General features: G+C 45.3%; 2 protein-coding genes across 3 annotated transcripts; both read right to left on the minus strand.

Moving 5' to 3' along the window:
- Positions 1–759: 759 nt before the first annotated feature.
- Positions 760–120,894, minus strand: HOGA1 (4-hydroxy-2-oxoglutarate aldolase 1). 2 transcript variants are annotated; one of them, XM_086922623.1, is made up of 8 exons: positions 120,597–120,893; positions 120,183–120,488; positions 100,703–100,831; positions 95,063–95,190; positions 79,440–79,574; positions 75,351–75,447; positions 24,896–25,029; positions 760–1,113 (listed from the first exon to the last, which is right to left on the minus strand). In XM_086922623.1, the coding sequence occupies exons 2-8, from the start codon at positions 120,439–120,441 to the stop codon at positions 964–966; spliced, it is 1,032 nt and encodes a 343-aa protein (XP_086778749.1). In that variant the 5' UTR covers positions 120,442–120,488; positions 120,597–120,893; the 3' UTR covers positions 760–963. The 2 variants fall into 2 exon arrangements, with proteins under 2 accessions (XP_086778749.1, XP_086778748.1); XM_086922622.1 differs by having other exon boundaries at positions 120,183–120,894.
- A 59,163-nt stretch (positions 120,895–180,057) lies between these two features.
- ANKRD2 (ankyrin repeat domain 2) lies at positions 180,058–269,807 on the minus strand. The gene is made up of 9 exons (XM_086920253.1): positions 269,547–269,807; positions 256,254–256,361; positions 231,323–231,484; positions 230,953–231,060; positions 223,273–223,371; positions 217,314–217,412; positions 202,366–202,464; positions 191,910–192,008; positions 180,058–181,514 (listed from the first exon to the last, which is right to left on the minus strand). The coding sequence occupies exons 1-9, from the start codon at positions 269,613–269,615 to the stop codon at positions 181,422–181,424; spliced, it is 936 nt and encodes a 311-aa protein (XP_086776379.1). The 5' UTR covers positions 269,616–269,807; the 3' UTR covers positions 180,058–181,421.
- Positions 269,808–288,358: the final 18,551 nt, after the last annotated feature.

A 288,358-nucleotide genomic window follows, 5' to 3' on the forward strand; every position in this document is an offset into this window, starting at 1 on the left:
AAAGAAGAGAGATGGGAATGACGTAGTAAATGCATGGTGAGGTAAACTGAGGTTAGGTTGTGCGAGAGTGGGGTACAATGCGATGAAGTGGTGTGAGAAATGTGAGGTAGAATGGTGAGATACAATGCTGAGGCATACAGATGGCTGAGAGACACACAGAGGAAACCTACTGAGATATGGAAAGAGATAATTGGAGCAAGGTGGCTGGCTGAGAGAGGGGGGAAAAAAGACAGATTTAGATGAAGGCATAGAAAACCATTGTGAGTGTGAGGTCACAAGAGAGGTGGGGTACGGGAGATGTGTAGTGAGAGAGGTGAGGTGGAGACAGAGTCTTGAGAGGTGCCTTGTGATGCTGACAGCAAGAGAGCGCACTAAAGAGAGAAGGTAAGATCGAAGAGGGGAGGTTAAGTAAGGATCAAGACATGAGACAGAATGTTTCTTTTTTAATTTGCCACTAACAGCCTGATCAGGCATGCACAGAAAGCTTCTGTAAAACATGCTCAGCTATCAAATTATATAAGAATCTGTTTTAATACACACTGGTACGGCAGGACCTCAAGCTATTTTTATCCCTTTACCAGGGTGGCGCGAAAGGTGGAGGCAGTGGGCAATCGCCCATTTTTTCTACTGTCTAAAACAGCTCAACAAAGTACACCGTCCGGATGCAGGACTGGGTACTCACAACTACATGTATGTATGGTTTTACATGAGGTGTGTGAGTACCTTTCAAAGGCAGCACAATCAACCTCGGATCAGAACTAAAAGTAGGCAAGCAAAAAATGATTTATTTTGTGAAGACGACCACCAGCATGGTGCACTGACCAATCAGCAGCATCGGCAGTACACTCAGTTGTTGAAAAAAAGCAAATAAGAGAACATGAAAAATTATTTGACCAATCCTCCTGAAGGCAGAAGGTCATGCAATGAAAGGGTTGGAGTGGCTAAGCATTTCCACCACAGCGCTCAGAGCCAACCGTTAGCTGTAAAATCTCTGTGAAGTTCCTTCACTTGACTCTCTGTCAATGGAAGCAAAGGGGGGCGGCAGGGACCTCCGTAGTAGCCAAACCACTCCATCGCTTGCTTTAAACCTGGGATCCCAAACTTGCGCGTTATCTGGAAAAAAACACACAGAAAACGCAAAATGCTCAGAACACAACAGTGGAAGGGATGCTCAAGTACAACATGCAAAACACATTTTATAAGTTAAAGCAGTTCACTCTGGGCTGGGCTTCAAGCGGGATGAAAAAAACTGGAGGGTCTCTAAAAGGGCGTGGCAACCCTGTTTACAGGGGAGTGGCCAACACAATTAGGGGCATGGCTTAAATCATGATAACTCGAATTCATAAAGTCGCATTCAGCAAACGGTAATTAAATAGCAAAAATTTATATTTATTTACCATAAAAAAAAACAGCAAAGCATATACAAATGTAGGAATATAAATGTTGCATTAGGATACCTTTATGATTAACTGGCAACTGTGCTGGTGTGCCTATTCTAAATTGATGGTAACCTGTTCTGCGTCCATGCAGCCTTTCCTGGTAAACTATTATTCGACGCAATGTCCTACGTTTTCTGTAGCCTTCATTTTTCGATTCTATGTCAGGACCGGAGGCTTCAGATTATGCTATATCTTCCTTCGCTTTATTAACATAAAGACTCCACAGCAGCTTAGGAAAAGATATACAACAGTGAACAAAAATGCTTTAAGGCCTAAAGCATTTGACGGAACGTCCAACAGATCAAAAAACGACAACTCCCAAGAGTCTCTTGCATATTGACAGTCCATAGTCCTTCTATTCTGTCCATCACCGCTATAAACCCGGCCTTCTCTTCCTCTTCCTCCTCTTTCTTCGCTGCTCCCGCAGCCAGATAAGTGCTTTTCATGTTTCCTTTATGAGATTACTGGTTGTATTGTATTTACGATCGTTGGGGACTCGCCCCATGGTTTGTTTCCATTACAGAGTCCCCGGTCGCGGGAACGTTCTACCGTTCCTACGCGATCTTTCTTTCCCATTTGTGTGCGGTGAGTAAGAAAGCCGCCAGGGGGCGCCCTCGCGTCTCGCCGACTCGTCGGTGCGCCTCCGCAGTTACAGGGGCCGCGCCGTGGAGTCTGCCTGCGCAGGAGCCAGCCCTCGCGTACCCCTCTGACACCTGGTGATCCGGGTCTGTACTCCCTGTTTCTGACGCCCCGTTGGGGTCTGTATTGCGGCGCTGACCGCGTGAAACGCCTTCGGGCGCATTTTGTGCACCTCATTGGTTGTGTGTGGCTTGGCGCGCTTGAGGGGTACAGAGACTCGGTCCCGGTGAGGAGAGTCCGCACGCTGGGGGGTCGGTGCAACCCTACCTGCCACTGCCGTTGGCCCACAAAGTGATCGCAGTCAGTTGGTCTGCCCATACTCGAGGAATATCTCGATTAACACCCTCCTGGGTGCCTTTGGAGTTACTGTAACCTGTGCTTCAGAATGGAGGGAGAGTACGAGGAAGAACCCTACTCCTACCTACAGGACGACGAATTCTACCAGGCGGTGGATAGTTCCATTTACCGCTGCGTGACGGAGGTGGTAGGGCCTATGGAAGACCGCCTCTCCGCCCGCATTGTGGAGGAATGCGCAAAGCTTGCATCCGCGCATGTGACTCCGGCCCCCGAACTCCCGGGGACATCAGGCGGATTACCGCCCGCACCGAAAAAGCCCTGCAGGGAAGGCCCGTCCTCGGAGGCCCAAGGAGTGGACAGGGGCGCGTTTGAACGCCTCCGGGACGCCTTTTTGGCGAAGGCAACGGCGGTGCCCCCTACCCCCTTGGCGGATCCTGGTGCTTCGGGGGTCGTGTCGACAGCCCCCGCTTCCCCTGTATACGACTCTCCGGACACTGATGACGACGGGGAATCGGTCCGATCTTGGCTCCCGTCGTCCTCGTCCAAGGAAATGCCACGGGATGAGTCGGGCATGCTGGATCCGGACGAGATCGTCCACCCACGCTCCGCGGCTTGGGCACCGGGAGAGACGGTGGCAAAATTTGTAGCAGGTCGGCTACGCAAGCCGTTGGAGAAGGAGGCAAGGAGTTGCCTGCGTGGGGAGTGCCCTAGACCGACTTTGGAGGGTAAGGTGGCCATGACTCCTGAGTTGGACTCCAAAATGGCCACCTTCTTGGCGAAGTTTATGAAAGATCCCAGGAAAGGTATCGATCGGTCCTTGCGGTCCTGCCAGGACAAACTGTTGGATGCAGTGGGTCCTGCCACGAAGATCCTCGATATGGCGAAGGAAGCAAAGGCTAATGGCACCGTCATTTCCCCGGAGGTGCTCTCCAATTGGGCCCAAAGGGTGATCGTGTTCCTAGGCAACGCCAACTGCGCCCTGTCTACTGAACGGCGGCGTTCGCTCTTGATTAAATTGGACCCGAAGTTGGGGGATCTGGCCTCGTCGGAGGCGGGTGCAGTAGCCCAGGGAGGCCTCTTCGGCGAGCCCTTTATCAGGGAGCTGGGCAAGTTCGTTAACACGTTCACATCGCTGGACAAGGCTCAGTCCAGCATTAAACGGGTGTTTCACCAACGTTTCTCCGGAGGGGCCAACAAGCCAACACTAAAGGACAAGGCTCCGGCAGAGGCCAGTACCAGACCTCAGCAAACTTTAACAACTTCTACCCCACCAGAGGGCAGCGCTTCGGCGGCAGGGGGTTCAGGAAGAACTCTGGACAAGGAAATGCCTCCGGTAAGTGTACTTTGTTTGGATCAGGCTCCAATTGGAGGGAGGTTGGCAACCTTTTACGGGGAGTGGGAGTTGCTCACTGCCAACGCTTGGGTCTTGCAAACCGTACGTGGGTTCCACATAGAGTTCTACGACCAGCCCACGCAAGCGGTGCCCCCGCATCCGATGGTGTTTTCAGAGTCCGGCGCGCGGTTGATAGACGGAGAGGTCTTGGAACTGCTCCGCAAGGGGGCTATCCGCCTATCAAAGCGCCATCCCAACGGTTTCCTCAGCAATGTCTTCTTGGTGGACAAGACGGATGGGGGCAAGAGGCCTGTGATCAATCTCAAAGAATTCAACGGGTGGTTGATCTATCGTCATTTCAAGATGGAGGGTATCCACCTCCTTCGAGACGTACTCCTCCCTCGGGATTGGATGGTGAGACTGGATCTCAAGGACGCCTATCTGGTCGTCCCCATCCACCCGCCGCATCGTCGTTTCCTACAGTTTCTATGGAACGACAGGGTGTTCGAGTTCACCGCACTGCCGTTCGGTCTCTCTTCGGCCCCCTGGTGCTTCACGAAAGTGCTCCACCCGGTAGTGGAGTTTCTCAGAAGTCAGGGGGTTCGGATGTTGGTGTACTTGGACAACATCCTCCTCATGGGGCAGTGCCCGGAGGTGTTGCCGGGCCAGCTTCGGCAGGCCGTACACCTTCTTCAGAAACTGGGGTTCGTAATCAACGGCTCCAAATCGGTTTTGGTTCCCACTCAGAAGATTACCTTCCTGGGTTTCGTGGTGGACTCGGTGCAGGCTGTCTTGAGCCTGCCGAGTCGGAAAGTCGCGAAGATACGACACCTGCTTCGGCAGACGATCGCCAAAGATCGCACTTCTTTGCGCCATATCGCCAAGGTGGTAGGACTTCTGTCGTCCTCCATCCAAGCGATTTTTCCGGGCCCCCTGCACTACAGGGCACTCCAACGTCTCAAAGCTCAACACCTACGACGTGGGATGAGCTACGATCAGTGGGTTCCTCTCACGAACGAAGTGAAGGAGGAAATGTCTTGGTGGCTGTCTCACATGGAGGCGTGGAATGGTCGGGCGATCTTCGGATCGGCCCCGGATCTAGTCATAGAGTCCGATGCCAGCAGGTCGGGCTGGGGCGCCCGGTGCGGGGATTTCTCCACCGGCGGCGCCTGGTCTTCAGAAGAACAACGATTGCATATCAACTATTTGGAACTCCTGGCGGGCTCCTTCGCAGTCCGTTGTTGGACCAAGGATTCGGTCAAAGCCTGTGTCCTTCTACGGATGGACAACGTTTCGGCGGTTCGTTATGTGAACCATCTAGGGGGTCCTCGTTCCCGCGCTTTGGCGGATTTGGCGAAGGACTTCTGGGACTACTGTCTGTCGCGTCACAGTGCGGTGACGGCGGAGTATCTACCGGGTCGGGCCAACCAAGTAGCGGATTGGCATTCCAGGCACCTCGGGGATGCCAGTCAGTGGAAACTGGATCCGGAGGTCTTCCGGTGGTTACACACTCTCTGGGGTCCTTTTTCGGTGGACCTGTTTGCGTCCCGTCTCGACCACCAGCTGCCGCGTTTTTTCAGCTGGAGGCCGGACCCTCTGGCGGAGGCCACGGACGCCTTTCTACAGGACTGGAGTCGGGAAAGACCGTTTGCGTTTCCCCCGTTCTCCATGATAGTGCGAACAGCGGCCCAAATACGCCGCCAAGGAGCGGAGTTGGTGTTGGTTACACCGCTCTGGAGGTCTCAAGTGTGGTTTCCGGTTCTTCTGGAACTTTCTTAGGATTTTCCAATCCTACTCCCCCTGTTTCCTCTGCTCCTGACAAATCCGGATCGGGAACCGCATCCTCTCATCACGCAGAGCTCTCCAAAGCATGGGCCGATAGTACGACGAAGCGCTACAGATCCGCTTGGCTTAAGTGGATGCGTTGGTGTCTACGAAGGGATTTGGATCCCTTGGTCGCGGGCCTCGTTCCCGTGTTGAATTTCCTGGCCCACCTAGCCGACAAGGGCCTGGCCTACAGAACGATCAATGCTATCCGATCGGCAATTTCAGCAGGCCATGACAACATCGTTGGCCACCCGGTAGGGGAACATCCTTTTGTTTGTCGGCTTCTGCGAGCTATTCGTCTCGCTTTACCCCCTGAACCCAGGTACTCCGTCCTTTGGGACGTCAATTTGGTTCTGAACTTGTTCCTGTCCTGGCCGGTCAATTCCTACCTCTCTCTTAAGGAGCTTTCCGCGAAGTTGGCCATGTTGTTATGTTTGGTTTCTTGTAGACGCGTCTCTGACGTGCGCGCGCTGGATATATCTGCACGCATTTTTTCCCCGGATGGGGTCACTTTTACCGTGGGCCGACGCACTAAAACGTCGTCGCGATCCATTTCCTATCCAGCTTTTCTAGACACTCCTAAGTTGTGTGTTGTGCAATGCCTCAAAGCATATGAAGACCTGACCTTGGAATTGCGCCCTCCGGGCGAACGTCAGTTGTTGATTGCCCTGCGGAAGCCACACAAAGCTGTCTCCTCCCCCACTATTGCTCGGTGGGTGCGGTGGGTCATGCAAGAAGCAGGCATCAATACGAATCTTTTTGGAGCACACTCTGCCAGAGGGGCCATGGCCTCTAAGGCGTTCTCGGTGGGTGCTCGCTTGGAGGATCTAATGCGGGCTGCGGATTGGTCCTCGGATTCCACCTTTAAGAGGTTTTATTTTAAGCCCGTGGTATATTTGGCCCAGTTGCTGGTTAGTAAGCTTTGAACTAGCATAATCTGAAGCCTCCGGTCCTGACATAGAATCGAAATTTGCCTAGCTTATGTAACGGTAAGTTTCAATTCTATTAAGGACACGGAGGCGAGGATTATCCCACCCAGGCTACACAGTGGTGTCTCTACCCACCCGTATGACAGTAAGTAAAGCGTTTTCCTTTTCATTGTCTGTACTGTAATAATCACTGAATGCTCCTTGCCTTATTGTTGTATTCCTGGGCCACCTCGCTTACGCTGTCCCTTTTCTCGACAGGCAACGAGGGTGCTAAGCAGGATCAATGAGGTGTTTGCGTGATCTGCGCGAAGAAAGAGGAGGAAGAGGAAGAGAAGGCCGGGTTTATAGCGGTGATGGACAGAATAGAAGGACTATGGACTGTCAATATGCAAGAGACTCTTGGGAGTTGTCGTTTTTTGATCTGTTGGACGTTCCGTCAAATGCTTTAGGCCTTAAAGCATTTTTGTTCACTGTTGTATATCTTTTCCTAAGCTGCTGTGGAGTCTTTATGTTAATAAAGCGAAGGAAGATATAGCATAATCCTCGCCTCCGTGTCCTTAATAGAATTGAAACTTACCGTTACATAAGCTAGGCAAATTTCGATTCCCAGGCCCACATTCGCTTCAGTTGTATCTTCAAGAGCAATCTGTATTTGATTTGGGTCGGTAGCTATCTGCTAAGCAACAGGCTCAATTGATCAACTGAAGGCATTATCAAAACATTTATCTGGGATAAAGCTAGGGGTAAATTAGGGTCTTGTGGTAATTCCTGGTTCAACTGTTTGGTCTTTCTTTGGACAAACGTGAATTACATGCTGAGTGGTAATCAAACTGACATTATCACATTGATGAAAAATCGAGTACATTATCTGAGCTTTGAGACCCGACTTAGATAATTTTAGGAGAGAGAAAATTGGCAGGCCATTAGGTAGTGCACATTGTCTTCAGGATAAAAGTCCAATATGTTCTATTATAGTTTAAAATATCCAAGTATGCATTAGATTACCACTACTGTAAATATAACATACAATAACAACTCAAATTGTGATATTTTTTGCAGGGGGAAACAGGTTTGCACTCGTCCCCTTCCTCACCACCCCTACCCTTTCCTTAGCCCCTCCTGCATATCCTCTCCGACCCAAAACCTCCTGCCTAATAATGGTATTTAGTCCCAACTGCTGTGAAACTGGTGCCTTTTCTTTATCACGTTTTCTTCTGCGGTAGGTGGAATGGAAGAAGGCAAACGTGGAGGGGGCCTTCCTCAACAACCGACTATCATTCTACGCACCCAACAGGAGACTCCGCTCCGGCGACCTCTCCCTGGCCGCCGTCCCACACATCCACAGAACCACCGCCGGAGGCAGATCCTTCTCTACCGTGCCGCCAAGACTTGGAACTCCCTCCCCCTCCACCTTCGGCAGACAGAGGACCCACAGACCTTCAGGAGACTACTCAAGACCTGGCTCTTCAACCTCTAGCTGCAGAACCCCCCCTCCCCCCTCAGCGCCTTGGGACCCTCACGGGTATGTAGCGCGCTTTATAAATGCTTGATCGATTGATTGATTGAGGAGTATGAATAGGCAAAAGAGACAGGGGAAAACAAATGGTTCGCACAGGCCAGAATTTGCGGCCTCGGGAAAACCTGACAGTAGAAAGAGGATGCTGCATTTGCCCATTGACTTGCATCAGAGAAATATATGTTTTAGGATGAACAATCTAAAAATATTGAGAAACTTCAAATTTTGTGGAAATGGCCGGAAGCTTCCGCCCTAAATAAGGAAAGTTGGTGCAATCGTTTGTGCAACTTATCTACTCTTTTCTGATGGTTCAAATACACATAGGCTACTCAAACTAATTTTGAGATCATACAGTGGTTAGAGGTCTGCAGCTTCCAAACACTGTACATCATAGATACTGTTCTTAAAGATGAAAAAGCCACTTTCAATGCTCTCTTTGTTTTATCTCTTGTCCCAGAGTATCGGCTTTTGTCAAGCTCACCTAAATATTTAGTTTATTAGATAAACGAAGCGTCATTATAAACACAACAGTAAAATACAGAGAATGCTAAACAAAAGAAAGCAAACATTTGCATTTTTGTTAATATTCAACAGGCTAAGGCATAGTTACCAAACTAAAATCCATCATAAAAATATCTGTTGTGGCCTCTGCCTGCCCTTTGAGCACATATAGAGCAAGGTGGAGACTATGGCCAAAATCATCAGACACACATTTTTGTCATTCTCGTTTATCTGTATTCCCATTACTGGATTTTGAGGATCATGGTTTAAACAACCCTAATGGAATGGGTTGTGCAATACTTATTATGCTCTAATAGTAAGGAGAACTCAATTCTCTCAGTTTGCATTTGGCTGCTTTCGCTTTAAGTGGGCAGATCCATAGAACTGCAGTAGCACATTTTTGTAAAAGTAATGAAAGTCACATTAAAATGCACAGGGATCTCCAAAATAGCACTCTCAGATGAAGACAGAGTCTACTCCTGACCCTGCCAAGTGCTGCCCGTGGCTCACCTTCTTCCCTGCGGTGTCTGTCCACGGATTATTCTACTTCAGTTGTAAACACCACCACATCCAGCAGGAAAGGCGAGGTTCCCAAGCTATTACAACGGGCAGATTGAGGAGGCTCCAAAGTTACTGTAGCCATGTTACTCGAACCGAACAGAGAAAGGCAGGTTCAGAGAGGGACCAAACCCACAAAAGAAGCCCACATTTGAGGAGTGACCATGGAGAAATGTGGGGGTAAGTTAAGCATTTTAGCTTGTAGTGTCAGCATAATTTGCCAAGACTGGAAATACCACAGACGTAAAATCTGAATACTTTTAGTAGTCTCAACACCTTGAACAACATAGTGAGATACCTACTCCCAATGAATGCGTGAATGAATGAATGAGATTTGCAGTGCACCTGGTTAGTCTGTGGAGTGTCCCTGCGCTGAGCAATAGCACCACTCCCAGAAAAGATAGTTAGAAAACAGATGAGGCCCACTAGATCTACTGACTCTGCATAAAGAGCCAGGTCTTAAGATCTTTCCGGAACCTTGCCTCGGAATGTTCAAGTCTCAGGTGCAACAGCATGGAATTCCACAACTTGGCTGCCAAAAGACTTAAGGAACTGCCCCCCAGTCGAATTCTGCGCACCCTAGGAATCTCCGCCAGAGCTGCTTCACTGGATCTAAGATGACTGGAGGGACTATAGGATTGAATCAGGGGAAAAAGATAACTAGGACCCTCTGATTCAGAATCCTATGCATGGGATAGAGTGCTTTTGGACTGGACATGTGCTCAGGATAAAATCTTGTTTGATCCTGGTAAGCACATGCTCGAAATGATGATTATTTTCAACTCTTCCAGAAATAATCTCTTTCACTCTTAGCAGCTGTGGAAAGGGAGGTGTTCTTTCAGTGAGAAATTGAGGACACAATTATAATGCAAGAAACTATTCTTGTCCGTGCTCTTAGTAAATGTTATATATATATATATATATATATATATATATATATATATATATATATATATATATATATATATATATATATATATTCACTGAAAAAACCATAGGTTTCACACCAGTTATAGTTAGCTGGAAATGTTACTGACATAAAACCATTGAAATTCCCACGTTATAGTTAGTTGGACTCACTATAACTTGTGCGCCTGCAATGCACTGCTGATGACGTCACATATTACATCACTCATAACATCACTGATGACACCATCCAGGGAATGTGTGTCTTTCTGAAAAATCAATATGTTTTATATTTTAGTTTCTATTTTTGAATATGTGTTTCAAGGGTTACATTACACTGAAAGGAGGTCTGTCACTCGGTCACAAGGATGGTGTCACTGTTTTTTTAATTCTTTTTTTGTTGTTTTATATTTTTTAGTATCAGTATGAGTGTCTGTATGGTTTGGTGGGGGTATTACTTAGCACATAGATGCATCAATGACTGACTCACTGTTTGTATGTGTTTTGAAGACAGCATATGTGCAGGACTGTATGGGTGGATGAGTGTGTATATGTGTGTGTTAGTGAGTGAATGACTGTCTCACTAGTGTCTTAATGAGTAACTACATATGTGTTAATCTAGTATATATGAGTATTGATGTATATAAGTGAGTATATGTGAGAGTGAGAGATTGTAGGAGTTCCTGTTTAAATAAGTATGTGTTTCTATAAGTGATTGTTTAAGAGAGTAAGTATGTGTAAGTTTCCTTAGAAGTAAGGTGGTAGTGTGTGTATAGCTGTATATGCAAATAAATGGATGATCAATAGTTTATTTGCATGTGTGATTATGTGTGTGAGTAACTTTTGGATGACTGTCGGTGTGTAACAGGATGTATAGGTGTTTCAATACATATGATGAGTGAATATATGTATGAGTGACTATATAGAACTGTTGGTGAATGAGTGGATGTGTAAATAGATGGTGGTATTACTGAATTGGTTGTTGAAACTGGTATGGGTATCTCTATTTTTTTGAAAATTTTAGTTTCTATTTTTGAATATGTGTTTCAAGGGTTACATTACACTGAAAGGAGGTCTGTCACTCTGTCACAAGGATGGTGTCATCAGTGATGTCATGAGTGATGTCACTGACCATGTCATGAGTGATGTAATATGTGACGTCATCAGCAGTGCATTGCAGCCGCGCAAGTTATAGTGAGTCCAACTAACTATAACGTGGGAATTTCAATGGTTTTATGTCAGTAAAATTTCCAGCTAACTATAACTGGTGTGAAACCTATGTTTTTTTCTGTGAATTTAATAGGTTTTTTAAATGCTAATTCCTAACTATAACGTGTGTGAAACTTATGGTTTTTTCAGTGAATTCCAAAGGTTTTTTAAATGCTAATTCCTAACTTTTAATAGCAAATTTTTCAGCTACATCTGGCTGATATTTGGGCTACATTTGGCCTCTAACATATATATAGCCCAATGTAGCCCAATATATATTTTTTCAAAGTTAATTTTTGTAAAAACCACTGGAGCATATATCTTGAGACATAGCAAAGGCACATCGGGGTACCAGTCCCTACAATTGTGCCAAGTTTGGTGGAAATCCATTCAGCCGTTCGGGCTAAAAGTGAGTTCGACCGCCCTATGGAAATTAACATGGGGAAAACACGTTTTGGGACCCCCCTTTTATCTCGGCCCCCGCTTGACGAATCCCCCCCACATTTTCAGGGAAGGAGCGGGCCACGAACTTTGAGAAATTGGCGAAGATTCGTCCACCGGCGCCAAAGTTATTCCCAATAGAATATTGCGGATTTCCTATGGAAAGTAGATCCTAACTATAACTACCTACTGGCGACCGCCAGTAGGTAATATATATATATATATATATATATATATATATATATATATTCAGTGAAAAAACCAGAGGTTTCACAATCGTTATAGTAAGGAATTAGCATTTAAAAAACCTTTGAAAGTCACTGAAAAAACCATAGGTTTCACACCAGTTATAGTTAGCTGAACATTTTACTCATACAAAACCATTGAAATTCCCATGTTATAGTTAGTTGGACTCACTATAACTCCCGCATCGGCAATCCACTGCTGATGATGTCACATATTACATCATTCATGACATGGTCAGTGACATCACTGATGACATCTCAAATGACATCACTGATGACATCACTGATGACATCATCTATGTGATAATATAATGCACCTCCTCACACTCTAATCTAACCTTTGATACATCCAGTGTTGAATACAGACTACCATTCCTGAAACCATTGACACACCAATACTAGTTACTACATACACACTCACTGATTCCTAAGTCTACACACACATCCACTCATTCACCCATACAATCACTCATACATACAGTCACTCATCAATACAACACTATCATATGCACTCATACACCTATACCGACACTGACACACTGCCACTCATCCATGGAGTTACTCACAAACCTAGTTAGTCATGCAAAGAATCAATCACACTCCCATTTCCTCATCTATACAGTTATAAACACATAACTTTACTTATTCAAACATATACTAACACATACTTACTCTCTTTTACAATCACTGATACAAGTACACATTGATCCATACAGTCACTTACGCAATCACAGACTCTCATGTATAGTCATTGATATATGCCAACTCTCACATGCACTGTGTTTTACATATTTACTTACTGGGACATGTAGCACTGAGATATCCATTCATTCACCAACACATCCATGCACACAGTCAACCGTCCATACAGCTATTTCCACATGCACTCTTGAACCCATACACCAAGTGAATCAATTGCTGACACATCTATGCACAGAGTCACACAACTCCCAGCCACTCCCACACACACTCACCCTCACATACAAATACTTGGGCAACCAATCAATAACCCATATAGTCACTTATATAGCTACTAATCAACACATGCAGCACCTTACACAACAACAGACATAATGATGCACACATACAGTTTAGTCACTAACCCATGCATTCAGTAAGACACATTTAATCACTCACTCATACAGTCAGTCACGCACCAACTAAATCCATCATCCAGACACTTATACACCCACTCATTCTTGAATATGTAAAACATATTTAAACTTTGCAGTAACACACAAATGGTGTATAGAACTTTACAGAACCACACAGACACTGGATAATGTCATCAGTGATGTCATTTGAGATGTCATCAGTGATGTCATCAGTGATGTCATTGACCATGTCATGAATGATGTAATATGTGACATCATCAGCAGTAGATTGCAGGCGCGCGAGTTATAGTGAGTCCAACTAACTATAACGTGGGAATTTCAATGGTTTTGTATGAGTAAAATGTTCAGCTAACTATAACTGGTGTGAAACCTATGGTTTTTTCAGTGAATTTCAAAGGTTTTTTAAATGCTAATTCCTAACTATAACGATTGTGATACCTCTGGTTTTTTTCACTGAATTTCAAAGGTTTTTTAAATGCTAATTCCTAACTATAACGATTGTGAAACCTCAGTTTTTTTCACTGAATTTCAAAGGTTTTTAAAAAGCTAATTCCTTTCTATATCGAGTTTGTAACCTATGATTTTTAGTGGGTTTTTTATTTGCTGTTTTGTCTAAGTATTAATTATTATTAATTTATTTTTTTAAATATTTTTTCAATGTATTTTTCATTTTTTTAATCATTTTTTCTTGGTGCGCTCAGGGTGCGCGCACCGGTGAGCTTACCCGTATAATTTTGCCTTTTAGCGCTCCGGGTGCGCGCACCGGTAAGCTCTCCCAATAGCGCAGCGAGAGCGCTAATTCTGCGTTCGTAAAAAAAAAAAATATGTATGAAAACTAAATAATAATGCAAGACATTCAGTACCATACTTAAAAAAGCAGTATTTTTAATTTACGAAATGAAAATGATTTTGCATTTCCGTACAGCTAGCAAAACGTCACTCAGGCGCGCCGTGTAAGCGCCCTCGGAAGCGCCTACGTTCGCGCCGCGTAAGCGCCCCCGGAAGCGCCTACGTTCGTGCCACGTAAGTGCCCCCGGAAGCGCTTCGGAGCGCACAGCGTAAGCGCATCAAGTCATATGGCCTTAAAATAACACTTTTCATTGGGTGCTAATATTTGTTTTTACAAAGAATGAAATCCCCACCCATTTCCTTCACTTCTTCTTTCACTTTTGTGACTGCAAGACCTGTCTTTTTGCTGCTTAATCTTTGTTTGAATATCATGGCTGCCAGAGAATCCAGCAGCAGCGATGACCCAGATAGATTTTTAGATGAAGAGGTTCCTCAGCCTAGAAAAAAGGAGCATTTTATCTGGATTTTTTTTCCATACCAGCAGACCAAAAAAAAGTAAATGCTCCAAAAGTGGAGTGTCGAATTTGTCAAACTGTCCTGTCACGGGGTGCCCCTTCCAAAAAATATTCCTTTGGAAATTCAACTATGATCCGGCACGTCGAGAGGAGGCACCCTCAGAACTATGCACGAGAGAGTGTCCGGGCTCTGGCACAAGAGGCTCCAGGGGACGGTGCTTCTACCTCAACTGGAGGAGCAACTGCATCATCAGTGAGGGGGCGACCAGACCAGCTGATCCCTAATATTCAGCCTGCTTTTAATGAAGCCACAATTAAATGCAGAAAATGTGATCAGCTACTTTGTTATGGGGAACAAAGTGTTATGCTCATGGTTCGAGCAATAGAGAACCACCGCTGCCATCCCCAGCCCTAATTTAGATTTTTTTATTTTGCTCCTGTTGAGGAGTTTCCCATTCCCCGTTTTTGTAAAAAAAAAGAAAAAAAGAAGGAAAAAAAAGTTATTTTCACAACTACCTCCAATTCCCATCAAAGAGCTGTATTCTTAAAAAAATAAAAAAGAGTTTTTCCCCGTGGTGCGCTTAGGGTGCGTGTACCGAAGAGCGTACCCGGGAACGCACCCAGGGCTTACCCTGCGAAAATTAAAAAAACAAAAAAAGTTTTTTTTGCCCTTCAGGGTCCTTCTAGGCCCCCCTCAGAAAACCTAGGGGGTCAGGGGGTGTCTACTCTGCCCCCTTTTAATGATTTCCCCCTTTCTTTTTCACCTCTTGTGTCTCGATTCTACCGAGACACAAGATGGCGGACTCTCCAGACTGTTTAGAATGTTGAAAGACAACCGACAGCCAATCACCTTTCCGCTCGCGCACTCCCGTAGCGCGCCGGGTGCGCTCCCCGGTACGCGTACCGGTGAGCGCTCGGTGCGCGCCTATAGATATATATGTGTTTTTTAAGTTAATTTTCAAAAAAACCACTGGAGCAATTTCCACCAAATATAGCAAAGGCACATCTGCGTATCAGTCCCTACAATTTTGCCACGTTTGGCATAATTCCATTCAGCGGTTCGGGCTGTAGACTTGTCAGACCGTCCTATGGAAATTAACATGGGGAAAACACGTTTTGGGACCCCCTTTTTTTCTCAGACCCCACTTCACGAATCCGACCGAAACTTCCAGGGAAGGAGCGGAGCGGAGCAGGCCAAGATTTTGGAAAATTACACACAAATTCCTCAACCGGCCCAGAGTTATTCCCTAATAGAATGTTGCGGATTTCTTTTGGTAGCCAATCCTAACTATGACTGCCAGTAGGGGGGGGGAGATATATATATATATATATACATATACATATACATATATATATACACACATATATATATATACATATATATATATATATATATATATACATATACATATATATACATATATACATATATACATACATACACACATATATATATATATATATATATATATATATATATATATATATATATATATATATATATATATATATATATATATATATATATATATATATCTATATATATATATCTATATATATATATCTTTTATGTATAGTAATCTTCACGTCCAAAAAGAAGGTTCTCAATGTTGGCGCGCTATCAAGTGGTCAACATATTTCTCGCCTAGTAGTCCTTGGATCTTGCGTCAATTCGTCAGGACCAGTATAAACAAATCTATCCGCACAACAGGGTGGTTGTCTGGTGATGTGTCCCTGATAAACCAACCTAGAAAACCTTTTCCTTGATCTTCTGGCTTCATGCAAAAGAGGTGCTTGCTATATCTTTTACTTCACCTCCCACGTTTTGTATCTAAAGTATCTTTATGAACTGGGTGCTGATATATTCTTCCTTTGTGACTCCGCCCAGGACACTAGGGATTTCCAAGTGTAAGTCCTGCCGGGGTGTCGATGCTGTAAATTACTGACCCATTATGGTTACGCCTACTTTTTGCTTTATGTTACACTGTTTTTGACTAGTCTGACTTGTGGGCATATCATCAAGGGTCTCCTCTCCGCTTTTCTGGCTTTAAAAGCCAGAAAAGGGGAGATAATGTTTTCGCCCTATCAACAAGAGGGTGCTAACAAGCATAATCACATGTTCGAACCCTTTTTCCCTACGCCTCCCTTTGCATCTCTAATGAGATGCAAAGTGGGCGTTCCTTCCCGAAATAACTTATCAATGGGTACGCCAACAAGCATAGCGATAAGAAAAGTAGCGCTTACCGCGGTTATCACTACTCTCCTTACGGCTGCTTTTAGTTTGATTTAGCCATGATATCCAATGGAAGGTGGATATCATGGTTAAGTATGCCCTGCCCTATCAACAACGTAGCGCCAAACGTTGTGCGATTATCGCTGGAATCCCAGCGATAATTTCACATTGGCAGCTAACTTGGTTATTTTTATCGCTCTGGAGATAAGCGTCGCTGATCTCAGCGATAAAAACAAGCGATAGCCGGCAATAATTATCCTAGCGCTAAGGGCAGTGGGCTCCTGCTCTGGCGCAAAACTGGACAAAGGACATGGGAGTAACCTCCCCACTGTCCTGACCCTCTCCTGGGAGGGTCCCCTGAATCTGTCCAACACTCTCCCGTGGGTACAAAAGGGCTTACCTGGCCGTAGAACCCTAGATTCGACGTGGACCAGATTCTGAACATGAACCCACTGACCTTCGACCGTCTGGACACTCTGGACTTCGCTGGACTTTGACTGGGCCCGACTTCATCTACCTCACTGTCCAAAGCATTGTCTGTGCCCGTGCACCATACAGGCTCTGTGCAGGACCTGTGGAGCATTAAGGGCAACTGAAGTATCTCTCTTCGGGTGGAGTCACTCCCCTCCATTCGCAGGCACTGTAACGCAACTGATCCTGAGCTCCTGCGGACTACGAAGGCTCCAGCAACACAGGAGGTGGGTTACTATGTTCCTTGAGATCGAGCTATCCTCTCACCAAGATTGAAGCCAGTATTCCTTGTGGGGACCGCATAACCCGAACCCCGGTGCACCGAGTACTTTTGCTTGTGCATATGCTTGTTGGCATTCCCCAACTAACTGCATTGGGCTATCGATAGCCCCAACCTCTGTGCACATTTCGTACAAAGGACTTTGGCCTCCTCGGACTCAGTGCCCTGCAAACTGTGACTTTGTGAAACTGCTAGAGGTCCCCTCGCGACTCCTGTGCCTTTGCCCTGTGGGTCCACTTGAGAGACGACACTGCTTTTCTTGGGCTCCCCTGGTTGCTCCAGACTTGCCCGACTCCCCTTGCTGTGGTGAGTCCCCTGGCCCTTACTGGGCCAGACCGTAACCTTCTTTGATCTTCTTCGTGGGTTGCCGCTGCCAAGGCTTGTTGAGGCTCCCGCCGGACACTGACCCCTCAGCACTCAACATCCTTCATGGGACAGCTTGTATATGGCTCCTGGTCGTCCTTGACATCTCCTAGTCCCTGCAGCTGTAGAGTCAAGGTCTCCATCTTCACATCTGAAGCACCGGACATCGGTGGGCCTTTGTCTACCGAGCCTCTGGTCACTTCTGAGTGGCCCAGACTCTGTCCCCTCTGCTTTCAGGTTTCTTCCAACAAGAATTCACCTGTGGGTTCCACAGGACACTTTTCTTCTTTCCAGCAGTGGCATTTCTTTGAAGACTCCCATTGAGAATGAGGGCGGTTTCTGACGCCACTTCAGCCCTAGGTACCCGGCTTCCCTGGGATAGGTAACTCTGGTACTTCGGTATACACGGGTGGGGTGGCTCTTCAACCTTCTATGTTCAAAAGGATTCCGTCGTGATCCACTGGGAATGATCCTTAAACTGTAAAACTGCAATGGCGACTCTCCCATTGAATTGTATGTAGCACGCAATCGTGTTCTCACACTGCACCCGTCCTTCGTGGAGTCCCTACTTACTCACCTTGGGTGGTTCCTTGGAGTCCCAGTGATTCTACATGCTCTAGACACTGTCTTGACTCGAGTCGTGGTTCTTATAACACTTTTTCGGTGTATGGTTTGGTCTACCCTTTGAGTCCACTGTGTATTAGTGTTAATTACGATTGTTTCTGTGCTACAGTATTGTGTGCTTTGTGTTTATCTGTGGGGTATTTATGGTGTGTTATAATAATAAATACATATTTTTATAACTACTGTGTGGTTCTACTTTCATTTAACCAATACTATAAGGTTGCATTCTGGTAAAACAAGCTGCTTAACATTCCTTCAGAACTAAGCCTGAAGGCTGCTCTCCACAGCTACCACTTTGATAGCTTTCTAAGGTTGTTTGGACTGGTGCAAGGTGCCCACTTTAATTAGTAGACAGCACATACCAGGCCAACCTCTCACAGCTACCATGGTGGGTGTTCCATATACTCATTTATATCACCACAGTATGTGACACTCATGTGGCTCTCACTTTGCCTACAATTGATTTTTAATTAACACCACTGTGTGCTTTGAGCATGTCGTTTTTATGGAAATACGTGTGCAGTGTATTGGACTGCATTTATGAATTTGTTGTCTAATACTTGTTTTTATCTCATTAGGTTGGTCATCCAATTACAGGTACCATACTGTAGGTTTTCTAGGTTGGTTTATCAGGGACACATCACCAGACAACCATCTACATTGTGTAGATAGATTTGTTTATACTGGTCCTGACGAATCGCCGCTAGATTTAAGGACTACTAGGCGAGAAACATGTAGACCACTTGATAGAGCGCCAACCCTGATACATCACTTCAGAAGTGCGCCACCTCGTTTTTAATCAGGTTGGAAACCCTTTTGATTAAAATTGTTTTCTCTGCTACTTCCAATTTCTGTTTTTAACTTGGTTCTTTCACCTTAACTCCTTGCATCTACACATATAGGCTCCTCACCCCCTCGTCACCAAAAGGCTACTTGGAATAGAAGATCTCCGCCAAAGAGTCCCTCATAGGGAGCCCATCAGGTATTGCAGCGCCAACCTGACGAGGAGCATGCCCTATGATGAAGAATGACAACCAGACGGGTGTATGAGGGCCCTAATTCCAACAGGAGGAATTCCCCGTTCCCCCTGTAACCAGTGAGGACTTATGACGGCCTAGCCCTTTTGTACCCCTGCACCAACCAGGAACTGCATACCTTTTTGTATCCCCAGTAGTAGGGTCAGCCAACACAGGGTCGGTCAGGCATCGATCATCACTAATATGGGAGGAAGGGGCCCCGCTATTATATTACAGGACGGTTCGGTTGTCCCCTACCCTCTCGCTCTGTTGGGGACCACGGTTCCGCACCAGTAGTGGATGGCCCAAGCCCCAATGGCAGACCACGCCCTCTCTCGGGCCCCTAACAATTCATGCTTCTAAATCAGCGAGTTTCACCTCAATGAGCCCCAAGCGATCGTACAGCCCTGAGAGCTTGGAATCAAGTAGGTCAGCAGCCACTTTACTAAGCTGTGCCAGAAACTCCCCAGATAACTCTATGAGATCAGGTAAAGTATCAGACTTTGCGGACCTAGGGGTTGATAATTTCAATGGATTTGGTATAATCCATTTGGGTTTAATTACTCTATGTTTTCTCTTCGTGCGTGGTACTTTCGTTTGCTTGGGTGCTGTAATGTGTTTTACACCTTGGTCCCTGTCCAAACATCCTATAGTAAAAATAGCTGTTGTAATATAGCCCTCACTAGGCTGAGTTGTGTTGAATGCAGCAAAAGCCATTGATAACCGTCTTTCAGCAAACAAAATGTTTTTATCCAAGGCACTCACCGCCTATTAAATATTCCCACCCAATCTGCCATTTGTTTTGCTATTGCCTAGTTTTCTCTTCCACATCTTAAATGCATCCAAACAGCCAAGGCACACTGGGTAAAGTTTAGGCGATAATATGTGCAAACACTAAAGGTGCAATTAAAAAACACAATACAACTCGATATAATCTGAGGGTTGAGCTAAAACATCAGGCCACAGTACATTTAGAAGTAAGTAGCCAAGGCGGGTGTCCCAGGCTAGCCTTGTTTGGCTAGCCTTGTTTGGCGGACAGGTGCAAATGAGCTCGCTCTTGGCCCCGTCAAGGCCCGCGAACAGGCGCATCCCGCACAGCGGGCAAGCTCCCCTCCTTAAAGCTCCTGCTGACATGCTGATATTGGGGCTAAATACCTCACTGCAGCGAGAGATTGTGGCCCCTGTAGTCCCGGGCCATGAAGAGCGGTTTTACGTGCTTAAGGACATGCTGGCAAGACTTAAGCCATAATATGTACAGCCAGATGATTACGGATGGAGTTAATTTCTCGTATAAAGCAATTCAGTTAAATATGTAATGACTTAACATTGGTCCTTATGATATCTGCAGCGTCAAGGTTCTCTTCAGAGTTTAAATTCTAGGAATAAAAACTTTATGCATAATGATTTTGTAGAATTTTTTCATTAAGTTAACTGGAGAGGGTTTGTTCGTATGGTTAATAAAACTTTTTAACAGAGTAATGGGCACAAGTTTGACCATATGGCATTAGGTACTGAAGTAAATTCAAAGATATTAAGGTGAGCAATAGGCTTGATCAACCTATGCTTAATGGCCCTTGTATTGGGGACATGATTTTAAATTATTACAGGACCTTTACTACACCCCATTATCGATGGTATAAATGGAGTTAGGGGCGACTAAGGGCCTGATTAAAAGTGCGGCAATCATAAGACCGCCGCACTCGCGCTAGCGGTGGTTCTTCTGCCGCATTACGACTTTAAAAGTCATTGCGGCGTAGGCCCACCTCCTGGGCCAGGGAACAGACACTTCCTAGCGGTGGCAGAGCTGCGCCACAATCTAATATGCTGAGCGGGACTAGCGCAGTCCCGCTGAACATATTACGAGTTTCTGCACCACCAGCTATTTGATGGCAGGAGCCCCGCCATGACAAGGCTGGCGGTGCAGAATCAAAGGGGCCCTACAGGGTCCCCATGCTCCCAGCCATGGGGATACATTCAGGGGGGCACAACATGTGCTCCCCTGTCTGTATTCCCCCAAAGTTCCAGCACAGCATGGACGTCTAGGCCCATGTCATGTTTCCCAGGCACCCCCATGAGAAAAGCCAAGGACCGTCCGCCTTACACAAGTTCAACTTGTGATAAGGTGGACGGTCCTTGCTTGGCTTCGGTGGTGCCGAGTCAGCACCACCAAACTCGTACTCTGCCCTTAAGTGTTGTCGTGGTCACTGCATCCAGGGAGATGCAACAAATCTTTGCTGCATGTCCTATTATTAAAATCTATTAGGATAGTGTGTTTTGTCAGCTAAATATTGCATTAAACTAATACAGTATAGGACATGCATCTAGCATTCCACCCTCGGTCCTGGTGTTTACATCTTTACTTTTTCTTTAGCTCAAATCAGCGTAGCTCCAACTGGCTTCGAAAGGACTTGCCCTTGAGTGGCCTAGAAATGTCAATTTTATAAAATGATCCTCGTAGATAGAGTTAGGTTATGAGAATATGAGATCCTTTAAGAAAATGGATGTCTATGTTTATACCTGGTTACAACCCAGAAACAGTTTGGAATTAATGTATGCGGTCTCACTGCTGGAGGCAATAGGTATGTAAGTTTATTTATCATTTTTGTTTCTCTCTGTTTCTGGATGAGGAACGTTGCACTTTATGATGCATTTGAACCTTATCCTTGCATTGTATGAATTTCTTTTGACATATTCTTAATAAGAAAATGAAATATTATGTCTCCTACTCTCCAGCTGATCGTAGCAAAACTGCACTGCTTACTCCCAAAGTATAAGGAGGTAGTTACAGGTAAAAAGTAAGATCTACGAAGGAAACATTAGAAGGGAAGAAAACATAAAGCAATTTAGGAGATTATAGGATACCTTCGTTTTCACATTTACATCTTTAGAGCCCTCTCCTGCATTTGGGCTCAGTCCACACAATTGTATTTAGAAAATATTGTGATATTACTGTCCAGGTGTTAGGAAAGGTGCCTTTCGTATCAGAAAAGGTATGTGGAGAGTTAATGGGTAGATAGTCTTTAGATCAATGGACCATCCAGATAATCTCTATGGGCCAGATGTATCAAAGTGTTGCATTGTCCTTGCGTCACGCAAGATAACAATAGGGCAACGCAACACTAAAGTCAGATTTACCAAGCCACGTAAGGCTCTGCGTGGCTTGGTACATGTGGAGTGATGTGAGGCAGTGCAAATCTCTGCCTGAAATACCCTGCCCCAGGAAGGCGTTCCATGGGTGGAGCATGGGTTTTCCTACGCATCCATCCATGGATTTTGTAGCGTTCTTAGATTTACCATTAGTGGTAGACCTGGGAATGCGTCAAAATGCTACGCCTCCCCAGGTGAGGTGTAACGGCGAGAAATATTTTTATTTCTCCTCCTTTTTTCCTCTTTCTACGTATGCTGAAGCCCTTTCTTCACAAAAATAGTCCTGCCTGCAACGCAGGCACCCTTGCACCATACGCAAGGGTACCTGCATTGGGGCTAATCAGCCAAAAGTGTGCCAGCGCAAGGAGAGGACAGGAATGCACCTTATAATGTTAAATATGGCCAGCACAGGAAGGCGTCTTGCTGCGTTCCGTGAAATATTGATAAATCTGCAACTATCTGTGTACATCTTCCAATGGCCAGAGTGTCTACATCGATTACGTGTATACGAGTGCCCACAAAGTCATAGAGGACATCCAAATAAGAAGTGGTGAAAAGCAAATGGTATAGCAGGAGAAGCGAGACAGAGAGAATGGCTATACATTTTAAATGTGTGTGTAAAGGCTTAGTATGACTAATAGGCAGTAGGACTGTATAGCCAAGGCATTGTTACCTATACAGTGTGCATGAAACCTTAAATTTAGAAGAATGCATGGAAGATAAATAGCTAAAACAGATGTGTGTGAAGAACACATGTCAGGGACTTCACCCCATATAACCAAACAAATATGTTGGAGGCATACCTCTAAAGGACTGTGTGTGCTGCGCTTGGCTAGGCTGTGTACTGCTATATGTTGTTGAATACCATTTAATACAAAGAGTTTAAAAAAAAGAACACAACTAATAGCATTAACTGAAGTAGGAGTAAAACTATAGGTGGGAGTGCGCGGTGCATCTCACTTTATCGGATTGTTCTAAAGTGAAATGTGAACAGTTGGCATGTCATAGGTGATGTCTTTTATTATTTTAAATATGTGTATGGTGAATGTCGCTAGAACCATCAAGGTGCGTAGACAAAAACCAGACTGTCATTTTCTAAGTACATAAAGAGATTCCTGTTTCTTATACACTGGGGAGAGTTTTCAAGAGCTTTGCTCCCAACACCTCATACTGGCATCCCCTGCTGCAGAATTTGTAGTACAGGAGTCCAGTGGGTGCATGCTGGACGGGCAAATTGGCCTCAAGACGTTTGTGGAATTGAACCAGCACTTTGAGTTCACATGCATCCTTCATAGTGATCCAGTAGAGGGCCTTCACAAATTATTTTGTATGCTGTTGGTGTCCAGCTTTGGAGAGGAGTCTTGCCGTAATGTTTGAAGGATGTGATATTTTTGAGGGTGTTACATTTTGGTGGGGATCAGCGTCTGTGAAATTGTTCAAGGCGATGGGGTGCTTTTGAAGGGCAAAAGATAAGAATGGGCCTAGGGTAACTTTGTGACTTCTGTCTTTCTTGGTATGGATGATGTGATCAAGCAGCAAGTGAATGACATGAAGGGCAAAGGTGCCTGAGTGTAGAGTGTTCAGCTTGGGAGAGTCTAGAGTCAGGAACTTGTTTTTCTATCATTTTCCATATCTGTTTTCAAGCCCGAAGGCATGAGCAGCGTATTTGAAAAAGGTGAGTAAATTTGACAGTTTTCAGGTTTACATACATAATGTAAATGATGGAATTGAAACCCTACCCACATAAACAAACATGGAAGACTGCTAGAAACAGAGTGCCAATTGCAACAATTCACAAAAGTGGCATCTCCGTCTGCATAATTCTGTAAAACATGAGCCTATTTTGAGCTAGGTAGGGGCACCTTCTCAACAGCCTCTGCCCTACCTCTGCACCGCCACAGTTCCAGTGGTCTATGCTCCTAATGTAAAAAGTATCCATATATATCAGTGGTTGATATCAAAGCAGAGGCAGGGAGACCACCATGCTGATGTTTTCATAGGGTGGAGGTGCACTCCAACAGCCCAGCTTGTCCCACTCCTATGGTAGCAGGATTTCTACATGTGGCCTGCAACCTGCGCATATGGAAAACAGCCACGAGCCTCTGAGACACAGGAAAGAGGACATAGTGACACTCTGCAGCTCTGAACACCGGCTGCCAGCCCGCTGCCACTCTTTCGCACAGTCCACCTTGATTAAAAAAATCAGACAGCTAGAAACACTACTCTGTTCTAACCAGACGTGTGCCGGCCAACCAAAGGTACGTTTTTGCCACGTTTGTCAGTATCTCTAGCTCTACCTCTAAATTAGATGACAAGGAAGAGGGCCGCAGGAGTGTGCCAGGTGGAGTCAGTAGTATTATCCCACCAAATTCTTAAGGGGGGCCCTAATGTGAGTGAAGAAAGGAATTATCACTTTATTGCTAAGATCTGACTCAATGGCAGCAACAGCAGAACAAGCAGAAGAGTGAAGCACTAACAAAGCCCAATGAACTGGCAACTTACCGCAGTATTCGGCTCAATAAGTCTGTACTGCAACTCTTTAGCGGCTTCCCACTGACCGGCAAGACACAGTCTCTCCAATTCACACACTTGTGTTCCAAGGACATTACCCAAGGCACACACCCCACCAACTGCACCTGGGAAAACAAGAACAAAAAATAAAAGCACCACGTGATACTTCATTCATTTTTTGTTGAAGTGAGTAAACCAACAAGTACCTTAATTACTGAAAGGAAAACACAAACATTTTTATTAAATACTAGCTTACCCGTCGCGCGTTGCTGCGATCTCAGAAGAAAGGAAATTTAAGGAAACTTGTTAGGATAACATTCAATTTACATTGTGTCATTTTTATTGAAACTTATTCATTTTAATATGAAAAACATTTTAAAGTGTTGTTTTAATACTGTTTATTTATTCGAATGCTTGTGGATACTCTGTATTTTTTGGTTTTCCGACTGGTGCGTACACGAATAAATCAGGAGGTTTTCCGACACGTGAGCTGGCCACATACAGTTGTCCATGAGAGAAGCACAGATTCTCCAAATCTAGTCCACACACTTGCAGCGATTGTCCTTGTGCTTTGTTGATGGTCATTTCAAAAGCGAGTCGCACCGTAAACTGTAAACGTTCAGTATTGGAAAGATTATGAGGGCCCTGGGGGGCCGATATTTAACACTTTTTTTTTTTTGCCAGAAACCTTCGCGGGAGTGTACTCAACAACTTCCCAAAGTTTCATGGCGATCGGATGAATGGTGTAGTAATGCATAAAGGACAAACAGACATACTTTCGTTTTTATATATATATAGAAGACTGTAACTGTTTTTAGAATGAATGTTAGGTTTAACTAAAATGATGTCTCTGACACAGTTCTGAAAATGGAGATGCCAAATCACGGTACACAATGACATAAAAGAAAGTAATGTAAACAACCAGGCCTCGCAGGCAAGTTTATACATCATTCAGTTAATTCGTTCTCCATCTGTGACCACAAGACTATAACTTACATTCATAACGTCTGCATTTATGTATGCATATACCTCAGCTTCAGGCGCAATTCTTTTAATGTAATTTTTGATTAAGCCAAGTTATCTGACTTTCAAGCAGAAAGTTGCAAAAAGGTAGTTGATAGTTTTCTTTTTACATTACTACATGATGTGTTTGAAGTCTGAGAGACCCCATATTGTTATATTAATAACGGGTGTTAAAATTTTATGTGTATGGTGTTCGTCATTTATGGCGAAAATATGGTATTTTAGACGTACTTCAAGGGGATTTGGCACTGCCTCCTTAAGCCGTCTGGCTTCTTTGCATTGGGATCCTCAACAAGTGTCTTGTAATACTGTCAATCAGCCCACAAAGGTGCCTTGGGGTCACCGATTCACTATTGCCTGTTCAGGTGAGTCCTTCCACTGCCTCAGGAATTCTTGTGGGACTATTTTAGTCTGCTGCACTGGAGTGCCATGAAGCGATCAGGTTGTAGGCAGAACATCTTTTCACATTTAAAAATATGCTAAGAAAAGAAGTTCTCACTGATTTCTTTTTTGATTTGGTACTTGAGCTCTCATAGTGTCCAAAATAAAAACACATTTTAACTCGTATGTAGCAATTACACAAGGAGTTTCTGCCCATATGGACTACATGTTCCATCATGCATTACGTTTGGATATCATGGCGCACATTGCTATTTGAAAATAATATTGTTATATGAAAAGTGAGCAGCAATTGAGAAATATGTCATGACAGTTCTAGCATGTACATTAGTCGATCAAAATAGGTGTTGAAGTATGTGTTCTTATGTAGGACATTTGATAATGCACTTTCACCTATTTGTTACATTAATGTCACCATGACAAAGGCTTACTCCGCAGCTGAAAGGCGATGTTACATTAATTTTCTGACCTTTTTACGTATATTGCTAATTGAATGACATTTTTTGTTTTTGTTTTTTTAACATTTCTAGATTTTTTTTTAAACATACAGTAAGATTTTATTACTGTACCTAACTAGGCTTACACCCTGCCTTGCTCAGCTTTCTGCCCAACCACCCGAAGGCCGTGAGCACCATCAGGGTGACCGCAGAGCTTGACCTGTGGCCAAGCCCTGCATCCAACACCCCACAGGCGCACTCTATATATAGGGTGAAGGCTGTGCATGGTAGTGTTTTTTATTTTTGCCCCAGGGTATGACACACAGCCGTACCTAGATAAGCGGGCATCCCAGGGGATAATGACAACACTTTTTTGTTTACATTTTGGCCCCCGGAGCTGTCACTACGGAACCCGCATTGTTCCCACCCTCTTAAGGGCTAGGCTATCAGTGTATCCCTATCCTGCCCTCTCATATCGTCCGAGGATTGAGTCCCTGAGTCCTGTAATGATGGGTGCAAAATTGATATATGTTGTGGCCAGTCAATTACATTGATCTTGCAGGACCAGACAAGCAAATTGTGTTTTTCCCTGCAGAGACCCACGGGAGTCTCGTAAGAGTACCCTGGTAATATCGATTCGCAAGATATCTATAAATATTGACCCTTATTTTCCTAAAACTACTGAAGGGATTTACAAAACGTACACTTTCCTGGATAAAAGTCTAGCTTTCTGCAAAATTTGGTGTAATTCTGTTCAGCCATTTTTTGGGATTTGCTAAGTTCCCAAAGGAAAATTTACTGGGGAAAATGTGTTTTGGGAACCCTTTTTTTACCCGACGCCTATTTGACAGATGACCCTAAAACGTTCCATGAAGGAGCTGAAGTGGATGACTTTTGTTTGGAAAGTTTTGTGAAGATTCATCAAAAGGTGCCAAAGTTATTAGCAAACCAAAAATCCATTTCCTTGGGAAGCCTGGTCCTAACTATAACTAGTCAGTCAGTGGCAACCTCCCACTTCCTGATCAATTTGTTATAGTTGGGTGTTCTGCAGTGATGTACAGAAAATCTCAGGGTCACATCGCCCTGTACCTTGGTGTCGCTGCCCTTGAATTAAAGATTAACCAATAAAGAATGTAAAAAAACTTGAGTACAAGTCACAAAACCTAGGATGAGCTGGGATAGATATAGCAGAGGAACAGCGGTCATACTGTTGTTCAGTCGAAAAGATGATCTCACAAAACGGCCAACATTGTTTAATACATTTTAAATATCTTCACAGAGTGCATTACACCACAACTCGACTGCACAAATACGGGTTGCGGGAAGATGATAGTTGCATGAGATATGGGATTAGGGAGGGGGCAATTTCACTCATCTGGCTTGGGACTGTCCTAGGATCCGCACTTTCTGAGCTGCAGTGTTTGGGGCACTACAAGACATATCAGAAACACCCACGCCTGCAACACTATTAGTAGCCCTCCTAGGATATGACAAAGAGAGGCCAAGGGCATCCCGAAGATTAGTAGCACTATTACTACATACAACTGCATACTACTTGCAAAGAAAACAATTGCCATAGATGGATGAAGGGTCCATTGCCCACATTATAGGAGTGGTTCACAGACTTATCGTATTGCAATACTCAGTCGGACAATTACAATGCTCTCAGGCCATTACGTTGCAGACCATGAAATATCTGGGAACTGTATCAGGCATACCTTAGGCGTAGGGCAGCAGAGGAAAGGGACGGGACAACAGGGAGAGGTTAAACCCGTAGTGAGGCATACAGATACATCTACCTGCATTAATCCGTAGGGACGACAGGTGCAATACCCAAGAGTATGATGCAAATGCTGGGCGATCATGATTAGACTTACTGAATTGAAATGTATGGAATATATTGGTTGTTTTATGTACCCCTCTGACACAAGTACTCCCCGTCTCGCTGATGACTTTGGGAATGTTTCTTTTCGCTTTTAAGAAGTTTTCTCCTATTAATGTGTGACATTATAATACAGACACGGCTACTGTATTGTTTAAATGTGTATAAAGGGAAAAACAAATTTAAAGAAAAATAACAAGTCACAAAACCTTTAAGAACAGAAGTACATCTCACGGTTAAGAGCTGTATCACACAAACAGCTTTGTGTGTGTACAATTTGTATTGCTTCAATTTGTCAGTGGTGAAAGGTTTTGATTGTATTTTTCTTTATGTAAATAATGTAATATTATTTCCTGAGGGCTTTATTTTACTTCTCTACTTCAATTATTTTCAAATGGAGAGTGTTGCCGTATCAATGGTTGGCCATGTGCGGTGCTGGACTTACTACTTTTTAAAAATTGTTTTTGGTAGTAACTTACACAGATTTTGTGACTAAGCAAAGGTAGTAAACTTACTTGAAAGTCTAAATTATTCAATAGTGTAAGTTACCTTTGTGAAACGTTTTGTGTGATAAATGAAAATATTGCAGTAACCCTTTTTCAAAAGACAACTCCAAACATCATCAACAAAAAATAGTTTGTGTAATATGGTCAATACTATCAACAACTGAAAATACCTCTCACACAAAACTGTTTACGCGAGTCCCTGGTTTTCCAAGCGTATCATTCATTGAAGAATGTAATTAATTTACTCAGGCTTGCTTGTTGTTCAGTATGATCGCCCTATCACAAAATGCACACTATCTGAAAAACATGCCACATTTCTGAGTGTTGGATGAAGGCTGTACAGATTCACCAGGGTCTAAAGAACCAAGCCTTTGAAAACCACAACAAAACTGATACTTTATCAGCCCCAGACCACTGCCAGAGTTTCCATCAAACCATAGAAAGTGATCTTGGCAAGTACTTGACGAGGAGCTCTACCTGTCTTGAATAGAGATAGTCGACTATTAATTGCTTTCCAGTTGTTAAACCAGATATCCTGAGATAATCTGCTTTAAAAGGTGCTTTTCAAATACTCTTGAATAAGTTAATTATTTTTTAACATATTCGTGTATAAGAACAATGTTTTTGGAACTTTTTTCAGGCAAGCATTCTGAAATGGTTTAAAAAAACAGGCAAACAATAAATTTGGCAACTCATCCACAAATATGTTGGCCTTTGAAAAGACTCACAGAAAAGTAGATTCCCCAAAAAAAGAACCGTGATAGATCCAGTTAGAGTAAGTGGATTTAGGGACAAAGGGAAATCCTATTGGTTCAATACAAATACCAACTGAATAAAACATAAGACAACAATGTAGTTGACGTTCACCATGCTTACAACAGTCACTACAACATGAAACACCACACATCAACATCTAAAATACATAGCTGCCAACTGCTCGTTTTTGCCGGGACAGTCCCGGTAAGATGCAAACTGTACCGGGTTAATTAACTTTCCTGGGACTGCCCCGGCATGCCTGCTTTGGCGCATAGTTGGTGAATCACTTAGCCTTGCACAATCTGCAGATTTTTCATTTTAATAAAACATTTTTTTTTCATTTCAAAAGAATTTTATTATTATAAAAAAGCAAATAGATATACACAATACATGAAAAAGTGATACAATTGATAAGAGATAAAAAGCAATTAGAAGCTGGAATTCAAAAATGAGTCGTAACCAGGACATCAATAAACAAAAGTAGCCTGCCAAAAACTGATAAATGAATGAAGTGAAATAAAGTAAGTGGCTAGGCAAAGTCTACAATCAAAAGTATCACTATCAGCTGGTATGAGCAGGGGAGGAGAGGAAAGGAAAAAAGAAAGAAAAAAGAAAGAGAGAAAAAAGGGAAAAGATGGGAAAAGGAAAGAGGACCGAAAAGGAGAAGAAGAAAGAAGGAGAGAAGGATTTCCACCGAACCACCCCAACAAACAAGACGCCATTCATTCAGACAAATCGAAGGGAAATTGTTCAATCAACCCTTTTGCTGACAGATCCATATAGTTATCCAGAGAATTCCAAACTCCACTAGAAATAGATGGAGAAAGGTGAGCATGATCGACCGAGATATGAGCACTTCGCAAGAAGGAAACCCAAGCCCACCAAGTGTGATAAGAAACAGCAGAAAAGGATTTCCATTCCATAAGAATTACTTTCACTGCAATAGTCAATAGGAGATCCAGCAGCTGTAAATCCATGGTATCTAAGGGAAGTGGGGCTGGGGCAGCTAGTGGACCCAGAAGAATTAATGGGAAGGAAAGTTGGAACTTAATATCAAAGATGAGCATTAGGTGTTTGTGAATGAGGTCCCAAAAGGGTTGGAGGAGGGAGCATTCAAAAAACATATGCGGAAAGTCACCTGGTAGCAAGCCACAGCTCCAACATAGGTTATCCTCTTTGAGATTGAGCGAATGTAAACGAACAGGAGTCCAATGAAGGAGGTTGACGGAAAAAAATGTAGATTGCATTAACGATGGGGCGATCTTATTGCGAAGAGAAAATTTACCAATCATCTGCCAGGTGTCAGACGAAATATGGTCAGTAACATCATGATCAAAATGGTGCAACCACTTATGTTGAGCAACCGTATGAGTAGGTAATGAAACGGTTGATAAAAATCTGTAGATTTTAGAGGCTACATGACCAGATTTAGTCCATATTTGAAAGAGAGAAATCGTAGGGGAATTAGGATGAAGATGCACCTTAGCAAGAGCTACTTTGATTTTAAGAAAAGTATAAAAGTCCAAATTAGTTAAAGAATGTTGTTGAGCTAAGGATGAGAAAGGAAGCGGCTCATTATTAGAACCATAGAGGTGTCTAACAAGCAAGATCCCCTTAGTAGCCCAATAAGACATCAGAGAAGGATCAATATTAATTTTAATTTTAGAATTCCGCCAAATAGACGACCACCTGGATTTGTGCAGTGGAATCGCCACTTTCTTGTCTACCCTCCGTACCGCAGCAAGAGTATCAAGAATAATCGAGCGGGAGAACAGGATAGACAAGGTAGATGCAGTGCAAAACGAGGCAGTCGGTAATGGAGAAGCCAATTCCTGCTCTATTAACAACCAAGAAGGAATATGAATAGGGGGAACAGAGAACCATAGAGCACCTTGAGACGCCAAAAAGGCAGTTTGGTATTTTTCCCAATCAGGAAGATTGCAACCTCCCATATCATAAGGCTTTTGCAAGAATTTATATGCAATCCTAGCCCGTTTGTCATTCCATAGAAACTTAGAGGTCAGAACTTCAATTTCATGAAAGAAGGAGTCCAATAACTTTACTGGGAGCATAGATGACACAAAATTAATAATAGGTGTAATCATCATTTTGAGGGTCTGAAGGCGACCCCACCAGGAAATGTGTTTAGGAGACCAAGTATCCAAAAGACGTCATACTTTAAGAATAGTCTGGGTTTCATTATAGGCAATGGTAGCATATAAGGTAGAGCAAAAATAGATACCCAAATATTTTAACTGCTTAGACTGCCATTTGAAACCAGCAGAGCCCATATGCGTAGAAAAACAGTAGGCATTCAAGGGGAACATCTCAGTCTTATCCCTATTTAAGGTGTATCCTGAGACTTTCGAAAAAAGGGAAATCGTATCCGAAATAGCAGGGATAGACAAAACAATATCATCTGAGAAAATAAGAACATCATCCGCGTACGCAGCAGTTTTAATACTATGGGGTCTAAAAGCAAAACCTTTAATGTTTGGGTTTATCTCAATCAATCTGAGGAGAGGGTCTATGGATAGTAGAAACAAAAGTGGAGATAACGGACATCCCTGTCTGGTGCCCTGGCGAAGATTAAAAAAGGACGACGTAGCACCATTGACCCTTATATTAGCCCTAGGTTGAGAATATAGGGACATTACCATATTAATGAAGGAGTCGCCAAGATTATGTGCACATAAGACAGCTCGAAGAAAAGGCAAAGAGACCTTGTCAAAGGCCTTTTCAGCATCAAGGGCCAAGGCCGCGGCAGGGAGAAGAGAACGTTTAGCTGCACCGAGGATATGGCAAAATGTATGTATATTATCGGGCGCAAGACGGCCTTTTACAAACCCCGTTTGAGAGGGGTGAACCAGTTTAGGAATGAAGGACTCTAATCTCTTGGCCAAGATTTTAGCAAAAATTTTAGCCTCCATGTTAAGAAGGGAAATAGGACGAAGTTTTTGGGCTCTGAATGATCTTTTCCCTCTTTTGGAATCACGACAATGGTAGCCTCAGCCGCCGTGCCAGAGACAGAGCCATCCTTAATAAAAGCGTCAAAGACAGATTGAAGCTTGGGAACAATCACTGGAAGAAAGGTTTTATAGAACAGAATAGGTTAACCATCAGGCCCTGGAGATTTCCCAGAACGAGTAGCTTTAATTGCGGCAATAATTTCTTCAGGAGTAATCGGACCATTTAAAGAAGTGCTATCTTCCACGGATATCGACTTCACCGGGACAGATTTCAAGAAGTCCTGACACTGCTCAAAAGAAGCTTGATTAGAAGGGGTATATCATTTATCGTAGAACTCACGAAAGACTTCAAGAATTTCCCCAGTCTGAAATTTTTTAGAACCAAGATGATCATTAATAGAAGAGATTTGAGACTTAAAGGAGGAATCCTGAAATTTTAATGTGGCCGCGAGAATCTTCCCAGCACGATTTTTTAACAATAGTCCTTTGGATTTTTGAGCCTGAACCCCAATATGGGCTCTTTTGGTAACTATAGTATTATATTTGTACTTCAATTGCTTGATTACCTGTAGACAAGATTTATCCTTAGAGTGTCTAAAGGAAGACTCTAGACTTTTTGTTGCAGTTGCTAGATCTGTAAGTTCTTTTTTAATAGTAGCATTCCTTTTCGACATACATTTAATAACCTGGCCACGGAAGGTACATTTAAACGAATCCCAGAGGACAATTGGGGAAGAGACCGAGCCTTCATTCTCAAGGAAAAAGGTTTCGATATCCGTAGAAAACTGATCAATTTGGGCATCATCATACAAAATTTCTGTATTTAGTCTCCAGGAACGAGCTCTTGATTTAGGAGCAAAGGACAACAAAGTAAAAGTAACCGCGGCATGATCAGAAATCAGGATAGGATGAATAAGCGGAGAAGAGGAAGCCGAGACCAGAGAGGAGTGAACCAATAAATAATCAATATGAGAAAAGGTAGAATGAGGTGAAGAAAAGAAGGAAAAATCACTACCAGTGGGGTTGTGAAGACGCCATACATCCTGAAGATGAGTTAGGGAACACATGTTAAGCATTTGTTTGAGATTTTGGAGGGCGAAATTAAAAAGCTGAATTCCTATCTAGAATGGGGTCCATTGGTAAGTTAAAATCTCCACCGACTATAAGATTCCCAGAATGAGGTGTGTCCTTCAATTTTTTGGTAACCGTTTTCCAAAAGGACGGATCATCCTTGTTAGGGGCGTAAATATTCATGACATAAAGATCAGTATTGACCTAGACAAGTACAAATGGGACACATTCATGCCCCAGCCAAATGCACAGCAATTACGCCGCCCTTGCGGCATTGAAAACTTTCACCATTATCATCTAATCTTCATGTTTAGCCATTATTTATTTCTCCATTTTACTGCATTCTTCATGCTCTGTATTTTTGAAATCCACGTCTGAAGTGTTCTGAGGCTATTTTCCAAGTTTCTAATATTCATTCAGTGTCCATCCGGACCTCTTCAATAAATACGCATAATGCCAGGCTCATCTCAGGCAGTGTTTATTTCGTAAAAACCCAATGCATTTCGGGCGGCACAGCGCCCTTCTTCGGGGGTCACTGAAACATGATAAAACATTTTCCAATTAATCATCCATTCACGGAAATACATATGACATCAAATGAAATCAACACCCTAGTTTCTGTAGAAATACAGCATTACACTCATCTATAGTTTCTAAACTTGTGGCTCGTGGTAATCCTTCCTAAGCTCTTGGAGCGTTATCTGTTTAATTCATACATCACCCCTCCCAATATTATACCAACTTGAGCACCGGGTTGTCTACATACATATCTGTCCATTCCCCGCAACCAACTGTACCCTTTCACTTCTCCAACCCACATGTTTATCTAAACGTTTAAACTGCCCTATCTGCGTGTAACCTTTCGAACCTTCCGACTTCTGTCTCACAGAAATGTTTACAAAATTAAACGCCAGCCTAGTAACGCATCTTCCCTCCCTGTTCCACTCCTAACTTTCAAATTACTCGCATCCTTTGTTATCTGTGCTCACGATTTCAACCTAAATCTAAATCTCACACGTTTTAGGCTGCTTGTTAAATCCAAAAGTCCTCCGAGGTAACGTACCTGCCGTGTGGGTTAAAAGCCTCTCCCTTTCACCAACAGTTGCGGCTCTGCTAGTAAATTACTTCACCTGTTTGCTTATCTAACTGCGGACCCACCCTCCTTGCTCACTATTGGCCACTCCTGTTTCAAGTCACGATTAACCCCTAGGTGTCTTTTCAGCCACCTCTGTTTCTAACACCATGACTAAACTGTATTCCCCACAATGCAGTGTCTCGGTTGTCCTGCATCACGTTTGTCCGTGTTCACTTCATTAATACCAGTTCTCCTTCAAAAAGTACACTTAAAAATCCGCTGGAATCATTGGTATTGTGTCTTTCAAATGCTTGCGATGAGCCCTGATGTTATACCAGTCACGTGGGTTCATTCCTTCTTCTTATGCTTAGATCCTATGTTCATTAGATACGTGGGTGCAAAACCTATGGTTGGGCTAAGTTACGACATTTTCTTGCATGAGTAAGGGATGCACACCTTATTTTTAACAGTTATTTATCTCCGTTTCTTTTTCTTCCATATTCCTCATCCTTAGATTTGTGATAGCGTGCAGATTGGTATGTGGCATGCCCAAATGCCACCAGGTACGACCTAGACAAGTACAAATGGGACACATTCATGCCCCAGCCAAATGCACAGCAATTACGCCGCCCTTGCGGCATTGAAAACTTTCACCATTATCATCTAATCTTCATGTTTAGCCATTATTTATTTCTCCATTTTACTGCATTCTTCATGCTCTGTATTTTTGAAATCCACGTCTGAAGTGTTCTGAGGCTATTTTCCAAGTTTCTAATATTCATTCAGTGTCCATCCGGACCTCTTCAATAAATACGCATAATGCCAGGCTCATCTCAGGCAGTGTTTATTTCGTAAAAACCCAATGCATTTCGGGCGGCACAGTGCCCTTCTTCGGGGGTCACTGAAACATGATAAAACATTTTCCAATTAATCATCCATTCACGGAAATACATATGACATCAAATGAAATCAACACCCTAGTTTCTGTAGAAATACAGCATTACACTCATCTATAGTTTCTAAACTTGTGGCTCGTGGTAATCCTTCCTAAGCTCTTGGAGCGTTATCTGTTTAATTCATACATCACCCCTCCCAATATTATACCAACTTGAGCACCGGGTTGTCTACATACATATCTGTCCATTCCCCGCAACCAACTGTACCCTTTCACTTCTCCAACCCACATGTTTATCTAAACGTTTAAACTGCCCTATCTGCGTGTAACCTTTCGAACCTTCCGACTTCTGTCTCACAGAAATGTTTACAAAATTAAACGCCAGCCTAGTAACGCATCTTCCCTCCCTGTTCCACTCCTAACTTTCAATTCTATGTCAGGACAGGAGGCTCTGATTATGCTTTTCTCATTTCTTTAATGAAATGCTCAGCAGCCAATAAATGAACAAAAAACTACATCTCCCATGAACACCAGGGAGTAACCATAGAGTACAGCGTATAAAAGGTCCACACACTAGTCTGTCTTCCTCTTTCTTTGCTGCTCCGCAGCCAGTTAAGTGCATTATCTTTCTTACTCTACTGTTTGTGTAACATTGCTTGGCATTCTACTGTTTATGTAATATTGTGCCTTGTTGCTTACTGTCGCTTTGCGCTTTGCCATTGCGCAGTGTGTCGCGCGTCTGGGGCTTGGGCTCCGTTGTTTTTTCTTCGCGCTTCTTCGCCGCTTCAGCGTGCAGTTTGTATAGTTACCGGAGCGTGTGTCTCACCTCCGTTTTGGTCGCCGAGCGCTTCCTAGCTGCTCGCGCGCTTCTTGTGGAGCGGGAGCAGGGGTTCCGTTTGTTTTTGGAGCGCGAGCGCTCTTCTGCGGTTTTCACTGGCAGGCGACAGTCGCGCATGCGCGCTGTCCCATTTCCGGTTGTTTTCTCTTCAGCTGGTTCAGTGACGGCGTTTGTTGACGTCTTGCCCACGGCCTGTCAGTGCAGTTAACCCCGTCTGACGCCGAGGTCTTTTAGGACTTTGGTAGTGTATTTCTTGGCATAGGCTCTGCCTAGAGTGTTGTTTGGTGCAGGCTTTGGCTCCCTCCACGTTCTAATTGCTAGCAAGTCAGGTTTCTTCCTGCTTTTAAGCCTGCTTTGGGGTTTATACACTCCCCCTTGACTTGTGTTTCCAACACTCCATAATTTTCTAGTCGTCTTGTGGGCTTTTTACCTCTACCTTGGTGTAGAATGGCTGAATATTTTGATGACGTAGAAGACGACTACTACTATGCTGATGAGGAGGAAGGCTCCTTAGAACAGGACTTAGTTGACCAATTAGACAAGGGTGTTCAACAGTCCGTTAACAAAGCACTAGTACGTGCTATTAACCCTTTGAAGCGTCATCTCAATCTCTATGCACAGCAGCAGGGCTGGTTGCCTGCTTCCAAGAAAACGGCGAAGTCGCCTGTTAACCCTCACAAGACTGACTTTCAGCGTCTGGCACAAAGTTTAGCAGCTGCGCCATCCTCAACTGCTGGTCTTCACGAGGCTGATTCGGACAATGTGCTATCTTCAGCATCTTCAGACCATGTTTCTCCTCCACCTAAAAAACGGGTCTGTAAAGAACATTTTGTAGACGCTCCCGAGCGTCCTACGGTGCTCAATTTCGAGCCTGCAGACATAATCCATCCGAACTCTTCCTCATGGGTGCCTTCTCCAGCTGTAGCTGCCTACATTGAGGCGCATATCCGCCAACCTTTTGAGGCTTCAGTTCATGCCCGGTTGCGCTCAGAGTGCCCGAGGCCTGATTTGTCTGCCCATTTGGCTGAGACACCAGACGTTGACCCCATGATGGTCACTTATTTGAAAAAATATGCCAAGGACCCGAAGAAGGGCCTTGATAGATCTTGGCGGTCTTGTCAAGATAAGATGTTAGACCTGCTTGGGCCTCTCACTAAGATTTTGGACCTTGGTTTCAGAGCACAAGAAGCTTCTGCCCTTGTGAACCCAAAGGAGATGATCGAATGGGCGCAACGGGCGATTTGCCAATTGGGTAATGCAAATTGTGCAATGTCTGCGGAACGTCGCAGGTCCATCTTGTTAAAGCTTGACCCTAGACTCTCTGAATTAGCCACTTCTGAGTCGGGCCCTGAGGCGGACGGCCTCCTGTTTGGTCAGCCATTCCTTAAGGAACTCACGCGCTTTGTATCCACCTTCAGTGGCATTGACAAGGCGCAGGCCTCCTTGCGGCGAGCCATGCGTCCGGTTTTTGGAAAGGCCGGACGAGGTAGGGGACGCTCGTTCGGCCGTGGTTCTGCCAATCAGTCCCAGAGAGGCAATTCCTCTCAGCACAGAGGCTCCTACGACGCAGGTTATTCATCGAGAGCCAACTTTTATCCTTCCAGAAAAGGAAAAGGCCAGTACGGCAAAGGACGTTCCGGTGGTCATCAGGGACAATACCAAGATTCCCACTCTACAGGTGAGCCTGATTCATGCATGCGATGTGATGTTAGGGGGTCGCATTCAGTTTTTCCTGCAGAATTGGCGCATGCTCTCCGGCGATGCTTGGGTGCTACAAACTGTTCAGGGGTTCAGAATAGCATTCTATCACCCGATGCATCAGACTTGTCCCCCTCCTTGTCTGCGTTTTTCTCTTCAGGATCAGGTTTGTCTCTCCGAGGAGATAGACTCTCTTCTCAAAAAGGGGGCGGTGATTCCAACCACCCGTCATCCAAAGGGGTTTGCCAGTTCTGTCTTTCTGGTCGAGAAAAAAGGGGGCGGTGCTCGCCTTGTTCTCAACCTGAAAGACTTCAACGGCGGAGTCGTCTATCGACATTTCAAGATGGAGGGCATCCATCTCTTGAGGGATCTCCTTTGAGAAGGGGATTGGATGGTCAGGCTGGACCTCAAAGATGCATATCTCTCGGTTCCGATTTACAAACCACATCGCCGTTTTCTCCAGTTTCTCTGGCAGGGAGTCTGGTACGAGTATCAGGTTCTCCCGTTCGGTCTTTCGTCAGCACCATGGTGCTTCACGAAGCTGTTGAGACCGGTTGTGGAACATCTTCGGTCGCTGGGTGTCAGGTTGATTATTTATCTGGACGATATTCTCCTTATGGCGGATTGTCCACTCAAACTTCTTCAACATCTGGAATTGTCCATCACTCTTTTACAGTCTCTGGGGTTTCTAATCAATGTTCAGAAATCGGTTTTGGTTCCAGCCCAGCGTATCGATTTCCTGGGCTTCCAGATCGACTCGGTAACTTGTCAACTTCTCTTGCCCAACCAAAAGATGCGTTATATCAAGAGAGAGTTGACGTCTGTTATTTCCAGACCGACTGTGTCGTTGAGGTCGTTGGCACGTGTAGTCGGTCTGCTGGCGTCATCCATTCAGGCGATTTTTCCGGGTCCCCTGCATTACAGGGCAATGCAGCGCCTGAAAATTCTTCATCTCCGGAAAGGCCTCGGATATTCCGATCAGATTCCTCTTACGGAGGAGGTCCGGTGGGAGATGCAGTGGTGGTTGGACCACATGGAGGCCTGGAACGGCCGAGCCCTCTTCAGTGTGTCTCCGGATCTGGTGATAGAATCCGATGCCAGTCGGTGGGGCTGGGGAGCCCGTTGCGGCTCGGTCTCGACCGGGGGTCGTTGGTCCCCTCAGGAATTGAAGCTTCATATCAACTGTCTGGAACTTCTAGCGGGTTCCTTTGCGATCAAATGTTTTTCCCCCCTGCAGACCAGTTGTTGTGTCCTTCTCCGGATGGACAATATATCGGCAGTCCGCTATGTAAACAAACTAGGCGGGACCAGGTCCAGAATCCTGGCGGAGATCGCCAAAGATTTTTGGCACTTCTGTCTGCAGAAGAAGATCACTGTTATTGCGGAGTACCTTCCGGGATGCCACAATCAGATAGCGGACTGGCACTCCAGGCATCTCCGGGATTACAGCGATTGGAGGCTGCATCCTCGGGTCTTCCATGCTCTCCATCGGCGTTGGGGTCCTTGCCAACTAGATCTCTTTGCCTCACGCCTCAATGCGCAACTTCCGCATTTTTACAGTTGGAGGCCGGACCCTCGGGCTCTGGCCACGGATGCCTTTCTCCAGCAGTGGCCATCGACCCTCTGCTATGCCTTCCCTCCATTTCTAATGATTCCCAGGGTATTGGCCTACTCCAAACGATTTCAGACGGATCTGATTCTGATTGCCCCTCTCTGGAGGGCTCAAGCGTGGTTTCCGGTCCTTCTAGAAATGTGTTCGGCCCCACCGTTTCTCCTTCCCCCATTGTGGAATCTCCTGTTGGACCCTCTCGGAGATCCTCATCCCCTGATCCTCTCAGGCTCCCTCCCCCTTCTCGCGTGGAGGATCTCGGGGATCGCTGGTCGCTCCCAGGCCTTTCAAGCGACGCTTCCAAGCTCCTTAGTGAAGCATGGGCTCCCAATACTCACAAACGGTATAAGGGGTCTTGGAAGCGTTGGTGTGATTGGTGTTCACAACAACAAGTTGATCCTGTTTCAGCAGATATCAGCATGATTGTTAATTTCTTGGCCTCCTTAGCCACCTCTGGTCTGGCTTATTCGACTATCAACGGTTTCCGGTCGGCTATCTCGGCGGGTCATGCCCACATAGATGGGAAACCCGCGGGTGAACATCCTTTTGTTTCCAGGTTACTTAAAGGAGTTCGTTTTGCAAAACCTCCCACCCCTAAGTATGTTACCTTGTGGGATGTTTCAGTTGTCCTCAGATTTTTGGAGGCCTGGCCTTCCAATACTTCCTTATCTCGCAAGCAACTATCTGCAAAACTGACTATGTTGCTATGTTTGGTCTCATGTAAGCGCGTGTCGGACGTACACGCTTTGGATCTGGCGGGTCGCAGCTTCACTCCTGAAGGAGTTTCCTTTCGTCTCTCCAGACGTACCAAATCTAATACGCCTTCTATTTCTTATCCTTCTTTTCCTTCTCACCCCAACCTTTGTGTGGTTCAATGCCTGAAGGATTATGAGGTGAGTACCGCTTCTTTGCGCTCAGACATGCAGGGTCAGCTTCTGATTGCATTACAAAAGCCTTTTCGCCCTGTCTCTCCAGCCACCTTGGCGCGCTGGGTGCGGGGGCTTATGTCTGAAGCTGGAATTGATGTTTCTGTGTTTGGCGCACACTCTGCACGTGGAGCGATGGCGTCCAAAGCTTATTCCATGGGTGTTACTCTGTTTGATATCATGAAGGCTGCAGATTGGTCATCTGCTTCTGTGTTTAAGACTTTTTATTTCAAGCCTATCGATAGTGTTGCTTCTGTGGTGGTGGATCAGCTTTAAAAAAGCATAATCAGAGCCTCCTGTCCTGACATAGAATTAAAAATTTGCAAACATTCGTGACAAGAATTTTCAATTCTATTAAGGACTAGGAGGCGAGGATTATCCCACCCGTGTTTCATATTTGTATGCTAATGTATTATGACTGTATATACGCAGTTACAAATATTTCATTCCTTGTTCTCCCTCCCTGATTTGTTGTTCAGTAATATTACTTTGGATATTATGGCTTCGTATCTTCTTTCCAGGTTCAGACCAGAAGTGATGATGTTTGTTCCTCGGCGGAATCAGTTGCTCCTCCTGGTTTCTGGACCCATGGTTCTTCGGCTGCCTTTTTCAGGATCCTCTGGATGACAGCGGCCTGTTTGGAATTGTTGTTCCTGTTGTATTTAGGATTTTACTTTAACTTGGACATTTTCCCACAAAGAAAGAGGAAGACAGACTAGTGTGTGGACCTTTTATACGCTGTACTCTATGGTTACTCCCTGGTGTTCATGGGAGATGTAGTTTTTTGTTCATTTATTGGCTGCTGAGCATTTCATTAAAGAAATGAGAAAAGCATAATCCTCGCCTCCTAGTCCTTAATAGAATTGAAAATTCTTGTCACGAATGTTTGCAAATTTTTAAATTACTCGCATCCTTTGTTATCTGTGCTCACGATTTCAACCTAAATCTAAATCTCACACGTTTTAGGCTGCTTGTTAAATCCAAAAGTCCTCCGAGGTAACGTACCTGCCGTGTGGGTTAAAAGCCTCTCCCTTTCACCAACAGTTGCGGCTCTGCTAGTAAATTACTTCACCTGTTTGCTTATCTAACTGCGGAGTTAGAAACGTGTGAGATTTAGATTTAGGTTGAAATCGTGAGCACAGATAACAAAGGATGCGAGTAATTTGAAAGTTAGGAGTGGAACAGGGAGGGAAGATGCGTTACTAGGCTGGCGTTTAATTTTGTAAACATTTCTGTGAGACAGAAGTCGGAAGGTTCGAAAGGTTACACGCAGATAGGGCAGTTTAAACGTTTAGATAAACATGTGGGTTGGAGAAGTGAAAGGGTACAGTTGGTTGCGGGGAATGGACAGATATGTATGTAGACAACCCGGTGCTCAAGTTGGTATAATATTGGGAGGGGTGATGTATGAATTAAACAGATAACGCTCCAAGAGCTTAGGAAGGATTACCACGAGCCACAAGTTTAGAAACTATAGATGAGTGTAATGCTGTATTTCTACAGAAACTAGGGTGTTGATTTCATTTGATGTCATATGTATTTCCGTGAATGGATGATTAATTGGAAAATGTTTTATCATGTTTCAGTGACCCCCGAAGAAGGGCGCTGTGCCGCCCGAAATGCATTGGGTTTTTACGAAATAAACACTGCCTGAGATGAGCCTGGCATTATGCGTATTTATTGAAGAGGTCCGGATGGACACTGAATGAATATTAGAAACTTGGAAAATAGCCTCAGAACACTTCAGACGTGGATTTCAAAAATACAGAGCATGAAGAATGCAGTAAAATGGAGAAATAAATAATGGCTAAACATGAAGATTAGATGATAATGGTGAAAGTTTTCAATGCCGCAAGGGCGGCGTAATTGCTGTGCATTTGGCTGGGGCATGAATGTGTCCCATTTGTACTTGTCTAGGTCGTACCTGGTGGCATTTGGGCATGCCACATACCAATCTGCACGCTATCACAAATCTAAGGATGAGGAATATGGAAGAAAAAGAAACGGAGATAAATAACTGTTAAAAATAAGGTGTGCATCCCTTACTCATGCAAGAAAATGTCGTAACTTAGCCCAACCATAGGTTTTGCACCCACGTATCTAATGAACATAGGATCTAAGCATAAGAAGAAGGAATGAACCCACGTGACTGGTATAACATCAGGGCTCATCGCAAGCATTTGAAAGACACAATACCAATGATTCCAGCGGATTTTTAAGTGTACTTTTTGAAGGAGAACTGGTATTAATGAAGTGAACACGGACAAACGTGATGCAGGACAACCGAGACACTGCATTGTGGGGAATACAGTTTAGTCATGGTGTTAGAAACAGAGGTGGCTGAAAAGACACCTAGGGGTTAATCGTGACTTGAAACAGGAGTGGCCAATAGTGAGCAAGGAGGGTGGGTCCGCAGTTAGATAAGCAAACAGGTGAAGTAATTTACTAGCAGAGCCGCAACTGTTGGTGAAAGGGAGAGGCTTTTAACCCACACGGCAGGTACGTTACCTCGGAGGACTTTTGGATTTAACAAGCAGCCTAAAACGTGTGAGATTTAGATTTAGGTTGAAATCGTGAGCACAGATAACAAAGGATGCGAGTAATTTGAAAGTTAGGAGTGGAACAGGGAGGAAAGATGCGTTACTAGGCTGGCGTTTAATTTTGTAAACATTTCTGTGAGACAGAAGTCGGAAGGTTCGAAAGGTTACACGCAGATAGGGCAGTTTAAACGTTTAGATAAACATGTGGGTTGGAGAAGTGAAAGGGTACAGTTGGTTGCGGGGAATGGACAGATATGTATGTAGACAACCCGGTGCTCAAGTTGGTATAATATTGGGAGGGGTGATGTATGAATTAAACAGATAACGCTCCAAGAGCTTAGGAAGGATTACCACGAGCCACAAGTTTAGAAACTATAGATGAGTGTAATGCTGTATTTCTACAGAAACTAGGGTGTTGATTTCATTTGATGTCATATGTATTTCCGTGAATGGATGATTAATTGGAAAATGTTTTATCATGTTTCAGTGACCCCCGAAGAAGGGCGCTGTGCCGCCCGAAATGCATTGGGTTTTTACGAAATAAACACTGCCTGAGATGAGCCTGGCATTATGCGTATTTATTGAAGAGGTCCGGATGGACACTGAATGAATATTAGAAACTTGGAAAATAGCCTCAGAACACTTCAGACGTGGATTTAAAAAATACAGAGCATGAAGAATGCAGTAAAATGGAGAAATAAATAATGGCTAAACATGAAGATTAGATGATAATGGTGAAAGTTTTCAATGCCGCAAGGGCGGCGTAATTGCTGTGCATTTGGCTGGGGCATGAATGTGTCCCATTTGTACTTGTCTAGGTCGTACCTGGTGGCATTTGGGCATGCCACATACCAATCTGCACGCTATCACAAATCTAAGGATGAGGAATATGGAAGAAAAAGAAACGGAGATAAATAACTGTTAAAAATAAGGTGTGCATCCCTTACTCATGCAAGATAAAGATCAGTATTGCCATCAGACAACTTAGTTAATAACCACCGACCCTCAGTATCATGATCAGAAGAGATCATGGATAAACCCGAATTTTTTTAAATTAAAGTCATGACCCCATTTCTTTTACCACAAGCATTGGAACAAACAACATCTGAAACCCATTCCTTCTTCAGGAATAGTGCCTCTCTGGTAGATACCTTAGTTTCCTGAAAAAGGACTAGATCTGAAGAGAGAGATTTGCAATAATCTAAAATTTTCGATCTTTTCACTGGATGATTTAAACCCTTAACATTAAGGGACAACACATTCAAACCCGCCATTGACATACATAGAAAAGGATAACATAGGCCCTAAATGGAAAATAAAAGAAAACAAACAGCACGAATACAAGCGTGCAGACAACAAACAAAAATGTCGAAGAGGAGGAGTCCATGGGGGAAATCCGAAAGAAGAAGAGAGAGAAAATAGGAGAAAGAAGAAGAAGGAGAGGAACCAGCAGGGGAGGTCTGAAAAAGACCAACTTCATACTAGGGGGAATGTGGGAAGGCGAGCAAGGAGACAGTCAGGAGGATAAAGTTCAATCAATAACAACATCAACAGCCCTAATACAGTGCATAAACTGATTAAGCTTAATGAGGAGAAAGAAACATCTGAAATATGAACTAAAACCATTAGATTATTTGCAAAAGCAATTCATCATGTGAGTCTATAAAATCAGTAAGCATATAACAAATTAGTACATAGGTAGCATAGCGAGTATACCATAGAAAAGTGGCATAGGAAGAAGAGAGAAAGACACCTAGCAGAGTAAATGAATAGCGAGTTGTATATGTCATATCATAAATAAAGAAAGCAACAAAAAATCATAGAAGTAAACGAAGATTAAATAGAAAAAAAGTCGAGGCAATCATGAAAAAGATCATGACAGAATAATTAGAAGAAAAAGAATGATACCGAAGAGGACTATAGAGTACAATATAAAGAAAATAAAGGAGACACAATAGAGAGAGGCACCAACCAACTACTGAGTAGCACAATCAATGATGTATCAAACTGGATAAAAATGGAAAAAAACGCTATATCAGGTAGATGAGTATGCAAGAGTGAACGATAAACAATTAATTAAGTTCCATTAAATAGATATAACTTGTAATACGTAATTTGATATTAAAAATATAGGAACATATCAACTATATATTAATGAAAAATAGGAGAGCAGGAGACTAGAACGTGGAGAATAAGTAGAATAAACTTAGATCTAGGGTAGAGAGGCAATTAATAATATTAGGTAAGGAAGCAAGTAATGAAACTTATCATAAGCTAGATATATAGACAACTTATACAATAATGAGAGTTGCGCATTAGCTATATAGGCGTACTTAATAAGCATCTATGAAACAGTTTATATAACCAATGTATAATATAATGCATTAGCAATTAACGATGTAAACATTGAAGAACAAACAACATGAGGAAAATGTCAGGCGAAATGCCCATATAAAAAACCAACAGTAAAAGAGATAATAATTAGAGTCAAAGGAAAGAGAAGATCAAAAGAGGGACATAAGACCAAGACTCACACATAAAAGAGAGGGAAATAAAAGAAGCTAGAAAATGAAATAATAGAAGAACCGAAAGCTAACCCGAGCAGAGAACAATCAGAAGGAAGGAATAAGACAAATAAGTACAATAAAAACAAACAGGAATATGGACAACATAAAGAAAAAGGAATACCACCAAAAAGGTTAGAAGAGATATAAACAAGATATACCGAAAAGAGTGGTAAAGTACATCATATGGATAGAAAGCGCATAGAGAAGGGAGAGAAGAAGACAGACCGTATACCATTAAGTGACAAACCTCACACAAGATAGTAAAAGAATACCAACAACAGTGATCAATAAGAGCACTATACAGAACAAAAAGAAATAAACTTAATAAACCTGAAAAAAAGACAACTCATTGCAGATATCAAACCAAGTGGCAAAGCCACAGACAACACCAATATATCAACAACAGAGGTGCATCAAACCACCAAACAGATCATAAGAGACATCTAAGTCAACAGATCTGAAACCAAAAGAGAAAGCAGAGGAGATATAAGTATACACTTCAAGTGCCAGAAGCACCAGGATCAAGTGAAGTTGCCATTTGAAGCTCCATCTGCAGTTCCATCTGATTGTCCAAGAAAGAGGTTAGGGCTGCGGGTTCATCAAAAATTCTGGAGCGACCTTTGAAGGTAATACGAAATTTCGATGGACCAGAAAAGGAAAAAGGGATGTTCATTTAAGAAAGACGTTTCCGAAGATTAAGAAAGCCTTTCCTCCTTATCACTGTATCCCTGGCGAAGTCCTGAGAGATTGAGATTCGATGACCTTCCCAGATAACAGCTTTACCCTTTCTCATGTGGGCAAGAATCTGCTCCGTGTGTTGGTGATGCAGTGGTTTAAAAATTATCGCTCTTGGATGTGTGGCAGATTTAGAACGAAAGGTAGGGACACGATGAGCCCTTGCTAATTCAAAGTCTCTCTGGAAGGAGATTTGTAGAGTAGAAGGAATCCATTGGTATAAAAAGTCAATCATAGAAGAGGATGATTTCTCTGCATCTTCCGGCAGACCAAAAATGCGCAGATTGGATCTGCGATTACGATCCTCCTGCTCCGTGAGATCCCTTCGCAATGCCGCCATTGAGCGCTCCATGCAGGACAGAGACCTAGATTGCTTCTGCATATTATCCTCTGCACCACTAATACGTGTTTCTGTGGCCGAAACACGAATAGAGAGAGCCTTAAAGTCATTTCTGATAGCAGACACCTCCACTTGCAGTAAATCTGTATTAGTCTTTGTTGACTGCGCAATATCATGAACCTCATTTAGTCTCGTCAAGATTGCATCAAGAGTGGTATTGGTATCCGATTGACAAGACTCAGGCGTTGTGGATAGTGATTTGAGTCTTTTAAGAGAGGTACCAGGATCCTTAGCATCTTTAGTAGTTGATGACCGGCCCATATTTGAAGCCATGGAACACCAGCCACAGAAAAAATGAAAAGCCTCGTGAGGTATAACAGAGGCAGGCAAGGAAGGTCAATGGTAGATTATTTCCTACAAAAAGTAAGGAATATAGCGCATTGGAAGCAAGCAGGCAGAATAAACCAAAAAGACGGACTTATAAGGCATTCACCCTCAGGAAATAATAACAGAGATTTCCAGAAACCAGCAGGCGAAAGCAGAGAAACATAGAATAAACGAAAGGCAGCTGCAGTTTCAAACTAATGCACCAGGGTAATCCAATATGTCAGTAAGCATAAATCGCCACAAAATATCAGCCAAGCAGCGCGGAGAAAAAAAAAGAATAATGGATAGTCACAAAGTAACCAAATATGGGTAATAGCACCTGAGACCTCGTTGACCCGGCAAGAATGTGTCCATGTCGTAATTCCTGAGAGGAAATTGCGAGCTCCGTCACCAGCAGCTAAAATGGCGGTCGCAGACAGAGATAACGAGCGTCACCGCCGTCTGTCAGAAGTCACACAGGCAGGGCTGGAAAACGACGGGAATGTATACAAACAGCTCTCGGCATGTTTACCAGACCAGGAGAGGTTTTTCACCGCATAGGGGCAGCTGGAAACGGATGAAAGAACCTCCAACGGACCTCGTCGCCCTGGATCTCAAGCGCGACACGCCATCATGCAGCGGCGCGCAAGCCACGCCCCTTTCATTTTAATAAATTAAAATAAAACGTGATATCTGTCCTGTGTCTATTCAAAACTTCTTGAGGAGTATTTTCATCAGGAATCCAGCAGATGGCACTCCTGTATTTGTTTTGAAATGTTATCAACATCTTAATCCTGTTACCTAGGGCTTTAAGTGGGATGAAAATACTGGGGGTCTCTCAAAGGGGCGTGGGCGATTTAATTAAGGGTGTGCCTTTAAAACACTTATGCTAAACTTCTGTGTTTAGCATAGTGTGCCTCCTGACTTGTATTTTGCTGTTTCTGTCATTGCATCCAGATATGTGAAACAACAAGTAACATTATACCTACAACAAGTAAGGACTATTGGCTTTGTCAATGGTTATTAATTGCATAAGATAAATAAGCTGCAAGTATGGCTTGTAACATATCATATTGAAAAAGCTTCCACTTAAAGCTCTGGTGACCCTACCACAATGTTGCTGCTCCTGAGTTTCAAAAAGGGAAGGGAAATCCAGAAAGAAAATGACTCTTTAAAGGATTTCCCTTCCCTTATAATGCTCACCTGGCATGAGGTCATGCCGTAACTTCTCCACTAGTGAGAAGTGAGCAGTGTGAGCAGCGTACATCGATGTGCCTGCTGTCTCAAAACGGGTCTCTATCTGGCTGTTTTGCGCTCTGGCACTTTTTTCCGGACTGCAGTGAAAGCAAACTGCTGTCACTGCAGTCCGTAAAAAAAAACGGACCGCCTACAATGACAGAACATTCATTATTCGAAAGCTGCTGACAAAATATACACGTTTCAAGAGAGGATTTCTAGTGACTAGTTGAATAAATGAGTTGGAATACAAGTATGTCTCTAACAATTGACAAAATTTGAAGGCCTCGATGGAATTCCATGGATTTAACTGCAACAAGATGACATGTAAGACGATACGATCAGCACTGAGTTAGCAAGTCAGCAGTTCTGACACTAATGACCGAACTCAAAAGACACCGCAATACACTTGCTTTACCAATGACATTGTTGCTAGTTATGCATATAAGTAATGATCTGTTGTGCTGCCTAATTTGCACCAGGCCTGGGAAAAGACATAGTTATGCTGAATATGCATCACAATCTCTCCTTGTGTTCAACTATGTTGTTACTGTACAAGTTGATTTTCTTCTGTAGAAACGAAAATCTCAATACATTTTGTTTTAAATAGAACACTGTTCCTTACAGAATTACCTGTACTTTTGGTATGCTAGACAAGAACCTTCCCCACTCCTGATCTGTACTGTTAATCTTCAACTTGGCCACATAACCTGTATATCATTTCCCGAAAACATCCATGTATCTTTGTCCTAATTCACTATACATAATGGATAAAGTGCATAACGCTACTGATTCTTAAACTATTCTTCCCAAGATTTGCCATATTTATTGTCATAAATATCAGTCCATCAACATCCAAAAAGCTTTCTATGGCCGACCTTGACTTACCCTAATTCCTCATCTCTGTTGTCTCGGGTTCATTCAGAACCATTTCAAATTTGATCTCTGCCTTGTGAACGGGGTAAGGAAAATGTTTACTTACCATGTAAGACTCTATAGCGTGTAGTGCTATAGATTTACATGTACTGCATATTCCTGCCATCTAGTGTTAGGGCCGGATATTACTTTTTTTTCTTCAAATAAGCTTTGAGTCAAAAGTTGTGCTGTAACTCCTCCCTTAATCCACAATGCATATGGGCACCTTAGATTGTTTCTCGTTCAACGGGTGAAAGGTGAACATGGAGTAAGTCTAATGTGAAGTGCCACGTGCATTGTTAGTTGGTAAATAATGTGAATGTAAGAAGATTTACTACCACTACCAAATGTGAATCTACTGCAGTACAAGCTATGAATCAATGTTTCAGTGTCAATAACATTTGTCGTAAGTAAGGTGCATGGCTATAGATACACATTCTCTGCATAAAGTCTAAAGCAGTATTCTACCAAGCAGTAGTTAGTGGACAGATGATGCAGATGTCTTAAGACAGTCAGACCAAGTAAAGGCGTTACTTTGTAAAGATTATGTTGTTTGTCGGGTAGCTGCTTTGCAGATGTCGGCTAATACAATGTTACCTAGGAAACCCATGGTGGCTCTCTTTAGCTTTGGCAAAACAAGTTTAGATGCACTTGCCAATCCACCTTGTGCTTGCAAGCCAGCTTTAGCAATAGGGTGACCTTTGTCGGGTTTCGTCAAGGCTTCGAAGAGCTGATTAAGTCTGTGGAAGGACTTGGTTCAGTCAGTGTGATGCATGAGTGCCCGCTTGAAGTCTAAGGGGTGCAATTCACTTTCCACTACAGAATCATGTTGTGCAAAGAATAAAGGCAGTTCAATATTTTGGTTAATATGGAAAGGTGAGACTATCTTGGGTATGAATTGGGATTAGTCCTAAGTATTAATCAGTTTTGTGTACCGGAATGAAAGGTTTGTGAATTGGGAGTGCGTGGAACTTGCTGATGAGCATGATCAAGGTAATGGCTATGGGAAAAGTCTCCTTCCAGGAAAGAAACTGCTAAGTGCAAGAATGGAAGGGTTCAAGAGGCTGCCCTATAAGCCTTGTGAGGACAATGCTATGGTTCCAGACCAGGGCTTGAGGTGTTCCTGACCACCGGATCCTGTGTCCTAGGCTGCTTGTGTTCTGGTTCGGTGAGGACGTGGCATGGTAGTTCCGGATGAACTGTTCCCATGAGGTGCAGGTTCAAGGCTGGTTTGCATATGGCTGGGTCCAAACTGAGGTGATATGGTAAGCAAAAGAACGAGGAGTTGGGATGCTACTAAGAGCAATTGCTGGTGCTTAGACAAATTGCAAGCATTCCTTTCATCACCTTTTGTGTGTTTCAAGTTGCTATTGGAATGCCATAGCTCTCTGGGGGTTTGGATATGCTGTGCCAGTGACAGAGTTTAACATAGAGCCCAGGAAGGACTGGTCCAGTTGGGGATGGAGGCGGGACTTTTTTGCATTTAGTATGAACCCTAGGCTGTGGAGCAGGGTTATAGTTGTCTGAGTGTATGTGAATCATTGTTGCCTGCTGCTGCTCTGGATCAGTCAGCCATGGAGATATGGGAAGATACAAAAGTCCACTCTGTGCAGATGGGCGGTGACCACTGCCAGACACTTGGTAAAGTCCCACAGAGCCGTAATTAATCCAAAAGGTAGTACTGTGAAAAGATACCGTTTTCCACTTAAACAAGAGGTACTGGTGGTAAATGGGGATGTCCAAGTAGATGTCCTTGAGGTGTAACACCATTATGAACTCACCTTGGAGTATTAGGTCTATTTTCTTTGAGGTTGTCAAATGGAAATCCTGCGATAGGATGTACCAATTGAGTCACTTCAGTTCTAAGATGGGCTGGAGGGAATTGCCCTTCTTTGGGATGGGGAAGTGCAAAGCCCTGTTGGTGTGGGGGCACAGACCATATGGCGCCCTTTCAGAGGAGTGCTTGAACCTCTTCCTTTACTGGAAAGAGGTGGTTCTTGACTGACAATTTGTTGTGGTGTGATGTTGAAGTCTAAGCAGTAGCCCTGTTGAACTACTGCAAGGACTCACTGAAGTGAGGTGATTTTCTCTCCGCGATGGTCGAAATCTTTTATTCTCTCCCTGGTGTGGCCGGGGTTGGTGGGGGGGGTGTGAGCAAGTGAGTACTTGGGAGAGGCGGCTCCTTTACCAGAATTACCTCCGCCCCTGCCATTGCTGCCCCAGTAACCACCCCTTGAATATCTTCTGCCTGTCTAGGACTTATAAAAGGTCTAGTTTTGGTGCTGGTAGGTTAGGTTGGTGTCTGGCCAGAGGAAATGGCTGGATTCCGCCCCAGGATTGCAGCCACAAAAGGTGCCCTCGGCATGGCAGACTCTAGGGCAGACATCTATGTACGTTGTTACTCTGCTTTTGCTTAGTGTTCACATTTTTGCACATTGTTTATATTCTCGCATGTAGTTCGCTCGAATAAAAAAATCTTGTTCATGTTTTTTTCCAAAAATTCACTGACACTACGTTGGAGTGCACTCTTCTCTCACAATTCTCTGCGCTTTTGTATATATGCATTTGAGACCGTTTATGTTTGAGTTTTTGCGTTAGGATGCATCTGCTCATGATATACCATGCACCCTTTATTTTCTTACTCATGTCCTATGCTATGAGTGTTCGATATGTACACAGTGACATTTATTAACAGTTGTTGTTAACGATTTTTGGTGTTTTGGCAATTTGGTAAAATTACCTCATGGTTGGTTCCCTCATACCATCATTGCTTAGTGATGTTTTGTAGAATTTGTTCCCTGACGAAGGGCTGCTACACCCCCGAAATGCATTGGGAGAAAGACGTAAAACGTTTTGATTGATGCTGTCAAAGTTACTTTTGATGCTTTGATATGAAGTCAACAATATCATACATTAAATAAATGCAACATACACCAATTGTTTTATTGAGGATCAAATTTAATGTTTACTTGCTTCATCTAACAATTTAAATACCCACGTTGCGGTTTCTACACTGTGCTCAGGGGGACGTCCTCTAACCAGGAGACACTACTTGTTGCTGACTCCAAAGAGAAGTTCCCCATCAAATGGGACTTTGAGGAGGTGTTGTTAGGGCCTCTTGTTTGAATCTCAAGATGTGAAAGCATACTTGGTGGTGGGCCAGGATATTTGTGTTTATGCTGTAAGCAGTGGAATTCGCAGCGTTGACTGTGCAGCTAATGTGTGCATTGAAAATATTCTTTCCCTCGACAACTAACTCCTCTCCCCTCTTTCTGTATGTGTCAGGGAGGTGCTTCACCAGTGCCTCCATCTCCACCCTGCGGAACATGTCATAACTGGAGAGCAAACAAACTGAGTTAGGAATAATCCACTGATTGGTTGCACCAAACGCCACATGCTTGCCAAAGAAATAGTTGCTAGGTCACCTTGCCTCGGAAACAGAGTGTGTCTTCTGTTGTTTGGTCTGGGGTCTACTTCCTTACTGTGTTTACCACCAGGGAATCTGGGGGACTTGGCTTCCGATGTAGAGAGGGTCATTGGGAGAAAATTAAGCTTCTTCTCGACCCCTAACATATCCACTTTAATCAGCACATGAAGTTTAATGTTGTATGGGGCTGAATTGTGCATACCTTTAAAATTGGGAAGGGATTGGATGGTGCATTCTGTCTTTAAGATGGTCTACACTAAAACCGCATCCTCGTTCTGCTGGGGCGAGATTTTGATCGCTACCTTATCACTCTTGATCTAAAACCCCGTTCTGGTCGTCTGAACCTTTGTTGCCTGTCATTGAGGGAAGAAAGTGTATCTCTTACCAGGTTAGTTCACCCAATAATGGACTCCGCTCTAAAGGATCACAAACAACTTCTAGCTTTCAAAGATTTATTATAAAGTTAGAATCAGCTGTAAGTACAGGCATCTCAAAATGAGATTCACAAGATACACGGGCCCAACTACATACATGTGCTCTCTGAAAACCCTCAGACGAGCAAAGAAGACTACAAGTACAAGTTCTAAAAATAACAAGGCTGCAAGCATAGACACGTATTGAGATCTCTCCGTCATTTAGGGCTGGAGGGAAAATACAGGTTAGGCTGTCCCTACCCTGCTCTGGATGGTATCCCTACTTAACAAAGTCTCAACCTATCAAAAGGTGTCAGCTGTGAATGACTTCCTAGGAAGCTCACCCACTCTTAGTCTCTTGGTGAAAACCTATAGTCCTCCAGTCATGACCCCTCTCTGCCTACCCATCCGCTCTCTAAAGGGTCCTCAGGCATCTGCCCTAACTCCACCCAGGGGTGCTGTCCCTAATACAAAAACATACTACAACATTGAGACGCCCCTCGTGAGACGCCCCTCACGTGGTGTAGCTTCTGGCTTTTTCCATGATGAGGCCTCGTGCGTTAGAGTTGACCTTGCTTCTCAGACTCTTCTCCGGCCCGCTGATACCCCTTAAAACATTCCGGAACCCTCCTCCGTGTCTGTGCCGGCTCCTGAACAAACCTCTATTCATTTCATTTATAATTGGATCCCCCCTTTCTCTTGCAGACAGACATCTGCAGCCAAGATCCCAATTCTCATAGACTTCTAACAAAAGTTTGCAACATTATTCTCAGCACAGACTAATACGTATAAATCAGTGTCTTTAAACATTTCAGGCCTACAACATTTCTCATAATGATTATACCCTTCAAATCCTTCATTAATTAATAGCATGTTAATACTCTACTCTATGATTAGGTAAACACATCTATAAAATATGACCCATTAACTTGACTACTAAATGACATTAGTGCAATCCATGTCGTGCAAACGAACACCTTTCCCGACCCTTTCAGCTCTGGCCCTGAGGCCTACCGCGTTCTGTGTTAACAGCATGTCATTCTTACATTTTAGCAGCTACACGACATGGATTCAGGATTAATCACGTCTAATAAGGTTATACATTTTCACACATTTCTGCATTAGTTCCACTTCTACATAAATCTCTAGATTAACTACACATTTCAGAGTATAGATGCATATAATATCAGCACTCATGGCATTTCTCTTCATGACTTGTGCTTACTACGTGTAAGTGTGATGTACTTATACATTTAGGTCAGTTTGCGCTCTCTCAATTCTGTAGGGCATGCATATTCCCTTTATGGTGGCAGCCTCTCTTTGCATAATGGCATGGTATGCGCTGATATCATTAGGCAGAGACGGCTTGGCTGGGTTTGCAGGGTCAAGTTAAGAAATTTGGAGGCCCCAGGCAAGACATATTTGGGAGCCACTGTACAGAAAACATTTGAAATGTAATACCCATTTACAGCCAATTCAAGTGCGTAAGATGCCAAGCAATACTAAATGTAATGTTAAACTTTAGAAGGGTCACTCAAAAAAGGTTTGAATATGTCGGGCTCAGGAACCTACGAATCCTTACAATGGAAGGGGAGATGAACAGATTCAGAGGTAGAGGTAGGCAGAGAGGACAGATAATAGAGGTCAAGTAGAGAGAAAATCCACTTTCCCACGGCTACTTGGAAGGTGGGGGGCTTGGGTAACTGGTTACTTTGCCCATTCTTTAAAACTTCTCTCTGGGTTTGGCTTTGAATCTAGATCATCTGTGGGGGTCGACCCTGTAGTTGCCCTAAATATCGTCTCCATCCCCTGCCTTTAGGGTCTGCTGTGGTCAGAAAAGCAACGGACTAACCTATCATAAAACTGAGGGGGGGATATGGGTATGGTGTAGAAGGAGGAGGTGGCAGTGGTGAGTGACTGGGTTCAGGCTGGGGTTAAGGGCTTGTTGCCTTGTCCTTGTGTCTCTTCGGCATCAGGTCTCCCAGTGCATCAAAAGCAAGACCCTCCTTGAAAGTTAGCCACCATTTTGTGGGAATAAGAGGCAGTGTGGCTGAAGGCTTTCCTGATGTTGGCTCAGTGAAAATCTTACCTCTCTCTAGGTGGATGAAGAGCTGCTTTTGTCCGGCCTCGAGTTCTCTGAAAGTATCTCCAGGATGGGAGTCTCAGATTTCGCAGATCGTGGGGGGGGCCTCCATGCCAGCTTAGCGCCTGGCTTTGGAGGTGGTCTCAGTGTCAATTTTAGCTCCGAAGGGGGAGGTCTGGTGCCCTTCGGAGGAAGGAGGTCGATGAGTGTGGAGGTGTGGTGCCCTGTGATGGGAGCTTACTCAGCTCCAAAGTCTTTTCTCTGTGTTGACCAGATCACCAGTGGACTGGAGGCTGAGATTGTCTTCCTGTCCGGCTTTGGGCTCAAATCGCACCTCCTGCATGAGCGGTGCTCTGTCTTGACAAAGGGATGTTTAAGTGGTTGGAATGTTGGACAGTGGCTTTGCAGTGGAGTTATACTCATGCCCTTCAGTGTCTTCTGGTGAAAGCCCCTGCAGGTGTTGATGCTGAAGGAGTTCCCTCCTGGTTATCTTCAGAGGAGGAACTCTAAGACAGGTCTTGGAGCAGGGCCTCAACTAGGCCCCTTGGATCTCAAAGGGACCACCCTTTCTTCCTCAATGCCCAGTGGGTCCTGTTTGCCCAGACGTCCAGCCTCTCACTGGATGATTGCCATTTGATTTTCAAGTGTGCTCAATGCCTATACCTCAAAAATATACCTCAGAAATATCTGGTCTTATTGTGGTCGGTGGAAATCAGAGGTTGCAAATGTTGGGCTGGTGCGCCCACTGTTTGTTGCACTGTGGGAAACAATGAAACAGATGTGCACTGCATCATCCCCTACCAGTCTGCATTCTCTGAGGCGAGTTCCTTGCGGATCAAAGGAGACTTCACCGAATCAAAGCCCAGAGCTCCAGTCATTGAGGCGCTGAAGCAAAACTGTCCCGATTGGTGGGATTAGAGAGGTGTTTCGACGGGAGAGCTGTTGAACTGCATTAGTGATTGTTTACCAAGCCGTCGGTCACAAAGGTGTAGCAGTTAGGCCTGAAAGGTCATGACAAGCGCATTGATCTCAGAGCTGTTAAGGAACATGTCCACACCCAATGGCAGACAAAAAAAACAATCTACAGTGGAGTCAGTGCCCATGTGCATTGTGGACTATGAGATGAGTCACAGCACAGTCCATGACTCAAAACTTCTTCAAATAAATCATCTTGTAATTTCCAAGCCCAACTCCAGCTTGCTGGAGTATAAAAGCATTTCTTTACAGTCAAACATACTGCTTGTCACCCCTTTTTCGACCAATTATTCCCAATATATCTATTTAATTCACAAAAGGCTTGTCTAGTAGCAAACTTGGAATGCCTAGCCCTCCAGTCACAGAAATATGTCACAGGAAGAAGGACTCTCATGCTAAAGTGCCTACTGGGCTTTATCTGCATTGACCAATGTTGAAAAGCAGCTTTCCATTGTTCTAATTGAAACATCTGACTACTAAACCGATCAGCCTTTGTCAGTTAAAGCAAAATATTTATTAGAAGATAAAACAACAGCTTTCTCCTATAGGTCCGATGGCTAGTCCCAAAACTCCACATTAGTGAATATTATAGGTTGCAATCCAGTACTCCATGGTTGCCTTGAGAACCCCATATATTACATGATGACCCCCCAAGTTCCATTATGACCTATATTGCATCCAGCCAAGCTTAATTTCTTCCCTATCATACTGATAAGTTACTATGTAAAGGGTTTATTATCGTTGTCTGTGTCTGCTGCAACCTGTAAAGAACTCTCACACCCCCATTAAGGCTCCCTGGAGGGGAGGGGTCTACATAGGAGGAACAAGGACGACTTTTTGGCAAATAACACTTTTAGCAATAGAGAGAAGGTGCCTTTTTAGGTGAATAACACGCGTTAGTCATAGCTCACTGTGATACTGTGATGAAGAAGAGAAAACTTAGCATAATGGGTATTGCCAATTAGAAATCTGACAATTTTAAAGTATTGCCCAATCAAACCGTTTTTAAAATAAGACCAGTATGTTAATAAATGACAAAATGTCTCACATTCTAAAGTGATGCATTTCAGTTATGCCTTTAATTTACAGCAGCTACATTTGCTCTGACCACTGGCAGCTGTTGACATTTTGTCTTTGAGGCATCTCGTGGAAGGTTCATGCTCCAAGGAAGGCCCAAGACAGAAGGATGGAAGGAAAAAAGCGAGTGTGACTGGAGAAAGAATGGGGGATGGGAAATTAAATTAGGAAATAAAGCAAGAATGGTATTTTTCATGTGGTCATTGAAAGACATGGGATTCGGCAGAATGGAAATATTTGTTGATTGAGAGTTTGGCATATAGGGGATAACCAGTCTGAGGCAATTCTAAGGATCAAAGCCACCTGCTCTGTCAAAGTGCAGAGGAAACCTCGTCAAAGGTAAGGGTGGCCCACAGCTCAGTCTACTATGCCTGGTCTGCCACCAAGTCTAGCAGGGTCACTTCCATGAATGATGGCCATGGAAAAGAGCAGCAAACTATCACAGAAGGATTCAGTACAATGTCTTGAACATGCTTGAAAGCGCCCCCCCCCCCAGCTTGAAGAGACACGATGCCAATGGCACTGACAATATGCCCTTACTTAGAGGGGGCGTCGGGGTTTTGGGTGGGGGGGGGCTGTCTGCATTTTCCATGTTTTCGTGTACCTGCAAAAAACTGTGCCATTGGCATATGTTCCACTGCAATTCACTCTGCCAATTTGTTCCTTGAAAGGCAGAATGAGCCTCAGTCAGATAAATATGATAGTTCATCCTGGCAGAGGAGGGGGATTTGAATATATAGCAGATGAAGATTCTGCAAGTCAATCTATAAATTAGCCACGCGGTTAAAAACCGTTACAGGGTAGCAGTCCATATGTTCCAAATAAAAGCTTATTTCTATAAAGCACTTGATAATATATATATATATATATATATATATATATACGGACATAGCACACTGACAAGCTCAGTGTCAAACCAACAGTTTTAATAAGACTACAAAGGCAATAGGGTGAAAATGTGATCGTCAAAACACATTTAATGGCAGGAGATTTACATTTTTATCACTCGAGTAAACCTTGGCCAAGAAAATCAGACACCTAATGGTAAGAGATAGGAAACAGACGTATGTTGATTCGCCTGTCAGGAGCCCACTATACATATGCTAAAAAGGATTCATTGAAAGTGTCGTTTATCATACTGTAACTGAGTAGGGAAGAGCGCCCTTCGGGAATGGTGGAGCCCGTGCCCTGCTGACTGTGCATTTCCGCCTTCTCCACAGACCAATGAGTGGGAGGACGGAATGACCGAACCGGACGGCGAGGGAGAAGAGAGCGTTTCCTTTAAGTGGGCGTTTGCACCTAAGGAGGAAGGCCCAGCCCCGAAGGACGTCACAGCAGCCGGATTGGTGAAAAGCCAGGAAGTACTGTACACGGGGTGTGTAATCACCCCGGAGGAGAAGGCGGAAGCTGGTGGAACGGAGAGGAGCAGACGAAGCGAAGACGGAGAAGAAGACCAAGAGTCCCCGGAAGAACAGCGCGGAGAAGACGGAGGGACCGAGACCGGAGGAGAGCTAGGAGGCCAACGACCCTGCGAACCGCCGTGCCACACTCCCGAGGGAGGAGTGTGGCTGTCACAGGTACGGCGGCGTTGGGCAGCCTGGGTGGGGAGACAGAGTGCTAGAGAGTAGCAGTGTATATATATCCCTGTTTATCCCTTCCCTTTGTGCTTTTCCTACCCTTCCGCTACCTTTTACCTCCCCTGCTCCTCCAAACACCCACCCCTTATCCTACGTTCACGGAGCACTGTGTATAGAGCAAGCACGAGTCACTGGGTTCACCCTCACTTTCCACGGTTCCCTTGGTGCACCTCCCCTAGAGGACTGTGACCTAAAGGCCTCCCTTCTTGTTGGTCTCTTTCATGTGGCGGAGCCGACTGCATCCGGAGTGAAGTCCCCCCCCCCCCCCCCCCACCCCCTTATCCGAGTGAGAAAAACGGGAGAAGACCAGCGCCACGGACCACAGTACCTTTGCCCGAGAAAGACTGACCTTCAGGACCAGAAAGACGTTTATGTCAAAACCCATAAGAACCTTGAAAATAAAACCTTCTTTGAATCCCATACCTGGTGTCACGGTCGTCCCTACTCCCACGCCCACACATACCCATTACAAACAAGGGTGACTCACGAGGCGGGAAAATAAGAAAACGTTGTTACAAATGTTGCAAAGGAAATGCAACACCACAAAAGATTAGAGTGCATCATAGTGACTAAGGGGTAATGTAATTATTCAGGGATACAATTCCCCCGTCGTTCATTATACGGATTTTGGATGTTAACAAGGAATTCTAATGAGTGACCATATAGAGAAAAAAAGTCAAAGGCTGAGTTCCTTCAAATGGTCCTGGAACTCCAAAATGACTTGCAATATCCTTTTAATGCACTCCAAAGGGTATTTTATTCCTGCAAACACATGGTTGCACCATCACCCCTACCACAACCCGCTTAAACCCTTGATGAAAAGATAATATATGTTGCCGACATGAAGAATTAAAGTCAATTATATGGTGCAAATTTAAACACTCCAAAAGTAATTGGTTATTTGTGTAAACACATTAGAATCAGATTAATCAAAATCCGATTAAATAAGGCTGGATATCAGAATCATCCAGATACTATTTTTCCTATCATGATTGGTAGGCTAGAAAAAATAAACATGTTGCCTTAAATATCCCCCCGTCTACAGATTAATGTTCATTTTAGTCAGTCCAGAAGAAGGAAAGGCCAGTCCTCTTTCGTTGTTTAAACTGCGGCTGTATTTATTCTCTTTGACCTGCATCTCACCCTAGCTGCTGGCTCTGGCAGGAGGCATTATGATGTTCAACTGAACTTTAATAATTAATTATATTTGAGCAGGTACGTCATTTGAAGTAATCAGAGATGTCACAACTGGCCTGTAATAAGGACTTTAGAGACATATGTATATGTATATGTATATGTATATATGTATGTGTGTGTGTGAGATAAAGTACCCCCTGGCATACATTATAAGGATATTGCAAGTCACCTAGGATATCATGGAACTCATTTGTGACTTGTAATATCCTTATACCGTATGGAAAGGGATACTTTATTCCTTGTAATACATGGTCACACCATCACCGTTCCCACAAAGCACTTAAATACTTGGTGTATTCCTCTTACATATGAAAGAGATAGAATGTTTATAAACATGAAGGAGCTTCAGTGCAAATTAAAACACACAAAAACATTTAGATATTTGTTGCAAAAAAGATATTAGAATCAGTTTAATACATGTCAGATAAAAAAATACACCATAGCTCAGAATGAATAGAAACATGCCAATGGATTCTGTCTTTCTTATAGCAATCTAAAGCACACATTGCCATAAATGTCTCTTTTCTACTCATCACTATTTCTCTAGAAAAATAGTAGAAGAAAAAAGCCAGGTTTTTTTAAACTGCAGCTTTAATTATGCTCTGTTACCTGCCTTCCCCGTTTGCTGCTGGCTCTGGCAGCAGACACTATGATGTTTAGAACTCAACTGTAATAAGTCATTACAGATGAGCAACTACGCCATTTCTTTATTACAGACAACTACAGATGTTCCCCGTCGCCTGTAATAACGACTTTAGAAACAGGCTTTTCTACAGGAATTGCAGGATCCAACATATTATATATAGAATTATAGCTGGGTAACACTAAAGTACGGGGATGTTTCTCCTTGAGGGATTCTGTTGTCTCTAATATCCCTGAGGTGAAAAGCATTCCAGAAATTAACGTTTTACCCATCCATACATTTATGTTATGTATGGCCCCAAACATCATCTGCCCGCGCTTTCAACTGCTATGAAGGGGCAGAGGAGTAATGGGGAGCCATACATACATACATAATATAGCCTCTCATCCCAGTCCCAATTAGAAATACCAGGCATCCTGCCACCCAAACCACTACTCTTTGGGTCTTCCCCCACCCCAGAAGCTGTGCTCACTGCTTCTCAGCATTGCTTTGAGAGGCTCTCGGGGAATCCAGCCACAGCAGCCTTTAATTCCTTAGAAACAGTGGTTAGCAAGTTCTGTTACTGACTGGTGCTATTTGTCAATACATTACTGGATTCAAAATCCAGCCATTCTTGCTAATGGCTCTCAATAAGTGCCATACATAACATATAGAATTATAGATGGGCAACAGTGAATTACAGGGATGTTTTTCACCAGGGTTCTAAGTGACATCAAACTGGCAAGAAGAGTGAAGCTCGAGTTGTCTATGGGGTCACTCAGAACCTTGAGGTGACAAACGTCCCCGTAATTCACTTTTTAGAAGTTTATTTTATGTATGGCCCCAAAATCATCTGCCCTGTTTTCAACTGCTATGCAAGGTCAGAGAGGTAATGAGGGAACATCCATAAAATGGTCTCTCCTCCCCGACACAAACGTAAAGATAAATACCTTCCCTGCCATGCTCAACCAGCCCCCCTCATATTCCCTGCTTTTCTCCCCCTCCAGCAACTGTATTTTCCGCTTTCAGTCAAAGCAGACAAGCAGCACTGCACTGATAGGCTCTCAGAGAGCCAAGGCCTTTTATGACGTAGCAAATGCGGGTAACGATTTTTGTGCTACGTCATAGCAGTTCCTTACCAGATTTAGAACCTGGTGTTACCGATAAAGGCTCTCTATAAGTGACATACATAACAAGGTAATTGTTAAATGCAATAATGGTAATGCACATTTAAATAACTGTATACTAGAACCAGTTTGTAGTGTAGCATCTCAAAATGGTCATGCAGTGTTTATCCTCTTTGATTACCACCTGTGCTCGTGCAGCTGTAAACGCAGTTTAGGATGCACCATTAATGTGCTGTATACTGTATTGTGGGGAATAATGTTGACTATTTTGTCCAAAATGATAATAAAACCAAATAAAAAGTAACTAACTATAAAGTGTTGATATTTTCATTTATTGTACACTTTTCCACGGCGGTGTGGCGAGAAAGGAATGGCGCAAGGGCTGGGGAGGGCAGAGATGGCCGTGCTACCTCTCCTAGGGGGTGTTCCTGGTGGCCAGACCCTTTCCCATCCAAGTTTGCAGCTCCAAGGTGAATGAATGACACATTCACAGTCCATGGAACGCCTAAGCAGGATAAAGCGATGATGCAGAGTCCTGACACAGTGGTGTAAATCCTTTTGGAAATTCCATTCCACGGATAACATGCCCCATCTGCTCTCACATGGCCTCACAACTGCTGCATGTTTAAATGCCAAGCATTTCCCATCATCATTCCACAGTCTGCAGCACTGTGTCAGGGCTCTGCTCACTGTTAGGAGAGGGCTACTGGAACATTACTCTAAACCCTTTTTGCACGTGTCTGACATATCTTGTACTCGACACAGCAAAACATATTCCTTGCTCAGGCAATGCTTGTTTATTGTATACATCGATGTCAACTTACTAGCTGAATCAAGCAGCTAAAGACACAATAGCGGACCATCTCTGGAGATGGCTAGTCCTTTAAATCAGAACAGCATATAGAATGGTACCGTTAATTCTGTTCACTCAGGACTATTGCCAAGTCGCTTAGGATAGGCTAGGCATGGATACTCAGAACTGGGTGAGAATTCTTAGAGACAACAGGAGCACCCATAATCTAGAAACAGAATATAAAGAGAAAAGTAACCTCCTAAAGAAATAAGGAGGTGTCCTAAAATGGAAAGAAAGATGGGCAGAGGCCCAAATACCTGTTTCATGTTCACCCTTTAAAAAGATAGACGGGACTCCTTAATTGGCGTACATTAAGTTGTTCTGGAAGACAGACAATTCGATCCAGACACAGCAGAACACAAAATGGGCATCAGGAACAAATTAAGAACCAAGGGACGCATGTATCAAACTTTTTTCCAGTTGCAAACTGGTCGATTGTGACTGCAAAAAATAATTTAGGTATGGATCAAACACAAATCAAACACAAACTGCGGTTAGATAGCACATTACCGAATCGCAATTTTGGTTTGAGACCAAATACTGATTCGGTATTTCGAAGGGGCCTACCTTCCTAATACTGAATTGGAATTGCATGTATTAATGTTTTGCAACCACATTTTGGTCGCAAAACATTAATATTTACTGACTACTGAAGTGTAGTTGTAATGCATTCACAAATAGGAAGGTGTCCCCTTGGGCCCCCTTTCACTTTGTGGTTGTAAAACAAAAAGTGTGTTTAAGAGAAGGCAGTGGGTCACAGGACTACTGCATCAGCTTAAACAACGAGATAAAAAAAAGAAGCTTTCTTTTTAAACGCATCCCGTTTTCCTTTAAGAGAAATGGCTTACATTTTTAGGTCTCGTAGAGAGACCTATTACGGTGAACCCAAAAACTTTAACTAAAGCGGATTTCCACGAGTGCATGAGTTCTCGTGACCGCACATTTAATCCAAGCCGCCTGCCTCCGAGAGCTTAAAATTAAAGCCATCTGTTGCTTCCCCAGCGCACTCGGCCTCACTTCTCCTCCCCCTAATTAATACACACTTCTTTCACGGCGGCCGTGCTTCAAAGGGATCCGCTCCGCCCCCTGCTGCATTCACTTTCCCTCCACGTTCCCTCTTCTTCCTTCCTCTCCCCGTCTCCCTCGTGACACCTCTTTGCCCACTTCTTGTTTTTAAGGACTTGTTGCTATTCGCGGCCGCACTTCAGCCTATATTGGGTATTTTAAATGCGGCGCCGATTTTACAAGAAGCGCGATGCTTTAATAGTATTTTAATGGGGCGCTGATTTTACAAGAAGCGCGATGCTTTAATATTATTTGCAGCCTGACCCCATCACAACACTACAGCCCGCCCCACCACTCCCTTTCGCTGCGAGGTTGCTGCTCGCAGTTCCCTCCATTTGAATGCGCGATGCTTTCATGTTATTTGCAGCCTGACCCCGTTACAACACTACAGGCCGCCCCACACTACAGGCCGCCCCACCACTCCCTTTCGCTGCGAGGTTGCTGCTCGCAGTTCCCTCCATTTGAATGCGCGATGCTTTCATGTTATTTGCAGCCTGACCCCGTCACAACACGACAGCCCACCCCACCACTCCTTTTCGCTCGGAGGTTGCTGCTCGCAGTTCCCTCCATTTGAAAAAACAGCAGCAACTGCGTACATGAGCGATATTATGAACCTTCTTTGCAGTATTCTGGAAATGTATAATGTGCCCAGGCTCACAGGATGTTCAGCCACGACAAGATTCAACCATCACTCCCCTGCTCCAAAGTCTACAGGTCCGAGCCTCGGGCCCCTGGTATAACTTGCCATATCTGTTCTGGTCTTCCGTAACAACCTTGCGTTCCTACACTCCATTTAGTACTGCACCCCTCTTAAAATGTATCTTCGGCATCCCCTCTCCCTGCTTCCATTCCGGTACTCAGTGCATCGCCCCGGGCCAAAGGTGTTAACTCACACATTGTTTTACATATCACAGATACTTCAGACGTAATAGCCACATGCCTCCCAGCATTTGCTTCCTGTCTTTTTGGCGAGTATTACAATGTCATCTCTGTCACCAGCTTTTGTTAGGGCAAGATTAACGCCCTAAAGCAAAGTCTTCTCTCCTTTTCGCCACATGCAGTCACTTTTAACACCGCCTTATAACACCAGAAATGTCTTCTTATCAACGGCGCCATCTACTTCACACTCACTTTAACATACAGTTTTAAACACAAGTTAAAGATGGCCTCTGACCTTTCCTTTCACTCACTCTTACACACCCTTTGATCCTCACAGCAGAACGCTTGCTCCTACTTCACACTCAACTAAACCTAAACACACCATATCTAGCTCACCCACGTATTTTACACAAGCCAACTGCTATACTTTTGTTATTCAAATTAGGTCCCCTTTTTTTATTACCTGTTCATGTACTTAAATGTGACAGAACAAGTTTTTGCAAACATTTCTTGAGCCAAAGCCTTACCTATTCATCGCCAAAGCTGGAAGCTTCAATACTTCTGTTGCTATCATATACCGTAAAACGTAAATTACTATAAAAGACAAAGCTACATCTAGTACTTTAGCCGTTTTAATGCTTTCTTCAATACATTTTAAAATAAACCAAAACATGCTCTTTTTGCTAGAATTTATTATGCAGCTTTTAAAAGCAATTGCTAGTATACCAAACCCTTTTTGGAGCACAGTATATTATTGCTTATATTATCACGCTTGCCTAATAGTTGTGCAGCACCGATAGTAAAATGATGACGTATGATTTTATAGGATTATGTGTAGCTAGACGTCCGGCGTTTTCTCTTATATGTTTGAGTACCTACATGTTCTGTTTTTATATTGCCAATTCGCGCTTATTATTGTGGGCTTTTTTACAGCCAAAATGGTAACACAGCAACACATGTATGGAAACAGAAAAGTACACTTTTACCGATGTTCATTTGCTTTATTAATTGGGGTATTTAATGTTGCTGGGCGTTTCACATTGCCGTGCCTTTAATATTTATTTTCCGGGCCAATAGCAATTTCGCGCACTGAGCTGCACGTACAGGTCCGGTTTTTATGTTACTAACCTGTGCCTTTATTGTGAGCTTTTTATGGTGGGCACCAACAGTAGCAAAACACAGGAGGTAAAGAAACGGAAAGGTCGCCTTTAACATTGGGTGAATTTCTTTTATTATAATTTTTTTTATTGGTCTCCCACCCAGAGGCAGGATCCAGTCAGGAAGCGTGCCGGCCATCTGCCGCCATTCCGCCCTCCTCTGCTGACCGCAATTACGAGCGACAGTGAGGAGACAGCGGGCCGTGTCCCGAACACACGAGCAAAGAACTGCTTGCTCCTTAGGGCACATGTGCCCATTTATGACTCGATGTTAAATATAATGTACTGTTTTAATTGTCTCTTCCACCACATGTGGCCCAGCGGCCAGAGCTGCCGACTTTGGAGCTGCGAAATAGGTTCGAGACTCTGATTCTGGGCAAATCACTTAATCTCCCTCTGCCTACCAAAAAATGAATGTCTCCTTGCATAATATAAGTGGCGCTCATTTAAAGTGCTCCAATACCTTCGGGTCGAGTACACGCTGTAAAAAAATGTAAAGAATTTTTTTTGAGCATAGAATTTACGTAAGTATCCGTTACCTCATGCGCCCTACCTAGCGCTCCAATTTATAGTTGATTCCAAGTACACAGGTAATATATTTTTCCAGTCCTAGGCTTTCATTGCACTAATTACTCCTTTCTGTGAGTTTCACTCCTGCTTCACTTAAACTGAACCAATCCGACTAATGCATCTAATTATAATAATAGCTTCTTAAAGGAAAGGCCATGACTGAAAACATGGTGGCCTGGTCTAACAACCATACCTCTCTATCCACCATGGCCCTTTCATTCAATATGCAACCATATGGTGGCTCAGTGGACTAATGCGTCCATTGCAGGGGCCTGTGTTTGAGCTCATGGTCACAGGTTCAAATCCCGGCGGGTCCACTCAGCCTTTCTTCCATCTGAGGTCGATAAAATGAGTACCATTGAGTTGGGTAACAATGAACATCTGTTATTCAGCGCCAAGAGACCTCTGGGTGAACGTGCACTTTACAAATACACATGTTATGTTATATAAAAGGTCAAATGTCCTCTAGCCCCGTTACTGCACCTATCGCAATTATGTGTTTTGTGACCAGTGATACTAGTCGGAGAAAAACATATCCCAGCATTGAAAAGCCTGTGCCTTTATAGTTATCAATTGAGAACAGGCAGATAAGATGCAAATTACTGGTAGAATCCATCAAGGGTGACCTCAATGCAACATACACTTCAAATACCACTCAGTGCCACATAATTACACGCCACATAATTACACAGTACTCAATGCAACATACCCTCCAAAGCCCACTCAGTACCACATAATTAAACACCACATAATTACACAGAACTCAATGCAACATACCCTCCAAAGCCCACTCAGTACCACATAATTACAAGCCACATAATTACACTGCACTCAATGCAACATACACTCCAAATACTACTCAGTGCCACATAATTACACGCCACATAATTACACTGCACTCAATGCAACATACACTTCAAATACCACTCAGTGCCCTATAATTACACGCCACATAATTACACCACACTCAATGCAACATATACTCCAAATACCACTCAGTGCCACATAATTACACTGCACTCAATGCAACATACACTACAAACAATACCGCTCAGTTCCACATAATTACACTCGACTGAATACAACATACACTCCTCATAATATCACTCAGTGCTACATAATTACACGCCACATAATCACACTGCACTCAATGCAACATACACTCCAAATACCACTCAGTGCCACATAATTACATGCCACATAATTAGTCAAGTCAAGTCAAGTCAAAGAATTTGTATAGCGCACTACATACCCAGAGGATCTCAAGGCGCTTAGGAAGGGGAGGAGGATTATTTGTCAAATATCCACGTTTTAAGTTGCTTTCTGAATGTTAGGTGGTTCTGGGTAAGGCGAAGGTAAGTAGGGAGTGAGTTCCATGTTTTAGCAGCCAGGTATGAGAAGGATCTGCCTCCCATGGTGGTCTTGTTGATGCGAGGTACAGTGGCGAGGGCTTGGCTGGAAGAACGTAGTTGGCGGGAGGGGGTGTAGAAGGACAGTCGTGAGTTGAGGCATTCTGGTCCGATGTCGTAGAGTGATTTGTGTGCGTGGGTTAGCAGTCGGAAAGTGATTCTCTTATTGACGGGTAGCCAGTGGAGGTCTTTCAGGTGACCAGAGATGTGTTCGTTGCGCGGGATGTCTAATATGATCCTGGCTGAGGCGTTTTGGATTCGTTGGAGTTTCTTCTGGAGTTTAGCGGTAGTAGCTGCGTAGAGGGTGTTTCCGTAGTCCAGTCGGCTCGTTACCAGAGCATGGGTGACTGTTTTCCTGGTTTCGGTGGGGATCCAGCGAAATGTTTTTTTGAGCATGCGAAGAATGTTGAAGCAGAATGAGGATACGGCGCTGACTTGTCTGTTCATTGAGAGTGAAGAATCCAGGATGACGCCTAGGTTCCGTGCGTGGTCTGTCGGGATGGGTGCTTTTCCAAGGGCTTCCGGCCACCAAGAGTCGTCCCATGCAGAGGGGGATGTACCTAATATGAGGACTTCTGTTTTATCTGAGTTCAGTTTCAGACGGCTGTGTTTCATCCATTCGGCAACTTCTTTCATTCCTTCGTGTAGGTTGGTTTTGGCGGTGCTGGGGTCATTGGTGAGAGAAAGGATTAGTTGAGTGTCATCCGCGTAAGAGATGATGTTGAGGTTGTGTTGGCGGGCGATGGTCGCGAGGGGGCTCATGTATACGTTGAAGAGGGTGGGGCTGAGTGAAGATCCTTGTGGTACGCCACAGATGACTTCAGTGGCCTCGGACTTGAATGGTGGAAGGCGGACTCTCTGGGTTCTTCCGGTGAGGAACGAGGTGATCCATTCAAGTGCTTTTCCTTGTATTCCGATGTTACTGAGGCGTTGTAAAAGGGTGCTGTGGCAGACTGTGTCGAATGCTGCAGAGAGGTCGAGGAGGATGAGGGCGACTGTGTCTCCATTGTCCAGTAGAGTTCGAATGTCGTCTGTTGCTGCGATGAGGGCGGTCTCAGTGCTGTGTTTTGCTCGGAAGCCAGATTGTGAGGAGTCAAGGGATTTGTTGGCTTCGAGGAAAGCGGCGAGCTGGTTGTTGACGGCTTTCTCGATGACTTTGGCCGGGAATGGAAGGAGCGAGATGGGGCGGTAATTTTTGAGTTCGGTGGGGTCCGCTGTGGGTTTTTTCCGAAGGGCGGTGAGTTCAGCGTGTTTCCAGCTTTCCGGGAAGGTGGCGGAGTTGAAGGAGCAGTTGATGACGTCTCGGAGGTGCGGTGCTATGACGGAGTCTGCTTTGTTGAAGATGTGGTGAGGACATGGGTCTGTGGGGGATCCTGAGTGGATGGAGTTCATCAGGCGGATGGTGTCCTCAGTGGAGATTGGCTTCCAGTCGTTAAGGGTGTTCACGGGGGGAGAATGTTCAGCATATGGTTGGGTGGGTTGGTCTCCGGGTTGGTTGTTGAAGCTGTTGTGGATGTCTGCAATCTTGTTGTGGAAGAATGAGGCTAGGGAGTCGCAGAGGGCTTGAGAGGGGGTGATGTCGTTGGAGTTGGCCGAGGGATTGGAGAATTCCTTGACGATGTTGAAAAGTTCCTTGCTGTTGTGGGCGTTGTTGTCAAGTCGATCCTTGAATGCTGTTTTCTTGGCCTTTCGGATTAGTTGGTGGTGTGTGCGGGTGGCGTTTTTGAAGGAGTCCTTGGTGCTAGTGGTTGGGTCTTTTTTCCAGGCCTTTTCAAGGGAGCGGCAGAGTTTCTTGGACTTCTTAAGATCATCGTTGAACCATGAGGCCTTCTTGTTGCCAGGTTTGCTTTGACGTTTTTTCAGTGGTGCTAAGGTGTCGGCGGTGTTGGATAACCATAGGGTGAAGTTGGCGGCGGCTTGGTCTGGGTTAGAAGAGTGGGCTGGGGTGTTTAGGAGGAGCGATGAGGAGATGTGGTCGATGGTGATTTTGTTCCAGTTTCTTTGCAGAGTTGGTTGGAGGTGGTTGATGGGTTTCGGCTTGTTGTAGGTGAAGTGAACGCAGCTGTGGTCAGTCCAGAGGAGATCCGTAGTGTGGTTGAAGGAGACATGATTGCTGGAGGTGAAGATGGGGTCGAGTGTGTGACCTGCGATGTGGGTGGGGGAAGTGACCAGTTGTTTAAGTCCGAGGTTGGCGAGGTTGTCCAAGAGGGTGGTGGTGTTGCGGTCGTTGATCTTTTCAAGGTGAAAGTTGAGGTCTCCCAGAAGGATGTAGTCTTTGGAGGGGAGCGCGTGTGGAGTGATGAAGTCCGTGATGTCTTCACTGAATTTTGCGCGGGGTCCTGGTGGTCTGTAGAGGAGGGTGCCTCTGAGTGTGGTCTTGGGGTCGATGTGGATCTGGAAGTGAAGGTGTTCGGAGTTGGCGAGGTTGGCGTCAGAGCTGGTAGAGATGCGGATTGATTTCTTATGGACGATAGCGATTCCTCCTCCTGTGTGGCCGGTACGGTCCTTGCGAGTGATCTTATAGTCTTCAGGGATGGCAATGGTGATGTCAGGGGCGGAGTACACTCCAAATACCACTCAGTGCCACATAATTACACGCCACATAATTACACTGCAATCAATGCAACATACACTACAAACAATGCCACTCAGTGCCACATAATTACACGCCACACAATTACACTCTACTGAATACAACATAACCTCCCCATATTACCACTCAGTGCCACATAATTATATGCTACATAAATACAATGCACTCAATGCAACATACACTCCAAACAATACCACTCGGTGCCATATATTTATATGCTACATAATTACACTGCACTCAATGCAACATACACTCCAAACAATACCACTCAGTGCCATATATTTATATGCTACATAATTACACTGCACTCAATGCAACATACACTCCAAATACCACTCAGTGCCACATAATTACATGCCACAAAATTACACTCTACTGAATACAACATACACTCCCCATATTACAACTCAGTGCCACATAATTACACGCCACTTAATTACACTCTTCTAAATGCAACGTAAATACACTCCACATAATACCACTCAGTGCCATATAATTACACACCTCATACTTACACTCTACTCAATGCAACATAAATACACTATCTATCTGTCTATCTATCTATCGCCCTCACTCTGTCTATCTATCACACTCACTCTATCTATCACCATCACTCTATCTATCTATTGATTGCCCTCACTCTATCTATCTGTCTATCTATCGCCCTCAATCTATCTATCTATCGCCCTCACTCTATCTATCGCCATCCCTCTATCTATCTATCGCCCTCACTCTATCTATCGCACTCACTATATCGATCCATCGCATCACCACAGCATCACTCAGCACCACCACAGCATCACTCAGGGGCACCACAGCATCACTATGCGCTACCACAGCATCACTGAACACCACAGCATCACTCGTCGCCACCACAGCATCACTCAGCGCCACCACAGCGTCAATCTGTGCAACCGTTCCACAACTACTGGTTCAAATATGTTCTCTCAATGTTTCAAGCTTCATTACAAATGCCACAAAAAGATGTTAAAATTTCACTTCTGTTCTTGTTTTTTAAAGCAATCACAGACATGGTGATCTGCTGACCTCAGCAGGCCACCATTCCTGTGATGGCTGCAATTCCTAATTTGTCACAAATTGCGACCTACCTCATCAATATTCATGAGGTAGGCCAATTTGCAACCTGCTAGGAATCCCTAAATGAAACTCTATGAGTTACATACATCAGGAATAGTTTTTTCCAAATTGCGATTCGCAGAAAATCACAATTAGGTAATCGCTATTCCTACTATTGATACATCTGGCCCCAAGAATTAAGCATAACAAGGTTTGTGGAGATGAGGAAATGAAAACTCAGAACTTTTACATTGCTATTAAAAATGTGAGGGAACCAGTCCCCTGGAAAGGGATCACTTTGGGGGTACCATCTTGAATTCAGCTGTTTGTTCAGCATGCAAAAAGTTCACATTCTTGGAATAGAAGGAAACCTGGAATAGGATTTCCTTTGCGGTACTATCTTGAATGCGATGAGTGTATGTCTCTCAGACACAAACTATGTTATTTTGGAACATAAAATAGTATCTACCATTTCAAACAAGGAATATGTATTGCTTGTGTTCTTGGGTTCTTTAGAACTTGGCTAGTTCAATAGAATGAACGTTTCTCAAGCAGGTAAAGTAAGTAAATCAGTAGCGAGACATGTGACTGCTAGGGACTATGGAGGCTGTGTTGGAGGGCTGAGATAATAGCAGAACCGTCTTTCTCATAAACCTATCTCACAGGCGCCACCATGCATTGGGTTGCCCCTGTACATCACCTGACTACCAGAAACCCTGTGTGTTACTCCAGAAAGCACAAAAGTAGAGCATTCCACTAGTGTGGGAGACTTATGGTTTCTTGCATGATGAGAGGAGGGTACTTATGAAGCCCAAAAGGTTAGTGAGGAATACCAAATTTGAAAACTTGTTTATGCCAATCAAATGCATGATGGACAACACAATACATCCTGGGAAAGGGCAGTGTTATTTAACACTACACAATTATGCATCTCTCTTTCATGTTTTTTCCTTTGGAGACTATCTAAGCAGGTACAGTCTATTATTTCTCAGGCAATGAAGTAGCAGGTAAGGAGCAGGCCAGAGAGTGGGAAAGGGGTGCAGAGAAGAGGGTAGGATGGCAAAGGTCAAAAGGAGCCCGAGAACTGACACAGGCTAAAAGAGTGAGCGAGACGGCTCAGAAAAGTAATTGAAAGAGTGAGAGAAATGGTACAAAGAATGAGAGAAACAGCAAAGAAATGTCACAGGAAAAGGTGACAAAAGAGTGACAGAAATGGCAAAAAGAGTGAGAGAAATGGTACAGCAAAGTCACAGAAAGAGTGAGAAGAGAGTGGGAGAAAAGGCTCAAAAAGTCACAGTAAGAGTGAGAGAAAAAGCACAAACAGTGAGAGGAATTGCACATAGCAAGATAAACAGCACAGAAAAATCACAGTAAGAGTGAGAGAAAAGTCAGAAATAATGTGAGAAGTGGCAAAAGTCAGGAAGAGAGAGAATGAGGTGAGAAAGATCAAGAGGGAGAGAGTCGAGACAGGTGGCTCTAAGTGCTGGAGCCGGGTCCGCAAGGGTCTTCACCGGTCGCTAGTAAGTCCAGGGGGGCTGGGCCTATGCGCCTTCTTATCAAAATGCAATACTTTAACTTTGTCTTTTTGGGGTGGCCTGGATTCTATTAAAATAAGGTTACCTCCGATAATTTTATACCCTTTATCAATGATCCAAATTAACACTCCGGGCACATTAGGTTAATCAACTGGTCAAACCTTTAAAAATAAAAAAAATACCTATTTAACCTTAGCATGAAGCAAAACTCTACAAACATTTGATTTTTCGGATAATGGCAATTCAGGACATAATTATTTTTGTGTCCTTTCATTTTTATTCTAAAGTGTTCAATATGTATACACTTTTAATATTTGATCATAATTATAAAAAGTGATGTCAAAATCTGAGTCATTTTGGAAATCGGACTTTAATGTCTCATGGGGCGCCTAAAATGGGAAGCCAATTGGCTTAAATTTCATACAATATCGTGCACTGCTAATACAACACAAACTTTATTTTTCATTTACAACAGGTTATCACTAACACCAATGCTTTTAAACAGGATGAATACATATTTTAACAGCAATTGTTGGTCTTGCAATAATGTCATGAGAAATTTGTTTCACGTGTTTTTTAAATAACCTCATGTTCACATCTTCCAGCTGCAGGTTTGGAAGTACATCAACTTAATATTCACTACAAACATTCCATTTAAATCTAATGGTATCTTAATTTATAGTTTAGCTGGAGATTGGGATGTGCTAGCTGCTAAAAAAAATTAAGCTAATTGTTCTTTTAATAGCTATGACATGCCAAGAAGTAATGACAAAAATCACTTCAAGTAGATCTTTTCAATAATTGTGGTGTGGAGTATGCTAAACTCATAGATCAGAACACAGGTGCAGCATGCAGAGAGGCCGAGGCAGCCACTGCAGGGTGAGCCATTCTGAAGCATGAGTGGTCAAAGTCAAGTCCCTCAGTTGGCATGAGGACCTGCACGTGCTGATGGTGTACCAGTCCTACAAAGAAAAACCAAAGGTGATGATGGACGGAGCGTTGACAATACAAACACTCACCCCCAGTCAACTTCTCTGGGTTTAATCCATCACCGTTCTTTAGCTCACTCCGCCACCCCAGTTCAGACATGGCCATATGCAAATCAGTCTGACCCTGTGCCTCATGGGAACAGTCCATCCCGAACTGCCAAGCCATGTCTTCCCTGGACCGGAATCAAGCTTCCCAGGACCGGTTTCTGGCATTACAGCAGTCTTCAGCCGGGCTTGCTTGACTCCAGTGGCAAAGTGAGCAAGAGACTCACATCTGAGCATACCCTGCCAACTTAGGGCGAACAAAGAAAAACTAAAGGTGATGATGGACGCGTTGACAATACAAACACTCACCCCCAATCAACTGATCTGGGTTTAATCCATCATCATTCTTTAGCTCACTCCGCCACCCCAGTTCAGACATGGCCATATGCAAATCAGTCTGACCCTGTGCCTCATGGGAACAGTCCAGCCCGAAATGCCAAGCCATGTCTTCCCTGGACCGGAATCAAGCTTCCCAGGACCGGTTTCTGGCATTACAGCCGTCTTCAGCCGGGCTTGCTTGACTCCAGTGGCAAAGTGAGCAAGGGACTCACGTCTGAGCATACCAGTCCTACAAGCAGAGGCTAAAGCATGCAGACATACCCAGGAGAACAGAGGCTCCTGGACGAATTCTAAAAATGGCAACTTACTTTGATTTTCATTTGACTTTTTAGGATAATAGATACGAAGAACTGAAGAAACCTTAATATTGTGTTGTATGTAGTTTACTATGTGTACAAATATCAGGTTTCACCAAGCTACCTGTGATTTCCATGACATAACTGCAAAACATTACGAGAATCCTACTGTGTAGATTGATAACAAAATATATATTATTTTGAAAGGTGAGAGAAAAGTAGGCGTCTTAAGCAAGAACTACCAAGAGCAGTAAATGTACCCCAAAAATATGGAATATTAAAAAGGTGGCTTACCTACCTACAGAATACCCTGCCAGGAGAAACCCTGCTGATCCAGACAGAACCTGGAAATCTTGATTCCTTGTTTTGTGAATGATTAGGCCCACACGTGTAATCTAAAAGAAACATATGTGTTTAGTCTTAGAAAACCTTTAAATTTACTGTCTTATTTAAGGCGAAAACACTTCAGTGATAAACGCTATCAACCGTATAATAATTATGCAAATGAAAGCAAATCCCCATACTCGGGACTGTGATTCTACATGCAATATACGAAAAATATATAACTTCCATGGCACGATTCAGAATAGCGAAGTCCAGAGTCCTGCAAGCGCATCAGCGCCTCACATGGGGTACTAAGCGCTATATAAATGTTGGAATACAATACAATGCACATTCCACAAATTCTTCCAATCAAACGCACCACAAATTTGACTAAAATAGGTTTGTAAATATACAACCTAGCAGAACTCTTAGCTCTTCTGTGGCAATTCACTGCCAAGCATGCCTTTGGGCCGGATTCACAAATGTATTTGTGAGTGTAAGGTGAAGCTAGGGCACAGAAAAAACCCAGCATGTATGAGGGCAAAAGCCTGGGATTTTGTCCTTGCAAATTTGATTTGTGGACACACAAATTCCAGCAGTATTAATTGCTAGATGAGCAGATCTATTCTTGGAGTCAGGTTTGTATCAGTTCCAGTGCATAGAGGCTGGGTCCAACTGAAAGGCTAAAAAACACTCACAAAGTCAGAGATTTGTGGGTATGCACACACTTTCTGCACAACAATTTCCAATCTATCGTACAAGTACTAATACCAAGGACAGGGGTGAATATGTCTTCAAATTGAGAATTGAGATTAAACACCCACAAAAATGATAAGCATATAGAAGAAACAAAATAAAAATATAGAAGAAACCAAACCTAAAAATTACACATTGCCGATCCACTCCTGCATGTTGATATGCACCCCTGTACACTTCCCTATGGGTAGACGGATTAGCGCTTTAGTTTTCCTCAGTAGATGGCCTCACTACATCACAGTGACCTATTTCAGTCGGGTAATCGCGTGCGTTTTCCCAAACCTTGCCCAAGTGGTGTTATACGGAAACTTTCTTCGACGCTGCACCTTAAATAGGTTGTCAAAGACGAATTAATATAACGTTGATCATCTACAACACATTACAATGGATCAAGAAACCTCTATTATAACCTCATCAAATCTATAAAGAGAAAAGGCAAAAGACTCCCATGGACACAAATAGGATATTGAATTCATTTGTAGCGCTTCCACAAAGACTACTTAAGCATACCCGATCACCATTCTAAACACTTTCCTACTTCATGTCGACTATGTGTAGATTTTGATGCCAAGGTCTCCACGCTTTTTAATCTTTCCTGTGTGAGTACTTCAAAATTAAACCAGTTATAGTTCAGATAAAGACTGCTACAACTGATAATAACCAATGTAAGTAGCTGTTTGCGAAAAGGTGGCAACAGCTTTAAAAATTATTCGGGTTCACCATTTTAGATGTATGGTGAGCACTCTTCCCGATGAAGTACGGCAAGAAAATTCTTAGCTTCCTATATCGGCCTACCCAATGTCGCTCATAAAACCTTGAAGCAACCTCAATTTTAACAGCCACACACAGTCAGTCTTTCCAAATGCAGTGAAACCTCATACTAATTGTGTAAATAACCATCTAAAGGGGTCAACTGCAACAAAAAAGTGATGGATGGATTGGCACAGTGAGCACATTACCCACCGGGCAAACTGCATCACGTCTCACTTTTGGTTGCCCAGAAGTGGGGCGTCGGTGGTGGAGGCTGTAACTAGGAGTTGCTGTGTCTATGAGAGGTGTTCTGCCCTGGGGAGCTGACCAGACTGATCGCATCAGCGCTGTCAGGCGTGTGGTCTGGAAGAGTTTATTCTGTTGCTCTGCTGGAGGTGTGTGTCACACCGGTAGCTGCAGGAAGCAGAGCATGTCTGCACTATGAAGCATGAGCATGAAACCACCACAGGCCTGCACTGTGCGTGTTCCTGGTCAAAGCTCTGAGCTACAGTCACTAACACACATTATCATCTCTCACCCATGTGCAAAATGCTCTCAGATACGTGCATCGCTCTCAGACCAGTGCACAGCAGCTTCATGCATTGAACACGTGGAGAGCTCCGAATCACGTGCTCCAAGGCTGCCTCCCAAACACACATGCTTTGGAAGGTCGTTTTCACTGTTTTGAATCCGGAGGCCTAGCCACAAAACTTTCCTAGATGTCTTTCAAAATTATGACCAAAGGACGCTGTGAATAGGGAGCACCTCACAGAAGAGGTGAGGTAAGGAAGCTCAGGGGCTCCAAGCATGATGTTACTAAGTGCAATGTCTCTTTTTTTAAAGCTGTATATAGACTGACAATAACTATAAAAGTCAAACTAAATGGCATGTTTGTTTTAATTACTCTCATTTGAATTTGGATTTGCACTGCTCTCATTCCCTTTTCTAATGTTCTTGTTCAATCACTTTTCACTTCCTTTCTCCTCCGTCTCCAGGTTGTGGATGCACTCTTTTTGTTACTAGAACACTTTTAAAATCTATATTAAATTACTTTATGGGTTCTTCCATCTCTTTCATTTTTTTTGCTCAAATAAGAAGCAATTGAGATGTGCCTGTTGGTTTGTTAAATCCTGCTCGCGCTTGCAATTATAGATTGCAAGCCGCCCACAAAGCTGAAAACACCAATACCCCACTTGACATCATTCAGTTAACTGCGACATAGTGGACTTTCCACATCATATAGGACAAAAGACCAGCTGACTACAATGGTCTTAAATTGAGGTGCAAACCCATGGGGAACCATAGTGTTTATTGAGCAGCGAGCTGCTCAACGGAGATCCACATGAAGTGCTGACATTCTGTGAAACAAAGAGATAGACCTTTCAAGTGGGGATAGCATGTAATCCGGACCTAAACAAGTAAACAGGCATCTAATTTTCAACATTGACTCTTACATTCCTTTGGGATAGGGACTGTAGTACACCCAATAGTTGCAACTGTCATGTTGCTTCACTTCAGCCACGTCTTGCATGGAAACTCCCATAATGCATCTGTCCAGGGTCCATTAAATAAACCTTTGCCACCATGTGCTAGTTTTCTGGTACGTGAGAGTCAGCAGTGCCGGTTGAGGATGTGGGTGGGGGTGGGGTAACTAGAGTAAATGGGTGGAGCCACTGGTAGAAGAGGGTGGAGCAGAGGGAAGTGGGTGTGGCCTATTAAAGAAAAATTAAGCACCTGCACTTCATATTTTACAAATTAAGCACTGTACCCACGTCAGGGCACACCCACTGCACTTAGGGCGTCAACAGCAGCAGCAACAAGGTGAAGGATGGAATACGTGAATTATTCTCAGCCACTGGCAATCGCTCGGGCCACATCCCAATCCATCATTTTATGCCCACTATGTCACCTTAGTTTGGAACCAGCCACATGCAAATCAGTCTTGACACTGCTCCAATGGGAACAGTCCAGCCCAAACAGCCAAGACAGGTTCTCTCTAAACCGGAATACAAGCAATCTAGGACTGGTTTCACCCTGATAAGGGCTCATCAGTCAGGTATAACTTGATTCCAGTAGCACAGTGAGCACGGGAGCCACGTCTGGGCATATCTGTCGCACTTATGGCATCAATTGCAGCAACAACAAGGTGATGGATGGAATGCTTGAATTATTCTCAACCACTGGCAATCGCTCAGGGCCACATCCCGATCCAACCAACTAAAAATACAAGCAATCATATGCAACGTTTATATACATTTATGTTGCTATGTGACAAAAGGACAGCACTCATACTTGTTAGAGAAATCCCTGCAGCTTACTTTTTGCCTCTCTAGTGTAAATTTCATTTTAAAGTAAGTATTAAGTTAAAAGCTTTTCAATAGAAAATGTTGGAATTGAATAATTATGAAAAAAATATCACCTTGGTGACCATATCCTTGAGGATAGCAAAGTTTAGAAGTTACAATTTATAATTTTTAACTACCGACATTCTTTAAACTTTTATCCATAATCACTCTGTACAACACTAATGTACAAGAAATCTTGTTTAGTAACTTACATCTCCTCCGCTGTCCTTTAAGCCAACAATGTTTGGATGCTGGGATAGGACAACAATGGCGTCCACCGGTAAATCAAGAGCAGTGTTGCCCGGCACACTATACAGAATAACGGGCACCGGAGAAGACTCTGCCACCTGAAAGAAAAAAGAAAACAATGTTAGAGACCTTAATTATGTGTCTTTCAGTCTTAGGAGTAGGGGCAAGGTTGGTTATACAGAAAGGCAATTCTAGGCAGCGACCTAGGGCCCCACCAGCAAATAATGACACATTGCCCTTAGGAGCATCCAATATGGCCCTGAAAAGGTAGAGGCAAAGCCCATCTGTACAAAGGCGACCAAAATGCTAAATCTCTACATTAGGCAACATATAAAAATATAAATATGAACATGCGTTCCACTGTATCGATCTCCAGTGCAAAGAGGAAATGTGATGGATACCTGAATCCGGAACTTCAAAACCCTCTGTTAAAGGTACTTGGTCTGTTCCGGTCTTACTAAACCTTAGTTAGCTCACACAGGAGTCTGCGCATTCAGGGGCAGATTTATTAAAGGTTTGTGTCATCCATGAGCCATGCAATGGAGTGCAAGAACGATGCAACTCTTAACCCCTTCGATGCTGATAACGAGCTCAGCTCATCATCAGCTACAGCGCTCGTATGCTGATGACGAGCTGAGCTCGTCATGTAACGTGGTAATTTGAAAAAAGCCGCACACAGCGGGAAAAGCCGCTACAGCAATGCGGTTAAGTTAGATTTATCAAGCCACGCAATCCCACTTTGCATGGCCCTGCGTGGCTTGATGAATCTAGAGTAAGGCAACACAAGGCAAACTGCTGGGATTCCATGGGAGAACCGTGGGTGTATCCACGCATCCACCCATGGATTTTGGTGCATTCCCAGATTTACCATTAATGGTAGTTCTGAGAATGCATCAAAATGCTACGCCTCTCCAGGTGAGGTGTAACAAGGAGAAATCTTTATTTCTCCCCGTTGCTTCCACTTTCTATGTGTGCTGCATTTTGCAGTACCTGTAGAAAGAGGAATATGCTTCTCAAGATCCTGCTGACAATGCAGGCACTCTTGCGCCACAGGGTGCAAGAGTGCCTGTGCTGGCGTTAGGCAGCACACTGTGCGCCAGTGCAGGGAAATACAAGAAAGCACTGTAGAATGTTAGATATGGCGCTTTCCTGCCCTTTCCCTATCACACAGTGCAGCACGGTGACTTGCTGCGCTGCGTGATTTCTAAATAAATATACCCAAAGCTTTTAGAATTCTCGGGCGGTACAAGCGTGTCTTGTATGCAATGCATTTACTTTGACTACTAGGACAGGGCAAGGATAAATGTGTTTTTGCAAGGATTAATGCTGAATTTTGCACTTTTATACAAAACATCCAAATAAAAGTAGACATGAAGGACTAATCTCTGGAGGAAGCCCCCTGAGCCACCTGCCAAGTAGTGTCGTGGTTAACTGGAAGCAGCAGGGAGTAGTTTAAATTGGTTTAAATTGGTACTCTTCTATTCTTGTCCCTGAAAATCAGTGAGCAAATGTCATAATTTACTATTTATTTTACAGGCAGTTTGGTTGAGCGGTAGCCAGATCCCGTATGGGCCACTTGGCAATGCTAGTGACTTAGGAAACCACAACATAGAAATTATTCATTGTAAAAGTGGTCATCGTGGTTCCTTCCGACGAGCAAGACCTTACACTCGTCAGCAGGGGCGCTGTAGTTCTGAAACATAACTTCAATCCCAAAAGATGTTTGAAGCAGCAAGTTTCTTACAAAAGATCAGGGTGCTCATTACGAGTGGCGGAGCAGGCGTGACCTTCTTAAGGGGATGGTATACAGGCTATTCTAAGTAACATGGTAATGCAGATCTGCAAATTACAAACCTGGTAATCCGGGACCGCCGGAGACACAAGGCCCGGTATCACAGGAAGAAGATGCGCACCTGGTGAAACCATTGTAGGAACATGCAGATCCTGCAAACGACAAGTGAAAAATACAGAACTTCCCCCAAATTAATTCCAAATCCCCCACCCCTGTACCCTCCAGTCCGGTTCCCCAATCTCCCTTGCACCAAACACCAAGGCATGGTGCAAGTACACGCACAGCCACATCCAGAACTCCAGGCCAGAAGCAGTGAGGTAGAAATTACTTTATCCTCCCTAACACCTCCATTGGGTGAGCAGACTATACGCCCCTCCTGCGAGCCAGAGCTTCTTTCCCTTTCTGCTGCAGCAGTGCTCACATCTGGCAAAAGGGGGAAGCCTTAGCCCCAGGGCCCCCCGCCCACCTAGAGCACAACACAGCTGGAGAAACATATATAACTAAGGCTTTGATTAAGAGTCTGGCGGTTCCAGGACCGCCAGACTTGTGGGGGCGCAGCAATAGAGGTCTCCCGACCGCCCTATTACAATTAGAGCAGTCGGACTCACATTGCCCCACCGCAGCCGCCAAGTAACCGCTGTTCCCTGGCAGTGGTGTGGCGCGGTGTAGAGGCAGTAATTACAAGTTTCTTCTCCGCCACAGTTTTCATGGTGGTTCTACAAGCGTGAAAACCGTAGTGGAGAGGAAACAATGTGGGCTCAGAGCGCCATGGGATGCACACAGGGTGGACCAACATCTGCCCCCCTGTGTGCATGCACATCAGCTCATGCACGGCATGGACCTTACAGTGCATGCTGTGCAGGGACTGTGTATGGCGTGCCCGCTGTGGTGCCCATTTTAAGGGCACCGTAGTGGGAACGTCAAAAACAAAGTACACCAGGCAGGAGGGAACTCCTAATCTGGCAGTCGGCCTGATCACAGCTTTTGTGATGTGGTGGCGGGCGGACTCGGCGTCACACTGCCAAAGTCGTAATCGGGCCCTACGTATCTGCTATTGCATTTGGCTGCATTATGACCAAAATAATTAAAAAGGTAATTCAGACAGGTAGTTGGTCTAAACTGGACTTGACTGATTTAAAAAATATTTGGAGTAACACCCTCTTGAAGAAGAATTTTGCCTCTGAAATGTATTTAGTGTATGTCAAGAGAATGAATCAGGCGTCTAACGTGAGTGCCCCAGTAAAGTCCAAACTAACTGTTGACCGTAACACGGAAAATTCTTACACATCTACCACTTCCCAAGGAGCCAGTGGAAGTTTCTCAGGTGATTGGCGATGTGGTTGCGGCGGGGATGTCTAGGATAAGTCTTGCGGCCGCAATCTGGATTCTCTGCAATTTCTTTTGGAGCTTCTGGGTGGTGCCAGCATAGAGTGAGCTGCTGACGAATGCCTGGGTGACCATCCTTCTGGAGTTGCTGGGGATGCACTTAAAAATTGTTCAAAGCAGGAGGAGCGCAAGGAAGCAAGAGGATGAGATGGCATTGATTTGTAGGTTCACTGAGAGCGAGAAGTCCAGGAGGATGCTGAGGTTACATGAGTGGCTGGTGGGTGTGGGGGGGGGGGGGGGGGGGGGGGGGGGGGGGGCATGCGTTGCGAGCCACTAGTTGTCCCAGAGGGGGTGGTTCCCAGGAAGAGGAATTCTGTTTTGTTGAAGTTGAGTTGAGTTTGCAACTGCATGCGGCTCCCTGCAGTCTCCTTATCCCCAACAGAGTGGACCGCTAGAACCGGAGGGGGCTGCTGTATTCTGCCTCACAGCCTACGCAATTGGGTCCCCAGTCCCCTCCTGTTGAATGGAGCAATAGAAGAGACACGTCTGGAGGGTTCCTACACCTGGAGTGACTTTCTGTATGCCCGCATTAGAGCTGCCCTGCAAACTTTCCCACCCACAAAGTTATTGACCCTCATTCTGGTGTTGCAGAACACCCCAGACGTTTCCACTCTTTCCACACACTGGGAGTGAACCCATGCATTGGAGAGGTATGACAGACTCTAGACAGGTAGATACCGCACGAGAACACCCAAGAGAGCAGACGACCTGCGAATGGTAGGTTGGTGTCCAGCCAGGCCAGAATTTGCCCAATGCCGGACGCTCAGTCTCCTTTGCTGCTGGAGGTCCTCCCGGGGAAGGCGCTGGAACTATGACGTTCTCGAAGCCCAAGCAGGAAACCACCATCAGGGACCTATTCTGGGTCCTCTCCCAAAGCAGGAAAATCTGGCTCCCACACCCAGCTCACAACTGGAGTGAAACCCAGAACCAGACCCAGCATCACTTGGGAGACAATTCAGAGACTCCTACCAAGAACTTTATGGTCCGCTTCTTCACTGAGATTAAAAACAAACTCAGTGCGGTTCATATGGACCTCAAACAAGACCTCACTGCAAGTCAGAGGGACATTCAAGTCCTAGGTGCCAGGTTAGATTTCCTTGAAATTACCCAGAAGGAACGCACTCTCAACCTGGAGTAATACTGCTCCCGCATGGTGACTATGAACGACCATTTGATCATACTCCAAGAAAAGCAGGAGGACTTGGAGAACCATTCCCGTCGCTGCAACCTTTGAATCAGAGGCATGTCTGCTGGCAAGGACATCAAAAGCTTTATTTAGGGCCTGGCTGAAGCGATCCTCAACGAACATGGCCCCAAACTCCTCCGCCTCAACAGGGCTCATACAGCAAGGATCGGAGCCTCAAACTCTATGTTATACCCTGATATTCTAGTCTGCTTCTACCATTTCAAGGATAGGGAGGACATTCTGGAGGAGGCACGCCAGGGGGGACCATTCCACTATAATGGGGATGACCTCCATCCCCATTATATGGGGATGACCTCCAAATCTTCCAGGATCTCTCTAAGGTTACCCTATCGTTCAACCAGGCAGCAGTCACTGACTCCATAGGGCGGGGAAGTACCACAACCATATCAGTCACTCGAATGATGCTTTTAGAAGATCTGGGATTGGTAGATGCCTGGAAGACACATCACCCTTTGGGGCAGGATTATTCCTACTTTTCAGGGGCACACAAAACTTATGCTAGGCTTGATAACTTACTTTTGAACAAATGTTTTCTACTTTGTTGGACAGCGTTCATACAACACCTGATCACCTTTTCTTACCGGTTTCTATCACGTTGAAGAGTGTAGACTTCCTTGGGTCATGGGTTACTCATGCCTGGTACCTTCAGGACTATGTCCTGAGGGATCCGGTAATGGTCAACAAAGTCAAGAAGAGTATTAGCTGGGAAGTGCCAAAGTCGGTCCTGCGCAACATCTTCATAGCAGAAGCCTTTTGCCTTCAGAAACTCCAAGAAGAGTTTCTGAAGAGTAACAAATTTGGCATGGAGCTTAGAGACCTTCAATTAGAAAATAAGCACCCCCACTTCCAAAAGGTCAGGAGAAAAATACTTATCATTCACGGCCAGCTTTGGAGCCTGGAGGCTTATAAGTCAATATACTTGCTAGCGCAAATAGACAATAACTTTAATAAGCATGGCAACAAATTAGGAAAACTATTGCCGAACCTACTGTGAGCCCACTGTGCTAACTCGGTCATCGCAGAGATCAAAGTCTCCTAGGGATGACTGTTGACAGGTGATGTGGAAAAGGTACACTGTTTCCATGCCTTTTATAAACAGCTTTATAACAAGGAGCAGACAAACCTGCATGCTCCCACTACCAATTGGAGGCAAACATTGCCTACACTAAGCCTATGCATGCGCGAGGTACTTAACAGACCTTTAGAGAAGGATGAAATTCTTACAGCTATATCTAAACTGTGGCCCTCTAGGTCACCTGGCCCTGGTGGATTCATAACTGCCTTCTATAAATGTTTTAGGCACTACCTAACCTCCTTAAGGTCTATGGAGAAAAAATCAAGGGTGGCTGAGTCCATAGTTTCTTTGCTTCTTAAGCCTAGCAAGAACCCAACCAAGAGTGGTTCCCATCACCCCCATCTCCCTGTTTAATACCAATGCCAAAATTCTCACTAAAATAGCAAACCTCCAACTTCCGCTCCTGATGGGAGACCAGATACTTTCCTATCAATTGAGTTAAATTGTGGAACGCCAGGCAGGGGACAACACGAAAAAGGCACTACATGGTACACATGGTAAACATCAGAACCACAGGGACCAAACAATGTATTTTAGTCACATTAGACGAGGAGAAGGTCTTTGACAGGGTTGATTGGAACTTCATGGCTGAGGTCCATCAAGCGGTGGCAGTGGGAGACTGTTTCCCGTCTTGATGGACTATCAATGTTACCAAATCTGAAATTCGAAACATTTCTGCATCTCAATCTGTGGTCTTATACACACAAACACTCACATCTCTCCATTGGGCTCCCTCACACGTAGAATAGTTGGACCTCGCTCTGGTGCCTACACTAACTAAAACAATAGAACTCCATCTACAATGAATGAAATGTGGGGTCCACATGGAGCTCACCAGTTGGAAACACAAAACGTAGTCTTTCTTGGGGAGAATCACAGCCTATAAAATTGCTATCCCACCGAGGATTCTCTATCTATTCCAGCCAGTGACCCTTCGTATTCCGCAGGACCTCATAACCGACCTCCAGCCGTTGTGTGCTTTTTTTATATGGCAGGGCAAAGCTGGGAGTATCAGCAGAACATAGGGCAAACCGCAACCGTGACTAAGAGGAATGGGGTTTCCCAACCTTATATACTACTACTCAGCAGCCCACCTCCGCTTTATCATACACTGGATCCAGAGGGAGAGTGAAACCAATCACGAGAGTGACACTAGAAGTCTGGGATAGAATAGGGTTTAAATATGGCCTCAACACCTTTCCCTCCCCGTTCACACCCCAATGGGGGAATCACAAATGTGCACTTTGCTTTCCTAGAACCCCTTATACCAATTGGCTGGGGGAAGCTGCAAAACCCAGAAATATGTACACACAAGGCTTGGTTAAATCATTTGATCAATTGAGGAAGAAGTACCTACTTCCAGAGACGGAGCAATACTTTGAATGCATTGTCTACAATATTAATGTATCATGCATGTGGGCAAGCAAACTTTCATACCCTATGAAAAATACCTCCTGCACTGTTAAAATGACAAACATGCTGGTCATCACTATTGACTACAACAGAACACATCACCAGGTCCAACCTAGCTTGAAGACCGGAAGTGATTCTTTTGGGAAGGCCGGCACCTGAAATGTATGCACTCTATTGCTCCTTATGCAAACTGATCTCCCATCTTCTCCTGGGCACCAAACAAACCATCATTGTTCTCCGGGCACAACCAGCACAGCCCTCTGAACATAAACAGTTTGGAAAAGATATAGTGGCTCTAGAGTATGGAGAAATTGTCATTGGTAGAGCGTGGTGAGGAGAAAACCTTCCCTAAGCAATGGGGTCGAATGCTGGACTATTTTGGCAAGGACTTTAAAGAATTGTCTTGTCCGAAACTGCTCCAGGCTCTGAAGCTGCTGGACCCCTCCAAACTATGCGGCGATTCATCGCCATTATGATGGCCCACAGGCACAAAACGTCGTACTACATGCTATCTCTGAGGACTCTGGAACTATGTGATCTACACTTTTTAATGCTAGCCGGGGGCAGGGTGGGAGCGGGGGGAGGGAGTTGTTCTGTGATTGTTTCTGCCCATTGAGGAAATGTATTTATCTTCTTATGGCATTTTCTGGATGGTTGGATCTTGTTTTCAAAATGTCAATAAAAATGTATTCAAACCTAATCTATACAGGCAGCCACTAGCCAAACTAATCTACTCATAAGGAGTCAGCTTCTACATGATGCAGATGACCCCCACTTGTTAGTAAAAAATCTTGCCTCTGGGTACATTTCCAGCAATTCTTGAGAAACATCTGGAACGGATATCTAGTAAGTGACTCAAGCTTAACTCCGAGACGTCTGAAGTGTTAGTGGTGCACAGGATAACAGATCTCAGTCTTAATATTTATTGGCCGGTTGAATTTGAAGTAAAAATAGACTCAGAACTGTGGATGTTTAGTCAGGTGTCCGCTTTAGTGTCAGACCATTCGCTCAATCTAAAATTACTTAGGAAAATCCTACAAGTTCTCAATGATGATGGCAAATACTGGGTATATGTCCCAAAAGAATTGTTACATGGTTCATCTATAAAGTTTTTTTCTCTTTTCTCTATGCAGACTGTGTTATGCCAGATGAGGAGGGGTAATTTGCTGTCCCCTCTTTTTGATCCTTGATGTTAAGCTTGTCTATACAATTACTTTCAGGTAGTGGGGTTGTGTTGGATAGACAGTGATGGCAAAAGTTTGGCCATCTCCGTGATTGTCAGATCAAGACTGGACTATACCAGCTCTCTATATTGGCATGCTTGAATATCTAATTCCCAGAATGCCAGTGATCCAGAATCAATCAAACATAAGCAAGGTGCCCAAATTGTCTACAAACTGAAGAATGAATTAAAGAACTGATGTGTGAACCTTCTTCATGTCAGACGTTTTTTTTAACTAATACTTTTTTTGATTGGTATGATTTATTTTAATAGTTTTTTTTATAGCGCAAACATGAATCTGGCGGGTACCAGAAGCCTTTACAGAATTTACATTGTGCAGACCGGTAAAAGCAGTAATACCACAATCAATACAGATTCATTAGCAGTCAAATGACTTAGAGCCTTTGTTACCGTATTTTCCGGCGTATAGGACGACCCGGCGTATAAGACGACCCCCTACTTTTCATGATGAAATGTAGGTTTCGTCCTATACTCGCCGTATAAGACGACCCCCACTTCCGCCGGCTGGAACCTTCTGAAGTCCCCTTTCCATGTCCATGAACTGAGCGCTAGTGACGCTCCTCTACTTCCGATGAACGTGAAACGTGAGGATTATGGCGCCAGATCAGCGCATACACCGCTGTGTCTCTAGGATGAAGACGCAGTAAGAATACTGAAATGCCCCGTGGACCCTCTCCCATCGGCACTACAGCACTACGGGACTGTACCGGTGAGTAACTGTGCACTAAATCATGTGCAATTTTAGATTAATGTAACCGGTAAACGTGGGAGTGGAGCGCGCGAGTAGAGCCCAGGTCATATTGGAGGGTTCCACGTCGGTGGAGCGTTGCTTCCACTCATCAAAATTTAGTGTCCGGCGTATAAGACGACCCCCGACTTTTGAAAACATTTGAAGGGGTTAAAAAGTCGTCTTATACGCCGGAAAATACGGTAATTATGACATATTGTCAGAGTTCAAGCTAGTGCAGATACCAGACAGTGTTGTAAAGCAGGGGGGTGTAAAGTTGGTACAGCGCAGAAGAGTGCGTTAGGTAGCCAGAGATAATTAATCCTGTGAGTGACCAGGGAAAATAAGAGTCATGTGATGATTCAATGGTAAGCAAATAGAACAATAATAGAAAACATATATAATCATTTTAAAATAAAAGTCTCATTCCACCAGATTGGTTATCAATCCATAATCTAGTAAAAATCATTAAAAAAAACAGGAAAACTGATTACAATGTTAAGAAAGGTGGGTCTTTCTTCTTCAATAAGAAGGGCCCTTGACACAGGCTGCTTTGACTGTAAAGTTACAAAAACCTAGTGGCAACCCCTCTTTTAGGGCAGAGAAAGGCCTCCCTCCGCCCGCCCCCCCCCCCCCCCCCCCCCCCCCCGCTGCCTGCGCAACAAAGGTGAAAAATAAAGTGGTAATAAAATTAACGTATTACTATTTTATTTTTTCCTTTCCCCAGCCCAGCAATGTTATGGGGCCGCGACCTCTGCTGCTGACTGGCAGCAGGGGAGTGGTGCTCACAGCACCAGTTTAGAGTGCACATGTCACTTTGGACAGCTGTCTTGCGACAGCCAGCCTAACAAGCGCACTTTAAACTTCTCCACCCAGCTGTCTTAGATCTTTTCTCCTTTGTCTGCCCAGTGGAAAGCAAAATCGATTGCAATTAGCATGTGGGGTTCGCATCTTCAGGGTCCATTTTTAGAGAAACAGGCGGTCTCAGCACCTCTGCAGATGCATGGGGTGCTCGTGGTATTCCCACAAACAGGCGTGGCACCAGCTGTTGACCCTGCAAGCAGCACATATCCTCTCGAGATGTGGGTGCTGTTTACTCGCAGTCTGAAGTGGCTGCTGTTGTGCACTTAATGTGCTGTCATTCAATATTTGTGCAGCGCATTAATGTATCATCATATCACCCTCCTGCTCCCGTGGTAAAGCCACCGCCGCCTTCTTTTTGTTGCTGATAACCAATAAGGACTTATAGAGCCCTCAAAACATGAGTAATCAACTTGCAGTCTGGGATGCCAGATAATACAGGGGTGTGAGTGTGTCATTATGTGCTTAGGTGCTGTAGGGCAGTTTAAAAACAGATTAATTAATTATTAAAGGTATACCTTTGGCTTTTTTCTTATACATGTTCTTGAAATTCTAGCCAGAGCCCCCCTCTTTCTATTTTGGCAATGCTAGCTCGGGCGCTACAACTCAGATCTTGAATTTCCGCAGCACCACTTTTCAAATCCACCATCCGCCACTGCAAAAACCTTAGAGAACTAAATGGTTTATAGCGTAGAAGATATCAGCAGCTGTGAGACTGCCACCAACGTTTATGTCAGAACAGACACCACAGAAAGCACCAGTGTCGACGTAGACTCCACTTGCACTGAAATGGATGCCTTGATGGAAACTGATGCAGAAGACAGTGGGGTGAATACGGCTGAACTCTGTCACAGATGGTTTCTTAAGGGTCTTAACTGACTTTTCTTTGGTGTCCACAACCAGAGCAGTAGAGGGAAACAATAAGATGTCCAACACAACTTTTTTGAAAAAACTTCAATTGTGTCTTTTTAGGCTCCAGGAGGAGTAAAACTCACAGAGGAGAGAGTAACTAAGGGGCTACTGAGGAAGGATCTCTGTCAATATCTCAGCCTCTGACCTTTAGTGCTTCTTCTCTTTAGATGATTAAACCGGGATGTTTACTCTTAAGGATATTATGATGCGACTCCTAATGTGCAAGTTTGATGGAGTGCTGAACTTGAGAGTTGCTAAGCGTAATTTTGCCTCCGGCCTCCAGATCGCTTTAGCGTACATCTGGGCACATGCTCTTGGAGCAGCTGAATCATGCGTCAGCCCCAGATTAAACAGAGGTTATGGGGTTTTGTGATTGACATTTGTTTCTGACACCCCTCACAGCTCTTCAATATTCTGGAGATGACATGGTCACACAATCTACAGTTCATGCTATCATATGCAACAATTTTGATTGATCGTTTGCCATTCAGAATGGTTCAGTTTGAGAATACGTGGGCTGATCAAATATTGTCCTCCTAAAGGACACAATGATAGCAGCACAGGCTGCCCTCGTGTGTAAATGTTGTCCTGCATATATCTTTTCCCCATGCGAGCCTCACTGTCATTGATTGTTGAGGGAGCCACACTTACATAATTCCATTCTGCGACAGAGAACAAAGGACTGACCACAAAGCAGCCGAGATGTGGTGATTGAATATGTTGCAAGAGCTATCTCACTTCACTCCTACGGTGGTAGCCTAAATCTTTTGCATATGTTTCACCATGGGACAGACCGATGCACTGTAGGCGCAAGGGGTTGCCCTGCAGTGATAGTACCGTTTTTTGATTATCCCCCTTTCACTATTTACCGATTTTTTTTTCCTGCTCTTCCGTGTTGCTGTGGAATATATTTGTTCTTATTTTTTCTTTTTTGGTAAGATGTGGATGGGGGCTTCCGTGCTCTGCCTTGTTTTTGAACTAGCTTGCACCTGTGGGGTTCGGCTTCTTCTTATCTTTATGGCTGGGGTGGGGGGGTTGCTCCTGTGCCGGAGCTACTTTTTAGGTCTAGCCTAGCAGCGCGCACGCGCTGCTCTGCGAGGCATGGGGTATCTACTCTGGTGCCATAGACCAAGCCCACCACTTTCCATTTGTTCCTTCCTATGTCAGTCAAAATTGCTTGCTTTTCATTGGTGAAACGCTGCTTGTTGTCCCACCTTTGGGTGTGTTTTGTCCTTGGTGATGACTGCCCAGGTCACAGGTTACCTTACTAATTGCTTCACATATCGTCTTTGGCGCACTCTTTTTTTACATCGAATGGTCCTGTGCCGTTTCTTGTTGTCTGCCTGCCTCTGCTTGCTTGTGCCCACTTCATCTTTCTTCACGGCTGCTGGCCGTCATGCATAAATATAACAGTCGTCATTAGGCTAAAACAGACTCTACCATTTATTTACATGCATGGTAAGAGTCTCCCCAACGGCCGTCATGAGATGAAATGCGAATCTTCCTTGAGGGGGCATAAGCTAACACATGGTCTGGGTACATTCTTTCTCTCCAGAAAGAAGAAGACGGATGAGGAACACATGTTGTGGGGAGAAAAACACATAGGTGTTAAACTTCCGATGTTTGTACTGAGACGCACACAGCTTGTGAAGTGCAGTCTAGGCCTTTGAAGGAGCATTGCAGTGAAGCGTGCAACCCAAAGCACACAGACAGGGAGGAGCCTGCCACGTGGGGGCAAACATTTTTCACTAACGACACTACACACGTTGCGTGCTTGCTAAACTTAAAAGTCAACTTGCCTCGCAACTTTCAGCCAACAGTTCCAAGCATGCCAACTCTTTTTATAATTTGATGAAATGTTAAACTACAAGTTCCAGAATGCTTAGTCGTGGTGACTGAAAGAAGCAGCCTGACTGATGGGCAGAGAGGCATTGTGGAGCGGGTCAAAGATTCGCTCTTCAAGGAGCTTGAGCATTCAACATCTTTCTTTTAGCATGGCATAGCTTTATCTGGCCAGCTCATTTTACGATTAGGTCTGCTACCTGAGATAGAGCGTTTCTTCACGTATGTGTTTATTTATGGGTTTACTCTGTGGTAAACGTCATGAATACATATTTTAAATACTATTGTATTCTGTACTTCTCAGTGGCAGCTACCTCTGTTAACATTTATTTAATATATATCACATCTAAGCATCTGAACTCCTGCTTGGGGACACACAGTTCAGCAGGCGCTAGACTGCTGGTGCTGCGCAGTTCAGAGCAAAGAGAGACCAGATGGAGAGAAGTTTGAACTATTTATGAAAAGTCTTTTAGGAAACATGGGGGGGTGCGGGGGCTGGATTGGGTTTGCAAGGCAGAATGGCTTGTTAGCACAGAGGGGTCAAGGGGGCAAAGGAGCACAATGTGAAATTCCATGTCATTTCACACTTCTGCCTCCAATACTGCTCAGTAAGTCTAATATTTTCATTGTGCATGCTTCTGACCAAGGGGAAGTGGGCTTTGCTATATATTCATCCTTTAGTTTCCCAGAGTGTGGGGGCTTCGCTCCTTATTGGTCTCGCCGCTCCATACGTACAGCACTGGTCATGGGGAGGGCTACTGGAATTATGCGTCAGAGGAGGACCAAAGTATGCGGCAAGGCTCACTACATTATGCGGCAAGAGTAAGGTAAATTATGCGGCATAATGTGGCACATTTTGTAACAGTATTACTTCAATATTTTGTCTTTTTTACACTTGTAACAGTATCTGAGAAAAGAGTTCACCGTAATAAGTTCCAATTTAACACCCAAATATAACAATTAGCAACTGAAAGATGACCAATCGACCTTTTCAAATAGTCTTCTGGTGAGAGGGAACTTGAGTCGCCATAATTTGGGGAACTTTTGGTCCGTTTGAGCTAAAAACAAATTAAATTGTTTTTATTATTAAAGCGGTTTCTTGTTGTTTGCCTGCCTCTGCTGGTTTGTGCGCCGCTCCATCTTTCTTTTCGGCCACTGGCGGGCCTACATAACTATAACAGTCGGTCATCAGGCTAAAGCAGACGCTACCCTTTATTTATATGCACGGTAAGAGCCTCCCCAGCAGCCGAGTGAAAAAGATGAGTGTTGCTTTTTGAAAGGTACATATTAAAAAGCAAATACATCTACTTTATAAGTGGAAGCAGGTTTTAGTGCAGGAATTAAAGTAAAGCCGCCTGCTTGTTGTTCCACCCAGGATAATGTGCTGCATGGCTAGACACTTATAAGGTCCCAAAGGCGAGACCTATTGGCTATGCCAATGCTTGTTTTTTATGGCGGGTGACCGCACTGTACTCCCATTCCCTCTCGTCATCCTGCCGTAGCATTTCACCACCTGCATCCGTTGCATTATTTGTTTATGTGGTGCAGTCAGGCTGCAAAATGTGCTTTGACAGGAAGAACATGTCATGAAGGCTGCATACAGGCCCATCACATTTTAAATGTATCCTCACAGATAGCCGGCCATGCATGGGTTTTAAATACCACTATACAAGAATTAAAGGCTACTGGCAATTATATGGAAGGAACCTATGCTGTACAAAATCACACACCCACCTTCTGAATGTCTTCTGAATGCTGTGTAAGGTTTGCTCTTGATCTTCGAACCCGTGGCCTAGTATACTGGTCATTTAACTTTGACCAGGACGAACGGACTCATTAAGAATGCTGCCTTTCATCTGATATGTGTTTGTTGCTTTTATTTTTTTAATAATGAACATTTTATTCAGTTTTACCATCTTATACAGTAACATAGGAGTCAACAGACTGGCATGAGAGTTTACATCAAACAAGTGGAAAGGGCACATCATAAACCTTTTCCACCCAAGCCGTGGTGGGAAATCCATTTTCGCCACACCCTCTCGAATCCCTTGGGACAAGCTCTTGACACGTAAATAAGCTCCTAGAGTCTAGCACACCAGTCCATCGCGCTCTCCAGCTGGCCAGCATTGGGGGGCTCAGGGAGCCCCACTGTTTAACAATTTAACATTTGGCTTGTGTTGGCCCAATACCAAGGAGCGTCCAATCCCCCTCAATCCAGCAAAATCCTCCACCATACAAAGCAGTGCTAACCTCCACGGCGTCTCTCAGCGCCTCAGAAATCTCTGCAGACGCCCTCCTCCAGTATCCCTTGATGACGGGATATTACCACGTCACAGGGGGGTTGTTAACCAAGGATCTGTATGTGCGCGAGCTACCTCCTCTGTCTCTGGGGCCCAGGAGTTGTGCCTCTAGACTCTAGAGTCTCGGTCAAGGGAGCCACGGGTCAAAAAAGTTTGGGAACCACTGCTCTAGAGAGTTGGATTGTGGTGCAGATTCCAGGAGTGTTTGGTGGAGGGGAGTGCATGTCACAGATGAAGATAGTGGTAACATTGAGATTTATGTAAGGAGTATTCGTTTTGGAGTTCACTGGAAGACTCATTACCAGTTAAACACATTTCCATAATTCATCATTGATACAATAACACACCTAACAATACAATGCCAATTACCCTTAAAATATTTTCAATATTTAATACACTATGCTATCATAAAAACAATGGATCCACACTCTCTCATATTGAAGGTGAGATGTATTGCGTTTGTCTATTTCTGACACTTAGCATAACATCTATAAGGTCACCCTATAATCCAATAAGAATTGCATTTGTGTATGGGAGAAACTGTGGGATTATTGCATACTGTAGAGAAATCAGTATGCTCAATTCCTTTGGTTCTTTACTTCACAGATACTTGCATACTTTTAAATTTGGACAAAGACAATGTATCTGCAGGTCGGGCAGGTATTGTCTCCTCATCTGTCCAGAACAGTAACACAATGCATTGTTAATTCTACTGGACCCTGGTGACTCGTGCAAAGGATGTTTCTAAACAGCAGTACATCAATCCATACAAGTGTGCACAGTGAGTATTTTTTATAGCACATGTTAACAAACCTCCAAAGACATTACCTTTGTGTAATGATGGATAAGAGCAGCACTTGTCATGTTTCCCCTGTAGTAGCATGGTGTGACCACCAGCACGGCATCCGCTCCTGCACCGGCCATGCTGACCGTCATCTCGATGGTGGCTTGCGTTGCTTAATAGTTTTAGAACACAGAAAAAGAAAAGTTACTTTCGAATCTTGTTAGCTCAAAATATTTGCACGTCTCACAACCTCCCCCAATGGACTATTATCAAAAACAAGCAGGCAAGTGCTGCCCAGGAAGACTAAAATGGTCTTGAGCAGTTCCTGGTCTTCCAGAAGAAGAGGATCTTGCAAGAATGGCGATGGGAATCTCCCAAGCCTCCTAGATGGGCTAGGCCCTGCAGAGAGAAATACTACATGCAGGTTGTGATGTACACCAGGTGCCATGAATCCCTGTAGATACACCATTCACTCAGCACTCGGACTGCAACACTTCCAATATAACACCACCACATGCATGCAACACACTACATTTCACCACGTCTGTGCAGGAAAGTAGTCAAGCATGTGAGGCACCTGACTGCACAGAGTGACCAGAAGAAACATGTTCTCTGACAATGAAACAACGTAAATACAGAGAGAGCACCTCCAGACATTGGGGGAAAACACGGGGCAGCCAGAAAGTTGGGAATTGGGTCCACTGTTCGCACAGTGTAAGGACGAGTGTCTGCCCAATATCCCAGATGGAATCGGTGCCAGACTAAACCCTGTGGAGGCCACCAGACAGTCAAAATGTCACCCCCCCCCCACCCTCTCCACAAATTCTCTCCTAATACCCAAATGCACCGTATCTTTTTACAAACTGACAGTTGCCAGAAGATGAGCTTTTAAGAGACCAGGGGCCAGATGTAGGTAAAATAGATTTACCGATTTTTAATTACTGAATCATTCGGTAATTAAAAATCGGTAAATCTAAGGGGTGGATATGTAGGTATTTCCAGATGTGGAAATACCGAATCTGTAACATTCGGTATTTACCTATTCTGTAAATACAGAATCGGTATTTCCCATTGATTCCTATGGGCTTTGAAGCCCATAGGAATCAATGGGAAATACCGATTCTGTATTTACAGAATCAGTAAATACCGAATTTTGCAAGGGTGCAGGGGGTGTCACTTTGACACCCTCTGGCACCCCACAAATAGGCATGTGCGCCATGTGGCATACAGACATGCCCTAAGGGCATGTCTGTCTGTCACATGGCAAAGGTGTGCATGCACACATGTGCATGCACACCTGAATTCGGTATTTTACCACACAATAGGATTGTGTGGTAAAATACCGATTTTGTAGGGCCTTTGGGACTCAGAAGAGTCCCACCTACATCTGAGATTTACCGAATCGGTAAAAATACCGATTCGGTATTTTACCGAATCGGTAAATTTACCGATTCTGTAAAATTGTGCCCCTACATGCCAATTCTTGAATACCGGTCGGCAACGGCCGAAAATACCGATTTTCGGCCGTTACCGACCGACCTACATCTGGCCCCAACTGTTATGTGAAGCTGATGTCTCTGGTTTATGTGTTGTTAATGGGTACATTACATGAATACAGTGTTTTCTCTATAGAATCTGTAATGATAAAGTTTTTTTTTTCTTTGAGTCGATTCCTTTTTTTCTGTCTTTTGGAAATAATATTTAAGAAAGCCTGATTGTAATTTTCTTTCAAGATCAAATCACTATTATTTCGATCCATTGTCACAGTGTCCCTTAAAGGAGTGGGGCCCATAGGCCAGTCAGTGCCTAATTTGCCAATCTGCCACTGGATGTTATAGCTTCTATCTGGGTTGTCGGGCAGACAAAGTTCTTGCATTGTGCTAATACACTTATATCCAATAAGCAGAGCAGGTGTTAACCACTCACAGATCGTTTTGACTTGAGATGCCATGCAAGTGTGAAGCCTGAGAAATCACTCGGCTGTTGCTTTAGGCTTTTTGCTAGAAGGTGAAGAGAACCCGAGCAACGGGCAGATATGGCAGGAGTCACCGCAGTTAATGCCAGGACGATCCTTTCCTCTATTATAGCTGGGATTGTGAGCCACAGCCAGCCTTTCTAGGAGTTCCAGTTGGAACTTGCATCGGTTTAGTGATGTCAAGGTTATTTCATCAGGGGCCAGTCTAAGGCAGAGGGTCCGGTGCCTTGTTTGACTGTGACCTGCTTATAGGAGGTTAAAAATGGGAACAGGTGGAAGCAGCTGAGCATGGAGTCTCTGCCACATAACATGGGTCCGGGGCTAGTCTTTAGCATGAGCGGCTGGGGCGAGCCCATGGCGCTGACCTTCAGAGGGGCGCAGGCGCGGCCTCAACCTAGTCTTCTTCCGACCTAGCTGCAAAGAAAAGTGTGTTTAAACCCGGTTTATAAAGACTGCTGGCGCCCCGCACCTGCCTCTTACACTCCCATAACACACGGACAATTAATTAAATCTGACAAGTCGGAATGGAGGTACCAAATGTGGTCTCGCCCAGGGCGCTCTCTGAGCAAAGGCCAGCCCTGCGTGGGTCAGTGAGATTTGCGAGGTAAAGAAGAATTATCCTGTTAGAAGTTGAAGACTGGCGTTTTAGCTCTCCAATCTGTGGCTGTGAGACATGGCTCACCACGAGGAGTGACATATATAAAGAGTGTGTTCCGTTTCGGTTTAGGAATCTCTCGACATCCAAAGGAGTGTGATTCGCATTCTGCTTAGTCAGCTCAGTATGCCTGTGGGGTTGACTGTGACGAATCTACAAGCTCTCTCATGGCTGCTGATGCTTGTCCAGGCAGAGCAGTGCATCCTGTGGATCTTATGACGTGCCGGTCGGTGCATGTGGGTTACTTCCCAGAGGCCGCAGTATCCATGGACCATAAGGCATCAAGCTCCGGTCACAGGCGAGTCTCTTGGCTACATGTTAGTGGTTGGCAAGAAGTACTCCAGAAGCGCAGCAGGGGGAGCTAGACACACGCGCTTCTCTTGTATCGCCGTGAGCACTGGAATGGAGAGGGGCAACTTACAACGGGCCTGGTTCAGCTTCAGGTAGAGGGAACGCTAAGGGCCTGATCACAAGTTGGGTGGTTAATTCTGACCTGTGCTTAAACCCCTGTTTATGCAGGGGTTGGAATTGTGAGTTGTTATGTATTTAACAAAATCCAATTATTATCGCATCTGCCAAGTAACTCAACCTTCCTTAAATTTCGGCAGGTCAAAATATTGCCGAAATTTAGAGAAGGAAAACTATACAAGGCCTCATTTACACTATTTTGCTGTAGCGCCGCGCTGGAAGCCTTCCTCTGCACTGCCCTGTGGCAAAAAAGGCAGGAATGCGCCAAATAGATAAGGTACGGCGCATTCTTGTCCTTTTCCCCTACACTGGCTCTCAATGGACTCCCTGCGCCAACGCAGGCACCCTTGCACAAGGGTGTCTGCTTTCGAGGGATGATTGTTTTTGTTTAGGAAGGCACACCTTCCTGCACAAAAACAATCAATGGAGGCGATTGCCTCTTTCTATGTGTACTGCTGAAAGCAGCACACATAGAAAAAGGAAAAACAAGGATAAAATAAATAAAGTTATTTCTCCTCGTTACACCTCCCCTGGGAGGCGAAGGCTTCTGACACATACTCTGGTTTACAGATTGTTGTAAATCTGGGAATGTTTCAAATGCTATGAGAGTTACTTGGGAACTTCCAACGTAATGATCATGGCACGCCACCCCATTGCAGTGTGATCAGGGCCGGACTGGGAACCACAAACGGCCCCGGCAAAGTGCTCGGCCGCCCCGCCCCCCCCCCTCCCCACTGGGGTGGCGGGGGGGGGGGGGCGCTGTTTTGCTATGCTGCAAAAACGGCCCTGTAACAAAACCGGCCCCACCCGTATGGCGCACCGGGGGATTGCCTGGTGCCCGCTATGGCCAGTCCGGGCCTGAGTGTGATGCAACGCAGCGACTTGCACTGCGTTGCCCCACTCCACATCTACAAGTACAAGAAAAGTCACGCTAAGCCCTGTGCACCACTGGGACGTCACAAAAAGTGGCATTCCGGCGCCACACAGGGCTTGTACATGAGCCCCACAGTATTTACTATATCATGCAGATTTTGGTGCGTTAAACACCAAAATTTGCATGCAATTCCCCACCAACTCGGAATAGGTGGTATTTATTGCACTTGATAAAATAACGTACTCCGTGGCATCGTTATTTATCATGAGCGATAGATAAATACCACCTATACTCTTAATAGGGGCTAAGAGGTAGATTGTAGGATGGTCTATCAAGTGGTTCGTGTGAGCGGTAAAGATCAAAGGCAATCTATTAGTGTTCACAGCATGATTCACTTATTAGATTCACTGGTTGAGGGCTGTAAGTTGCATTAGCAGCTAGCTATTCTTGCATGTAACTGGAAATGTCATTAGACATGTATTGTAATACAATAATCTAATTAAAAAAACATGATCTGTGTTCTCTTTTACTAGCTAGCCATGTTCTGCAGTGTCCAGTTATGAAATAAGAAAATGCATCATGCATAAGGTAAGCTACCTGAGGCACACGGGGACACTGAGCAAAAATCAATGGAATAGAATGTTGTCCCAAGAGATTTTCTCAGGAGTCACAGTAAGCATCTCGGGTATGCCAAGACGCAGGTTCAAGGTGCACATGAATGATGAGGCCCTGAAAGGCCTCGGCTTGTCCGAGGTCGCTCATGTTCCTGTTGGCGTGGAGCCGGGCCTAGCCTAGCTTTTCAAGCTTGGCCATACCATTTTTAAAGAAAAATCAGAACGTATTTGCTAGTCATTGATCTATTTCTAGAATGATTCAGTGAACAAAAAAGACAATATCTAATTTTGTCTGGAGCAGTTACTAATGCTGGAGATTATGTCAATCACATCGGTTCATCGCATTCTGTTTTCGCGCTGAATCAGATTATTGCCACAGCTTTTTACAGCAATCAGCTGTTGTTTCTTTCTACAGAACTCTATACACCAACTACCAATAGCAAGTCAACTTCAGAATCAAATAGTACCTGTAGCTACAACAAGCAATTAAACCCTTGGTTAAGAATTGGGCATCCGCTGCACCCAGACGACTACATTCAAACAACGGCTAAACGACACTCATATCTGCTGAGGATGTCAAATACATCCCTGCACATGTTATGTGAACTGTGGAACAAGCCCCTATACTTTCTGTGCCCCTGGTCATTTTTTCAGAGCTGCTGCCCTCCCCTTGAACAAATTCCTTGTGACCAGTTACAAATAGTTTCTGCTGTATCAAGGAGCATCTCCTACCAAATCGGACTCTAGTGAGTGATGGAAGCTTCAGAACATTTAGAAATGTAACCCCCAGGCTACCATAAGTACTGCGATGCCATACTAGTATATACGCTATAGAAATGGAAAATAACAGTACAGAATAACAGTGTATTGGATCACTAATTAACAGCTATGGGAAAAATTCCAGCTGATTCCAGTTGCATCTTGATAGGTATTATTAGCGCCTTTAGGTATCATTATTTGAACTTGTAGAATTATATATTTTTCTGCTTCCTCTCATAATCCAATGGCCCAAAAAATCCACCTGCTGCAACTAGCTGCAATGGGTCAGCAGGACTCCCGACCAGGATGGGTTGGTTATCTCTACAAAGCGCGACTTACATTCACACCCGGAGCCTGCCATGAGAAGCTTGTTCTTCGGAACCGCCTGACGGACTCTGTGGACCACCTCTATCCGCTCCTCTCTGGTCAAGTAGGGGTATTCTCCATTGGATCCTTGAACCACAAAGCCTGCAGAGGGCGGAAATGGCAGGTCAATAAAGATGGCTGCCGCCAACACCGGGCTACAGTCTAAAGGGAAAACTAGAAGCTCTGCGGAAAGTGGGGCTGAGTATTCCTGAACAAAATATGCAGCATATGGAAACATAGAAACACTTAAAACACCTTTGATTAACAGACAATTGTTTTTTTGGGTTGTTTTTTTCTGCAGAGAGGCTTAGTATTCGTTGTGGGACAGACCTTTTAAATAAAAGATGTAACAGCATGCAGTTTAAAGTGTCACCTTTACATCGAAGTGAAATTGACCTGCACCTCATGACTGTACTGAAAACAAAAATGGGGTAATCGTAATATGCAAGATAAGAAGTTATGCAGTGCTCCAGTTCTGAACTCAATTACATTGCGTATCTATGGCCCATATTTTAGTATTTTTGATGACTCGTTCCAATTTAAGCCTTACCATTGTTGTACATTTTTTTTTCTTTAAAACAATACATATTCGTTAGGATTGCAGAGAAATACATTCTCACTCCACACACATAAGCTGTATTCAAATATTGCTGGACAGGGACTTAAATGTAAGAGTTCTGCGCAGTGATCTGTTTTGTCATCTGAGTTCTTCTCTCAAACACACCGTCGTATAATAAAACCAGAATTTACCTCTCCCAAATCACATACGTTTCTCAAAATTGAACCCTTATCACATAAACTACTCCATTTGGCCTCTCTGTGTGTGGGCAAGATAAAAATCTAGATCATTAACCCCTTCCATGCTCATGACGGAACGGTTCCGTCATGAGCGTCGGTTGAGCTGTGCTCATGACGGAACCGTTCCGTCATGAGCCGATAGGCTCATTAGAACCTTCAGCACAGCGCGAAAATTTGCGCCGCGCTGAAGGGGTTAAGAAGGGGAACATTACCTGTTAACATCAAGTCGATTCCAAACATCTACAAATCCCTTGCAAATGGTTTCAACCATCAAGCTTTGCGGCATTCCTTACTACAGGCAACCTCCTCTTGCATTAGCTTTCAGATAGTTTTCCGGTGCACACTTACACTAGCCATGCAGCAGGATGGTGGCTGCCATAGGGTCCTAAAACATATACTGCTTCACCCTGTGGGAAACTTTAATTTTGGGAGGATACAAAATCCCAGCCTGAGCACTAAAGTCCCAGCATGAGTCTTGACTGCAACCAATTTGGAGATTGGACTCTTTTGGTATGAAAGAGCCTCACATAGCTCCCAAGGGTTGGAGCCATCTTGGCCCACAGCCAAGACATGCTATACCCTGACCTTTTCACCTTCAGGTGTCCAATTGTATAAAAACGTGCTGTGCTGTGTGAGGTTGATTATTTTCAAGTATCAAAAACAAATATTGTAGCAACTACCATTGTAACACAGAACGCAACATCCAGCTCAACGGTGAGGGGTGCCACTGCACTGCATAAAGTTGCAAAACGGAAAACGCTTGCATAGTAGAAAGCGATCAAGACTAATCGAACATATGTACCACACAAAATGCCTTTGAACAGACCCTCCACTGTATAGGTACATTTCTACCTGGTCCATAAACAAGGTCAAATTATTTTGAGGCCAGTCTTCTCCAGACGGTACTTTTTTTAATCCTTTGAGGTATTGCCGGAGCTATAGCTAGGAGACTTAAATAGAGTACATTACAGTAATCAATGTGGAACAGTACACCGGCTGAAACTACCACAGCGAGGAGCCCCAGTGGAAGAAAAGGCAGAATGGGTCGCAAAAGATTTAAAGAGTTGAAGTGGGAGGAAGCGCCGTCTTTTTTTGTACCTTGAATGAACGATCCTCATGTAAAATGACCCCAGAGGGCTTGACATTGGCTACAGCAGTGGGAGGAAGCTCCAATGAGGGCAACCAAGTTGTATTGTTCCAGCAGCTCTTATCCTTGCACACCACAAGCAGCTCGGGTTTGTTTGCATTAGATTTCAAGAACTTGTTTTCACCCACTGCTGCATCGCCATCACACACTCACTCAAATTGTAGACTGACATAGGAGTAAGCCAATGCAGTTGCATTAACAGTTTAGTGTTTATCAGCAAAGGAGACTCCAAGGCAGTCATGAGATCGTATTAATTGAAAGGTGGAGAAATCTGGATAGTTGGCAACACAATACAAACACTAAACACAGAAGAAAATGTAAAACACCTAGTAAAAGGTGCTGGCCTGCTGGTACATATATATACTACAGTGTATATTTCTTCATTCTGCTGGATTTATTATCAGATATGTATTCCTAATGTCCATGTACCCCCTTTAACCCTACATATAACTTGTGTGTGCGGGACTGGTCTCCCAGCTCAATACCAAATCAGGAAGGCATGCGGGGTGAGGCAAGAGCTTTCTGTTAACGCCTTGTTCTTGGGATATGGTGTTCTTGGGTCAGGTCCTTTGGTTCCTTGATTTTACCATCACATATTGTGTGTGATGTTGTATTCGATGTATGCATCTTCAGCTGTTAGATGGCTTCCAGTGGCCCTGGTACAACATGCACTGCTGGAGCCCATGGAAGACCTGCAAGGGGTCCTGTTGAGAAGCGGAGTGTGATGTACCTAGAGAAGCTGATGGCACATTACAAACAGTGCTTGTGCCTGACTCAGAAAGGTGTTTGGCAGTAACTCATACGTGACAGCCTTGAGTGGTCGGTGAACAGAATGTATCTACTATCTGCTGCACTTTTGAGGATGATAATTCATGTGACCATTATAAAAGGAGTGATATTGTGTCCTTTGCAGTGTGCCGGTGTCATCTCATTTTAACAGGAGTTGCATTTCCCAGCGTTTTCTCTCTAGGACAGATATATGTAAGTGAGCTATTGTGTAGAATGCTCCAGAGCCTGCTAGAGCGAAAACCACCGGGGATGTCATCACTAGAATGTCAGAGCTGTTGCTGAAGCCAGGGAGGTGGAATGTTCATCAGTTCAAGGTTCGAGGCAGAGAGAGTCGAAGTCTGGGGTTAGCATGATAGGTAGTGAAGGCCGGCACCCAATGATTTGATGTAGGTTACACTGAGGATGCTTTAAACAGGTCACGCCTGGTAGCTCAGAAAGAGTTAGCCAAGGACGCTCCCATCCTTATGCTGAAACTGAGATCACAAAGTGAAAGAAAACCCCTTTTACAAGGGCCTTGTACATTCTCAAAAGCCCTAGTATGGGGGCAAACTCTGTGACCGCAAATCGGCTATGTACATCAGGTTGTAAATCCTCATACGATTACACCCTAGGAAAAGTTGAGGCACTATTTATAAATATTGTGTCAGTCATAAGTCAGCCTGAAGAGGTTAAAGAGTTCACAATGACTTCACCTCGGACAGCATCTGAGAGAATGAGACCCCAATCTCGTGTCCCACACTGCTGAGAACTATGAAGTACAACAAATAGGAAGGGCTGCAATGCCACCAGTGGTATGCTGGTGATGAAATGACACTCCGCTAAATGTTATCACCTTCACTAGAGTTTCTTCTAGCACCCTAGAGTGATGACGGTAGAACCTAGGACATGGATGAGAGCACTGCTGAGTGGTAGTGTCCCTTGTTACCTGGTTAGTGAGAGAAGCTGCCACATACGCATTAAAGAATGACCACAAGCATACCTTCAAGATTTGTGGTCTCTATTCACGCACGAAACAGTGACAACAAACTAATTATTCATCTAAATTTTTCATCAGCACCAGTGCGTGGCTGTGTAACTTTACTGTCACAACTGATTGAAAATGTTCTTGCCTTGTACGAATGCCTAAACCAAATGTGTGTCTTACTGCCAAGTTTGCAAAACCTGGGAGCAAAGTCCCTAGTTTAATGAGGTTGTCCTCTCCCATTTTAGTTGCCATAAACAGAACAACAGATCTATGCCGCATAATAGCATTACTGGAGAGGTGGCGGGCGTGGACGACAGACTGATCAAATATCAAATGATAAAAACAAACGGTGTTTCGCGTCTCAGCTACAAACCGTAATGGTCTGTTAGACCTTTTGTCTCCAATGCGTAATATACACTTACAGTGGGCATTGGGTCAGTCCCTTGGTCATGAGTAGATGACTTTGCTGTTTTTATCAGTCGTCAGTTGCCAATTCAATAGGTTTCCTCCCCATTCTTGTGTTTGTCCCTCCCATAAGCATTTCGGTCTCACAGTTTTCCTACTTGTACTCTTCCACTGTATACTTGAGGTGCTCCTTTTAGGTTAAAGTCTACCAGACAGCACAGCTGTCTGGTTTGCTTAAGCCATGTTGGGGACATTTAGAAATCTTCCCTGAGTATGCAATCTGCCTATTGCTTACCATTGGCTTTGTGGTTTGTAACTCACATTTTCTGGCTATATGCTGGCTTTATTTGTTTTAGGCTGTCTGGGGTGAGGTTGTCCCTCCCAAGGAGCAAAGCCTTACCACACCAACTCCCATTGTAATTTTTCACAAGTGCTCCTTTCTGTAAACATACCTGTAAATATTGTTCTTAAATTGCCAAACTTACTGGGCATTCAAAGACAGAGATCAAATCTCAGGCTCGGTCTTCCGAGGGAGCTTAGAGTTTACTTTTCTTGCGCTGACCTCAAAGTCAGAGGATTTGTTCAACAATTGGGGAGAGTAGTTGGCCTAACGGCTCGGGCGGTCGACACCGAATCTGGGGAACTGGGTTCGAGTCTCAGCAACGACGCTAAACATCCTGTGATTCTGGGAAAATCACTTAATCTCCCCGTGCCTAACAAAAAATGAATGTGTCCTCGTGTAATGCAACTGGTGCTATGTAAAGCACTCTGATATCCAAGTAAGTTCGCGCTATATAAAACTCCATTAATAAAAAAATTGTTCTAGATACTGCGGGTAAGATATGGTTATTTCTATGGATTTAAGTGACAATTTTGCTACATATTTGGGGTAAGAAAGGGTTGTTTCTACCACACGACAACATAAAAATGAACTGTGCAAGTATTTCAGTATATATCAGAATGGGCAATGCACAAATGAAGCATTTTTTGGGGAATTCTGAAGTGTGTTGGAAGCAAATACTCAGCACTCTATGCCAACACACTCTACGCCAATGTACTTTACTCTGTAGCACTTAACTCTACGCCCGTGCACTTTAGGCCAATCCACTGGGCGCCACTCTAATCTGCTCTGCACCACTGCACTCTGCTCCATTACACTCTTTGCCACTGCACTCTACCCTGCATCACTCCACTCTACGACACTTCACTATACTCTGAAACAATCTACTCTATGCCACTGCACTCTAAGCCACTCTGTACAACTCCACTCTATGCCACTCAACTCTACACCACTGCATGCTATGGCAACGCACTCAACACAAGAGCACTTTATGACATTGCTTTCTACGCCAACTACGCCACTGCACTCTATGCCAAAGCACTCTATGCCACCACACTCTAAGACACTTTACTCTGTAACACTGAACTCTCTGCCACTGAACATTATGCCACTCTACCCTCTATGCTAATACACTCTACACAACTCTACTTAGATTCACTGTACTCTATGTCACTGTATTCTGTATTGCTCCACTCTACACCACTGCAATCTATGCCACTTCACTATACACTACTCTAATGTACACCACAGTGCTCTACACCACTACACCCTATTATTCACCATTCTAATCTACGCCACTGCTTTCTATGCATTCTATGCCACTGCACTATGTCACTATACTCTGCAACACTCTACACCAATGCATTCTACACCAGTCCACTCTACGCCACTCCACTGCACTCTACTCTGCACCACTCTACGCCACTGCACTCTAATTTGCACAAGTGTACTCAATGCCACTCTACTCTACACCACTACAATCTACAACAAGCATTTGCAATGCAATAGGTCTCGCATTTGCGAGAGTTTGAGCTATTGGCATTGTAAAGGACAATGCCTTTTATTTATGCATTTGAAAACCTGCAAGCTGTGCATAAACAAGCACTTTGTACTTATAGTCCTTGCTTATGAGAAGCAAAGCTGGCAGTCTATTTAACTGCCAGCCTTGCTTCTCGTAAACAAGGACTATACGCCTGCCAGGATCAGCTCTAGGGGCGCACTTCCACTGTAGCTTCAGTTTGCAATTCCAATGCTGTGTGATTAGCGGTGCTTCGATGGGGCTTGAAGTCCTAGTAGGCACTATGTTAATTATGCGTGACTTTGCATTTCAGTGCGGTGATGCGGATCACATCAAGGGACAGGCATGTGGGGTCACGGACTACGCATTATGTGGGCTAATAAACGTACGAGTGGGAATGTTTTAAAATGGCGTTAACTAAAAGTACTTCAGGACAGGCCAAAGTCTTTGGGAGTTACAACATCGGTATTTTCTTCGTGAGCTGATGGAGTCGCACGATTCCGCCCGTCACTCATAAACAATTATAATGATAGTTCCTTTACTGCCACAGTTTATAATACATACATATAAAAAATGTCAATGAACCAGCCTCTAAAGAAGAACAATGCATAGCTGCCAAGGTTTTATATTGCTATGTGTGACATTTTCATATTTTCAGTGTAATTATGAATGACATTTGAACAACTACGAGTGACACTTTTTAGGGCGCAAAATCAAGCAATGAAGAAAGGGAAATATATTACATTACATTAAATTTGATCAACAAATTTTTTTTTCAGCTGCAGCAAAGCACCTGGAGGCGCAGAGAAGTCTCAGGTATAGCCAACCGCTAGTGCTCTGTAGTGTTTATAATTTTACAAACGAGTCTCTCTCAACACTTAGACAGTTGTTTCGAAGTTCCTCAAGGAATGGCCTGTTCAACTTGAGGCTGCTCAGCACAAATTAGTTAATATACAAAATAAACGTCCTGCTCTATTTTCCATCCACATGCTCCAATAATTAGTGTGTCTTTAATGCACATCAACTTCAGTTCAGCTAGCAGTCATGTTCCACAGGCATACATCCGGGTATCAGCCGCATTCACAAATACGGACACTACCTTCGAGAGATACCTACAAGCCTCTTGTAAGCACTTAATTTAATATCCTATTATCATCCAAGTAAAGCACGGTTGGGCTGTTGGCACGCCAGAGTGAAGTCAAGTGAAAACTGACTAGGGCTAACAGGAGCACTCCTCCAATAGCATTTTGGACGAGGTAGACTCAGGTCCTGTGAAGCACACTTACTTGGTCACATCCCGGGCGTCCGGCAGCCTCGAGCTAGTAAGTAATTATGTGGGAGATCTTGATAGATGATGTGTAGTGGCATTAGTAATCAGTGTCAAGTGAGCATTTAGGCCAGCACAGAGAAATCATGTTACATCAGCCGGCCTGTGAAAGGTGCTGTGCCATGCATGTTGTGTGTGTGTGTGTGTCAATGATGGCCGGTATGTGCAAGTCTGTGTGTGGGTGTGACTCATGTGTGTGTGTGGGGAACTTGGAGGTCGGGAGGCAAGCTGAGAACAAATTTGCAACTTGATTACCAACAGCAACTCTTATCGTACGCCCCTCACTGACTCCAGCACTCAGCACACACTTACTTGAAATTAATTTACAGTGGCGGCCAGGTGGAGAGCAGCTGATGAGCAGCTGAATATACGTGACGCCGGCTGCCTGGCTTCCCTTTCTTCTATGGTGACCGGCTCCCCGAATCAGGCTTGCTCGACCTGCTCAACTTTACAGTCAGGGGTCCCGGTGCTCTGGGGCTGCGAATGAACCACTCTGGGTGCCCCAAGAAGTCAGGGTGTTATAATAACATCGCCGCTGCCCGGGCCATGGTGTGACTAAATGGATTGGTCACTCTGAAATCAGCGGGATTCATTACCGCGCAGGCAGTGGAGAGCGGGGCTCAATAACAGCAGGGGCCCATTTCTGAATTCACCTGCTGCCCGCTTGCGTCACGGGCAGCAGCCTCGACCCATCAGTCAGTGACAGCAGGCTGCCTGGACTCAGCGTGGCCAGCCACAGTAAAGTACTTACTTCCGCTACCTGGATCCGGATGCAACCGCCAGTTGCACTGAGCCGCGCTTTGATCTACTGCTCAGATTATTACGGTGGACCCCCTTTTGGACACACACGTCCTGAGGCTTTCGCTCACCGGCATTTACTGCCCAGCAGAGGTGTACTTTCCAGACAGATTTGCTCCGCCTCTGCTCGCTACGCAGCTAGGTTGTGACACTCACCGAACCTACGCGCCACTTTTCTACCTTAAGAATCCAACAGCCCTGAAGAGTCATATCCTTCACACGATGTGACGAAACATGTGTCGGCTAGTTGTATTTTCGTATGTACTAATCAAGATTAAACTATAAACTAACATTTAACGTCGCTGGATCTCGACCTCATTTACTTGAACTTTGTCTAACTTATCTGGTTCTGACAGAAGAACCAAGAATTTTGATACGTGTGCACAGGACTTGTACTCAATTGTTTGGTATGGGACATGTCCCTTACCTATACAGGGGCTGTTTACTGTCTGGGTTTGTTCCCCTGACCTTTTTGCACCGTGGTATCTGAACAATTACACATCTAACTTATAATCGTACCCGCTAGAGCACCATTTCTTCCTGTCCTTTACCCAAACCCAATGTTTCTTCACGTCACAGTAAAGTACTTACTTGAACTTCACAGTACTTCAGACTGCTGTGTCTCTGTCTGTGTCCCGTTCGTCTAGCGGCCGCGGCAGTGAGCCGCACAGGGACCCGCAGCTGTACAGCACACACTGCATGCAGTGTCTGTCTTGGACCCAGGCCAGACTGATAGATACTCGACTCCCCGGGGCCAGCCGCAGCGCTGCCTGCGCCAGCGATCATGCCTCCAGCTGCTTCTCATGAATGCGGAGGCCGAGGCCATCAAGTGAGTGATAGATGCGGGTGCCAGCTAGGCCTCCCGCCGGGAATTTTTCGCAGACAGCAGCGCCACACCAGAACTCGACTCTCTCAGATTGAGTCTCCCGCCGTTTTTGACCAACCATCACTTCCGCTTTCCGGACGTGAGGTGTCGGCAGAGGGCACAATATAGCAACCACTGCTGAGGACAAGATCCGCCCCAGGGTCTGAATCGCCAGTATCAGTCAGTAACTAACAGCCGCGCCTTGGGCAGGAACAATATGCAGCGACAGCAGGGCGGCTGATTTGTAACATTGTAGCAGTCTCAGCCAGAGCTGAGAAGACGAAGATCTTTAACATTTAACTGTTTATTAACTGAGCCAGAGCGGCTGGCAAGTCTGCGGGGAGCAGCAGACCTGGAGCACAGGTGGCGCGCGCTTCAGAGTGGCATTAAAAATGTGTGACAACGCATTTCAGTGCGGTGATGCGGAACACCACACTGAAATGCGTTAGCGTCACACCTGATGCGTGATACTTGGCAGGCCTCACAAAGTTTTCAGGATATCCACATATAATATTCTTAGATAGATTAATTATAAAATTGGACTTTTTTTTACATTATCATTGATTACAAGGAAAATCTGGTAAGGGACAGGCATTTCGGGACCTAGACAGGGCAGCTCTGTTTTCAATCTCTACAGAAAGGATAATAATAATAAGGTTTTTCTAAATAGCAGTTCATGCCACAATTTGATTCCTCTGTTTGCACTGCAGATAACAGATAATTGTATAGGCCTAACTTGCCAACCTCCGAAGAGTTACAGGCTGGGTGGTTGTGCCAGGATTGGGCAATGTGGCTAGTTGATCGCATCAGAGCGGACGATTAACTCAATGAGCCGCCTTGCCACACACAGAGGCCACACTATTCTAGAAAACTTCGCCCTAAATAGCTTGCTCCAATGCTACCAGTCAATCCTCTGTACAAACTATGTACAAGCATCGATGAAGGACGATGGGAGCTAAAACCCTTACCAGACAGTCTTTTCCTTTTGAGAATGTTTCAGAGGTTCTCGGCTATGCACATTCGCTGGTGAGGAGCTACAAATGTATTCTTGTGTGAACATCACTGCACATCACTTTAATTCTGAGTCACAAATTGAGAATATCTTTAAGCCAAGCAGCACCCTGTGGAAAAAGAGTCTCAGGCTTCGGCCTTGTGACATGCTCTAGGTTGGTCACACTATCTATATAGTTACTAAAACCAATATAATGTACCACAAATTGTACCAAAGCACTTCTGATTCAACTAACATGATCTGAATAGGAAAAACCTTAGCATTTTTCTGAATGGAATGATTTGACTCGTTTTTCATATTTTCCAAGAGCACATTCTAGTCGGCCCAAGGAATAGCTGGGAAGTCCTTCCCACCAACCTTTTTTCTGTCACCTTTTAGTGGCACTAGTATGTTTTGCTTTATGGGCCGGTCTTAAAGTCCTCAGTGGATACAAATTTCAAGTTTCTCAATCAAATGTTTTGGTATTGTACCATATAACTTTTTTTGTGTAAGAACTACATTTAAATGTACTCTGCAAGGATATGGTTAGTAAGTTTAACTTTATCAGCGCCTGTGAGACAAGTCCTTGTAGGCAGATCTAGCACTTCTCTTTTCACAGAAATTTGCAGGACCTGGACTTTATTCATGTTGGTAAACAACGGAAGAAGTGGCTACGGTCAAACTTTTTGGGTGGTGGGAGTATTGACCAGACATTGAGAACAATCGATCCATTGTGTGCACTATGTCCTGTGGCAGCTGTGCTGATCAAAAAGACCCAAAGTGGCTCACTTCCACGAGACTATCTCCATGCAGGATTCAGTCAGGTAGGCCTTGATCCTTATTTTGTGGCTCAGATGTCAGCTCCTCCTCTACAGCTTTTTTCCTTTTTCAGGACAGGTCACAGCTGCAGAGCATCCTTTAAAGATCAGCCTTGCTCCTATTCTTGGGACAACAGGATTTTTTAAGGTGCTGTTCATAGTCAGATGCCCACCGAGTTGGTGAAACAGACCTTTTAACAATTGTAAAAATATATTTAGGAGGAACAATTACATATGGGCCAAGACACATTAACATATAACACCAACGATGCATATATACTGTGGTGATAAATGGACCAACCAGGATTGGGAGGACAAAAATTCACAAATGGTTACCAGATATATAATTTTTAATATTTATTGAGAGATTTAAATATATAAAGTATTATTTTTATACTGGATGACTGATAATATTATTTATTCAATGTCACTCCACAAATATATATGATCACAAATTCAAAAATCAGTACAAAAATGTCTATTAATACAATGCATTATTATGAACCAAAGACAATAGTAGACAATAATTTCATGGCTCAACAGATAAGTAGATCCAAACAGACCTTCTAGTCTGGTGCAGTTGAATACAGGATTACCAGCTCACCGGTGCAAGCATATAAGTACTAGCACAAAGCCATGACCAATAAATCTGGGGAGAAAAGTTAAACATCATACCCCTATTTAACTATAGAGCATCTATGTGAGCTTTTGTCTAGACTTTCACAAATAAGATGATAAACAGACTCTTCTTGGTCAAGAAAATATGGATTCCCAGGTACACAGGGCAGTCTTCTTGAGTGGGGCCTCTGTGATTAAGAAAGTCCGTGGCAAAGCACAAAGGAGGAAAAGTCACAGCTGACCACTAGGTATGGATTTGGCTTTACTAAGGTCAGCCATCTAGAGAAGACTTAAACTCATCTACATGCAAATCCAATGGATTCAACCAAGGAACAAGACCTGTCCTTCAAAGAAAACACTGTCATAAAAAAAGATCAACAGTCCAATAAGAGGATGCTACTGCTCACTCCATATGACTCATTGATAGGCGGCATGTTTAAAGCTATGCTAGTAGGTACAGTGGAGCGGGGATTTATGTATAAATTTGGCTCTCATAAATTTTTTTAAAAGTCCACCTGAAGACGCTGCGTATGGCGACCTAGTTATGGTCGGACTGTCGAGACTGACTGGGACTTTCTTATTACAGTGATTGGGCCCCAGTGTGGGATTCTTCTGGTTCACCGGGGTGTCTTTTGGATGCTTCAGCTTATCCACTAAAAGAGGCTGGAGTTTCACACTGGAAGGATCTTGTAGCGGGTAATAAATGTCATTCTTGGGATTTTTGGAGTCATATCACGAGCGGAGCTTTGTCTAGATTTAAGTTTTATCAGCTTCCGTCTTGGTGCAAGAGCGAACATTGGTCTCTAATGGAAGATAATTACATGGAAAATGAGCTACAAGATTCGGCCCCAAGGAAGAAAGAAGTAGCTCAATGGTATAATCACCTTCTGGCAGCAGCAGACAGAAAGATGGAACAGGCATACCGGGTCTGGGAGAACTACTTGCCGAGGGACGAGCTGAAAGATTTATGGCAAGTATCTCTAAGCATTATTTACCCACTGGTTAAATCTGCTGCACTCAGAAGAAACCACTGTTTCACACTCTACTACAGTATTTATTGGTCACCTCTTAAGATATCCAGAATAAAGGGCGGTGGCGAAGCTAGCTGTTTGAGATGTCGCTGTCAGAATGCAGATGATATTCACTTTTTTGCTTCTTGCTCTAAGGTACAAGAATTCTGGAGAAGTGTGGGTGAGACCATTTCAAGGGCCCTGGGTTCTGTTGTGGAGGTAAGCCCAACTCTTATACTATTTGGTATTATACCTACACCGGGGAGCGCTAGGCTTTTTAGGGGTGCATCATAAATTGGTATTTTGTCTGATCCTGCTGACCAGGAGAGAGATTTGTAAATTGTGGCGTCAGATGGTACCTCCTACTTGGAATGCTTGGTGGAACTCTGCAAGATATTTTAGAGCTTTAGATCAGAGGGTATATGCACATAGAGAAAGGTCAGATATGGGGTTGTTTTGAAACTGCTGAATGATCCTTCAACTGGATGAGGCATGTTAGATTAAGGGACAGCATACGTTCCAATGTTTAAAACCTCAGGTCAGCTCGGGTTGTGTGTTATGGGTATTCCCTGTAAAGAACATCGGATTAGAATGGAACCACCAAGTTATATGTATCAGAGGTGGAACAAGTCGAATGGTTGCTATAGCTACGGAGGTCATATAAGGAATAAAATAAAAAAGGGGAAAAAAAACCAAAACAATCCCAATAAGAACAAAAAATAAAACTCTTCGCACCTACACAATCCAAGCTCAAAAAGACAAGTCAGGTCCTCCAAACCTGGATGGAGGAAGTGCTGTGATCAACAGTCTCCTCGACACCACTGTGGCACCTCTAAAATCGCTGTGGCATGTCTCATCAATGGCTTCAAGAAGTTCCATTACGGAGGACGAAGGGCAGTCATTAAGCACAACAGCCAGTACCAACTCTACAGAAGGTGCTTTCTGTCAAAACCTCCTGTTGATTATAAACTCTCAACCCAGTGAGGTATGACAGGGCTCCCCAAATCAAGGCCCTGTATGTGTGTGTATGATGAAGTAGCTAGGTAGAGATCTCTTTCAGCTGAAGGACTTTGACCCGCAATGGCAAAGTAATAGGCTGAAACATGTTGGCAGGTAGGATGAGGATGTATGAGTCAAAGTACTCACTTGATATGCCCTTCTTTTTAAATCAAAACTGGTGCACCTGTACTAATAAAAAGAAATTTCTTTGGGTCCCCCAGTTGAGTAATTTTAATTCCAGAATCTCTCTTGCTTATACTGTATCACTGGAATAGGAACTCCTACCAAGGAGGTTGAGTCTGTCCAGGATGTATTTTACCTGGATGGGATAAGGTTACCTATGATGAAGTGTGACACAAAATAGTGGGTGAATTTTTCTTATACTGAAATTCTGGTTCTAGTGGAACTCCATTAGTCCATTTTTGAAACATGCTTCACACTCCTTGTGAGACACTTCAAGAGGTTCTGGCTCACCACACCAATACTAGAGGAACTTCATTAGAACTCCCTCACTCCGCCACTTCTCCGGGCCACCTCACTTCTAAGACCCTTTGCATGAACCACAAGGCAGTCAGAAATGACACTCCTACAAACCTACAAACCCCTTCAGGAAACTGAAAACCTCTGATGGACAGCACCACAACCAGACTCAGGGTATCCCCAGACTGAAAATGAAGAAGAGCAACGAGGAAAACAAAGGACAGGACTTCTCCATAAGCACGCCATGGGTATATAACAACATCCCCTTTGAAATGAGACTTGCTGCACCACTCTTGAGATTCAGAAAGAAACTGATGGTGCATCACACCAAGCAGCACTTCCCACCCTACATGGCAGGAACTGTTAAATGATCAAAAATTGGAACCCTGGTCATTCACCCTCTATGTGATGGCTCTCTTCCACAGAGGTTTGTGCCACACAAGTACCATACCATTGAGGAAGTTGATCTCATCTTAGTTACAGACTGGACTCAGGAGCCAAATTCTGAATTAAATTTGAGACTTAACAGCTGGCTGCAAGTGGAGGGCATGATGGTGTTAGCAGTCCTCAGTGACATCAGTGTTACCCAGAAGGTCTCTATGGTAATGAAGAGGTAGCCAGTAGTAAGGTGAACAGGATCAGGTTTATTCATAAGTAGGAGTTACAAGTAAAGTAGGTATGAAGGAAGCCCCACCGGGAGCAGCATCCTTGTTGCTCAGCCCATGCATTCCAACTGACCACTCCCCCACATGACCATACTGCAATCTAGTACCTCACAGTCACTATGGCTGAGCAGCAGGGGGCAAGACACTAAGGGGAGAATGCATGGCAAAGATGAAGATACCACAGTCTCCTTCGAAGTAAAGAATATATTGGAATAGCATCAGCTGTTAATAGTGCAAGGCCTACATAAATATGTAGTACGCTTTATAAAACCTTTAAAATTAAAATAAAAAACCCCATGGCCGCCTTTCCCCTTACGAGGCTGCTGCCAGAGCTCCCTCGTCTTCCCTGTTATCACTGGACTGCTGATGTGTCGTGGGTGTTCAACGTCCTTCTGACTTCCTTCACTATAGATCTGGGAGCTGCCCCCACTCAACCCTACTCGTGGGGTCGTTTTTTTTTTCCTTTTTGTATTTTTTTTATTTTAACCCGATTTGTGTTTACCCACAATTGCCGCCATTTTTGTTTGCGCTGTACCTGGGGTCTTTAAAGCTGAAACCGTCATCTTACGATATCGTCATTCCCCCCGACTGGCTCATGCATCTGATCAGCACCTTGTTTCACCTTACTGACTATTGTCTGTGATAGAATCTTCCTTCTACCCCTCTCTCTTCACCATCTACGCTCTCATATTCTCGTTTTCTATTCCTTGTAACGTCCTAGTAATTGATGTAAATTGTTTCTGATGTCACCTTGTAACAATAGGTAACTCTCATGTAAAGCGCTCTGATACCTCCAGGTCTAGCCACCGCTATATAAAACTCATTAAATAAATAAATAAATAAATAAATAAATAAATATATGAATCAATAAAGTAGGAAATGAGAACATGGGCTGACCCAGAAGAAGGATAAAGTGTGAGGATGTCAGTAAGACCCCGGCCAATGTGCCATTCTCTCCTACGATGACTGCCCTGGCGACAGACCTCTAGGTGATAGGAGGCCTACCCACTTCTCAAGGATATGAGTTTCAGTAACATGTGAGGTGAGGGCTCAAAGCATTCTGTAGGTTAATAGACCATTTGGTATAAATTCTTAACAAAATATTTGCAGTTTTGTCTACTTGTTATGCATTGTACATGGCTTCTTCTGGTGGGGAAGGAAGGTTATGTATGAATTGGGAATGTGGCATTGTTGTTATAAAGGAATATTAGACAAACCCAAGTCTATGACCTGCATATTGCTGTGGTGCCTGACTTGCTCCCACAGTTTTAATAGTGAAGATGCTGTGCAAGTGTGGCCGGTCCCCGACCTAGTGCTTCAAGAGTTGAGTGTGATGCGACATCGGCTCATGCCCCAGCCGAGCCTCCTCCGTTCGGGTGTTCTACTTATCATGAATCCGGCCCGAGGCGTCCCTAGATACGGACATGACAACCTACACCCCACCCCTCTGTCCTTTCTTGCAGGGTCCAATCAGGAACAGCCTCCCTCAGGAAGCCTACCCTCGTGACCCCGGAAGTCCCTCCTACTCTTCAGCCCCGGACACTGGAAAAGGCGGAAGCGGAGACCGAAGCAGCGTCGGAGCAGCGATCTCGTGGCAGGAGACTCAGACCGGAGTGGAAGCGGACCCAGAGACGGAAGAAGCCGAAGACGTGTGGAGCGAGGACTGGTGGAGTCCATTGGAGGAAGCTGGAGAGCGGCCGCAACTCACCTGGAGAGTTGCGGCGGAGCGTGTGAGTACCCCAGAACAACCTCCATAGCACACTAGGTGCTCTGTATGTAGACCTCTTTAGTATCACCAGGCCTGGCCCAACACTGTAATTATTCTGTATAGCACTTCACCACTTGTATAGCACCGTAGCGATAATCCAACCCTCACGGAACCCTCACAAGACACCCTTCTTCTCTCCATACCCTGTCCCTTCCGTTCCTACCTCCCCCTCCCTCACCGTCGTTCTTAATCCCCTCACTTGACCCGGGTATTGGTTACGGTTCGCGTGTGTTATAGTCCGGTCGGACTAATGGCTCCCTTGTTTTCTCTCTCCCCTATACCTCCGAGGACCGACCCAGTTCCGGACCTCCCCGAAACCCCAGCAACCTCTGAGCGACCCAGGAAGAAGCCGCCTCACCGCCCTCTGGAGCCTTGTTGTTTTGTTGTTTCCCCAGTGACATTTGATTTGGCAACTACTGACCTTGGAATTCAAGTATCGGTCATTGCACACTATATTCGGCCTCCTTGCCCGATTTTCCGGCCCGCCGTAACCCCGCGAGGACATTAAGTCATGTTATGTGCTGTTCCTGTGTCATACAAACCATGCTAAGAGGTTAGTTGCATGCCATGGTAACCTCACAGCCATAAAGCCTGTCCTGTGTGAAGCTCTGCATCATATTAACATATCAACATGTCATTCATGTTCATAACTGCAAATTTGTGACAGAAAAAATTGGACTCTGAAGGAATTTTTTTCAAGCGCTTCCAAGTTATTGCAAGAAAAGAAGTTACACTTTATAAAACATCTCAATAAACAGAAAAATAAATGCATGTGATACTTGAGAATAAATCACAACATATATACATCAAGATGTGCCTAGCTATATTTAAACATTGAGCTTTTCCCCCCGAAAATGCATACTTATATGAGGTACAAAAACCAAAAGTAAGGTAAACTGAAAAGGTCAAATGTAAACATAGAGAACAAAAACTAAACAAAGGACTTTACTTTGTGTTCATTGCAGTGTTGTTGGTTAAATTGTCATTTTTAAATAAAAGTTGTCGTTGTGTTTATTCTTTTGAAGACCAATAGACACATCCTCCTCACTGCACCTAACAGTCCTTTCAAGACGGCATAAACTACAAAGTAATTCATTACACCCATCATCAATTGAACAAGCATGGAATAACCGAAGAGATCTGCCAAATGCCACAGGTCAACAGAGGACTTTAATTTAGCAAACCACATCAGGTCCCAACAAGCTATATACTATGCCCGCTTTGTGACAGTTCACAATGACAACCAGAAATGGGATGATATTAACAAAGTCTATCCCAGCAGACCTCTCCACCATTTTTACCTCTAACCTATACCTGCTCCGGAGCCTAAACTTTAAACAAAATATCTCAGACTGAACAACCAGTGCAGTAACCCACTAAGTGGACTACGACCATAAAAAATAATGCAAAGAGAGCTACAGAGCTACTCAAAGCTGCCAGGTTACTTAAAACCTCTCTCTCACACGTCTTCATCCATCACACTGCTAAGCGCTGCGTCCCATAACACAGTAAAAGAATCTCTAATATTTCAATTTAAGTGCTTGAGACACACAAGGAGCACTGTTAATCCCCCAAGGATTTTGTTGCTCCCCAATCGGATCTGGTCGACTAAATTACAAAGCAAGCTGTAAAAGCACATTAGGCTTTACAATGAAAACGAGACGAAAATTTAAAATGAAACCATGTTGGTTTATTAGAGGGTCAATAATTACTGAGGCAAAATAAATGGTTAAAACTGAAGCCAGTCAATTATTTAAATCAATGTATAGCATGAAGATCAGAATAAAATACAAAACAATAATAAGCAGAAGCCGTTATAGTTCAGTGCTAAAGAAATACATCAATGGTCAGAATGATGTAGTCCTGCCTCCTAAACAAGGGAGAATCAGCCCAACACCCCCAGAAAGGAGCTTCTTTTAGCATCGAAAACCATACATGAATGCAACTGTATTAGAATCACAAGGGGTGGACCAATCAGGTTAAAGGAAGAATTATACAGTTGCTGAAATCACATTATTCAGCACTATCCCACGAATTGGCACAATGTAGCTCTCATGCAAAGTGTCGTTCAGACACCACAACTGTTAATACAAATGTTCCTATTTATCAAACAAGTTCTCATGAGAAATCACTGTGGTCCCAGTAGGCGAGGGCTTGGAAACAATTCATTCTGAGGAATAATGTGCTATAAGACTAAAAAAAAGAAGAAAAAAAAGGAAACATCATTCTGTACCTGGGAAAGTGGAATTACATATCAAAAAAATTGCTTGTGCAAAAACTATCTGGGTGTAGAGTTAGACCAGGACAAAGGATGAATACATGCTGAAAAGATGATTGCAGAAAACACCAGCCATTTTGAAATCGAGGCCAACATTAGCTGATGCTAGCAGAAGCCCAATAACCTTAAAATGATCTCTTTGTTTCAACTCGAAGTTAGTATTTGGTCTGTTAATGCTAATGTGCATAAAATTATAAAACTCTTCATTGGTGGTCATCAAGCACAACATGGAAACATTTCCATTTAAGATTAAAACAAAGACAACACACAACTATACTCCCTACACATTGTAGAGGCGGGGCACCCATGGGGGAAAGGGCTTCAGTTCCCCACATTGGGGTAGCAAGCGCTATATAAATGTTGCTGTACAATATAATTACTATCAATTCTTTTGAATTCCACTTTGACTGGTCCTCAGCAAACTTAAGCATATGCTGCAGTTTATGTGGTAGAGTCTAAGCCTAAAACATTAAACAAAATTTCAAGTACTGTGCTTTATAAGTCTTGCCCAAATAGTAAGCCAAAGAAAGTTTTAAACAGCCGGACAGCGCTTGTACCAGTGCTTAATTTGAGCCGATGGTTTCCAGTGCACAGCACCAGCACTTAATTGCTGGATCCTGCAATTATGACAGCTGTCACATGATGGCGCTGTTTGTGTAATTTAAAGATGAGCAGAAAAACAGTTTGTTAGCTCAATGTACGTTAAAAACAACGAATGTAGAACATCCAAGCCATTCTAAAAGCTTTGGCGGCCTCGAACAGTCTAAATTGTCACACTTGCAGCAGTGTGATGGTTAGTTGTTGTATAGTGGCAACGTGTGGGGCAAACTGCTCGTACAAATAATAGAACTGGCAGTCTCTAAGAACTTCTTACCTCGAAAAGGAATTGAGGAGTATTTCTGCAAGTTTCCTTCCAGTTTTGTAAAGTCCACCTCCTCCTTCGTATTAAAGGGGGTTGTAATGGGCGGGAAGATTCCCTTAATATCCAGTCTTTGGTCTGTTGTGGAGTTGAGACCCCTCAGAAACCGTTTTGGGGAAGCAGACCAGCCTGACCCCCTCAGCATAGGAAACCTCTCCCTGCTCGTTATCCAACAACGAACAGGGAAAGGCAGCCGGCAGGCGAGCATCGCCATTACTGCTTCAGCGGGTGATTGAAGTGACCCCGTCTCTACTCGCGCTCCTGTTAAATGCCGAAAACAAGCTGTTGCACTGATGGTTGTTAATGATTAATGCTGCAGTTTAAATTTTACTGGTTTACAGACAAAACACGCAAGAAGCCGACACTTACTTTACTGCAGATACGGTGGTCTGTAAAAGGGTCAAGAGAACTATAGAGTGCATCACATTATTTACTTGGTTATCAGATCCAGTCAGATTTGTTTTAGTAATTTAGATATATTTGGTCAAGTAAAACAAAACGCTACCAGTTAAAACAGTTTACTTTTACACTTCGTCCCCCCTCTGTGCTTCCTTCAAAGGGCAGTCTGTACGAAGTCCGTTACTCATTATTAGTTTATCTTTTCCTGTCGCTTTCAACGAGCTATGTCCAAGGCCGACCATGGAAAGCTAAACTTCCACTTGTAATAAGAGTCAATAAATGGTTAGCGCTGATTGGACGAAATGACAGTCTAACACGATAAAACAAAACTAGAAGGCTGATTGGCCAATGCGGTCTCCAGTTCCTTGATGAGGGCGGGGCCCGCGTTTTACACTTCAGAATGAGGTCTCCACTTTCGTTCATGTCTGTGGTAGATGTTCCACGACTATGTGTACGTTGTTAAATTAGGATGAAAAAGTAAATCAAGATTTCTACAATTCGGAAATGCCGAATGGTTAAGTCAGATGACTGACTTGCCATCAATCATGCCATATAGATAAACAACGAATTATAGGCATGTTTTACAATTGATTCAAGGGCTATTGGGGGCGTTTCAAGGGTTTACAAATTAATGTTTCCGCCTCTTGTATTTGAGAAGTTTTCAGGTGAGTTAAAGGTGATACTGGAAATCTATAAATTGCTGCTTTAAAACAAGCACTGGCAAAGACAATACATTTCGCTATTTATTTGTGGCTAGCGACAACTTTAGTTGTTTGGCAAGCCTTTTGGTATCGTTTCCAAACAACTCATAGTAAAAATTCAAAACGCAAATAGATACAGGGGCTTTTCAGTTAGTCCTCTTCATCCCTACACATTTTGCTCTGCACACCACAGCATACACCAAAGGGCAGTAATGCAGCCCTCTTCATCCACTGGCTGTCGTGCATTGTACATTTTACCTGCATACAGGCACGGCCGGTAGTAGGTGTAACTGCAGGGCGTTGACGTAGGGAGGGGGAGGGGCAGGGTGGGGGGTTGTAATGTATGGATCACGTACTATAACAGGTAAGTAAACATAAAAATAAATAACACGAATTTCGTTGTGTGTACTGCATCTCATTGGGTGATGCAGTGCACACAACGAAATTCGTTTTATTTATTTATAAGTTTACTTACCTGTTATAGTCCGTAATCCATACATTACAACCCCCCACCCTGCCCCTCCCCCTCCCTACGTCACCGCACTGCAGTTACACCTACTACCGGCCGGGCCTGCCGGGCTGGGAACCGAAACCTGCCCTGGCAACCTGCTCAGCCGGCCCCCCAGTGAGGTGAGTTGTTTGTTGGGGCCAGTTTCAGCCGATGTTGTTAAAGGGGGCCGATATTGACGGCCCCCGGTAACAAAAATGGCCACCCAGGGGCCCAAACCACCCTCCACCCTGGCGGCCCACTGGGAAAACGCCTGGTGCCCGGTATGGCCAGTCTGGCTCTGGCTAGCACTTGTGTATGTGAGATTTGCATAGTGCCTGTTTGCAAAAATAAAAAAAAGGCCGGACTTTTTGGCTTTGCCAATGCATATTTAATCGTGCATTGACAAGTCAAATAGTTTGCATCGGTAGAGGAAGGGTTTGGTGATAGTTGAGTTCCTTTACAGAATGGTTGAAGTAAGAAAATAGCAACTTTTTAAAAGTGGCATTGTCAGACTTACAATTTAAAATCCAACTTCACAATAAGTTGTGATTTAAAAAATGTTAAGTCCAGAGACACCAAACTCTAAATTCCTTTCTCTTCCCTAATTTGAAAATACACTTACAAGATGTTTTATGGCAATCCCAATGTTAACCTATGGGAGAGATAGGCCTAGTAGCAGCGAAAAACGAATGTAGCAGTTTTTCACTACCAGGACATGTAAAACTTTAAAATACATGTCCTACCTCTTAAATACACTTCACTCCGTCCATAGCGCTGTCTGGGGCTTACCGTAAGTGTTGGATCTATTTCTCCCCTGCTAGTCTGCCCTCCATCTGTTCCAGGGGGCCCCGAATTGTATTGCTTACCGTAGGGGGTGACATATCTAATAAAAAGGAAGGTTTGGGCCACAAAAGTAGGTTAACTTGCCAGGTCGAAATGGCATTTTGAACTACACACACAGGCTCTGCAGTGGCAGGCCCGAGCCTTGTTTAAAGGGCTACTGAATTTAATGTACTTATAAGTCCCTACTAAAGTGCACAATCAGTGCTGCCGGCCCACTAGTAGCATTTAATTTATAGGCCCTGGGCACATATAGTGCACTTTAGTGGTGACTTATAAGTACATTAAATATGCCAATTGTGGATACACCAATGATACCATTTTTAGAGTACAGAGCACATGCACTTTAGCACTGGTTTGCAGTGGTAAAGTTCCCAGAATCTTAAATGCAGCAAAAATGAAGTAAGCAAAAAAGGAGGTCAGAAGGCAAAAAGTCAGGGGAAATCACACTAAGGATGCCACGTCTAACACAAACCATGAAAAAACCATGAAAGCCAATGGCTGAAGTGGGCTGGCCTAAATCCTGCTCTCCCTGTAGTATTCTTTCCAAGTACTTTTGAAAGTATTTGTAACACATGGTGTCCCCACCAGCTAAAGTTATCTGTCGTGAGGCCTAAAAAGAAGACCAAATTGTGTCCCTGCCCGACCTTCTTACTTAACTAATAGTAAGGATTTTAATCTTTTTAATGATTCTTCTCTGTGCTAATGTCAGACCTGCAGATAGAGATCTACTGATATTTATTACCAATTTACCCACCATGAGCTTACTTCTTTATATTGAAATAGTAAAATCCTTATAAACATATACTGAAACACTCTATGTTGTATTATTTTGCTTATGTTTGTAACACACACCAAACATACAAACATGGAGAATTTTGAAAAAACACATGTATATGCCAATAACACCTTCTATGACAAAATAAAAATGTATGTGCGATACATAGACGATTTATTCATTATGTGGACTGACTCACAAGAGTCACTCAACAAAGCACTGACAGAACTCAATACCAAAGATGAACGCATCAAGCTTTCATGGCAAATGAGTGGCACAAAAATTTCATTTCTTGATGTTCTCATCAAGATCACTGCAAATGGAATCACAACCGATCTACATCGAAAAACCACTGACCGCAATAACACATTGCATTTCACCAGCTTCCACCAGGGATCACTCAAGAAGCACTTGCCCTTTTCGCAAATGCTACGCGTCAAACGGATTGTATCGGATGAACAGACTTATAACATCCGCATTGAGGAAATGCATCAACGCTTCCTAGATAGAGGCTACCCTGAAAACATCCTCAATGAAGCAGAAACACGAGTAGCCAACATCACCAGACAAAAAAGCCTCTCAAAAAGCTTAAAACAGCCTAACGAACGCATGGTCCTGGTATCCAAATTTTCCACGGCCAGTAATAAATTCAAGAAAATTATCCTCAACAATTGGCCCATCCTACAATTGGAACCAGATTTTCGGGACATTTTTCACACTCCTCCACTGTTCGCCCACACCCGCGGCAAAAACATCAAAGAAATCCTCTTTACCAAAACACCGGCCAGTCAGAACTATAAAGGAACCGAACCGTGCTTAAACTGCAGCAACTGCAATTATATCATTAGAGGCAACCACATCAAACATCCTATGAAAGGCCATCCCATCAAATTACAAGTTAACGCCACATGTGATTCTATGAACCTTATCTACGCTTTGAAATGCCCCTGCGGAAAAATGTATGTCGGCAAAACCGAAAGAAAAATTAAAGTTCGCATAAACGAACACAAATCCCACATTCGCACCAAGCAAGAAAAATCAAACGTTGCCATGCACTTTCAGGAATTTCACCACACCATAGCACAACTTCAATTTACAGTTTTGGAAACCATCACCCGCACTGAAGGCATAGACAATCGCAAATTTCTACTCAAAAAAGAACTGGAATGGATATATCGCTTGCAGACACTCAAACCACATGGATTGAATGATCGCGTTGAATACAGCTGTTATCTTCAATTGTTAATTGTTAGATATAACTGCATTGCTCTTTATTCCTTTGTACATCCCAGTTCGTTACTCCTTTGTACACCCTTATTCCTCTGTACACCCTAGCCCTTTGTGTTTACCTTTTTAACCCACCCCAAGATGGCCCCCGTGTTTACTTTTCACCTAGTCCTTTCTTTACCTCCACCACCCACTCCAAGATGGCCCTCGCGTGCACTTTCTACTGAGTCCTTCCTTTACCTCTTGCTTGCCACTTCCCCTATTTACACACCTTCACGTTGGCCGCATGAATCGACCCTCAAAACTTGGACCGCCGCATTGACGCAACGACCCACACGGCTATCGCCATGAAGTAAGTGCTGTAACCGCACGCAGTTTCTCACTAGGGAACCGCGACTTCGTAACCTCACGACCTGCTCAGTGCACTGCTGTTATTTCACTTTACCACGTTTACCCACGGCCCCCAACACTGGCGACTTATCGTCGTTCACTTGTGTTTATCCGGCTAACCTCTCGTGCACATATTCCACAACTCGCATGTCGCACATCCCATTTTTTAATCTCGGGACACGACCCCATTTTCTTAACTTCGGGACACGACCCCAGCACTATATTGATCGGCACTTTAAAAATAATTACCCGCTATTAGCGTATCTGTATATTCCCCCCTTCCCTGATTTGGGCTTGTTTCTTCTTTTTTCTAGCTCTCCTTGACAAAGGGCTTGCAACCCGAAATGCCTTGGAGTTCGCGTTTACCATGTACATGTTACACTGTTTTCTTACTGCAGTGATATGATGACAATATCATTGAAACACAAACCTTTATGAATGAAGATTGATTAATAAATCTTTGAACTTTGGAATCATTTTCATGAACATTTAAGGAGTGCCTCCTATAGGGGATGTATTTGCAAATCCTTGCTTTCTACAGAATTCCCTGGAGAGGTAGCAACATAACATATGGTGATTAGTATTAATTTTGCCAACCTTTTTGTCTAAGCCTTGACAGTCATTTTTTCAGTATTCTCCCACCCCTCGTTCCCACTGATCGCCAACCTTGCTGATCTCTGTGGCTAATTCTCTCCCACCTTGGTGGCCAGATGCTGAAGACAATCAGCTTTTTCAAGTGGCTGACTTCCTCAAACCAAGGCTGTTTCCAAAGACTCAATCCTTCCAACCAACCCCCTTTCTTTCTCTGCGTCGCTGTTATGGCAGACACCAGGGCAGAAGTCGCCCATTGTGACTGGGCTCCTAGTGCAAATTCCAGCCTCCTCCCAGCCAGATGAGCATGTCTGCCATGCAGCATTAATGACTGAACTCCAAACAAGTATGATTGATTTCCTACATCGACCCGTATCCGCCCATACCCCTAAGATCACATTTTACCCTTTTTGGCTAATCTCGTGTCTGGCCTTCTTCTACAGAGGACAACCCCTTCCCAGACAGCTAGATTCCTAAGAATGTTAAGTAGCCTTAAATGCTGTCCTCCTGTAAAAGTTATGATTGACCTCTCAGTAAGACTCTCCCCTCACGCTTCACATAGCCAGTACCCCAAGGTTACAGTCTACCCTAGTGGCTATCTTCTACATCCAAGGTCCAACCGCAAGTCTGATCCTCAACCTGCCAAGACTCTGCCACATCTCCCAGCGCCTGCGCCCACTCCACTGGCTCCCCATTGAGGCTAGAATCAGCTTCAAGATTCTCACCCACGCACACAAGGCACTCCATGACACCGGGCCAGCATACCTGAACAGCCAACTCAAATTCCACGCACCCCAAAGGACCCTACAATCAGTCTAGCTCTCCTACGCCATAGTCCTCCACATCAGAAAGACCAGATCGGGAGGCCGCTCCTTCTCCTTCCTGGCGGCCAGAGTCTGGAACGCCCTTCCGCTTCACCTCAGACAGACAACATCGCTCCCCATCTTCTCAAGAAACCTCAAAACCTGGCTCATCGACAGACCCCCTCCTTGATGGATTGGAACCTGCAGCCCCCCTCATCTTTTCTCACCAAGGCCCTACCCCATACTTTCCTGACAAAACAATGTAACTTGCCAAATGCACAAGGTTTTCAGTCAACCCTAGTGCCTTATCAACCCCCACCAATTACTTCCACACCCAGTTTCCAACCCTTGGGCCCAAGGTGGCCAGATGTGTAAAGTCATGTATCGGCCAAAGTGGCTCACCTCTTTCCTGTCACCTAATTCTACCAGACTGGCCATACATTGAAGTTTGCCAATCAGTTCTGGAGCTTTCCTTCTCCTATTAAGTCGTCTCCCCCAGCACCCTTCCCCTGGCTGGTCAGAACAATAAAGCTGTCGGACATCTCCAGTAGCTGACCTCGCTTATTAGGTCCCCACCCCCAATGACGATCAAATTCCTAAGATGAGCGGCCATCTTGCATTGTCCCTCACCAAAAGCTGCTCTTTCATTTTCTCTCCAGAGCCCACTCGAAAGAACTGCAGTGCTCCAACCTCCCTGGGTCTTCCTAATCCCTTCCCTGTGCTTTGAGCCTCTTTCTAGGGATCTATGCTACCTTATGAAAACACTGAACACTTAGATAAATCCTCAGCAAAGGGAGATTTTTTGGGCGAGAAAGAATCTAGTGCTAAATTTAGAGTGCTGCGGATGGATTCATCCATCATTAACGTGAGGAATATCGCGGTGCATTAGTAAGAAATGCGATCCTTCTTTCTATTGAAAGACAAAAGCTTTTTCTGGAGGTTCACGGGCTTATCTGAAGGTGTGGCTTAAGTAGACTGACAGGTTTGTTGGCCAATAATTGTAACATGAAATATCGAAGGCAGGATACTGGAGGAGCAGATTATTCTCACATGAATATCGCGGAAGAAAATATCGAACAGAAAAGTGTACAGAGGCAGGTAAGGATTTTACATTCTGAACTCCACATCTACGTACCATGAAAAAAAAAATATATATATATATATAAACAGCTCCATTTCCTTTTCGCCACGGCTTCCGCCAGAAAGGAACCTCACTCACAGGGACTTGTTACCAAAGATTTATTTCAAGTAGCAGAGCAAAATAAACAGACGTGTTTCGGATAAACCTTTCTCTATGTAACATAGGAAATGGAGCTGTCGTATTGATGCGGGTGCACCCCCGCATTTGAGTCGCACTTGTCTGCGAGTGCGCTGACCTGTTTGGTGTTCTGGAGCGAAGATATATATATATATATATATATATACACATATATATCACCAAGGTAAATATATGAGGAGTTAAGTAAAGACAATCTATACAAACTTACCTTTCAAGATTGTGTCCCTTAATATTCTTGTCACAATATTCTACCTTCGATATTCCAGACCTACACCTTGGCCAAGATGCAGAAGGGGACTTTACAGAAAGATCTCTACATTTTCGAGTACACCACTTTTCCTCGTCCTCTATGTCCTCTCCTTCACACTCATCAATGGAAGAGAACGCCTCTTCTGAGTCATGAATTATTCAGAGGACAAGGGAAATTAATTCAGAAAAATGTTTAATGACTGTTCATGTATACTACTTTTTATGGGCATTTGGAAGTACCAACAGCTAGAATGTAGGTGAGTGAACGTCAAGTCTACGTAGGTGTACCTTGTAGCCCTCTAACAATAAATAACTGGTGTTTTATTTAGGCCCTCTTTCGAGGCTTGAAATTCTGCTTCACCCAGGACGTTACTTGCACCTGTCAATTTACGCAGAGTCTGCTCTGCCACGTGATGTATTTTGAACTTGCACCTTGCCCTGCCGGGTATGGCTGCCTTTCCTTATATTTACTATCAACCTTTGAACTGGACACATTTAGTTGCTAGCATGGTGCCATCCATGTTCAAAAATACTATGGGGTCATCGCCTGTCAGAGGTCACATTTTTTGAGGCAGACATTTCTACTGGCTATTTCGGACTGAAAGAAATGTGTTGGGGCCTTTGAGGATCTGCTAGAGAAGGGAAGACTGGCCCTGACTGGCCAAAACCACTTTCCTTGTAAGTCGTCCTTGTTTTCATCAAGGAGAGCTATGTCGGAAAAGCCAAACTAATCAAAGCATATTATGTGAATGTCTCGCTGTACAAAGAAAGCAGTGATTTGTCAAGTGATGGTAGAGACAAAATTAGAGGGGAGAGAGAAAGGAGGCGTCACGACTGCGAGTTAACGTTTTTGAAAATACATTTATGTTTCCTGCGGTATTTTCTGTGCCTCCTCCTGCCTGAAACCAAGGAAAGCAAAAGTAGTGGTGAGGGCCGGACTGTGAACCCAAAGCAGCCCTGGCAATTTTGTAGGACCAGGCAGCCACCATGGGGGCTGTGCTAGTGTGAAGTGCTGCTGCCTACAAGGGGGGGTCAATATTGCAGCATTGCTGCAAACTAGGCCCCCAGTAACAAAACCGCCCCCACCGCTGTAAAAGGAGCCCCCCATACTTCCAGCCTCCCCGGGAAACGCCTGATGCTCGCTACAGCCAGTCTGGTCCTGGTAGTGGTAAGGGAGCTAGGCGGCACCCCAATTTTACATCCATTACTTCACACTCTTTAGAATGTATTTTTCAGCGTTTTCCGATGAAATATTTTGGCGTTAAGGTCAGAGCTGCTGACTTTGTAACTGAGGAGCCAAGTTTGCGTCTCGGTATTGACTCAACATCCTGGTGTGCTGGGCAAATCACTTAGGGGCAGATTTATCACAATTTCACGCACCGCAGCAAGCCACCTGCGCCAGAATGTGCCGTATTTATAATTTCTTCCCGTTACACCTCACCTGGGAAGGCGTGGCATTTTGACGCATTCTCAGGTCTCCCAGTAATGGTAAATCTGGGAATATGTCAAAATCCATAGGTGAATGCTTGGGAACACCCACACTCCACCCATGGAATGCCTCCCTTGGGCAGAGTAATGCAACGCAGCGATTTGTGCTGCTTTGCGTTACTGTAGATTTATCAAGCCATGCAAGGTGGCCTGGCATGGCTTTGTAAATCTAACTTGATATATACGTCGCCCTTGTGCCCCTTTGCATGGTGCAAGGGTGACGCAACTCATTGATAAATATGCTCCTTAATCCCCCTGCCTAAAAACAGGAACGTGTCCTTGTATAATGTAACCTGTGCTCATGTAAAGCACTCCAACACCTTCGAGGCGAGTGTGCCCTATCTAAAACTGAAAAATAAATAAATAAACGTATGCCTGTGGCAAGCAAGCTTATTGCGGCCAAGAGTTTGCGGTGAAAAATGCTTATGAAAATTAATTGTTCTAGCTGTGTCAGGTGCAGTGAAGATGTAGACATAAGGTGCAGGTTCCAGATTTTACTCCCTGGTTTCGCTCAAGCAAGCACTGCTCGGGCAGCAGAAGTTAAAAAAACAGACGTCTAGTGCATTTGGAAACAAAAGGCATTTCAACAAATATAGTGGCACGAAGGCCTTATGGTGAGGGGGACCATTGCAACTGGATTAGGGCTGTTTTTTACTCCCCAAATATTAAGTAGTAGCGGGACCACCCTACTCACTTGCATTAGGGCCCATATCAGCCTTGCTACGCCACAACGGCAGATATCAGAAAAAACAGTGGCAATAAGGCACTAAAAAAAAAAAACATAAAAAGGGGCAGATCCTGGGGGCGTGGCTTGGCGGGCGAAGATGGCGGTCGCAGCTTAGTAGAGCTCCCGCCGGCCCGAACTAACTTTCATCATTTATCCTGGCCCCCGAGCCCGCAGGAGATTCCTAGCTATCGACATCGATCCAGGAGTGTGTCCTGCTCTCTCCGGTGCTGCGATCCCGCAACTTCGTCTCCACCGGGACCCTGGGGCGCCCATAGCGGTTTGCGGCCCAGCGACTGGCCGTAAGCCGCGGACCTCGATTTTGGAGACGCCGAGTGGCAGCTGCCGGAGCGCTGCCGGGGGTGACGTCAGCGGTGCGGACCCCGGACGGCCCTGAAACACTCGGACCCCGGGCCCGTGGGTGGAGCCTGGCGAGCGCCGTCGGCCCTGAAGGGGGCCCTGTCTTCTCCGGTGCCTGGATCTGGCGGCTCCATCCCCTCTGGGACCCTGAGACGCCGACGGCGGTCTGCGGCCTAGCGGCTGGCTGGAAGCCGGGGACCTCGATTTTCGGACCACCGAGGGGCGGCTGTAGGCGCGCTGCTGTGTGGCATCGGCGGCGCAGACCTCGGCCGTGCCTAGGAGCATTGGTTGCCGGAGGATTACGGAGGTGCCCTGCCCCCTCTGGTTCCTGAGAACATTTGTGGGTGACACGGCGTAGTGGGGGCCTGTCCGGTCCTGTGAAGCCGGGGCCTCGAGTTTCGTCACGCCGGGGTCACATTGGCCTGCCACAGTTTCCTACACGGTCACCAGACCCAGCGTCCAGAAGCGGGGCCAGAGGCCTCCTGTGCCCATTGTAGTGGACTTGCTGCCCAAGGCCTGCTGGACCTGCCGCGGGCGGCGCCCGCCCCGTCCAGTGTGAAGAACCACTGTGTCCGTGAGCGGCCATGACCAGGGGTGGTGGAGGGGGCCCGCCTAAGCAGGGCCCCATGGACAAGTTTGCCGGGCCCAGTGGCGGCGCCGGGGCATCTGGCGGGGAGGCGGATCGGGACCGGACAACGCGACTATCCTGGCGGCCATTACCCAATCCCAGGACATGCTAGATGCCAAGATTGGGGCAGTGGGAGCGGACGTATCACTGCTTCGTCAGGACCTCCTGAACGCGGTGGCGCGGATCACTGAAACTGAATCTCGCATCTCGGTGACTGAAACGGACATCGGCGCCCTAAAGAAAAGAATGGCAGAGGTGGAATGTGTCCAGAAGACTCTTGCGGCCCGTGTGGAAGATGCCGAAGGGCGCGCACGGAGAAACAACCTCCGTTTTATCGGCTTTCCGGAGCGGTGTGAGAAAGATGGTATGGAGCGGTTCCTGACCCGCTGGCTGGAGAGCTGGGTCCCCGAAGGGACACTGTTGGCGTGCTTTGTGATTGAACCGGCACACAGGGCCTTGACTCAACGGCCGCCTGAGGGGGAGCAAGGGTTCGCTTACGTATGAAAATCACACCATAATGATCTTCCCGGACTACACGAAAATGGTTCAGCAGCAGCGACAATCCTTTATGGCCGCCAAGGCTAAATTGCGAGGCCTGAAGCTCCAATACTCTCTCCTGTACCCGGCCCGCTTGCGGGTGGTACACCAATCCCGGACGCACTTCTTCGATACACCGAGGAGGTATTCCGTTGGACCGACGAGACGGTGCGGCTTCGGCCACATGCCCAGCCGGGGCTGGACCCTGGCGGGTCCCAAAGGTCATAACCGGAGCGGACGGACCGTCCTAACCGGAAGGGACGACATCGAAGGTCCAGATCTAAGAAAAGGTCAGCCTCCGCTAGTGCGACGCAGACGAACGGCGCTCTGGACTCTGAACACTCTGATGCTGGCAGTTGAACCCTGGTGGAGACTGGACATTGGTGTTGCTCTATGCTGGAATGGATCGGCTGGTGAGACTGTTCCTTATGACTCTAGTCGTGCTTATCTCTATGCTCCTGAGACACTCTGAGGCTCTGGGTTGGGCCACTGGGGGGCTCGGGTGGCGGTTTCTATGGGCCTTAGACCCACACGAGTAGTGGGTGTTGTTGGGGGGGTGGTGTGTGTGTGCTAATGGGAGTGTTGGGATCCATTGGTATGGCGAGCCCTGGGTTCTCCGTTCTGGACCCGGGTCTCTCCATGCCGCGACAGATACTTCACTGTTTTTTGAGGTGTTGGGGTTGGGGGAGTGGGGCGCAGGGGGGGGTTGCCTTGTTGTTGGCGTTTGGGGAAGCTCGGGCTTGGGGTGGCCTGGTGGGTGTTGGGGTGCTGAGTGTTCGGGCTGGGGGGGTGGGACCGCACGTGTATGTGGCTTTTGATTTTGTTGCTTTGTGGGGTGCGCCAGGGTGGGGCGGAGGGCCGGATACTGGACACTATGTTGATAATGGCTGATAATACGACTTTGTCTCCTCAAAAGTCCCTGTGGGTTGTGACGTGGAATGTGAGGGGTATGCTAGATAAAATCAAGCGTGGGGCTGTGTTGCATTGGGGGAAAAGAGAAATGGTGGATGTGCTGCTGCTTCAGGAGACCCACATGCTGGGCTCCAAGGCCCTTAGCCTCCAGAGGTTCGGATTTCAGCAAGTGTACCATGCGGGCTTCACGAGGGGCTCGCGGGTAGTGGCTATCTTGGTGCACCGCAGGGTGGTTTATGTGCATGAAAAGCAATGGATTGATCCTCAGGGCCGGTATATTTTCATCAAAGGCCTGTTGGGTACCGAGCAGGTGGTTTTTGGTAGCGTATACGCCCCCCCCCCTCTGCAGTGGGCCTTGTCTGAGCGGCTGTTCGCGCTGTGGGATGAGATTCCGGAGGTACTGACCATGGTGGGAGGCGATTGGAATGAGGTTATGGATGTGGGCCTGGATCGCCTGAGGCGGGTGCCTGATGTTTCAGATCCCCCCCCTGCTGCTGCTCCCACCAAATTGTGTGCGACTGTGAGTGGCCTGGGCTGGGTTGATGTGTGGCGACACTTCCATCCTGCTGTACGTGAATTCACATATGTGTCGGCGGTGCATGGGTCCTTTTCGAGACTAGATTATCTGTTCGTGCCGGGTGCCGGTCTGAGTCGAGTCAGTGATGCTGTGATACTCCCCAGAGGCCTGTCTGACCATTCCCCTGTCCTAGCTACTATGTCCCTCCCCTCCACAAAACAGCCGTTTCGATGGCGGATGTCATCATGGCAGCTGCAGCGGCCTGAATATGTGCATCACCTGCGCGAGGCGATCGATCACTTCTGGCGCGAGAATCTGGTGGGGGATGTAGACGTGAGGGTGGTGTGGGAGGCGCTGAAACCTACGCTTCGGGGCATTGATATAGCTTGGTGCGTGGCTGCTAGGCGAAAACATCGGGAGGCCATTGTGACCGCCGCGGCCCGCATTGAGGAGCTGGAACAGCGTGGTCGGCTTGGGGGCGACGAAGGTATTGTGAGGCTGCTCCTGCAGGCCCAACAGTCATACGCCTCAGTCCTCTACGAGGAAGCCCGGCAGGCGTGGCTCGCCACGCGCAGCAGGGTGTGTCAGTGGGGCGACAAGTCCTGTTCTATGCTGCATAGGTTATGCCAAGCGACCTTCCAGCCCCTGGTGTTGCCGGGCCTTACGGCGGATGACGGCTCGGTCATGACCGACCCGGGTTCGCTAGCGGCTAGTTTTTCCCGTTATTACGAGGCGCAATACGCTCCTCGTGATCATTTGGAGACGAGCGAGATATCCACGTATCTTGATGACCTGCTACCGCAGGCCATCCCCGATGAGACCAGGACCGCCCTGGATGCCCCACTTACGGCTGAGGAACTCGGGGAAGCCCTTGGTCAACTGAATACTGGTAAGGCGCCCGGCCCGAGTGGCTACCCAAGTGAATTCTATAAAAAGTTTCACGTCCAGCTGGGGCCCCACTATCGCCGCGCCCTGGAGGCGGCACGGGATCAGGGAGAGATGCCACCAGTTTGGCGTCATGCTGAAATTGTGGTCTTCTTGAAGCCGGGCAGGGCACCGGACAGGCATGACTCTTACAGGCCGATTTCCCTTCTTAACATCGAGGCCAAGATTCTGGCTAAGGCCTTGGCGAACCGCCTCTTGCCCCATATCGCTGATCTAGTCCACCCCGACCAGGCTGGATTCATGCCTCGCAGGGCCACCCGGCATAATATTTGGCGGGCGCAGGCAGCGGTGGATGCCATGGGTGCTAGAGATGAACAGGCGGCACTCCTCCTGGCGGACATGGACCGAGCCTTTGATTCGGTGAGTTGGGCATATCTGTTCGCACTGTTGGCCCGTCTCAACCTGGGGCCGGTTTTCTTGTCGTACGTTCGTCTCCTCTACACTAATGTAACGGCCTCGGTCCGTGTGGCCGGTGCTACCTCTGGGCGCTTCTGTATAGGTCGCGGTACTCGGCAGGGTTGCCCGCTGTCCCCATACCTGTTTGCCCTCGCCATGGAACCCCTGGCGTCGCGAATACGAGCAGATGCCCAGTTGCGTGGTTTCATCTGGAATGAGGACCTGGTGGATAGGATTGCACTGTATGCGGACGATGTCCTCCTCTTCCTTACGGATCTGCGGCGTTCGGGTCCCCGGGTCCTGGAGATCATGCGGGCGTTTGGCGAGGTCTCGGGTCTTCATCTTAACCTAAATAAATTGACCCTGTGGGTGCTGGGTGGCGGGGTGGTGGCCGACCCCTGGGCCGCGGAGTTGCGAGTGGCGTCGGATGGCTTAAAATACCTAGGCGTTGTCCTCTCAGAGTCACGGGCGGTGGCCTGGGCACGTGGAGTCTTGCCGGTGTGGGAACGGGTCCAGGCGGATGTCAAGACTTGGTCCAGAATGCCTCTCACTATTTTTGGGAGATCGGCCATATTCAAGATGGTGGCGCTTCCGCGGCTCCTATACCAAATCCAGAATTTCCCACACCCCATTGGCCTGGAGTGGTTCCGTCAGGTCAATTCCGTGTTGGGCCGCTTCTTGTGGGGTGGCGGTGCGGCCAGAGTGGCCTTGAAGACGTGCTTTCTGTCCACATATTGTGGTGGCCTGGCCACCTCGGACCTCCTCTCCTACTACCAAGCTTCCCAACTACTTGTCCTTAATGAATGGTGGTATGGGGATAGGGGCGATCCGGCGTATGCTCTGGAACGACTGCTCATGGGTGATCGCACGCTCCACACCATTCTTTATTCAGCTCGCCTGCGCCGTGGGTTGCCATCGGTCACCGGGGTGGTCTTTGCGGTGTGGCGACAGTCCCTACGCCGCATGGGATGGTGGGGCAGATTGACGGCTGAGACGCCGCTTTGGCATAACGGCCTGCTCCCGGAGCTGGCGGCCCTGACCGGGTTTGAGGGCTGGGAAGCCATTGGGATTACACAACTGGGCCAGGTCATGTCCGGCACCACCCTCAAATCCTTCGAAGAGCTCCGCACGGAGTTCCAAATGCCTCAGTCCCAGTTCTTCCGCTACCTCCAGCTGCGGCATGCCCTCACCCCGAGCATCGCCGGTCTCGACTCCTTGCCGGAGTTTAGCCCAGTCGAGGCTAAAGTGTTTATGGGTGACCTGGGGGACAAGAAGGTCTCCAGGATTTACCAGACACTTGTTATTCATTGCTCCTCCACCCTCCACTCCCTTTGGGAGGCGTGGGAGGTGGACGTGGGCCCCCTGGATGAGGACGATTGGAGGGAGGCGCTGGAATCCCCACGTGGACCCGCCATTGCGGTCCGGCTCCGGCTAATCCAATTCAAATACTTACATCGTGCTTATTATACGCGTGAACGGTTGTGGAAGGCTGGTTTGATTGCATCCCCGGAGTGCCTGCGATGTGGGGCGGTGCCTGGCTCCTTGATGCACACAGTGTGGTCGTGTGGCCGGCTGACTGGGTTCTGGAGGGGTGTGTGGAGTTGCCTGGCCGAGGTCCTGGGCTGGGACCTTCCTCGTACCCACCGGCTGGGCCTACTGCATATTATGGAAGGGATTGGGGGCAATGTGTATAAGCGCCACTTGTTGCTCCTGGGGCTGGTCGTGGCCAAGCGGGACCTGGCCCGGGCGTGGAAGTCGGTGAGGGCTCCCCCTCTATCTGCATGGAAGGCTGGGCTGGATTATTTTATGGGCCTGGAGAGGCCGATCTTTGAAGCAAGAGGCTGCCCGCGCAAACACTACAAAATCTGGAAGCGTTGGGCCGACTATCGTGGTCTGTCCTTGGACCCCCCAACGGAGCAGGAGGAGCACATTTGATTACAGTGACAATTTTGGCCTGATGCAGCGACGCCCTGGTGGCATTGCACCTGTCTCTATATTTTTATTTTCTCTGTTGCTTCTATACACGTGTGGTAAGGGGGGTTGGGGGGGGTGTTCAGAGCGGGGGGGGGGGTAGTGTTGTGGGTTAGGGTAGGTTGCCGGGGAGTTTCTATGCTGAGCCTATTCTGAGTCTGCTCTATCACTTGCTGCCTATATAATTGCTGTATGGATATTGTTGTGGTGTTCTTGGTGTGTGAAGATGCCACATTCTTGATGCTCATTTGCTCAATAAAATTGGTTGTGAAAAAAAAAAAAGGGGCAGATCCTTCAACCACAAATAGACAGGAACTGGTGGTGGCCTATACCCGCATGATTACAAAACTAGAACCTTTGGCGAAACATTACGATTCATCAAATCCCTGCACACAATCCCCCACCAAAATACCAAATATACAATATTTGCCCGGTTTTATCAATTTTGAAAAATGTGGTGATGAGTGCGAGTTTTCTCCCACTTCAGCAGAGTGGTTTTAGGGAACACTGCCCAAAAAATGATAATGCTCTGGCTTAAGACTTTACATGAGACGTATACAGTTATTAGAAAACAAACACTATCTGTGGCTTTCACTGACTTCCCTTTTTTCTTCGATTGTCTTCACTGCCCTACGCTTTGATATCAACCAAAGATTATCATTGGCAAAGCCACTAGGTCTCACAGGAAGCATTAGGTGAGTACATAGTTACAAATACTTGAACTGCATCAAAAAAGCTGGAGAATTAGAGGCCCAACAAGTGGTTATTTGGGGAATTCCCAGTAAAACATCAGTTGGATGTTGCAGAACATTACTGAAGGAATTACCACCATGGGAGGTTCAATTAAGAATCCAAGGTGAAGCTGTAGCTGGCCGCTCTTCATCCTCAATGCTGTTACAGTCCATAAGGATAGGATTACATTTATAAAGCGCACTAAAACCCAAATGTGCTAAAGTGCTATAAGGAGTATGATGTGCGTTTGGATAGGTTGCGTGGTACTGTTACAGGGAATATGTCAAACGTACATCTGTGCAGACTGATAAAGCCGCTAGATGACTGGCTAGGACCCTTCAAATTGAGGCTAGAAGCCCCCTGATACCACTATACGGGATCCAGTGGGTCATATTCTTGACTCACTAGTGGCCATTACTATGGCATTTACTACATACTATACTGAATTGTATTAAAAATAGCAGACCTATTTGAAGAAGACAAGATTACATCATTCTTGGGTGTGCTAATCATACTAAAGTGCAGGGTTGAGATGGATTCCCCATTAATGACCAGCAAACCTGGGGGCCTATAACTGGTATGGATAGGAATAAAATGTCTGAGACAGCCAGGTGCAGCTTAAAATCCTGCGTAGGGTATATATTACTGGACCCCGACTGGTGCAGATGGGAAGAGCGGGTGCAGGGGAATGTCGCAGAAGGTGTGGGCAAATAGGCACCTTTATGCACATCATATGGGAGTGTGCACATATCCAGTAGTACTGGAGGGAAATACATGAAGTAATGGGGGCCATACTCGCAGTAGCTATTCACCCGGAAGCACGTAGATGTCTCCTGAACACATGGGAACCTACTGATTAGAATACACTTCAAACACAGTGGGCCACTCTGGGGTTTATGTTGGTCAAAAGAAACATCGCTCAGGCCTGAGAAGCAGCAGCACCGCCCACACTAGAGGCATGGGAGGCAAGCCTGGACTGGTGCATGTTGAGGCAAAAGACAGTATATGTGGCCCGAGGTTGCCCTAAAAAGAGGTCCCGGATATGGACTCCGTGGAACTCGTATCATGGAGACATATGTGTTCCCCCACATAGTATTGAACTGGATGGCCTGCTCACTCCATGATCTGTCCTTACTGTGTACAATGTGAAAGATTATTGCCTTACTTTGTTATGCCTATACTAATATTGATTTAATTACAGGACTAATTGTATGTCGATGACTGTTAAATTAAAAGATTTATAAAAAAAAAGAAAAATGTCAGAGACAAATGGCAGACCAGTTTAATTTTCTCACACCGTTTCCAGTCTAGTAACACCCAAGCTGACTGAGCGATACAATGCATCTTGAAAGTGGGCTGCCTACCAGGCACTACTCGTGAGGCATTGGTTGTAGTGTTGCCTAAGCCGGGGCGAGATCCTTTGGATATGATGTCATATTGTCCGCTTTCTATACTTAACACAGACTACAAATTATTAAGTATGCATCGCAGCTAGATTTCTGACAGATATGCCTAGGTTACTGCATATATTTATTTGTTTTATTTATTTATTTGAGACTTTTATATAGCACTTGCTAGACCCAAAGGTATCAGTGCTCTTAAAACAGTAAGTGTTCACCTCAAAGATATCAAGTCTATACAGAACATCTGAGACAGAGCACTTTATAATAGTAAACTTTCACAACATAATCCACATATACATGGACACATGATACGCTGAAAGATGCACATCAGGCAGCCGTTTCATACTTACAATGTAGCCGCACTAAGGGTCAAAGCCGTACATTCCACATATATGTCGACACATGATACGCTGAAAGAAGAGCATCAGGCAGCCAGGATAATACTTACAATGTAGCTGCACTGAGGGTCAAAGCCGTACATTCCACATATGCATTGACACATGATACACTGAACGATGCCCTTACGGTTCTTTAAAGATAGGGCACAGAGTAAATCATGTCTGGTTCCTGGTTTGCCGATTAACATTTTTTTATGAGGCCTTTGCTGTAAAAGAAATATTTTATGCTAAGGAAAACTCCTAGTCTTGCAAAGGATAAGCTTTCTATAAGGGTTAGTGTGTCCATATAGAGCGCAACTCACTCTATGATCCGACACTCCTCTTACAGCAGACTTTGTGAACTTTTTGATTTTTCATTGCTGATAATTTTCTTACACCAAATCTGGTTTCTCTCTGCAACACCATTTAGAGACTTTTGAAACCCTGATATGCTTCATTTTCTGTTGATTGTTACCCAGTAAGACTATGGTCACCTTTACATTGCAGCCCATGGCACTCACATGCTGCCTTTCTGAGAAAAGGCCAACACTCTCACAGTCCACCCCAATATGGGTTGCTTGCTCTATGAATTGACCTGTTCTGAAAAGCTTGGTCTGTTTCACTCAAACTTTGTAAGCATCAAGAACACGAAGCGAATCATTGCAGGAGTACCAAATTGGTTGGAAAAGTAGTGACAGGCAGTCAACATAGATAAAGACAGTGCATACACTTTCAGTGGACTGTTTCTAAGAGTGTGATTTTTTTTTTTTTATTTGTTTTTATTGTTGCTATCACATGGTACACAGTAACGGTGAATCATCCTTCAGTGCAGCGTCAACATTTAGCTGCCTTCAATCAATAGAGCAACTTTTTAAATTTTACCCCCCCCCCAACTTTAAACTTGTTACTACAAGGGTCAAGGTACACGATCCGTGTCAGATATCCATTATAACAATTGGCGTGTCTAGAAGCATCTAACGGCATTTTACACATTTACTGATAAAAACAAGCTCGCCTGCACTTACAATTCCCAGGGCCTCATGTCGTGCGCTGCTTCTGATACCTACTCCTCCCCCCACCCACTACTCTACATCCTCGTCCTCTCCTGAGCTGTCCCCATCTTCCTCCTCAGGCAGAGGCTCACAAATGTCTCCTCTGTATGCGTTCCAGGGTGTCCAGATTTTGTTCCATTTGCGTGGATTACGCCTCTGTTGGTACACCGCCCTCTCCGTCACCATAAGCATGTCCATGTTCCTGCACCACTGCGCCAGTGTCGGTGTCTCCAGTGCCCCCCAATTCTTTGCGATGTCCCGCTTTGCCAGCATCACCCCAATGATCACCCATTGTTTCGCATGCAGTGACATGTCTGTTGGGCCCCATACATTCAATAGGCAAACCCTAGGGTCAGGCGTGAACGGGTTCTGTAGGGTCTGGCTTATCGTGCGTGTTACACGCCTCCAGTATTCTTGTATATTAGGACAGGTCCACACAGTGTGGAACAGTGTACCCTCCTCCCCACAATTCCTCAGGCAATATGGGTGTTCTGCCCTGCGTATTTTATATAGTGTCGTGCGGGTGTAGTAGACCCTATGTAATACTTTAAATTGGACCAATCTGAATCGGGTGGATATACCTGCCTCCCTGGGCGATGCCAGAGCTGCATTCCAGTCCGCCTCGTCCAGGTCCCCTATCTCGTCCTCCCAATATTCCTTCAGCTTCCCCAGCGGATCCGGTAGGTTGTTCAGTAGTTTGCGGTAAGTGAGGGAGGTCGCACTTGCCTCCATATAATCCGTAAGCAGTCGGTCCTCTAACGGAGCCGACTCCGGAACTGTCACACCCGGCTCCAACACAGACATGAGTGCGTGCCTAATTTGTACGTATCTGTATGTTTCAGTTACCCCAAGGTCATACTGTTCCCTCAGGGTCGCAAAGGAGAGCACGCCCTCTCTCGTCCATAGATCGCCCACCATGGAGATTCCGATGTTATCCCAGTGGTCAAACCCTTTAGAACTGCGCAAGTTACCGAGGGCCTTGGCATCCCATAGTGGTGTGAGTTTAGTGATCACTCCCTCCCATGCAAGCCGCCTCTGAGCTTTATGCCATAGAGCTACAGGTGTGTTTGGTAGGTCCTTCCAGCTTCCTCACCACTCCTTTGTTGTAGAGTGGGGCCAGGAGGGTGGTCGTGCCCAGTTGGCGTCTATCCGCCATGTAAGCCGGGTCATCTTGTGCACTATGGATCCACTGGTTGATCACCTTAAGGTGAGCTGCCCAGTAGTACAATTCAATGTTGGGGAGGGCTATCCCCCCGCTGTACCAGTCTCTAGTTAATTTCAACTGCGCTACCCTGGCCGGTTTGCCTCCCCACAGGAGGCCTGACAATTGCGCCGACACGTGGCGGAAGAATGATACGGGGACCATCGCCGGCGTGTTTTCCAGGACATATAGGAAGCGAGGCAGCGCCATCGTTTTAAAGAGCGCCGCCCTACCTAGAAGTGTCAAGGGGAGATTCTTCCAGTGGCGCACGTCTGCCTTCAGCCTGTCCAGCTGGAGCTTAAGGTTCAGGTCTAGAAAGGTTGAATGTTCCCTTGTAATTTGAATCCCTAGGTACTTAAAGGAGATGGGTTCTACGAGCAATTGGCAATCCGTAGGTAGGACCGGAGGGTCGCCCTGCACCATATAGATTATGGACTTGGACCAGTTAAGTTTATAGCCTGAAGCTGCACCATGCCTCTCACACAGTGCCAGGAGGACCGGGATACCGTTCGTAAGGTCCGTGAGATAGACGAGCATGTCGTCGGCATACAGGGAAACCCTATCCTCCCAGCCACCTCCCCACTGTATGCCCTTCAGCAGCTGGGTGGTTCTGATAATCGTGGCCAGGGGTTCCAGCACTAAGGCGAATAACAGCGGTGAGAGCGGGCACCCTTGTCTCGGGCCCCTTGCCAGCGGAAACTCCCTCGAGATATGTCCATTGGCAGTCACCCTTGCCACGGGTTCGGTGTACAGTAATCTGACCCATGATATGAATTTCGAGCCAATACCCATGTGCTCCAGGACCGCAAAGAGATAGCGCCACTCCACCATGTCAAACGCCATCTTGGCATCCAATGACAGCACCGCTGTCGGCTCCTCCAACTGTGGGGCTCGTGCTAGCACCCCGTGCAGCCGTCGCAAATTCAGCGCCGTACTCCGGTGTGGCATAAAGCCCGACTGGTCCGGATGTATCAGGTGCGCCAGATGGGGCAGCAGTCTGTTGGCCAATAGTTTTGCCAAAATTTTACTCTCGGCGTTGAGGAGGGAGATTGGGCGGTATGAACCGCACTCTTCAGGGGGTTTGCCGGGCTTTGGTATTGCGATGATTGTGGCCGTGCGCTGATCAGGAGGCAGTCGCCCCCGCTCCTGGCACTCCCTGAACATATGGAGCAATGGTGTGGACAGCGTTTCGGACATGAGTTTGTACCATTCTATCGGCACTCCATTGGGGTCCAGTGCTTTCCCTGGGTGTAACGCTGCTATGGCTATCTGTATTTCTTCGGCCGTCAGGTCGGAGTCAAGCTCGTCCCGTTCGTCTTGCGAGAGAGTACGGGTAGGCACTCCCATGAGGGAACCTTCTACCATCTCCCGCGTGACCTCGAACTCAGGGGAGTATACGGAGTGAAAATGGTCTGCCAGGAGTTCTACTATTCTCGCTGGACTGGTATGTATCTCACCAGCTGGGTCTTTCAGTTGCAGTATGGCCCTCTGCCCACCCCGTGTCTTCTCAAGCCACGCCAGGAGCTTCCCTGCTTTATCTCCTATGTCATACACCCTACTCGTTGTTGCTGCCATACTGTCCATTACCCTGCGACGTATATGGTCGGTATGACGCTGCTGGCACAGTCGGAGCGTGTGTTGGGTAACCCCAGTCGGGTTCCTCTCGTGGTCCTGTGTTGCCTTGTCAAGTTGTTCCTCTAGCTCTACCAATTCTTGACGCTGTGTGCGCTTGTGCTGCGTGATAACTGAGATTGCCTGCCCGCGAAGAACCGTCTTGTAGGCCTCCCACAGGATGGTATGTGACGCCACCGAACCTACATTTTCGGTGAGGTACGATCGCGTACCTCTCTTCAATGCCCTGGCTATACCCGGTTCCCTGAGGTATCCCGGGTAGATAGGGTAGACGCGTCTATGGGTTCGTTCCTGACTGGACAGAGTCAGTGTCAGCGGGGAGTGATCGGAGACCCCTCGCGGTCTGATCTTAGAGTCAGTGAAATTGAGGAGGCCCCCCCCCCCCAACGTAAGGAAATAGTCAATCCGTGATAGGCTGTCGTGAACTGCCGAGTAGTATGTGTATTGCCGGTCTTCTGGGTGAAAACGCCTCCATATATCTATTAAACCCTGTGCTTCCATGAAGTCATGCAATCTGGAGGGCCCTGGTGTTTGTGTACGCACTGGGTGGCGGTCTAGGGAGTTGTGTGCCACTGCATTGAAATCACCTCCCACGATGAGATCCCCTTCTGGAAGGTCTAACAAAAATTTCCCCAGTTCCGGGAGAGCTATGGTGTGCAGTGCCGGCGGGATATACACCGAAATCACGTTAAGCGGCTTTCCCTCCCACTGCCCATGTATCGCCGCAAAGCGCCCCTGGGTGTCAATGCTAACCGATTGGGTTATGAACTTGGACGAGCGATGCATTAGTATCCCTGTACCCCGGGACCCTTTAGTAAACTCAGAGTGGACAACCATGCTGTAGCCTTTCCTATCTAGGGCCCGTGTGGCTGTGCCAGTGAGGTGTGTTTCCTGTAGTAGGACCAGGGCTGGATTCAACCTTTTTATACTCTGTAGGACCAGCCCACGTTTAATTTTGTCTCCCAGACCCCTCACGTTCCAGGACATGAGGCTTAGCGGGGGTGCCTGTCCCATATTAGTGCCCCCCCCATCATGTTTGGATGAGCGGAAGGATAATTGGTGCGCGTTGAGGACTAGGCAACCTGTGAAGTGAGCCTGCGTGCTGTGCCGCGACACTACCATTCTACGCTTGTGTGCCCCATGGTATCTTCCTAGACCCTGTGTACAAACTAAAAACCAAAACCACATCCTACCCCCAACTCCCCCCCTCCCTGCCCCCCTGCTCAACGGACTCCAAACTGCCCGCCCCCCCAACTCAGCAGAGTGCCTGACCCCAACCCAAAACACAGTACTTGCTCGCTGGGGTGGAGGAATCTCCGTAGTCAGCGGCCCCCTTCCTCGGCCGCGGAGGCTCTTCAGCCCAGTGTCCAAGGCGGCACTGCCAGTCGTCGTTGTCGTCAATTCAGCCAGACAGTAGCAGTGACTCACTGTTCCCCATCGGCGCTCTCCTCTTGTAGATCAGTCAAAGGGGAATGTATCTCCGCATCTTCGTCGTTGGCTTGTGAGCCCTGTCGGGATCCAGCATTACGGTGTTTGCTCTGCCTGTTGGAGCGACGAGGGAGGCCCGCCGTCCTCCACCCCTCCAGCCATTCCTGCGCCACCTCCGGGGAATCAAAAAACCAAGTTTTGTTATCTGCCACGATCCGAAGCTTGGCCGGAAAAAGCATTGAGTACGGGATTTCCCTGGCTCTCAGTTCCTTTTTGACTTCGAAAAAGGTTCTCCTCCTCCGTGCAACCTCGGCTGTGTAGTCCGGAAAGAAGGCCAGTGTGGCGTTCTGGATCTTGATAGGGGGTGAGTTCCTTGCCGCCTGTAGGATGGCGTCCCGATCCCTGAAATTGAAGAGCCTCGCTACGATCGGTCTAGGGTTAGCGCCCGTCTTATGGCGTCCCCCCGGGACCCGGTGCACCCTTTCCACTGTGAAGAAGGCGGAGAGAACTTTGGGCTTTAGGGTCTGCGTGATTAGGTTCTGCACGTATAGGTCCATCGCCCTCGTGTCTTCCGATTCCAGCACACCTATTATACGGATGTTATTCCGCCTCGAGCGCCCTTCCTGGTCATCGAGCTTGTCGCGCAGTACCTTGTTTTCCTTTGAGATGCGTTCCATACTAATCTGCAGCTCCGATACGTCTTCAACCAGGGATTTGGTCACCACCTCCATATTATTCACCTTCTCCGTCATCTTATGAAAGTCCGCCCTTATAAGTGTGATTTCGGCTGAGATCGACCCCACCGTGGCTTGCACCTGTGTGAGGGCCCGCATGACATCGTCTATGGTCGCCTTCTTGCCACCGGCTGCTTCAGCCGTCTTGCCCGATTGTGATTTGGCGTCCGGTGAGGGAGATCCGGGCTTTTCGTATGCAAACCGGTCCAGGCGCGACTGCGCCGCCACGTTTTTTGGCCCCTTGGGGGCCATCTTGGCTGCGGGACTCGCCAAAGGTGAATGTAGCCGGTGTCCCAGTCTCCTGAGCCGGTCCAAATTTTCGTTCGTGTTTACGCCTGGTTCCTCTGGGGCCGACCCAAGCGTTCCCACCCCAGACAGCTACCGGACACAGTCTAAGGGCCCACGCTGCGTTCAGAGGGTATGTGTGGCACCTGAGAGTTGTTCGTGGCCCCTGCGGCCAGCGATGACAGTAGGTATTGCAGGGTCCCTGTAGTCTGGTGGTGCTCTTACGATTTCCAATGGGGACGGTGGGGTGAAGTTGCCAGCTGAGACTCAGACCCTTGCGTGGGGCAGTCTATATCCTATTTTCCCCCTGGAAGGGCGTCCGCTTCTCCCCTCCAGTCCCTCGTGTGCCGCCCTTGTCCTGTGGCCGCCGGATCTCCCGCCTGGTACCCCCGATGGCAGCGTGGGGTCCGTGACACCGCTAGGTCACTCTGTCCGGATTTAAGATAAGCGTCCCGCGTGGACGCACTGCTGTTCTCGGAGTCGGCACCGGGAGGATGCCCAATCAGGTCTATTGCTCGCCCGGGCTCCCCGCCACGCACTGCGTCCTTGTTCAGCGGAGGGTCCCCGGAGCTACACTGCTGTCAATTTGGCAGCGCGAGTTCTCCCGCCGCCCATCCCAGTGCTCTGTCTGCCACGCCGGGTCTGCAGCGGCTGAAGCAGGTCTTCAAAGGGACTCAAGATGGCGGACACCAGTCCCGATGTCGCCGCACTGCGCGCCTTTACCCGTCCCTGCAGGCTGTTCAGGTCGTCCTCCTCCTCACCTTGAACGGGCGCTGGGGCACACAGTACGGGCTCCTGAGGTCCGGTGTCGGTAGGTGGACGCTCCGGTTCCCTCTCCGCCGTCGCCGGCCGCGGTCGGGCACTTCCGGTGTCTCCCTGCCCGGGACAGTCCGCTTCCTGCCAGGTCAGCAGCGCAATCTGCTCCCCGGCCCGGATGTTTCACGCAGGCCCACACTGGGTGCTGTCAAAACTGCTCTTCCCGACCTCGGATTGAAGTCCCGCTGGTCTGGATCGCTGCCGCCCGGTCCTGGGCTTCGTTGCCTTCCCGCCTGGGAATTGTTATGGAAGGATAAATGGTCGGATTTCACTGGGAGCCGCTTCAGTTACGGAGCTCTCCTCCTAAGCTGCCGCCATCGCCGGCTGCTGGCCACGCCCCCCCAAGAGTGTGAATTTTTGATTCACTTCAGAATATACACCTGACAGCAAAGAGTGAGTCAAAGAATATGCAAAATGTCCTATGGAGATGAGTCAATGAGTGCAAGGCGGGACTCCATTTGAATGCTAGGGTAGGATACTGTTGTTCTGTCAAGCAGCAATGCCAGATATTTTTACCAATGATGAAGATGTTTCAGAGTGGGTGAAGGCGTGTGCTGGAGCCAAAGCACAAATCAATGCTTTACTGGGAATATCGCAACGTAATAAATTCACAAAGTCACAACACATAGCTGGTAAAGATATAGTCCTCAATGCCAACAATCACAAAATGTTAGTTCTCTATATATATCGACACAAATCCTTCAGATAACTTTGATAAAACAATCAAATATATTTGAGGCTTCACAGCACAAGACTGACGTTAATAATGCTAACATTCACATATATACACTACACAATGTTGATTAAGACTATAGGATCAAGGCAAACAGATATAGAGAATCCTTGACTTCTCTTAACTCCACATGAACTTACCTTGACTCTACATCTACTTACCTCGAAAATATTTTGTTAGTCAACATTGTGGAGGTAATACAATGTAGGTTAATATAAAAACTTTACTAATGTGGTAGAACACCATCATTCCATGGAAAACAAGAGGACCATGACTCTAGCATATCGGGGTTCATACTTGTCTAAGGTAGAACTGCTTGACCATACTAGTCACTGTGTTCAATATGTTTGTATATGCAAGGAGTAGCATTTGAGCTAGTGAATGATTTGATGTGTGAACGCACAACTATTTTGCTGCATATCATTGTAGCCATTGGCACACACTAGTTCTCTACCATGGCAATGCTGCCCAGGAGGGCAGGGCGGTGATCCGGCCGTATGTCAGCAGAACATAGAAGTGACATAATGTATACTGAAAATAAAAAAGGGTTTCCCCGAACTGAGCTGTGGAACATTACAGTGTGTTCTTTAATTGTCAATAGAGAGCAACAAATAACAAGGGAACCCTGTGTGTCAAGAGGGACCGAGGGGAAACAGTAAATTACAAGAAACAGTGGTCCCTCCCAAGGAACATAAGGTTATGAGAACAGAACTACAATTAGGGCTGGGTGGGTATATATAGAAAAAGAAAAGATTGTATTTATTTGAACATGCAATAAACAAAAAGGAACCAATTTAATTACAATCCAGTGGGTAAAAAGTGGCTGAGTATGGAAATGAACAGATTTCCAGACCTCAGGCATTCGCTTCAAGAAGTGACATTTAACGGTACATGTTTACAACAGTCACAGTGCGAGAAACATTGTGTGCTCCAAATAAACCATCATAAAATTGGAGTCACTGTGGAGGTGTGGACGACGTTTCGATCCCAGCTTAAAATGGGGGTATCATCATCAGGACTAGGAGATTTATATGCCTGAGAGAGAGCCTGAATGGGAGAAGAAGGGGGGAAACAGAGAAAAACAAGCATTTACAATGCAATGGTTTCGCCTTTGGAAAAGTTAGAGCTATTGGCATTGTAAATGACAAAATTTGTATTTATGTGTTGGTTTTGAAAACAGATAAATAAATGGCATTGTCATTTACATTGCCATTAGCTTAATCTCTCGCAAATGTCAGACCTATTGCATTTTCACCCACACACACACACAGCCACACACACACACAGACAAAGGCACACACACACACAGAGCCAGCACATACACAGAGCCATCCGCACACACACACAGCCAGTCACACACACACAGAGCCAGCCACGCACACACAGAGCCAGCCACGCACACACAGAGCCAGCCGCGCACACACACAGCCAGCCGCGCACACACACAGCCAGCCGCACACACACACACACACACAGCCAGCCGCACACACACACACACAGCCAGCCGCACACACACACACAGCCAGCCACACACACACAGCCAGCCAGCCGCACACGCACACACAGCCAGCCGCACACACACACACACACAGAGCCAGCCGCACACACACACACACAGAGCCAGCCACACACACACAGAGCAAGCCGCACACACACACACAGAGTCAGCCGCACACACACACACACACACACAGAGCCAGCCACACACACACACACAGAGCCAGCCGCACACACACACAGAGCCAGCCGCACACACACACACAGAGCCAGCCAAGGCTGCAAAGAAGATAAAAAGTAACTGGGTAATTTAAAGGAGGTACAGGAATATGAGTAGTAGAGATTGAAAAGGTGTGTGGCACATGAAGAGGTCTGGCAACAGGTTATGAGGTAAAAAGGCTGAGTGGGTGTTAAGGAATGGGTGGGATCTGCAGAGTGGGAATGAAAGTTGTCAGGGATGGAAGAAGGGAGCCCAGGCTGGGGTTCAGGATGAAGGGAAGAATACAGGGGCGTAGCTAGAGCTTGTGGCGCCTGGGGCTATCCTTCAGCTTGCCGCCCCCTTGGGGTGGTGCTGGGGAAAAAGGACGGCGAGCACCTGAAAGAGGTCCGAGAGACACGTAGTATCGCTGCTAATAGTTACCTCAATCATGCAAATTACATGCACATACATGACACGGTCCAGGGCTAGACAGCCCCCGTCCCCAAAATAGTGCCGCATGGGGCGGACCGCCCCCACCTAGCTACACCGCTGAAGGAGAAGCAGAAAAAAAAAACTTACTTCAGTTCTACCTACCTTGTTTGTGACATCTCACTCATAACATCAAAGCTTGTTATGAGCCGCTAAAAGTAAGCCTAGAGCTACCCCTAAGTTGATGCCCAAACACACCTCTCCACTTCCCACATTTCAAACTCTTGCATCCCAATACATTTACGTGACAACCAGTAATAAACAAATTGCTGCTCAACAGGTAAGTCACCCCGGAACTTTACCTTCTAAATCAGCTTCCATAAACACCTCACGATTGAAATACAAGCCCCCATGTACTGCATGCTTTCCTAAACCTGTGCTTTTAACACCTGTGCTCACCCTCCTCCTTTTCGTAACCACCTCCGTTAACCCTATATCTCCCTCTTCCATGCTGCGTTAGGCAGTAACATTTCCTTTCATAATCATTAGTGATTTATTTAACGTTCTGACGTCTTTTCACAATAGTAACCTCACCTTCATCTTACCCTGGTAACCTTGTAACAATCGAAGTGACCCGTCCTTCGTGATGTTTTCCAAAATCTAAATCTACTACATTTCCCAAAATACACTGCGTGTACCCAGGTAAAATGCGTCAGTGCTTTGTCTAAGCTGCATAATTTACACTTCCTCCCCCACTGCGCATCAAACCTAACTGCCCTGCCCAACCTAAAATGACATACAACATAGCTGCCCAAGGTTTCAGATTGCAAAGTGTGACATTTTCATAATTTCAGTGCAATTTTGAGTGACATTTCAATGACTAGGAGTGACACTTTCTCACACGCAAAATCAAGTAATGAAGACCAGGAAAACATAAATATCAAGAATTGCACCCAAAAAAAAACTATTTAAGAAACCATTTACGGAAACGGTAAGGATGTCACAAAGCAAATTATACCGCATGTTTTTGTGCACACTGTTATGCAACAACAATTCTTTCACATTTCATCACCCTGTTTTGGAATCAAAATGTTTGATAGCTTTCGTGAACAAGAATGTTCAATTCAATAAGGCAAAGAATATTCATTCTCCTCTTTGCTTTATTCAAACAGCATCCATGTAAACAAATACAGAATAACCATAGAGTTAAAACCCAGAGTTCCAACACGAATTACAACTCCCAACATTAAGGCCCAATATCCAGACAGTGCCCTTGAGCCTCCATAAACAAGCTGATTTACATAAGCACCTCCTCTCCTTGCTGCAAGTGATTATTTTGAAGTACTGACATTCTGAGATTTGTTAATCTATTTTACACATAGTTTGCCTTCTATCAAATACATTACCCAGATGCACACTTTCATTGACGCTTTCCCGCCGTTTGTGTTTACTTTGCCCACTTATTTAATTTGCTTCCGATTTTTATGCGCTCTTTGGAAACTGCCTGACTGCAAAATACACGGCTGCCTTTCTCTTCAACACCACCGACTAACTACCGCTTGCCCTGCCTTCGCGCCCAGAGATAGTAAAAGAATACACTGTCTGTTAGGTGCATTCACGTGACCTCTCCATGTCACGTGAATGCCAATCCACTGGCTGCGTAGTGCGTAGTGCGCAGCGCTTACACTTCAAACGGCGGCGCGGCCGCCCTCAAAATAGTGCCGCCTGGGGCGGACCGCCCCCCCCTAGCTACGCCGGTGGAAGAATAGCAAGCGACACAGAAGGCAAGGAGCAGCATTAGCACTCCATGTGACCTCACACTGATTTTGGTAATAACACCCATTTTTACAAGTCTTTGGGTCATTACTATATAACATATATAAAAATATAAAAACGCATACATAAATAAATTACTGAGAAAGCGCCGTCTAAGATGTCAGGCTTCCCTTGTACGTACACGGGCATTACATATACGCTGTTTAATGTGTTTCAATGTTTACTTCATGTGACAGTTCAGTTCATCTCCTTCAGAACTGCCCCCGGAAACCCGACAGAGACACAGCAGAAAACTTCCACCCCATGAGTAACCCCAAAATGCGCCCCCTACAGCTCGACTGCATGAGTGCAGTTGGGGCTAAAAGCCACAGACCGGTTACAGCAACAAAGCAAACCTAAAAGTACCTCAAGCTATAAAAACCGCAAGGAATTTTCAAGACATTACGCTTTGCAGAACTCTTTGGTGCTTAAAATGTAGCTGAAAAAACATCCCTTTTACATCTGCAGCCCATTGACGCGCTTGCCACCCTGCTCGCGCACGGCAGACTAACAAGAAATATAAGTTTCAACTCACCACCGAGGATCCCAGAGCCCAGAAACAAGGAAGCAGCGGCGAGCTGGCGAAAATAAAACCTCGGAGATGCGAGGCTCCCAAAGTTCCCTGGAGGGTGCTCTAAGGAGCAAGAGTGAAAGTAGCAGACAGCGGGAAGGGGGCGGGCACACGGACAGCGGGAGGGGGGGAGGGTAACGGCCTCACGGACAGCGGGATGGGGGCGGGTGAACGGGCTCACGGACAGCGGGAGGGGGGGGGCGGGTTAACGGGCACACGAACAGCGGGAGGGGGGGCCGGCACACAAACAGCGGGAGGGGGGGCGGGCACACGGACAGCGTACAAACTATGTTACTCAGAAACAAATCAATAATCGTAATAATGCAAACAATATAGTGATGACTTAAATTGTTGTATTCAGTGCATTTATATCTAGTGCTTGATGAGATTTTGGAATTGAACTAGTAAGGCCATTAATGTTTACCTATTTAGAATGATAGATAATTTCTGCATTGATTCAGCTAACAGCAGAGTACAAATTATAATGTTGCCGAGGTCTGCCATTCAAAAAAAAAAAACATTCAAACCTCATCCTGACGTGGTCAACCTTCTAAATCCACTTATTCTCACAAACAGTCAGAAGTCGGTCAATATTCCGAGAGCTGGCCGTGGATTTTGATGACCTCTATAGTTCAACATTTGATGTCTTTATCAGAATGCATGTAATGCTCTACAAAGGGCCTATGCTTGATTTTGCAACTCACCCGTGATTGATGTTGTAGTATGCATTTACGTACAGGTTGTGTTTTACCAATATGCAGTAAACTAAATGGGTATTCAATGCAATAAATCCCAATAGGTGTGTTGCAGTTTGAAAAATGTTTTACTGTGAAATTCCCAACGCACGAAGGGTCTTATCCGGGCACATGGACGCTGGGCCTTATCCAGGCACACGGACAGCGGGAGGGGGGGCGGGCTCACGGACAGCGGGAGGGGGGGTGGGAGGGGTGAGGGAGGGGTGCATCCTTCTAGGGCGCGCAGCAGTTTCTCTTTTGTGCTGCACTTTGTCCTGGGGCACATGAGACGGGATAGACGAGACAGGATACACGCACAAACACAGCAACGAGACACACAAAGGGGAGACGACATAAGACGGGATACACGAGACGAGTAAAAGACAAGCGGGAAAGGCACGGACAGCGGGAGGGGGGGCGGGAACGATCAAAGCACTCACCTGGACCTGGACTTCCTCCGGCGGCGATCGGCCGCGGAATGACCAAAAGAAACATGGACGACCAAAAAAATAAACCCCGCCCACCGCCGCACTGATGTGGTAAAAGGGGCAGGATGAGAAAAACATCGCCGGAACGCCCACGAATCGCCTCGAACCATGACAGACAGATCTCACTTCCAATGGCTAGCCTCCATTTATGGAACTAGCCAATGGAAGTGTGAGGTGTGACAAAGGCACCATACTCTTCACAAAGGTTTTCGCCTGCACGAACGCTGCTGTGCAGCGGACGCCAGGCGAAACCTAAAAAGAAGGGGAAAAGGGAACCACGGGTAGAACAAGGAAGGAGGAAAGAGAAGAAAGAAGAAAACCAGGGTAAGAAGGGGAGGTACAACCAAAATAAAGCATGCGTCTGCTGATGAAGGTAAACCAAGAGATGACTAACCAGTAAACTGGAGTGGTCTATGTGCCAAAAAGGGCCAGCCGCAGATGTGGTACTGCAGTGAAATAGATCTGAATCATACATGCTAATTTAATATGTGCTATGGTGAACATGGAATGAAAGTGCTGAGGGCTGGCGTGGTGGCAGTGCAATTGTCCATAACCACTCACTCAAGTTAGAGCCTCGTTACGAGTGCCCCGTAATTAGAATAATATTTATTTCACCTGATAAAATGCAACTGTGTTGCACCGGAACTTCTCAGGTGCGATATATACTACCCACTTATTATAGACCAAAATGGTTTGATACGTGGACGCAACACGTCATTGGATATTAGACATTTATTTCATGTCCTTCCAAGTTCTCCCCAAAACCTCCTATATTTGGCCATACTTGCTTTAGGCATAGAGAAAGCTTTTGATGCCTTAAGCTGGAAATACATTTTCACCACATTATCACCACACTAGGCAAATTTGGCGTCACTAGGCAAATTTGGCGTCAACTGATTTCATGCTCCAATGGATAAAATAATTATACACAGGTCCCACAGCCAGAGTTAATATAGGCAACCCTATTTTGAAATTAGCATCAGGGTTTGCCCATTGTCCCCAATCCTATCTGCATTAGCTATGGAGCGGTTTGCTGAGGCCCTAAGACTGACAGGTGTAATATGGGGTATTTCTTTCAATGATGGCATGCATCCAGTCTCTTTATATGCAGATGACGTACCCATCTTCATTAGAGATGTAAGAGAGGGCCCATAGTCCATTTTTGAAATACTCCTTAAAATGAAAGTACTGGTGGACTAAACGTAAATCGGTGCAAATATTGTTTGTACCCTACTGTGGAAGGGGCCCATGGACATCCCGCCATTCAAAGACATGTAAACATAACTTGGGATCACCATACATTGAGGTATTTGAGAATCATAGTATTTCTGGGAGAAATTATTTTTGGCCCCAATCGAACCTGTGGCGATTGCACAAATGGTGATGGAAAGGTATCTTTCAGTAAAGGCTATTTGCTTTGAATTAGCCGTGGTAGGTACAAGATACAGGGGATGTCCTCAAATAATTTGTTCTTGGAACAATTCAAAATCTGCAGAGCATCCAGCATTCAAGTCAAATGCTTGGCTTTATAGATATCAATCAATTTGCTTAGAATCTACCAAGCTCCAAATTCATTTTTAAGAATTTGCAACAACCCAAAAAATGATGATTTTGAAAACCTTTTAGTCAGATTATCTAAATTGTTCCCAAGTAACCCGATTCATTCCTATTTTTTAGCACAGCAAAGCTGAAATCTGTGCAATTCATTTTATATGCATGGTAGTCTTCACACAGCTTTTGTATTAATTCATTTTGAGTCTGACGAACTCCAAACCATAGGGCAGTAGACAGCCAGCCATAATCGCAAAACTGCCCTATTTACAGTTTATGGTAAAGTCACGTAGTGCAGCGCAGCAAGTCACCTTGCAGCGCTGCACTGCGTGACAGGGAAAAGCAGGGAAAGGGCAGGAATGTGCCATATTTAAGGCAATACACCGCATTCCTGCCCTTTCCATGTCATGCAGCGCAGCAATGTGGCTTACTGCACGGCATGACCTTCCCATAAATGAGCTCCTAAGTGCAAGACTGACACTTAAAGACATAGAGCCAATATGTCTATGGGAGGGAGGTGGGGAAATAATCAAAGAAAAGACTTACCTTTTTACTGCAGATCGCCGCCTCTTCTTTCTCCGTCCTCCTCTCTGCGCGGCAGGAAGCACACAGCCTCCCAGAATCCCCTGGCCTATCACAACGCTGCCTTAGCAGCGGTGTGATTGGTCTGAGCGCTGTGGATCGGCGCTCAGACAGGGGCTGGCAGGCTTTGCATGTTCTCCATGCAGGCTGTAATACAGCCTGCTTGGAGAACATGTAAAGTGCACATGACACTTTGTCCGGCCCAAGACGGCCGGCCAAAGCATCATGCGCACTTTAGGTGCTGCCACCACTCCTTCCCCCTGTGACGTGGGGGGTGCCCCGCCCTCTCGCCTGGCTTTAGCTGCAAGCTGAATGCAAAAAACAAAATGATAATAACGAACGTTATTATCATTTTATTTTTTGTATTCAGCTTGCAGCTAAAACATTGGGGCGATGCTCCTCCGCCTTAGCGGCGGAGCGCCACTGCCTAGGGCAATAGAGCCTATATTAGAGAAATATGATGACCACCGCCATTTTAGAGCCACAAAACACTGCCTTCTTCATGAATAGGCCAATTACACCACATGATAAGCCTTCATTGTTCTGGTTGTTAAGTGCCATCACCAGGGCACTGGGGACATACGTTTACACTTTGCAAGGACTTTTAGTATATCATAATAGGACTTCAAAATAACAAAAAGTATGATGGTGGAAGGACATGCGATCCCAACAATCATTTTCTAAAAAAAGAATGTAAGTGGATCTCTTTTCTGTTACTCCCTAAGAGGGACACAGTAATAAGGAAGTGGTACAAGTCTAAAACCAGGCAATACCACCCCAGTGGATGCAAACATGCTTCACAGCAAGGTATTTACATATACCCGAATTATATGTGAAAATGCCACCACACCATAGTGGGAGCATTTTTTCCTTTTCTCATATTAAATGCATTATAAACCGTGCTTATGCTAACCTAAACTGTATTTGCACTGTTCTACATCTTGTATCAATGCCACAATACATCACGTGATGACTACTACTGTTGGTTTGTGTTCTAAATAAAGAATTGCAAGTTTTACGCCAATAAACAGAGAGTGTTCCCAGAGCCTTTTCTCGCACTGTACCTAACCAAGGACACCTCAACTGTCTCAAGCTAATGATGTACAATGTATCAAATAGCATACTCCAATAAACTGTGAGTATGACTGAAATCCATTGTAAAACTACCATGAGAGGATCTCCAAATGTAGCCTGTTGTAACATAGTTCTTCTTGCTTGCTCCCCATTGGTGCATATCATGAGAATTTTATTCTAATGTAGAATGTATGAAAGTTTTTGTCTAGAACCCTATAAAAGAACGTGCAATTTATCTGTACCCCAGAACCCACATTTGCCACCTTTAGAAGGGAAATCTATGCAGGTTTTCATATAGAACGGTACTGACTTCTTTGTACTTAGGACTTGAACGCTTTGTTACTAAACTTACTGATGGCATATTTAATCTATATTGCCTATTAATTATGTCTATAGAATTTGAAACAACAACTCTTGTCAGTCATTCTTATAAGACTTTTTCAGCATTAATTACTGAAGTTAAACAAATTAGTACTAGTGAAGGACCCAATAGGGGAGCACTAAAGTCGATATAGGGACTTACACTGCTTCTGGTCCTTGCAGTAGGCACGCCTTTTGGGTATGATCATTTAGGATAGGTTTGGGTGCCGACACCATTGAACAACCAACAGCAGAAATGCACGGCCATCCTGCAACTAATGGACTCTCCCTGAATATTGAACTTTCCCTCAGCTTCATTAAAATATTGACCTTGTTGCTGTTCAAATGCATGTCAAATGTATGTTATGTTATTGGTGTTTTGTGTAGCACTCTTTCCTGGTGCCAGGAATGTAGGTGGTGATGCTTCAGAAAAGCAGACTTGGCTATCTTAAGTGAACTGTGAAAAACGTTCCCAAGAGACGGGGGCACAAAATCCAGAATGAGTCTTCTTATTAATACGTAAGAGTTCTCTAAATGTAGCTACCCATACAAAATATATATTATAATACTAAAACAACATAAACATAATCTAAAATTAATAAAAATATAAAGCCTGTAAAGGAGAAATGGAGAAGAAAATCTTGCATAGAAGATAGAACAAATGCCAATCTAGGCAGAAAAAGGGTGCCAAAAAGCATTAAGGGAAAATGTCTGAGTACACTGCTCTTATGAGCCTTTGGCCATTTAATATGTTTGTTTTAAATGTCTGGTGAAATGGCCGTAAGGATTGATCCAGAGATGAGCTGGATGAGAGTTACACAGGCTGAAAAGATTGGTTGTGAAATTGCCTCTTAAATTGTTTTTGCCTTTTAAACTTTAGAATATCGACAAATAGCAAACAATTGGTCCGAGTGGAAAGTGAGGTCCCCAACTAACAAGTTAACTTGTAAGATTCAAAAGCTTTAACACAACTAGGCAAATCTTAAAGGTAATCGCAGCATTTAACTAAAAATATTATGTAATGGAAATATTGAAGCAATGTGATCAAGAATGTAATGGTTCAAAACTCTGCTGTTCGCTTAATCCTGAGATTCCTCTATGAGCTTGTGTGTCAAACTTCTTACGCCACACTCAGTGGCTTCCAATCTTCAAAAGGATCCAATTTGAGGCTCTTATTTTTGCTTTTAGGGCCGTCAGGCAAAATGGCCCCCTCTTTCCTAGGAGGAGATTTAAACTCTATTATCAAGCTTTTGACCTCCTCTTCCCCTCTCTACTAACAATCAGCACCCTCACACTACCCCCCACCCTCCGCTTTCCCTCCTCCTGGAAAGTCAATCCCTCTTAATGAACTCTCACCCCATTCCCCCTCCTGTTACCTCCTCCACCGTAGCACATCCTCTGACCATCGGAAATCCCCCTCTCTCCAATGACGCGGCACCCCCGCCATACCTCTTCCTCCTGAGCAACCCCCGGCGCCGAACCCCCACATTCTGCGCTGGGCGACCGCAACCCACTCCGCAAGCCTTCCCTTCCCTGTCATCTTCCCCCTAGCAGGAAAAATAGCCCACCTCATCCCAATCCCTTGCATCCCTCGTCACCTCCCATAACCCAATCTGTCACATCCACCCACAAAATAAGTCATCCAAACTCTGCCAGCGCTCCCCCTCGCCGAAGAGATCACTCCCAGCTGAAACCCACCCCCGTCAAAAAGAGACGGATTGCCGCCTTGCCCGCATTGAAAGCCAACTCTCCACCCTATTACAGGGCATAAGTCTTATCCCAACCAACCTCTCGTCACTCCCCCTCAACACCGACTCCAGCCCCTTCCCCCTCACCCTCCCTTGGCCTCCGAACCCCCTGCCCCCCAAGCAGTCAGTTCACCCTCCCTATCCCCAAGGCCCAGAGACCAAAGAGAGCTATGGAAACCATGTCCCCGGAGGAAGTGATCGAGCTGGCCTCCTCTTACTTTATCACCGAGACCTGGCTCAATGACTCCTCACCTCCAATTCTGGATTTGCTCGTTCCCCCGGGTTTCTCTATCATCAAGAAAGATAGAAAAGACCAAAAAGGCGGAGGTGTGGCAATCATCCACAACAATAACCTATCGGTGTCCGAAACCAATAACATCTTGTTCAACTCCTTCGAATGCCTAACCGCCAACATCACAACCACCAACAATAATCTAGCACAATGCCACCTCCTATTCCATCCGCCAGGCAACTCCGTCACGTTCGCGGAACACCTATCAGACCTAATCGCACACTGCTCTCTCCGAGACACCAACAACATCATTCTAGGCGACCTTAACCTCCACTGGAATGATAAGAACAGTGCTCCAGTACAAACCCTAAATGACCTACTCCTTACCAGCAACCTCACCCAGCACTGTTCAAGAGAAACCCACAACAAAGAAGCTATCCTGGATGCCAACATCGCCAATCATCACACAATCACTATAGATCACATCCTTCCGGTCGACTGGTCAGACCATCACCGTATCCTATTCCACCTCCCTCATCAGACCTTGGCTCTGGCCCCCATCTCAGTCCCCCTCTCATGGTCGAGAAATTTATCGCAGATCAACACAGATGAGTTAGAAGAGAAAATATCATCCCTCCTGCCTATTTCCCCGGAAGGCCTCTCTACTGAAGAACTCACATCCCACTACAACGTTACCATGTCCTCCATCCTTGATGAACTAGCCCCCTTTAAACTGAAAAAACCCAGGAACATACCCTCCAGATCCTGGTTCACAAGGACATTAATGAGGAAAGAAGGCAACTCAGAGCCTCTGAATGTCTCTGGAGAAAGAACCTCACCTCCAGCCATTACGAGGAACTCAGAACAGCAAGAAGAAAGTAGAAACAACTTATCAATAATGAAAAATCCAACTTTTTCTGCACCGCGCTGGACAAGGCCAAAAACAGACCAAGAGAACTCTTTGACATCATCAAAAAACAAACGTCCAAGCCAGCGACATCCTTCATCCAGCCCTCAAAAACCCTATGTGACAACTTCGCCAACTTATTTAACAAAAAATTACCATGATCGAACTTTCACTGGACATTAACCTCCTTCGACCCGACAAAGGCTGCACTCCAACAAGCGAAACTATCACGATAAGGCGACCGGCAATAACCTGGTCTTCCTTCGGCCCCATCTTAGAATCGGAGATCCTCAATTTTATCTCCTCCTCTAAGCCATTGTCTCACAACCTTGGCCCCATACCCTCTCAAATGGTCAAAGAGCTGAAACTCACCCTGGCTCCACTTTGGTGCGAAATCATAAACAGTTCCCTAAAAACTGACACCATACCAGATTGCCTTAAAATCTGCCAAGTCACTCCTCTTCTGAAGAAACCAGGCTTAGACTCAACCAACCTGAATAATTTGAGGCCTATCTCCAATCTCCCTTTCCTTGCCAAAATCCTAAAAAAATGCATTCTCCATCAACTGAACAAACATATTGACAACATTAATTTGCTTGACCCCCACCAATCATGCTTCAGAAAAGGCTACAGCACCAAAACTGCAATCCTCAACATCATGGACGACATCTTTAAATCCCTCGGCTCAGACCACTGCTGTCTCCTCATCCTCCTAGGCTTGTCAACTGCCTTTGACGCTGTAGACCATAGTCTTCTCATCAAAGCTCTCAAAGAGCGGGTAGGTGCAGACAAAGTGGTCCTCCAATGGTTCTCCTCCTTCTTCCAAAACCGCTTCCAAAGAGTAAAAATCAAATCCTTTGCCTCCGAACTCCTCCTCGTAAACAGAGGCGTCCCACAAGGCTCCATTTTCTCCCCTCAACTGTTCAACATATATGTGGAACCCCTCACCTCGATTCTGAAAAAAGCAAACATCCCTTTCATCTATATGCAGATGACACACAGATCTATTTGGAAACCTCCTCCTTTAACAACATTCTAAGACTCAACAATACTCTCAGAGAAGTCCAAGAATGGTTATCAACGAACCACCTCAAACTCAAACAGGTAAAAACCGAGTTTCTCCTCATCTCCAACAAGGAAGAAAACCCGCAAATCGTTGAATGGTTGAAAGCTATTGATGCCCTCAACGGAAACCTCACCCTGGCAACCTCGGTCAAATCACTGGGAATCACCCTTGACCACAAACTATCCATGACCAATCCCATCAAGAACTCCGTCAAGAGCGCCTTCTTCAATCTGAAGCTCCTCAACAAAATCAAACCTCACATCCCTCCTATCGACCTCAAACAAGCCACCCAATCCCTGGTGTATGGAAAAGCAGTCCTCTCTGGAACAGCTTGCTCCCACCTAGCCCCTCTCAAAACCAGCCTCAATGCAGCAGCCAGAATGGTCACCGGAATCAAGAAATTTGACCATATATCTCCTGCACTGAGAGATCTAAAACGGCTCCCAGTTGAAAATGCGGGCCAGCTTCAGAACTGCCTGCCTCACACACAAAGCCCTGCACACAGGGAATCCGGAATACCTAGCCTCCAAACTCAAGAAAGCTGGGCAAGCAAAAAGCCTCAGGAGTTCGAACTCCTTCCTTCTCATTCCCCTGAAAACGCGTAAACAACAGACTGCAGCCCGCTCTTTTGCAGGAAACGCTCTGAAAATCTGGAACGCCATCCAGTCGACATCAGAACCACCTCCTCCTTTCCAAAATTCAAAAGCCTCCTAAAAACCCTTTACCTCAACCGCGCCTTCCCGAATGCAATTACTTGACGCTCTCGCCTCCTCCAGGCAGTCATCTGACAGCGCGCCCCCACCGGCAGCCTTCAAACATCGCACAACCACTACCTACCTGATGCCCTCTCTCTGAACTCTCAGCCCCTGCGTCGGCACCGCGAAGAAATCATTTCCAGCATTAGACTTGCCTTTCCTAGGCTTTGACACCACCTCTTGAGCTCTTTTCCTCAATGCCATTCCTCGGATCTCTTGACCTTTCAACTTCAACTGCACACCTCTGACGCTCAGCAGAACTGCAAAGTTTCTTTTTGAACTGTTTCTGTATTTTCCTACCATGCCTTTGTCCGGTATTTTGTCTCCTTTTTCATCATGTTGTAAAGCGCTCTGATACCCGCGGGTCTGGCTAGCGCTAGAGAAAACCTCTAAATAAATAAATACATTTCAACTGCCTAGCATTCGCAAAGAGGCGGCAGATGCTTGGTCTTTCTCGCCTCAAAATTGTGAAATGCTCTTACTCTCAGTTTGTGGCGCAGATATTAAAACTCTGCTTTTTGATTCTTGTCTAGAGAGTTTTTAATCCTCAGGCTATTAACTTTTCCCTTTTTCTGACCTTCACCACTAGCGCTGGGACGCCTCTTTGGAGGCAGCTGTGCACTTTACAAATTACATGATTTGTATAAGAATATGGGCTCTGCAAATGAATCTTTAAGCAGTATCAAATATGGCTTCAAATTGTTGAAGGTTAGGTTAATTCTTGCCAGGCTCAATAGCTACTTCTGGCATCAACAAACTACAAGCACTAGGATGAGGAATTGGAATATTGGAATGTTAGGCAATGAATGTTAGGCTATGAAGCAAACCATATATCTGTCAGGAATCAATGCCTCACTCGTAAATCAAAGATTTGGGCTTTCTTCAAAGAGCAAAAAAGTATATGGTCAAAGAACAATAACGTCAAGATAACTTAAAAGTTCCAAATCAAGTCACATGAAATGGTAACAATTTAATAAAACAAGTCAAATCATACACAACAGAAAATTAGCCAAAATTATAGCAAAAGGATATTGTAAAATAGAAAAAAGATTCCACAATACTGACCGGCCAAAAATAGTGTAAATTAATCTGGAGTTCGAATTCAGTCATAGGTTTGAATTTAAATCAGTGGGTCAAACCATGCTGGGTCACCCATTGAAGTGATTATGTCAAGTTCACAGTGAGCTTGCTCAAAGATACAGAATGTGATATTGGAACTCTGGCTTGAAGACGCCAAATTTCCAGCCTAAAGGTATCAAGCTGCATGATTGGTAACATGAGGCCAAAAGTGATATTTTAGTTTCTGATTCTTCGGTTCGAACTATTTTTAGATCGAGCCTTCAGGCAAATTGCATGCGCTATTGCTTGGCAAACTATTGTATCTAAACAAAAACTCTAAAAAAGGGGTTTTTAGTCTGCCAATTACTTACCATTTGTTGGCATCAGTATCCCTCTTTTTTGCTGCCTTCTAATTTGGTGGTGCATGCCAGGCCGTCACTTCCTGATCTTTGTGTGGACCATGGACCAAGTACAGATTGATTGGGCTTAATTTGGTGTTCATCTGTTGCTCATGGTGGACACAGTGATTGAGGTACTATTTATTCTTTATTTTGTTGCATTTTTATATTTCGCAAACTGAACCCGACTCGAAGGTATTGGAGTGCTTTTTAGGAGCACCAGTACATTACACAAGTTCACATTCATTTTTTGGGATGGGGAGAGTATGTGATTTTCCCAGAACCACGGGATGCTGAGGTGATGCCAAGACTCAAACCCAGCTGCCTGGTTCCATAGGCTGCAGAGCTGGCTGTAATGCCAAATACTGTTCCCACTGTGACACGTTCTTAAAAATGGCAATATCCACCAACACCTCTCAAATTATAGTCCATACTTATTTATTTATGACATTTTTTTGATCGTATATTTTATTTAAGATATATACATATTTATTTATGATCTTTTCTCTATTCTATTTTACAATTCTAGGTTATGATTGAGAAAGTGTATAAATGATTATACAATTGAAGAGGCCTTGGTAGTGTATTTTTTGATGTGTTCTCCATAGCACCAACCATGTTTTCATGTGGTTATTTCAGAATGCTTTGCTGTCCAAAACCTAAGCCTCCTGAATGTAAGTACCTCTGGGCAGCATCAAGTGAGTTAATGCTTTTAAATTATCTGTTTGAACTTCTAGATTAGACTATATGAACAAGTTGTTCTGGGTAAGTTAGTAGTGAGTGAAGATGTAGTTTGTGCATGAGTACAGGATGCAGAGTATTGTGCAAGCAGTTGGAATATGCCCTCCTGCCAAAGCCAGGGTCCAAGTCGACTTTCTTCAGAAATGGGACAATGCCGCTCATAGAGGCGGACCGAGGGTAGAACTCTTTTCTACGCCTTACAGGTTTCTTTGTTTTAAGATGGGGGCGGCCAAACAGGACATGTTCTACTTCTATTTTTATGGCGCTTACACACATTGGGCTGTTATGATGTGAGTATTGTTTGTCTAGTATACCATGATGATCTGTGGCGAGTGGCGTACGCGGCTCACCAGGTACCCTGTAAATGGTTGGGAGGGCGACAGGCACTCTGCCGAGTTGGGGTGTGGATAGTTTCAACTCCGCGGGCAGGGGGGCGGGGTGGGAGAAAGGGGAGGGAGGGGGTGGATGAGAGTATTCGGGTTTTTGTAATAGTTATTTCGGTTAAATGCAGAGTCACTTCTAGTTTTGGATCATGTGTTCGACGACGTCCGGCCCTACAGGGCCAGGTAAACCTGAGGGAAGGGATTCCCCAGTCCTTTCGAGAGCTATCTCAAACTATTCTCCTGATTGCTAGGGTGACGCTGGAAGGTAGTATCGATCTTCTTAGGATAGGCCCATATTGTCCCCACCATGATCACCGACATGGCGCAGTCCCTTGCTAGAGCACTCACAATAATGACGTGGAATGTCAATGGTCTTGGCAACAAGATAACGAGGGGGCTGGTCCTACAATACCTCAAACGCCTTTCTCCTGACCTGGTCCTATTACAGGAGACACATCTGGTGGGAAATAACTGTCAGGCGCTTCAACGGGGGGGGGCTACAAACTACTAATACATGCGGGGTTCACCTCCGGATTCCGTGGCATGGGTATCCTAGTAAAGAAAAGCCTAGCACTTACATACACAAAAAAATGGGCTGACCCTCTGGGCCGCTTCGCAGTCATAGAGGCCTCCTGGGAGGGACGGCACTTAAACATTGTGTCGGCATACCTCCCACCGGCGCTCGGTGGGGAAACACTGCGAGACTTAAGTAAAATACTACTAGACCTCCCTCAGGGTACACTGCTCATTGGTGGAGACTTCAATATGACAATGAATGATGAACTCGATAGGCATCCCCAGCGACAGTCGCATAAACTTGGGTCTGACCTTCTGGAATTCGTACAGGCAATGAGGCTCGAGGACTTTTGGAGATCATTTCACCCAGATACCCCTTACTTCACGCATTACTCAAATGCACACAATAGTATGTCCCGTATTGACTAGTTTTTCTGTCCCACAGCAGATATCGGTCTTTTTAGACATCCCAAAGGTCTCCCTCGTAGGCACTTCTGACCACTCCCCTCTCAGTGTAGAACTTACATACCATCAGCAATTCACCCGAGGACCGATAATTATCAACCCATGGCTCTTGAAAATTCCTGACATTAGGGACAGCCTGATTGAGCACACAGAAGGCTATTTTGCGGAGAATGTCGGATCGGTGCGCTCAGCAGTTACGATTTGGGAGGCTTATAAAGCAGTCATTAAGGGAAGAGCGTTAGCGCTCAAAACTGGATACCTGCGCAAGCACAATGAACAACTCCTCCAGGCTGAATCCGACCTGCTTTGCCTTGAACTAGCTCAAAATAATACCCCATCTGAAGAGACAGCTTGCCGTCTTCGCACCAGACAGATTGAATACAAAGCCCTGGCCCAGGATCAATGGCACAGACTAGGCTGCTTCAGACGCGCCACTGTGTTTACGAATTCGGAGACCGTGCGGGCAAAAAGCTGGCGTGACTGGAGCACCGTGAGCAGGGCACCAGGTGGGTCCCTTTGCTTGTCCGCCCAGATGGGGCATACATTACAGATCCCCAAGAGGTGGCAGAGGCCTTTGCCGACCACCTAGAGCAGGTTTACTCTACTAGGGCACAATATACCTCGGAGGATTCTAGACAACTCCTGGAGGAAATGCACTTGCCGACTCTCTCTGAGCCTGATAGAGAGCCGCTGGATGCAGATATCACGATTAAAGAGATAAGCAACGCTATCTTTGCCATTAAATCGGGCAAGGCCATGGGACCCAATGGGGTCCCCATTGAATTTCTGAAAAGCGTGGTTCTTGACATCACCCCTCATTTGAAAAATATGTTTGAAGAAAGCCGGGACAGCGGCATTCTGCCGCTCGATCAAAGACTGGCTTCCATTGTCGTCATCCATAAACCGAATAAGCCGCCCACCGACTGCGGTTCTTATAGACCGATCTCTCTGATAAGTGCTGAAGCCAAAGTTGTAGCGAAGCTTCTAGCGACCAGGCTTCTTACCGTTCTCCCCTCCTTGATTCATGATGACCAATCGGGATTCCTCCCAGGCCGTAACACGGCCTTGAATCTCCGAAGAGTAAATAATGTTCTGAGCAGGCGCCCCTATGTGCGGGAAGATGCCGCCATACTGTCCCTCGACGCCACAGTGGCGTTCGATTCGATAGAGTGGTCCTACCTCTTCGAAGTCCTGGTACGATTTGGTTTCGGACCCAACTTCATCCAGTGGGTGCGACTGCTATATACGGATTTACTCGGTCAGGTACGAGTCAACAATCACACATCTCGACAATTTGTGCTCCACAGGGGAACCAGCCAGGGTTGCCCCTTGTCTCCATTATTGTTTGCCCTGTCCCTAGAGCCCCTTGCCCACTGGGTTCGAACAGATGCTTCCATCAGGGGACTCAGCTGGAGCGACGATACGATCGACAAAATCTCTCTTTATGCTGACGACATTCCTGGTCTATATCGCTTCCCCAAAATCTTCTACTAACAGCCTATTCTATGTCCTAACCAACTTTGGAAAATATTCGGGCTACTCGATCAACTGGTCTAAAACCGTATTATATATGTTGCAAGGTCCTCCGCCCCCATTGCCCCGGGGATACTCTATCACTTTGGCCCCAGATGGCTTTAAGTATCTGGGTATTTTCGTTACCTAGGATCCTAAGGTTTTTCATGAGCGAAATCTATTGGGCCCGCTGCGCAGACTACACAGTGATATATCCCACTGGTGATCGTTGCCGCTATCCCTCCCAGGCAGGGCAGCCCTATTTAAAATGCTAGCACTCCCAAGGTTCCTATACGCTCTCCAAAACTGTCCCTTTCATATTACCGATTCCTATTTCGCCACACTGGAGGGAGATCTACGGCTCCTACTGTGGGATGAAGGGGCAGCCCGTATAGCCCTGCACAAACTCACCAAGGGATGGTACGATGGGGGCATCGCCCTACCTAATATACGCCTCTATTATTGGGCATCGCAATTGGTGGCCACTAATCACTGGGTCCACGGTTCGCCTTTAAATCCAGCCTACCACTTAGAACGTTATCAGATGGGACGGGAGGGTTACTTGGGGGTCCTCTACAGTAAACCCATCTGAATTCGATATATAGGGCCCACGGCACAGACAGTAGCTATATGGCACCAAGCCAATAAAAGTATGGGTTGGTCTAATAAATTCACCAAAGCCACGCCACTATGGACGTCACAAAAACTTGGCTCCCTCTGTTTCCACTTGAGTTTCGATAAATGGGACACAATTGGTATTTCTACTCTGGGTGATCTGGTGCACAAAGGGAAGTTACTAACTTTTGCAGAACTGCAGAACAAACATGCACTTGCACAGAAAGAGGTCTTTCGATATCTCCAAATTAAACATGCAATCCTCACAAACATACCTGACCTCTCCTCCCTCCCGGAGACCTCAACCCTAGAAGACAGACTACTCTCAGAGCCCCTCCCGACGAAGGCCATATCCTATACCTATCGTAAACTATGCAACAACCTCCCCAACACCTTCCAAACCCTGCGTGACAAGTGGCAAGTAAATATGGGACACTTAGAAGACGAGGAATGGCAGGCAGCTTTGATGTCCCCCAAGGAGGTGGTGATTAATCACAGCTTCCGGCTGATCCAGTTGAAGGTCTTACACAGGGCTTACATGTCTGCTCCCCTTTTGGCTAGGATAGGAAGCCGTCCAGACTATCTATGTCTCCGGGGCTGTGGCCTGACTGGTACTTTTTATCATGTTTTATGGGACTGTCCTGTGATTCGGCGGTTCTGGGAGGGGGCAACCCGAAAAATGAGTGACGCATTGGGGAAGCATATCCCATTGTCGCCCAAGGAGGGCGTCCTCAACATATGGGGGGGCCACAGATTTAACTGAGATAGAGCTTCAGTGGGGGCTCTGGGGTTCCTGCTCATAAAGCGATCAATAGCAATGAATTGGGGAGTTCCTTCGCGACCATTGGTGGTTGGGTGGTTGACTGAGATGGATCGCTGCATGCTCGCTGAGAAGACTGTGTATAAACTTAGAGGATGTCCTAAAAAGTGGGACAGGAAATGGGGACATTGGAATCAGTATAGGGGTGAGATTTGTAGTTCCCCAACAGCCGACATGGCCATGGACAGAGCTGGACCTCCATGTCGTAATGCACACTGATATATTATGTTTTTTGCTATATGATGTATACCAGATTGACCCTGCTGCTATCATTCTGTGACTAAATTGTCGACTCTGCCTTTTTTTTTTTCAATAAAATGTTATTTAAAAAAAAAGAAATGGGACAATGCGTACTATTTAGATTTTTGAGCTTGTTGGCGGGAGGTATCTTGTCTGAGGTATGTTTTGATTATAGTTAGAAGAGCCTTTAAAGCTTCTTCAGATGTGGGACTTTGCGACAGAGGGCGAGGCGATATTCTCTGTATATGTATGTAATGAGGTAGCGAGAATGTCACTAAATTTAGAGATGATGAAGGTGTACGGGCGAGATGGTGGATTTTTCTCAGTGCTTTCTAAGAAATTTCTGATTGAGTTGATTTTCTATGAAGAAAATAATTTACATCTCATTTTTAGGTCGAGCTAGCGAAGCGTAGCGATTGACCTTTTGTTGGCGTGTTAGGAGGAATGTGAGACAGCGTTCAGGCACGAGCCTCGCTGTCTCAGATTCCTCCTCAAGGGCGCGCACGGCACCACACACGCATGCGCATACACAGAGACACACAAGCGCCCATGCACGCACCCATACATACAGAGAACCCACCCCCGCCGTCGCATACACACACGCGCGCACACACACACACACTGCATACACACACGCTCCCCCCTTACCTCACCAGAGACACACACAAGTGCGCACACACACACACACACGCGCGCGCACACATCCCCCTCACACCCTACTCACCAGGTTCTTCTTGCGTGTCCCTCGGCAGCCAGCGGGTCATTCCGGTTAACAGGCGGGGGCCGCGGGGCTCTCCACGAGCACAGGAGCCCCGCTAGCTAACACGGAAATCCTCCGGCGGGCACAGGAGCGCTTGCTTCCTGTTTTTGTCCGGCCCCGCCCCCGTCCCAACAAAGGTTGCCTGGCTTCCTGTTAAAGCCGGGCTGTGGCGGTGAGTTTGTTTGTTTTCTCATTGCGGACCTTTCATTTGAGGATGCAACGCGGGCCAGACACTGGCACTCATGAGATCCCTTCTGACTTTGCGGCAGCCTGCTCTCATGCCAGGCGTTTCCCTGTGTTTGTCACAGCACGTCCTGTTCTCTGGGGCGAATGCCAATATTTCATATTACCGGAAGGTGCAGCGAGCGAAGCGAAATCTAAGCCAGGTCTCTTGGCAAAACCGCGGTTTTCTCTTCGGTCTGATGCCTTCTTAATGTGTCGGGTTTCATAAGTCAAAAATAATTATGTTTCCTTGCAGGGGGGCGTGTCTTCGTCGATCGTGATAGTCGGTGCTCACTGTACGTGGTGTTATTTCCTCTGCGACATCCCTCAACGCTCTGGGTCAGATTCTTTCTGCTTTTAAATGTGTGTCTGCCTGAGTTGAAGCATACTTTTTGCCCCACTGCATCTCTGTCATTTGCGCAACATCACTGTAGGTCACGTGATTGCTGCACTTTTAAAACAATGACCCAAAGAAGGCCTCCCCCGATGACAAGACGCTCCTGAAGAACAGCTGCTTCACAGAAAGGTGGTGCAGTCATGGCATTGTGCCTGCTGTAAGAATCGAGCGCCCTCATTCAAAATAAACCATTTCATGTCCAAAAAGACATCATCTCACAAAACACTAACCCCATTACATGTAGGACAAGGCCGCACATGCTTTTATCGGTATTATAGCCGCAACATATTCCTACATGCATTATATCTAACCTTCGCACTACTGTTTTCTTCCCATCTCACTTGCATTCATATTCATGCAAATATGCTTTCTCCATCCTTTTTTTGTGACACTACAACATCCTGGCCTTTGTCACTTGCATCAGGTTGAGATTACTGTTTTCAAATTTAGGTAAATCCCTTTAATTATTTAGTGTTATAAATCTCTTCTTTGATCCGCTCAATTGATATTTGGTCATCTTCACTCAGGTTTCTGTTCTAAATATGTGTCACATTGCGTATCTTAGTTTTGCATTTTGTATCCTCCACAGTTAAAAACCAAATCGATGAGTTCACCTAAAACGTTTCTCATTTGTTTTATAGGTGCCTTGGTTTGTTCTTCTTTTTTACTGTCTACCACAAATATGTTATTTTGGAATGATTTTACCGCTGTCATGTTCCTGGACGGCCTATGCAGAATGTGTTTGAACACAGCTGCAGCCGAGACCAGACCAAAAGGCATTCTTTTAAACTGATAACATCCAAAGGGTGTAATTAATCCCTTAAATGGTCTGAACTCTTAGTGCAGTGGAACCACTCAATAGTGCTAAACAGAGTTGGACATTTTACCTATGATAACTATTTGTTGTTGTAGGAAGGCACCTAGAGACCTGTATTTTATTATTAAATTCACTCAGGTCTATGCACAAACTACCCATCACTTTTATGGCTTCAGCATGGGTTGACAATCCATATAGAAGTTTATACGGGCTCAATGATATACAGCTTTTCAAATTTGGAAAATTCTTTGTCCACTTATATAAATAGAAATCTGTCTGTATAAACCATTCATACTAGCTCATTCTTAAGTGCTATTTCGTTAACAAATCCTTTTAATTTTGTCAATATTCCTCTTAGCACATACAGAAAAATAATTTGTTTCCACACTCATTTGGTTCTTCTTCAGTTTTACCATGTTCTTACATTTCCCCATTTGGATACAAGTAGGGGCCTGAGTGAAGGTGCTATTTATCACAGCTCATAAATAATGATATACCAGGTTACGTTAATTTACACGTGAGATGATTGTTGCCTATTACGAGTTTTGGGGGAATAACTCATGGGTTTTGTGCCTTCACATCACTTAATGGTGTGTGCGCTTCCCGGCTTAAGAGGTCCCAGTTGGTGTTCGCGACGGCTCCTCGCTCTTCGGGCTTTTAGATACTGCTCGAACCATGGAAACCGTAGAGGTAGACTAGAGGAATATACCAGCTGCGGCTTAAAGCCGGTCAGTCCCTCGGTTAAAGAGCAAGAACCGCAGATGCGACCTCCGAGACTTAAGAAGTGATAAGACAACCATGTCCTGGGTCCGGTAAGTAACTTCCGTCAGCCGCACAAGTGTATGACTGCTTAGAAAAGATTGGGGACGAAATAATATTTAACATTTCCAAGTGAACGTAATGATTTTCAGAATGTGTATGAATGAGTCCTTGTGTAATGTAACTGGTGCTTATGTAAAGCACTCCAAACCCTCCGGGTCAAGTTAGCGCTATACAAAACTGCAAAACAGACAATTGTATATAATTTAGGTAATCAACCATAGCTGTCATGGTTACAGGGTCAATGCGTGATGTTATGTTAGTTTGTATGGTGTTATGTTATTTTATATGCCGAGTTATGTTGCATTACGCGCCATAGTACTCTGGGTTACGAAAAGGGCAATTTTGAAGGATCTAAATAATTCCACAAAATACCTAAAGACTCAAAAAATCGAAATAAATCATAATGTTAATTTGTTTTCCGGGCGGGTCTGAAAAGGACGTTGTCTTTAAAGCTGCCTGTCTTTTTTTATATTGTTTCATTAAGGGATTTATTCCATTCTAGCCCATACCATTAGACTTTAAAATTAACAGTAGCTTTCCGTTTTACCGATTTGTATTTGCCCTAACACCGGCAGCAAAAGCCAAAAGCAGCTTCCTGTAGCCCCTTCCCCCTCCCCCACCACCTTCCTTTCTATGCCCTCTCGTGCCTACTCCCAGTGCCCCGTTTACCTGCTCTGCCCAGGTCCTTGCTCTCTCCAATGTTTCCCCCCCACCCTCTCCTCTGTCTCCCCCCGCCCCCACTCCGGTTTTCCCATATAGGAGTGTGCCCGAAAATATTATTTTTTCCAAACTTTTCGCTGCCTGCAAACCACTCTTGCCAGGGGCTATGGAGCACGACTCACAAATACCCTCGGCCCGTGTGTGTTGTGGTGGAGGATCAGGCTCATTGGGTGTCACTGTCGCAGCAAACTCTTTTCTTGTCTTTCTCTCTAACTTTCGTGAAGGAGGTGTGTCATTACTTAATGGTGTCTGCTGAGTTATAACTGCTCTCAATTGTGGAAAAGTGGTACTGTATGTGCGAGAACATGGGCTTAAGTTAAATGAAGTTGAGCAGCTGAAAGGGAGAGCAGGAGGTGCCCTGGCCAGTGATACCTAGCTATATGGTATATTGCATCTGAGTTTGATATGTTTTCAGTGTTCTGTTTAATGTGTTCTGTTAGTGGTGTTTGCTGCCTAAAAGAAAATTTGTGCCAGCCTCAACTTAAAAGTAATAGTAACAACCCTAACATCTTGAAAAAGGCATTGTCATTTACAATGGAGAGTTTAAGCTATCGGCAGTGTAAATGACAATGCCATTGATTTATCTGTTTTCAAAACGAACACATAGATAAAAGGTTTGTCATTTACAATGCCAATAGCTCAAACTTTTGCAAATGCGAGACCTATTGCATTGCAAATGCTTGTTTTTATTGAATGCACCTTCTACAGGAAAGTAAGATATTTCTTTAGAGCTTGTTTTTTAACAGATAATTGTAGTTTTGGTGTTTAGTTTTCTACTTATGGAGTGGGGGCCTTTGATGTGAGAGTTAGGTCATCAACAAATTGTGTTTTGCATCATTCCCTTTTTTTTTGCCTGATCGACCTTTCAGCTTTAAACCTTTCTTTGGTATCGGAGGGTTGGGTACCTTCAGTGGAGGGTGAGTGCCCATGTTGGTTAGTAAGGTGGAGCTGAAAGAATCTAGCAGTTTCTCAATGTTGGCCACGGATGCGATTTCTGCAGTGCTCTGTTCCTGCTCAAGTGTGTAGATGAGGATGAGTGTAATTGTTGTTAGGATGGTTTTAGTGTGTCATGGGAGGAAATGGGTGTGGTAAACATATGGTTCAATGACAAAGTTATTTACCAAGTCTAATGGCATAATGGATTGCACGTTAAGTAAGGTGTGAATATGAACACAAGGTCAATGCGTGCAGCTTTTCAGTTTGATCAAGAACAAAACATAAATTTACCCGGCCTAACGGCATAATGGATTGCATGTAAAGGGAGTTATGGATGTGAACTCAAGGTGAATGTGTGCAGCTATTAAGTTTAAGAAAGAAGAAAAAGATACCATTAGTAAGAAAAGAACAGAACTGAAGTTATGTTGGCGCTTGATATATGACAATTGAGTCAGCAAAAACATAACGTGTATTTGTAAAGAACCTGATCGTCCCAGCATGGGTATTTTGCAGCTAGATTCATCAAAGTCCAGTTTTGCGAGTCAGTAATAGCGATCATTAAGGAATCGCTATTACAGACTCGCAAAACGGGATTCATGTACAAATCGCAATTTTTTTTGCGATTCCTACAGCTTCCTTATTTGCAATTAGCTAATTGCTAATCGCAAATAAGGAATAACTCCCCATTCATTCCTATGGGCCTAAAGGCCCATAGGAATGAATGGGAAGACATATCAATGTGCGAATCGCTATTAGAGATTCGCATTTTGATATTGCGATTTCAAGGGTGCAGGGGTGTCCAAAGGACACCCTGTTGCACCCCTGAAATGACATTGGACGCTGGTGTTACGCACACACATGTCCCAAGGACATGTGTGTGTGTAACATACAACTTAGAAAAATGCACTTAAGTGCATTTTTCTAAGTTTCCGCTATTTACCACGAGGTTTGACTTCGCGGTAAATAGCGGCTCGAAATTGCGAATTCGCATTTTTTTAAATGTATCATGAATTGCATTTAAGGAATCTCAAATAGAGATTCCTTAAATGCAATTGCTCGCAAATTTGTGAATTCTATAATAGCGATTTTTGCATTTGGGATGATGAATCCCAAATGCAAAAATTGCGCTCGCAGAGGGCCAGATTCGGAGAATCTGGCCCTTTGCGAGCCGATTTTCGTTTCATGAATCTGGCCGTTGGTGCTTACTGAAATAGCAAATGTTTATTGTTCCCCAATCGGTACTCACTATATTGGCCTATGAAGGATGAAAGGTTGAGTTGAACTGCTGGGATTAGAATCTGTGACCATGCAATGAAACACAGATTCCTTTGTGGATGCATTAGTCTACTGTGCCACGAGAGTCTACGTTTAATGAATCAGAATTAAATACTATCAATTGAAATTACATGTAATTAGGATAAATGTCAAATTGATACATTTGATGTCCCTTTATTTGATGGAATCTTAAGCTTTCTACAGTTTTTCATGCAGGCTTCTCCTGTCATTAAGAGGATCCTGAATTCCAGTTTTATAAAAAGAGAAAGCTACATGAGTGCCTTTCAGCAAAAGAGAAGTGCGCAGTGCCTTGTGTATTTTGGAAGACAAATGAGTTGATCATGAAAGATGCATGGCATAATTCGTAGTTCCAGTAGGTGTTGCATGTACATATTTGGAATGATCTTGTTGGTGCTTCTCACCTGTCTTCGCCACTTTTTTTTTCCTTTACATGTGTCTGTTTTTTCAATACATATAACCAAAAAGTGATGATGCCTTGTAACGTAAATCGTATTATTTTTTCTGCCCATATATTTTAAATATTTCGAATATTTTCTTAGAGTATTGTTTTATTTATTTTTCTTCTGTGCATAAGTATATATTACTGAGGTAACCTTTACAGAAGTCCCTGGACAGTCAGATGTAAGCTTGGTTTATATGAATTACAGCCATTTACCACTGGTTTCATGGTACTTAATCCTACTATTGAAATGACAACTAATCACCAATTACACTACTTTTGTACTTGACTCCAATTGCTGCGAAGTTGAGCAGTTCACGTCTTACTCAGGGAGGTGGTGTGGTGTTAGTAAATCAGCACTCAACTAACATCAAACACCCGTCCAAAAACCACAGCCCAGCAAGTACTTTAGTTTATAAAAAGCGCATTGTTACTACTCATACAGCTAGAAATACTAAGCATACTCAACAAAAGGCATTTCCAACTATTACTAATGGGTCCCACTGGATTCTCAGGGATAATCTATGGCGATAAAGTGCATTGGCCTGTTGCCTTATGAAGGGTCATCTCAGTGGCCCTGTGGGAAGCTCCTGTAGCTCAATACGCTCACAGTCACTCAGTAGTTCCAGTAGATCACTCTTTCCCCTCATCTGTGGAGTGGTGTGGCTCACTGGTTAGAGGCGGCAGCAGAGAGCGGCCCGGGACCAGGGTTCAGTTCCCGACGCGGCAGGGTCGTAAACCAGGGTCAGCGGACTCGACAATTCTCGCCTCGGTGCCTAGTCTAACCAGGGATCACACTCGGCAACTCTGGGCATTAAGCTTGCCTCATCTCCACAACGGCCCCCCACAGACGCCAGGGATGCCTGGTTTCACCTTGAAGATACCCAAAAAGGGACCAAAAAGGGACCATCTCACAGGGAAAGCCAGGACGGGTTCCCCAGCGGTCTTCAGCGCCAGGACACCCCGAGATGGGGTAACAGTGGGCTTTACAAATATCATCATTACATTACATATGCCAGAGCATGCCCGAACATGTCAGTGAGGCATGACGCCTAAGTGGTGTACACCTAGCACAGCACACTGAATGGAGGTGATGCCCTGGCCCACCACAACATATTTGCACTTTTGTACTAGGAGTGCCGACACCCACCAGTCAGGTCAGCAGCGGCAGTGTTACTACAAGTGAAGAAGGTGCTGTGTCAGAGTTGCTATTCCTGCGGTCCTGGCAGTCTTGCAGTTTGGTTACTTCCTTGGGCCCAATCACAATCTACCATCGAACCAAACTAAGGGACATATTTACAATGAAATGTTGGTGCGCAGAGCTGCGCCACATTTGTCTGCACTGTGCTCCGACATTTCCATAACACAGGGATGTGACCTATTTACAATAATACGGCGCAGCTCTGTGTTTTCCTTAGCATTGGCGCTAAAAGTAACTGCCTAGCTGCAACGCAGGCACCCTTACACCATGGTGCAAGCATGCCTGCGTTGCAGGGAATGATTGTTTATGTGCAGGAAGGTGTCCCTTCCTGTACATAAACAATCCATAATGGCAATTTGTTAATTCAACGTGTGCTGCAGAATGTAGCGAATCGTCATTATTTAATGATTGTTTATGTGCAGGAAGGTGTCCTTTCCTGAGTGCTCTGACATTTTATTGTGAATATGCCCCTTAGTTTGCTTCAATGCTAAGTTGTGACTGGGCCCCAGGAAACGATCATTCATGGCGTTTTGCTCTTTCTATGTGGTCTGCAGAATGCAGCACACATAGAAAAAGCAAAAACAAGGAGAATTAAAAGTATTTCTCCTCTTTTTGCCATTTAAATGCCTGCTCTTGCAAATCTGGGGCAGCGTCAAAAAGCAATGGGTGTTGCAGTGGAACGCCCAGAGCAACACCCATTGCATGCCCCTTTCACACCAATTGATGCGTGAAAAGGGGCCGTATTTTAAGGTGGTGTTAAGTCACAAAAAGTGGCATAAACCTGCTTGTAAATATGGAGATGTTCATAGCGCCACCAGAACGTTGCTAAAAGTGACTTTCTGGTCTTGCTATCCCATTGTAAATATACCCACAAGTGCCTAGTCTGAGCTGTAGCAGTGATGTCCTTTTGCTTGTGCAGTCTCTTCACACGTTTACACTTTACTTCAACTCTGATGGTGGTTAGCTGCTTCCAGTGCCAGGATACTTCTCAGACCTACTCCCTCTGTTGAGTTCCAGCTGGTACCTTCAAGTTCAGGTGGGTGTGCAGCGCCTGTGCTGGTGAAAACCTCATGGAGCTTGAGCACCAGTCTCACCCCATATCATAGTGTCAAGTCATTCTCCTTGGCAATTTCACAGCCCCTAGCCCTCACAGCAGCATTGTCCTCGTACAAGGGCATTTCCAGTGCACTTCCAAGATATTAGAAAGTAACCCAGCCCTGGTGGAACTTTAAACATTCTCCTGATCTCCATTGACGTGTTACCCAAGGCTTCAAGTCAGGAAAACTTGGCATGGTGATTCAAAGCTTCTGCTCCATATTCACACTCAAGTTGAAGACAGACATTGTGTATTCCATAAGTTCAGTGCTGTGTTTGGTTCTGCACTTTTCTTATTTCCACACAGACAGGTCGAGAGATGGTTCTTGTCTAGAGTGTGAGCATGGTAGTCTCTAGGCAAGCGAAACCCATAGCACAGGCTGTGCCTCCCAAAAATTGAGGTGGGATTCGAAATATTGTGACCAGAATCCCAGAATATAGAAAATCTCCAGTTACCTTTCAATATTTTAGACTCAATATTCTGTTCACGATATTTTGTCAAGGTATACAGATGTGGAGTTAAGAATAACAAATCTATATTTCGTACATATGCTCCTACCTTTAAATATTTTGTCCAAGATATTCTGATGCTTGAAATTCCATTATACACTTATAACAAAGTCACAAAAGCAATGTAGGCGGCCCCACTCCGCTACCTGTTAACTTGTGGGGGGAATAGCTCTTCCAGAGGATGAGGCCAGGAAAGGGCAGGTCTCACCCAACAGTCTAACCCACTGCACTTCTTTACGGAATGTCTGAAAAGAGTTCTGCAATTGACGTCTGCTGCCTGATCTCACCCCAACTCTCTATGTTAGGTATCACTTATATTTTGTGTCACACGAAATGATAGCCAGTGCTGTCATGACAGGGGCGGCTCTAGGCTCATGGCAGCCATGGGCAGGGAGCGTAGGTAGGGGGCCCCGGAAAGAGGGGGTCTGGGCGGGGCCAGGGGTGGCTCTAGGCTCATGGTGGCCCTGGGCAGGGAGCGTAGGTAGGGGACCACAGAAGAGGGGGTCCAGGCGGAGCGGAGCGCGGAGGCCAGTAAAGAGGGGGGGTCAGGGTGTTTTGAAGTGGAACAGAGCCGGAGGCCGCCAAATCCCTGCCAGGGGCCACCACGCAAATATGTATCCATCCTCAGAGGATTATTATATTAAGGATATATATTGGCGTGGTGGCCCCTGGGGTTTGGTGGCCCTGTGCAGGTGCAGGTGCACAGCTTGCACATGCCTAAGGTCGCCCCTGGCGGGGCGGAGCACGGAGGCCAGTGAAGAGGGGGGAGTCAGGGTGTTTGGAAGTGGAACAGAGCGGGTGGCCGCCAAATCCCTGCCAGGGGCTGCCACGCAAATATGTATCCATCCTCAGAGGATTATTATATTAAGGATATATATTGGCGTGGGGTTTGGTGGCCCTGTGCAGGTGCACCGCTTGCACATGCCTAAGGCCGCCCCATGTCATGATCACCGGAACGCATACCTTTCATTCAAGGGAAACACACACATGCAGCATCCATGCCCAGTATGGATGAGCAATGGATCTGGTTTCATGGAGTGGGTAAATATTTTTACAAAATGGAAGCTGCTCGTAGGCCTGCTCCGGAGCAGGCAATTGGTAAAAAGACCAGCCCTGCGGACTAACATTAGTATTACTGCCACCGCTGTCCGTTATCTGCAGCCCTGTTTAGCAATATTAGTCCCACTCGAAAAGGAGGGTGCACATGCTATACCCTTCTGACCTCTGAACACCTCTCTGAACCTCCCTCCATGTCACAAAAGGCCTCAGCGTGCAAGGATGATTGTCAACTGTGCTGAGGTATGGGACAAAACAACTACAGTTTACTATGGTGAACTGGACGTAGGGTTGCATGCTCTCTAAAGCCATGCATGGGACCCTCTCTGTCCAAACAATTGCTGCCTACCATATTTCATCACTAAAAATCATTTTGAAATTAAATGTTGCCTGGCCTGCCCAGAAAGAGGGAAAAAGCCACCACATCTTACTTTTGATTGTATTGTTGAGTTGGAACCTAGAAAGGATACCCCTCATTGTTTTAATGGTGAATAAATAGAGGCCTTGGAGCATCTAACCAATAAAGTCTTTAACCCCTTCACTGCGGCGGCTATTCCGCCGCAGTGCTAAGGGGGTGGGGGGGCGCGCGGCGGTCCCGTGCTCGTGACGGAACCGCTCTGTCACGGCACACGGGCGAGCTGTGCTTGTGACGGAACGGTTCCGTCACGGCCCCTCCCGCGCTTCAGAACGTTAGCGCAGGCGTGGAATTTGCGCCGCGCAGGCGCGGCGAGAGGGCCGTGACGGAACCGTTCCGTCACCAGCACAGCCCACCGAGGCTCGTGACGGAACGGTTCCGTCACGAGCATGGGAGGGGTTAATGTGTGGTGCCACACCATGGTTCCATCTGCTGCTCCACCTACATTGTAAAGCAAAAACTTTGTGACGTGTGGCCTTGTGTAGATTATCAAGGGCTAAATTAGGGGACCAGCGGGATTGCAAGCCAGTCACAACAGTTTGTCAATCAGTAGATTACATACAGAATACATTTTATAGATCATGTTAAAAAAGAGATTATACTCTATTGCTTTTATAGGAAGAACAAAAAATGTTTAAGACAAAATTGGGGCACTTTGAATGTCACATTATGCCATTTAACACATGAAAGGCGTTGGTACCTTTTCTTTGTTAGTAACATTTTGAAGATTACTCTGTTGGATATTGATGTTGTTTTGATATTTTGTAAAGACACAAACATCACGTAGCGAATGTACTGTACAGCCTAAGAATACACAGTGAGCCACAATCCAAGTGTAATATCCATGTACAACAAGAAGAATCCTTGGGCTGTATAATTAATCCTGGAGATTTGGCAATGGATGACTCTAATGTTCTGGTAATTCCAAAGTATGTGTGACCAAAATGTAAAAATATTAAAAGCTTTCATCATTTGTCTATTTTTATTAAAGTTTTAGTATGGATTAGGCAGTGTTGTTATTATTGCTGACTAGGTGAAAATGTATACATATGGGTAGTGCTAAGATAAGGAAGTGGGATTCCAGATATTGGAGTACGCATTGTACTTTGCACCCAGTGTTACACAATCCAATAGTTTCAAGATATTCAAAAATAATATTGGTGCTTTTAGTATACCAGACAGGACCACAATTTTCTCAACTACAGGAGGATGAGGGTGTTCATGCAGTAGATGAATTCAGCATAATTTAACTATACAGGCAATTGGATATTGTAGACTGTAATATACGGAAGAATTTGAAGGAATTTGAGGTGCTTTTTACTTGGCATATCTGAAGACCTCGAAGCATATAAGTCAAAGATGGGCTAAATGAATGCTTTTTTTCCAGATTCAATTTTTAAACACCTGCTAATCTGTAATTAATATGGCACCGTTGTTGCATTGCCAAGACTAAGTGCACATTTGTTCATTGTTGTCACACACTTAGTTTGCTTTAATGGGGAAATAAACTTTTGAGATCCCCTGTCGAAAACAATTGTTTAGCCCTCGTTCACCATATTTTTTCTGATATATATAATAAAAACCTATGCGTATACGGTTGCTGGAAAAGGGGAATGCACATACATGTGACTGTGTAACTATAAGTATTAAAACACAAGCTTGAAAAATTCTAAAATGAGTGTCATTCCATATATAGGATATTCAGATATTGATTCTCCCAACTCTATAATAATGAACACACATACAAAATAATAATATTATTTGTTTTATTGAAAACAAGCAGACATACTATTCTGCAAAATGTCTATCACATACAGCGTTTGTGCAGAAAGAAACAAAGCCCATCTCTGAGGTAAAGAATAGGTGCAATGATGCCAGATGCAGGTCTTATTGCGAGTTAGTGTTGAAACAAGGTACTATTTATCGCATAAATAAAAAAGAGAGTGTTAAATAGCGCCTATTATGAGTTTTCGGTGAATAGTATCTGGATTTTGGTGTTTAACACATCAAAAACCTGCATGTTCCGGGAAATACTGTACACAGTTCCCCTGTTAAATTTCAACAGGTTTGTCTGCAGAAATTTAACAAAGGTTGAGGTATTTAACATAACTGATAATATTCAGCTCAATAAATAACTTCCAACTTGTAATTCAACCCGGGCGAAACTAGGGGGTCACTCACGGGTCAGAATACCCTGACCCATTCGTAATCAGGCCCAAAGGTTACAAACACTCAATAACTACTTGAAACAATTATACAACTACTGATTTGTAAATGGGTAGGTTCAAGAGTAGTATGACTAATGCATGGATGTGTTAGTAGGATTAAGACCAAGTCATTGTTGAAAGGAAGAAAATGGCAAGCAGACTGATAACTGAAATTTACAAAGAAGGAGTAAGTCATTTAGGAAAAAAATAAAAACAAAGTTGTCACATTTGGATATCTGTATGGAGATAACATGTCGGAGAATACTACCTACTATCCAATGAATTGGACTCAAAATTCTCACAAAACACTCAATTTAACAAACCAGTTGTGTTTGCTAAATAGGGTATGGGACAGGCAGTCCTATGAATACAACAGGGGTGTTTCAGGTCTTTCCATTATATTCCTGGAGCCACTGTAAGCATGCAAAGTAGAAAAAGTAAATCAGTTCTCCAATGTCTTGGTCAGGGTCATGCAAGAAAACAGCGTGAGGTAGAGAATAACGATACAATCCCTGCATGGGTCAGTCTCTGCAGATTTAGTAGTGTCTACTGGAGGGGATGAGCATTGCCAACAAATGGCACCTGCACATCTCATGGTTCTTGGAAGACGATTATTCAAATATGGTCAGACAAAGTATTTGAAATCTCTTCTAAGACTTTGTTCAGATAACATGATTTTCTTTCTCACTATCCACATAATAGTAAGTTAGAAGCAACCCATTAAAGGTACATTTGCACTCTAAGCTACAGCTTTGGGATTTGAAAGATTGATTGGTAAGCCCAGATAACTGTATTTTGGTCTTCCAAATTCTAGCAGCTAGATCATTCAAACCCACTTTGGCAGCATGCAGCATAAAACAATGCCCCAATCATAATTCAACTAAGTGTAGTCGTTTTTAATAAATGCTAATTGTTGCTCATTTCATTTAAGCTTGAATTTCCGGTGACATCTTGGTGGATAACACATCCCTTGTGTCAGATTGCCACTGCTGTACCAGATCCATAGGGGTTTTTCCCTCCTGCAAGAGTAGAAACAAAGGCAGAATGTTCTATAAGAATAATATCCAGGAAATGTAATTAACGTTGCCGACAAATTTCCTGAAATAATGTATTTTACAATAACTGATTCACGTTAAACACATGCATTAAAGTGATAAAGAAATACCGGATGTATGTTTTGATTAATGAGTCGATCGAGTTTGAGGTAGTAATGGCAAATGTCAGTTTGCCTATTTTCTGTAGGACATGCAGATAATGTATCACTTTTGGTGTGGTGGAACTGTATCATCCACCTCGCTTCAATTGTTTTTGAATTATATAGTCTTGAATGTATTGAAATAATAATAATTTACTTGATTTTTCCCCCAAAAAATTCTCTGTACCCGGCGCTCTGGTCCATATCAAGGGTGTCTTTACTTCTCCATATTTGGTATTAATATACTTTTCCATATTTGTTATTAATATTGATAAACATCTCTTACAACCAAGCTCCAAACATGTAAACGACAGGAGGTAAAGTAGTTCTTCAGCTCTGTGTGATAAGGTGGGAATATAACAGCTTATTTTTAAGGAAGGGCTGTTTTTGTTGCATGATGTGTACCTCAGGAATACTGCTACAGTGTTCGTGCTCCAGAAATGACCACTACCTCTGCTTTCAGTACATTTTGGAAGCAGGAAAAACACTGTATCTATCGTCCTCCCCGAGTTCTTTGCTCCACCCCACCTCTCAAAATAGGAGAAGAGACTCCATCAGCTGGATCTCAAGAGAGCCTTAAGGTTTTACATTGATCGCACTAAAGAGCTTTGGTTGGACAATCAGATTTTTTTGGGTCCTGGGGGGGGGGGGAGAAGAAAGGTAAGGTAGTGCAGAAAGGACTTTGTCAAGGTGGACAGTCCTCTGCATTAGGAACTGCTGCATACTGGCCACGAATCAGCGTCTCGAAGAAGTGAGGGATCATTCTACCTGGGCCAAGGCTGCTGCTACTGTGATGACATGCAGAGCATCCACCAGAAAAAGTGTTACTAAAAGGTAAGTAGCTTGTTCATAATCTTTAAGTTCTATGACAACAGGATGGTTGGGGAAGTTAGTTTTTTCTGAGTTGGCACACAATATACATTTAACAACAAAACTTTCCTGAATAAGAGGATCTAAGATTTAAACTAATGGTCAGATAATACTGACTGCTCATCGTGCAGGAAGTTAACCCATCCAGCTTTCACATGTTGGGCTACAGTAAAATGTCCAAACTGCTCAAAAGCCCAGGAAAAAAAGCTAAGGAGAACGTAGAACCTTTCTTAAAAAAGACAGAAATCATTTTAGAAAACAAGACACTCAATATAGAAACAAATGGTTTGTCATTGTTTTTTGGTGTCCAAACTTTAAGAAACATAAAAAGAAGGTTTCGTTATTTGGTGCCCAAAGATTGAAAATATAACAAGACTTGGCAATATCAAAAGCTCCGGCCTTAATGTGCTGCACCCTGCACTCACATGGGCATAACTTTCACCCTGTACACGTTAGTATGCACACAACTCACCCTGCACTCCCACATACACAGCTCTAAGTCTATACAGGGGCACTCCTACTGCCTTACAATCACCCTGAAAGTGAGATTTGCCCATGCAGCCATTAATTAGGTGCTCATGAAGCAGGGGATTCTACAATAAACAAGCATTTACAATGCAATGGTTTCGCCTTTGGAAAAGTTAGAGCTATTGGCATTGTAAATGACAAAATTTGTATTTATGTGTTGGTTTTGAAAACAGATAAATAAATGGCATTGTCAATTACATTGCCATTAGCTTAATCTCGGCAGTCACTCTGCACTCCCTAGCATTCTGCAGTCACTCTGCACTCCCTAACACTCCCTAGCAGTCACTCATTCTGCAGTCACTCTGCAGTCCCTAGCACTCCCTAGCACTACCTAGTCACTATGCAGTCCCTAGCACTCCCTAGCACTCCCTAGGCACTATGCAGTCCCTAGCACTCTCTAGCACTCCCTAGTCACTATGCAGTCCCTAGCACTCCCTAGCACTCCCTAGTCACTATGCAGTCCCTAGCACCCCCTAGCACTCCCTAGTCACTATGCAGTCCCTAGCACTCCCTAGTCACTCTGCAGTCCCTTGCACTCCCTAGCACTCCCTAGTCACTCTGCAGTCCCTAGCACTCACTAGTCACTCTACAGTCCTTAGCACTCCCTAGTCACTATGCAGTCCCTAGCACTCCCTAGTCACTATGCAGTCCCTAGCACTCCCTAGCACTCCCTAGTCACTATGCAGTCCCTAGCACTCCCTAGTCACTATGCAGTCCCTAGCACTCCCTAGCACTCTGCACTCCCTACTCTGCACTCCCTACTCTGCACTCTGCACTCACTAGACTGCACACTCACTACTCTGCACATTCACTACTCTGCACTCTGCACTCACTACTCTGCACTCTACACACTCACTCTGCACAAAGATCTGTTACAATTAAAATAAAATAAAACGAGGTGTAAAAAATTATATGAAGTAATCTTCCTCGAGTTTTTCTAGCACCCGATTCTCTCCCTTCCTTCCCCCTTCTAGCTCCCCACCTCACCTTCTGCCCACACTTTTTCAGATAACGCTGTGAATGGGTGCAAGTATTTATTTTACTTAATGCAGTTTTATATAGCGTAAACTTTTCTAGCACCCGATTCTCTCCCTTCCTTCCCCCTACTTCACCTTCTGCCCACACTTTTTCAGATTATGCTGTGAATGGGGGATGGCGGGCAAAAAGAGATGGGGTGAAGGAGGGACGAGGGGGTTGTAGGGAGGGGGGTGGGGCGCCAAGGACGGATGGTGGACGTGGTATACAAGGGCGAGGGAGGGATAGAGTTATTGGGTGTAGGGATAGGGAGGGTCGTAGGAAGTGGGTACGAAGGGAAGGGGCCGGAATGGAAGGGGGGAGACGAGGGAGTAGATGAAGAGAAGAAACGTCAGGAGAGCTGAAGGAAGGGGGCCGGACAAGCTGGCTGCAGAGGGAAGAATGGCTGAGTGAAACCGGGTAGTGGAGAGAAGGAGGGACGAAGTGAAGGAGATGTGAGAAGGATAGGATGAGAGGGTTGGAAGGGAGCCTGGCTGAGGCTCGGCAGGGGCTGGAGCTGAATAACAGACAGGATGCAGCGGGGGTCTGTGTGGAGTGATGGAGGGGTAGGTGAGGAGAAGGGTCGTGAACTGATGGTGGGAAGAAGGGGCACCAGAGGAGAAGACGGACTCAGGAGAGACAGGCAGGGAGGAGGAAATGAAGGGGAGGTGGACTGAGAGATTGGGGTAACTGGAAGGCTTCTTGGAATGAAGGTTTGGCAAGTATAGAGCCGAGACAAGAGTGAAGGGATGGGTGAAAGGGGCTTAGGGGGTCGTGGTAGATGACACTGGTATAACAGGCTGGTGGGTTAAGGCCCCTGCCACTGGGAGGTCCGAGTGCAACGTGCAGGTCTTAGCTTTGAGGGCCCTGAGCAACTGCGTCGGTGCAAATCAAGAGTGCCAGCTGCAGAAATGCGTGCACCATTTGCGGGCCCAGTGCTAGCAAGGTAGTTCGGCAGGTTTGGAGCTTGCAGTATCAGCTCACAGGTTTCCACTACATTCAGACCGCACAACTGTTCACCGCAGAGGTCTGAATGCCACGTGTAAAACCATTCCAGTCCTGGTAAGATAGCCAAGTGGGTTGTGCACCTGATGCGGACCTCTGTCCGCTAACTACTGGTAAAAAATTCCAATTCAGATAGCTGAGCGGGTTGATGCACGGACTGCGGAGATCTGTGCATGTGTAATATGCCGGTCCCAGTTTCGAATTCCAGTGAACCAGCTGAATGAGCGCAGGGCCTGCAGTGCACATCTGGGGGTCCCCTGCAGGTCACTGGTGGGAGTGCGTTCCCGGGCTCTTACTCTCTCGAGGCGGGTGGGGGTGGTATTGTGGGGGGGGGGGGAGGTGCGACAAGGGGGTGGGTCACAGAAGTCAGGGGAGGGCTCTATGCAGCGGCGGCCGGGGGGTTGCTGAGGCAACAGGTGGGTGTTGTGCTATTGGGAATGGTGGATGCTGGGGCGGGAGGGGTGATTGGGGGGTGTCAGGGCTGCGGTACTGGGGGCCAGCGAGGACAGATAAAGGGGCAGCGGGTGCCCCATTGGCTGGGTGGGTGCTTGGGTGATGGCGGATGGTGGTTTCGGATGCTGGGGGGGGGCTAGGAAGGGGTGGGGCTGGGGCAGCAGGGGGTGCTTTGCTGCAGCGGGACGGGCTGCTGCTGGGTCAGTGGGTGCCTTGATGGCTCCTGGGGGGGCTGATGCCAGGCTCTGCTCGCTCGGTCAGGGTGGCAGCGCCGCCATTAATCACCGGCAGCCTCCCTCCCTGGCAGTGATGGATGATGGGCGGGCGGGCGAGGACGTGAGCGTGCGTGGAGGTGGCTCCCTCCTCTTAGGCTGGGCTTGGCGATCCGTTCAGAGGGAGCTCCTGCACCATAGAGCTTCTTCTCAGAGAGAACAGGTGCTTTTTAAAGCGCCAATGCACAGTTCCGCTTGTTGTGGGCGCTATAAAAATCATTAAAATCGCTCCTTTCTGTGACCGGAGTCCTCTTCATGATGCCGCGTCCCCTCTGCAGTTGTTTGGGGGGGAGGGTCCTAGATCTCTTCAGGTGGGGGCTGCTCAGTGACCCCCCGGGCCCTGCTGGGGTGCATGCAGCGCTGCCTCGGATGGATGCTGCCCGGTCCTCGCCCTGCCCCGTCCCCAGGGCCTTTAGACCCTCAGCAGAGGCCCATTCTACTGCCCTCCCTGATTACTGTCCTCCCTCCCTGCCTGCTACCCCCTCCCTGTCGGTGATGCCTGTGCGCTGCAGGTGCAGGCGGGCTGGAGCAGGGGGGATGGGGGCAACCCGGCTTTAAAGGGACAGTGTGCCTGTGAACGAATTCTGTGGGTGGCAGCTGGTCGGAGGGACAGGGCGCCAGGGATCACCGGGTTAAAGGGACAGGAAGTAAAACAAGGAAAGGCACGGACAGCGGGAGGGGGGGTGGGAAAGGCACGGACAGCGGGAGGGGGGCGGGAACGGCAAGAAAGGCACTCACCTGGACTTCCTTCGGCGGCGGTCGGCCGTGGAATGACAAAAAGAAACGTTGACGACCCAAAAAATAAACCCCGCCCACCACGTCACTGACGTAGGCAAAAGGGAAAAATTCTACGGAACGCCCACGAGTCGCCTCGAAGAATGACGGACGCCTCTCTCTTCCAATGGCTAGCCTCCATTTATGGAGCTAGCCAATGGAACAGAGAGGCGGGACTTTTGTCCATACTAGTAAACAAAAGTTTTCGCCTTGCTCGAAAGTCTGCTTGCGCAGCTTTCGACGAGGCGAAACCTAAAAACTACCTGTACAAACCAAATCACTGAGGAATAAATTCAGAAAATGTTTCATCATCATTCTTGATGATGAATGGTCCGGGTCCATGGTCCTGTGGCAATCAAAAACTCCCAGCTATTTTTCCACAGAGGAAAGACTAATTCCACAACTGAGCCACACTTAAAGGCTCACCACAGTGATGTTTGCCTCCAAACCCATCAGAGGACTGTTAAACAGTGCGTGGAAAAAGTTGAAGAAAGACTGTGCTCTTGCCCCACCCACACACGTGCAGGCTGGGGCTTAGCTATCATCAGTGCAGCAGGGGATGGCAACCCAGGGGTGTGAAAGGTCACACACTCCCAGGGGCTGTCTTTCAACTAACTGCCTATGATAAGGAAGGCTTCACTATCCTTGCTGTAATAGCCACCATGAGAGTAAGGTCACTCCTGCCTCTGCACACGTACAGACTGAGAGGTGCCTTTAAAGTGAGTGTTTTCGGTCTACTGACCTTTATAGCGCCAAGAGTGGCATTTCGCTGTTGTCGTGAAAAGTTTACATAGCATCCTCTACAATATACTGTTAATCCCTTAAATGGAAGTCTTTTAAACACGAGTTGTTCATTGCTCCAACTGCTTTTGTGTCCACTCATTTGCTTAGTTCGCATGCATGTCGTCATGTTACATTCTGGAGTCAGACTTGTGTGATTTTTTTTTTAAACTATCGAAGGCTGGACTTTTTTGTGTGAAGATTTATATAGCACAAACTTGACCCGAAGGTATTGGAGAGCTTTACATGTGCACCAGTTACTTTACACAAGGGCACATTCATTTTTGGTAGGCGCGTGGAGATTAAGTGATTTGCCCAGAATCACAGGAGGTTGACGAGGCTCCAACCTGGTTCCCCAGCTCCAAAGTCAGCAGCTCGGGTTATTAGGCCACATCCTCTCTGGTTACAACGTACTATGAGAACTGCAGTTTAAATAGACGCAATGCTACATTCCAGTTAAAGGTATAGATTGGAAAGGGGTAGATTGGATGTAGTCCGAGCTACAACGATTTGTTAAGAACCCAGGATCTACAGCGGACCATCTGTACCGGCTGAGGGGGGACGCTCCCCACTTTTTTTCTAGGCAATAAGAGTGTCTGTCATGCTAAACAAAGGTCAGCCTGACAGACGCTCTTCTGTTCAGGTTAGGCAGCCAGGAGCGTGGCGTGCACCAAATGCACCGTTTCCTGGCCGCCTGAGCTGAACTTTGCCAGGCTGAGGATTTCACAATCCTGAGGGCGTGATCTCCTCAGCCTGGCAAAAGTGCCTCAAGGCCCTCCCTCCCAATGATGAAAGGGAACTGCAGCTCTTCCAGCAAGAGGCCAGAAACATTTGATGTCCACTCACTTCTGGGGAGATGACTTTCAGACAGACCCAAACTCTGGTTGCACAGCAGTCCTCTAAGTACTCTACAGAGTACTTCCTTCCTTGGCCATAGGCAACTTGGGACTGGAACCACAAGTGGCATAGGGGAGTACCAGTTTTATGCAGCAAAATCATACAGAAGATGTGTATCCACTATCTGCATTTTGAGGACAGGTTTGAATGGTTCTCCTTTCAAGTGTCCTTTCTTGGCTGATCTCCAGACATGGCTATTGTATACAGTGATTTCTCCCGAAGCAGGGCCGCCTATAACCTGAAGCAACCACAACACAGTTGAGAGTTTTCTGCACTTGCCTGTCATCAGCCAAACTAAAAGTGTGATCAGGGAAATACAAAAGGCCGGTCTCATCGAAAAGGCCTCCTTCACTTTGCCCAACAGAGTCTGCAACACTGCCATTCACCCCTGGCCTCCCAAAGTGGTAGTGTTCAAGAAAACTACTCAGCAGCTCCTTGCCAAGCAAAAGGCCTGCTTGAATTCTAAAGGAACCTTGTCTCAGACCTGGGTTTTCCAAAATTGATCTCATGTCTCTATTACTCAGGCACACTCACAAATCATGCATGCACCACGTAGGCTACGCAGCCACTCCCCGTATAGGTCACGTGGGGCGGGGGAGGGGTTGTAAAAAGTAACAAACGAATATTGTTGCGCGCTCTGCATCGCATTTGGCGATGCAGCGCGCGAAACAAAATTCTTTTTTTTTGTTACTTACCTGAAATCGTCCGTTTGCCGCTTTTTACAACCCCCCACCCTGCCCCTCCCCGCCCCACGTCACGGCCCCGTGGCACACCATATATGGGCCGTGGCTGAGGCTACGCACACTAAATATATTTAGGATACTAGGGCTAGGAGTCTGGTAATCTCACAGAGGTAAGTGAAACTTTACACTGCAGACAAGAGGGCCTCCACCCTAGAGACACAGATAAAAAGGTATGTTCACAACTACAGATTCACAAAGCACAGTGCAATGACACCACCACTCTGTGCTAAACCCATGACAGTAGTCCAGTTCGCAGGACATGTCTAAGATCCTGGACAGGTCCAGGACAATACTTAAGTCAAGGGTCAGGCCAACACTTCTGTTCATAATCTATATTAGTGTGACGCCAGGGCCAAAATCAAAGACCAGTATGCAAGATACAGGTAGTAGGGCACTCAGAGCATGGGAACATGACTCTGCATCATGCAAGGGAGCTCCAGTCCCAACATACCTATTTTGATATATTGTGTGACCTTGGACAAATGACAGTATGTTGCTGTCCCTCAATTCTCATATGTTCCAACCCTAGGAGTGCTCAAGACCCAATCGTAAAACCTGGATTAAGCAAGACAAAAGTGGGCACCATAATTGGAGCCTGAGCAAGAACAACTTCTTCAGGGTTTGGGACTCACCTTATCCATGGCAACAAATCTGCCTGGAGACTGTCACAACAAGCATCCCCATGATACGAACTTCCCTGAAATTGGGTCTTATAATCCAGGGAAACCTTTAAAACTGAAAACACACCCCTCACGCTACAACTAAATAGGAGTACATCAATCACCTTGCCAGGTCTATGCGTGCCCCACCCCACCACTGCCCAGCACTTAGAGGCACATGCTGCACGAACAACTCCGCAGCCAACAGGCCCTATTCCAGGGGATCAGCAGATCCAAAAGCCTACAACAGCAGTAAAATTCAACGGGGATCCAAAGAACAGACCGGAATGTGTCCCTGGCTTACAGCCAGACCCTGTTCCCTCCCCACAAGGCCTGCTGCACTGGACCTAGCCTAACTCTTTGGCTGGGAAGATGCAGGAGGAAGCAGCTCTGGACTCTGAGGACCCACAAGCTCCTTATAGTGAGCACTGCCGTCATCCCACCAGACTTGTGCCCCCCACTTAGCTTAACTATCACCCGACCCTAGGTGAAGTCGGAGGGCGCACATGTGTTTATCTGTCGTCTGCCGGCATCATGTGAACCCTCTGAAGCAAGGCACGTGGATGGGAGGAGCAGAGATCAGGGGAAGGAGTACCAGGGGCTCCCCCTGGTGCTGGCCCAAACTCCACCCCACTCTTTGCACCCAATGCTCAAAACGCTAAAAAAAACACGTGAAGGGAGTAGGTAATAAGGACAGGTGGCACTCTTGCGCACTACATAATGCAAAACACGATCATGTCGTGGACGCTTACATTGGTCATCTTTTGTATTTCTCTAGCAAATTATACTTCATCTAGCCGGTTATCCTATTGCTATCTCACGCAGCATGGAACGCTGTTTTTACTAAAATACCAGCAGCTATTTCTTTATTTTATTGCATTCACTCTATACATTAACTTTACAACTTCATTGCAGTTCATCGTCACTTCAAAGTGTATGAGCTGCAATGGAACTTTTTAATGAATGGACTCACACAACGTTGGTCCAATCAAATATTTGTAGAAGGAAAGATCAGCATGTTGATATCGACTAAGCCCCTCTCTCGGCAATGCTTCTCAATAGCCTCTATGTCAACAATGCTTCCTGAGTATCTGTTTCTGTTTCTCACATAAGGTTAGGGGACGACTGTGTTGTCAAGCCAGGCCCAACAAATAGGCATAAATCATAGTCATACTGCTGTATGACTAAGAATGCCTGCACTTTTACGTCAAAGTAACCATATTATTAGATTAATAATGGAAACTATTAATGTATTTTGCAGGTGAATAACCTATGACATAATTTACTCATACCAGTTGAAGTTCAAGAACTGGTAAATGCAATAATACTGTAAGGAGAAAAAGTAAAATATTCAAATTAGATAATGTATTTTAGATGCAAACACTGGCGTAATTTGATAGGCATCACAAATTAGCATTTTCATGCCAAAATTGAGTAGAAAAGAGTGCGTGAATAGACCTGCAAGCACAAAACTAACACCAGTGGCATGGAGGCAGGATTGAGGTGGGGTTAGGGGGTTGGTGGTTCCTGCCGCATGGTACACATCCCTTGATTGCCATAAAATGAGGAGTACAAATAATTTTACAAGATTGGACATTTTGGCAGGCTTTTTCCTACTCTATATAATTGCCTAGTGTCCAATTCTCAACTATTTAGCAAGATGTGGTTTTATTTCGGTGAAAGAAAAGTGTTGTCTGCGACTGACAATGTCACATTCCAATAATTAGAATTACAGATGTGGAAAAGACACAAGGTAGATAGATTTTCCACATTTGTAAATGTAGGTGGCAAGGGATGAGGCACTAGGGATCCGAGAGGTGGCTATTGAAAGCGTTGTTCACGTCATTCCCATTCCATTTTCCTTGACTGAATGAACATGGAAGCTTTTGAAAAAAAAATCTAGTATACATACATTTAGGGTGGGAAAATGGGACAATCGCTCACATATTGCCAGTCAGATGAGTCTTCGGCTGAAGGAACAATGTATTTCACTTGCAGAAAAAAGTGCAAAACAGGATATGTTTATTTCACTTTAATTCAAACTTGACTCATCGGTCAAAACTGAATGTTGGAAAAGGCACTGTGACAATCAGGCTATTGTCATTTAATAAGCGATACATTAGTCATGTGTATTTTGTTATACCTTACTAATAAATGTAGTTGGCATTACCGTATTCTTGTTAAAATAAGAAGAACAACATGATGTACATAGAGAAATACTTACTCCGTTCTTTGTCGTCATGTTCGCTCCATATATTATCAACATTTTCATAATTTTGTAACGGCTGAGTCTCACAGCATCATGCAAGGCCGTATCACCTTCCTAAAATTACAAAGAAATTACTCATTTGTCATTAATGTGGGACCAATAGAGCCTTAGCCTAATTGATGAAAATATTTGTTGGTTAACATCAAAAAATACGTTTTAAATATGATAACATATAGATGAGATCATTGGCGAGTTATTGTTTTCCCAAAATGATAAATAAACTCCAGCTCAGAGAGAACCTACAAACCATCAGATTATTTCCAACTGTAACTCGTTTTTATTTAATTTCTCACAATTCAGTTATCTCGTCTTGTTCGAATCCCACCTCCAAAAAATGTGGCATGGGATATTAGCAAGTCCCTGTTTTAGCATAAATCGGCCATTGGTTTCTTAAAAATTAGTACTATTGCAAAAGTTTAAGCAGCTTGTGTAAAAACTTTCTGTAAACTTTCAGAAGAATACTGCGTCAAGGCCTCATGTTCTTTACCAATTAACACCGAGATCTAGATATAAGAAACAACCCTTGCAGACCTAAACTCAATATCATAATAATATTCCCTGGTAGATGGTAAAAAGCAGCTTGCTCAGCACCTGAGACATTTGAGAATTCCTGATATTCAACAGACATCTGTACTCTGCTCTTCTCACATCCACAATAGAACTTATTCTTTCCAAGATGCAAAGACTCTAGAAAGTTACGTTTCACTAAATGTTCTGCACTGTAAATAGATGGGTGTCAAATTAACTATAGAATACCTAGGATGACATTCAAGCCAGAGATTCAACACTCCAAACTGTAGCCTTTCCTGAATGAGCGTGACTCACCATTTCGGATTCTCTCAGTCATTTCAGAACCACGCACTCCTGTTTTTATGGTCTGGCTTGACAGAGCAGCTGTTGCCAGACAATTATGCGAGACCCACCATTTGGGAGCTCCGCCCACATTTTGGGAGCCAGGAGTACATGTTTTGATTGGGCAGAAGTTGTGTCCTTCCACACAAATGTGCAGGCTCCCCACACAGCTGTGATCATTTTGTTTATGTACCCATCTGCCTGAGGTTGAACTTTCAAATGCACATGCATGCTATTAAATTGTTGTGGATATCTAGATAATTTATGGTAGAAGCACATATGGGGGGGAGGCCAGTCTTTAATCTATATGGATTTTTAGGTCTGACTTGACAATGCAACTGTCACCTGAGCTTTTAACCTACACCAATATTATTCTACAGTCCTTTGCTTATCCATTCTCAAGCTCCCTGCTTGTAATTCTTAACATTACCATACAACATTATTTAAAGGCCATACCTATTGGCATAGCCAATGCTTGTTTCTATCTTTGCTTTGTTTTAAGAGCAGCTCTTACCCATACACATATTGTGTATTAAGAATGTTTTCAGTTGTCCCTGAACTACCAGTATGAACAATTTTTACTGGGATAAACTCACTTAACTGAACTTCAGTAAGGAAGTGATCTGGATCGTGTTGAAGTGCTTCAAACGAAAGACTTCAACTTTTGGGGTCAACAGTTTACCCATCACTGTTGCTGAGCCAACTAACTTCTTTTATCAGAAAGATGCTGATCTAACGGCAGAATCAAAGAAGGACTTTCATCTATTAACCTCATCCGTGCGGTGCAGATTTACCCCCGGTGCTGGGCCCTAATGTAAATGGGTGTGGTCATGACGGAACGGTTCCGTCATGAGCACGGCGCGACCGATGCTCATGACGGAACCGTTCCGTCATGAGCATCGAAGGGGTTAAGGCAGGGATTGGATTAATTAAAACCAAATGATATTTAAATTCCTCAATTGATCAACCATCAGACTCTTCCCTTTAGATCACTTCTGATCAATGAACTTGTCCTTCTGATATTTTAGATTGGCCGCGTACGCAGGCACATCTAATGTCCATTGTTTGCTTCTAAGTGATTCCGCGTGCTGTGACTAGGCTGAGTATTTCTGCACACTTGATATTTCCAAAGTCATTTGAAGCTTCAATCACTTATCAGTACGTAATTTATTCTTGGGATTGGCTCTACGCCAGACTAATACATCCACACTGACATTTGGGCATTTTATAACAATTGCGGGCAATATAAAAAGTGAAGTGTATACTTTACGTAATGAAGGGGTCAATGCTAAAGTTCGGAGGCTACTGAAGCTGGGAAATCAGCTACTTTCTTTAAAGGCTTAATTCAGCAATAACTTATCTCAGAATGTTTATTATTAATGTTCTAATATCTTTATTAGTTGGAGAGAAGAAATATAAGCAATTAAAATACCATAATAAGCAATACAACCAAAAAGAGAGTTACACAATAAATAAATAGATAGATAAGCATTCATTAGTATAGATATAATCAATGTCATATATATCACCGACATATCAATTAATATGGTGGAAAAAGCAATAAAGAAGCAATACGAGAGAAACAGTTGTATCACTTGTATAAATCAACCAGCAAGATAAAGAGAGAAAGGAAAAAAAAAGAGAGAAGAAAGTATTGAGGAAGAGAAAGAGAAGTAAAAATAAAGCAAACAAGAGAGAGAGAGAGAGAGAGATCGAGACCCCTGCTACAATAGGGAGGGTAAGTTAAGGAGAAGACACAAAGTGATATTGCGCCACCAGGCCTTGTAAGGCTAAGTTCATATATCTATCAAGAGATCTCCAGACCCCACTAGAGACAAAGAGTGTATAGTGTTTCTCCTGCACCGAAGTATGAGCCCCTCGGAGAAAAGATACCCAAGCCCACAATGTATGATAGGATATGGACCTAAAGGATTTCCATTCTGTTAATATAATCTTGACTGCAATTGACAGCAACAAGTCTAGCAATTGCATATCAAGAGGATCCAAGGCAATGGCGATGGGCCAACAAAATTAGAGATAACGAGAGCTCAAACTGAATATTGAAAATTAGTAGGAGATGTTGGTGAACCAGCTCCCAAAAGTATCGGAGTAAAGAGCATTCAAAGAACATATGTTGATATGTACCAGTAGCTAACTTACAACTCCAACAGAGATCATTATCCTTGAGTTTGAGGGTATACAAACGAGCCGGGGTCCAATGTAAAAGATTGAGAGAGAAAAATTTAGACTGAATAAGAGAAGGAGCAATTTTATTTCGTAGGGAATATTTCCCAATAAGTTGCCAGATTTCTGGTGAAATATGTTTAAAAAGGTCATGTTCAAAATGATGTAGCCATTTCTGTTGTGTAACAGTAGTCTGCAAAGGCGGCATTGGTGGATAAAAATGTATATATTTTAGAGGCAACATGACCTGCTTTATACCACATAGACAGAAGGGAAACAGTATGTGAATCCGGGTAAAAGTGGACCTTAGCTAAGGCAACCTTTATTTTTAAAAATGTATAGAAATCCAAATTACTGAGAGTATACTGCCGAGCTAGGGAAGAGAAAGGCAAGGGATCATGTTTGAATCATAAAGGTGCTTAACCAATGTGATACCTTTGCTAGCCCAGTATGCCAATGTTGCAGAGTCAATATCAAGTTTAATTTTAGAATTGTGCCACAAAGAAGACCACCGAGACTTATGGGTTGGCTTAGAAACTTTTTTATCTATAGCCTTCAAGGCAGCGATGGTATCTAAGATAATACGTTGAGAAAAAGGTACAGTCAATGTGGACGCAGTTAAAAAAGAAGAGGTAGATAGAGGAGATGACAATTCCCGCTAAATAGACAACCACGGCGGAATATGTCGAGAGTCTGTAGAGAACCAAAGAGCACCTTGAGAGGCTAAGAATGCCACTTGGTACAAATTCCAATCAGGGAAAATACATCCTCCCATATCATAAGGTTTCCTCAGATGTTTATAGGCTATTATAGCTCGCTTATCACTCCATAGGAATTTTATACTAAGGGCATCGATCTCATGAAAGAAAGATAAAGACAACTTGGTAGGGAGCATTAAAGACACAAAATTAACAATGGGAGTTATCATCATCTTCAAAGTTTGAAGACGTTCCCACCAAGATATATATTTAGGTGACCATGTATCCAACAACTGTTTAACCTTAGCTATAGTTTGAGATTCATTATACAAGACAGTCTCTGTTAAATAATTACAGAACCAAATCCCTAGGTACTTAATGCGCTTTGATTGCCATTTGAAGCCAACATCCCCCATGAGGGGAAGAAAGCAAAACGCGATGACAGGAAATATTTCCATCTTATCCTTATTCATAGTATACCCTGAAACACGAGAAAATTCTTTAATATTATCGGAAATGGCAGGAATTGCATTACCTATATCTTCAGAAAAGATGAGCACATCGTCCGCATTTGATAATCTTTGAGACAAATTGAAAGCCTTTAATATCTTGATTTAGATTAAGGTGCCGAAGGAGAGGGTCAATAGATAACAAAAAAAGAAGAGGTGATAACGGACAACCTTGCCTAGTGCCCTGACACAGATTAAAAAAGGAAGAAGTAGCCCGTTAATTCTAATATTTGCTTTAGGTTGTGCATACAAAGACATCACCAAACTAACAAAAGAATCTCCTAGATTGTGAGATTGAAGTACTGCTTTTAGGAATGGCCAAGAGACCTTATCAAAGGCCTTTTCGGCGTTGAGGGTGATGGCTGCCGAAGGGAGGCTAGATAACATGAAATGTCAAAAAGTCTGTATATTGTCCCTAGCCAGCCTGCCCTTAACAAAACCAGTCTGCAAGGGGTGAATAAGCGAAGGAATATACAGTTCCAAGCGTTTGGCCAAAATCTTGGCAAAAATTTTCGCTTCCATATTCAGATGGGAAATGGGGCGAAAATTCCTAGGGTCAGAATGATCCTTACCCTCCTTAGGGATTACCACAATAGTAGCCTCAGCAGCTGATCCAGAGACCGTCCCTGACGAGACAAAGTTATTAGGGGTGAGCGGGAAATCCGTTACGCTAGCGGATTTTGCAGATTTTTGGGAAATCCGCAATCCGCAAATTTTGCGGATTTCCCGCAAAATCCGCAAAAAAAATCCGCGAACGTAACGGGTTCAAAAGTTGAACCCTCACTCATGCAACTATTTTACAATGGCGCCAGCAAGCTGCCAGCGCCGTTGTAAAATAGTTACAAAGTTAGCTTGCACAGGAACCACTAGATAAAACGAAGCAGGTGCTGCTTTATTTTATCTAAGTGCTTCCTGTGCAAGCTAACTTTGTAACTATTTTACAACGGCGCTGGCAGCTTGCTGGCGCCATTGTAAAATAGTTGCATGAGTAGGCTCACTCAAGGGACCCCTGCGCCCTTCGGGGTGATTGCATAGTAATAACACACACATGGTCGTTCGAACTAGTTGATGCTCAAATTCAGTGACTCATTCATTAGCCCAAAAACAATCGTGAGCGTCGTCGAGGCTGGACAGCTGTGCCTTCTTCCCAAATCTACCGTGGAAAATCAGCTGTGATGCTGGATAGGCTTTGCATCCTTGACTTTCACGAGCGCAATACCCGTGCTGTTCCTGTGACCAGGAGCTTCTTTCTCTTCATTTGCTGAACTGATCTTTCTCTGACCTTTTATTCACACAAGAGGCACATACCCTACTGGGCACATTGTGTTCGCACGGGTTTCTGCAAGTTCGCACGCGTTTTGTACAATTTCGCAATTTGCCAAATTGTACAAAACCCTCGCGAACTTGCAGAAACTCGTGCGAACATAAAAAAAAAAATCCGCGAGGATTCGCGGATTTTCGCAATCCGCAAATTCGCAAATCCGCAAATTCGCGGATTGCCAATCCGCAAAATCCGCTCATGCCTAAAAGTTATCAAAGATGTCTTTGAGACGAGATAATAAAAATGGGAGAAACATCTTATAAAAATTGAATAGGGATTTATTATTAAATGTGCGAGACCGGTCATCTCTTTCTGTGATCTCTTAACACTACATATTTAAGTCAAAACATTAAGCTATATAATCACTCAATTTGTTCATAGTTTGTGTAAGGGCAGAGCTACACATCCTGCCATTCCAGGAATTAAACTATATGGGGTACACAACATTTTAGGGTTCAAGGATAGATACACACGATGATGGGGCCTGACTCTCATGGTAGAAGCCTCCCAACATAATACTGATATGAGTTGCCAGGTCTCCTTCCAGCAAAGGTTTGTGCCCAGATGCTTTTGAGGGCACTTCTAGAAAAAAACAGAACAGGAAGTTCTAGCACGACTCAACTACATTCTATAAAGCACAATTCTAAATACCCCAAAGGCACTAGCTGCAGCTTTTCAGGCACCTGTATGAAACGTATGTATGTATTTGTGTAATATATATGTATGTGTTAATTAAACAGCACAAACCTAAGCAAAAGTCAGCAAAGCACTGTTCAGGGTCAAAGGCAAAGACACAGTCTATATGTGATAAGAGAGGTAGCTGGCTTTGGTCATCATGATGTAGTGTCCTTTAAAGAGGTGAGTCTCCAGATTTTTCTTAATTCATGCAGAGTTGTGGCCATTCCAATGGATGGGGGAGATTGTTCCAGATCCTGGGTGTATAAGTGTGAAGCCCTGTTGCTTTGTTTTCTTTATATATTTTGCAGTTCATCTCCAGTCTGATGGTGTGCTGGCTCTGGGGGTGCCAAGAGCTACCAGAGGTGGTGAGCGTGTCAGCCAGGTATGAGGAGGTGCCAGGCTTGATGTCTTTGTTGATGGTGCAGCTAGTTTTGATAATGGCGTGTGTCGGCAAGAGGAGCCAGCGGAGTCCAGTCAGGGTGAGGGTGATTTGGTCTTATGTTTTCAGACACATAATGAGGCATTCTGCATCATGTCAAATGCCACTATGGGAGGAACAATGTGTGAAAGGGGAGGCCATGGAACAGAACTTTCAAATATACTTGAGTGCCATCAACTTAGTTTCCTGTGGAATTTTTCTAATCTAGTTGGCTGAAAAACACCAGTGTCATAAAGCCATTAAGTCACCTCCGTTTTAAAGGTTCATTTAATTCAAGCAATGTTTTACAGTTGAGTTGAGCAGTGAGGCACGTGCCAATCTTCTATAGACAATGGCATTGAGGGACTTCATTACAGATTAAAGTTTTTAGGAGGTTCAAACTTGGACACAGCAAGCATACAACTCAATGCAACAGTACTTTCTAATAAAGGATGAGTTTCCTGATAAATGAAGTATACAAAAAAGTGATTGATGGAATGCTTGCGTTAATCTCAGTCACTGATACTTACTCAGGGTCGCATCCAAGTCCATCGTTATTTTGCACACCATGTCAACTCAGTTTGGACGCATCCATATGTAACAAAAACAATGTCTCAACAGAAATATCACGTTGGAGGACAAAGGAGAACAACGGATAGTACAGAGGTTGTTATTTGTATATAGAAGCACATAAATACAACTAAATTGCAGTGACCATAATAACCAAATGTGTACTGGCAGTGTATAAGTGAGTGAATGGCGCAGTAACACATGTGATTATAAAAACAACGTGAGGCGGCGCAAGTGAAAGGAGTTTCGGTGATGGTCAAAACAAAATGTATTTACAATCTAACTAATCAAGAAAAGGTCCAACGTCGCTTGTAACAATGGAGCAGGGGCCGGCTTTTTCCCTGAACGTTTTTTGGATTTAATTCTTTGCCCACATCACGAGCCCCACCACGAGCGCTAATTTACCCCCTCCTCCATTGTTACAAACGACGTTGGACCTTTTCTTGATTAGTTCCCAAAGGCGGATTACACTCCCAAGACACTACCACGTGGAATCTAGACACTACAACCACCTCCCCGTTTGACAGAGCACTACACTTAACTCATGTGACCATCGTCCTAATAATGACCTCAAGTCATAGAGGTTGAAACGCCGTCGACCCTGCAACACCATTTGTGGCCTCCTAATGGTCACTTGCAAATAATGAATTTTTGTTTGTAATTGTAAATACATTTTGTTTTGCCCATCACCGAAACTCCTTTCACTTGCGCCGCCTCACGTTGTTTTTATAATCACATGTGTCACTGCGTCGTTCACTCACTTATACACTGCTAGTACACATTCGGTTGTTATGGTCACTGTAATTTAGTTGTATTTATGTGCTTCTACATACAAATAACAACCTCTGTATTATCCATTGGTCTCCTTTGTTTTTTCCCTGTGCTATGTGATTTTTTTCACTTTTGAACTGTCCTCCAACGTGATATTTCTGTTGATACATTGTTTTTGTTGCAACTATCACCCGGTCTCAACTGGGTTAACAGGTTTACTCCTCTTTGTTCATTGCATCCATATGTAAATCAGCAAGGACCCTGCTCCATTAGGAACAGTCCAGCCTGAACTACCAGGCTATGTCCTCCCTGAACAGGAACACAAGCAACTCAAATCCGGTTTCACGCTAATTGTGGTTGGGTCCAAAGCAAGGTGTTGTGTCCAAAATAAAGATAGACTGGGAAGTTGCTGAAGTAATTACCTGTGTCTGAGATTAATTCAGGCATCCATCCATCCATTACTAGGACACACTGGAATGGGAGCTATGAAAAGGAGAGTGAGCAAGTCATTCTGATGGCCAGGAATACAAGTGGATCAGTTTGTAAGGCAGTGTGAGTTCTGTGTAGCCAGCAACAAGGCACCAAGGGCCAAATGTAGCAACCCATTTTTCAAATACAAATGGTGCAAGCCATGTGCAATGTCTCCACTACAATGTGCCATCTCCATTAACATTGTCACAGTGCGTTGCAACAATAATGCAGTTATGCGATGGACTAATCACATAAACCCATCCAATCTGTTCATCAGTTGGTGATGAAGCCTAAGGTGTGTGACATGATTGTGCTGCATTACTATGCAAAGTTCCTAAATGACACCCGTTAGCTCCATCAAATTATCTGCAGTGGCTTGTTGGCCTTCCTCCACTTTTGTGGTCAGCTGCTTGATGCCATCTTTGATGCCACAGACGTTGGTATTTAGTGACACCAACTGTGGTTTGCATTGACTTCCTGTGCTTGCATTGTAGGCGTTGCACCTTTAACATTGATGCCTCCAGACCTCCAAATGCAGTTGAACCACCTCCTTCCTCTGATGCACATCTTACAGCAAATTTGCACCTTCTAGGGGATACTTGTGGCACATGACAAGGGAGTGACTTGTGTGGGAGGATCTAATGTCTGATGGTGGTGTAGGTATGTCTGTTGCAGCATTATCAGTCTCTGAAACAAAACCAGGTAGTGGAGACACTGTTGTCCTGCGTCTTGTTGGTGCAGGTGTTGTGGTTGTTGAAGGCACAATATCTTCTGCCTTTAACTGTGGCTGATTGTCATGAAGTAGTTAGAAATGTTCAATAAGTGTTTGGAAAGTTGGCTTTTGAATGTGCGGTGAGCAATTGCTGTGTTCTTGATTCCCTGCTAGTCGCATAAGTAGATGTCTAAACCAAAAAAAGGATTGCTTACCAAACTGGTGTATGTGGCATCTTTTCAGGGGAACTGCAGGGTTTCTGACAGAGGAGCCTCAGGTTGTCTTAGAATCCCTTTATTTGGCAGCCCGTTTGCCAAAGCTGCCAGGTCACAAGGATGGCAATCCCGCCCTATTCTAGGTGAGGTGTCTGTCAATGACTTTCCATACTGATTCCATTAACAGTGGCCCTAACGTGCAGACTACATGCCCTGCTGGTTTGAGCCACTTTGTTTTGTTCTACTGAGACACACTCCTGCTTTGGAATTTTGTTTCAATGAAAAAATATATAATTGCAAGCGATATGATTGCCTGCCATTCAGCTGCACCTTGTGTTGAAGGCACAGAGACCCATGGCACGCCACGCAGGCGGCTCTCTACCAGGGCCTGAGCCTCCACTGAATTTGCAAACTGAAGGTCTGCCTGCAAAGTGCTAAATGAGGCCCCAAGAGAAAAACATTCCACCTTCTAGGCTGCTCTCCATTTGTGTTCGTGAAGCAGAACACCAAGTTAATTTATATTGGCATTCTAGCACATTTTTTTTAATTTCAGTGAAGTCTCCAAGTTAGACAATAATAAGGAGGCAGATTTTTCACACTCCAATATATTTCTTAGAATGTAAATGTTGTGAATATACATTATTTTGTGATGTTTTGCTATTGTATCAACTTGTAGCAGACCGATTGGAAGCTGCAGATCATACCACCCCTAATCACTGAAGACTAACTACATTTCATTGTATTTACATAGTACTTCATACCTCTGTCAAGGCATGGAAGTACTTTTAGTGGACAGGTTTCCCATTACTTTGTTGATTTTGAACCATGAGTGAGAACTTGAATATTTAGTTTCTCCTAGTCCCAGTTAAATAATGAAACGTCAGTGTGCACAAGCATGCATGACAAATTTGAACTGTGCTTCTTTCCCCAGTCACAATGATTATTAAAGAAAGTTAAGTTTCAAGCTACTGTTAGCAGTTCAGTCATCAGATGAGTAAACACAAAAACGTACCCGGTCTTTGTAGTTGATATCTACCCCGGTCGCTATCAGATGCTCCACAATGTCCGCGCGCCCAGTACGGGTTGCTACATGAAGAGGGGTGCTCAAGAGCTAGGTGAGAAAATAAATACGAATTAGAATCTAAAAGAAGGTACTTTTAGGAAACAAGATCAATACATACATTTTCAGATTTTTTGATGATATACTAGATTCAACTTGTGTTTTTATATTTCACTATTTCCAGCATTCTGTGCAGTCAGTAGCCCCTGAACATGGCCTTCAGTTTTGGGGGCGGCTGAAGGACCTGTGCCCAACTGTGACGCCAAACCCCAATGCATGAGGGTGACTAGAGCGCATGGCCTGTAGCAAGCCCCAAACCACTGTGTGGCCAACTCCTGCTGCCCATGGTCTCTGTCTAAGTGCAGGAAGGGTTGGCCTCAGATCCTGGTGGCACTGCGACCACCCTGCTGCCCATATCCCTCAGCCCTGTGCAGAAAGGTTTACATGAAACACCTGGCGTATGTCCACATAATCTTGGGAAAAACTAATTTCCACACAGTTCTCAATTATCTATTCTGCTTCCTGTCTCCATCTAGAATTGGTTAAAATGCTGCTATAAACAGTTGTCCATTGGGTACCTAGGAGACTTAACTTCAATCAGTAATGTTACCTGAGGTTTTATTATCCTGATCCACACACCATTTTACATCAGGTTTCCCTCCCAGTTCCTATTAATCATAATTATAGCATGTCTTTTCATACTGAATATCAATAACTCATTTTGCTCATTAATAGCAATTTTTAGTTTGATAGGTTTTGATGTCACCTTTGCCCATTTGGCATCCTGGTGCAGTGCAAGTAGTGAGGTCGCTTTGCATGTACTATGTGCAGCTGTAGGTTCATATCAGCTAACATTCACACAGCACAGCGTTGCATTAAAATCAGCAGCCTTGTGTTGAATGAATGAGGAAAAACTGTGCATAGCCGTATTTAATAAGAGTTGCGTGCCAATGATGGTTTCAGTGGCTCTAAAAGGAGTTTAACAAAGCGCTGCTTTATTGCACAGAGCTTACCAAGTGCTGTGACATCTGCACTTGAAATATAGACTTCAGTAGAAATGTCACCATAAGGACAATGGTTAAGTTAAGTTTGCAGATTTATATAGCACAGCTCATCATCCAGGAGGCTATCCAGGCGCTGTCCATGGGCACAGGGAGATTAAGTGATCCGAGAGTAAGCCATGTAAAATGTGTAATTGGGCAGCAATTACACATTATTCCAGGATCTATCATAGAATGGTTATATGACATTACAATGCATGTGTTTACAACCCTTTGCCTTTACCATGCATATACCTTTACCACGCAAGTTAAGTATATATAAGGTAAGTGAAACCCCCATTTTCGTTCTGATCTATCTATCAACCTATCTATCTATGTATGTATCTATATTTATATATATATATATATATATATATATATATATATATATTTTTTTTTTTTTTTTTTTGTCTCTATAATAACATTTTTCTGTTCTCAGGTATACTGTACCGTCAGACCAGGGGGACCGCCATGGGCACGTGCTTCGCCCCCAGCTATGCGAACCTTTTCGTAGGCTGGTGGGAGAAGCACGTGGCCTGGGGGGGGACCAAGGAAAAATGGTTGGATCATATCATGATCTGGACAAGATATATTGATGACTTGTTTGTCGTTTGGCGGGGCGACAGACCCTCGGCTGAGAGGTTTGTGGCAACGCTAAATGACAACAGTCTCAATTTAAGATTTACCAACACAATCAGTGACAGATCAGTCCACTATCTTGATCTTGAGGTCTTTGCGGCAGGGGGCACCATTCAAACAAAACTCTACCGCAAGCCAACGGCAGGAAATGCCGTGCTTCATGCATCAAGTCACCACCCTAGAACTATGATAAAGAACATTCCGTTTGGTGCATTGCTACGCCTGAAACGAAATTGTTCAGAACACAATGACTTTCTACAGGCACAAAAAGCAGCGGTTTCTAGATTTCTAGAGAGAGGCTATTCTAAGACATCACTAGTTGAGGCCTCTAAGAGAGTGGAGCTTACGAACAGACAGGACCTCTTACAGAATAAGAACATAAAAAAGGTAGTAGAGTCTAAGACAGTGACAAGAATGATCACGACCTACAATATGAGATCTAACGAACTGGTCCAAATTTTCAACAACAACTGGCATATCCTTAAAACAGATACTGTCTTGAAAAATATAATACCCCCGAAACCTGCAATCACCTATAGACGCTGTCAGTCCCTGGGTGATCATCTGACGAGGAGTCATTACAAGGACCCCCCAAAATCATCTATATCGAAACCTATCCAGGGTTTCTACCCTTGCTGTCAGGGTCTCAGGTCCTTGCGCCTGCATTGTCTGTGCACGATAACAAGGGGAGTGTGCATAGAAACAGAACAAGTGAAACTATATTCGGAGTGGGACTACAACTCCCAGACTTTCCGGCAGGGGAAGTACTTATGCTGCCTTCACACGCTTCCTGTTGCGTGTAATTCGTATTGTCGTCCATAGAGGTCGAGAGCCGCTGCATGCCGCGGCTGATCGGAAGAGAGACCGGAGGAAAGGAAGCCGGTGGTTCGTACCAGCGTGAAACGGATCCAGGTAGGATCTGTCGTTTGGAATTCTCGTTCGCGGGCGGTAGCGTCTTGCTTCGCCGCGCGTTCTTTCAGTCCAAGGATAGAAGTGGAGCGCGGTGGTATATCACCACGCGTTACCAATCTAAAAGCCTCCCCCGAGTGAAGTTAACTACGGAGGAGAACAGTTTAAAGGGAAAGTCCTTAGTGCTCATTTGCCCAGCTGAGGGAAGACACGAGGGGTATTTTTACGTGCGGGGCGCGGTGGTGGTCGAAACTACGCGTCACCGTGCTAAACCCAGATTGTGTTTGGACATCGGAACTCTGAGTAAAACTTTGAATCAATAACTATTGACTCTGTTGCTTTGATCTTATCTAACACTGCGGGAAAGGGTCATTTTGAATATCAGTTCTTTTGTGTTCTTGTGCAGAGCGGAGTGTTGTGGTTCTTGCTTCCCACAAACCACCATTTTCTGACAGAAGAGGAACCCTTATTTGCTTTATCCTTGTGAACCTATTTACTTTATCTTCTACAGTAGAGTGCTGCATCTAATTCAGTATCCAGTTATAACGTCTCTCGCCTGTTGCCCTGGTATGCCGCTTACATGGGTGTAGCTGTTGGGTGATTAATGTGTTTTGGGGAGTGTGTTGTGCCTGACGTATCTTTTGTGTGCAATAGGCCAGTCAGGTGTCAGAAGGCGATAGAGGAGACGTATTATCACAAAAGCAGCGACCAGTGTTATCACAAGGTATACTGTGTTCTTTTAGCGAGATCTAATGAGTGTAGCCATGTGTTTCAGAACGTATATCTAAGTGGTTTGTTTTTGTCGTTACAGGAAATCCCTTCCCAGCTGACCCTTCCCTTTCCCTTCCTGGTTCTATTTATCCCTCACCTAATGGCTCAACCCCTCTGTGTTTTTTAACGAGAGGCGTTGTGACGTTTGGAGGTGGAACATTGTAAGCATCAATCGTATCCTGTGGAGCAAATCGGGACACTTGCATGCATTGCAAAGCGTGCAAATACAGTCATAAGAAGATCAGGTATGACGGTAGACCCAATGACCCACGGTCCACTAGAACCATCAACAAATTTCTGAACTGTAATTCAGAATATGTGATATACTGTCTGGTCTGCCCGTGCCCTAAAAGATACATTGGGAGTACCATCAACCCAGCGAAAAAGCGTATCTTGGAGCACATGCGTGCCATCACTAATAAAGATAAAAACTACCCGGTGGCACGCCATTTCGAAACCCATCACAACAGTAACAGAGATTTACTATCTTTCTTTCTTATTGACCAACTAGAAAGACAAGAAAGAGGTGGGGACAAAATAAGAACACTAAGGGCAATGGAATCAAAATATATCATTGACCTCCAGACGATGAAACCCATGGGCCTGAATAATGATGAAGAACTTTGGGTACACCTGGAATAGTAAACTAGATAAGGGTTAGGACACAAAAAGAAATAAAGAACAGCACAATAATGGGGCAATGAGAACAGAAATCAGAAAAGACACAAAACAAAGGCTATAATAACATCATCCACATATCTGCCCTCCCAACTCCCAGTGTATCAGACTTCATACCTTGTTAATCTGGGTATAAGGGAGAATAAGGCCCATTCAGGGCGAGACAAAAGAAAACAGAACACCAGCCCATACAGGGCCGAATTAATACAGGCTTGTGCGGATAATGTATAACAACATAAGGAGAGGTTCTAGAGAAACACAGTGTGTTATAATGTTGTATATATATTAATTATAACTAAACCTCGGATAGGGTCTCTTACATTAAGTTCAGAGACTCAATAAATATATAAAAACGTAATCTCCGTGTGAGATTAATCCTGAGGCATCTTGAAAATGTACTTTTTTTTATTATGTACCGTGTTATCGAATCTCTTTCATGAATTGTTTCTGTTAAATTATTCTTTTTCCAAACAAGCAATGTAATACACAATGAATTTTATGGGGTTTCCCCATTTGTTTTTAATTGCACGAGCACTTTGTGAATGCCATTCTCCTTGTATAGTTTAAAAAGCGTGGCTTGGATGGCAACGCAGGCGGTTGCCTAAGTTCGTGAGCTCCGTGACCCCGGGAAAAGAACTGCGATAAGGAACGGCGAAAAGACCTACAACTACCACTTTGTGGTTGTAATAGGTGTAGGAACATAAGGAGCAGCAGGAGAGGAAGCGTGGAGGAGCGGAACACTTGTATGAGGCAGATAACAAGCCGATTCCCTCAAGGCAGCGAGCAGAAGGGGGGCGGAGCAGTAAGCAGGACGAAGCCAGAAGCTCACCGATCACTCCGTAACTGTCACTGAACGAGCCCGGCACAAGGAGGAAACGCAGAGCAATAGCGAAGCCAAGACAAGCAGGGTTATGCGGAAGGCAAGCCAAGTGCAAGTAAGGAGCCGGAGCACAACGGAGAAGAAAAGGAACTGATAACAGACCCCGCAGCGGCCATCTTGCACACTCCGTCGCTGGCGCTGAGCAGCTGTGGGAAGCGTGTGCGGTGAGCTCCACGGCAGCCGACTGTGGACACGGCGGCGAACAGAAGTAAGTCCGCTTCACCCCCGCAGGCAAAAAAAAATAAAAAAGCGCAGCTGAGGCAGGAGGCGAAACGGGAATCTCCGGAGCAGGGTAGAACATGCGGCGGCCATCTTGGTGGGGGCACAACAACAGCCAGCATACCGCCAAGTAAATCGACCACAACACGTGGGCCCCGCCCGGCCCCAACCAACTCCGGCGCATATAGGACATAGGGACATAGGGAGAAGCGGTAAATAAGCAAGTAGCTGGGAGCCTAAAGAGCAAGCGACGTCCTGCCGAATAAGGGGTATATCGGTGGCGGCCATCTTAGAGGGGAGAAACAACCACTCTACAACATAACAGGCGAACAGGGCGGCCATCTCAGAGGGTGACCCCACCATACCCGGCGACAAATACCGAACAGGCACTACAGAGCGACGTAGAGAGGGGAAGACGAAAGTAAGAAGCAGCCAGCTGGCAGCACTACCCCTAAAAGAACAAAGAGGAAGCGTAGTCCTGCCGGGGGGGAGCAGACAGCTGTGGCGGCCATCTTAAAGGGGAGAACAACTACCCTATCCCACAAATAGCATCAGAAGAGCGGGGAACACGAGCACAACACCGCCAGTAAACATAGTAGCGGCACAAGCCACTCAGGTCTGAAGGAAGACGAGAGAAGAGCCAGGAGGGCACCAAAAAGACCCCCCCACACGGGCTGCACAGAGAAAAGGCAAGGCACAGTCAAGTGCGGGCAAACCCAACAAAACCCGCCGGCAGGCAAACAGGCAGTCCTGTGAAGGACACGCACCCCCACCTGCACCAATACACAAGCGCGACTGCCAGCAGCGACATACAGAGGGGACACTAGACGACCAAGCACAGAGCCCTGGCGTCCGGGAAAACCAGGACAAGGACCATAAGGTGGCCAAGCAGGTTTGCCTTCGGAGCCACAAAGGCAGACAAAGTCACGATCGACACAAGTAACAGCCTATCACAAGAGACACAACAGGCAGACCAGCAAAATAAAGATAGGCTGTCAATATATCAAGAAAGAAGAGGTTTCGATAGAATGTCAAACAGCGACACAAAAAAAATCAGGAAAGATCTGGACTCACCTGTGAAACTGAAAGGCTTAAAAAACACGGAGACAGCAATGGACCTGCTCTTAAAAAAAATAACTGAATCCAACGACCTCGCCAAAGCGACCAGGAAATCCATGGACAATGTGCAGCTAGAGCTCACAGCCATACGGGCGGATCAGAACAAGATAACAAGCAGAGTAGGGGAAGCTGAAAGAAGAATCAGCGACATAGAAGACAAATCTGACACCATGGACAAGGACGTACGATATATCTCAAAAATCTCCAGTGATATGCAAAGACTGCTTGCTGAACAGGAAGACAAGAACCGTAAAGGCAACATCAGGATCCTGGGAGTACCGGAGGAGGAGGAAGAGGAGGCAGGCTCCTGCGCAGCACTGCTTGAGGCACTGATACCCAAACTAACTGGTCTAAACTTTGAAAGAACCTTCGAGATCGACAAGGTCTATAGAGTGCCGGCCATAAGACAACAGCACATGAAGGGGCCTAGAACAATCATATGCAAACCCCCGAGAGCAAACCACACCGATGCGATTTTCGCTTTCGCGCGAATGGGCCAAACACTCAGCTGGAAAGGCAAGAAAATAATCATAACCCAAGACTTCTCTAAAGGCACAGTGGAAACAAGGAAAGGCTTCCTGGCACTGAAAGACAATCTGAAGAAAGCCGGGATAACAGGCACCTTTGCGGGACCGGCCAAGATGAAAATAACAGACAAGAGAGGAACACGCCTGTTCGATGATCCGGCAGATCTACGAAGGTACCTGCAAGAGCCGGTCCAGGAAGAGATGGAGCACAACTGCCCAGGCACAGCAAAGAGAAGAGCGTCATCGGATGGCTCGGACACAGGAGAAAACGCTGCAGCAGGCCGCAGATAGAACGACCCGATCAGTAGATCACAAAGGAACTTTCCTACCTCGCAAGACAACACCTACCTCATCGGAAGAAGGAACTACCTCAACAATGGGAACATAGGAACTTTGGACACTTTAAGATCACAGACAAGTATTTCGCACTCAGGACACGTACAGTCAAGAGCTGGTCCCTTTGATCGGCAATATCCTTTGTCTAAAATGCGCAGCACGGGAGGGAGGCAGAGATGGTCTTTTCTTTGCTTTAATGTACCCGGGGGGGCGGAGGGCGGGAACCGTTGCTGTCGCACGTTTACAGTACGTTGACAGGGGGGAGGGGGCGGGGGGGCGGAGGGGGGGAGAGGGCCGGGGGGGAGGCCATGTAGCACGGACAATCTTAGCCTGGTGGAACCACTCATTTTCTTTTCTCTTCTTTCCTATATCCACACATACCCCCTCATCCCAATCCACATCCCAGGGGGGCACCAATGACTGGTGGCGGTTAGCAAACAAGCATAGAACAAAGAGAAGCAACACAGATCCCACCCTAAGGCACAGCGATAGAACTATCACACCATGACTACACTTGACACTAAGGGCCAAGCACAGATAGCCTCGGACATTAAAATCATGTCACTTAACGTCAAGGGCCTCAACCACCCCGTCAAGCGACGGAAAACACTAGACTACCTAAACAGACTGAAGGCAGATGTATACGTCCTCCAAGAAACTAGAGTGTCCTTAGAAGACGCTAACAGGCTTAAGGCCAACTGGATAAGCGAGGTGTTATGCTCACCTGCAGTCAACAAAAAGGGAGGAGTCATCACCATAATCAGTAAGAAAGGGAAGTTCCAGGTTCACAACAATGTTGCAGACACAAAAGGTAGAAGGCTGCTTACATCCATCAAAAGAGGCGACAAAACAATACACATAGCAAACATCTATGGGCCAAACGCGGTGGACAAAAAATTCTGGGAGGAGATAGAGAGTGAGCTAAGCAGGATCCCACTGGGCGAACTACTAATCACCGCAGGAGACATGAACCAGGCGATGGACAATGCCATAGATAGACATCCGCACAGACCTAGGCACACCTCACAAGAACAGAACACACTCAAAAACCTATGCACCAAACTCGCACTAGCGGACCCGTGGAGGCTACAAAACCCTAGCGCCAGAGAATACACTTTCTACTTGAACCCCCACAACTCATATAGCAGGATAGATTACATACTCATGTCCGACACACACACACACCTGACAGACACAACTGAAATAGGACCCATAACAGTCTCGGACCATGCACACATATCCCTCTCCTTAAGTGGCAAACATAACGAAACACCAAGCAGAATGTGGCGCCTCAACAGTGACATACTCGAGAACCCCGCCAACATTACCGAAATAGAGGTAGCGATCAAAGAATATCTCCAGTATAACGACACAGCAGACACAGAGGCAGCAACACTATGGGACGCGCTCAAAGCAACAATAAGAGTAAAACTCCTGAGTATTAAAGCACGTATGAACAGGGGCAGGAACAAAAAGATTAAAGAGCTGGAGGAGCAGATTAAGGAGTTAGAAAGGAACCACATGGCCAACTTAAAGGACAGGAATACACTCACAACACTCACAAAGAATAAATACGAGCTAAACAGAATCCTAAGTGAGAGAGCCTCCACATGGTCAACAAATATAAATCCATAAACTTATGCTCGGCAAATAAAGCAGGGAAAGCCTTAGCAGGGTACCTGAAAGCCAAGCAAAGGCAGCACTCAGTCGCGGCAATCACAGACGCAGATAACAAGACACACACAGCGAATAAACAAATCCTCGAAACATTCAGGAAGTTCTACAAAGACCTATACACTGCGGACACATCGCTGGAGGCAGACGGCGGGGCAAGCCTGCTAGAGAAGCTCGATCTACCCAGACTAAGCGACAAACAAAGAGAAGCCCTAGATCAAAACATAACCAAAGCGGAAGTAGGGATGGCCATAGACTCACTAAAACCGAACAAGGCCCCAGGACCGGACGGCTTCACAGCCACCTTCTATAAAGAATTCCAACCGCTACTCAAAGACACGCTAGTCAGAGTATTCCAAGCGTGTGCGGAAAAAGGCAATATGACAGACTCAATGGCAGAGGCAAACATTATTGTTATCCCCAAAGAAGGGAAAGACCCCCAGTTCCCACACAACTACAGGCCAATTTCCTTAATTAACGTGGACTGCAAAATCTACGCTAAAATCATGGCAGCGAGACTAAATGCATATCTCCCCTCTCTCATACACAAAACTCAAGTGGGCTACCTGAAAAATAGACTCTCGCAAGATAACACCAGACTGCTATGCCACTTAATAAACCCCACGGCCAACAGCACGGAAAAGGCTGTCATGATCGCATTGGATGCAGAAAAAGCCTTCGATAGAGTCTCATGGCCCTTCCTAAACCAATGCATGCTCAAGTTCGGACTTGGCGAGAAGTACAGAGGCATGGTCATGTCCCTGTACAAAAACCCCCGGGCTCGAGTGGTGGTAAACGCAGCTACATCGAATACACTCACACTAGGCAGAGGGACAAGGCAGGGCTGCCCCCTCTCACCGGGGTTATTCCTGCTGGCCCTAGAACCACTCCTCTACATGATTAGGTCAAACCCCCGGATCACGGGGGTGCAGATAGAAGGTCAAGCATTCAAGCTAGCTGCATACGCGGATGACATTCTGATCACCACAAACAACCCACAAGAGTCAATTGAGGCACTCGTGCAAACAATAGAGGAATACGCACATGTCTCAGGCTATAAACTCAATAGGGAGAAATCCGAATGCAAACCTATGAACTGCCACACCACCAAAGCTGTCCTGGGCACGTCCGGCCTGGCATGGCAAACGAAACCCCTGAAATACCTAGGCCTCCTCTTCGGAAGGGACCTAAGATCAACGCTAGACCACAATGAGGAGGCGATGTTAAAAAAAATTACGTCCAAGCTAGACACGTGGGGCCCCAAATTCATAAGCTGGTGGGGAAGAATTGAGACAATAAAGATGATGGTCACCCCCATGCTAAACTACCTGCTCTCCATACTGCCTCTCACACTCACAACCGATTTCCACAAACACATAGACAAAAACATCAACATGTTCCTCTGGGGAGGTAAAAAACCAAGAATCAGCTTAGCGAAACTCAGACTCAAAAAAGAACAGGGCGGACTGAACCTCACAAACTACAAGGCCTTCCAAACGGCATGCCTTGCCAAACAGGGAATACACTGGATAGCCCCCATAACAGAGTACATGCCGGTATGGCTGGATCTGGAAAGGGGTATTCTAGGAGGAGCAGACCCAATTATGGTACTCACGGCGCACAAACACCCAGAGGCCAAAAACGCAATTATCCGCAACACAAAGACAGCGCTGCTGAGAGTAGACAAGGAAATGGCAGTAAGTATCAAAGGCACCAAATGGGAGTCACTGTGGCACAATACCAAAGTCACATACAAGGGCAAAACGCTAGACAGCAAGGAATGGTATAGCAGAGGCATCACAACGCAGTCACAACTAGAAGCAGGGAACAACCCACTCACCTACAAGGCACTACAGCAGACAACCTCCCTACCAGACAAGGAGTTCTATGAATTCCTAAAAATCAAAGCAGCAATCACCAAAGCGAGCCTCTCGAAAGTTAAACCCACCATCATACAGTACGCACAAAACTTAAACAAGACAGGCCACCAAACAGCGCAAATTTACAAGTTAATCACACCACGCACCACAACTCTAAACAATAAGACACTGGCCTTTTGGGAGGAGACCATACAAAGACCGCTAAATGAGGAAGAGAGGGCCAGACTATGGACGTCAGCGTCCAAAAACAAAATCACGCCACAGCTAGCACAAACCAAATACTGGTTACTCCACAGGCTGCACTGGACACCAGCGAAACTAGGGAAAGTGGGAGCTAGCGAGAGCAACACATGCTGGATTTGCCAGGAGGCAACAGGAGATCTATCCCACATGATATACGAATGCCCCAGAGTCAAAACCTTCTGGAACAAGGTCTATAACGTCATAGACACAGTCACGGGAAGCAAGACACAAAGAGGACTAGCGGGGATAGCCACTGCCTTCCTAGCATCAGAACTTCAGTCCAAAGAAGTACGAGACCTGGTCGATGTACTCCTGCAGGCTGCGGTGAAAACGATCTTGGGTAACTGGAAGGACACCAGCAAAGCCACCTTCAAACGCTGGTTCAACTGGGTAACCTTCCTCCGGGGGGCAGACAACATCACTGCCAAGCAAATGACGGCGAATCACACTGCCAAAGACCACATGTGGGAAGCACTCGACGCCTATCTGGAGCAGTGACCCCCCCCCCTTCTTTCTCTTCTCTTTTCCTTTCTTCTCTCTCTCTAGGCCCCCACCAGGCCGCAACATTGTAAGAACAGCACAAAGTAAGACGACTGTTTTGTTTTTGTATATGGAAAAATTTATTCTCAATAAAAATATTTTGAAATGAAAAAAAAAAACTGTAAATTACTGCACATTACAAGATGTTTGCCAAATTACCAACATGGCTTTTTAGTCCTCTCTTAATGTTGATAGAGAGGTGGAGATAAAATGGCGCAAATCGTTATGCACTTTGACACTGAGGAAGCCGTTTTACGGCGAAACGCGTTTGTCTTTTTTGGGGGCAGGGGGGTCTGCCAATAAATCGTGAAATATTCCAAGCTTGGAGTGCCGTCTACTTTCTTGAAACGAAGCAAGTGTTTGTCTATATATATTACCCACTGGCAGTCTCCACTGGGAAGTTATATTTAGGTCAGTGTTTCCATTGGAAATGCGTTTTTTGTGATCCTAATAACTTTGGCATTGTTTAACGAATCTCTGCGAAACTTTCCAAAAAGGTGCTACTTTTTGACTCATTTGTGCAAGGAAATATCGGAGGTGATCCGTTAAGCGGGGGCCGAGAAAAAAAGGTGGGGGTACCAAATGCAAAACCCTAAGCATTTTCCGCAAACTTCTTTAGGCAGGGATACAGCAAAAACTGCTGAACGGAATTACACCAAATTTGGCAGGAAGGTAGATCTTTGTCCGCAGATTGTGCATTGGTGTAAATCTGTTCAGTAGTTTTTGAGAAATTAAAGTTGAAATGTATTTATACATCTCAACGGTTGGATTAGTGGGACTCTTGCGAGAGTCCCTCAAACCCAGTTTTAACAAATAGCGCGTTCTGATTGAGCCAGGGAGATTTGTTCCCATTGTCATCTTGCTCCCACTCTAATTGGCTACCAGCAACATGAGAAAAATATTGCTGGCAGCTAGTACAGGACTCAGGGACATGGTCCCCTGTCCTAAAGTAAATTAAAATATATATATATAAGGGGACAGGTTAGGGATACACTGCTCCCCTCTTCCCGGTAGGGGGTCCACAGGGACAACCATCCCCCCTCACACCTATCAGGCCCCAACTTTTTTTTGCTGTGATCCAGCAGAATCGAAATACAAAATGGCGGCTTGGGCCTTAACCTTCAATTAAAGGCCTCGGATAGCCCACCCATGGGGCCGCATTGTTTATTTAAGGGGACGTGGTCACACAGCCCCCCCTTCCCGACTCCTGGTCAAAGGTAGTAAGCACTATATAAATACAATAACTAATATAGGCCCCAGTGTGCTCACCCACGGGCTGCATTCAATAAGGGAGGGGACGTGTGGCCCCCCTCCTTGAGCCATTATAGGCCCCGGGAAACACCGTGCTGGGGCAAAATTTCCATTAAAGTGAGAGGGCCACGTAGCCCCCATACCCAAGCCTCCAAAGGCCCCGGTGACCCCTTCCCACATCTTCCAGGGCAGATTTCATTAATAAAGGGCAGGGGAGGCATATGCCCCCCCCCCCTCCCCACTCTGAGCAATTATAGGCTCCAAGGAGCGCACCCTCAGGGCGAATTGTTCTAAAAAGGGGAAGGGGACTGCGGGTGCCCTGGGGCTCCCACTGCAGCCCCCGAATGTATGGTGGGTTCCCTGGGTGGGCACCAGGGCATCCACCTACATTAAATACACGTCCCAGATGATGGGGTCCGAAGGGCCAAAAAAGGCTTTGGGGGCCAGGTGGCCCCCTCCCTTTTCAAAAAACGACCCTGGGAGATGTGGTCTCCAGGGCTTTTTAAAGGCTCGGGGAGGGGAGCTGTGTGACCCCCCCTCCTCTTTAAAAAAAACAGTCCTGGAGGTTGAGGTCCCCAGGGCCTAAAAAGGCTCAGCAGGGGGGCCACTTGGTCCCCATCCCCTTCAGAAACATAAGACCATGGGGATGGGTTCGAGAAGGTGGCCGCGTTGTCCATCCCTCCCCTTTAAAAAAAAAAAGGCCCTGGGGAATGGGCTCTCTAGGGCTCAATAAGGCTCGGGTGGGGGCTACTTGGCTCCGCCACCCCTTTAAAAACATAAGGCTCTGAGGGGATGGGTTCCCCAGGGCCTAATGGGGCTTTGGGAGGGGGGCATGGGCCCCCCTCCTCTTTTAAAAAAAGATGAGGCCCTGTGGGAATTTGCTGCAGGGCCTGGCCATAGGCCAGGCTCTGTGGCAAACCTTCAGCCGTGTACGACCAAAGGCCGTGTGCAGTGGAGGAATTGGCTTTACATATGGTAATAAAATATTAATTTACATTTTTTTAAAGACTCGAAATTCACTGAAAAAAACAAAGGTCAAAGTAACGTTATAGTTAGGTGAATACATCAGTGACAACATTAACATTTTGAACAAAAAAAAACACAGATATTCACCCTTTATAGTTAGCAGAGTTATATAAAAACACACACTCACTTAAATATACTTACCTTTCATTTTAATGGCATGCCTTGTAAAGGCATATTTGTGGCAAAGGCATTCCGTAGTAAATGATGCATGGTAAAGCCATGCCATTGAAAGCACCGTTTTGTAAAGGCTGTTTCCCTCATGGAATATAATGCTTGCTCTTTGATCCTCACTTCATATAGCTCCAGAATTACATGGAAAACTAGGTGGCGGTAATTTAGCAAATCTGGCTTTGCCTGAAGACCTGAGAGTCGCCGCTGTTCCTAACGCATTGCACCCTGTACGCATAGAATATAAGTGCAGTATTGGTGCCCTGCGATCTAAAGCCATTTTGTGCTCACTTGCTTCAACTTTTCAGCACAGAATATCTATTGTTCCAGAAAGTTAATTGACGCTGCCTTTTACTCTGATTTGCATTGTGCAGCGTTGCTTAGCTCTGTGTGAGCATTTGCACACGCAAATAGTAAACTAGGCTAGTTGTAGTATCCTAAAAACCAGCTCAGCAGTACTGCATGTACAACACATTATAAGAATATTTTCAACCCCTATCTACTCTATCTTTCGCCTGTGTTTTGGTAAGATAAAACTTCTTCACAACCAAACCACCAGGACACTTGGATCATCCAACTAAATCCTTCAGGGGCCATACCGTCTCCCCTTGAAAGGTGAAAGCCATTTTTCACCCTTGCTACCTAAGATCCGAATTGTCCCATTGCAGTTTTAAATGTATCTCTAAAAAACATTGATTTCAAGCTTTTCCGTGTCTAAAGATAGTTTATTCTTTGCAGTTTTCTATTTAAGTGCCCTACACAGTAATTCACTCATAAAGTCCTGCGTCAGCCAGTGTATGAACCCTTATTTTCTATAAAGACACAGAAGACATAAAAAAGTGGTGGTCCTAATACAGTTCATAGTTACTGTTGGTCAGAGAAGACATGAGCGCAAAGTTTGCATCATTCACTATCACTTCTCAGCAACATTATAAATGCCTTCTGACGGAATAAAAGATGATAAAAATCAAGTGTTTTAAAAGAATGCTTTGTCCCCTACCTTGTCTTTCATATTGATATCTGCTCCATAGCTCTGAAGAAGTTTTACTACCTCTAGTTTGCCACCTCGACAGGCCCAGTGCATGGCAGTAGAGTCAAGCTGCGGAAAGAGAAGGAATTGAACATTCAGAAGGTTTTTACCAAATAAAAGATCTTTTTATCATTTAAATCTCAGTTATAAGGTATAACCCTCACCCTCTGACTCCACATACAATTGTTTAAAATGTTGCGCAGATCAGGGAATAGTCGGCCAAGTGCAGTGAATTGAGGCGCAGTTGTGTCACACGAACCCTACTTCTCCTGTCACTAAGTCATCCGTGAACTTTCTTCTGATCTTCTGGTGAACATTCCAGGGAAGGTGTACAGACTCTACTAGCCGTCTTATGCAAGAATTCCTTGCGGTATGTAAAGTCGTCAAAGTGAGAACACAAGCCCTGCAGTGGCATGCCCCTGTTGGATGCTGAGGCATAAAGAAAGCACTGGCATCTTAGAGAAGCTGCTGTTTCAGAAGATTAGTAGACTTGTGCTTAGTAAGAGGAACCCAACAGTATGATGATACCCATGTGTGGTGAAATGCATTTAAAGGTATTTAAGGTATCTACGTCCCTATTATCATACTTCCCGTCTGCCATTATGCTCCATTATCCAGAGCAGGGGCGCAGCTTGGGCAGTAAGATTGGGGGCGGGTGGGTTGGGGGGTTCAGATTTCCTAACATTCACACTGGTTTAAATATATTAGAACATTGGAATGTTGGGAGCTCCATTGCAGACAATGGAGTGCTCCCTGCTTCTACGGGCCGGTAAAGGCCCGTAGAGCAACATTCCAATGTTCTACAAAGGCTTCTTCGAGAACCCTTTGTTTAATTTGTTAGAACATTCTGCCCTCTAGTGGCAGAATGTTCTAATAGCCTTATAGCCCTTCGTAGCAGGGCTATACCGGCTATTAAAGTCCCGCTGTCTCGTTAAAGTCCCTTGCCTTCGGCTTGGGCCTTTAACGATTCAGCGGGCGTTTAATAGCCGGTATAGCCCGCTACGGCGGGCTATAAGGCTATATTATAGGAGAAGCAGGGCAGGAAGGGAGAATAGGGAAAGGGCAATAGGGAAAGGGCAGGAACGCGCTGTACTGCAATAGGGAAAGGGCAGGAACGCGCTGTACTTAACAATAGACAATTCATTCCTGTAATTTCCCAGCTCCAGTGTACAATGTGCTGCCTAGCGCCAAAGCAGGCACCCTTGCACCAAAGAGTGCCTGCGTTGTACGCAGGATTGTTTTGTGAAGGAAGGGCCCCTTCCTGCACAAAAACAATCCCCGGAGGCATTTTCCTGCAGAATGCAGCACACATAGAAAGAGGAAGTAACAAGGAGAAATTAAGATATTTTTTACTGCGTGCCTGCATTGTAAGGAGGATTGTTTTTGTGCAGAAGGGCACCTAACGAGGAGAAATAAAGATATTTCTCCTCGCTACGCCACACCTGGGGAGGTGTAGCATTTTGACGCATTTCCAGGTTTACCACTGATGGTAAATCTGGAAATCCGACAAAATCTATCGGTGGATGTATGGGATCACCCACGCTCCACCCATGGAACGCCTCCCTGGGAGGAGTAACGCAAAGATTTGCACTGCCTTATGTTACTCTGGATTTATCAAGCCACTCAGGGCCACACAAGGTGCCTTTGTGTGGCTTAATAAATCCAACTTGGGTTTTGTGTCATCCTTGTGCTCCTTGTGTGGCACACGGGCAACACAAAACCTTCATAAATATGCCCCTCAATAATTTGTAAAATAACCATTTTTAAGACATTTGAAACAGACGATTGTGTGTGTGTGTGTGTGTATCTGCATGGGGATGTAAAAATCCCATGTGAAATACTACAAACACCTCACCATACCCGACTTATAGCACCTGTACCCAACTATTTACTACTGAATATATTAATGAAGAGGGTGGAATACCCCAAACACCCCCACAACAGCTACGCCCCTGATCCAGAGGTCTGATTAACAAAAGCTTTAGTGCTGCTTACTTAAACCTAGGAATGCAAAAAAATTCATCTTCTCCTGCAAACGGCCTGTCATGAGTCACAGAATTAGATTCTTGAGATATTCAAAAGGGCAAATGGCATGGCACTTTAGGAAAGTCTGCCAAATGGAAATACTTTGTGCAGTCTTGTAACAAACACAGTGGCAGAAGGAACGTTTACAGGGTAGTGGCCACTAGCAATGTTGATGTGTATTTACAGACATTCTCATTCCCAGCGACTTTTCTCTCCCCAAGTGCACCCCTAATAATAATTGTAAAATAAACGATGGAGTATATGCTTGATTAGGATAGGAAAGATACCGAAATGGCCCCTATTTTCAAGGGCTAGATGATAAGGGATTTCTTTACAAGGAAAACACAGGTCTGGCTGTGGTTGCTGTGCAGCCTTGGCTTATGGGTACAAAGTACTGTCTCTTTCCACTGGTGCACCCAAGATGTCAGAAACAAGTGCACTCCTGTTGGTTTACAAATGAGTTCATTTAACCTTTTGGGTGACCAACGTGGCAAAGTCAAGCATTCAAGGCTTCCTCCAGGTGGCGATAAGGTTTTGGAGCTGAGATACAGATTGATTCAGCAATCAGACACAATAAATCTCCAGCCAGGGTTATTGCAGTAGAAAATAATAGTTGGGAAGAAGGTTGGGTCAATTGGTATGTAAAACAATACAAAACCCAATCCATCCTAGCACCTTCTGGACCTGAGCAGTAATCCAAATAATGTTTGTAGCGCTCCAATAAGTGCATTGCACGAGGTCAAAAAACAGAAGTGCAGTGGGCACTATGTGTACTCTTATTGTGAACAATGTCTGTTCTGTAGTGCTTCAAAATATTCCCTCATTTATTCCTGAGGGCTACGTCCGACACGTCAATATGAGTCTATCCAATTGATGCCTGCTATGTATTGTCAATAAGTTGCCCTGATTTCACCTGTATCTCAAGGTTCGGAGGGAGGGGTGTGTAGCTCAGCTGTTGCAAGCATGTGGCTCATCAATACTGTGCAACGTCCAATAGCTTTGTCAGTCTCTCCATAGCCTGTTGAGAAAGAAGTAGCATAGAAGCCAACATTCAGAAAATTGCAACATATTCCTTCGGATTTTGTCAATTCTAAATAATGGATAAATCTGTCTCAGTCGCAGGTGTAATTCCACAATGTGTAGATTCACTAATTTCTTTGTGAATAACATACTTAATGCTTAGCCTCTATCAGCTCCTAGGACAGTTTACCTGCCTGCAGTCTCTATGTTGCATCAGCCACTCGGTGCTTTGACCTGATTAAGTCGAAATAAAAACACAATGTGACTGCCATGCGACTGTGCCTTGCCTCAGTGTTTTGATATTTTCCTGTATGGTGCAACTAGGGACTTGCCTTTGCTTGTCATCACAACCTCCCAGGCTAGATCCTGTAATGTTGAGCATGTTCTATTCCTCTAGTTTCTTTGCATGTAAGGATTCTGGAGAACATAGATATCAACAGCCCATCTCACAGCGCTGCTCTAACTTGAACTGCGAGTAGGCAAGGCATGTGCCCTGCGCCTGATGTGCAAACCAGGCCCATGATAAAGTGGCTAAGCAGTGTAGGATTCATGACCCATCTTGTTAACCTTAAGTAAGCAGGAATCAGCAGCAACAAACCTCTTTACGCATCGTGGCGAATGAAGGGACTGATGCTTGTGAGGGTGCGGCTGGCCTCCATTTCTGCATTCGATGTTGCCATGAGGCAGACATAGAACCCACTCCCTTCAATGGGCAAAAGATAGTTAGCTGGGCCGCAAAATATGTTGCATGGGCAGGCACTTGCCACTTAGACAGCAGAAGCTGTTCGTCCTGAGCAGCCCCCACTTTGTGAATGGGGACTTATGCTTTACCACCGCAGCAGAGTTAACTCAGCAGTGACACCTTTCCCGGTAAGTCGCGAGGAGGAGGGGCCATAACGTACCCATTTCCATCAAAACTCTCAATGTTGATGCTGCAATTAACAGAGGTATTTGGAATTGCAGTGTTACTTTGCACACTGCGCACACTGCCATCTTTGCACCACAAAAACCCTTTCATGCATCTGTCCTTTCAATTCTGTAGCCGCTGTCTCACCTCATTTGCGCCGTTGCTAATTCTACACTTCCTTTTGTATTCACCAGTCCCATCCTCTTCATTCAGGGGTCCCATTGCCTCTCACGAGCATCGGATCGGTTTCCAACTCAGATCAGGAGTCAGTAGAGCAGTTTACCCATCAATTACTGACAGCTGCTATCTTATCATGACAGTGAAGACTAGGTCCAGCACCTTCTCTTCTGTGTTCCCCTGACAATACTTTTGACAGATATTCCTTTATCTATTGATTACTGGAGGTTTGTTGAGCGTTGTCACATCCCAGCCACGTCACTGTGCTTGGATACAGATACTACCCTCCCCACCCCACATAGTAAACAGATCCTGGAGTTACGCTGTCTTCCTGCTCTTGGTGCTGGTGTGAATGAGTTGGGTAAGGAGGTGTGCCGAACTGATAGTGGAAGTAGGAAAGGATGTTAAGCCGTGCCTGTTGCTGGTTGCATCACATTGCCTTTTATAGTTTGTTGCATGCTAAAGTTTAGTCCAACTATTATTTTTAGCTTGCTCACTGGCCGGGGCACAAGATTTAAGACTCCCCAACCTTTCCCTTTGTAAAGTTTCCCAGGTGTTATTGAATTTTTAGCAGCTGTGAAAAGAGTGGTCAACTCAATGTTTCTCCTAGATTTCAGAGTCAGTGGTGCAGTGTGGAGCCTCATCCACCTTTACTGGGTGAAACTCCTACGTAGTGTTAAGTTAATAAACACAGTATTGAACATTTTAATTATCAGTAGTTTCCTGAATCAACAACAGCTGGCTCAAAATCCTAGACCGTGTACTCTGCTGCGTCTGCCCTATCTATGTTTCTGCTATTTAAAATGTTATTGGAGAAACACGTTGGATTTTGATGATCTGGGAGCTCCGATTGACGGATGGTGGGGTAGATGTGCCTTTTATGCCCTTGGCTTTCCTCCAATCATTCTTTCTGTGTACAGTGCACTGATTATAGGATTGTTATCCCTGGCCTAGCCAGGACCCCGTAAAGAGCCTTTAGTGACCCGTTAGACCCACATTTAAAGCCTGGCGAAGTAGGAGCGCTTCCATATTCTGTACGTGGCCCCGACACCACCAAACTCACTGACCCCCTGTCTCATTTGGTTAGAAGAACCACAGGATTCCTGACACTGGACGATCAGCTGGCTCTTCCATCGGAAACCCTTGACCGTAAGACCCATCTGCAACATGAGCACCAGGGCACACCACAAAGTAGGTGGGGAGACAGTCACTGGTTTTTCCCTGCTGGGGCCTGCTATGCGAGACATGGTAAACCCACATAGGGAAAACAAACAATGGCCCCCTCCCCATGCGCAGGGCAAACTCTGACTTTGGTTATTTGTGTGTGAAAAAAAAAACTAAATGCCAAGCTGCCTAAAAAGAAAATGACCACGCACTCTGCATCAATCCATTTATGGCTCAGAGATCCCTGCCAGGGAGATGGGATCTCTTAAGTATGGTGGGCAGTCGGACACTGGGGGTTGGGGGGCGCGATCTCTGCTGACCGGTAGGCCAGGCGGAGCACCCAGTTCTATACACAAGGCATGATTGTTGCCCTGTCTTTTTATATTAAGGTCGAATCTGGTTACCTGCTTTGTAGCACCAATTCACATCTGCGATTCACTGGATGGATGGTTTGAAGAACCATCAAGATTTTCCTGATCATGGACATCTGTGGGTTTGTGTTCTTGGCAGGTGGGCCATTGTATGATGACTAAAGTAACTCACTATGTAAGTCACGTGACTTTGAAATGCACTGATGTTTTACTGGAAGCAAAAGGTAAAGAACTGAACTATCGGGGTCAAATGTTTAGCACTTACCCGGTCTCTGAAGTTTACTGATGCTTTGCTCCCAAGTAGTTTCTGCAGAATATTCACGTGACCCTCCAGAGATGCTCTATGGAGAGCCGTTCTCCTAAACTGAAATAAAGACAAAAACAAGCAGTAATTCAACTTTAACATTCTTAAATCCGATTGCAAAAGAAGCCCCTTGTCACTTTTTCCTTAATGCACAGAATGAACAGAACAGTTCTAGGATGGGATTTAGAGCAGTTACCACATTTTTCTCCACCCCAATGCCACACAGGAGCATCTGCTCTGAACAGCAGTCATGATTTTGCATTCCAAGAGGGCCATCTTAGCCTTCCATCCTTCTGAGGTCTGCCTGTTAAGTATATTTAAACTGACTGGTAACATCCGTTATCCACGGTGCTTAAAATGACAGAAGTGCGGTACGAAGCGTTGCCCAAGAAACACGCTTTTTATATGCTACCAATGGAATTCTGGATTTTTCTACTTTACATTGAAACACATCTCAGTGTGAGGGTTGTTTCCCCCCACCCCCCGCCCCCAAAAATGTATGCAATAACTGCCTTGTACTGTGCACTTTTATGCAATTCTATACTTTTTTTGCAGTTTTATATACTGTGAACTCGGCCCTAAAGTAATGGAGCCCGCTACACAGTTACATTACACAAGTACACAATCATGAGTTTTTTAGGCAGGGGGAGAATAGTGGTGAGTCCAGAATCACAGGATGTTGAGCCAACGCCGATACTAGAACCTGGGTCACAAGTCCAAAGTTGGCAGATCTGGCCGTAATGCCACTCACAACATGAACAGACCTTTAGAGAGACAGGCGCAGAAACGAGGGGGTTTGTTGATGCTATTGGCAAATAACAGATGTTTATGGGCAAGCAAGTCAATGGTACTCACTTTATCAACCATAGAAGAATGAAAGTCTAAGGTGGCATGTCAATTTTTCCAACTTGTGACTATAGGGTCAAACACAAATCCTTGCTGTGGGTGCATTACTCCACAGGCCCGGTTCATTCCACCTACTTCTGCAATGAATACTCATCGCACTTGGAATTATGGAGGTTGGTTTATTTGAGAGGGTTGTAGGCAGTACAACAATCAGTTAATGACCCCCCCCCTTAATGAAGCTATCAGTAGTAACGTCAAAGAATTTCCAACTATATGCCATATCCTGATAATGAGTGATGGTAAAGATTTTTATCTTTCTTGCTAATTTTCTTCTAGATCCCTCTCTTTTTTCTTTCTCGCCCAAATCTCCATCCCACTTCATGACCTTCACATTTATTCTTATGCTCCTATTGCAACACTCTGCCAATGCTAGTCCTACGTATGCCAATCATAAACATGTTTATTGATAGTTAGTTAAAGCCATTACATCCTAAAATATTCACTGGCGTAAATTAAAATCACACATTATGGAATGCAGTTAATTCCGCAGCATATAGTCAGTCCATGCATTTTGAAACCACATTGATATATTTTACGAATTTACTCATTAAAATACCACTAGTGCAACAAAGATATGAAAGAGCTGACGAACATATTTTTAAGTGAATTTCCCGGTGTTTTGAAGTTAAAAGCCCTTTTCTACGTGTGCATATGACTCTCTCAGCACGGACAGAAGCAACAATCTGTATTTTCTCTTTCTAATATTTCCACCTTTGCGCTACCGCACCCACATCAAATAGTCCATCTTAAAAACTGAACTTTTGTCTCCTATAAAAGTGCAAGGTCAAAACAGTTTTTTTCCAAACGTTCTTGCTATTAGTGAGCTACTTTGCTTTCTTTACCTCCTAGTACTTCACTCTTCCACGTGCAGGCCTTGCATATAGCGACTGTAGCAGAACCTGTCACTCAAACATTGTTTTGATTTTGATTTGCAGAGCACGACAGTTACCCAAAGGCATCACGGTACTATAGCCAGCCATCCAGAGCTAAAACCTGACTGTAAATCCACCTGAAAAAGTTGTCTATAATGCATAACGCCAGGTTTTAAGTGCTTTCCTGAAAGGCAGCAACCCTGGGATAGCCTTCAGGCTTTGCGGAAGAGAGATTCAGAGTCTTCTTGCTGCAACCGAGGAAGCTTCGTCTTCCACGTTCTTCTTTCTAGTCCTAGGTACAGTAAGCAGATGTCGGTGTGCCAAATGCAGGTTCCTACCTGAAGGATGCCAGTGAAACATATCTTTAATCCTAGCTGGACTGGGGATAAAAAGGGCATTATGCACTGTACAGAGTGCTTTAAATACAATGCGCTTTCTGATGGGGAGCCAAGCCCATAGCAGCCGATTGGCACCTTGGAATGTCAAGAGTTATTTTGGCAAGTGCATTCTGCACTACTTAGAGTTTGTTCTGAGTGCTAATGTTGGAGCCCAGATAGAGAGATTTACAATAGTCCAATCTGGAAATACTCAGGGCGAATGCAACCAACTTTCTTGCTAGCTGAGGGATAAGAGGAATCATTTACCTACGCATCCTTATGAGTCAGAAGTAGGTTGCCACGGTGCGATTGGCCTGGGCATTGAGTGTAAGTTCAGTATCTAAACAAGCACTGGCGTTGCCAATAGGTCTCGCAGTAGGAAAGTTTGAGCTATTGGTTGTGTAAATGACAAAGCCCTTTATGTATTCTAAATGATAACAACAGTGAAAGGCATTGTTATTTGCCATTGTAATAGTTCCACCTGTCGTACTGCGCGATCTATTGGCAACGTGAGTGTTGTTCGTGTGTGAGTGGCGTTGTGTGTGTGAGTGGCGTTGCGTGTGTGAGTGGCGTTGCGTGTGTGGCGTTGCGTGTGTGAGTGGCGTTGCGTGTGTGAGTGGCGTTGCGTGTGTGAGTGGCATTGCGTGTGTGAGTGGCGTTGCGTGTGTGAGAGGTGTTGCCTGTGTGTGAGGCGTTGGCTGTGTGATTTGTGTTGCCTGTGTGAGTGGCGTTGCCTGTGTGAGTGGCGTTGGCAGTGTGAGTGGCGTTGCATGTGTGAGTGGCGTTGCATGTGGCAGTGGCGTTGCATGTGTGCGTAGTTGAGTGGCGTTGCGTAGTTGAGTGGTGTTGCGTTGTTTAGTGGCGTTGCATGTGTGAGTGGTGTTGCATGTGTGAGTGGCGTTGCAGGTGTGAGTGTCGTTGCGTAGTTGAGTGTCGTTGCGTAGTTGAGTGGTGTTGCGTTGTTTAGTGGCGTTGCATGTGTGAGTGGTGTTGCATGTGTGAGTGGCGTTGCATGTGTGAGTGTCGTTGCGTAGTTGAGTGTTGTTGCGTAGTTGAGTGGCGTTGCATAGTTGAGTGGCATTGCGTAGTTGAGTGGTGTTGCGTAGTTGAGTGTCTTTTAGTAGATGAGTGGCGTTGCGTAGATGAGGGTGAGGTGTTGAGGGTGAGTAAGGATGAGTGAGAGTGAGGGTGAGTGAGGTGTTGAGGGTGAGTGAGGAGTTGAGGGTGAGTGAGGTGTTGAGGGTGAGTGATGGTGAGGTGTTGAGGGTGAGGTGTTGAGGGTGATTGAGGTGTTGAGGGTGAGTGCGGGTGAGGAGTTGAGGTGGAGGCGTTGAGGGTGAGTGAGGGTGAGTGTGAGGTATTGTCATTGAGTGTGAGTGAGTGTAAGTGAGGGGGTGTGAGGGTGATGGGGGGTGATGGTGAGGGTGTGTGAGCGTGAGGGTGTGTGAGTCTGAGTGTGAGTTATTGTCATTGAGTGTGTGTGAGTGTGAGTGAGGGGGTGTGAGTGTGTGAGTGTGAGGGTGAGGAGTTGAGGGTGAGTGCGTGTGAGGGTGACTGTGGAGTTGAGGGTGAGTGAGGTGTTGAGGGTGAGTGAGGTGTTGAGGGTGAGTGAGGTGTTGAGGGTGAGTGAGGTGTTGAGGGTGAGTGCGGGTGAGGAGTTGAGGTGGAGGCGTTGAGGGTGAGTGTGAGGTATTGTCATTGAGTGTGAGTGAGTGTGAGTGAGGGGGTGTGAGGGTGATGGGGGGTGATGGTGAGGGTGTGTGAGCGTGAGGGTGTGTGAGTCTGAGTGTGAGTTATTGTCATTGAGTGTGTGTGAGTGTGAGTGAGGGGGTGTGAGTGTGTGAGTGTGAGGGTGAGGAGTTGAGGGTGAGTGCGTGTGAGGGTGACTGTGGAGTTGAGGGTGAGTGAGGTGTTGAGGGTGAGTGAGGTGTTGAGGGTGAGTGAGGTGTTGAGGGTGATTGAGGGGTTGAGGGTGAGTGAGAGTGAGTGAGCGTGAGGGTGAGTGAGGGTGAGTGTGAGTTTGGGTGAGGTGTTGAGGGTGGGTGAGGGTGAGGCGTTGAGGGTGAGTGAGGATGAGTGAGGGTGAGTGAGGAGTGAGTGTGAGTTAGGGTGAGGGGTTGAGGGTGGGTGAGGGTGAGGGGTTGAGGGTGAGTGAGGATGAGTGAGGATGAGTGAGGGTGAGTGAGGGTGAGTGAGGGTGAGTGAGGGTGAGTGAGGGTGAGTGAGGGGTTGAGGGTGAGTGAGGGTGAGTGAGGGTGAGTGAGTGAGGGTGAGTGAGGGTGAGGGGGAGGGGTTGAGGGTGAGTGAGGGTGAGGGGTTGAGGGTGAGTGAGGGTGAGTGGGGGGTTGAGGGTGAGCCACAAAACACAATGAACTGAGGCACTCATAAATAGATTACTGCTCTGACAAAACCGAAAATAAAAATGAAACCACTGCTGCTTCAGGGCAGCAACTGCTGCATATATTTAGTAAGGGTCCTTCCAAAACGAAAAGCAAAATTGCAAGTGCCGATCCTACTGCCAATGGAATGCATTTTCAAAATAAACGGGAAACAGCGGCAATGGCGCCGACCCACTAAAATTAACAGGCAGCGATGGGTGGGTGGTAGTGGTGGTGGGGATGGCACAAGGAATTTAAGTGACAGAAACGGGCACAAAAGTTCACTTTGTTAAAACAAGTTGCCGTGCACGTTGGCGTCGTGTTCTACAACCCACAAATGATTCAAATCTTTAACTCTCAATCTTGTATGTGGACGTCACCAGACAACCGAAGACATTACAAATATTGTTGTAAAAAACTGGGTTGCATGCAGTAAATTATTGAAGTTGTACTTTATGTCACGTCAGTAATCCTTTATATTGCTTGTGAACCTCAAACTTGTGCCGCACTTTAAATTGCAAAACCGCACGTCAATCGCAGTGTGTGGTCCATTGTGTGTATCTGCATGGTGCTGTGAAGGAGCCCAGTCACCCAGAAGCTCATTTACATAGCACTCTGCACACGTAGCTTTCCCTCCAGGTATCGTCACCCTAGGGTATCGCCTAGTTTAAAGCAAGGTAAGAGACTTACTGGCACTAACCTTCACTGAGGCCCTAGAACCTTCTGGAGCGGTTTACACGCGGAGCTGCACGTTTCGACAGACATCACGCACTGTAGAATGTCCGACGTGGGAAAGGATGGGCGTGGGTTAGGTCACGGGTAGCCTGCCGTGACCTAATTACCACAAACTGGGTCATGCAGTGTTGATTCAGGAATGCATGCCTGCTTGATGCACCAGATATCCAGGAACGAACCGACGACGGGAACGCATAGCGCGATTGGAAGAGATCAGCGGCCTGCATCGCGACAGTGAGCAGCGGCTTCCAGTACACAGCGGGCTGGGCGGAAGTGCAGGTGAAGAGGGCTTAACAGACCGGAAGGAGGCCCTGGCAAAATCACCCCTGGAAGCTCACATTACAGACTCGGCCAGAGGAGTCCCGGACGGCACATACCACGCAGCGGGGATCAGACAAACAAGCTCCCAGGACGCTGCACTGCACAATAACTGATAAGGGGGCAGGATAAACGGAAAAACAGGCGATCAATAAACTGGGACCTGGGAAGCCAAAACGAGCACTCGGACAGGAGAAACGCGACGTGCACCAGAAACAAAAAAAATGAAACGCCGGATGGGGGCGGGAAAGCCTGGTGGGAGGCGTGAATGCGCGAGGGGAGGCAGGCGGATTGGGAGAGAAGCCTGATGGGGGCGGGAGAGCCTGGTGGGTGGGCGTGAATGAGGGGAGGACTGGGCTGGGCTTGCATGCGGATTGGGAGAGAAGCCTGATGGGGGCGGGAGAGCCTGGTGGGTGGGCGTGAATGAGGGGAGGACTGGGCTGGGCTTGCATGCGGATTGGGAGAGAAGCCTGATGGGGGCGGGAGAGCCTGGTGGGTGGGCGTGAATGAGGGGAGGACTGGGCTGGGCTTGCATGCGATGCGCGTGCATGTTGACGGGCACTGCATGAAAACCGCGGGCTGAAAGCCCTTTGGTTTGAAGAGAAAATAGCCGACTTGAATTCTCCCCATTTCCCATTCCTGCGGAATGGTAAAGGCTCGACCTAAAAAACTCCAAGATCTTTGGCCTTCTCCACTGGGATGGGACATGTGCCTAAAGTGTCTGGCCACCAATTACTATTCCAGCTAAATGAGTATAGGCCAAAGAGCAACAACTCGGTTTTATCACCATTTAATTTCAGAGAATTCCATCCCATCCAATCTGCAATTGCCTACATGCATTGAGAGAAGTTTAATGCTGCGGTGTCAGAGTTCTTGGGAACTGACATGATAATCTGTGTATTATTAGCGTATAACACCTACATCCCAAAAGCCCGAACTATGGGGTCGATTATGATCACTGAGGAGGAGGGGACGTCCGCATGGGCTGCGGAGTCCCCTCCTGTGCGATTAGGATGTGACCCTCTATTTTTAACATTGCGGTGGGTGCGGCTCAAGCTGCACCCGCGGCAATGTTAAAAATGCTGTCATTGCATTTGCATGCAGAAAGAGGCAGGCACCTCGGGGTGCCTGCCGCTTTCTGCATACAAATGCAGGGAGGTACCATAGGTACCCCCCATGTGCACCCCCCACCCCCCCTTCACCTAGGGGGCCCGCAACGGGCCCCCGCAGTGAAGTTACACATGCTTTTCCACAGCGGAAAAGCCGCCGCGGGAAAGCATGTTTTACATCCCATCCTAATCTGCCTGACGGTGTCTGAGAGACACCGTCACCAGATTAGAGCTTTTCTGCCGCGGTTGTAAGCCAGCCGCGGCGGAAAAGCAGCGGACGGAAACCAGGACCCACCAGCCATCCTAATGTGGCAGTGGGTCTTTGGTCAGTCCGCTGCGGTTTTTCCGCATCCTCTGGGCCGGCGGTGGCTTCCGCCGGCCCCGAGGATGCGGAAAAAACGCAATCCTAATGAGCCCCATAATCTGCAAGTGGGGACACATAGAGGTTAAAGAGGGTAGAGCTTAATGATGAGCCCTGTGGCACTCCACGCAGCAGGGAAAAAACCTCAGAGTAGTACTGCTGTAACATCACCCTCTGCCAACTGATCCCTAAGGAAAGAAGCTCCTGGCCCATTGCAGAGATGAAGAAATGAACGTCTGAATAGATAAAGCTGGGAGATCCATTCTCCAGGATTCCAGTGCTACATAGAAAGCCAGCTGCCTCTAAATCTAGCCAATTGTTAAGACCTCCTGAACGTATGCCTGCTCTTTTGGAACCTTTGTCTATTGCAAGCAATAGTCCTCTTAACACATATATCAACCTTAGTCATGATTACTAAATTCTTGGGCGCAGCACAAGTAACTCATGTAATCCCTCCAATATTTTCAGTGGGCTGGACGGTAATGAAACCTACTCCACAAATGCGACCGTAGGTCCATTCCCAATCGAACAGTGAATGAATGTTATTTACGTAGGACATCTGATATATTCATTTTCCTGTTGTACCTCATCGCAGGTGTTTACTGAGCCGCCATCCTCGAGGAATTTTTCGATGATCTTTATTTTTCCCACTACTGCAGCTTTGAGGAATTCTTCTGATTCCACTGGACCCATCTGAGAAGACACAACCGAAGAAAGAACTGTGATTTCCGGTGTATTTTGCAGTATCTACAATGGGAACCATTTAGTTCTAGTACTCTTGGCGCAAAACAAACCCCTTGTCGCTACTTCATTGCTCTAACACTAGACTATGACAGAATAGTGATTCAGGAAGAGGAACCTGGGTAACAGACTCGAATTACTGAGCATGTTTATTGAAAGTGGATATACTTCAAACCCATGCTAAAATATTGCTGTAGAAGGCAAATGTACTTACAATTTCCTCATTCAGCGGTGGGAGCTCCACGACAGACACCCTCGACCTCCTCTTCTTTTTCTCTTTTCTTTGCCTCTTTAACTCCATCAGGTTTTCAATGCCGCCAACATCCACAATCTCTCTTCGCAAGTCCAAGGAGGTCTTCCTGACCCGCTCTTCTGCCTACAGGGTTACAGGCAGTCTGTGAGTACTGGGATCTTTAATGTGGTGGGTGATACAGCAGCATATGTGGGACATCACAAAGACACTAACAGTGCATATTATTTACTTAATTTTTTAGAAGTCTCTGCTTTAATAGTCTCACCTAGTTAATTTTGTAATTTGAAGCACATAAAAAGTTGTATTCTGTTTAACATCCAGTTACCACCACCTTTCAATGGTCATAATTGTCGTCTACTATTTGCAGACTAATTAAGATGACAGAATAAGTTGATACATCACTGGGAAATTTCATATTCCAGCATTGCCATCAGTATGTACCCATAAGTAGAGTGGCATAAAATTTCAGGCATACCGGCACAATGGGACCTGATAGCTGAAGAGGAGATGGACCGAGGATTCCCCTCAGCCGTCACCTACCCAGCCGGACCTTTGACAAACTTTCCCTTTGTCTCTCTTCTGTATCTATACACTACCCCTTTTGCCCTCATCCCCCTTTCCATTCCTCACCACATTTTCCTTTTCTTCTATGCTCTTAAAAAAGTTCTGGTATCTTTTGTAAGTATTTTCCCCTTGTCTCTACGTCCTGTCTTCCTCCTACCCCTTTACTCTATCCCCTTACCCTTCCTGCTCCATTCACCTTGTTCCCCTATGTTCTTTAAATGCTTTTGTTGATACTTATGTAACTTTTAACTGATGTAATTTGCAACATTATTGTCCCTCATGTAAAGCGCTCTGATTCCATCGGGTCTAGCCAGCGCTATAAAATAACTCATTCATTAAATTTGTTCCCATTTAGTACTCTTTCTCCCTTTGTCTATCTCCCTAGCTCATAGCTTCTATCCTCTCTCCCCTGAATCTCTCACCTTACCTGCTAGTCTGCCTAGCCCCCTGTCCTTTGGGCCCTTTGACTAAGCACTCCTACTCCCCTTGTTGGGGAAAGATCCAATATTTAGACTCTGGAGTCTCAGCGTACTCGCTGAGAGAGTCCACTACACCAAGGGAGACACTCACAGCTGAGGTATAGTATGGAACCCCTTGCCAAAGTACTCCCTCGCCCCTTTTTGGGGAAGGATCCAGTATGTAGGCCGGGAGTCTCAGAGACCCCTCTGAGAGAGTCCACTGCGTAAAGGGAGCCTCCCGCAACAGAGATAGGGAAGTGATACCACTTCCCCTGGGATCACAGCTTACTGGACTTTGGACGTTGCTTTGACTCGTCTACCGGTTTGTGTCCCCGTCGCCCTTCCCATCCTCTTTCCTTGTGATGTCCTTCACCCTCCCCTCCTCTTTCCCGCCTTCATTACCTATCTACTTCTCCAGCTCTTTCCCCCTCCCCTGAATCTTCCCCTTGCTTATCCCCTTTCGTATTTGTGCTTATTGTTTATCTTGACCTTACAAGTAACTATGTTGCCATGCTCTAATAACTGTGTAACCTTGGTAACGATGTAACCTGTAACTACGATCTGATGCTCATGTAAAGCGCTCTGATACCTCCGGGTCTAGCCAGCGCTATATAAAACCTTTAAAATAAAAACACAGGCACACCACTGCAGCCCTTGCCTGCAGCTTCACTGCCATATTACCAGTCTGCATTCTGCTGCTTTGACATGACCTTTCTGAAGTTGTGTGCTAAATGCTTTACTAATTAGGCTGATTGTTCTAACATTATCCTATTGAAAAACTGACCTTGATTGAATGCTGCTCAGTCGCTTCTGCGTGACATGTTGAGGTTGCATACTGGAGAGAATCATTCCTCAGCATTCTTGTCGGCTGAGAGAGATGACATCAACTCATAGGGCCTCATATCCAAGAAAATGACACAGCGTGGCGCCGCAAGCCCTTTAGCTGTGCCGTGCCGTGTCATTTTCAAAGCATAGAGATGTGTCATATTAACAACATACAACGCTTTCCCCTGTGCTGGCGCTCAATTGGCTGCCATACTCCAGAGCAGACACCCTTGCGTTATTTTGCAAAGGTGCCTGAGCTGCGGGGATGATTGTTTTTGTGCAGGAAGGGACACCTTCCTGCATAAAAATAAAAAATAATGGCCTTTTCCTCTTTCTATGTGTGCTGCAGAATGCAGCACACATAGAAAGAGGAAAAAAACGTGGAGAAATAAAAGTATTTCTCCTTGTTGAACCATTTCTATGACTACCCTGGGCAGGCATAGGATTCTAATGCATTCCCAGTTTTACAAAATGTTGTAAATCTGGGAATGCATCAAGGTCCATGGATATTGCGTGGCAACACCCACAGCAACACCCATGGAAGGCACCTTTTACTCAGAGTAATGCGTGAAAGGGGCCTATATTTACACGCTCATGAAAAGTCAGGCAGGGTAATTTTATGTAACCTTGTAAATATGAGCAAGCCCATTGAGTCACCGGTGCATAAAAAAAAAGTGACTCAGAGGCAGCGCAATGGGCTTTTAACTAAGCCCCCATGACTTTAGCAGCAGACAGGCCATAAAAAAGGTGGATGGGTGTTTTCGGACATTAATTACTTATTAGTATTCACCTCATGTGTTTCTTGCTGTCAGATTCTTATCTCCATAGTAACTCTGTCATACTCTTAGCTCCAGTAACACTAGTGCTCCATACAGTAGTACTTCCTTAAAGCCTGCCTGTGTCTGCAATGATGTCCAGCTATGTCCTATGTCAAACTTAATGGTGAATTTCATGAGAATCACTCTGTCCCTGGGATTTTAGCTGAGCAGCACATGTAAAAAAATATGCAATACTTATTTCTCTAGTTCTATTTTGGGTGTGGATTGCTAGGTTTGAAGAGGTATAGGGTAGGAAGTTATTTAGTTAATAATTGAATAACAATTATTCACTAATTGATCATTTTTTTATTGAATAGTAATGTAAGACGATAATTTATTTTTACTACATACATATTTTATGTTAGTTATTAATTTCTGTAATAAAAGTTTATTATTTTTGTACATTCATGATGTTACTTAAGTATATATTGTGTTTTAAGTTAACTATTTTCCCTACTCTTGTGTGGACTGCAGTAGGAATAGTTAAATTAACCTCTTTCAAGTTCAAAACTTTAACTACTATTGCGCTTTTCCGAGTTGGATTAGTAAATCCCCCCCATCCAAAATCCAAAGCTTTCCCTACAGTTTCACAGACTAGAATGGGAATAGTAACTTTTACCCCTCCAAAGTCCAAAACGTTCCCTACTGTTGCACTGTTTGGAATAGGAATGGTAAATGTCACCCCTCTGAAATCCAACACTTTCCCTACTGATGTTCCGACTGGAGTAGGAATAGTATTTTGTTTCCTTCAAAACCCAATACTTTCCCTACTGTTGCGCTGACTAGAGTGGGAGTAGTGAATTGCACCCCTCTGAAATCCAGCGCTTTCCCTACTATTACACAGACTGGAGTGGGACTCCAAAGTCCAACATTTTCTTTACTATTAAGCTGTTTTACCCCTTTTGAAATCCAATACTTTCCCTATTGTTGTTTCGAGTAGGACTAGTAGATATCCCCTCTGTGAAGCCAAACACTTTCCCTACTGTTGCAGTTTGGAGTGGCATAGGTAAATTTTACCCCTCTGTAGTCCAACACTTTACCTACTGTTGCGCTGCTTGGAGTGGGAATAGTACATTTTTACCCCTCCAAAACCAATGCTTTCCCTACCTTTGCAAAAACTAGAGTAGGATTAGTATATTTAGTTTTCTTAGACTCCAATAGTTTTCATAATGTTGGTTACATGGGATCTAGAGCATTATTTGTTTTATTTTTGTATTTCATATTGTTTATTTTTACTTTTAAATGTATTTTAATGTTTATAGTATTTTTTATAAATGTGTTTTTTAGATTTTTCAGTTTTTCATATCTTATTCAATGTCTACATGAATTAATATATTTTTACTTATTCAGATTTTTTATATCTCCTATGGTTTTATTGTGCATGTATGATATATTAATTTTCATATACTTTTTATTTATTAGTACAAATATATATGCATATATATTTTCATATTAATAGATTTAAAATAAAAAAGAATGGCAATCTAATGATTTTTATTAATTATATTATCTATATACATTTTAAAAGTTATACTTTTAAAATATGAAAAATTATAATAATGCAAAATAAATATATGTGTTATGTTAATATTTTATATATATATATATATATAAACACACATAATTAATTAAATATTTACATTAGTTATATTAATCTTAATAAGATTTTTATTTTTGTGTATATATATATATATATATATATATATATATATATATATATATATATATATATATATATATATATATATCAAGTTCCACAAGTTACCCACGTAACAGGGCGCACTCACTGGTTGGCGTTTCATCAGGACAAGGAAGGGTCAGGTACATCCAGCGTCTGCAGATACCGGACGCGTTTCGAGTATTCCACCCTTAATCATAGGTTTCTCTGCTGCACACAAGAAAACTGCCAGCAAAATGGCTTCCAGCAATCACCCTTTTATTTGATAAACAATTCAACTCAGGTGAGTAAAACTTCAGATTGCATGCTGGGACTGGAAGTCCATACATAAATCCCCAGTGGGCTGCAAGCAGTTTTTGTGTGAATGATGTCCAATCACGGATGCACCAGGATACACCCTTCCAAAATAAACCATACGCCTGTAAGTCCTGCACCGCTGAAAACAAATCCAGCGACAGAGCCGCCTGCTTCGCGGCGGTGCACCCCCCGGCCGGGTCGGCCGTATTTATCAAGTTCCACAAGTTACCCACGTAACAGGGCGCACTCACTGGTTGGCGTTTCATCAGGACAAGGAAGGGTCAGGTACATCCAGCGTCTGCAGATACCTGACGCGTTTCGAGTATTCCACCCTTAATCATAGGTTTCTCTGCTGCACACAAGAAAACTGCCAGCAAAATGGCTTCCAGCAATCACCCTTTTATTTTATAAACAATTCAACTCAGGTGAGTAAAACTTCAGATTGCATGCTGGGACTGGAAGTCCATACATAAATCCCCAGTGGGCTGCAAGCAGTTTTTGTGTGAATGATGTCCAATCACGGATGCACCAGGATACACCCTTCCAAAATAAACCATACGCCTGTAAGTCCTGCACCGCTGAAAACAAATCCAGCGACAGAGCCGCCTGCTTCGCGGCGGTGCACCCCCCGGCCGGGTCGGCCGTATTTATCAAGTTCCACAAGTTACCCACGTAACAGGGCGCACTCACTGGTTGGCGTTTCATCAGGACAAGGAAGGGTCAGGTACATCCAGCGTCTGCAGATACCTGACGCGTTTCGAGTATTCCACCCTTAATCATAGGTTTCTCTGCTGCACACAAGAAAACTGCCAGCAAAATGGCTTCCAGCAATCACCCTTTTATTTGATAAACAATTCAACTCAGGTGAGTAAAACTTCAGATTGCATGCTGGGACTGGAAGTCCATACATAAATCCCCAGTGGGCTGCAAGCAGTTTTTGTGTGAATGATGTCCAATCACGGATGCACCAGGATACACCCTTCCAAAATAAACCATACGCCTGTAAGTCCTGCACCGCTGAAAACAAATCCAGCGACAGAGCCGCCTGCTTCGCGGCGGTGCACCCCCCGGCCGGGTCGGCCGTATTTATCAAGTTCCACAAGTTACCCACGTAACAGGGCGCACTCACTGGTTGGCGTTTCATCAGGACAAGGAAGGGTCAGGTACATCCAGCGTCTGCAGATACCTGACGCGTTTCGAGTATTCCACCCTTAATCATAGGTTTCTCTGCTGCACACAAGAAAACTGCCAGCAAAATGGCTTCCAGCAATCACCCTTTTATTTGATAAACAATTCAACTCAGGTGAGTAAAACTTCAGATTGCATGCTGGGACTGGAAGTCCATACATAAATCCCCAGTGGGCTGCAAGCAGTTTTTGTGTGAATGATGTCCAATCACGGATGCACCAGGATACACCCTTCCAAAATAAACCATACGCCTGTAAGTCCTGCACCGCTGAAAACAAATCCAGCGACAGAGCCGCCTGCTTCGCGGCGGTGCACCCCCCGGCCGGGTCGGCCGTATTTATCAAGTTCCACAAGTTACCCACGTAACAGGGCGCACTCACTGGTTGGCGTTTCATCAGGACAAGGAAGGGTCAGGTACATCCAGCGTCTGCAGATACCTGACGCGTTTCGAGTATTCCACCCTTAATCATAGGTTTCTCTGCTGCACACAAGAAAACTGCCAGCAAAATGGCTTCCAGCAATCACCCTTTTATTTGATAAACAATTCAACTCAGGTGAGTAAAACTTCAGATTGCATGCTGGGACTGGAAGTCCATACATAAATCCCCAGTGGGCTGCAAGCAGTTTTTGTGTGAATGATGTCCAATCACGGATGCACCAGGATACACCCTTCCAAAATAAACCATACGCCTGTAAGTCCTGCACCGCTGAAAACAAATCCAGCGACAGAGCCGCCTGCTTCGCGGCGGTGCACCCCCCGGCCGGGTCGGCCGTATTTATCAAGTTCCACAAGTTACCCACGTAACAGGGCGCACTCACTGGTTGGCGTTTCATCAGGACAAGGAAGGGTCAGGTACATCCAGCGTCTGCAGATACCTGACGCGTTTCGAGTATTCCACCCTTAATCATAGGTTTCTCTGCTGCACACAAGAAAACTGCCAGCAAAATGGCTTCCAGCAATCACCCTTTTATTTGATAAACAATTCAACTCAGGTGAGTAAAACTTCAGATTGCATGCTGGGACTGGAAGTCCATACATAAATCCCCAGTGGGCTGCAAGCAGTTTTTGTGTGAATGATGTCCAATCACGGATGCACCAGGATACACCCTTCCAAAATAAACCATACGCCTGTAAGTCCTGCACCGCTGAAAACAAATCCAGCGACAGAGCCGCCTGCTTCGCGGCGGTGCACCCCCCGGCCGGGTCGGCCGTATTTATCAAGTTCCACAAGTTACCCACGTAACAGGGCGCACTCACTGGTTGGCGTTTCATCAGGACAAGGAAGGGTCAGGTACATCCAGCGTCTGCAGATACCTGACGCGTTTCGAGTATTCCACCCTTAATCATAGGTTTCTCTGCTGCACACAAGAAAACTGCCAGCAAAATGTGGAACTTGATAAATACGGCCGACCCGGCCGGGGGGTGCACCGCCGCGAAGCAGGCGGCTCTGTCGCTGGATTTGTTTTCAGCGGTGCAGGACTTACAGGCGTATGGTTTATTTTGGAAGGGTGTATCCTGGTGCATCCGTGATTGGACATCATTCACACAAAAACTGCTTGCAGCCCACTGGGGATTTATGTATGGACTTCCAGTCCCAGCATGCAATCTGAAGTTTTACTCACCTGAGTTGAATTGTTTATCAAATAAAAGGGTGATTGCTGGAAGCCATTTTGCTGGCAGTTTTCTTGTGTGCAGCAGAGAAACCTATGATTAAGGGTGGAATACTCGAAACGCGTCAGGTATCTGCAGACGCTGGATGTACCTGACCCTTCCTTGTCCTGATGAAACGCCAACCAGTGAGTGCGCCCTGTTACGTGGGTAACTTGTGGAACTTGATAAATACGGCCGACCCGGCCGGGGGGTGCACCGCCGCGAAGCAGGCGGCTCTGTCGCTGGATTTGTTTTCAGCGGTGCAGGACTTACAGGCGTATGGTTTATTTTGGAAGGGTGTATCCTGGTGCATCCGTGATTGGACATCATTCACACAAAAACTGCTTGCAGCCCACTGGGGATTTATGTATGGACTTCCAGTCCCAGCATGCAATCTGAAGTTTTACTCACCTGAGTTGAATTGTTTATCAAATAAAAGGGTGATTGCTGGAAGCCATTTTGCTGGCAGTTTTCTTGTGTGCAGCAGAGAAACCTATGATTAAGGGTGGAATACTCGAAACGCGTCAGGTATCTGCAGACGCTGGATGTACCTGACCCTTCCTTGTCCTGATGAAACGCCAACCAGTGAGTGCGCCCTGTTACGTGGGTAACTTGTGGAACTTGATAAATACGGCCGACCCGGCCGGGGGGTGCACCGCCGCGAAGCAGGCGGCTCTGTCGCTGGATTTGTTTTCAGCGGTGCAGGACTTACAGGCGTATGGTTTATTTTGGAAGGGTGTATCCTGGTGCATCCGTGATTGGACATCATTCACACAAAAACTGCTTGCAGCCCACTGGGGATTTATGTATGGACTTCCAGTCCCAGCATGCAATCTGAAGTTTTACTCACCTGAGTTGAATTGTTTATCAAATAAAAGGGTGATTGCTGGAAGCCATTTTGCTGGCAGTTTTCTTGTGTGCAGCAGAGAAACCTATGATTAAGGGTGGAATACTCGAAACGCGTCAGGTATCTGCAGACGCTGGATGTACCTGACCCTTCCTTGTCCTGATGAAACGCCAACCAGTGAGTGCGCCCTGTTACGTGGGTAACTTGTGGAACTTGATAAATACGGCCGACCCGGCCGGGGGGTGCACCGCCGCGAAGCAGGCGGCTCTGTCGCTGGATTTGTTTTCAGCGGTGCAGGACTTACAGGCGTATGGTTTATTTTGGAAGGGTGTATCCTGGTGCATCCGTGATTGGACATCATTCACACAAAAACTGCTTGCAGCCCACTGGGGATTTATGTATGGACTTCCAGTCCCAGCATGCAATCTGAAGTTTTACTCACCTGAGTTGAATGTTTATCAAATAAAAGGGTGATTGCTGGAAGCCATTTTGCTGGCAGTTTTCTTGTGTGCAGCAGAGAAACCTATGATTAAGGGTGGAATACTCGAAACGCGTCAGGTATCTGCAGACGCTGGATGTACCTGACCCTTCCTTGTCCTGATGAAACGCCAACCAGTGAGTGCGCCCTGTTACGTGGGTAACTTGTGGAACTTGATAAATACGGCCGACCCGGCCGGGGGGTGCACCGCCGCGAAGCAGGCGGCTCTGTCGCTGGATTTGTTTTCAGCGGTGCAGGACTTACAGGCGTATGGTTTATTTTGGAAGGGTGTATCCTGGTGCATCCGTGATTGGACATCATTCACACAAAAACTGCTTGCAGCCCACTGGGGATTTATGTATGGACTTCCAGTCCCAGCATGCAATCTGAAGTTTTACTCACCTGAGTTGAATGTTTATCAAATAAAAGGGTGATTGCTGGAAGCCATTTTGCTGGCAGTTTTCTTGTGTGCAGCAGAGAAACCTATGATTAAGGGTGGAATACTCGAAACGCGTCAGGTATCTGCAGACGCTGGATGTACCTGACCCTTCCTTGTCCTGATGAAACGCCAACCAGTGAGTGCGCCCTGTTACGTGGGTAACTTGTGGAACTTGATAAATACGGCCGACCCGGCCGGGGGGTGCACCGCCGCGAAGCAGGCGGCTCTGTCGCTGGATTTGTTTTCAGCGGTGCAGGACTTACAGGCGTATGGTTTATTTTGGAAGGGTGTATCCTGGTGCATCCGTGATTGGACATCATTCACACAAAAACTGCTTGCAGCCCACTGGGGATTTATGTATGGACTTCCAGTCCCAGCATGCAATCTGAAGTTTTACTCACCTGAGTTGAATTGTTTATCAAATAAAAGGGTGATTGCTGGAAGCCATTTTGCTGGCAGTTTTCTTGTGTGCAGCAGAGAAACCTATGATTAAGGGTGGAATACTCGAAACGCGTCAGGTATCTGCAGACGCTGGATGTACCTGACCCTTCCTTGTCCTGATGAAACGCCAACCAGTGAGTGCGCCCTGTTACGTGGGTAACTTGTGGAACTTGATAAATACGGCCGACCCGGCCGGGGGGTGCACCGCCGCGAAGCAGGCGGCTCTGTCGCTGGATTTGTTTTCAGCGGTGCAGGACTTACAGGCGTATGGTTTATTTTGGAAGGGTGTATCCTGGTGCATCCGTGATTGGACATCATTCACACAAAAACTGCTTGCAGCCCACTGGGGATTTATGTATGGACTTCCAGTCCCAGCATGCAATCTGAAGTTTTACTCACCTGAGTTGAATTGTTTATCAAATAAAAGGGTGATTGCTGGAAGCCATTTTGCTGGCAGTTTTCTTGTGTGCAGCAGAGAAACCTATGATTAAGGGTGGAATACTCGAAACGCGTCAGGTATCTGCAGACGCTGGATGTACCTGACCCTTCCTTGTCCTGATGAAACGCCAACCAGTGAGTGCGCCCTGTTACGTGGGTAACTTGTGGAACTTGATAAATACGGCCGACCCGGCCGGGGGGTGCACCGCCGCGAAGCAGGCGGCTCTGTCGCTGGATTTGTTTTCAGCGGTGCAGGACTTACAGGCGTATGGTTTATTTTGGAAGGGTGTATCCTGGTGCATCCGTGATTGGACATCATTCACACAAAAACTGCTTGCAGCCCACTGGGGATTTATGTATGGACTTCCAGTCCCAGCATGCAATCTGAAGTTTTACTCACCTGAGTTGAATTGTTTATCAAATAAAAGGGTGATTGCTGGAAGCCATTTTGCTGGCAGTTTTCTTGTGTGCAGCAGAGAAACCTATGATTAAGGGTGGAATACTCGAAACGCGTCAGGTATCTGCAGACGCTGGATGTACCTGACCCTTCCTTGTCCTGATGAAACGCCAACCAGTGAGTGCGCCCTGTTACGTGGGTAACTTGTGGAACTTGATAAATACGGCCGACCCGGCCGGGGGGTGCACCGCCGCGAAGCAGGCGGCTCTGTCGCTGGATTTGTTTTCAGCGGTGCAGGACTTACAGGCGTATGGTTTATTTTGGAAGGGTGTATCCTGGTGCATCCGTGATTGGACATCATTCACACAAAAACTGCTTGCAGCCCACTGGGGATTTATGTATGGACTTCCAGTCCCAGCATGCAATCTGAAGTTTTACTCACCTGAGTTGAATTGTTTATCAAATAAAAGGGTGATTGCTGGAAGCCATTTTGCTGGCAGTTTTCTTGTGTGCAGCAGAGAAACCTATGATTAAGGGTGGAATACTCGAAACGCGTCAGGTATCTGCAGACGCTGGATGTACCTGACCCTTCCTTGTCCTGATGAAACGCCAACCAGTGAGTGCGCCCTGTTACGTGGGTAACTTGTGGAACTTGATATATATATATATATATATATATATATATAACACGTTAAGCTTCAAACTGCTTCACCACCAAACACAGAGAAAACGGACACTTGGATGCGCTGAAAGTTGCAGGTGATATTTCTTTCATATTTCCAAGCGAATTGCTTCGTGCAGAGGAAAGACACGTTTCGGCGATCCCAGTCGCCTTGTTCACAAAAAAGCTAGTGAATTGTTACCAACAAGTATTTGAACCCAGCCAGACCAACATGTGATAGGCTGTCACCTGACTGCTGATGAACACAGTAAACAGACTCAAATGCAAACCAGAGTTCATCACTGGGCACTGGCAACATGAAACATGAAAAATTAATTAACATGGAATGGAAGGCTAAAAGTTAAAAAACATTTTCTAACAGTACAAATACATTAGCCCCGTCATGTGATCACTCTTATAAACAGTTGTGTCCCAGGGCAGGGGAGCTGTCGAGGGGTGTATCGATTTTTATAGGTTGGCTCACAGGGGAGGATGTCCCCTACCGGCAGACTCACCCCGTCACAAGTTGATAGTAAATAAGATTAGCTAATAACAGTTATAATATTGTTATTCTTTTACTCTCATTGATTGGATAAAAGCCTGATCACTGCCTTAGTACTCCCACTGCAACTATCATGAAAATCGCAGGTGTATTGACCGTACATGCTCTGTAGCCTCCATATTAGGGTTGCCCTGCCTTCAATAGACAGCCGTACAGTGAATAAAGTGCAAGTGCTGAAAAAGGTATTTTCATAAATCCCTCCAGGGACAATAAACGTGAACTAATAGATGTTGTGCAGGGAGAAAGAACGAAGGTATTGGCTATTAAATTATATTAATTCCAAAAAGGAAAATTTATCAAAAAGAGCCCAAATCAAAAAATCTAAATATCGCTGGCAAAGTCAATCAAAACCATCATGAACCAGGAGAGTCCCCTGGCTAACTAATTATAGAGTTCCTCCTGTGTAGCAGGAGCATGTAATAATGCACATGCCCTAAGGAGTATAAATCATATTGAACAAGACCCAAATGACAATGATCATGTTATAAATCTGTGCAAAATGCGCCAATAAATAGTATAAAACCACCCATTCATATCATGAATATAAATAAATGGTAAAACACATAAAAACCGGTCACATAGCAAAGACTGAAAACATTAAAAGCATTAGGTCTAAAAGCGTAATCATTGGAGATAAAATCAGTGTAGAACTAAAGTGAATCTCAATTGTAAACATGATCCAGGCACTCGCTGAGCTATCTGACTAGAGATCTAGAGATAATGGTGCAAATCATCACAAATATTGAGCCCTCTGGGAGTCTTCGTGTCAAGCCCAATAATGTATTTGGTCTCTAACTGCCTCAGGATCTTTTCCCTGTTCTGTGGGACACTGTCAATTACAAAGTATTGCAATACATTGAGGTTGTTGTTATGTTCCATTTTGATGTGTCTGGCAACAGGTTAAGTCGGATCCGAGTTTATAGTAGCCCGAAGATGTTGCAAAATGCGTGAAAAGACCTGAAGTGTTGTGCTTTCCACGTACTGTAATCCGCAGATGCATTTGAGAACATAGACTGCGTGATCAGTACGGCAGGTATAATGTCCAGTTATTTTAAATGGGACATCAGAAAAAGCAGTGGTGTACAAATTAGTGTTCACTCCAAACTTGCAAGCACGGCTTGTGCTGCATTTAAAAAAAACTTTTTTGTGGAAAGCCAACTGCTTTTATTGTAAACTTCAGGACTTGTCTTAACTAGATCACTACGCATAGAATGCGCTTTCCGGTAGGTAAATTCAGGTTTGCCCGGGAGAACTCATTGAAGAACAACATCAGTGAGTACAATGGGGCATTGGGCATGGATAATTTTCTTGATAGTATGAGATTGTCTACTGTAAGTGGAGATGAACCTACATGATTCTACCCTAGCCCCCCCTTGATTCACAGCATTTACAGTAGTTGCTAGAGTTGTAGTTATTTAACTGGTGACCTTGGGAACTGTGTGGAGTAGCTCTGATCTATTTTTAAGGTTGGCTTTACTCAAAGCTGCTTCCAATTTATGTGGATCATAACCCCGTTCTAATAGTCTGAGCTTCGCTGCTTTTTGAACCTCCACCAAAGTAGATTCAGAACTACATGCACTGCAGATTCTTAAAAACTCCCCATAAGGCAAACTAGCAGTAGTAAGCTCGAGGCGTGTAAAAGTGTGTTGCCTGCCATCGGTTTCCTGAACAAACACATTTCAATTGCACCTTTTTGCACTGAAACTGTGATGTCCAGAAAATGTGTGGTAATGGGGTCGATATGTGATATAAAATTTAAATTGTAAGCATTAACACCGATAAGATCCACAAATCTGTTAGCCTCCTCTTGGGTCCCTCTCCATACAATAAATATATCATCAATGGACCGCCACATTTCAATCACATGTTGTTCATAAAGTGCCCTGTGTTCCACCTTGAGGACATGCTTCTCCCACCAGCCTACATGTAAACATGCATAGCTGGGGGAGAAGCATGCCCCCATTGCCACGCCCTGTTTCTGCTTGTATATTTTGCCATCAAACAAGAAAACATTATTGAAGAGGTACCAATGTATCATCCTCAACAACATCTGGTTATGTCGATACATATCAATAGTTCTGCGTTTAAGATAGTAATCAACTAAATATTTTTATTAATTATGTTACACTATAGTTATATATATATATATATATATATATATATATATATATATATATATATTTACTCCAAAACGAACCTCCAATCAAGGAAAGGCTTGGACACCCATATATATATATGTATGTGTTTATACAAGTATATATTGATAAATACAATGTTAATTATGAGTGGAACATAATAAGTTTATATTATATTAAAATTACACATTTACTACTAAAAACTCTATTTATATTAAAAGCCAATATTTTCTTCTATATTTGGACAATATTAGTGTCAACCATATTTTTTATAATCATTTTGTACTTACCATTATAAATATAGGAGCACAATTTTATGGTAAACGAACAATATTGTTTACCACGATATTGTGTCAGTGATCACTCTCAATTTATCTTTACTATATTGTGACACCTGATTTTGTGGTTGCAAACCCATTATTTTACGAAACTCAAGCTTTTTACCTCAAAATCCGCTCATACATCAGGCCTAATTTTCCTTCATGTAAGTTACCTGCACATGCAGCCACATCCTATTTTTCCCCTACATACAGCTGGGTATCTACAGCCACATGTACCAAAAAACCCACTCTTTTCTCAGTAGGCTAGCATGCAATACCGGTACATGCATGAGAAGGTCAGAGAACGTTGTATAGAGACTTTCCAGATGTCAGTTTTGTATTGCATTTATTGCCTTCTCCAGTGCAACAAGAGGGCCTTCCCCTGCTCCTGTATATGTTACCCTAGTTGTATTGGCTTCCTACATTTGCTTTCGATGAACCATTATGTTCATTTCATCCTTGCCCTTTCCACGAGTCGTTTCTTTGGGTGATTCCACCAAATAACTTCTCTCTGCCCTTCCCATATTTCCTTTTCCTCTAGTGTGTGCTTCCTGTACGTGATTCTTGTGCCCTTCCCATGGGCTTTTTCAGTGGTCCATTGCTCTGGCATCTGTACCCTACTTGCCCCTTCCACAAATGGTTCAGCAGCACAGTTCAGCCATACATACATCCTCTTTGTGGACTTTGTGCTCTTCCAGCATGTTGTCCCAGTGACTCTTACCTCCCGTATGTACTCCTGCATACCATGTGTTTAGTGGGACATTCTCTGTTGTACACTTCCATCAAGTGTGTAGGGTTTTGTATTACATTGTAGTTTGATCAAATCCATGTTTGAACTTTATTTAGGATGTGTGGCCAGGTACTCCTCTGATCTAGACAATCCCCACTGCTCAAAAAACCACACACACAGGAGAGCCTAGTGCACATGCCAACTCTTGCAGAGGTCTGAGAAGGAACGGACAGTTGCTAACCGTCGGAGAAGATGCTAGCTTGGCTACCAGGTACTCTTCTTCAGTACTGGAGTCCATTGTCTTGTGTACAACAGCCCCTTATTTCCCACTCTACTGAAACTAATATAATGGTAATAATGGCATGTGACTGGTGCACTATTAATGGAAAGTTACCACATTGGCTGCAATAAGCTGTTACGTCATACATGTTCAGGCTCTGATTTGATAGTGCTAATTTCTTTGTCAGCTTTGTATACATGGTTGTACTTTGGGGTGCTTAGAATGAACAGATAGGGTGGGGACTTGTGTGATGGTGAGCTGTCACTGGGCTTCTCTCACGTGTGATCCATACTATGTAGCTCCTGCATGATATTGTTCCTTTGATTGCTATAGCAAGGCTGATGAAGATTACACAGGCGAAAACCCAAACTAAGTTAGCAGTTTCAACATGGTAAAGTCTATTCTTCCCATCCAGTGAGAATGGAAGCTCATGTGGTGGGTAGGTTCCCTCTTTTTCTGATCAATGGTACTCCCGAATAGCCTGAGGAGAAGAGTAGGCAGATGGGTGGTAACTCCACTGACATTCCCCTGACAGCAGAGGTTAGCAAATGAGCAGCATCGATTCTTTTTACCTATTAGGTAGGACCTTTAGGTTCTGTTTTTCCTTGCTTGTGTATTAACAGCTGCAACAGATTGTGGCTCAATACGGGAAGAGGACACATCCAGAGGGCAGAGAAACAGCACCAGGTGAATTTCACATCTAGTACAGTAAATACTGAATAATCATTGTACGCTCTTTCATTATTGTTATGCATGTTTCATCACGTTATCTCATTACATTGCACTTTCCCTCCACCTCTCCACCTTTGTAAAGGGAGCATTCTGTAGAATATTGTCATAGGGTTTTATATGGCAGTTGGGACCTGCACCCTTCTATTTGTTTGGATGTGCTTTCACAGAAATGTTTGAATAAACGGCTTAGGCCCGGTTACGATGACGGTTGGAGTTGCCTCTGACTGATACTGTTGTGGTGACGGAACCACTCGACCATAGCTCGGCAGTTCCAAACACCTAGTAACGATGCGACTGCACATGGTGTGGTTGCAAACTCCTGTTTTTATATGGGAGTTTGTGTGGTGGGCAGAAACTGCCGCAGCACAAGCTCCCATTAAGAAATGGGAGTTTGTGAAAATTCCTGCACCGTGTGGCAGGCACATGGTGTAGAGATTTTCAGGGGGGCACCATAGGTGCCAACCCACCAGGCCCAGATGCAGAGAGCCCAGTGGCAGGGGCCCTGCTAGGGGCCCCAATGTTTCTTTCTGATAGCCTTTCCATGTCGGAAAGGCCGACATGGAAAGGCTATCGGAAACTGACATGATAATCCCGACGTCTGTTAGACTTGGCTCTTTCAGCGGGTTTATCTCCAGACCTTTTTGCCTTTGGACCTCCTGTTTTTGTTGAGTTTAGGACTTTGGGCACTTTACCACTGCTAATCAGTGCTAAAGTGCATATGCTCTCCACATAAATTGTGTTTATGGATTGGTGTTTCCATGATTGACTTACTACTAAGTCCCTAGTACCATGCACTGTGTGTGCCCAGCGCCTGTAAGTCAAATGCTGCTAGTGGGCCTGCAGCACTGATTGTGCCACCTACACAAGCAGCCTTTCAAAGGGATCTCAGACCTGCCACTACAGTGTCTGTGCGCAGTTAGGTACTGCCATGTCGACCTGGCACGTGCACCCACTTGCCAGACCCTAAACATTCCCTTTTCTTACATGTAAGGCACCTCTCTAGTAGGCCAGGGTACCCCCATGGGCAGGGTGCAGTGTATGTGAAAGGTAGGACATGGACTGGTGTGTGTGATATGTCCTGATAGCGAACTATAGCGTAATTAGTTTTTTTACTATCGAAAGGCTATCTGTCCCATAGGAAAAAATGGGAGTTTATTTATAACATCTTATAAGTATAACTTCTTATTGGGACAAGATACAAAGATGGAGTTTAGTATGCCTGAACTCAGAATATAAAAATGCATCTTTTGGAAAAGATGATTTTTATATTGTGTGTTTGAAAATACCACTTTTAGAAAGTGGGTATTTTCTTGCTTAGCCATCCTGTCTGCCTTTGCTGGTTTGTGGATTGAATGTCTGGCTCTCAAGTGACAGGGGCTGGGGATGTGCATTACCTGTAGACAGCCACTGGTAGGGTTGAGGTGTGTCCTGCCTTTCCTGGATAAGTCTGGGATGGGCTGAATAGACATGGGCTGCATTTAGAGTGGGAGGAGATTTCTTTGCACCTGAATGGGCCTGGTCTGCCTTACACAATGCTGTCTCCACCTCATGCTGGGAAGCTGGACCAGAGAGGACAGAACTGGTTTTTCGTGAGCACATAGCCTCTCTGTCACAAGAGAAAAAAGATACATTAAGTAGAAATATTGGGGTCCAGACCCCAGAACTTTAGAATACGTCTGGACTCAAGAAGAACCTCTGCAAAGGAGAAGAGCTGGGAAAGCTGAAGGAGAAGTACTGCCCCTTGTCTGTGTGCTGTCTAGGGTTGGCCTACAGTGGCTGGCTGTTTCTGCCAAGGAGAGGACAAAGACGTTGCTGTGTAGTGTGTAGCCTGCTTGAGGAAGATCGCCTTTTCTGAAGTCTCAGGGACACATAGATTTCCCCACAAGCTCCTCTAAACTTCCTTGCTGGGAGTTCTGACCTGCAAGAGGTGCCTGTTCCTGTGTTGGTCCTCTGGGGGTTGTTCCTGCTGCTGGGAGCTGGGAAAAGAGAAACCTCTGGCGAAGCGTGACGTATCCGCACCCGTTTCAGGCACAAAACGCTGTGCAGTAAGAATTTCCATGCATCGCCATCGTGCAGCTGAAGAAACAGACGCAGCACCTGCCTGCAGCTGGAGAAATCGCTGCATCCCGAGTCTTGTGTTCCGTTCTCCGAAGTCCGAGATCACTTCACTGACTTCAACGTAGGCCCCTCTGTGTGACTGCAAGAACCGATGCATTGTGGGACCCTGGCTGGAGAGATCAACGCTGCATTGAGAACCGACGCATCTCCGCCACGCATCGCACCGGGGTACCAAGTCTACAACACCACCAGGGCTGCAGTAAGAAACTGACGCATCACCTCCCCGCACAATAAGAAATCAACACATCACCTCCTCTTCAGTAAGGAACCGACGCATCAATTTTTGGGAGGAAAGACTAGGCAAGTAGATTACAGTTAATATTAAATTACGGCAATGAGAACTTATTCCAACATGGTTGATGTGTGGCTCTATTGCCACTCATATGCACTCGTGGATAGTTAGTACTTCCAGTGTGATGGGTGAAACAATAGAGAGGATTTGAACATTGTGTTATGTGCACTAAAGTAATTTAAATCATGACAACGACTCAAAAAAGATATTGTCCTTCATAAAATGCAACGTATCTGCCATTTTGTAAGTTTACAAGGATATAAACAGTCATATACTAGTTATATACTAGATATACTAGTTATTTGCTGCTAAATATAAAACCTGAAATGAACCAGAAAATATAAATTGTAAAAAATACTTTAGGGCTCCAAATGTAAAAATAAGGGTATATGGGTTAAGCCTACGAATGTAAGTATTACAGTCTAACGAGTACAGTATTACGAGTCTAAGTATTACAGTTCTCATCATTGAAGATTACTATTCCCAACCATTGGTTTCCCATTTTTTTTAATTGAGTCCTATCTTGTACGCTTTTTAAATGAATACCCAGAATGTTTCTCTCCTTTTTTGCATTTCAGTCATATTCTGCTGTGTGAGATCACCCTTTGTTTTTTGATGAGTCACCTCAAATCTGATTCCTAATGCTTAGTTAGTGTACAATATGAAACCAAGGGTGCTTCCATTTTGGTGTGCTAAGCATTGATTTGTGTCCCCCAAAGCACACTTCGAATTCTCTCTGTTTCACTTACATATCCCATGTTGCATGGATATAAGATGAGGTACACTATCTTGCTTGAGCAGCAGTTTGTCATATCCTTACGCTTAATAGAGAAACAATTGTGTACTAGTTTTTTCACCACATTGCAGTATTGCACGCTTTTGTGGTTGCCCTCAATCAGATGTATTTTTAACTATAGATCCATGCATACACTGCTTGTTTTCAGGCAGGTTTTTAATTTGCATTCCGCCAGAATGCATACATTGGTTTATCCAACATCTCACCCTCCTCGGTAGAGTTAAGGATGTGCCAATTTGAGTTTATGATTTTTCTAATCTTAATGTTCAAATTTGATTGTTGAGGGACACATACTATTCTCTCTTGTTTCTGTTTTTGTCTAGCTGTAAACATTGCTACCATATTAAAGTATTGGCTCTCTTGTATGCATGCCTGACTGGGCGACATGGATATCTTCTATTCCCCCAAATTTTTTAAGTCTTCTGCATTTATTTCAAAATCTTCCACAGAGGAACAATTATGCCTTAGCCTTAAAAAAGCCAAATGGAAAATACGTGCACTGACTTTTAAGGGTGAAAGCTTGATAAATGTGATACTTTGTTCCTTGCTGAGGTTTTTCTGAATAGACCCACCTGGATGGATCCCTGTTTGTCATAGATACATATGTCCAGAAAGTCTACCAGTACTTCTGATTTTTTTTGGGGGGGTGACTTTCAGGTTAGCATCACATACATTTATCCACTCTATAAATTCGCCCACCATATCATCAATATATCGAGACAAATTCCTAATACTTTCTGAGAAAGGAGCAACTTAATTCAAAAATAATTTCTCCTCAGATATCTCCATATAGATGTTTTCAACATTTAGGGCACCAGATGCACCCATGCTAGTCCCTCTTGTTTGATGATATAATTTTTTATCAAATTAAAAAAACTTGAGGACTATCTGGAGGCATTCTATAATTAATTGATTTGGCCTATTTCCATGTGTTCTTGGAAGTAAATCTGAACAGTTTAAGTGACACTCGTGTGGATATAAGTATAGAGTGCCTCTATGTCTAGTATTCCAAAAATGTCCAGGAACTGCCCTGTGGCCTGAAGGGGCACACTAAGCATGCCCTCATAGTGCATGAATTATTGCCTGTTGAAAGAAGAAAAGAGCATGCCTGGCAGGAGGAGAGTCTGTCAGCACAAGAAGCCCACCATGTTCCCAGTTTGAGAATCACCCCTGGAAAGTGGACTGTATTGCAGGGTAAAGCCAGTAGCTACTTACAACATGAGCGGTTTTCCTGATTTCTTTATGCGGTTCTGGCTTAGAACTCCCCCAAACACTTACCCACTTGAGTGTGGCTGTGTCCACTGACAGCCTCTGTGAGCTGCAAGCTAATGTTGCAGGTGCCAGCAGCCTACTGGCCTGGGAGGCAGCAACTACACGTCACTGCTAGAGGAAACTGGTTGTCCTGGAAGACAGCAACTGGTGAAGAAGCTGTGCCATGACCCCGGACATGCAGTGCTTTGATTGTCCATCCTGATGCATCATCACTGAGTGTAATCAGACGGCCAGAGAGACCGCAACAGCTGGAGGAGCATTGTCATGACACCCGGACCTGCTGCATTGTAACCCTTCATAAAAGAGGGTGGGAACGGAGGGTGTGGCCTGCGCCTGTCACCTACCCAATCTGCTCAGGCACCACAATGCTTCAGCCATGACTGGTGCAGAGGACTGAGAACCGCTCCAAGGCAGTTGAACGCAAGGACTTATGACTTTCTGCCCTACTTAAACCTGGGGTAAGAACTATTGACCGAGTCACACATTTGAAGCCTGTAAGAGCAATGACCTGATCTGCAGCTGTTCCTAAATCATGACTCAACCACAGATTGTTGGGAACAGAATGCTGAAACCGTGGATTGCAGTGGATTGTTATTTTATGAAACCATTTGTTTTTCCTAAAAGATAAGCACTGAGTTGGACATTAAGATATTGTTTGTCTGTTGGCTAGTTGTTGAGTTCTGAGCTTTTGCGCCTGACAATAACATCATGAGATGCGTTGGACTGCTTGATCTTGCTACCCTCATAGTCAAGTGTGGAAAAGGTTTTACTTGGGTCAATTTGCAGAGCAATTGTAGGATGGACCCCAGCACATCAGTAGCGACTGACCTCAACCACCATAGATGGGAACCAGTAGCTGCTGTCTACCCGGTGTGCCCCAGAACCGGGTCTGGGCCATTTTGAGTATTAGTGTCTTCATTGGCGGCTTTCAGTGACTGTCTTGAATAGAGTTGGCTGATAAATTCACAAGCTAATGTATGTTAAAAACAATAGACATTTATTTTTGAAATGTCAGTTGAAGGGTCATTGTGATTATGACTGCTAAACAGAAAACCAAAACAATTGTCCACCTCTTTGGGCCTATTGTACCATTCCAATTCACAAACCAGTGATGTGCAATTTGCACACTGCCTGATTTGTGAATGGGAATGTAATTTGCGATGCGACCTCTGTACTAACAGGCTGAATTGCAATTGGGGGAGGTAGCAAAATGATCGTTCTAAAGAATATTAATTAGGTGTGTTGCAATTTGCATCCCTCTGTGATTGGCTGCCTGTGCAGGGACAGAGGCCTGCAAGTAAGAGCAGACCTCTGTCCCTGAATTTGCATTCCCAAAGAGGAAACTATTTTTTCAAAGCAGCCAATGTCCATTAAAGGGTGCGTTGCTCCTATAAAACAAAAAGTTTCCTGTTTGAAAGACATCAAGCAGCAAAGCAGTGCCCCCCCCGATACAACTGCATGTTTCCTTCGCGATCACCCAACATGATTCTCAAAGAGTAAGGGACCCCCAGGGTAGCCCTTTCCCATTGCAAATCAGTAGCCACCTCATTTGACATTTTTGTAACTGATCAGTTGGAAACCATTGATAAATATCATACCAATTAGGAATTGGAAAGGAACAACCATTTTACACCCCTTCCTAATTTCAATATGGGTTGCAAAATGTATTTAGTATGTAGGAAATGGGCATTCAGTGCTCACAAACCCTGTGATTTTGAAACTCACTCTGCAGCCACAAAATACCTTTGTGAATCATGCTCTTAGTAGTTGACTAAAAAGCAAATGTAAGAAAGTTTTGTAGTGATTTTAATACATATTTATTTTGAATCCCACACTGCAAACTCTACATCCTACTCTTGTTTACGAAAACCTGATTGTGAACAGATTCTTCCCTTTAACATTTGTTGTCTCATCTATACTACTATAATAAAGGAAGAACTTTCAGCCTTTGAGGCGGGTAAACTCGAGAACCACAGCGCCAATCCACACACCCGATACACCGTTGGAATCGTAGTCCCTCCGAAGTAGCGCCGGCCGCGACGTGCGTGCTCACGTCAGGAGCGCGATGAGGAGCGGCGTCCAGGAGCGCGACGAGGAGCGCCGGACATGGCGCGGGGGAGGAGCGGTAACGTGAGGAGCAGCAGACAGGCCAGCGGCGGTGCAAGCAGCGGACAGGCTGGAGGAGCGGCGGCTGAGGTAAGGGAGCGGCGTACATGGCACGGGGGAGGAGCGGTGATGTGAGAAGCAGCGGACAGGCCAGCGGCGGTGTGAGCAGCGGACAGGCGGGAGGAGCGGCGGCTGAGGTAAGGGGACCCATGTCGGGGCAGGCGGGGGACGGGCTGGGTGGGGGCCCGGGCTGCAGGAGAAAAGAGAATGATTCCGTGTTTTTATGGTGAAACAGCAATCATTAACACACCTCTAGGCCAAAAAGATTAGCTATGATGTAAGCTTTCCCAGCCAATGTACACTCTGTAGAAAGGATTGGTCAGCTGTACACCTCTGCAAAGAAGAACAGACATATTTAAAGCAGTATATCAGCAGCGGACAGGCGGGAGGAGCGGCGGCTGAAGTAAGGGGACCCATGTCGGGGCAGGCGGGGGTCGGGGCAGGCGGGGGCCAGGCCCGGCAGGGGCCCGGGCTGCTGGACAATGTCGGGGCGGGCGGGGGTTGGGGAAGCCTGTTGCTCCCGGACAAGGTCGGGACGGGCTGCTAGTATAGAAATAAATACAGTTATTTCCAGCTCTGAACTTCACAGGAGGCAAAGGAGACACACAGAGAAGCCCCAAGGCAGAGGAGGGAAAGCAGCACAGCCAGTGGAAGCGTATGTGGGGACAAGACAGTACCTATTACGCTCTTATTTACAGTCTAACACTTTAATTCACAGTTCTCTTCAAGCTTCATTTTACTGCTCAAAATGTCTGCATTTTTATCTGCAGGGAGGGGTATCATGAGAAGTACATTGACCATTTTAAAGCGTATTTAGATACTTGCCTTACAACCAGGTATGCATGTGCTGCAGGTAGGGTCTGAAGTTAGTGATATTTCTAAAAATGTGTTTAATGGGTGAATGGGAACTGCTCCACCAAATAAATACTGGTTCTCCATTTCCTATATTTTGGTATTTCTCTCTAGAAAGTCAGGGAATAATATAAATGTACAATATGACCAACCACGTATTGCCCCTTCTCTTTTCCTTCAATGCACCTCTTATAAAAAATGTATACACTGCCCCAAATAGAGAAGTATGAAGATACCTTGCTTGCAGCTCATTTAATATATTTCTGTTGTGCAGTTTAAAACAATGGGTATTTACTGCTTTGTTTACAACTTGGGTGAACATATATCTGATACCTATTCAACCGCGTGTTATTTTTTGCCTATCACTATGCCTTTACATGGCAATTCATTCAATGATGAAGTTTACTGTCTGACTTTGCCTCCGGTTTGGGTTATGCTAAACTACTGATTGACACTCATGTGACTCTCTGTCCTCCGTGCACTTTTCTATTCTGTCGCCTGCTGACTAAACTTTGGTGGTGTTGGGTGTGTTTCTGTTACTACTGGTGACGGTATGGCTCTATGTAGTTTTAGTGAAATGTTTACATTAAATATCCCTCTTCGTTTTATTGTAGCCCTGAAGAAGTCATTGGGTTACTGTTGCCCGTGACGAAACACATATTGGCATTGGATTCTGTTCTGTTGGCTACATCTTGTTGGATTATGAAGATTGAGACTATGATGAAGAACATTTGATGTATAAAAAACAAAGAAAAGATAAAGAAAATAAAAAGAACTGATCTAATGAACTTTACAAAAGAAAGAATTTGATTTGATTTATCTTTTCTTCTAACTACTGGAAATTGTTTGTGCTCGGGAACAATTTACCTTTTCTCTTATGTCAGAGCATTGAAGAACCAGGCTTGAAGCTTTTGATCTGGTGGACCCTGAGCCACCATCTCCATCTGGTCTTTGGAGACTCAACGAAGGCACTTTATGATCTGCCTTCTCGCACTTATTAGAGGTTAGTGCAGACCTGAGGGAGAAGAGTAAATAGGAGAGGAGCTCCTGTGCCGCCAGCAGCCATCTTCCCAGCCAGTCCCGCGTCTGTATGGATCTGGGCTGATAGGGGAACATTGTCAATGTTGTTGAATGGCTCTTGTCGAGTCTTAGACACCGGGGCCATGGCTTTCCATTCTTACATTGAAAGTGGAGAGTACTGCTTCAGGTGGGGAGGTGTAAACATCCCCACTATTTACAGCTACCCCACTGCTCGCCTTGACCTGATTCACACTAGTGAACACAAAAAGAGACCTGTGATAAACAAATAATTGATTTAATCACATATAGGCAGCTATTTCATGTGGGTGACTCTTGCCTGTCCATTTTGTGGTGTACATAAAATCTCTACATCACTTGTCATTTTAATCTACGGTTGGATAAATAAAATTGGCAAAACGTTGCACTAGGATTCTTACCTTAATTCTGGCAGCTTCTCGATCTAATGGATCATGGTACTTCTCTTTCTGAAGATCCAGGTTTTCAATGCTAACCAAGCCTGTTTTGCGGGTACGTCCTTTCATTTTCTATGTAGAGAAAAATATAAAAATATAACGTGTCAGTGCTAAAACAGATATACTCATGTAAGGGGCACATTGACATTGAGATTCTCAATCAATCAATCATACGGTACTTGTATACCGTGGCTTATCACCCGTGAGGGTATCCATGCGCTTTGCAAGGGGTTTCAGTCGAACAGCCAGATCTTGAGTCCCTTCCTGAAGTCTGTCAGCGAGGGTGAAGATTCTGCACGGCAAGCCCAATTGTAAGATGTCAGTAACATTGTTAGAAAGAATACAAGCCAGAAGACTTGCTTACACCATCCACTGTTCAATTGGTTATAAAAAAAAAACCTTTATGATTTTATCAATGCCCTAAATCAAAATAATACTCAACTATAAAGCTTAGTTCATGTATTGTAGACTTATATTTTTTTCATTCTTAGTCCATCAAAAACAGACAATAAACATTTCTCATTCATGACAATACATGTTGTCCATAATGTGAACAAAAATGACAATGTATTCTTGATAAACATACTGTTTCACAACATTTGATAATTTATGCCATAAACAATTTTAAAGTACCCGATGCATTTCGGGACCTTATTGTCTCTTCCTCAGGGCAACCTTAATGGAAGATGTAGCGTGACGAGATATTGTCAATACAACAACCCTCTACCACCTCAATGAAAGTCTCAACATTCCCTATGCCTTTCGTTTGTAACGGCGTTTTCAAGATTGTTTTTTTCCTGGGCGTTTTTTGTGTAAAGATGTCGATTTGGCCATAACTTTTGGATTTCGTCTTTCATTCTGGTGTATTTGAGCACGAACAGAGGTACCTTGACAGGGACTGTTTTGATTTAGAGCATTGATACAATTATTTAGGGTTTTTTTATAACCCGGTCAACAGTGCACGGTGCAAGCAAGGCTTCTGGCTTGTATTCTTTCCATATGTTTAGACGCTTGTCATGGCAGCAAGTGTAGCACTGTAGCACCATTAATGTAGGTACACAAATAGGATCAAAAGTAGTCTCATTTAAATAATAGAAGGTGTGCGCCTCCGACCCCAACTTATTTAGTAACATTGTTATGTCACAGCGGAGACACAGAGGTGCCCCCAATGGCTCAATGTGGTCAAGACCTTGGTGGAACTGGGATACTGAAACAGGCGTGTGCACTCATTTCATGAGTACATTACCCATTTACCAGAACAGTTGCTTTCATGGCATATATTCAAAAAAAGTTTAAAATACTCAAAAAAGGTCACATACATATATATGTAAGACCACAATTCCCCTATCCAGCACTCCCACAAAGTGCTCCTTGGGAATCTTCCAGATTGTTGTACACAATCCCCTTAATTGTAAGGTATCCATTCCATCTTCATTCAATTCTTTCTCTTTATAATAAATAAAAAAGACAACAAATGGACCCATCTTTTGCCCAAGTAACCTGTTCTCAATTAAAATAATTTAAGATCATAGTGTTAAAGCCCCTGATAACAGAAATTAATTGTATCTTATATCAATCCATACCTCCACTCAATATTCTGAAAGAATCTTGACTCAATGCTGAAAAATAAATAATTTATATTGTGCGTACTTTTTGACTGTCATCAGGATTCGGTTTAGCAATACGTGTGCAAATAACCATCCTCCCACATTCAGATTATTTGCATGTATATTTATTGCATGATTATTCACTGCAGGAATCTGAAATTACTTCAGTCGATTTAGCCTTCAAGTCCAATGAGTATCATTATCTAGAGCAAATACAGTCTAGGACTAATGAACAATGTTGCGTATGTCGTACACAGTGAAGGTACTAGAAAAATCATCTGCCACCCAACTTGAACAACCTCTTACACGCCACTAGGCCTGTGGTGATTGATAATCCTGGGGCCAATCCTACACAGAGATGGAGACTGCCTGCTAGGGCAGAAGGAAGATCTGGTGTTTGTGGCAGGGCTACATATCCCAGGTGTTGACTTCAGTTTACTACAGCGACTAGAAGAGACATCCCACACTCAGAGCAAGGTCATTCCTGAAAGGATCAAACCTTAGATATAGCCCACTCACAAAGAGAAGCATGATCAATCCTTTTCACAAACAAGGACTATATTGCCTATACCAAGGTATGGAACTTGTGAGATCCACTGACCAATGTCTTTCAAAATAGGAGCAGTAGCGCAGTCGGACCAAGCCCAGGAAAATATCACATAAGGTTATTTTCCAGTTGTTTTTATTTTACTATGAAGCTCCCCAAAGAAGGGGAACGGCTTGATGTTGAGAAAAATAAATAAATTAAAAAATTAAAATGAAATTCAAAGCAGGTATTGAAATACTTTCAACTAGATAAGCTACAAGGAATCAGTAAAAAGAGGAATAGTGATTCTGAAAAGAGATGGCAGTGCTATCTTGGAGGTCGAAGGAATCGCATCGGACGATGAATAGAAAAGTACAATAGGAAAACCAAAGAGGAGCTTGGGAACTTACCAGTAGAACAACTTCATAAATAGGAGAAAAGAAGACCAGGCAAAGTACAGCTGTTGAACCTATAATTTTGCTATGTATTCTCAAGTGATAGAACTAAGGGCCTAGATGGGCTTCGGGCGTGTATGGCAGAAGATGGATGCTAGCCCATATACAAGGGAAAGAAACTCATGAAAGGTGCAAGACTTGAAGCTGGTGAAGTACTGGGTCCGAAAGGGATACACAGTAGGTTATTAAAGGTGGTTAAACCTGGATCCTCCGCTTGTTTGAGAACGGAAAGGTTGGGAGTAAATAAAGAAGGGCACGTGGTCCCACCACAAGGCAGAGTAGAGCGGTCAGCTACCCTGCCCCAACATAGTCACAAATGGAAGAAGAATTAAACACATTAAAACTAAGTAAAAAGAGTCACAAAGGCCACTGTAAATAAATATATTCACGTTTTTTGACTCAGTGACAATAAAACAAAGCACAGCATTTGGCAGGATCATCAGTTAAGCCTGCTGCTCTATTACCTCTGTAGGGTTGTAATAAAGGCATTAAAATTGCTTTATGTAAGGAACGCAGTATTCACCCTCCAAGATAGCTCAATGAGGTAAATAATTTCCACTGGCACTTGCATGTTACAAGTTTGAATTCTGGCAAGACCAACTCAGCTGTCAAGCTTTGGAGGTCAGTAAACTGAGTAGCATTACATTGGGCATTAGTTCCAGGTAGGATTTACAGACGTTTAAGCTGGCATAACTGCGCTCTTAACTGCCAAGGTTTCAGATTGCAATGTGTGACATTTTCATAATTCCAGTGTAATTATGAGCGACATTTCAATGACTATGAGTAACACTTTTTTTGCGAGCTAATTCAAGCAATGAAGACAAGGGAAACACATATATCAGAAATTGCACCCATTTGAGCAACGAGAAACTCTAAGAAGATCTTAAAACTGCAGCAAAGCACCAGAAATGGACGGGCACCAACCTAGTAAAAAGCAGTAACTCACAGCCAATCCTCATAAAATATAGTTTTCCTTGGTTCATCTTCTTTTGTGAAAACTGTCACTAGACAAAACTCTGAATTCGCCCCAGCACAATTACTGCGCTGGCCGGGCCGTGCGCTGCGAGCTACAGCAGCGGGCTCCAGGTGCGCTGCACTGCTAAAGAACTTAAACTATGCCACTCCCGCGGCCGCCCACACCGTCTATGATGATTAGGCAAATTAAATCATTGGACAAACTCATGACGTGATGTCAATTCCCACGGCCAGTTGCTGGTGTACCCAGCAGAGGCGCAACTAGAGCCAAATTTCGGGGGGGGGGGGGGGATCTCTAAGAAATAATTTCGGGGGGGGGGGCTGAGATCAGTAGGCAGAGTGGAGCTGCAGGGCCTCCAACAAGGGGTAAAACAACAGCAAGGCCTAATTAACATTCAAATGGTATTTTAAAGACCTGTGAAACGTTCGGGTGTGGCTGTGTGTGTGTGCCCGGGATCTGTCTCATCCCGGGCTGCCACACACGACGGTGGGGGGGGGCTGAAGCCCGGTGAGTCCAAAGGGTGTTGTGCGCCTGGTACCCAACCATGAGCTGCGCCTACCCCCAAGCCTGCCGCAAGCTGCCAGCTATGAGCTGTGGCAGTCAGTGGAGTTGCTAAATAGCAGTGCTCCGGCAGACAGCTGAGGCGCTATAAATGTGTTACAATGCCTTTCAGTGCGGTGGTGCGGACCACCACACTGAAATGCGTCAGTCTAATGCCTGATACGTGGTACTTGGCAGGACTGTGCGCTATGACTACCTAGATCAGAGGTCTTCAATCTGTGGGGCGCGACCCCCAGGGGGGTCGTGGAGTCCTTTGAAGGGGGTCGCAGATTCTGTCCCTGGCTTGGGCTGATGAGGGTGCTCACAGCGAGACCTAATTCACACCGAGGTGTGAAAAACATCGAAGCCTCATTAACAAGTAAAATACTTGTCAAGTACTCGGGTGTGGCTGTGTGTGTCCCTTAAGCCGTTTCGAGCTGGGGGAAGTCGGGGAGGGGGGCTGGGGGAGCAGGCTGTAGTGTAGCCTGCCCTTTGAGGTCAATGGATATTGCGCGCCTGGAGCTGTGGGTCCCGTGACACATCCCCCGCCCCAAGCAGGGAGGCACAGAGATGCCCTCCCATGACCGGGAAAGAAGGAAAAACACGCAGAGAGATACTGACCCCCCCTCCCCCATGAGAAAGGCACAGAAAAGGTGGGTGAATGAATGATGGGTGGATGGATGGATGTAAGGATGAATGATGGATGGATGTGTGAAAAGGTGGGTGGATGAATGATGAATGGGTGGATGAAAGGGTGGATGGATGAAAGGATGGATGGAAGGAAGGATGAAAGGGTAGCTGGATGAAGGATGTATGGATGGATAAAAGGTTGCATGGATGAATGATGGATGGATGTGTGAAAAGATGGGTGGATGAATGATGAATGATGGGTGAATGGATGGATGAAAGGGCGGATGGATGAACGATGGATGTATGTATGGATAAAAGGTTGCATGGATGAATGATGGATGGATGGATGTGTGAAAAGGTGGGTGGATGAATGATGGGTGGATGGATGGAAGGGTGGATGGGTAAAGGATGGATGTATGGATGGAAGGATGAAAGGTTGGATGGGTGAAGGATAGATGGATGAAGGATAGATGTATGGATGTAAGGATGAAAGGGTGGATGGATAGATGGATGAAAGGGTGGATGGATGGAAGGAAGGATGAAAGGGTGGACGGATGAAGGATGGATGTATGGATGGATGTAAGGATGAAAGGGTGGATGGGTGAAGAATAGATGGATGAAGGATAGATGTATGGATGTAGGAATGAAAGGGTGGACCGATGGATGTATGGATGGATAAAAGGTTGCATGGATGAATGATGCATGGATGGATGTGTGCAAAGGTGGGAGGATGAATGATGGGTGGGTGGATGGATGAAAGGGTGGGTGGATGGATGTATGGATGAAAGGGTGGATGAATTAAGGATGCATGTATGGATGGGAGGATGAAAGGGTGGATTGATGTATGGATGGATAAAAGGTTGCATGGATGAATGATGGATGTGTGAAAAGGTGGGTGGATGGATGGAAGGGTGGATGGGTAAAGGATGGATGTATGGATGGAAAGATGAAAGGGTGGATGGATGAAGGATGGATGGAAGGATGAAAGGATGGATGGATGTGCGAAAGTGTGGGTGGATGAATGATGGATGGATGTGATGAGGTCTAACAGGCGCATTTATGGTTGTCAAAAGATGATGATGAGGAGTACCAGTTTCTAGAAACTTTTGTCAGAAGGGGGTCCTTACCCCTAAAAAGGTTTTACAAGGGGGTCTCGGCATCAAAAAGTTTGAAGACCTCTGACCTAGATACAAACAGGAAATTACACAGGGCAAGAGCGTTTCGGTGGAAGAATTTTATGAACAAATAAGATAATTAGCGAACTGGGTCTAACACTATAAATACATTAAAATATGTATTTGACAGACATGGCCAAGCACTAGATCTGAATATGGGTAAATCTATAGGCTACATAAGGTCTTTCTTTGGCAGCAGGAAGTACCGAAAATGACAGCTATGACCCACTTCCGATGTAGGCATTCCCTTAATAGCCCCTTTGGCCAAAAGAGCTTGCACTTCATGCCATAAGATGGACAATGGTACCCTGTCAGTCATTCTGGGGATAGGGGGAAGGTGCAGTATAGCAGCTATGAAACGAGAGGCATAACCCGTCAGTACAATTTGAAGTAACCACCTGTCCGATGTTCTAGCCTGACAGCCCAGTAAAAACTGTTGGATTCCCCCTCTAGCCAAACAGCTGTGCTGCACTAAGGGCACACTAAAGGGGTTTGGCAGGTGTGGTTGCCACTGCCTGAGCCACGAAAAGATCGAAAAGGCTGGTGTGGTTGGTAGGACAGACAAGCCAAAGTAACGTACTGTGCCCTGCTTTCTTTTAAGTGCTCCTAAGCAGTGTCCACTCAATCCTACAAAGGTGAGCCGTATCAAAGGCATGTCCATAAGAAAAAACTGGACATCGCTGAAAAAACCTGAACATCTCATCCAGGCTTGGCAGTGGGTAGCAACGCTAATGCCAATGGCTTGCCCACTAAAATCCTTTGCATCCAGGCCACAACAGTTGTAAACTTGGCAGCATCACAGCCATCCTATACGACATGTGCTAGCAATGGCTGATGGTCTTCCGGGACACCTGGGAAGACTTGAGCAAAGTGCCCTAAAGAGCGTGAGAATAGTGGCCTAAAAGACAGCTGGCATTGACCTAGCAGAGATATTAAAATTGGAAGAAAAAACTTCCTACTCACGAGAGTCAGAAAGTCATTAGGGTTTGTCCTGCTGGTAGAAACTTGAATCACCAAGCTCTCTGGAGAAGAGTACTGGGTCAGAAAAGCAGGGACGCCGGTGGCAAGGTGATGGCACTGTGCAATGTGGTAATTTGCTGTAAGACCAAAACAAGGTTTGGCCCAGGCCAACAAAATGATGTTGGTAAAGGCCTAATTAAAGGGCAACAGGCGCTCAGTATTGGTGTGTCTGGGTTGGAGAACTACAGTTAGAACATTAGTTTTCACCCCTACGGTGGGGAGCTGCAGTTCAAGAACCTCAGTCGCCCTTTTTGCACTGCAAAGCAGGCACTTTCCTCAGTGATAGGGCCTGGAGGTGACACTAAGCCAGTATCAAGGGTAAGAGTTAGTTCAATTAGCATAGTGGAGGTCCTCATGCTAATTTTCCACACAGTACTGTTGCTCAAACTCATCCCTCCATGATACTCTTTGGCTGTTCCAAATAAGGAATGGAGAGTGTGAGATCTGCCCAGCGGAACCGGGACGCTGAGAGGCTCAGTTGGAGTGGGCAAGGGCTGCAGCTTGATGAACACAAAGTTTGGCCTTGGTCAAGGTCAGGGCATCACTGACTCGGAGAGCACAATGGGTAACGATTCACCCTGCTGCATCCACGGAGTCGGCATCAAAGTATCAGGAACCAGAGTGAAACGTGGAGCCGGATACAGAGTTGGCAAAGGTGCCAGTATTAACCCAGTGGCCAGCACAGAGGGTGCACCTGGCACCAAGAGCCTACCCGCAGGTGGTAAGCCAAATAGAAAACCTCTCAGCTCTGTGGGGCCCGCAGGTGCACCAAAGGGCATCAGAAGGGATCCGAAGAGTCAGAGCATGGCCTTGCAGAACTCTTGGATCTGTTTCAGTATCGCCAACACCCCCAGAAACCTGGGTTGTGCTGGGACAAGTTGCGGGATTGGCTCTGATGTAGACTGACTTCCAGAGCGAAATTGAGAGGCATGATGACTCCCTCACACCTTCTCAGGTGTATGAGAGCAGCAGGAAGGGGCTGATTCCTGCTCAGATTTCTTGTGCTTTTTCTTTGACTTAGAGGAGGATGCAGAGTGCGACGATGAATGGCCTTGGGACCAACTACTGGGCCAGAAACATCATTTAGACTGACCCTTGGACCTAGACTGATTCAGCCCTGGTTCTTTCAATGTTTTGTGATGTAGAGCTTTGCTACACGGTCTCTGATGGCCTTCACCTTCATTGACTCACAGCCACCGCAGACCTGGAGTTGTGAACCGACCACAGACACAAAAAAAAACTGATTAGGATCAGTCAGAGACATTTGCTTGTGACAGTCATGCAAGGTTTAAACACTGTCGTCTTGAGCGGTTATTTTCCCTTGCACACTGAATTTTTTTAAGTTGATGAGTTAAATAGGTATATCGAAGGGACAAGAAATAGTTATGGGTCTGCTACTGGTGGCGCAGAAAGACAGGAACTGACATTAGCTTGCTGGAGTGGTGGCCAATTTTGACTACGCATGTCAATCCAGGGGCAGAACGGTGTCAGTGTGGAGCCAAAAGGCACCACCTATAGGCACGCACAGGTACTGCTTGAAAGTTTCTGGGTCCAGTAGTCTCTATCAGAAACGTTTTTTATTGGTTAGGGTATCTCACTAGAAGCCCTTTGAACCCTTTATCGCACAGGGCAGAGGGTCTGTAGTCAATGAGGTCTTGAAGGTCATTGTTGTGTGCACCACAGTTGCACAACCTACAGTTCTATAGAAAGGAAGGCCCAAAGTGTGCACAGTGCTTGAGGTGGAAAGAGTGGAAGGGTTGAACAAGACGAAGTAGAAGATGCTTTACCCTCTTCAGCAGCCTTAGATGTCGCAATACGCCCATGCTCCTCCAGTACAATCGTACCACTGGGAGTTAAACCAGACTCATGTAGATTGCTTAGTTACACTAAAGTTCTCACGGCTCACTCCCTGAGCTGCTGTGTTATTTCCTATCAATGCTAGAGAAGGGTCCTTTTGTTAAAAAGAGGGACTTAGGCAGTAGGTTAGACTAGAAAACTATGCTGGGGAGCACAGGCAAGTTTTTGTGTCTCCTTTTCTGCAGTTGTGGCCACCTCTGCAGCAGCCATGTTAGATGCATATTGATGAGTGGTGGCCCCATTTTTTACAGCCTAGCAGCAGTGTAAAAGATGTTTTGAGTTCAGTGCTTTAAATGGAAAAAGCGAAGTGCCGGTACTCACCAAATTTATTGGGGTGGGTCTGGAATGGGCGAGTCGGGCGTGGCTTTGAGGCAGACATGTACAATAGCAGCATTTTCTTTTTCAATGCAAAGTCCCCCAGTACTTTTTTGCCAAGTTTAGCTCATAGGTGCAGGGCGTAATTGGTATTTTTTCTCATTTAACATAGAGTGAACTTGGACCAAGGACATTAAAGCATTTTATATAAAAAGTAGAATTTTTATGTGAAAGTATACTTTTTTTCGTTTTTTTGGCAATGGGAGATTTAAGTGATTTGCCCAGAATGTTGACCCGATGCTTGATATCACCTACCTGTGCCATAAAAACTAAAAAATATGCTTTCATGTAGAACTTCTGCTTCTCAATTAAAGCACTTGCATGCCCCCCTGTCAAGTTTGCGCTCTATATAACTGCAAGCAAGTATCAATTGTGCCTTGCACACACAAGCCGAACTTGGCCGAAGGGCATTAGGCGCTCTGACAGACAATGGTAAGTGTATTTCAGGGCTGCAACCTTACACTATAACTGACAGCATGACAGTTTAGTGTCAGGAGCTCTAGCCGTCAAGCCACATGTCCTTATTTCTGTTGCGCTGTCATTTAGAGTGTAAAGCTGCAGGAGCAAGCTGCCTCTGGAATACACTCGCCATTAAATGTCACATGCCCATATCCCAGAGCCCGACCCCAGCATGCCACTAAGAGTACTGGTACTCTATTGACACAAGAAGTCCCGGTACTCAATGGGAAAACACTAAGTAGTGCCGGTACTCATTGCCAGTGAGTACCAGCCCATTTAAAGCACTGGTTGAGCTGTGACCCAACCAAGTGATATGCATTTTATCCACCGCACTTCCATAGGAGTGCCTAAAATTGAGCTGCCTAACTTACCACAAATTCCTGAGCTCTAAGATGTGTGTTCCTCTAGTTTCACATGTCCCTCTGGAAAAAACAGGATTACTTCACTGAGCTATTACAACAAATTGGAGAGAGAATTCAGATATTGGTCACAGGAAGGACAGTCAGACCCTTAGGGTCTGGAGACTAGGGGTCACATGTACAAACGTTTTTAGCAGAAATTCTGGCTGTTTGTGACCGCTAAAAAGGGCTGTAGCATGTATTAGCCCAATTGGTTACTGACTCGCAAATTATGGTTTGTACATAGGAAAATGCATTTTACCTTTCGCAAAAAGCCCTATGGTCCATTTGCGACCTGTAAAGTTTGTCAGCATCTGGCCCACTGGGTGTTACAACAATTATGCACACAGCCATCATACGTATTTTACGCTGTTAGCATTTGTGGGATTGTTAAGTACTAAGCAGTGTGAGGCATGTTGCTGCGATGTTTTGTGCGCATGTCTACTGTCTGAAGGGAGGTGTGTGGGATCTCGTTGTGAACAGAATGCTGTGCTTTGCTTGTATGCCTGCACATCCTGGCTTAATGGAGGAATGCATGAAGAACTTGTGTGCCACCTGAGTTACGGCCGAGTCGGTAGTCGGCAAAATGGCCCAGAAGAAGACAGCACAGCACAGATCCAGGACAGAGTTACTGAATCGATACCTGATTCTTGCACTTGTATTGAATCTGCCTGCGTGTAGACACAGCCCACCCCCTCCACCGGTCCCCCCATCTGTATCTGACGGTCTGCTTATTATTCTGCTTCCCAGGTGGTAATTTTAAGTACCTGCCCTGCCTTTTGCACTGTAAAGGCCTAGACTGGAGTGACCAACTCTTGAGGGTGAGCGAGATTTTCTCTCTGGAAGTGGGTTTACCACTATATATTCAATATAAAAGGCCCATTCCTGGAGGAAGGCTTGCTTATTGCAAGACCTGGTGAAGGTAGTCCCACCCTTTTCACTGGGACCCTATTTTTCCCGTCCTTGCCTTTCAATAACAAATCAGTGCATTCTGGGAATTGTACTCTTTTTACAGTTCAGTACAAATAATAAGACCGATACACGAAAACAATCATCTACAAATGCAAACCATGGCACTGAAAATATGCCATCCCATGGGATGGAGTCACTTGTCAATCTTGAGTGACAGCGTGAGGGGTCTTGCTGAATCCTGACTAAATGTCCTGGCAACTCAATCAGACCCTGAAAATAACTTCAAAACATTTGGATTGCACTCCGCAACCCCAAAATTGTGGAGTAATGTACACTGAGGGGTTAGCAAGGTTACAAGTTAAGCATTTGCTTATATCCCTGACAACTTGCTTTTAACGTAGCTGCATAAATCAATTGTTGGGTTCTGAAAACATCAAGAAAAGAGGAATACAGATCTGCAGGGCAATCAGAATTCAAGGTGGGCAGGAGCATCCGAAAAGGCAATGAGGTGGAGACCATGTCAGTTGTACGTCAGGCACTGCAGGAAGGCAACTGACACCACCCCATCCCTGCCATTCTTTCAGATACTCCAACCTGTGGACAACTATCACTCATTCTGTTGCAGAGGCCAGTCACCTTTATCAAGGATGGACGCTTGTGCTGCATGCAGGTCACAAGTCCTAAAAAAAGAAGTGGGGGCACTAACCTAGTTAATCAGAATGCAAGTGGCATCACGGAGTGTGACATCACGACCCGTGACATCACGGGAAGTGCCATCATAAGAAGCGGCATCAGATCTTAAGCCCTCACATATATGCTTAACATGTCTATCATGAGTACATTGGAGCATATTTCAAGTATACAGGGAAACCCTCCTGATTTAGGCTGAAGATTCACACTTTTGTAAGTTACACATAAAACAGTGTTGCCTTTTGTCAGCGTAAACTTCCTCTACCCATAGTGCTTTATAAGAAAAAAAAGTGGTAGTTAAATGTAAATGCCTCAGGGGTAGTAAGCACTATATACATGCTATTTCTTTAGTGTAAATACTGGGAAAGATTAACACATCTGACATTCTTACAGTGCATACATTTCTCCTAAACAAGGACTGAACAAAGTGAAAAGCTGCCTCTCTTAAGTATGTGTGAAGTGCTAACAAGGTGTGCGCCTTTGTTTCCCCTCTGCTGCATTTGCTTCTAGATGTGAGGTTCCTGACTGCTGCCAGCCAGGAGACTCCAACAAAAAGAGGCCTGATGACCCCTCAGCTTCGGTCTTTGTTATAAACCCAGCAGGTGTCTGAACTAAGAAATCCCATTCCCCGCCTGCATGTTGTTGCAGGTTGAAACAACGTGCAGGCGCTGCTGAATGTGTCCTGATGTTTACAAATTACACCAGGAAGAATTCAGCATACTTTTCAGTGGGGCCCAACTTCTTGGCAAGGTGGACGGCGTCCACACTGTGAAAAAAGTGGGTGGACGCCGTCCACCAGCGTGTACCCCCGACTCGTGCCCTGGCTGCATGGAAGTAAGCAATAGATTCAAAGTTAGGAATGCACCGAGGAAATGCAATTTAGCGTGCAGGGCTTTAAATGGGATGAGAATCTCGCCGGGATGTCATTTTGCTTGCTCGCGGTCGCGAACATGACGTTCAGGACCGCGAACAAGCAAAAAATGAGCGCTGCACTATGCTACGCTGTACTACGCGTGTTCGCACTGTGCTACGTGCAGCTCGCGTAGTGCGAAGTTGCGCAAACTTCGCAAACTCCGCGAGCGTAGCGTAGTGCTTTGCCCAGGGTTAACTCAAAGATGCGTTGCTCCTGTAATTCGGGTGTGGTTTAAAACAGGTAAACTAAAAATCTGTGCTTAGCATAGTGTGCCGCCCAACTGGTAATTTGCTGCTTCTGTCATTGCATCCACATATGTAATACAACAAGTAACATTACACCTACAACAAGCCAGGACTATTGGCTTTGCCAATGGTTATTAGTTGCATAAGATAAATAAGCAACAGCTATGGCTTCGTTGTATATAATACTGAAAATGCTTCAGATATGAAACGATGAGACTGCGAAAGAAGTATAACGAGTCTCTCTGAAGTTACCTCAAAGACAGTGAAGGCACTGCTGCAGAGTTAAGATTTGTTTTTCACCCTGAGGGTGAGGGCAAACATGGAGAGCTCGATAGGGACCTGTGTCAGTGTCAGTACCTGCTTTTTAGAATAACCGGTGCTGAGCGCCGGCAGGGCCCAGGCCACTTAAAGCCCTAGTACCGTGCGTGCACACAAGCTGTACTAGGTTCACCTTGCATCCCAGCCGTCTGCAGACCCACCTCATTCTTCTCTTCCAGCTCCAGCTTCTGGTCAATCAGTTCCGTGGCCCACTTCACCTCCTTCTCCATGGCTGACCCCCAAGAGCACCCTGCACAGACAGAAGACGGAACACGTCAGCGGGTATCCCCTTCAGCTGCTGGGAGAGGCCGCGTGCAGGAGCTGTCGCAGAAAGTATTTCAGTAAATGTCTTCTATGTACAAAAAGCAAAACTTTGGACAGCTCCACCAATCCAGAACAGTCGATGAGGTGACACCAGCCCAGCTCCCTCGGACACCGTGGGCCGTGAGCGCGCGCTCCATCTTTTATAGACAACAGGCGGGGCCCGCCCCTCTCCCACAGGGGCTGAAGGGCCACCGCTCTGAGGGACAGGTGTGGGCCCCTGCACGTGACCTTGGAGCCTGAGCGCCCAGCTCTGCCCGCTGCATTCCCGCGTGCCTCTCTCTGACCTTGTCCCTGTCCCAGCCGCAGCCACTTTCTCCATGGCGGGCCTGTCAGGCCTGGCGGATGGCTTCATGACGATCCCTCCCCGCCTCTAGCGCCTAGCGGTCGTCGCCGGCTGGGGGTAGATGTGCACACGCGCCTGTTGTCCTGCTAATCCTTGTGGTACTGACGCTGTCCGTGTCAACTCGTGTCAGCAGCTGCGCTTCACACGAGCTCTCGACAGAGCTGCAGGAAGAGTCGCGCTTCATCTAAGTACTACCACATCCTCCTCATTTTCTGAATCTAGGAATGGAAATCTGCTGATGCGATGCGACATATACCAAAAAGCCCCTCGTGGAACTCCCACCAGCACTCTGCAGGTGCAATTCACTAATCTGCTCGTTTGCACCAATACCTGGGCCCTTCTTAAAATGGACTTATGTTGTTTTCCAACAGGTTGGCCTCACTTTCTTGAACATACAAGAAAACGGGTTACATAACTCCACAATTGAATATATGAACTCCCAGGTCCATATTCTTTTTAAAGTCCTCTCAATGAACGACTTCTCTATTAATTCTGAAAATCTATTTACATAGCCATTCAAGTACTGCTTAATTGGTTACATTAAAAACAAGCATTGGAAATGCAATAGGTCTCGCACCATTAGAGTTAGTGCTTTTAGAATTGTTTATGGGTTTTTTTTGTAAATGTTTAGCATTTTTGTTTCCTGTAGCCAATGCTAAAGTATTACAAATAAAAAAAGCCATAAACATTTCTAAAAGCTCTAACTGAAATGGTCTGAGAACTATTGCACTGTGTGAGGGTGAGGGTGAGTGAGGGTGAGGGGTTGAGGGTGAGTGAGGGTGTGTGAGGGTGAGTGAGGGTGAGTGAGGGTGAGGGGTTGAGGTTGAGGGTGAGGTGTTGAGGGTGAGTGAGGGTGAGGGTGAGTGAGGGTGAGGGTGAGTGAGGTGTTGAGGGTGAGTGAGGGTGAGGGTGAGTGAGGGTGAGGGTGAGTGAGGGTTAGGGGTTTGGGTGAGTGAGGGTGAGGGGGAGTAGTTGAGGCTGAGTGAGGGTGAGTGAGAGTGAGGGTGAGTGAGGGGTTGAGGGTGAGGGGTTGAGGGTGAGTGAGTGAGGGTGAGGGGTTGAGGGTGAGTGAGGGTGAGGGTGAGTGAGGGTGAGGGGTTGAGGGTGAGTGAGGGGTTGAGGGTGAGGGGTTGAGGGTGAGTGAGGGTTTGAGGGTGAGGGGTTGAGGGTGAGGGAGGGTGAGTGAGGGTGAGGGTTTGAGGGGGAGGGGTCGAGGGGGAGGGGTTGAGGGTGAGTGAGGGTGAGTGAGTGAGGGTGAGGGGTTGAGGGTGAGTGAGGGTGAGGGGTTGAGGGTGGGTGAGTGAGGGTGAGGGTTTGAGGGTGAGGGGTTGAGGGTGAGTGAGGGTGAGGGGTTGAGGGTGAGTGAGGTTGAGGGTGGTTGAGTGAGGATGAGTGAGACAGAGGGTGAGTGAGGGGTTGAGGGTGAGGGGTTGAGGGTGAGTGAGTGAGGGTGAGGGGTTGAGGGTGAGTGAGGGTGAGGGTGAGTGAGGGTGAGGGGTTGAGGGTGAGTGAGGATGAGTGAGAGTGAGGGCGAGTGAGGGGTTGAGGGTGAGGGGTTGAGGGTGAGGGGTTGAGGGGTTGAGGGTGAGTGAGGGTGAGGGTGAGTGAGGGTGAGGGGTTGAGGGTGAGTGAGGGTGAGGGGTTGAGGGTGAGTTAGGATGAGTGAGAGTGAGGGTGAGTGAGGGATTGAGGGTGAGTGAGGGATTGAGGGTGAGTGAGGGGTTGAGGGTGAGTGATGGTCAGGGTGAGTGAGGGTGAGGGTGGGTGAGGGGTTGAGGGTGAGTGAGGGTGAGTGAGGGTGAGTTTGAGGGGTTGAGGGTGAGGGTGAGTGAGGGTGAGGGTGAGTGAGGGTGAGTGAGGGTGAGGGTGAGTGAGGGTGAGGGTGAGTGAGGGTGAGGGGTTGAGGGTGAGGGGTTGAGGGTGAGGGGTTGAGGGTGAGGGGTTGAGAGGGGTTGAGGGTGAGGGGTTGAGGGTGAGGGGTTGAGGGTGAGTGAGTGAGGGTGAGGGATTGAGGGTGAGTGAGGGTGAGGGGTTGAGGGGGAGGGGTTGAGGGTGAGTGAGGGTGAGGGGTTGAGGGTGAGGGGTTGAGGGTGAGTGAGGGTGAGGGCGAGTGAGGGTGAGGGGTTGAGGGTGAGGGGTTGAGGGTGAGGGTGAGGGGTTGAGGGTGAGTGAGTGAGGGTGAGTGAGGGTGAGTGAGGGTGAGGGGTTGAGGGGGAGGGGTTGAGGGTGAGTGAGGGTGAGGGGTTGAGGGTGAGTGAGGGTGAGGGGTTGAGGGTGAGTGAGGGTGAGGGTGAGTGGGGGGTTGAGGGTGAGTGAGGGTGAGGGGTTGAGGGTGAGTGAGGGTGAGGGGTTGAGGGTGAGTGAGGGTGAGTGAGGGTGAGTGAGGGTGAGGGTGAGTGAGGGTGAGGGAGGGTGAGTGAGGGTGAGGGTGAGTGAAGGTGAGGGAGGGTGAGGGGTTGAGGGTGAGTGAGGGTGAGGGTGAGTGAGGGGTTGAGGGTGAGTGAGGGTGAGTGAGAGTGAGGGGTTGAGGGTGAGTGAGGGTGAGTGAGGGTGAGGGGTTGAGGGTGAGTGAGGGTGAGGGGTTGAGGGTGAGTGAGGGTGAGGGTGAGTGAGGGTGAGGGGTGGCCAACATCGCTATCCTCGTTAAACCAGTTGGCTCATCAGTGTTTGTCAACAGTGCGCCTTGTTGAGTAAGCAGAAAGAGATCGACGCCGGTTCGATAATGCCACAGCTCTGTGCTAACAAAAATGCGGAAAAAATAAGCATTTAAATCATTGGCAAATTCAGTAAGCAGAAAGAGATCGACGGCGGTTCGATAATGCCACAGCTCTGTGCTAACAAAAATGCGGAAAAAAGTAAGCATTTAAATCATTGGCAAATTCTACGGAAATTGATTGCAAATGGGAGCAGCTCTGCTTGCAAATCCTCCCTCCGTCGCCCAGGCTGCTGGACTGGAATTGCAGCAGCTAGAAGTGAGGAAGAAAAAAACAAGCAGCAGAGCACGGCGTCAGTGTTGGCATTGCTGGGGGGTAGGGGGGAAGTGGGGATTTAAAAAAAAATGCGACACGGCGGGCAGGGGAGGGGGCGGAGCGGGTAAAATAAACAAAGCGCAGAAAAACACACAGAACCAGGGCTACATTTCACACATATTAAAGAAACCAGCAAACAACTACAACATAATGCAAGGCAAAATAAATACTAATTAGAGCAATGGTGCCAAGTACTAATCCTGCGTAAGCATGTGTACTACACTAAACAAGCATATGTAAAATGAAGAATGAAGGAAACAGTCCCAAATTTTGTGAAACTTATTAGTAGCAGCTTGGGTTGAAGACCGGAGATACAAGAAGAGAGGTAACGACCAGGAGTTAGATGGTGAAACGTAATCCTCACGCTGCATCCAACACCAGCAACAACCAGAGGCCAAGCGTAGCCTGGCAGCCGGTAGCACGAGCCAATAGAGAGCTTGATTACAGACACAGGCAACAGCAGACAACCGCTGCAATCGCAAAGGACCCTGAGCTGAAAATAGCGTCCACAACCTCTACCTTCACTCTCATTTCAAAATCCTTCTTGGTTTAGTAATCCTCTGAGGGAAAAATGCTTGTGACATGTGTCTGTTTACAAAAAGGACAGGCAAAAATACAGAAAGAGCTTCATAATCCAAACCAAATTTAAATCCGATAAATATTTAATAATATTTCACAAGCAGAAATGATCAAAGGTGGATCAGATCATCAAATAGGGATCCGTAAAACTGGCAAAATAATAAAGGGCAGAGCTAGAGAAGTGTTTCTTTTATATCTTTTAAAAAAGTTATTGTACGCCTGTCTGTTGTCTTGCTTTATGACGAGGTGTTGAAATTACGGCATTCCCAATAAATTCTACATTCCAACATCCCCATGAGTTCCCGTAATGGTCCGGAATGGTCTTAAAACATCCTGAGAATCGGCTCCAAAAATAGTGATTTTTCTTAGAGTCTCCATGGTGACTTTGAGGTTTTTTGGCCCTGGTAGGGGAATTTAAAGGATGCAATCCTATTTATTTGGTGGAAATCTCCTACAAGATCAAGCCACAATTCCCCACACCAAACCAAAAAGGGGGGAAGTGGGGATTTAAAAAAAAATGCGACACGGCGGGCAGGGGAGGGGGCGGAGCGGGTAAAATAAACAAACAAGACGGAGGGAAGAGAGGGGAGGGGGGAGGAGAAATGCGACACGGCGGGAAGGGGAGGGGGCGGAGCGGGTAAAATAAACAAACAAGACGGAGGGAAGAGAGGGGAGGGGGGAGGAAAAATGCGACACGGCGGGAAGGGGAGGGGGCGGAGCGGGTAAAACAAGACGGACGTGCACGCGCTTTTAAGCTCAATGCGCATGCGCATTGAGCTTAAAAGTCACGGGCACTGCAAGGAATCGCCACGATTCCTTGCAGTGGATAAAGAGTGGATAAGCCCCCATAGTCTCGCTTGCTCGATGCGCATGCGCATCGACAGGCGAGACCTAAAAACCTCCTTCGGTGTCGACTGTAGCCGAATGCCAGGGTAGCCGTAAACACTGTCTGCCTTGCCTTAATACCGAATCACGCTTCTTTCGTCCACTACCCCACGCTCCCTGTTTCTTTATCTCACTCTTTCGGATTCTTTTTCATCCTTGCTTTCTCTCTTTCGCTGTTTTCTTACATTTCTTTTGCTCTTTCTTGCTATGTGTTAAAGTCTAATGATGATGCGGAAGTCCTGGTCCCATAAAATGAATGTTGGAGCCATATTGTTTGCCCATGCTTTACATGTAAAGGGAGAAACCACTGTTTCAGATACCAGTTTAAATGCGTTTTACGCATGTAGTTCAATTTTAGGTTCAAATACATTTAGTTTTGAAAGCACCAAGTCTAAAAGACAATTATCCAGTACAAGCATGTGTATATAAAGTGAGCAGGCAAGCCGCCTTTTTAGATCTCGGCCTGCGAAAGACTGCGCACATGCGCAGTCGAGCTGACGACATTTAATGACTTGGAGTATTTTTCACTAGCGAGGTTAAGCCCCGGCCCTCTTTTCACTTGGCTGGCGTCACCGTTCATCCTAAACGGTAGCCAGTCATTGGAGAAGAGGTCCCAGTGACGTTCTTCTTTCTCTTTAAGCCCGTCCTTTTCAGACTGGCTTATTTGACTTACTGCTGCGGTAAAAGCTTTCGTATCTTCTTTATGGGGAGAAACAGATGGCCCCATAAAGAGGATAAGGAACCTTTTACTCCAGCAGTAAGTCGGGCTCTTAAAGAGAAAGCAGCACGTCGTGGCTGCCCGAAAGAGGCGCAAGTTAGGCAGTGAGCTCGCCCTGGAGCCTCTTTTGTTAGGATGTTTGCAATGCCCACCTTATGTATCCGCTTGAGGGTCATGGGAGAGGCCAGCAGACTGTGCGGCGGCGGGACGCGCTGGATACAGGACCTGCTATCACCTGTACTGGAATGGAGGATCAGTGACTCACCGGCTCCTCCTCTTTCCGTTTCAGAAGATTCCCCTGACTCACTGACACAGGGCGTTAACCGGAGCAGCCCGGCACTCTTGTCGTCTTTTGTTTCCGCTTTACTTATAGGCTGGTTGACCTCGTACGGTGTGCATGCAGGTAAATGCAGTCCGCGCTGTCAAAACATGGTCCGCCCCACTTCTGCAGTCGTCACTGCTCGCCCTTGCTCGAGCTTTGGATGGAATGGGTAACTTTAATAGTGTACTAGTAGTAAAAAAAATACTAGTGTTAAAGATCTTGGGCGGTAGAGGCCCTTGGGAGCTGAGGAAATCCAGATACAGATAGAAAAAAATGGTTCGCTACTTTAGAACCAGCCCACATTTTTAAATCGGTACAGTGTAATATATCTAATAGATGTAATACCTGTATGTAAAAGCATCATCGGTGGTGCATCACTAAGTGCAAACAACAACAAAAATTACACAACTCTCATTTTGTACAATGTTTTTGATGTATAATTCAGCTGCTTAAATACGAACGTGCCATGCTCAAAATGGCTGAAACGTTCATGCATTTTAAAGCCCTATTTACCAATTAAAGTTCGCTTTTCTTGCCTATGATTACTGCCTTCCTAAAGCGGGAGAACGATGTCTCCACTGTGGCGTTCACTTGATTCTGAGAATGTCCTTTCCCTGAAGGGTAGGCGGGTGTGAATCGCCAATCAGAACATGGTCATTAACGTGGGAGAGGGACGTTTAGTGCTATTTAGTTTCAGTGGTATATACTTTTTTCCTTTCATTTAAAGGACACATATATCTATTTGCTCGGTTTATAGAGCTCATCATTTATGAATGTTTATTCAACGAGGAGTTCGCTGTCTTGCGCACTCAATTGACGTTCTTTGGACTTTTTTTTTGCAGAGTCACACTGCATTCTGTGCTCCTTGATCTGCCTTCTTACTGAAGGTAGGGAGATATGCCTGAACGAGTGCCTTGTGGAGGCCACCTCTCCAGGGAGCAAAGCACGGAGTTGTCAGAGTTGACAAAGGAAGGCTGGGGATTTACGTGGTTTATTTAGCTAGACATTGCATCCGAAATGCACACATATATTATGTCTATATATATATATTTATATTTTCAGTGTAATTGGGCCTTGATGTGGGGTTCGCGAGTGGCTAGTTAACCATGACATACTCTACGGGGGCCCTCTTCTGCTGGGATAAAGCAAATAATTGCCCCCCCCCGAATATGTGAATTAGGGGTTGGTATGCCATGGAGTATTTCTAATTGGAGTGGAGCAGATGGGACTTACAAAGTGGTCCAGCAAAGGAGACAAGGCAGGTGACAATGAAACCCGAGATACTATAGCCAACGAGCCTGTGGCTCGGAAAGGAATTAATACATTGAAAATGTGAACTGTTTTTATTTCACGTAGTATACTGCGCCCTCCATTGGCGCGCAGTGACGCTCCACACAAGCCCCGCCACAGAATGTAACCAGAACTTCGTTTCTGGAAAAAAAAAGTTAAACGTGGTTAGATCACTGTTTGAGAGAGCCCTTCCACCAGAAAATTAGAGTGCAACAGTCACCGTCAAAGAAAGGTGGTGGCTTGGTGTTGTGTGTGTGTGTCTGGCTCTGTGTGTGTGTGTCTGTGGCTGTGTGTGTGGCTCTGTGTGTGTGTGTGTGGCTCTGTGTGTGTGTGTGGCTCTGTGTGTGTGGCTCTGTGTGTGTGTGGCTCTGTGTGTGTGTCTCTGCATGTCTGTGTCTCTGTGTGTGTGTCTGTGTGTGTGGCTTTGTGTGTGTGTGGCTGTGTGTGTGTGGCTCTGTGTGTGTGGCTCTGTGTGTGTGTGGCTGTGTGTGTGTGTGTGGCTCCGTGTGTGTGTTTGTGGCTGTGTGTGTGTTTTTGAAACATAAATAACACGCGTTGTTATTTGCAATGTCAATAGCTCAAACTCGCGTAAATACGTGACCTATTGCATTGCAAACGCAATAGGTCTCGCACTTGCGAGAGATTACGCTATTGGCATTGTAAATGAAAATGCCATTTATTTATCTGTTTTCATAATCAACACATAAATAAAAATTGTGTCATTTACAATGCCAATAGCTCTAACTTTTGCAAAGGCGAGACCATTGAATTGTAAATGCTTGTCGAATGCTTGCCAGTGATTTCAACTCTCCGATTTCACATAAAAGAGGTCTAACTGTAAATAATTTCCCGTCACAATGCTAAATTGATTTTCAGGATATTTAGCTTAACTAAAACAAAAAAAAAGTTAAATACAGCATTTCCTCTTTCTTTCAGTGCTGGTAAAAAAAACGGATTTCAAAATATAGGCTTAACCTGAGGTGGGAGTCGCTCCAAATACCAGTGTGTTGGGCACATCAAGGAAGGGCTTGCCACTTGAAACTCATAGGACATTCAGCAGGTATTTAGATCTTAACCATCAATAGAATACAAACACATAAAACATGTAGGAAGCTGGGTATCTGTTGCAGTAACCCCCCCCCCCCCCCCACACACACACTTTTTTCCAGATTTCTGAGGCACTTTGACTTGATATGCCCTGGGTCCCTGCCAATTAGATTCCCAGGGCCTGTGTTATTTCCCAAAACGGTACCTTTGTACCCACAATTGGCACCTCTCTGGCCAAATGTAAGTCCATTGTAAAAGGTACCATGGGTACCAAGGGCACTGTGACCAGGGAAGGCCTCTAATGGCTGCAGCACATATTGCACCACCCTTAGAGGTCCTGTATCTTAACACACACACACACACACTGCCATTGCAGGCTGTATGTTTTGGTGCAGATAAAATCGAAGAGTTGACATGGTAAACATCCCTGTGTGCCATTCCTACAACCCACTGCCTATGGCATAGGTCAGCCACCCCCTTAGCTGGGTGCACTATGTCACTGGTAAGGGTTCAGGTGCACATGTGCCCTGTCCTCCTACCACGTCTAAGTCAATTCTTAGACATTGTAAGTGCAGTAAAGCCATAAAGAATATATGGTCGGGAGTTTGTGATTACGAACTCCACAGCACCACAAGGGCTTTACTAAATTCTGGGAAGTTTGGTATCAAACTTCTCAGCGTAATAAACCCACACTGATGCCAGTGTGGGATGTATTATACAATGCACTCAGTGAGCATCTTAGAGATGCCACATGAAAAAATACCAGCCTCTGGTGGGTCCCCTGGCTGGTAAACACCAGCCTGCCACCATGAGACATGTTTCTGGACCCCTGGGGTGGAAGTCTTCGGTCCCTGAGCCCAGAAACAAAGCCTATCCTGGGCAGAGGTTTTCACACCTCCCCATGTCACAAAGAGCCATCTGTGGCAGGGGAGCTTCAAAGGCCTTGCCGCCTTGGTAGCGTGACCCCCAGCCTCTCCTGCTATAAGGAGCAGGCCTCCTTCTTGTCTCCCCTCCTTTTCAGCAGGAAGACAGGCGGGAAAAATAAGAGCAGCCCAGAAGGTGTGCCAACCTCTGCCATCCCCACCCCTCAGGTGGGGGAGGCATGGTGAAGCCCACTCTTGAGTGCCCGCCATCTTGCAGATGGCATCCACTCACCAATCAGGATTAGAGCGTTTGCCCACTCCCCTACGTGGGGTGAGACCACCAAGGGTGTAGTCACCCTAAGGTCAGTAGCTCATTGGCCACTAACCTCGAGACCCCTAAAACGCTCTAAATACAGTATTTAGGAGGCATCCATGAATCAAGAAGTCAAATTCCCGCAACCTACAAAGAAGGACAAAAGAAGATGCTCAGCAGAGGACACTGCAGGGAAGAACTGACTTGGCCCCCGCCCTACCGGCCCATCTGCAGTTTCCAGAGATGCTTGCACCAAAAGTTGCCTTGTCCTGCAGCCAGTGACCTCCGGAACCCCTGGGAGGACTGACTGCCTTCATTACAGACTGGATATCCTGTTGAGGACAAAGAAAACGGATGCCTGGAACCACCACTGCACCCGTCCCCTGCGGCCCGAGTTCAAGTGGCCCACCAGTCCCAGCACTCCAGAGTCTGAGTCCACCATGGGTTGACCCCTCCAGGACTCCCCAACGTCTCCTGCAGCCTCTCCAAAGAGACCCCCCCAACAGCGAGTGGCCCGGTAAGGTGAAATCCGATCTCAAAAGACACCCTTGCATCCAGCCGCCCCATGCCCTGGAGAAGAGAACCGGAGGTGCACCTACATCCTGAGCCGTCCAACTTACCTGTCCAGCTGTTGGTTCCTCCCGGAAGTCTTCCTGGACCAAGCCTGCAGCCAAAAAACCAAAATCAGCAATCCCCATTGGAAAAAAAAGAGGCACCCAATGCCAAAACAGCGCCCTGCACCCGGCCATCCAGTGCAGCTGTGGGTGCACCTTGTCGGATCCCCCTTTGCCCTGAGCTTAAGTCCAGGAGCTTTGCTGGCTTGCTCGTAAGTAGCTATCAACCGGAGGCCTCCTATCCCCATTGGATAACATTGGGCCTCAGCCCTGCCACTGAGGGTGCTTTAGGAGTGTATCCTGGACCCTTAGGGAACACTGGTTCTAACCCCAGAATACCAGCTCCAAAACCTAAATACTTACAGATAAACGGATAACACGTTTTTCTTCCATAGGACTGCAGTGAATGCTTTTCTGTGAAAAATATTTTAAGTGTGGAGTTGGTTTGTATGAAACCTTTTAGAAACTGCAAATGTACAAAAACTGAATTACTTACCTTTTCTCTAGGAAAGTTCCCAGTGTGATATCTAGGCATATAACACTGAGTAGAAAAAGTAACTTAAAAAGTAATATGAAAAGTAACTTGAAAAGTAATCTGTAAAGTAACTGAAAAGGAATTTAAACTACTTTACAAACAAATGATTTACCTGTAACCAATCCAATTGCATTCAACTGCATTCAAACTGTATTTAACAGCATTATTCCTGCTAAGTGCTATTCTACTCACCTGTACCAGGCCTGGCTTCATTCTAGAAAATAAAATACAAATTAAATAATATTTTTATACAAACAACATTGGTCTGAGTTCAGTCTTTGAGTGTGTGACACAATTTCTTGCCTGAATGTGTACAATAAATGCTTAACACTACCCTCTGACAAAGTCTTACTGCTCGCCCACACTACCACAAATAGAGAGTAAGATATTATCTACTTTTACCTCTGCCTACCTTTGGGGTTCCACTGGACACTGTGCCCACTATACCTTACTTTGGTACGGTATATACAGAGCCAGCTTGCTACAACATGAATAACGATTGTTTAGTATGAAATTTCTGCTAGGCTTCATCACCAGGGCTATGAGGTCATCACATTGGCTCCCTTTATCATCCTGATCCTTTCCAAAGCGGTCGGTCACTCTAAACCACAAATTCATCAAGGAGAGACATCAAAGTACCACAGCAACAAAATAGACTAGCGCATGTCTGAATAATATCTGCATCATCCAATCACAATCTACTGTGAATTGTCCAAAGGAAACAGCTCAAAAAATGCAGATGCTTCACTGCTTTTGCTATGAAATACATTTCTGTGAACATAGGTATTTCTGGTACCAGTCATCATGCTTCAGAAAAACACCCAAAATACACTTTTTCTATTTTGTGCTCTTCCATCTCCAAATAAAAATTATGTTGTAGTGTTTAGTTAACCAAGCTGTGTTTTATTAGTCCATTAATTCATTTATCCATTCAGAGGGAGCCTTTGTATCTCTATAGAAATCTCTACAGTGTTAAGAACATCAGATGCTAGGCAGGAGCTCAAGTGCTTCAAGCAAGAATACAGTGCCTGCATAGGAATGATGTTCAAATACAGGACATTCCAATACCTTAGCATCGATAGAGTTAACTGGACCTTCCTAGAAAAAGTAATGACTAAAAACAATCTAGGTCAAGCATTCATGCATGTTGTGAAACAGATCTATAAAACACCAAGGTCAAAAATCCTAGTAAACGGTAGTCTTACCGAAAATGTGAATATAGAAAGAGGAACAAGGCAGGGGTGTCCCCTCTCCCCCCTACTTTTTAATCTATATATTGAACCGTTGGCGAACAAACTAAGAAACACTAAAGAGATTACCCCCTTTAAATATCAGAGGTGGGAAAAAAATCGCATTATATGCAGACGATTTAATGATTTTTACGGACGATTACATCAATTCAAAAACATCTATAGAACAAATTATAAGCGAGTTTGGGAAGGTTTCGGGTTATCTGGTAAATCATTTAAAGACCGAGATCATGACATGGAATACATTATTCCAAAGTCCAAATATCAAAAAAGAAATAAAATACCTAGGGATCCTAGTGAATCAAGATCTGGACAAAATAACACAACGAAATCTGAACAAAGTAACAGGAGAGGTAAAAAAACTGCTCGATGTATGGTCTAGTTTGCCATTAAGCTTGATAGGTAGGTCAAATATCATTAAAATGTCAATTTTACCAAAGTATACTTTCCTTTTTAACACCATCCCTCTAGAATTTGGGAAACCTCTATTAAAAAAACCTCAGAGAGATATCATTAACTTTATATGGGCCTCAAAGGGAATTAGGATCTCTTGGAAGAAACTCAGGAGAGGAAAACAAGACTGAGGACTATCAAGCCCTGACCTGGTGGAGTATTATAAGGCGTTCCAGTTTAAAAACATACGGACCCTACTAAAAAGTCATCAACATTATCCGGAGTACCTGCAAGCAATGACAAACAGAGAAGATCACTTTTTATTCAAATTTGGTCATCCTAAGTACTTAAAAAAAATTAAATTAAAGACCTTAAGAGAGGCCGCAAAATTATGGGTACAAATTAGAGCAAATTTGAAAATTCCATACTATAGTGTAATGGCCCCAATATGGGACTCACCAGGAACACCAGAATGCCTGAAAGATGCAATGGCAATCCCTCTAAAACAAGCCAATATCAATTATTGGGGACAACTATTAAAAAACTCAATTTTGATCACATGGGAAAAATTTCAATCTGTCACCAAAGGATCAGTGTCCAAATTTAAATACTACCAAATATCAAGCTGGGCAAAAACTATCTCAACTAACAATCAAGAAGATGAAAAGCTGGGAAAAGAAATGGTAGAACTCCTAACAATCACAAAGGAGGTGGCAAAGTGGTATTGGGTGTTTATAATTGCAGGAGAGGGAGACAAGAGGATGGAAGACCAAATCTGGGGGAGAGAAAAACGAGTGGAGGATCTAGATATAATCTGGGAAAGATCTGTGGAAAAATGTTGGTCGACCCTAAAATCTGCTGCATTAAAAAGAAATCATTTATATACAATTCATCATACTGCATACTGGACTCCGAAAAAATTGTCCAAATTTAAAAATGCAGGCGTTAAAAAGTGCCCGAAGTGTGGGGAAGAAATGCAGATGATTTCCACATGTTCAGAAACTGCCCCCTATTGGAAGAATTTTGGAAAGAAGTGGGTAAGACCATGAGCATAATCGTACAGAGACAGCTAACTGTAAGTACAACCTTTACTTTTTTTGGGATTCAAGACACAATGGGTAGGAGGGGTCTAACAAAGTGTCAGGAAAACCTTCTCTTCGTATTAGTTGTTTTAGCTAGAAGGGAGATTTGTTTAAAATGGATCGGCACACTACCACCTACACATAGTGATTGGATGAATTCTGTCATAAAGACCAATAAACTAGACAGAAAGGGAAACATTAGAAAAAGATTTAAATATTGGGAAATTTTCGAAAACCATATAAGTTCCAACACCGGGTCAGTACTTACGGTCCTATGATTAACGCGAAAACAACACCTGGTAGACAAGTATGATACTTGTCGAGTAGCCAAAAGGCTAGCTCTTCCCCGCATCTCCAAACCAGAGTTGGTAATATGTAAGGAATAAGGCTACTCCTCTGATTACTTCGTACAGACGACAAACTCCCCAACCTCGAAAGACCAAGGGGCAGTGTTGGTAACAAAACTAGAGGCAGAAACCTGAAACCCGAATACATAGAACTTTCGCAATATGAGGATTAAAAAAAAAAAAAAAAAAAAATACCTTAGCATCGCCTCTTTTTGCCGTGTGTTATACAGAACTCAATGGTTTAGTTCAGAAAGTGGTAAATTGAGGAAATGTATACTTATTATTAAATGGAATGCCATCGAAATGAGTCAATGAAGTATAATGTGGGCATATGTATTTGGTTCCACAGTGTCGGCGAAACCCTCAAGTGTGCAAAACACTTGCGTTTGAGGGACATAATCATAAGTAGCAAACTTTCAGGAATACATTATTTAGGGCCTTATTACGATGTCAGTTGGAAAGCATCCCAACCGACTCTTTGTCGGAATCGTTTCCGACCAACTCGTGTTCAGAGAGTCCAACCGACCGATTATTATGATTCCTAACACCGTTCGGAAACTCTCCCACTGACTTCAATGGGAGACTGTGTTCTAACCGACAACACAGGCTCCCATTAAAAAATGGGGTGGTTGCCGAAAACCTTGCATTCTGTCGCAGGGACCCCATGGTGCCTGCCACACTGTGCATGGTTTAAAGGGGCATCCCTTGGGCACCCCCACATGCCCCAACCGGAGCCCTCAGGGTGAAGGGGGCCTTGCTAGGGGCCCCCCCAAAGTCAGTTTCGGACAGCCTTTTCGTGTCGGACGGTCCGACTCGTAAAGGCTGTCAGAATCCGACATCATAATCAGTCAGCTGGAAAGCCTGTCCATTGAGCTGTACAACTCGTCTCTGACCAACTCGGATTTTCCAAATGCTGGTAAGAACCGATTCGGAATGACCGAACGGTTACCTTCCATTGTAATCGGTCAGTCGGAAATGTTTCCAAGTCAGTGGGAAACATGGGTTCTGAGACGGCCCACATTTTGTAATGTAGATCAGTGAAAAGTAAATAATTGAATTCTGCATCACCAATAGTAGGTATTGTAGAATGTTTGTATGATAATGTTGGGTTATGTTTTGAGACCAATTCACTTATTTGGGTACTGTTTAGGTCTTGCGCAGCGAGAGACCTCTTGTAGGGGGTTTAGGAATCGCACATGCACCAGCGTGTGCTTTTCCTTTTGGGTCACGCTATTGGCATTTGCGTGCGTCTTTTTTACAAAGACATCACGCAATTGGCCAAAGGCGGGCGCATTGCTCCGCCCATGGCCTATTGGTGTCTGTTACGCGCAGCAGCATCATATGTTTCCAATTATCGTTCCCAGACATGGGTGAGATAATTGGAAACATATGCTGCTGCTCGGAACCGCGCGCGCACACCAGCTGCTCCTGCATCTCACGCGTACCAAGTAAACAACTCCTTAAGATGAGTGGCGCTTCGGTTTCAAGTGGGGAGAAGGCACCGGGCTATAATGGGGTTTAGCAAAGTCAGCCCTCTGCCCCTACCATGCACCCAAAAATGGGACGGAGCCCAAAATAAAATGAGCTGCCCTGATAAGGTGAAAATAGACTGAACTAACGTGTCATGAAACGAAAGGTGAGCGCAAACGTGTTTTAATAGAGGGTCGCAAATCAGGTGCACCCTGTGAATGCAGCCGGCCTGTGCAGCGCCCATTGCCATGGCGATACCAGCAACTGGTGGGGGCGCACCATGCGGACACAGGCCGGCCTACCAGGGACAGGGCTTTGAAGTCCTTCAGGTCGCGCAGGGGCGCTGTGAACTGTCGTGGATGTGATGTGATGTGATGTGAAAGGCATTTATAAAGCGCAACATACACTATACAGTTTCTTGGCGCTGGGGTAAAAGGACAGTGGGCAACTGCTTGGACAGGGCAAGGGAGTGGGTAGCAGCAACAGGGGAAAAAGAGAAAGATAAAGGGGACCAGGGAAGAAGAAAACATTTTTTAATTGTACGCAATGCGAAACAGATGAGTCTTAAGGAGGGATCTGAAATGGGTATAGGGAGAAGCCAGCCTTATGTCCAATGGAAGGGCATTCCAGAGAGATGGGGCAAGGAATGAGAATCTTAAACCTCCCCATTTCTTACGCTTGACTCTCAGGACTTTGAGTAGAGCCGAGTGAGCCGAGCGAAGATTGCGAGAGGGGACATAGGGATGGATGAGGGAGGAGATGAAAGTAGGACTTAGGCCGGCCAGAGATTTAAAGACAAAGCAGCCCAGCTTGAATTTGCAGCGTTCGGAGACAGGGAGCCAGTGCAGAGATTTTAGCAGGGGGCGGACGTGGTGGTGCCTCGGTTGATGGAAAATGAGGCGTGCCCCCTGATTCTGGACAAGCTGCAAGCGTTTGAATTGATAATCTGGGATGCCTATGTACAAGGAGTTGGCGTAGTCAATTCTGGAGATGACTAATGCCAAGAGGGCCAAGGTAAGCGCTTCGGTGGTAAGAAAGCGCACGATTTTCCGGATTTTGCGCAGTTGGAAAAAACAAGAAGAGACAGTGGCATTTATCTGGGCTTCATTGAAAGATCTTTACTGATGATAACCCCCAGACTTTTGGCAGAATCGACTGGACGAGGGGGGAGGCCCAAGCTGGCAGGCCAGAAATTGGAGTTCCAAGGATTGTGGGTAGAGTCTGTCGTGTTTGTGTGTATACACAAGAAAATGCTGGCTGTGTGGGAGGATTTAAACAAGGCGAGGAAGTCAATTGGAGTGAGTTGTGATGTCACCTGTGTGTGCGTTATGTCACGGTTTTTTGTGAAGCGCGCTTCTTACCAATTGTATGGTTTTGTAGCACTTTCTGAGTCTTCGTGCGCCTTCTGTGAATAATAAGGGTCCTGCAGGCCTAAATGCAGCCAAGATAAAACCAAAAACACAGCTGTAATGGTGATGCAGTGCGCCGCTTAGATTGGGACTACGTGTCACTGCACCTTCCGCACTATTGATAGCCTTGCCATTGCATGCATGCAATGCTGAGATTCGCGTTAACCAAAAGCAAGGTGGTTTATGATCACTGTGTTGGGTGCAGTGGCTTCCAGATGCCTGCTCATCCTCACACTAGGGATTGAAAGGCAGACATAGCTAGGGGGCAATGTGCCCTTCACATCCCTGAGACTCGGTGTCACTACACCTGCTGCACGAATGACACCTGTTCGCTTCACACAGGGTTACCTCTATGAAATCCAAGAAAACTGCCACTCTAAGACTTCCATAATTAAGGTATAGCTGGCCCTTCACCACCTGGCGCCGCTGCACCTGCTGCACTGACTGTAGCAGCCCACTTGTTTAGGGAGGATTGCTGCATCGAAGTAGCTGTGTATTGGGATGTTGACAGGTAGTGCTGGGGAGGCGTGGGTGTGTGATGGTCACAGCCAGGAAAGTTTTCACTGAGGGCCCTGTAGGAGTCCTTTGTAATGTTAACAAAACAGGCAGTGCTTAATGTGGAACTGTAAGTGTGTTTTGTGGTTGTAGATGGAGGTGAGGGTTGTGGTTCAGAGACACAGCGGGGGGCAGTCTGTTGAGCTGTATGCATGTGTTGGTATTATAGACGGCTCAGTGTATAGACCGCGTTGTCTGGTGCGCTGGAGTGCTGCGATTGTAGGCAGCTTAGTGAGTGGTTTGTGTCGTGTTTTTACACATGGCAGTGTTGAGGGTGGTGATCGAGGGCTTGTTGTGCTTGGGAGATAGAGCCGTCCGTCATTTCGGATGCCCATGTGTGTGTGTTTTAGGCACTGCAATGTTGTTTGTGGGGCCGGATGTTCGTTGTGATAGTACACAGGACAGTGCAGTGTAGGCGTCGCCTGGAGGTCAAGCTGCACTGGACTTTTGGGGTTTCTCCGGATCTCAAGAATGATTGGCTGCTGCTGTGCAGGTGGGCTTTGTAGAGTGTTGAGCGGATGCGCTGTGTATGTGGTGTATGGAACGAGTGTTGACGTCTTGATAGGGAGAACAGAGTGACTCTGCTGATGCAGGGGGTTCACTTTGAGATGAGGGTACACTGACTGCTTGGTGGTGGCTGCTTCAACATGTGCCAATCAATTGCAGCCCCTTGCTGGGATATTTTCCAAATAGGTTTCGGTTTCCTGCGGATGGATAAATAGGTTAAAAAAGTTCCCTGTGACGCATGTTAAGGCAGCGGCAGGAGCCTCTCTATCAGGCACTGGTAGGGTGACCAGATTCTCAAAACAACAAGCATTTGCAATGCAATAGGTCTCGCATTTACGCAAGTTTGAGCTATTGGCACTGTAAATGGCAAGGCCTTTTATTTATGTTTTGGTTTTCAAAACATAAATAAAAGGCATTGCATTTACAATGCCAGTAGCTTAAACTCGCGGAATTGCAAGACCTATTGCATTGCAAATGCTTGTTTAATAAAGGGCTGGTTTTGATTGCTTCTTTAAGGGGGAGTCTGCAGATGTGCCTTTATGGGACTCCACAAATGGAAGCCCTCATCATGATGATTTCAGCTCCATGCCTCTTTCACCTGATGTTGGCTTGGCTAACAAGACTGGTGGTCTCCGTTTTCCAGTTTCTGCCTGGTGTGTAATGCACAGCTAGTCTCCCAAGACAATCCTGATCTACGTGCACAAAGACTTTGTGTCTGATACACAAAACTATAAAGTTTATTCTTTGTTCTACAGGGATCCAGTGGAGTTATTTCGGGGCATGGACAAAATGGTCTGTGTTTCTCTTATTTGTGCTGATTTTGGAACCCATATTTTGGGCACCATGGAGTTTTTTCATATTTATTGTTTTTGGTGTATGTAGGAAAACAGGACTCTTGGCAGCGGTCCCCTCACTTTTTGGCCCCATTTGGACTACTAAATAGTGTGTGTTTTTTTACTCTGATAGTGCACTGGCATCTGCTAACCAGTCCCCAGTGCCAGTTCTCTTTCCCCTGAAACTGTTATGTGGGAATTAGTAACCACAGTTTGCAAGGACTTTACCCCCTTATAAATCCCCAGTATAAGGCACCAGTGGTAT

Source organism: Lissotriton vulgaris, chromosome 5 (genome assembly GCF_964263255.1).
Source record: "Lissotriton vulgaris chromosome 5, aLisVul1.2, whole genome shotgun sequence".
Lineage (NCBI taxonomy): Eukaryota > Metazoa > Chordata > Amphibia > Caudata > Salamandridae > Lissotriton > Lissotriton vulgaris.

Bases quoted from the DNA above. Each gene is read 5' to 3' on its own strand.
- ANKRD2 (XM_086920253.1), bottom strand. From the start codon at position 269,615: ATGGAGAAGGAGGTGAAGTGGGCCACGGAACTGATTGACCAGAAGCTG. The intron at 202,465-217,313 runs GTAGGGGACAAA...TTTCTCACCTAG, and splicing joins ATATCAATATGAAAGACAAG to CTCTTGAGCACCCCTCTTCA. The intron at 192,009-202,365 runs GTACGTTTTTGT...TTGTAATTTTAG, and splicing joins ATATCAACTACAAAGACCGG to GAAGGTGATACGGCCTTGCA.
- HOGA1 (XM_086922622.1), bottom strand. From the start codon at position 120,441: ATGGCGATGCTCGCCTGCCGGCTGCCTTTCCCTGTTCGTTGTTGGATA. The intron at 100,832-120,182 runs GTAAGAAGTTCT...CGCCCTCTGCAG, and splicing joins CTCCTCAATTCCTTTTCGAG to GCTTTGTGGTTCAAGGATCC. The intron at 1,114-24,895 runs GTAAGTTGCCAG...GTTTTTTTCCAG, and splicing joins TTATTGAGCCGAATACTGCG to ATAACGCGCAAGTTTGGGAT.